The sequence below is a fragment of the Leucoraja erinacea genome, chromosome 10 (genome assembly GCF_028641065.1).
Source record: "Leucoraja erinacea ecotype New England chromosome 10, Leri_hhj_1, whole genome shotgun sequence".
NCBI classification, from domain to species: Eukaryota; Metazoa; Chordata; class Chondrichthyes; order Rajiformes; family Rajidae; genus Leucoraja; species Leucoraja erinaceus.
Window position 1 is genome coordinate 54,672,977 of NC_073386.1, and position 222,455 is coordinate 54,895,431.

General features: G+C 43.7%; 4 protein-coding genes across 10 annotated transcripts; 1 reads left to right on the forward strand and 3 right to left on the reverse strand.

Moving 5' to 3' along the window:
- Positions 1-5,336: 5,336 nt before the first annotated feature.
- keap1b (kelch-like ECH-associated protein 1b) lies at positions 5,337-54,669 on the reverse strand. Of its 2 annotated transcripts, none has more exons than XM_055642333.1 (6): positions 54,541-54,669; positions 21,487-22,172; positions 15,335-16,016; positions 13,528-13,733; positions 11,460-11,636; positions 5,337-6,333 (listed from the first exon to the last, which is right to left on the reverse strand). In XM_055642333.1, exons 2-6 carry the CDS (start codon positions 22,031-22,033, stop codon positions 6,185-6,187), a joined length of 1,761 nt encoding a protein of 586 aa, XP_055498308.1. In that variant the 5' UTR covers positions 22,034-22,172; positions 54,541-54,669; the 3' UTR covers positions 5,337-6,184. The 2 variants fall into 2 exon arrangements, with proteins under 2 accessions (XP_055498308.1, XP_055498307.1); XM_055642332.1 differs by lacking the exon at positions 54,541-54,669 and adding an exon at positions 45,868-46,085.
- LOC129701229 (acyl-coenzyme A thioesterase 11-like) lies at positions 54,578-111,326 on the forward strand. 5 transcript variants are annotated; one of them, XM_055642335.1, is made up of 16 exons: positions 54,578-54,700; positions 57,297-57,501; positions 62,740-62,815; positions 67,877-67,937; positions 68,398-68,499; positions 75,110-75,245; positions 78,905-79,064; positions 83,883-84,002; positions 88,872-89,016; positions 93,828-93,883; positions 95,558-95,624; positions 97,656-97,739; positions 97,827-97,960; positions 101,492-101,623; positions 106,992-107,118; positions 110,511-111,326. In XM_055642335.1, the coding sequence occupies exons 2-16, from the start codon at positions 57,315-57,317 to the stop codon at positions 110,661-110,663; spliced, it is 1,740 nt and encodes a 579-aa protein (XP_055498310.1). In that variant the 5' UTR covers positions 54,578-54,700; positions 57,297-57,314; the 3' UTR covers positions 110,664-111,326. The 5 variants fall into 5 exon arrangements, with proteins under 5 accessions (XP_055498310.1, XP_055498312.1, XP_055498314.1 ...); XM_055642337.1 differs by having other exon boundaries at positions 78,908-79,064; XM_055642339.1 differs by lacking the exon at positions 54,578-54,700 and adding an exon at positions 54,733-55,095 and having other exon boundaries at positions 83,937-84,002.
- A 17,296-nt stretch (positions 111,327-128,622) lies between these two features.
- Positions 128,623-183,398, reverse strand: fam151a (family with sequence similarity 151 member A). The gene is made up of 8 exons (XM_055642349.1): positions 182,101-183,398; positions 168,375-168,530; positions 153,889-154,038; positions 148,101-148,263; positions 139,031-139,255; positions 134,537-134,676; positions 133,189-133,326; positions 128,623-130,896 (listed from the first exon to the last, which is right to left on the reverse strand). Exons 1-8 carry the CDS (start codon positions 182,234-182,236, stop codon positions 130,232-130,234), a joined length of 1,773 nt encoding a protein of 590 aa, XP_055498324.1. The 5' UTR covers positions 182,237-183,398; the 3' UTR covers positions 128,623-130,231.
- A 15,692-nt stretch (positions 183,399-199,090) lies between these two features.
- On the reverse strand, positions 199,091-203,605 carry s1pr1 (sphingosine-1-phosphate receptor 1). Of its 2 annotated transcripts, XM_055642351.1 has the most exons (3): positions 203,335-203,605; positions 202,800-202,962; positions 199,091-201,694 (listed from the first exon to the last, which is right to left on the reverse strand). In XM_055642351.1, exon 3 carries the CDS (start codon positions 201,621-201,623, stop codon positions 200,508-200,510), a length of 1,116 nt encoding a protein of 371 aa, XP_055498326.1. In that variant the 5' UTR covers positions 201,624-201,694; positions 202,800-202,962; positions 203,335-203,605; the 3' UTR covers positions 199,091-200,507. The 2 variants fall into 2 exon arrangements, with proteins under 2 accessions (XP_055498326.1, XP_055498325.1); XM_055642350.1 differs by lacking the exon at positions 202,800-202,962.
- Positions 203,606-222,455: the final 18,850 nt, after the last annotated feature.

The following is a 222,455-nucleotide window of genomic DNA, read 5'->3' on the forward strand; positions in this document are numbered from 1 at the left end:
CTCTGCAAGACTGCTTCACTTTATTTATGCACATTGACAGGATGATGATTGGGGTCTAGATGATGAAATGTCTTCTCAAACAGCAGCCAACTAATCTGGCAGGGTAACACAAATATAGCATGTACTACTGATGGTTGCAAGATGAGCCGTGTCAATACCACGGGTTTCTGGTATTCACCATCAATATCCTTTTAATGAGCTTGCTCATAATCTGCACATTTGCTGAAATGCAACAGCTTGCAGTTGTACTCTTGAACCATTTATGAGACATTGTGTAACACATTCCACTCTGAACAAAGGAAAAGCTTATATTTCCAAAGTATGTGCTTCTTCTGCTCCCCATTTGGGTGGATTGGAGGAAGGATGGTGATTATGGTATTATTTGCATCAACAGGCCGTCTAACTTTCCTAATGCTGCGATGGACAGCTTTATTGGGAAGTATTCAGCAACCTAGACAAGCCGTGGTAAAATCATAAGCAACTAGAGAGGATATTCCAGCCATGAAAGATTTTCAGTCCGGCCATCCATCACTGCTCCAGTGAGGGTATAAATATGTCCGCGTCATATATTTTTTCCCTGTGGAGTTCCTATTCCCTGTGGCTATCAAACTACAAATCCTCCCTCTACTGTCGTGGGGTAGACTGACACCCCCTCACTCCAATCTTTACACATCCCTCATCCTTTCCACTTGGCACTTTCATTTCTAGCTTCATGTACCTTGATGTTTTTATGACGGTTTGCAGACCAATTTCCCTCCTGGGATAAATAACGTTCTATCGTATAGTAATGTATGAAAAGTGGGCACCGCTGTGCTCGAACTAGATTCATTCTCTAATGGGAAGCAGCTCCTCCAATTTTAAAGGTGGCCACGCCAAAGGTTCAGAGAACAAAGGGTTGGAAATACATTGTAGTTCAACAAAAAAGTGAAAAGTCAAATGAACTACAACTTATTTTTAAAGTTTTAGCTCAACTGGAATCATTTTGATCAGATTTTTATTATTTATCCAATAGAATTATGCACTAGAACTGGTTTCTTTCTTTCAGGAAAATGCTTCTGATTGACACCCACAGCACAAATTAGATAAATTGATAATATATTGTAATTCCAAGCTCATCCCTTTGTTTTATAGGATTTACTGACCCTTCTGCATTCTACCCACTGTTGAAGGCAGATTTATTCTGTAGCTAGACATAAAGGCTGGAGTAAATCTGTGGGTCAGGCAACATCTCTGGAGAAAAAGGATGGGTGATATTTTGGGTCAGGACCCTTCTTTAGACATCTTGATAAAAACCAGCATCTGCAATTCTTTGTTTCTACATTTATCCCGTAGTGGTTCGGTATCTGACATTTTATACAAGCACTTATTACTTGTGATTCCTTCCCATTGAATAACAGTTAATTCACAGTGAGCATAACTTCAATTCATTGGATCCCTACTGTCAGGAGTAAGCACTTGGGTGCAAACATCTAGCCATTTCATTTCCAAAAGCCACGTTAGTCGATTGCAGAGCTCCTGTTGGAGCGATTAGCAGAGTTACAAAGTAATCGCAAATTATAGACCGCTGTTACAAGATCACTTACAAGAAACATTTATTTGTCACATGTCCCAGATGGTGGCAAATAGTCTCGCAGGTCACAGGCTGGTGCCTGTTTTCCGGAGCTCCCGCGGCAACAGCTGCGTCCGCTGGACTGGAGGGCGGCAGCTTCGACCACCCTGGGCCGCGGAGCTTGAACCGGCCCGTTCGCAGAGCTCGGTGAGCCGCGGGACTGACTTACCATCGCCCGGTGGGGTATCGCCTCAGCGCAGAGGGAGAAGAAGGAAGAGACAGTAACCCTACGATTTTTGCCTCCATCACAGTGAGGAGGTGCCTGGTGAACTCACTGTGGTGGATGTTAATTTGTGTTTATTGTGTGTTTTGTTGTGTATTATTACATGTATGGCTGCAGGCAACGACATTTCGTTCAGACCGAAAGGTCTGAATGACAAATAAAGGATCTAAATCTAATCTAATGGCACAGTGAAATGTGTTTACCATACAGCCATTCAATAAAAATAAAGAACCCAACACACGATAGAGTTCAACATAAAAACATCCCCACACAGCAGAATCAAAGTTTCCCCACTGTGAGGGAAGGCACCAAAGTCAGTCTCTTCCTCTAATGTTCACCCATGGTCGGGGCCTCCAGAGCCCTCCGCAGTCGCCGCTACGGGCGGCCCGATGTTCAGGCCCGCTCGCCGGGGCGATGCAAGTTCTACGTCGGGGCTGGAGGACATCCTCAGCGGCCTGGACATCAGAGTCGGCCACCTCCTACCAGAGTCCGCCGCTCCCAAAGTCCGCAGGCCGCGCTGGGCAGAGATGCAACGCTGGCGGCCCTCGGCAAAGGGCCCCAGAACGCCGCGAAGATGGTCAGTGCCGCCCTCGTTGGAAGCCATGCCAAACTGCAACTCCACGATGTTGGAGCAGCGGCCCAACGCTTTGAAGCTCCAAACGGCGATCCAGGTCGGCATCGCCCGCTCCGCGGTGAATTCAGCGCTGCGCCGCCACTGTTGTCGTTCTGGTCCGGCTCCCGGTAAGAAAGGCCGCTCCGATCCAGCTGGTAGGCCACGAGGGGGGGCGAGGACGCGACTCAGAGAAATAGTCGCGTCCCCGCCAGGAAGCGACTGGGAAACGGTTTCCCCCTTACCCTGCCCCCCTCCCCCACATAGAAAAGTCAAAGATTCCCCCCAAAACAGACAAACTAACTAAAAATTGAAAAACAAACAGGCTGTAGGCAAAGGCTGTCGTCAATGTGGCGCCCCTAGTGGCAAAGATGGGTAAAACAGAATAATTAACAAGTAAAATAAATTCCAGCAAACACAATATTAAAAGATGGAGACAAAAATGCTGGAGAAACTCAGCGGGTGCAGCAGCATCTATGGAGCGAAGGAAATAGGCAACGTTTCGGGCCAAAACCCTTCTTCAGACTGGTTGTGAAACTGTCTCTGGAGAGTGGAGGAGAACTTCTTCAAAGTAGGCATACCTTGAGAAGATTTCGCAGTGGAGTAGACAAAGTGTTTAAGAAGGAAATGCAGATGCTGGAAAATCGAAGGTAGACAAAAATGCTGGAGAAATTCAGCGGGTGCAGCAGCATCTATGGAGCGAAGGAGATAGGCAATGTTTCGGGCCGAAACAGGAGGGAGCAGCATAAACAAGGGTATTGCAGTTACCTATTTTACTTTGGGTACATTGTTGTTTTAAAGGCGGTTCTCACGGTGCGACCTGGTGCAAGATGTCACCAGAGTGAAGTGGTCGTGGTCCAGCATGAGTTCCGCACGATATAACGGGGGGTAGATAAAGAGTTCCCACGGTACTCGGTAATTCTGTCATTTGTGCGAGTGACTTGTCCGTCTCCCGATCTTTCCCGTTAATCGTGAATGAACATCGTGGACTGTAGTGTAGTTAATCACGTGGCACAAATGATGTCACTTTTTTTCACACACTATATAAACATCCTCCGTTCGTAGAATTGGCTCATTTGCAGACATGCCTATACAAAGTTGGTTCGAGTTATTATTTTCATTGACGCGCTGTATGCATTAGCGCAACATGTGCATCGAAAACGCTTGCGTGAAGGCAGAAGGGCGAGATTAATTAAAAAGATAATTAAGAGGAAGTCTCACTGGGTTAAGCCCATGTTTCAACGGAGACCTCAATTTGGACAATATGAGCAACTGCTTAATGTGCTGTGCGAAGAGGATAAAAGTGCATTCAAAAACTTTGTCAGAATTTCACCCGAGCTCTTTAATGAGTTAAAAAATAATTTGGGACCTCTGCTGAAGAAGACTGACACTGTAATATAAGATAAATTAAAGGTAACTGCAAAAACAGCACTTTTACATCTGTAGCATTGTATGTTTTTAAATCATGGATAACATTAAATTGTTCTCCTGTACATAAACTAATATATTGTTATAGATACTCACATGAGCACCCGGGATACTCCGCAGCCTTCGTCTCCAGCAGGTTGCGCTTTCTCTCCTTATTTCTAATCCTCTCTGGATTTGTCATAATCTCATTGCATTGGTACCACTCCACCAGTTCCCCCTCTTGAAGTTATATGGCCTTACCTTCTGCCATCTTCCCTTTATGTTATCGTCTGCTGAGGCTATTGGGGAGGCAACAGCTACTGGGGAGGCAATCTCAAATCCACCTTGATCACCCTCTCCCTGCTCCAACGAGCCCACAGGCAGTGGTATCTCTGGCATCTCCTCTTGCCTCTCCACCTGTCTCTCTTGCTGAGTCTCCTCCTCATTTACCTGCATGGCTAAAAACTTTCTGACTTTCTTTGACCCCTTTCTTTGCGCTTTTCTGAGAGGCATCTCTGCAAGTCTTACTGTGAAAAAGATTCTCAAACAATGACAATTAGGTGGGATGTCCTCGATGGACACATGGTCCATTGGCGATATTGAGACCACCTTTTTTTACTCACCTTATGTCCCCTCTGTCAAGCTTCCGGGTTTACCATTCGCAGGAGTTCCCACGGTACCCGCAAGAGTCATTACGGATATCGCACTGGCATCTGCATTCATACAGTGTTGCAACGCTCACCAATAAGTGCTCAAGTCACTCTTGGGGAATTAAAAAAATTAAAAAAATGTTTGAATTTTCTCCCGACCTTACAAAGTTACACGACTACCTGCCGTTAGCGCCACGGAGGTCCTCGGTGGTCCACGAATGCCGTACTGTTATCGCAGGAGGTTCCCATGATGTTAAACTCTTGTTAAGTCTTGCGCGAGGTCGCACCGTGAGAAAGCCCTTTTACACCCACTGTGGAAACACAAGCTGTGTCATAATAATGCCCCTGTCCCACTTAGGAAACCTGAATGGAAACCTCTGGAGACTTTGCGCCCCACCCAAGGTTTCCGTGCGGTTCCCGGAGGTTTTTGTCAGTCTCCCTACCTGCTTCCACTACCTGCAACCTCTTGCCACCTCCGGGAACCGCACGGAAACCTTGGGTGGGGCGCAAAGTCTCCAGAGGTTTCTGTTCAGGTTTCCTAAGTGGGTCAGGGGCATAAGGAGTTTATATATACACTGAAGATAGACACAAAATGTTGGAGTAACCCTTTTTTAAATCAATGGGCAAATGAGAGGCACAATGGTCAACAAGATTACTCCTAACCCTGTAACATGGCATCCAAGTAATCAAATATTCACAACCCTGGTTTTGGCAGCTAAATTGATACTTGGTAAAAAACCAATAAAAACGCAAGCTACCTAAAAATCTGCACAAATGTGACTGGTCACTCTCAGGAAAAGAGCATTCTGTGAAATAAAGGAGACCACTGCATTACAGTCTATTTATTAAATACAATGTTTATTAAAGTGAACACATTTTATTAAAAATACTGTCTTAGAAATTAAGTCAACGATGTTCATTTTGTTAGAATGGATTCAATTACTTTTTTGGGGATGTTTTTACCCAAGTACTAGTGCAAAATAAAGTGGTATGGCCAGGGAAACAGCCGCAGATAAATGACACCTCCCCTTCTCAACACAGCACAAGAGAACCAGATGTAATGTTCAGAGAGAAAATCTTTTAAATGGATGTTTGCTCCAGTGCCCATCCCCCTGCTCCTCCTCCTCCAGCTCTCTGCAGCTGATGTAATCCGACCTGGATTCTGCACTTATACACGGAGCAGCCAGACTTCTGCTCCAATTTACTACCATATGCCCGCCTATTACAGTTATTTAGTGCATGCTGTTCAAGAAGTGGGTAATTGCAAATATCAAAGTTAATTAATTTAAGTAATTAGCATATTGTTACAAGATGCCATCCTCATTAGAACATGGAAATTGTCTTTGGGAATAGGTGATAAACACTGTAGATTTCAGATTGGTACGCAAGGCAAGGCCTGCAACACAAACCCACCTGTGAATATCTAACATGTATTCATTAAAATCTCTAATCGCATTGGTTGTGGGCTTCAGAAATGTTATGTTCCTTTTCAGTTATTAAATGTCAAATTGTGGTAGTTCATATAAATTTTCTTCCGATTTACAGAAAAAACAAGTGCAAAAAGCCCTCAATATTTGAAAATGGTATTTGCACCAAAGTGCTGGTAAAGTCTTTTAAAAAAGATGATCACTGCAGAAAGTCCAAGAGAATTGTTAAGATTGAGGTTGACCCGGAGATCAGGAACATTAGCACATAGCCAAGTTGCACGGTTCTATAGTGACAGCAACACCAACACCACTCCTCCCAGAGGTCATTTCTGTCACTTCTGTCCATTGCCCAGTGTCTGGATCGAAGCTCTCCACACTACTGAGAAAATCTTGTCCATCGTAGCCACCTATGAACAAATATAAAGTTAAAGCATACACAGATTACACCCACTTACACTTAATATTCCTGCAATTTCTTTGTATCCCCAAGTAGACAGAATACAAAAACAAGGATGTAATGCTGAGGCTCTATTAAGTGCTGGTCAGGTCGCATTTGGAATATTGTGAGCAATTTTGGGCACCATATCCGAGGAAGGATGTGCTGGCTCTGTAGAGGGTCCAGAGGAGGTTTACAAGAATGATCTCAGGAATGAGTAGGTTAGTCTACGATGAGTATTTGTCAGCACAGGGCCTGTACTCGCTGGAGTTTAGAAGAATGAAGGGGGAACCTCATTGAAACACACAGAATAGTGAAAGACATGGATAGAGTGGATGTGGAGAGGATGTTTCCACTAGTGGGAGAGTCTAGGACACAGCCTCAGAATTCAAGGACATTCTTTTAAGAAGGAGATGAGGAGAAATGTCTTTAGTCAGAGTGCGGTGAATCTGTGGAATTCTTTGCCACAGAGGCCAAGTCAGTAGATAGATAGATTTTTGATTAGTACAGGTGTCAGAGGTTATGGAGAGAAGGCAGGAGAATGGGGTTAGGAGGGAGAGGTGGATCAGCCATGATTAAATGGCAGAGTAGACTTGATGGGCCGAATGGCCTAATTCTACTCCTATCACATGATCTTATTACCTCCTCTCAGTGTGCAAAATGGCATGCTCTTGAATGAGAACACGTCATGTTTGTTTTGATAGAATGAATTAAATTACATATTTTGGACATCTTTGTCCTAGTACCGTGAATAATAAGCTAAGATCAGGAATCAATGCTGAATTCAGCACAGAATCAAGGCAGACACTACAGTCAGAGCGGAGGAAGGAGATTGAATTCTTGGAAGCATCTTCTCCTTGTTGAAATGTTAAACCATGGTTATTTACTTGCTCAAGATGAATGGAATTGATCCCAACTTGTATGCATGGAGAGCAGGGAGGTTATTCTGGTTCTTTCATTTATTTTTATTCTTTAGCCATATCAAAAATATTCTAGCAAAATGCACAATTCAAAAGGAATTTGTCTGCCACAACCAGTGCACTTCAGAAAGAGCAGAAAGTATATCTTCTTTATCCCTCTGCATATCAAGAACCATGTGCCATTTAAAAAAAATATGTAAATGAAACTTCAGATTTCAGCGAGATGACTTGCAGAGGAAAATTGGGGTTTTGATGAGAAAGCAAATGGGAAGGCTTAATGATCTTACAGCATAAACAGTCAACCACAACTTCATGAAACAAGGCGTAGTTCCATTGCGTGGGGGAGCTCAGACAGGATTAGAACATAGAAGAGTAGACAGGAATGGGCATTTAGGCCCACAATGTTTGTGCCAAATGTGATGCCAAGTTAATCTGAACTCATCTGCCTCATCTGATCCCTATCGCTATATTCCCTGCACTTCCTTGTGCCTTTCTAAAAACCTCCACCACCACCCCTGGCATTGGGTTCCAGGTACCTACCACTACTAATTGCACAAAACCTTTGCCCTGCACATCTCCATTAAACATTTCCCCCTCACCTTATAGGTATGCCCTCAAGAATAGGACATTTCCACCCTGAGAAAAAGGTTCTGACTGTCTACCCTATCTATGCCTCTCACAACTTTATACACTTCTATCACATCTCACCTCTGCCTCTGACATTGCAGAGAGTGTAGTCCAAGTCTATCGAACCTCTCCCTGTAGCTGAAAATCTCAAATCCAGATAACATTCTGGTAAACCTCCTCTGCACCCTGTCTAAAGCTTCCACATCTTTCCTGTAATGGGGTGACCAGAACTTTACACGGTACTCCAAATGCAGCCGAAACAAAGTCCTATAGAGCTACAGTGCCCTCCATAATGTTTGGGGCAAAGATTGCCTCTGTACTCCACAGTTAGAGAATGTAATAGAAAAAAACTCACATGTGGTTAAAGTGCACATTGTCAGATTTTATTAAAGGCCATTTTTACACATTTTGGTTTCACCATGCAGAAATTACAGCTGTGTTTATACATAGTCCCCCGTTTCAGGGCACCATAATGTTTGGGACGCATGGCTTCACAGACATTTGTGATTGCTCAGGTGTGTTTAATTACCTCCTTAATGCAGGTATAAGAGCTCTCAGCACCTAGTCTTTCCTCCAGTCTTTCCATCAAGTTTCCTTTGGAAACTTTATTGCTGTTTATCAACATGTGGACCAAAGTTGTGCCAATGAAAGTCAAAGCAGCCATTTTGAGACTGAGAAACAAGATTAATAGTGTTTAAGTGGGAACTGCAGATGCTGGAGAATCGAAGGTTACACAAAAAAGGTGGAGAAACTCAGCGGGTGCAGCAGCATCTACAGAGCGAAGGAAATAGGCAACGTTTCGGGCCGAAACCCTTCTTCAGACTGAAGAAGGGTTTCGGCCCGAAACGTTGCCTATTTCCTTCGCTCCATAGATGCTGCTGCACCCGCTGAGTTTCTCCAGCTTTTTTGTGTAACAAGATTAATAGCCCTGGCTCACGGTGCGAGTTCATTCCAAGAGCTCTCCTGGGTTTAAAAAAAATCAAACTAGTGGTAAGCACGGAGAATGAACGCAGCGGGTATGTTGGAGCTCAGGGACGTCCCTTAGCGGCTCGTAACGCTAACAGCAGGTACTCGGGAAGACTCGCTAACGGCAGGTAAGCACGGGAAGACGTGAAGATTTTTCAACATGTTGCAAAATGTCCACGAGAGCCCCGAGTACGGACGAGTGGCCATTACCGTAAATCTCCGAGTTCAAATCAGGGCAAACTCGCGAGAGCTCTTGGAATGAACTCGTACCGTGGGACGGGCTTTAAAACTGTTAGAGACGTCAGCCAAACCTTAGGCTTACCAAAACCAACTGTTTGGAACATCATTAAGAAGAAAGACAGCACTGGTGAGCTTACTAATCGAAAAGTGACTGGCAGGCCAAGGAAGACCTCCACAGCTGATGACAGAAGAATTCTCGCTATAATAAAGGAAAACCCCAAACACCTGTCCAACAGATCAGAAACACTCTTCATGAATCAGGTGTCGATTTGTCAATGACCACTGTCCACAGAAGACTTTGTGAACAGAAATACAGAGGCTACACTGCAAGATACAAACCACTGGCTAGCTGCAAAAATAGGATGGCCAGGTTACAGTTTGCGAAGAAGTATTTAAAAGAGCAACCATAGTTCTAGAAAAAGGTCTTGTGGACAGATGAGACGAAGATTAACTTATATCAGAGTGATGGCAAGAGCAAAGCATGGAGGAGAGAAAGAACTGCCCACGATCCAAAGCATACCACCTTATCTGTGAAACACAGTGGTGGGGGTGTTGTGGCCTGGGCATGTATGGCTGCTGAAGGTACTGGCTCACTTATCTTCATTGATGATACAACTACTGATGGTAGTAGCATAATGAATTCTGATGTGTATAGACACATCCTATCTGCTCAAGTTCAAACAAATGCCTCAAAACTCATTGGCCGGCGGTTCATTCTACAGCAAGACAATGATCCCAAACATACTGCTAAAGCAACAAAGGAGTTTTTCCAAGCTAAAAAATGGTCAATTCTTGAGTGGCCAAGTCAATCACCCGATCTGAACCCAATTGATCATGTCTTTTATATGATGAATAGAAACTGAAGGGGACTAGCCCTCAAAACAAGCATAAGCTAAAGATGGCAGCAATACAGGCCTGGCAGAGCATCACCAGAGAAGACACCCAGCAACTGGTGATGTCCATGAATTGCAGACTTCAAGCAGTCAAGACATGCAAAGGATATGCAACAAAATACTAAACATGACTACTTTCATTTACATTACATTGCTATGGTGCCCTGAAATGGGGAGGGGGGGACTATGTATAGACACTGCTGTCATTTCTACATGGTGAAACCAAAATGTATAAAAATGGCCTTTATTAAAATCTGACAATGTGCACTTTAAACACACGTGATTTTTTTTCTATTACAAATATCAAATTGTGGAGTACAGAGACAAATAAATAAATGATGGGTCTTGGTCCCAAACATTATGGAGGTCACTGTGTAATGGGGTGACCAGAACTTCACACGGTGCTCCAAATGCAGCCTAAACAAAGTCCTATAGAGCTACATCACATCTTCCTGACTCTCATATTCAATGCCCCTAGCAATCAAGACAAGCATACTATGCACCTTCTTTACCACCCTATCTATTTGTGCTGCCACCTTCAGTCAGCTAAGAACTTGGACTCCAATGCTGTTAAGGGTCCTGCCATTAACTGTATACTTTCTCCTTACATTCACCTTTGTGTTCTTAACATGTTAAAGAGCCGTGGGATTTTTCTCACCGTTCTCATCAGTGACATTTCATAGCCCTTTAAGGTCCTTCTTATTGCCCACTTCCCTACTTTGAACTTGCCTAATGACATTGTAACCTGCCTTTCCCCAATGAATTACCTACCCCCAAACATCCCGACCTGTCCCTATTCAAAACAATCTTAAAATCTATGGAGCTGTGAACACTAGTCCCAAAATGCGCTTCCACCGTGTCACCAGTAATCTGACCAGGCTTGTTTCCCAATACAAGGTCCAGTATGGACCCTCCTCGAGTTGGAATCGCCATAAACTCTTTACGGAAACCTCCTTGGATACACTGAACAAATTCTGCCCCATCTAACGCTCTTGCCCTGAGTAAGTCCCAGTCAATATTAGGGAGTTAAAGTCTAACAACCCTGTGGTTCTTGCATCCTTCCTTAACCTGTCTACATGGCTGGCTATTGGGTGGTCTGTAATGTAATCCCATTTAGAGTAATTCCTCCTTTCTTATTTTTGAGCTCAACCAATAATGCCTCAGTTAACACACCCTCCCAGTATGTCCTCTCTGAGTAGTACTGTGACATTCTCCCTGATTAGTGAAGAAACTCCTCCACCTCTTTTACCTCCCTTCTCTATCATGTTTGAAATATTGAAATATCTGGCACGTTGAGCTGCAGGTGGTGTCCCTCTCGCAAACAAGTTTCTGCAATGGCCACAACACATCATAATCCCAAGCACTGATCCAGGTTCATCAGCTTTATCCACAATGCCCCTCGCATTGAAAGCAAAACTGTGGGAACAAAGTGGTTCAATATTCAAACTTACCGAGCACATAGATTTTGCCCTGATAGACAGTCACTCCGAGAGCGCTCCGCTTATGCTTCATTGGTACTAAACATGTCCAGTTGTTCAACTCAATATCGTATCGCTCCACACTGTTCAGCTGATTGACGCCATCATATCCTCCGATTGCATAGACAGAGTTGTTTACCGCACAGATACCTAAACGCAAACACACAAAATTCTTTACCTTGACCCAGTTCATATTTTTATCCACTCCCCATTTTCTTTCTTTTAGTGTCATAGTTGGAAATTGTGAATGCATCACGATTGATTTAATCTGGCAAAAAATACATTTGTTTGGCGAACCATTTCAATGCAATTGACATGATTTAGCTGTAGACCTTCACCGGAGTCATGGAATCATACAGCATGAAAACAGGCCCTTAGGCCCCTTGTCCATGCCGGCCAAGTTCCCCATCTAGTTGGTCACATTGTCTCTGTGTTTGGTCAATATTTCTCAAAACCGTTACTATCTATTTATCTGCCCAAATATCCTTTAAATGCTACCTAAAGAGTACCTACCTCAACTATTTCCGCTTGCAGCTTGTTCCATATACCCATCACCCATTGAGTGAAAAAGTTGCCCTTCAGGTTTTTATTACATCTTGCCCCACTCACCCTCAAGCTATGTCATCTGGTTCTTAATTCCCTTACCCTGGGTAAATGACTGTGAATTCACCCTAACTATTCCCCTCATGATTTTATACACCTCTGTAAGATCACCTCAGCCTTTTGCACCCCAAGGAATAGTTCTAGCCTGCTCAACCTTTCCCTATAGTTCAGGCTCTCGAGCCCTGGCAACATCCTCGTAAATCTTCTCTGCACTCTTCCCGGCTTAATAACATCCTTCCTATGGCAGAGTGACCATAACTGAACACAATACTCCAAATGTGGCCTTACTAACTATAACATAATGTACCAACTTCATATTCAATACTGATGAAGGCCAGTGTACCAAAAGTACACATTTCACCAGCATTTTCTGCTTCCTTCTATGAAATCAATTCAGTTCCTTGCAGAAACAAAGAACTGCAGTTGCTGGTTAATACACAAAAGGACATAGTGCTGGAGTATCTCAGCAGGTCAGGCAGCTTCTCTGTAGAACATTGACAGGTGACGTTTCGGGTCGGGACCGTTCTTCAGACTCTGATCTGCCTATGCAGTTAGCTAGCTCTCCCAGGATCCTATGCGATCTAACCTCAGGCTAGAGCAACAGGAAAGTGTTGAGCAACATGTCATATTGAGTACAGCCACCTCAGCAGTCCTCTCTTGTAATCTTTGAAAGGCTAAATTCCACACTGCTCTGTTTATTTACTATTCCATTACGATCCTTCCTTTTCCAAGGAGTAGTTTTAAACTTCATGGAATCATACAGCATAGAAAGTGACCCTTTTGGCACACACTGTGCATGCCGATTGTGATGCCTATCTATGCTGATCCTATGCCTGCATTAGGTCTGTATCCGTCTATGCCATTCTCCTCTAGTTACCTGGTAATCATATTTGCCTCTACCACGTCCTCTGGCAGCTTGTTCCAGATAACCGCCTGCTAATTCCAGTACCATTCTGTGTGAAAAACCTATCCCTCAGATTTCCTTTGAATTTCTTCCCTCTCACTGTAAACCAGAGCCCACTTGTTCTAGACTTCCTTGCCCTGGTAAAAAAAGATTCTGACCATCTATCCTATCTGTGCCTGATTGTTTAAACCTCTGAATGTTGTCCCGCAGCCTTCCATGTTCAAGTGAGAACCAAACCAAACTCTCCTTATAACCATAACCCTCCACATCAGGCAACGTCCTAGTGAACCTGACATGTGGCAACCAGACGGTACACCACATTTCGCATGCGGTCCAGTTTTGATTGCAACTTAACATCCCAACTCACTCAGTGCCTCAGCCCATGAAGCCAAAAAGCCTCCCAAATGCCTTTTTCACGACTCTATCCATCTGTGTTGCCAATTTCAGTGAGTATGGATGTACGCCCAAGGTCCCTCTGTATGTCAACGCTCCCAAGAACCTGCCCAACTTGATGAATCTTCTCCACTGGCTCACCTGCTCCACTTCTCACAGTGTTCATTGATGCAATGGTGGTCCACCTATTGTCTTCAGGGTGATAGCATTCGGCTGAATTGAGACGATTGGTTCCATCAAAACCACCGAATGCATACAGTAGGCGATTTACGATCGCAACACCGACACCAATTCTACTGGTCGACATGGAGGCCACAAACTCCCACTGGTCTTTTTCTGGATCATACCTGCAAATACATACACCATTATTCTCAATTAGCTCTAAACACACAATCCTCAGAAACTAGGCTTGATACATCTTTAAGTGAAGGACACAAAGTGCTGTAGTAACGCAGCGGGTCAGACAGCATCCCTAGAAAACATGGATAGGTGACGTTTCCGGGTTGGGATCCAGTATCTTTACCGAATTTTACATCTAACAGTTTCCAATTTTTTGGAAAAAGTTGATTCAGCATAGTTAAAGCAAAGTCAGAGACATTGCCAAGTTAGTGATTAGAAGAATGAAAACAATTCAGAAATAATTCCACTGAACTTATAATTTGACATTTCAAAACGCACGTTACAATCCCAACTAAATGTCTTTTCTGCTACGCTGAATGGGACAGTACCATCTTTGTATATTAAAAAAAAAAACAAAATACTGGGTTTTCAGTGATATATGGTACTTTGAAATTACCAACACAACTGCAGGTCACTTTTACCAAATAAAGACATTAAGCTGCCCATGGTGTCCAAATGAGCATTGAGTAATTATCGACAAATGCTTTGTTTTCTATCAACCTCTATCTTGGGGTGTAGATGGTGGTCATGTGCTATGTCATGAGGTGTAGTCGTACACACAAGTGCTCTTCTTGCTCACGGTAGTCATACTGTAGGCTGAGATAAGCAGCAGGGACACCAAACGTTGCATTAAATTCATAGTCTCAGATTGAGGCGAGCGCGAGTGGGGAGAGCGGAAACACGCAGAAAAATAAATAAATCTACTCATGAAATGTAGCTCACACCTTTCCACACTGGTTGTGATGGATCAGCCTTACCCCTGCAGCAATACAGGCCATCAATCACTTCTCAATTAGCTCTGTTCCACACAATCCTCAGAAACTAGGCTTGGTATATCTTTAAGAGAAGGACACAAAGTGCTGTAGTAACGCAGCGGGTCAGACAGCATCCCTAGAAAACATGGATAGATGACGTTTCCAGGTTGGGATCTAGTATCTTTACCGAATTTTACATCTAACAGTTTCCAATTTTTTGGAAAAAGTTGATTCAGCATAGTTAAAGCAAAGTCAGAGACATTGCCAAGTTAGTGAATGAAAACAATTCAGAAATAATTTGAACTCAGAATTATAATTTGACATTTCAAAACGTTCACGTTACAATCCCAAACTAAATTCTCTGATCTGCTACGCAAAAGGATGAATGGGACAGTACTGCATCTTTGTATATTAAAAAAAAACAAATACTGGTTTTCTTATCATATAACAGTACTTTCAAATTACCAACACAACTGCAGGTCATTTTACCAAACAAAGGCATTAAGCTATTGGAATGGTGTCCAAATGAGCATTGAGTAATTATCGACAAATATGTTTGTTTTCTATCTTTTCCTCTATCTTGGGGTGTAGAACTTGGTAATGCGCTATGTTACGATGTAGTCGTACACACAAGTGCTCACTTGCTCACGGTAGTCTACTGCTGAGATAAGCAGCAGGGACACCAGACGTTGCATTAAGATTCAGAAGTCTCAGATTGAGGAGAGCGCGAGTGGGGAGAGCGGAAAAGGACGCAGAAAAATAAATAAATATATCTCATGAAATGTAGCTCAAACCTTTCCACAGAATTGTGATGGATGCAGCCTTCAGACCCACCAACAGCATAGATCAGGCCATCAATCACTCCTCCTCCAACTCTGTTCCTGGGAACATTCATTGGTGTGCGGGGGGACCACTGATTGTTCATAGGATTGTAACAATCCAAAGCATCTGAATCGGTGTTGCCGTCTGGCGAGTTGTTTCTGCCTCCGACTGCATAGAGAAGCCCATGCACCGTGCAGGCTGCTAAACCACTCCGAGGCATCGGCATGTCCGTCAATCGGATCCAGCAGTTCTCCAGAGGATTGTAGGCTTCCAGAAAATTCAGCGACTGTCGGTAATAGCCCCCTGCGGTGTACATTAACTGAGGAACGTTCGGAGACCGGCAGGGACATGCCTTGGTCGGTTTGTGCAGTGTCAGCTCCTTAAAGACTTCCACGAGGTAATCTTTGCACTTGGAATCCATTTGGAGTATTTCGCACTTCTGCAGTTGAGTTTTCAGGAAGTTTGGGGTGAGAGAATGGCACCTCACTGCATTTAATAATGCATGTACGTATGGATGTCTGTTCTCAGGATCATATTTCACCCACTCGATGCAAGCATGATAGACTTCAGATTCACAACGCACGTTCAATTCATCTCGGCTGATCAGGCTGACCAATTGGCACTGAGTGAGGTTGAAGAACTCCTCTTGTTTTGCTACCTATTAGAAAAATGCAGTAGAATTGTGTTACCTCTTGGGAAGATAGTGAAGCATAGCTCTTGTAAAATATTATTCCTATTTAACTTTATTTGATCACTTTTCATAAAATACTTATCTTTAAAAAATTATAAAAATGTGGTAGTTTTGAAACAAACTTCTAGTAATTGCAGGAAGAGTTCAACACATCTTTATACAAATTATTCTGAGAAATAATACACCTTCACACTCCAATCTTAATTAGCACACTTTAAAAAAATGATTTGGTGTCTTTCCCCTTACTGCTGAGCTTTTGGAATGGGTAATGGAAGAAGATACTTCACATTAAAGATCCTCTTTAGTGCCAATACTCTCTGTTCCTTCTCCCCTCTCTCTTTCAAATAACTCTCTCCACTTTTAAATGAGGTCAGACTGGTGCTTTAGTGACAGGTTCTCAGCATTAAAAGCGCGTAGAACATTCTTGTAGCGTTCACATCTACTAGATCTATTGAGCCTTTGTACAACTCCCAATTCAGTAAAAATAAATCATCTGCTCCCACAGGTTTACTCATGGAATGTTACATTCCGCAAAATACCATTGAAACTGAAGAGGTATCATAGTAATACACTTCAATACAAAAATCAATTGGGAAAGGTAAAGAAAGCTTGACATGATCTTACAGCTTAGGAACTTGGATTTAAATCCAGCTTTAGCTTCATGGGGATACAAAGATTTTCAGTAAATAAGTCCTATCTACTCCAACCAATTCCAGGTATAAATAATGATCACAATCCTCACACTTACTTTTTCAATTAAAAAAAAACAAATGGAGATGGAAATATAGGAATACTCCTTTAAAGCAGAGATACTCGTTGCTGTTCTACAACAAGCTGCCCAAGTATTCAATCATCACTGTAAACATTAGACACAAACAAATGGTGACATTTTCTTTGGTGCCATCTCTTCCTGTTTATTCCCCCCCCCCCTTTTCCTCTTTAGTTTAATGTCCAGATGTTATTGATAAAGGGAACGTCTACACACACACACCGTCAAAACAAAATGCAGATGTTCAGAATTTATTCTAGTCTGGAGCTCATTAATAGGTTTGGAATGCAAATGTGTCAGCTTGCTTCTCTGAAGGAAGCAACAGCAGCAAAGTGGTGTCTTGCTAACGATCCTTTCCATTAATGTTGGGGCGGAAAATGAAAAAACCAGCTCAGATGCTGTATCACTTTCATCGCGGATTGCTTCCTTTACTGCTGCCACGGAAAGGGCAAGCCATTCTAAAAAAAAACTCAGTTCTACGTTAAATTTGTTTTATTTTCTTTAAAAAGTGCGAAATTTACTTGATTACTTGATTTTTTAAAAGAGCTTTAAAATCCCAGAGCAATTAAATGCTCATCATAACTTTGAACCCTGGATAGACACAAAAAGTTGGAGTAACTCAGCGGGATAGATGGCATCTTCGGAAGGACTCTGGGTCGAGACTCTGGAGGAGTTCGTGGAAGCGTTTTGGGGATCGGGGTTCCACAGTGCATTGTAAATGATAATTTTGCTGCTCATGTTGTGCCAAAGAAATCTGGCTTTTTGAGAACAACATGACAGGTATCACAATAAAGGGATGAACAGGCTTAGCAAGACCAAGGGTGGTGATTCCAAAGTCAATGCATGATCAATTGGAGTCTTCAAATCCTATTCCCCACATCTACTCCCACTCTCCACACATTATTTTTTAATTAAAAGATAGCTCCTTTTTGCATTATTGAACTGTTCTACTCTAGCCTAACGAGTTGTCCTTATTTTTTCCCCAGTTCATGGATGCAATTTAAAACTTTGATTCAAGTCCAGAATTAGTAGTAGCTGGCACTAGTAAGGCAGACATCAGATATTTGACAGTTTAATAGCGGAAATGGAAAGGAAATTGGGAATTGGGAATAGCTGCACAGATGTAGCCAAAAGGTAAAAAAAAAAATAGAAGCCTTGTTGCTCAAGACAAATCGAATTAGATTGTTTGCAAAACATTCAATTATTTATCTTTATGCAATATTTTATGAAACTGTTTTAATCAGTTGATCATTAAATAACATTTTTATAATGGCAGCTAAAAACCTATCTTTTCAATCAAGCTTTTAACTGACTTTACTTCTTCTTCTGACATTGTAAAAAATACCTTTATTGTATTTATTTCAGCATACCCTTCAGCAACTTGTGTGCTCATATAGTATATGGGACTCTGTATTTAACCTCAGTGCTTTTGTTTTTTGTCTTTTTACACTCCTTTTTTTATTCTTTTATTTTATATTTTTTTATATAAATCTGTGATTTTTATGCGATTAGCTGTCTATGTCCTTACTGTTTTAAATTGTTTTTTTGTTTTTGTGCAAAGCATTTGGGTTGAATTCAATTTTATGAAAACTACTATCCAAATAAAGTTATTATTATTATAATAATAAAATGAATTTTCAGATCAATTAAGTCGCTTGATTTTTGTGCTGTTGATTCGGTATTCATAGCTATTCCTACCTGTTTGTATGTTGTTGGACAAGGCAAATCAGGAAAAGGGGCAGGAAATAATTTATTTTGCAAAGAATGCATTTAATCTGCCACTCCAGACATTTGATAGATGTGCCAATATGGAGAAACATTTGTCTTAGCCCATAATGTATGGACATATAAATGATATGTCCTACTCTTTATGTTAAATCTGACAAGATATGCATTTATATGCAAGAAGGAACTGCAGAAGCTGGTTTACACCGAAGATGGACAAAATGCTGGAGTAACTCAGCAGGACTGGCAGCATCTCTGGAGAGAAGGAATGGGTGACGTTTCAGGTCCAGACATGTATATATATCTGGCAAGGTCAACATACCTAATTTGGGAAGATGGTGAAAATAACCAAATGCCATTTCAGCGAAGAGTGTTGAAAAAGTGAACAATATTACCATAGATAATCCCACATCAAGGCCAAATAAGATTATGGACATCAGATTAGTTCCCCAAAAAAATGCAACCTAAGCATCAGAATAATTCAGTAGTTTCAAGCTTATCATTACTTAAAAAAAAAATAAAATCATTAACAAATTTGAATATTGCATTTATCACTACAGAGAAGTGAGAAGCAAGCTGCTTTATAGGACAACTACAATGCTTCTGGTGTCGGGTAGAGTTCAAGGATTTAGACCCAATAACCATGAAGAAACTGAAGATATTTGCAAAAGGATAACTTGTGATTGTTGGTATTCCCATGAACCTGCTACTTTTAATTCTTATCCTTCTTGTGGCAAAAGGCACTGATTTTGGAAGTGCCTTCAAAATAGTGTAGGCAGGTCAATGCCCGGGTATGAACATTACCCTGGTAGAAGCCTTGTCAATGACCCAGGCTGCTGCATCCAGAATGATATTGAGCTTTCAGCACTGGAGGAGTTTCACTCACCCAGGCAAGTGAAGAGTATTCTAACGGTCTTAGCAGACTATTATCTAAATGGTGGCCAATTGGGAAAGGGGGAGATGCAGCAAGACCTGGGTGTCATGGTACACCAGTCATTGAAAGTAGGCATGCAGGTGCAGCAGGCAGTGAAGAAAGTGAATGGTATGTTAGCTTTCATAGCAAAAGGATTTGAGTATAGGAGCAGGGAGGTTCTACTGCAGTTGTACAGGGTCTTGGTGAGACCACACCTGGAGTATCGCGTACAGTTTTGGTCTCCAAATCTGAGGAAGGACATTATTGCCATAGAGGGAGTGCAGAGAAGGTTCACCAGACTGATTCCTGGGATGTCAGGATTGTCTTATGAAGAAAGACTGGATAGACTTGGTTTATACTCTCTAGAATTTAGGAGATTAAGAGGGGATCTTATAGAAACTTACAACATTCTTAAGGGGTTGGACAGCCTAGATGCAGGAAGATTGTTCCTGATGTTGGGGAAGTCCAGGACAAGGGGTCACAGCTTAAGGATAAGGGGGAAATCCTTTAAAACCGAGATGAGAAAAACTTTCACACAGAGAGTGGTGAATCTCTGGAACTCTCTGCCACAGAGGGTAGTTGAGGGCAGTTCATTGGCTATATTTAAGAGGGAGTTAGATGTGGCCCTTGTGGTTAAGGGGATCAGAGGGTATGGAGAGAAGGCAGGTACGGGATACCAAGTTGGATGATCAGCCATGATCATATTGAATGGCGGTGCAGGCTCGAAGGGCCGAATGGCCTACTCCTGCAGCTAATTTCTATGTTTCTATGTAACTTGTCCCTCCAGTAATAAATGCAATGTCATCCTTCCTAACTAACCTGCCAAAAGGTCATGTGACAGAATTCAGGACTCAGATTTGATTTTAAAATTGCAACCAACTCAGCTTCTCTGTTCTGATGACCCAAACATGCACGATGCATCATCCATGCAACCTCAGTACTCAGGATGTTTCTTTATCAGATGTCAGTGGCTGATTATTGATGACTGCAACCAGAAGGCATTAATAAATGTTGGAAATTTAATAACTAGGCTTGCTTTTTGCACTAACCACCCCAAAACCCAAACACATACCTTTTTTGAGATATGTAGTTGTGAACCATTTGAAAGTTTCAAAACCAGTAAATTCAATTCAAGCTAGTACCAAAGTATTTAAGAGAGAGTGGTTAAATGGAATCCAGGTACAATGAGTTCTGCTATAACACAATAGTTGTATTCCTAAGAAACCTCATGCTATAGAAAATATTGTTATAAAAATAATGGTGCCATTGGGGAAAAGAGTGTTTAATAGAGTAATTTTGCACAAGTGTCAATAGAGGAGATTGTTTGCCAGGTTCAAATGCCTTCCACATTAAAGGAGGTTTTTAAAAATTGTTTGAAAGATACAGCATGGAAACATGCCCTTCGGCCCACCGAGTCCACACCAAGCATTGATCACCCGTTCACACCAGTTCTGTTATCTCACTTTTGCATCCACTCCCTCTACACATTATTTTAGGGGCTATTTTTGGAGGCCAATTAACCTATGTTTCAGGATGTGGGAAGAAACCGGAGCAACTCCAGTCCAGGATTGAACCCAAGTCTCTGGCGTTGTGAGGCAGCCAGCTATACCAGCTACACCACTGTGCTGCTCCATGTTGTGTTCTTAGCAGACAATAGTGTTTGATTACTTTCGGGGGTTTGCACAGAAACATTTCTCCCCCCCCCCCCCCCCCCCCCCCCTCCCCACCCGAGAGCTTTATTTCTGCACAATTTCAAAGTAATTTAAGTGGTTCTCAGGTTCCTGAAAGAAATTGGTTACAATTGATTCAGCCCATTTAATACAAATAGTGTTTCCTAATTCAATGATCGCATTATATCGAAGTAGCATTTTGGAGGCACACCTTCGAGCAGAAGTTCACTAATCAGCTGTGATCCAAGTGATGGAGCAAACAATAGGCTTAATGGCCTCCTCTTATTACTATGTTCCAAAAGCACCAGGTAAATCTCATTGACCCATACAAAATTTTAAATAACCAATATTTGTACCTACCTCACTAAAGTGCAGGTATATATACTCTCTGGACTTTTGACTCAACTCAAGGCAGGCAATTTGCTCTGCAAATGAGGCGATACCAATGGCATTACTTGGATCCAATTGCTCCACCAGGAATTCGCAGCATGCTTTCACAACGCTATCTATCTGGTACATAACTGCTCCATTCATAACGTGCAGCACACATTTCTCTCCCACCGTAATACTGGCAGTGTATGCAAACTCAATCAAACGCTGCATGACTTTAGGGTGGATACCCTCAATGGGTATCACCTCCATTCCACATTCTTTCAAGCCATTGGTAAACATGGCCTTGAAAACAGGGCTACAGGAAGCAAGAACGATCTTGTGTGCAACAAATTCCTCTTCCAGAGTATTGTGCTTCACCCTGAGTGTCACATCGCAGAGTTGCTTATTTAGACGTATCTCATTCATTATTTTAAAGGCCTCCACCGTGTGGCTTTCCAGTGTGTAGCTGAAGTAGCGGCTGGCATTTTGTGATGGCATCACCTCTGCCGTGCAGGCAGTTGCCATCGACATTTCTCCAAAGTCACTATCTGCAGTTCATGTCTTCTCAGGAAAAGCAGAAAACGGTCACACAGTGGAAGATGTACATTTCAAATCCATTCAGGTCGTGTCCATCCTTGGCTTTCTTGGAGAACATCGCTTTCTCGGGCATCTTTGAAAGAAAGAAAAGTTGTTAATTTTGAAGAACAAAAGAATTGTTATCAAATTTGCCTTATGCTTGATATAGATTAACTCAGTGCCCCACCTTCCAGTAAATACCTCGATCCTTTCTTACTCTTAAAGGAAAAATAGTTCTCTCTTGAATTCACTTATATTTTCATCTCAAATTATTATCCCTGACAAGTTATTTCAGAATTCATTATTCCTTGAGTATAAGAGAGCTACCTGGCACCTCCTTATTCCCATCCTAAAGTTTCAAACATTGGCCTTTAGTGCTTAAATGATTTGTTACAATTTATATTTGGACATTATTTTCGTGAAATCATTTTTGTTTTCATACAAATTGAGATTGTGGAATTTATCCAAATGTTAATCTTCCTCTTTTATTTTTTCCACCCCAAAAAATTGCATTCATAGAAACATAGAAAAGAGGTGCAGGGGGCCATTCGGCCCTTCGAGCCAGCACCGCCATTCACTGTGATCATGGCTGATCGTCCCCCAACAATAACCCGTGCCTGCCTTCTCCCCATATCCCTCGACTCCACTAGCCCCTAGAGCTCTATCTAACTCTCTCTTAATCCATCAAGTGACTTGGCCTCCATTGCCCTCTGTGGCAGGGAATTCCATAAATTCACAACTCTCTGGGTGAAAACTTTTTCTCACCTCAGTCTTAAATGGCCTCCCCTTTATTCTAAGACTGTGGCCCCTGGTTCTGGACTGGCCCAACATTGGGAACATTTTTCCTGCATCTAGCTTGTCAGGTCCTTTTATAATTTTATATGTTTCTATAAGATCCCCCCTCACTCATGGTACAATTATAAGATTTCAGAATAAGACTTCATGATGCAGCATTATAGAACTTTGACCACATAATACTATGCAGTTCTGGTCACCCCATTACTGTAAGGATGTGCAGGCTTAGGAAAGGGTGCAGAGGAGGTTTACCAGGATGCTGCCTGTATTTGGGTGTATTAACTACATGGGAGAGGTTGGACAGACTTGGATTGTTTTTGTTGGAACACCAGAGGTTGCTGGGAGATCTGATAGAAGTACACAAAGATAGGGTAGACAGTCAGAATCCTTTTCCATAATGGAAACATTAAAATTCTAGAGGACATGGCTCTAAAAAGAGAATGGTAACATTTAAAGGAGATGGACCACACGTTCCTTTTTTTACACAAAGGGTGGTGAGTACCTAGAACGTGCTTCCAGGAGTGGTGTTTGAAGCTGATACGTTAGTGGTATTTAAAAGGTATATGGATGTGCGGAGAATGGAGGGATATGGGTGCAAGTGATGGTTTTGGCATCATATTCGCACAGACATAGTGGGCCAAAGGGCCTATTCCTGTGCTATGTTCTAATGTTAAGATTTTAGAGATACAGCATGTAAACAGACCCTTCGGCCCACCGAGTCCATGCCAACCAGAGATCACCCGTTCTATCTGCACTACCCGTCACACTAGGGACAACTTACAATTACAGAAGCTAAATAACCTACAAACCTGCCTGCCTTTGGAGTGTGGGAGAAAACCGGAGAACTCGGAGAAAACCCATACGCTCACAGAGAGAACGTACAAACTCCGTACAGACAGCACCTGTAGTCAGGAAGTTCTCGAATGGCACTGTACACCAAATTTGTATCAAAGAAACAGTTCCAAATTAGGTGTGGTTCACAATTCCAGATAGGAAGTCAAAAAAAATTCTGGTTAATAACAGCATATTCTCAGAAGAGGCGCTGTCTAGTTGATAGTGCTAGCTGCAGAAAGGCTGGATGCCTTCCCTGCCCTTTCAAGTGGATGTAAAATATTAGGAAACTTAAGTATTCCTAATGTATTGTCTTTAGTTGCACCATGACTTTGGTTTTTTTTTTTGCAATACTATTGGGGTTATTCATTTACCTGAGATTTTGTGTTAAATATATTCTCCATGTGTATTGTGTTTACGGGCCTGTTATGCTGCTGCAAGTAAGAATTTCATTGTTCTGATGTCAGTACAAATGACAATTAAACACTCTGGACTGTTGAAAGTCCTGGCCAATATCTGTTTGTCATTCAACACTGAAACAGATCACTGAAATCTTTCATTTCACAGCTTTTACTGAACTTTGAGTGACAGCACCTAATCGCAGGTAAACGCAACTCAAGCGTGCTTCATTAGCTGTGCATTCCTTTGTCCCACTTGGTTGCAATCCTAAGAAATCACATGTCATAGCAAAAAAAAGGCTTTAGAAAAACAATAGCTTAATTGTGGAAAAGTTAATTAGTGGTGAGAAAATTTCAGACACACTATTACGAAGTCCCACCTTACCATAAAACATTATCTGCTCATTCCCCACCCACAGATGCTGCCTGCCTCACGGTGTTTCCCCAGGTTATTTTTTCTTCGTCATACCTTGAAATGTAGTTCACCACTACACACTGCCAAGCTGCCCCTCCCATTCCTTCATTTAGATACATCAGTTTCAACCTTAACGTGAAATTCTCTCTTAATATGGTTTCTCTTAATATGTTCCCTTTTAATTCACTTTTTTCTTGTTGCAACTGATCTAGGCATCTATATTCAAGGTATTCATCCATTGTGGTGCTTGTACTAATTCAGTTTGCCCTATGTACATTGAAATCCCTAATGAAAGTTGTATTAACTTTACAAGAACCTTGAATTTCCTTATTCAAGTCAATAGTGTTTTATTGTCATATGTCCCGGACGGACAATGAAATTCTTAAGGGTGTGTCCCACTTGGGCGTCATATGCGACATCATTTACGCGTCACGTGATGCGCGCATGATGCGCATTACGCACGCATGGTGCGTGGCGACGTAGGCAGTGACGCGCGGCGCCTCAGGATTTTGGGATGTACAAAATCTTTGTGCGTCATCTGCGTGAAGCGCAAACGATGCCCAAGTGGGACAGGCCCTTTACTTGCTGCAGCACCCCAGAATATGTGAATATGTAAACATTGTATAACGGGAAACAAAAAAATGTTCAATAAATAATAAATATAGTGCAAATAACAGATAATAATATAGTATTTTGCAGTTCAGAGCTCATAGCTTATTCATCGTTGTGTTTAATAGCCTGATGGCTGTGGGGAAGAAGCTGTTCCTGAACCTGGACGTTAGTCTTCGGTTCCTGTACCTTCTTCCTGATGGCAGTGGTGAGATAAGTGTATGGCCAGGATGGGGTGGGTCCTTGATGATTGTCTGCCTTTGAGGCAGCGACTACGATAGATCCCTTCGATGGTGGGGAGGTGAAAGCCGGTGATGGACTGGCACTTCTATTCTCCAACTCGTTCCCATCTGTGATTCGTCCAACCACAGTGGTGTAATCAGCGAACTTGATGATGGAGTTTGCACTATGACTGACTATGCAGTCATGAGTATACAGCAGGGGGCTGAGCACGCAGCCTTGAGGTGCTCCTGTACTAATTGTTACTGAGGGTGAAGTGGTTCCTCCAATTCGAACAAACTGTGGTCTGTGGATGAGGAAGTTGAGGATCCAATTGCAGAGGGATGCACAGAGGCCCAGTTCTGTGAGCTTGGTAACCAGCTTGGAAGGGATGATGGTATTAAACGCCAAGCTGTAGTCTATTAACAACAGCCTGACACAAGTGTTTTTATTGTCCAAATGGTCCAAGGGGCTCGGGAAGGCACATCAGTGTTCTCCCCCATCGAACCGTGCGTAGAATACATTGAGCTCATCAGGGAGTGATGCTTCACTGTCGTTTGAGCCGCCTCCTGATTTTGCCTTGTAGGATGTAACGGCATTCAAGCCCTGCCACAGTTGCCGTACATCCGTCTCATCCTCCAGCTTAGAGCAGAAGTCCCTTTTGGCCGTACCAAGGTCGTATCTGGACTTATTATAGACCTCTGCATCACCAGACCTGAATGCCTGGGATCTGGACTTCAGAAGAATGCAGATCTCATGGTTCATCCAAGGCTTCTGGTTAGGAAACACTCAGAAAGCTTTTGTTGGAACGCAGTCCTCCACACATTTCCTTATGAAGTCTGTAACGACTGTGGCTTATTCATTCAGGTCCATTGCCGAGTCCTTAAACATTGTCCAGTCTAGACTCGAAGCAGTCCTGGCGTTGTTCCTCTGCCCCTTCCCCCCCCACCCAACCAGTTCTGTACAGACCTCACCTCTGGGGTGCTTTCTTCAGTTGCTGCCTGTATGCAGGAAGAAGCAGCACCGCTGAATGGTCGGATTTTCCGAAGTGAGGGCGAGGGATAGAGCGATAGGCATCTTTGAGCAGTGGTCAAGGGTGTTTGATCCTCTGGTGCTGCAGGAGACATGTTGGTGGAAGTTAGAGAACGATTTCTTCAGGTTGGCTTTGTTGAAGTCCCCGGCTACGGTGGTAAATGCCTCGGGGTAAGCCATCTGATGCTTGTTGACCACGGCGTGCAGCTTTGGCACGAGAACAACTGTTCTGCCTGTAAACATCTCCCAATGATTCCTGCGTCAAGATACGGTGGAAAATCTCAAGGTCATGCATTCGGAACATTCAGCATCCGGGGTAAATAATGCAGAGTGCACGGACCCCATCGCAGTTTCAATACTGATCTCAACTGTCCCCTCAGAAATGGTGCAAGCATCACCAAGGGTCAGCCTATGCTCCACCAAAACCATTTAATTATATATCATTGAGACACAAAGAACTGCAGATGCTGGTCTACAAAAAAATGACTAAATGCTGGAGTAATCCAGTTGGTCAGGCAGCAACTGGAGAACATGGATAGGTGATGTTTCAGGTCAGGACCCTTACTTATTCTTTTTTCATCTCACGGTTTGTTTTATTTCCAACTTCCATGTCTGCTTTCGTTGGGGGGGGGGGGTGTGGGGAGTTGATTCCCCTGCAACTTTAAAGTTAACAATAAATATAGTAGATCAGTGTTATTGTGGCAAAGAGAAGATGAAATAGACTGTTAAGGAAAATAGATACAAAATGCTGGAGTAACTCAGTGAGAGAGGAATGGGTGATGTTTCGGGTCGAGATCCTTCTTCAGACTTCTGAGACAAATTGCTAAGGTAACTTTGTAATGGATATGAAAATCAATACAAGCTTTCTTTCTGCCTTTTGTTTTAGCCATAAACACTATGAAAAACTTCTTGATGTTTATCAGCTATTTACAGGCAACAATGTTAGGTACTGATGATTCATTACTAAACAAGACTTGAAAGGCTATCTATGATGGGTAGATGCACATGCAATTGTGGTTACATTCAAACCTTCCATGAATATACCAAGTGCTGGATAAGCCTTGTGGGACGGCATGGTGGGGCAGTGGTAATTGCTGTCTTACAGCGCCAGAGACCCGGGTTTGATCCCGACTCCAGGTGCTGCCTGTACGGAGTTTGTACGTTTCTCCCCGTGACCGTGTGGGTTTTCTTCTAGATCTTTGGTTTTCTCTCACGCCCCATAGACATACAGGTGTGTAGGTTAATTGGCTTGGGGTAAATTATCCCTAGTGTGTGTAGGTTAGTGTTAATGTGCGGGGATCGTTGGGCGGTGCGGACACGGTGTGCTGAAGGGCCTGTTTCCGCGCTGTATCTTTGAACTAAACCAAACTCACTTCTCTTGCTGCCAAATCATTTGTTTTAAAGACAGTGTTCAATGAAGAGGAAAATTATATTAATTACATCTTCTGATGACAGATCATTGAACTGAAATATTAACATATACAATTAATCTTAATGATTTAACAGCCTTTACCACCATTTACATTTCAATGTATATAAAGAGCTGTCACTTTTTCCATTTATAAATGGATTTATTTTTGTCCTCTCATTTCCTGATGTTTGTCCTGAAATTCTATTGCCCGAGGAATGCACTCTGTTTATCATTAATTACACCAGATACCTTAATTACTTCTACTTAAACAATGGTCCTGTGTGACTGTCTACCAGAGCTCTTCTGTTTGAATAGTATTGTACACACACACTCACGACAGCAACATACAAAGCTACTTTACCTGGAGGGTTAATCAGCAGGTACAAATGTTGCACATTAATTTTCCTCCTAACTCTGAGAGCAGCAGGCACATGAGACTAATTATCACTAATGTTTTCAATTTCAGAACCAGAATCCACACTTAGCATCAGTTTAATGATGTCTATCATTTTAGAACATTTCTTTTACATCCTCAAAAAACACGAGTGCCATGTCAGAACATTTTGCCACAACAAGGGAGAGATGGCTGTGGAGGTGCAGTAGAATTTGGTTGAGAACTCAAATTTTAAAAATTGTACTTCGGTACTCGGCAAGGAGCTTGCAAACGCATCTAAACATATGCAACAAGGAACTAGATTAACATGTCACAACGGCAGCGGACTTCTGACAATGTTCGGTCCTTTTTGCGTTATTTTATGCAAACTGAAACAGTTGCAAACACAAGTACAAATTTAGTGCAATATTTTATACAGAATAAATATTTAATCCAAATGCTAAATGTTAAGCAGTTGGTTTATCCATTTCTTTGGCCATTTATTATCCCTTTTCCACAGTGCGTTAGCTTCTATTAATACTCTGCTCGTGGCAGTCTAGTTTTATTTGTTCCGCCATGGGATTGGGCAATGCTAGTTATAATTGAACGTTTTTTGCAGGAAACTATCATATGGTGGATCAGAGTCCCCAATGCTGCCTGACCTGTTCCTCCACTCTTTGATATACGCTTAGCACATTTTCGCCTCCTCTAAAACGGCATGAATGGTTTCCCGGTGTTTGGGACTTTTCCCACTATGTTCTCATGAACAACACCAGCACAAATCATTCCTGGACCGTGCAAAATGCATTTAAGAGCAATATTCTATGTTTCTATAGATAGAGCTCTAGGGGCTAGTGGAATCAAGGGATATGGGGAGAAGGCAGGCACGGGTTATTGATTGGGGATGATCAGCCATGATCACAATGAATGGCGGTGCTGACTTGAAAGGCCGAATGGCCTCCTCCTGCACCTATTTTCTATGTTTCTAGAACTACCAATGAATAACTTGCACTTTTTAAATTTAGTAAATAGGTATGTTTTTAAAAAAGAGTGGAGAAATGGAAAAGTTTAGGAACAAAGTTCTATAGCTTTGGGTTTGAATTGGAGGATGGCTTAGACGATTTGTCAGCACAGAAATAAGTAAAAGTGGAAATAAACTCATTTTGATTGCCATAAATAGAGATTAGTAGGCCTCAGCTTAAATGAACCAGGACTTTTGGTCAAGGACTGAAGGATAACGACTGCTTGTTGAATAACTGTCCAGCAAGATTGGGGATAAAAAAAAGCAAAACATTTAACCAGCAAGAGTAACAAGGTGCCATTATATACTCATCAAATGCACTAAATATCACAACACCACAAGCTCTCAATATTTCTATATCAATGTGGAATCCAATTACTTCAAGACCCACCCAGTTTAACAGCATCTCTCCTCCTGACAATCAGTGTAGAATTATAAAAGTAGTTATTTCACTCCAAACACAATCCCAACCATCAACTCTGCACCAACAGTTTCAAATAGAATCTAATTGGTGCTAGTTTTAGGGTCTTTCCCCCTAAACTCAACTTCTGCTCAAGTATTTATCCTATTCCTATATGTAGGCCAAAAAACAAGATGTCAACACTAAATCAGAAGAGAGCATTAACTTTGAGTCTAAAATAAAAACAGAGACCAGAAAATGAGAAACAGAAAATGCTGAAACCATCCAGCAGATCAGAAGCACCTGTTGAAAGACAAACAGACATTGTTACGTCAAAACTTTTCAGGTTAATGGAACGGAGAAAAATTAGGAAGTGAAATGGTTTTAAACAAAACAAGAACCTGCGTCTCCCGCATTACTTTCAGAAACTCCTGCCACTACTGCTCCACCGTCATTCCTGCTCTAGAGTTTCCTTCCAGTAAACTTTAGCCAGCTCTTCCCTCATGCCGCTGTAGTTACCTTTACTCAACAGTAATACAGACATGTCTGATTTCAGCTTCTCCCTCTCCAACTGCGGATTAAATTCTATCGTATTATGATCGTCAAGAGTCAAGTCACGTAGTTTATTGTCACGTGTCCTAGATAGGACAATGAAATTCTTGCTTGCTGCAGCACAACAGAATATAGTAAGCATAAATACAGAACAGTAGTGTGTTATATATATTTATTTTTTATTTTTTCCCCTTTTTTCTATTTCCCCCCCAATTTTTCCCCTCTAATTTTTTCCCTTTTCTCTAATTATTTCCCCTTTTATCTCTAATTTTTCCCAATTTTTTCTATTCTCCATTTTTACATTAACTTTCCCTATTTTTACCTTAACATTCCCTATTTCTACCGTATCTTTCCCTAAACCTTCCCTATTTCTACCTTAACATTCATTTCCTATTTCTACCTTAACATTTCCTATTTCTACCCTATTTCTACCTTAACTTTACCTATGTCTACCTTAACTTTACCTATTTCTACGTTAACGTCACCTTAACTTTCCCTCTTTCTACCTTAACGTCACCTTAAATTTCCCTATTTCTACTTTAACTTTATCTTAAATTTCCCTATTTAAATCACCTCAACCTTAAATTACCTCAACTCTACCTACCTTAAATCACAACACAACTATCTTAAATCACCTCTACTCTACCTTAAATTTCCTCAACTCGACCTTAGATCACCTCCAATCATCTCAACTCTACCTTAAATTACCTCAAATCACCTCTACCTTAAATTAAATCACCTCAACCTTGCATTACCTCAACTACCTTAAATTAACTCAACTACCTTAAATTACATCCTCTACCTTAAATTACACCAACTCTACCTTCAATTACCTCAATTTACCTCAAATCTCCTCAACTCTACCTCAAATCTCCTCAACTCTACCTTACATTACCTCAATGCTATCTTACCGTACATAACCTCAACTCTACCTTAAATTACCTTAAATCACCTCAACTCTACCTTAAATTACATTAAATCACCTCAACTCTACCTCATTTTAAAGTTACAAACTAAACATATTCACCAAATAAAGACATGATATATACCACAATGGCATGCAGCAAAATTATAATACAGTATCTCTTTTTACACGTTGCAATGAATGGAATTTCTATTATTTCTTTCCACTTAAACAAAAAATGTGGTTGGATTATTCAGTGTATGATCAACCTCGTGAGATCAAGCCCAAGCTTGGCGATCGCTTTGCACAACACCTCTACTCAGTTCGCAATAACCAACCTGATCTCCCAGTGCCTCAGCACTTCAACTCCCCCTCCCATTCCGAATCCGACCTTTTTTACAAATTCAACACGGACATTGCCCGAGGACAGGATCAAACACAGATCTCTGGTGTTTGTGAGGCAGCAAGTCTACCAGCTATGCCATTTTTTTTGTGTTCCAACAGAGAAAATGTGTTGATAACTTTGGTTACTAAAATAAAGAAAGTATCCTTTTTCAGTCTTAAATATAAGTGACGCTATGTCCCCTTTACAGCTACTGAATAGAATAGTTTCTTTATTGTCATTGTAACATGAGCCATGTACAACGAAATTTAAAAATGTCAGCCAGTCAGTGCACCATTCAAACATTTCTAAAAGCTAACGATACATACAAGGTAAAATATTAAAAGATAAACAACTAAATAAATATCACGAAAATAGCACGCATAAACACCCAACCCTCCATCCTTCTGTCGATTTCACAGTGTACCACAGTCCCTTAGTATGTCTCGCCCCTGCGTTCCTTGGCGGCTACATTTAGTGCTTTTATAGCAGTGGGGTAAAAACTTTTTTAGTCTGTTCGTCCTTGTCCTTGTAGATCTGTACCGTCTGCCTGACGGCAACAGTTCAAACAGGGAGTGTCCGGGGTGGGAAATGTCCTTTATGATACTCTGGGATTTTTTGGTGCAGCGGGAACTGTGCAAGTCCTCCAAGGTAAGGAGAGGGCAGCCGACAATCCTCTGGGCGTTGTCAATGGCCCTCTGGAGCGCTTTCCTCTGAGCAGCTGGTGTACCACACGCATACACAGTATGTTAGGATGCTCTCAATGGAGCACCGATAAAAGGACAGCAGCAGTCTCTGAGTGATGTTATTCTTCCTGAGCACCCTCAGGAAGTGCAGTCTCTGCTGGACCTTTTTCAGCAGCGCAGTGGTGTTCACGCTCCACGTCAGGTCCTCCTCAATATGGATTCCCAGGAAGCAGAAATCCACCACCCTCTCTACAGTCCCCTCTGATAGTCAATGGTACCATGTCCGTTTTATTCTTCCTGAAGTCTATTATTACTTCCTTTGTCTTTAAGGTGTTGAGGAGCAGGTTATTTTCTTCACACCACACTGTCAGCTGCTCCACCTCATCCTGGTAGGCGTACTCATCCCCCCCGGAGATGAGTCCCACCACCGTAGTGTCATCCGCAAATTTGACAATGGTGTTGCTGTGGTGGGCGGGGGTGCAGTCATGTGTGTAGATGGTGTAGAGCAGGGGGCTCAGTACGCAGCCCTGTGGAGAGCCGGTACTGAGGCTGAGGGCCGTGGATGTATGATGGCCCACTCTGACTCTCTGGCTGCGACCCGACAGGAAGCTATTTATCCACGTACAGGTGGAGTGTGGAAGTCCCAAGTCCCCCAGTTTGTCCACCAGTTTGTGGGGAAGGATGGTATTAAAAGCAGAGCTGTAGTCCACAAAGAGCATCCGCACGTAGCTCCCCCGCTGCTCCAGGTGAGACAGTGCAGCATGGAGAGCTGTGGCTACAGCGTCCTCTGTAGATCTATTTGCTCTGTACGCAAACTGGTGGGGGTCAAAGCTTCGGGGCAGGAGTGATGTGATATGACCCCGGACCAGTTTTTCAAAACACTTCATCACCACTGGTGTGAGTGCGACTGGCCGGTAGTCGTTGAGGCTGGAGATGTTGGTTTTTTTGGGCAAGGGGACTATGGTGGAGGACTTCAGACAGGGTGGAACAGTGGACTGGGCCAGAGACTGGTTAAAAATCCTTGTAAAGACTCCAGCCAACTGGTTGGCACAGTCCTTCAACACGCGTCCAGAGACGCCGTCAGGTCCAGTAGCCTTCCTTGGATTGATGGCCCGCAGAGTGCGCCTCACCTCATGCTCCTCTATCTTGAGGGTTAGGCTGCTGTGGACCATGTGCTGTGATGTGGCTGTCTCGGGTGGCTCCACTTCAAAGCGAGCAAAGAAGTGGTTCAGCTCCTGTATGTATTAATTCAGTTCAAGACTATGGGGCAATACATTTGCCATAAAGTTGCTGCCTAAAAGTGCCAGAGACCCAGAATTGATCCTGAATATGGGTGCTGTCTGTATGGAATTTGCTCTTTTTCCCTTTGATCGCATGGGTTTTCTCCGGATGCTCTTGTTTCCTTACACATTCCAAAGGCGTGCAGGAACCTTTCTCAGACCCAACCAAAGCTTAATACTTTCCTTTTGTCCAGAGATTCTGTCTGACCTGTTGAGTAACTCCAGCTTTTTGTGTCTATCTTCAGCTTAAACCAGCATCCGCAGTTCCTTCATACACACACAATACTATACGATAGAACTTTATTAATCCTACGAGGGAAATCGTGCGTGTGTGGGTACACACACACATATATATTTATATAGTTATATGTTCATATATAAATATACACTGTATTGTTTTCTCATTTATAACATTGTTTACAGAGTACTATGTTTACATATTCTGTTGTGCTGCTGCAAGTAAGGATTTCATTGTTCTAACTGGGAACGTGAGTGAATAAAACCCTCTTGACTTGCATCGCTAATGTGTGGGATAGAACGAGTGTACGAGTGATCGGCATGGACTCGGTGGGCCGAAGGGCCTATTTCCACGCTGTATCTTTAAATTAAACTAAAAACACTCAAACCAAAGGGGGTCTAAAGAAGGGGCTCTACCCAAAACATCACCCAATTTCTTCTATCCAGAGATGCTGGCTGCTCCATGAAGTTCCCCCGCACAATTAAAGCATGGAATATTCTTCACCCTACCATAGTTACCCAACCAGACGCAACTAAATTTAAGGTAGCTCTTTTTTCCTCAAGATCCCTTTTTTGCTTAAATCCAAGTTAAGAGTCAAGACAGTTTTATTGTTGTGTGTCCCAGATAGGACAATTAAATTCTTGCTTACTACAGCACAACAGAATATGTAAACATAATACAGAACAGGAGATAAAAGTTCAGTGTGTGGTCTATATACTATAGACCATATAGATACACACAATAAATAAACAGATAATGTGCAATAGGCTGTTATTGTTCAAAGTTTGGAGTTTGGTGGTGGATCCTTTACCACCTCCAGTTTAAATTCCATTGGAATATTTTGGAGCAACTCTTACTCCCTGAAGCAAGAGTTACTCCATGGAGTTACTCCAGCTCCAGGGAGAGATTCTGCGTTGGTTTTCAGCGGTCGTGGCGAGGCGGCCACAGGATGGCGGCCAGATCTCCCACAATGCAAAGGGAGTGAGAAAGTGCCCAGCGCCGACGAGTTACCATGGCAGTGCGCATGTGATGGGCGGCTGATGTGCTGGCCGTGGTTGTGTGCATGTGCAGGGGGAGGATGTGTAGGCCATAGCAGTGCGCATGTGGAAGGCGGCCGGCCGGTGCCGCCGGATGAGGAGCGGCTGGAGAGTGGAGACCCGGCCAAAGATCACAGAGCGGAGCCCGGCAGCCCAGACACGGATGGCGGGCGGAGACAGAGAGTGACAGAGAGAGAGAGAGAGAGAGAGAGAGAGGGGCCCCACTCAGAGTTGAATGGCAGGTGCCCCGGGTGTTTGCCAAGCCGGGCAAAATGGCACAGCTTTTAGGATGCTCGGCGGGACTTTAGGTGGCCATTGGCACCTGGGCAACTGTTAATTTCGAGCCCTGCTGTACCTTCTACCTGATGGCAGCGGAGAGATGAGTGAGTGGCCAGGATGGTGTGGGTCCTTGATGAAGTTGTCTCCTTCACCTTAAGCTCCCTAATCAAATCTGGTTCATTGTACAACAGCAAATCCAGAATTGCCTTTTCCCTAGTGGGCTCAACCACGAGCTGCTCTAAGAAGCTATCTCATAGGCCAAGCCAAGTCAAGTCAAGTTTATTTGTCACATACACATACAAGATGTGCAGTGAAATGAAAGTGGCAATGCTCGCGGACTTTTGTGCAAAAGACAAACAACAAAACAACCAAACAAATTATAAACACAATCATAACACACATATTCTTTTACATAGTAAATAATGGAAGGAAAAATGTTCTGTAGAGTTAGTCCCTGGTGAGATAGGCGTTTACAGTCCGAATTGCCTCTGGGAAGAAACTCTACAAATTCTACATTCTACAAATTCCTTCGAATGGGATGCAGTTCCAACCCGAGATACCCTGCATATTGAAATACCCCCAAAAAGGGATGAAGTGATAAGGTGGAAAGCAGGAAAGATTAAATGACAAAAAGTATAAAAATAAATGTACAAGATGGTGATATTAAGATTAAGAAGCAATTAAGCACCAATAAAGGTCACCGACCTCAAACATTAGATTCACTTCTCTCTGCCTGATCCACTCAGTATTTTCAGCATCATCTATTTTTAGTTCAGATTTCCAGCAACAAGTGAGGGAACAAATGTCAGTCCGCAAACGTTAAATGGCAGAACCAGAATAATTATCTGATAGAAACCAACGGATGCTGCAATTCATTCTAATAATCAATAAATTATTATTGAAATCTAATCTAATATCCTGATGTTTATGAAAGAACAGCAGATGCTGGTTTAAATCGAAGGTAGCCACAAAATGCTGGAGTAACTCAGGCAGCCTCTTCGGATAGAAGTAATGGGTGACATTTCGGGTCGAGACTCTTCTTCAGACTGAGTGTCAGGGGAGTGGGAGTTACAGAGGTAAGGAAGTGTAAAGGCACCTCAAAAGCTGCCTACCCCCCACACTGGATCCCTATCAGTTTGCCTACCGCAAGAACAGGAGTACGGAGGATGCCATCTCAACGGCACTTCACTCCGCCCTCTCCCACCTTGACAACAGAGACACTTATGTAAGAATGCTGTTCATCGATTACAGCTCAGCATTCAACACCATTATTCCATCAAAACTGATCACCAAACTCGGTAACCTGGGCATCGACCCCTCCCTCTGCAACTGGATACTGGACTTTCTAACCAACAGACCCCAGTCTGTGAGGTTAGACAAGCACACCTCTTCAACCCTCACCCTGAACACCGGCGTTCCTCAGGGCTGTGTGCTGAGCCCCCTCCTCTACTCCCTCTTCACCTATGACTGCACACCTGTACATGGTACTAACACCATCATCAAGTATGCAGATGATACAACGGTGATTGGCCTCATCAGCAACAACGATGAGCTGGCCTACAGGGAGGAGGTCCAGCACTTAGCAGCATGGTGCGCTGACAACAACCTGGCCCTTAACTCCAAGAAGACCAAGGAGCTCATTGTAGACTTCAGGAAGTCCAGAGGTGGCACGCACACACCCATCCACATTAACGGGACGGAGGTGGAACGTGTTTCTAGCTTCAGGTTCCTGGGAGTCAACATCTCCGATGACCTCTCTTGGACCCACAATACCTCTACTCTGATCAAGAAGGCTCATCAGCGTCTCTTCTTCCTGAGGAGACTGAAGAAGGTCCATCTGTCTCCTCAGATCCTGGTGAACTTCTACCGCTGCACCATCGAGAGCATCCTTACCAACTGCATCACAGTATGGTATGGCAACTGCTCTGTCTCCGACCGGAAGGCACTGCAGAGGGTGGTGAAAATTGCCCAACGCATCACCGGTTCCACGCTCCCCTCCATTGAGTCTGTCCAAAGCAAGCGCTGTCTGCGGAGGGCGCTCAGCATCGCCAAGGACTGCTCTCACCCCAACCATGGACTGTTTACCCTCCTACCATCCGGGAGGCGCTACAGGTCTCTCCGTTGCCGAACCAGCAGGTCGAGGAACAGCTTCTTTCCGGCGGCTGTCACTCTACTAAACAACGTACCTCGGTGACTGCCAATCACCCCGCCCCCCCCGGACACTTATTATTTATTTTTTATTCAAATCGTTTGCTATGTCGCTCTTCAAGGGAGATGCCAAATGCATTTCGTTGTCTCTGTACTGTACACTGACAATGACAATTACAATTGAATCTGAATCTGAATCTGTAAGAGATCAAAAGAGATGAAGTTGAAGGAAAATGTAGAATAGACCATTGTTAGCGTGAGGAAGGCGACAACAAAGCAAACAGATACAATGTAATCAGCGGGGCAGTCAGATTGGTCAGAGAACTGGGAGAGAGATGGAGAGAGAGGGAAAGCAAGGGTTACTTGAAGTTAGAGAAGTCAATATTCATACCGCTGGGGTGTAACCTGCCCAAGCTAAATAAGAGGTGTTGTTCCTCCATTTTGAGCTGGGCCTCACTCTGACAATGGAGGAGGCCCAGAACATGTATGGTGGATACTGTATTCTAGTCCATCCCTCAGATTAGGGAAGGCAAGAGTCAGAGGTGGACATTTGGCAGAGAGCCAAATGGAAAATTTCTAAGGCACAAGCAGGGGGGCACCTATGTATTCAGAAAATGTGACAGGAGCAGGAAAGAGTAAAACTGAAATAAAGGGTGCCCCATTTAACTCACGAATAGACTGGTATTGCATCAGCCCACTTGTAGATTTCCATAATATTTTTTTTTGGAGAAAGTGATTGGAGTCATGAATTCCCATCTTGTAGCAAACACTCTAAGGTTTCCCAACCAAAATGAACCACTCATGTTTTTCTAGATATTCCAACAGTCTTTACATCCTTTACCACTCCCTTCAGAGTTTGCTACATTTTCAAGTCCCGTGGTGTCTGTAAATGTTGAAATTCTACCCCTGTATTTAATCCAAGTCATTGACCTTGGTGTAACTCCATTCTGTAACTCTTCAGTTAAAACAAAAATCAACTATTCGCCACATCCGTTTTCTACCTTTTAACTAAGTTTCCACGCTGGCCTTATTCCTTCTTTGCAAATTTACTGATCTAATAAGCAATTCCTTAAAGTACATTTTTAAAACCCCTTGTGCCCACAACTGTGCCCACCCTCACACTTCTCTCCAGAGCCATTCAAAAACCCAAATAAATTAAACATATTGATACCATAGGAAGCTGTCAGAATCAAAGCATTATAAAAGGCACTGTTCACAACACGACAACTACACACTTTAAGTATTGCTAAAAAAAGCCAAGTAGTATTTTTGTAAATCACGTGAAATAATGAATATGTACATAGAAGCCAAATGTGACTCAACAAAACATTAGATTTACTGCCTGTGCCGATTACAAATGAAAATAGGTCAACTATGATATAGACCTTTATTCAGCTCTTCAATTTTATGCATTTAACCTCAATTTTACCCAACTGAATAAATGTATCTACTACAAACAATTACATACAAATCTAAAAACTACTCTGAACATTCTACTGTGTTTAACTGATTGAGGCAAAATATTAGACAAACTTTAGCAGAAGGAGCAAGCAGAGGAGGGGAGGGGAGGGGGGGGGAGAAAGAGTTATGGAGCCAATTACCAACTTCAATGCCTTCGAGCAGTTCCACTGCGATTTCAATGAATTGCAGTGATAGCAAGAAAGTAGAAGCAAAGGCATGTTTGGACTTTGTACAGTGCCTTGAAACCATACAACTTCAAGAGGAAAGGAACCTGCATGCAAACAGAAAGCTCTCCCCTTGCTGCCCATTTACTCCTATTTGCACCAGCCCAGCAGACGAAAACCTCCTATGGTGGCTCCTCCTGAACTATTGTCAACACCTTGGCGAATTACTTCAAAATGACTCTAAATGTTCAAGTCAAGATGGAGCCTATGACATAACTCGGGCACGAGAATATTATGGCTGCATATTCCACATTTCCAGAAGTTACAATAATTGGGAGCTGGAAACATTTGTTAATTTTCCTCTTGATCTAGGAACCAAATGTCACCTCAATTTAGAAAAAAATTACAATTTAATACAAATTAGGGATTGAATCAGCAATATGCCTAATGATGAACACACCAAACAGACTATTGGGACAATTGATTGGCTGATTCCACTATGAAGACTTCACCTCACTTGATTTCATAATACATTCAGGTATTTTTTTTAGTTAAAAACACAAAATAAGCAATTGCTTTTGCATAATTGACTTTTTATGTAAACAAGTTCATTCAATGTCATCATGATAGAAGCTGAAAAACTATTGAGGGGGAAATAGGTACACGTATAAATATTTGTTTTTGCCCACCTATAGCCTGATCCCTTCCAAGGAAAGGTACAGCAAATGCTAACTCTTCATAACCTCCTGTAACTAAATCAAAATTGATCCACCAAATAGATATAAACTTAATCCAAGTTGATTAGAACAGCCACTAAATATTAATATTAATTTCTCTAACTTCAAGTAACCCCTGCACACTCTCTCTCTCCATCTGTCCCCACCCAAGTCATACCAGGTTCCCGTTCACCCCCAGCAAACAGCTAACAATGGCCTATTTCCTTTATTATTGTTACTTTTTTGCATATCTTTCATTCATTTGTTCTATATCTCTCTACTGTCTCTATCTCTTGTTTCCCTTTCCCCCCCCCGACTAGTCTGAATAAGGGTCTCGAGCTGAAACGTCACCCATTTCATCTCTCCAAAGATGCTGCCTGTCTCCCACTGAGTTACTCCAGCATTTTGTGTCTATCTTTGGTTTAAACCAGCATCTGCAGTTCCTTCCTATACCTGAATATTAAAAGCATTTGGTATACAAATTTCAAGGCATATGTTTTAGATGGTAGCTAAGTTTTCTCTTGTATTCCTGTGTCAGAATCAACTCTGTTCAATGTGTAAGACAAGGACAACAATTCCCAGGCACAGGCTGTGGCACGACATACATAATCAAAACTTTCAACTCAACCGTTTTATAATTTCTATTAAAAATAAAGTGAAAACTAGTTGTTGCATCTTGGATGTAAAATTACTTTAAGAGTCTATAAAATAAGTTATTCCACGGTATGGGGCAAAAACTAAAATCCAACCCATTATTTTTATGCCAGTCAGTCTTCAATTACTTTTGGAAAATCAAGCATCACAGGGATGAGACAGACACAAAATGCTGAAGTAACTCAGCGGAACAGGCAGCATCTCTGGAGAGAAGGAATGGGTGACATTTCGGGTCAAGGGGGTTGGTTTTGTATCCATGTATTTGCCATACAGTTAACCCTCATTATTACGTACATCTTTGTAACGGGTTTCAGTTATAGCAGCCAAAATCTGTCGTAACCGAGGAGTCTATTTGTATCAGGACTGAATTCATTGCTTCACAGAGTGACTGCTAGGTGGTTGGAGCAAATCTTGTCTCAGTCTGTGTTTTCCTTTCCTGTTTATTGTGTGTCCTGTTTAGTACATGTATATTGGCTGTTCCAATAGTGTACATATTTACCCCCCTTACGGACAATCGGAAAAATCGGACACCATTCCATCGTGGTCCGTTCCTCACTTGATCATTGACCTTGGGTGTAGATTAACCTTTATTAACCCATGCCATTTATAATCTCCACTACACATATAATGCATGCCACCCATTACCTGGTATTACGGTACTACACTAATGCTGACAGAACGTATGCTGAGCTTAGCAGCTAGCAGAACGTATGCCGAGCTTCATGAGCACGGCTGTGCAACTTAAATGCTCTGTATTTCTGAATGGAATAAAGACCTATGTTTTACCATGCATGTTGTAGTGGATCATCTACAAACATGGTGTCAGAAGTGGCTTTCGGCAAAACTTGCCACTACTGCAAGAAGAAAAACCACTTCACTCTTTATTGCCGCGCTCGTGGTACGAGGGTCCAGCCACAATAATCTCTCTACGCGCTTGAGCCCACACTTTCCCACGAGGCTCCGACTGAAATATTGGCACCAGCAGAGCCAAAACTGCAAAACCTGCAAGAAAACAGCCATAACATACATTCTTTAACTGACCAACTGTGCAAACACAAGGATCCCATGACAACACCAACAACAACACGAAAGTCGCTGCAAAGATAGATACTGGCGCACAGTGCAACGTACTATCCTTATCAGACTTCCAAACAATTCACAACAGTGAAACCATCATGAAAACAAACTCCAAGTTACACCCATTTGGTGGGGGTGGGGGGGGGGGGGGTGGGGGTGGGAATTGCAACCAGTTGGTAAAGTCACACCACAATGTCACCTAGCATCCCAAGTTTACAATCTGGACTTTATCATTGTTAGAGGGGAAGTGCCCCTCCTCCTGGGCATCGATGCCTACCATGGCATGGGCCTAGTCACCTTCGGCAAAACTGTGTACCAACTATCCACTTCTCAATGTCCCACCCAACAACTACTCGCACAATACAAAGACCTTTATGACAACCAGCTAGGCAAGCTTCCCACAGAATACATTATTGTAACCAACCCGGAGGTCACACTTGTCGTTCGTCCCCACACCGGGCTTACCCTGGTCCACAGTGGCAGCCGACATCTTTGAGTGGTACGGCAAACAATACCTGATTCCAGTTGATTCCTAGTACGGATGGTTCGAAATCGACCTTCTCTGTGTGGTCTTCCTGTAGCCCGACCTCAGCCATGGTCATTCAGAAACTAACTCACCACTTCTCTGTCCACGGAGCACCACTCCAGCTACTCTCAGACAACGGAGCTCAATTCTCTAGTCAGTTTTTCAAGGATTTTGCGACACGCTGGGACTTTCACCACAGCACCAGCAGCCCCGAGTACTCGCAGTCCAACGGCCTGGCCAAATGCGCGGTAAGAAGCGCAAAACTAATGGAACGCTCACACTGTGCATCAAATCCAGGACAAACAGACTCAGGAATAGTTGCTTTCCGAGAATTATATCTACTATAAATTCAAATTCACACATGCACTGACTACACCGCCCAACACGGACTTCCATCTGTATATATGTATATATGTATGTAGCGCCGCAGAATTTGTGCACCTATTCCCCCCCCCCCCCCCATCTCCCTTCTGTTTTTTGTTTTTTCTGTTTCTTGTTTTATGTGCTAAATTGTATGTATGCACTGAGTACGAGCAGCTTTCAGTTTCACTGTACATGTATAGTGACAATAAATGGCATATCTATATCTACACAGGGCCGGCTCTGATGTCTATCTCGACTTACTCAACCTAAGAAACATCGTCCACGACCCTCTCCTGGGATCTTCGGCCGAACGACTCGTGTCACGGCGAACCCGCTCTACTCTGCCTATGGCCAAGCAACTGTTAGAACCACGTTCGCGCACCGTCGGCGATCCAATTCCAGCTCCAACAACACCGAGACACACAAAGAAAAAATACCATGATAAAACCAGCTCTCCGCTTCAACCGCTCAACAAGGGACAGGTTGTCAGTCGCTCAGAGGCTATGACCGCCTCGGTGTCATTCTGGGTGCAACCACGGAGCCACGCTCGTACCTGGTCAGTATTGACAATTGCATTTATTGGGGGAACCTCACTATCAAACTTATTTTTTGACTCAAAATACTAAGAGATACATCAAGCAAGAAAAATAAATGAAACCTTAAACTTGGCAAGTCTTGGGAATAGAGAGAAAAAAAAATCAAATATGACTCCTTACAACATTGATAAATATTTTGCAGCAAATTAATGTTGCCGTTTCATGTCCTCCAGAGATGCTGCCTGACCTACTGAATTAGTCCAGCACTGTTTTTTTCCCCCCCAAACCAGCATCTACAGTCCCTTGTGCCTACCTTTTTTTTTTACTGTAGTCATTTACAACATTGGCAAACTCAGCCAATTTGTGTAACACGACATTCCACAAACAGCCAATGAACTAATTAATGAACACAAGATAATAATCTGCAATGATAGTTTTTAAATAATGGACACAAAGCTCCTGACAATATTGCAATTTGTTGGGAAACAGATAGAAAATCATTAATGGATGTGCAAATTGTATGTGAGAATTTCAAAATACAACACATATTTATTAAAATCCACTTACAGCATTGGTCTGCAGAACATTACAGTACCTAACAGCTACTGACTGAATTACGTAAGCAAGCTCTTGGTAATATAAATAGCATTTTAGGCGGAGCAACTACTAACAAGCACTTCAATTGATTAGTAGGAAATAACCAATCTACATCTTTCCTTGTAGAAACAAAATAAAGCAATGAGTTTGTCGCAGATCAGTTCATCGCATAAATCTCGAAAATGAGAGCATGCAGCTATGCGTTTCAAGCCACTAATAAAACATTCTATCGGCTCGCCAACCTGTTGCGTACAAGCAAAAAACTTGGTACGTTCGATAACAGAGATCGAGGGGAGGTCACTCAGCTGTTTAAACTTTGCAAGTAGAACAGCAGGGTCATCAATCGTTTTTGCAGGCACTAGGATCTGTCCTTTGCATCTAAAACAGCTGGATCAAAAGTAAAACGGTCCGCACGTTTCATTGCCTCAGGACCAGCCAGGTTTAGTAGCACGGAACCACGTACATCTGGAGGATCGTTGCGATGAACGATGTGAATGTAGTCGCGCTCGAAAAGGCACCAGCGTTCAGCAATGTCAGAGTCAAAGATCAGAGGACTAGGATGGCAAGACGAGTTTGCCGTGATAGAGATAACAGGCACATAAAACTAAAGTAAAAAAAACAAAACCCTATAGACATGAACGGAGTAGGTAAGACTCACTTCTGACACCATGTAATGAGTGGAGTCGTACACACATCAAAATACAACTCATATTTATTAAAGTCCACTTACAGCATTGGTCTGCAGAACGTTACAGTACCTAACAGCTACTCAGACTGTATGACGTATGCAAGCTCTTGGTAATATAAATCGCATATTAGGCAGAGCAACTACTGACAAGCACTACAATTGGTTAGTAGGAAATAGCCAATCTACAATAAAAAACCTTCATGACTGAACAGCTTAAAAAAAAGGGCTTCAAAATCTGTTAATACCCACACATTTATTGGCTGGTTGGTAGTTTAACTAGTTTGATTACCTAAATGGGAATTGGCAAGTAGCAACAGTAGAAGAAGAAAAAACCTTAGCACATTTGGAAAATAGGCATCTTCAGTTAGATTGATTAGTGCCGTATGCTCACAAATTATTAATTTGCTGTTTTTTTACAAACACTGAAAGTTATGCGAACAAGTTGTGGCCCATCATACAAGGACATTCTGATAAGAGACAGAGTTAAAAGGATACAAACCAACAAAATGAAATGGGAACTTAGATTGAAGTGGTTCACTCTTCCCACACTTGTAATGCTTTGATTGTCCTGCTCATAACAATGCTCTCTTCTGGCTAACAATTGTTTAAATTGGCCTTGAACCCTTAATCTAATTCAGAGTCAACAAAAAAGTAATCTTAGAACACTTATGTAAGTTATCATTTCTCTCCACATTCAATCAACTGAGATATGATCTTGACTCCTGTAAATACATATTCCAAACAATTAAATGCCTTACAAGTACCTGAACCTGTTGCTTGTTCAGGAGATGTCTGTTGAACTTATTGGTTTAAATCGTCAAATTCTGTTACCATTTGGTATTTTTCGATTGTTTTAAAAATCAGTTATATGATGATTGATTTTGTGATTCCATTTAACTTTCTCAAAAATTCAATCTGTTTTAGAGACCTAATAAAGTTGAGATCTGAACAAAAAGACAATTGTTTAAACGACACTATTGGCAAATAGTGTCAACTGTTTTACAACTTTAGCTAGAACACTGAAGTAAATTCTGGAATTCGTCCAAAGTTGACAAACTCCGAACTTCTCAAAAGAAATTGTGAATACTCTGCTGCAATTGAAGATGGAATGCACGTGAGAGGAGCAGATCAAATCTACTCCGTCATTCAATCATGGCTGATCTAACTCTCTCCTCAATCCCATTATCCTGCCTTCTCCCTAGAACCCTTGACACCCATACTAATGAAGAATATATCTCTGCCTTTAAAATATCCCTCGACTTCCCACAGCCTTCCCCACAGAAGGCTGTGGCAATGAATTCCACAGATTCATCACCGTCTGACTAAATAAATTCCTCCTCCCTAAAGGAACGTCATTTTATTCTGATTAAAGACGAAGGGCGAATTAGTTAATGACTACAAAACATCGGCGGAGTAAATTGGATTTTAGTGGTGGGGAAACAAGCGTGATTAGCGCCCACGTGCCTTTAACAGAAGAGCAGCAATGTTTTAGTGCTAATCCGTTGTATCTAGCTTCCCTGCTGAGATTCCGCCGCCTAAGCGCCAGGCTTGTCAGGAGAGAAGCTCCTTCAGTCGATGTAAACTCCCGCCAACTCGGTGAGTAGCCCAACTCAGAAGGAAATGAAAGTTGGGGAACAGGGGAGAGGGGAGGGTGATTTTAGTACTAGATGAAGGGAGGATGAAGGGAGCGTAGTAGGAGCAGTGCCGTCTTCTAGCGCTTTGACTGAGACGCAGGCCGAGCTTTGATAGCAGCATCTGGAGTTGAAGTCAGGGTACATCACACCCCCCCTCCCACCTCTACATCGCGGCAACGAGCTATGTAGCCGATGGTTGCAACAACGTTGCTCGGACATTTTGCATTGACCCTCCGCTACGTTGTAACAACCTCGGCCGCCACAATTTTTCACACCGACATGCAAGAACCGCCGAAAAGGCCGCCGCCGCTGCTGCTCTCTCTCACCCCCCACCACCGCCTCCCTTCCCTCCTGGATACTTACACTCGACCCGGAGAAAAGAGGGTGCAAGCCGGCGCTTTACTCGCTCCCCGGCTGGCTCTTTGCAACCCCCCTGCCCCGGTCCTGATTTATCTCCAAAACTGAAGCTCGGTGACAGATTCCCCGGTCACACCTAAAGCAAGGAGGTGGAGATTGAGCGTGTGCAAGCTGCTCCGTGCAGCGAGTGACAGCCGCCGCAGCCACTGAGCAGCAGCGAGCGGAGCGGCCACTGGCCGAGATGATCGTTGCAGGCGGATCAACTCTAACCGTCGCACTCACGATGACTCGGCAGCAATCGAGGAATTGTTTTTGTCACAATAAAAGTCAGCATTTACTGTGCGTGTGATGGATGCCGTGTAGTTTAACCCGCGCTGGAGCCTTGAACAGACTGTGTGACACGTCAGCAAATTGCTACTTGCATCGAGTCAGACAGCGGGTTACAAAGTATTAAAAAAATCCTACAGTGTTGGTAACATAACAAGTTACAAACTAGTTCGTTGGGATTTTAAATATATAATTTTCGGAACCGCACGTCAACGCAATAAATTAGAATACAATAAAATTCCACAGGATCATAAATCAGTCTTTTAATGTCATAAGTTTTTCATGTTATATTGAGCAGTGTCCATTAAGTGTGCAAAGGCAGATTATTGGAATCTTTGTTTGAGAACTGACCATTTTATTTATGGATTTTGAAAACTAAGTGTAAACCATTATCGATTAAATAATGGTTGCTCTCATATAAGGTCAGAGAGAGAAAGATAGATAATAATAATACTACAATGTGTATTTATTCAGGGGTTTTAATGTAAACACAATGATTCAAGGTGCATTTAGGAACAAAATTTGGCAAGTAAAATTCAACAGCTGAATCCACAGATGCCAACGGTGAGAGGCTACATTTGGACACAAACAATCGCCAGAATTATTGCCGGTTACAGGGCTGGAGGAGATTACAGACGCAAGAAAGTTGAGATAATGAAGAAGATTTGAAAGCCGAGGCAAGAATTTTACAATGAGACTTTGCAGAGCACAACACTGCACATGGCCGGGACCTTAGGCCCACAAAGTTCCTGCCGAACATGATGCCAGGTTAAACTGTCTGGTCTGACTGCATATAACCAGGTCTGACTGCATATGATCCATGTCCCTCTATTCCTTGCATATTCATGTGCAAATCTGAAATCCTCTTAAATCCCACTATTGTATCTGCCACTACCATCACGCCTGACAGCATTCAACAGGAAACTTTGACTTTGGTTAGACTTTTGAGATATAGCATGGAAACTAGACCTTCGGCCAACCGAGTCCACACCGACCAGTGAACATCCTGTCCACTAGCACTATCGTACACACTCAGGAAAATTTACCATTATTTTAACCGAAGCGAATTAGCCTGCAAACCTGTATGTCTTCGGATTGTGGGAGGAAACCGGAGCACCCGGTGAAAACCCACAATCCAAAGGCGTGCAGGTTTCTAGGTTAATTGAATTCTGCAGTGCGTATAGGATAATGTCAGTGTATGGGGGTGATCGCTGGTTGGCGCGGACTCGGTGAACCAAAGGGCCTGTTTCTACTCTGTATCTCTAAAGTTTACAAATTGAAAACTTTTTTGAATGATGGTGTGCAACAAAGAGTCAAGAATGTATTATTGTTATATATCCTGAAATGTTACAATAAAATTCTTACTTGCAGCAACACAACCGGTATGTAAACAGAGTACATAGTAGATACCATAATAAACAAAAATAAGTTTCATAAACTAAAATAAACTAGATAATGCAAAAACAAAGCCTAAAGTCCCTAGTGCAGTCAAGGGAGTTTGGAATGTAGTTGGAGTTTGTAGTGTTTAATAGCCTGATGGTTGTTGGGAGCAACTGTTTCTGAACTTGGATGTTACATTTTACGGGCTCCTATACCTTCTTCCCGATGCAGGAGTAAAATGAGAGCGTGGCTAGTGTGGTGTGGGTCTCTCATAATGCTGGCTGCCTTTTTGAGGTAGCACCTCCTGTAGATCCCTTCGATGGTGGGGAGGTCAGTACCCGTGATGGCCTGGGCAGTGTTCACCACTTTTTGCAGTCTTACTCATTCCTGGATGGCCTGTTGCCGAACCAGGCTGTGATGCAACCAGTCATTATATTCCCTGTTGAAGTTTTAGAGAGTATTTTTCGACACACCATATCTTCTCAATTTTCTAAGTAGTTGATGGGCTTTCTTTAAGATTGCATCAAAGTGCTGGGTCCAGGACAGATCTTCAGAGATACGCACATCCGGGGACTTGATGTTTTATAATTCTCCATCGACCCGTTCATGAAGACAGGTTTGTGGATTCTCAGACTTCCTCTTCTAAAGTCAACAATCAGTTCCTGGATTTACGGACATTAAGAGCAATGTTGTTGTTCTGGCAGCATTCATTCAGATGAATGATCATCTTCCTATACTCCGACTCATCATTTTGTGTAATTCATCCAATAACAGTAGTGTTGTTGGCGAGTTGGAGGTGTTGTTGCCACCTCGTACAGATGTTAGTACATCTCGTAAGTGTTCTGTTGATGAGAAAGTTGAGGATCCAGCTGCAGAGGGTTGTGCAGACACCCAGTTTCCTGAGATTGGTAGCACATATGGAGGGGATGATGGTGTTGAATGCTGAGCTGTAGTCTATGAAAAACAGCTTGATATCTGTGTTTTTATTGTCCAAATGGTCCAGTGCAGAATGAAGAGGCAGTGAGTTTGCATCCTTCGTTGATCTATTGTGGCGGTAGGCAAATGGTAGTGGGTCCAGTTCTCGCAACTTCTCAAAGCACTTCACACCATGTACTTTAATGCCATCTGTCGATAGTCATTGAGACAAGACACCTTGCTCTTCTAAACTGATCAAATACCAGTACAATGATAGATAAGTCAGTTGAATAAAGAAATCAGAATTCACAGACTCCTCTGTCAAGCTTCTCAAGTTTGCGGACGAGACAACCCTGATTGGACTGATCCAGGATGGGGAGGAATCTGCCTACAGACAGGAAGTGACACAGCTGGCGACCTGGTGCCATTGCAACAACCTGGAGCTCAATGTTCTTGAGACGGTGGAAGTGATTGTAGACTTTAGGAGAGCTTCCTGTCCCCCCACTCACCATCAACAAAACCACAGTCACATCTGTGGAGTCATTTAAGTTCCCTGTAACCATCATCTTCAGGGACCTTAATTGGGAGGCCACCATTGACACCACAGTCAAAAAGGCTTAACAGAGGATATACTTCCTGCGGCAGCTGAGAGAACAGAATCTGCCACAGGCAATGATGGTCCAGTTTTATACTGTCATCATAGAGTCTGTCCTCACCTTCTCCATTATGGTCTGGTTTGGTTCAGCTACCAAGCATGACATCCAGAGGCTGCAGCGCATCGTTCGATCAGCCAAGAAGGTTGTTGGCTGCAACCTTCCCACCCCATCGATGAATTGTGCACTGCAAGGGCCAGGAAAAGATCATCTCTGACACCTCTCACCCTGGACACAAACTCTTTGAAGCACTTCTCTCTGGAAGGCGACTCCTGCTTGTCAAAGTCACCACAGCCAGACATAAAAACAGCATTTTCCCACGAACAGTAGCTCTACTCAACAGCCAAAAGTCTGTAGCCCCCTTGTGCTCTGGTATTTTATTTCATTCTTCACATGTTTAAATTATAATGTATTATTTTTAATTATAGAAACATAGAAATTAGGTGCAGGAGTAGGCCATTCGGCCCTTCGAGCCTGCACCGCCATTTAATATGATCATGGCTGATCATCCAACTCAGTATCCCGTACCTGCCTTCTCTCCATACCCCCTGATCCCCTTAGCCACAAGGGCCACATCTAACTCCCTCTTAAATATAGCCAATGAACTGGCCTCAACTACCCTCTGTGGCAGAGAGTTCCAGAGATTCACCACTCTGTGTGTGAAAAAAGTTCTTCTCATCTCGGATTTAAAGGATTCCCCCCTTATCCTTAAGCTGTGACCCCTTGTCCTGGACTTCCCCAACATCGGGAATAATCTTCCTGCATCTAGCCTGTCCAACCCCTTAAGAATTTTGTAAGTTTCTATAAGATCCCCTCTCAATCTCCTAAATTCTAGAGAGTATAAACCAAGTCTATCCAGTCTTTCTTCATAAGACAGTCCTGACATCCCAGGAATCAGTCTGGTGAACCTTCTCTGCACTCCCTCTATGGCAATAATATCCCTCCTCAGATTTGGAGACCAAAACTGTGTGCAATACTCCAGGTGTGGTCTCACCAAGACCCTGTACAACTGCAGTAGAACCTCCCTGCTCCTATACTCAAATCCTTTTGCAATGAAAGCTAACATACCATTTGCTTTCTTTACTGCCTGCTGCATCTGCATGCCTACCTTCAATGACTGGTGTACCATGACACCCAGGTCTCGCTGCATCTCCCCCTTTCCCAATCGGCCACCATTTAGATAATAGTTTGCTTTCCCGTTTTTGCCACGAAAATGGATAACCTCATATTTATCCACATTATACTGCATCTGCCAAACATTTGCCCACTCACCCAGCCTATCCAAGTCACCTTGCAGTCTCCTAGCATCCTCCTGACAGCTAACACTGCCCCCCAGCTTAGTGTCATCCGCAAACTTGGAGATATTGCCTTCAATTCCCTCATCCAGATCATTAATATATATTGTAAATAGCTGGGGTCCCAGCACTGAGCCTTGCGGTACCCCACTAGTCACTGCCTGCCATTGTGAAAAGGACCCGTTTACTCCTACTCTTTGCTTCCTGTTTGCCAGCCAGTTCCCTATCCACATCAATACTGAACCCCCAATGCCTTGTGCTTTAAGTTTGTATACTAATCTCTTATGTGAGACCTTGTCGAAAGCCTTCTGGAAGTCCAGATACACCACATCCACTGGTTCTCCCCTATCCACGCTACTAGTTACATCCTCAAAAAATTCTATAAGATTCGTCAGACATGATTTACCTTTCGTAAATCCATGCTGACTTTGTCCAATGATTTCACCACTTTCCAAGTGCTGCTATCCCATCTTTAATAACTGACTCTAGCAGTTTCCCCCCACTACCGATGTTAGACTAACTGGTCTGTAATTCCCCATTTTCTCTCTCCCTCCCTTATCTACTATATCGTGTTGTTACTTGCGAGCAAAGCACCAAGGCAAATTCCTTGTACGTATACATATTTGGCGAATAAAATTTATTCAATTCAATTCAATTCAAATATGGATTAAAACAGAAACAGCCAGGGGCACAATGGATCAAACAACTATGGTGAGAAAAATAATTAATGTTTTGGGTTAACCTTCATCAGAACTGAGTGTTTAAAGTTGTAGTGTTTTAAGATAGGGGAGGCATGGAGCAAACAAAAAGAATAACTGAGATTGGGTGGAGAACAAGGTGGCTAGAGTGACATGATTGCTTTGAGTGTTATCTCAGAGAAGAACGTGTATGTGGAATGAAGGCAGTTAGTGAGGGAAAAAAAAATAACAATGGTCAGATTGTGAGATGCTAACCCAAGTGATCACTGCAGCTGGAAACATTCTGCAGATCAGTTAGCATTTGTGGAGAGAGGGAAACCAAGTAGTTTTACAGGCTTGTGGCTTTTCATCAGAATTGACACAAACAGGAAAGACTGGGTATGAGAAAATTGTTCAATTATGTATTAAGTCCTAAGGGCTGTAATGTGCCTAGACAAAAGATGAGGTGCTCAATATTGAATTCAACACCTTCCAATAAGGATTTGGAAAGTTCAACATTAGTAATGTGCTTATTTGGTAAATATTATTTTACCCAGGAAATTATGAAATCACTGAGTTTCAAAGAAATAATATAAACGCAGTAAATACTTGACTATTAACAAATTATACTCAGTTTAAAATTGTATATTATTAACATGGGCAGTTTCAGCAAAGCTGAACTAAGATGGCAAATTGGAGATATAAAATGAAATGATTACCCGGGAATAGAGTATTATTTGTAAAATCTAAAACATTATATTAATTTGCAGAATAAAAATAACCCGTACGTTCCTCTATTTTTATCCATTTGCACTAATGGTTCTCCAGGCAGTCTAGGTTTGAATATTTGGCTTTTTTAACGCAATGCAGATATTCACCTCCACTATTCAATTAAAAAAATATATAAGACTTAGCTCCTCACACAGTGTCATTATTTTGGTTGGCTGCAGGATGCCAAAACCTTGATTTTTGAATAGCCTAAAACTGTCCCAGATACTAAATAAATCCCATTGTTTCCTAAAGGGGATATTTCAACATAAGAAAAAGTCTGCTGCATTCTAAATCAGAATTGAAATCTCCAGATCTCTCCCATATCTATATTGTTACTTCACTATTAATGTTCATGGGCCTCATTAAACAGATTTGCTGATTTTCAAGATGAATGTTGGAATCCTCATTTCTGCTCCTCCTCCTGCCCCATTGCAATTGAAACTCCAATTGCATTTCTGTCACCTGGAAATAGCTTACAATGATACAATAGTTTTTATAATCTCAAAATACTTTGCAGATAATAGAGTATTTTTGAAGTGTTATCTCTTTTATGTGGCAGGAAGTGTGGCCATATTTATGCCCAATACAAGATTTTACAAAAAATATTAGATTGTTCCCTATTTAACTATTTAGATGACATTGGTCTAAAGGGTAGGACACCAGGAGAACATTAATGTTCCTCAAATAACATAAGTACCTTTTTATTCCCACCAGAATATTAAGGAAAATCCAGAGATTTTATGTACATTAAAGAAATTATGTCAACCAGAGGGAGAATAGGGCCCCTGACAAAACAAAGCAGTCATCTCTGAGTGGAGCCGCAGGGGATGCGCAAGATCTTCAATGAGTAATTCTCTGTTTTTACCATGGAGAGAGGCATGAGGACTGGGGAACTTGGGACAGTTAATGGAGATGTCTTGGGGACATGGATAAACACTTTTAGGGATTGCAGCATTTAGACATCTTGATCAAAACCTTCCTCTGCTTCCAGTCTTTGAAACAAAACAACTGTTTATCTTAATTTGCTTTAAAATAACTGAACTTAGATCTTTCCCTGTTAAATGTTGGCTTTCTGTAAACCCATAGCCTCGTACAGTATTAACACATGTTTGTACATGTTTTTGGCAGATAGCCTTGTGAAGGGAGAAACAAAATAAACAGCAACAGGAAGAATAGGAACAATAAAAGTTAAGGAAAATAAATATTAATGCGGTCTAGTTATCAGCAACAATCCATGTGACAGAAATAGCTTGTATTTTTGAATGGATATATGTTTTTTCCAGTGAGGCAGTAACTTAACTATATAACTTACAACTGTAAAACCCCCCAAAGTAGTTATCTTATATATAACATAACACATGGGAGTCTGAAGAAGGGTCTCGACCCAAGTTGCGAGTCTGAAGAAGGGCCTCGTCCCAAAACGTCACCCATTCCTTTTCTCCAGAGGTGCTGCCTGTCCCGCTGAGTTACTACAGCATTTTGTGCCTATCTACAGTTCCTTCCTACACATGGCAATTGGAAACCAGAGCAGGCTATGCAGCCTGCTAAACTGTTCAATAAAATAATTACTGATCTTTTACCTCATCATACTTTCCTGTTCTAAACTCGTACGCATTTGTTCTCTTTCTATTTCAAAATCAATCAATCTCTTTAATACCAGGGACATAAGACACTGCAGATGCTGGAATCTTGAGCACAATATAAAATGCTGGAGGAACTCAACGGGTCAGAGAGCATCTGTGGAGGGAATGGACAGACCACGTTTCAGGTTGGGACTGTTATTCAAACTCGACCACTTTAATATAGTACGACATTGAGCCTCCAGAGCTCTCTTGGGAAGCAAATTACAAAGATTCATTCCTCTCCAGGTGAAAAAAAAATCTTCCCATCTCAGTCTTGAATGGCCTAATCCTTTAATTTGAGGCTGTGGTCCCTGGTTCCAGACACTCAAAACATTCCCACATCTATCTCTCATGTCCCATAGGTATTTCATAGGTTTCAATTAAATTACCCGTCATTCTTCTAAACTCACAAGTTGTTAGTTTATCCGTTTAGCTGAAACCATGCAGCTCCTCAGTTTTAGATATCAGATAAAAAATGCAAATACAAATGCAAAAGAATATTCCTAAATTAAATAACTGTGTCATATCAAAACATAGTGAAGAACTTAAGAAATAACATTAAACTCTGCAGCGAATACCACTTAAGCTACCAGGTCCAAAGGTAATTCTGACAAAGATGTTTTCTAAAGGATCTGTTAACTTCAATAACCTGATGATTAGCTGTAAAATATGTCCTCTGAAATATACAATATTCAATTAAATTCTGCCACTGGTATCAATCCTTGTCTGGTAACTGGTAGAATTTTAAACTAAGGGTCAGCAATTGTATAACTTGTCTAATATACAGATAATTGGGCCATTTTAAATGTTCAAGAAAGAACTGCAGATGCTGGAAAAATCGAAAAATCTTAAGTTCAGTCTGAAAAACGTCGCATATTCCTTACCCTGCCTCGCCCGCTGAGTTTCTCCAGCTTTTTTGTCTACGGGCCATTTTAAATGACAACTTTTGACATTCTCAAGCATTAAAAGGCGCTGTTCTGAGGAGGTGGTAGTTGGGAACATTATGGCATGGATTATTTAGTTATATCTGTACTCTCACCTGTGGAATGGAGCCAGCAGGGTTGTTGGTTCAAATCCCATTTCAGAGATTGAACACGAGACTCGTTAAGCTCAGTTACATTTGTCAACAGCAAAGTTGGGTGCTTTCCAATTTATCGCGCTAACGGGCGCCATGCAAATGCAAGTTTTTCCCAAGGAGTGTAAGTGTTGCGTAAAATAACGATTGAATGATTCAACGCCCTGAACTCGAGGCCAAGCTGTTTGTGACACACAGTCCCCGTATTTCCGAGGAGCCACTTTAGTAAAAGTGTGCAGAGTGACCGCGTGTGTCCCGGGCGGAGCGAGGTTGTTCGTGCCGCAGTCGGAGGCGCGCTGGGGTCGAGAGGGAGCCTTGTAGGGGAAACGCAACTAGCTCAACAACTCAGGCGCCAGGTTTTATCTGCTCACGGGTCTTTCCACCCCCCCTTCTGAGAGTCCGAAGGCCGCTCTGCTCCTGGTCGTGAGGCACGGCGATGTGAACGCGATATGGAGAAGTGAACTCTTGTCGCTGGTTTCGCACGGCCTGCTGTTGCTCGGAGCAGAATCTCGGGGAAAGGTCGGTCGCTGTCAAGTCTCCCCTCCCACTGCCCCTCTCCCTTACACCCCTCCCACTACCTGCCACCCCTCCCCCCTTCCTCCCCATACCCCCCTTCCTTCCTCCTCATACCCCCCTTCCTTCCTCCCCATACCCCCCTTCCTTCCTCCCCATACCCCCCTTCCTTCCTCCCCATACCCCCCCCCTTCCTTCCTCCCCATACCCCCCTTCCTCCCTCCCCCCATACCCCCTTCCCTCCTCCCCATACCCCCCTTCCTTCCTCCCCATACCCCCCCCTTCCTTCCTCCCCCTCCCCATACCCCCCTTCCTTCCTCCCCATACCCCCCTTCCTTCCTCCCCATACCCCCCCCTTCCTCCCCATACCCCCCTTCCTTCCTCCCATACCCCCCTTCCTTCCTCTCCATACCCCCCTTCCTTCCTCCCCATACCCCCCTCCCTCCCCATCCCCATACCCCCTTCCCTCCCCATACTTCCCTTCCTCCCCATACCCCCCTTCCCAGTTACCTGCCAAAGATTGACATGTGGCTGAATTGTATTGAATACCAGACCAAGTGCAGACCCGTTGGGTCTGTTCCCCCAACGTGCGGTTGTTGGGGGGGGGGGGGGGGGAGAGACGGCATGCCGCGTCACACACACTAAACACCCCCCCCCCCTTCACTCATGCTAATTACCCCCTAGATATTATATTAATATTATTAATTTGCTCCTTTTACCCCATAACCACCCTGTCTACTGACGCATAGCCCCCAACGTGCAGTCACATCTAGAGGGGGGGGGAGGGGGCTTAGAGAGTGAGGGCAGAGAGAGGGCAGAGACAGAGAGAGAGAGACACAGAGAGAGGGGAAAGAGGGATAGGGGGGTGGAGAGGAGGAGAAGAAGAGGGGTGGGTGAGGGGGGGGTGAGGGGGAGGAGAGAGAGAGGAGGGAGAGAGAGAGGGTGAGAGTGAGGGGAGAGAGGGGGTGCTGAGAGGGGTGAGGTGGGGAGCAGGGAGGGTGGAGGGAATAGGGTAGGGGCTGTGGAGGGGGGAGGGGAGGAGGGGGGAGGGGAGGGGGGGGGGGGGGGGGGGAGGAGGAGGAGGGGGGGGGGAAGAACCTAAAAAAACATTTTAGAACCAAAAAAGACACATTCTGCAAGCATTGTAGAACCAAAAGATACACTTTTTGCAAACATTTTAGAACCTATAAACACTTTTTGCAAACATTTTAGAACCAATAGACACATTCTGCAAGCGTTTTAGAACCACTAAGGCCACTTACATTTGAGTAGACATGTGTTCAGTGTTATTCACAGCTCAGAGAAACGTGACCCTACCTTCCTCCAGCTTGCAGACACTGATTGAGGCACACCACTTCCTGGTTTTATAGCCCCTCCCCCCTGCCGCCAGCAGGGGCAGCAGAGAGAATGGGGGATTTTGTAAAATCATTAATATCTCTGTCATTTTTCATCGACGGGAAAAATCCTCGGCACAAATACGGCGGAGGGGGGCTCTGAGCAAGGTGGCTAAAAATGACGGCCGTAGGTAGCAGCGATCTCTCGGAAATCGCAGCACAGATGGCCAAAACCGGTCAAGAATAGATAGATAGATAGATTAGATAGATAGATAGATAGATAGATAGATAGATAGATAGATAGTATATTGCTCTCCTGAAATGCTGTCATGGAGGTATATAGTAATGAAGTTACTTAAGGAGCCTTTTGGCCCAACTTGTCGATGACGATAAGTACATTAATCCCTCTAACCCTTTCCTATTGTGTACCCACCTGTCCAAATGCCTTTTCACTGTTGTTATTGCACCTATATCAACTACATTGTTTGGATGCTTGTTCTATATACCCTCTGTCTGGAAAAAGTTTCCCCTTGGGTTCCTTTTGCCTTCACCCTCTCAAGTTAAACAAACAACCTCTAGTTTGTTGTTTTCCCCACCGCTGGGGAAAATACTGCATGAATCCTACCTGTGTTTATGTACTTCTCCAAAACTGAAACAGTGCTACCTAACCTGCATACCACAAACATCCTCAATTTTGAAATTGAGATAGTTTCTTTCTTGTAATTTCCCCCAAATTGTGGTGTTCTAATGTACCATGACCCTGTGTCCCTGTTTGTGCTTTATTTTTATTGGTATCCTGAAGTACTGTTATTTACATTGATGAACATTTTCCTACAGTCTTACTCATCATCCAAATTGTGTCCCCTTTACCAGGATTTCCTCAAATTAACAATGTCGGCAAGTGAACAATTGGAGATACTCGAAGAGCCACCATTTATCCTCGAAAATGGGGTTAAGTACATTAACCCGACAGAAGTGAAAATGAGCCAGTTCATCCTGCCTTGTCATGCTAACCACTGCGGGGAACTGAGTGTAGGACAACTGCTGAAGTGGATGGACACAACTGCCTGTCTCTCTGGTGGGTTGCACATTTGCCAAACCTACTTTGCATGATGCCATATCAATGCCACCTGTAACAAATAAAGAGTTAGGAATTATTATGATGAAAAAGCTGGGTATTTGACTTGTCAAATCTATTTTTCTCTCTGTATTCAGCGTGAATACAGGCCCTTTGGTGTGCCGACCAGATATCCCTGCACAGTAACACACTAGGGACAATTAACAATTATACCAAGCCCATTAACCTACAAACCTGTACGTCTTTGGAGTATAGGGGGAAACCGGAGTGCCCGGAGAAAACCCACGCAGGTCACGGGGAGAATGTACAAATTCCATACAACCAGCACCCGTGGTCAGGATCGAATCCAGGTATCTGGCGCAGTAAAGCAGAAATTCAACCGCTCTGCCAAGGTTCTACCTTGTACCTTGTCTAACATTATTTACTTATACTTTATTTTCTTCTTAGTCAATTATATTTTTGAAGAATTTTTGGATTAACTTTAATAATGTTTTGTGACAACCCATTTCATATTTCAGCATTTCGCACTGAATGTATGGTCCGTTATTTACGAGGGTTTACTGTGTAGGCATTCTGCTTGCTCTCCTCCATTCCTCGCGCCTTCCATTCTACCCACTCCCACATGTTCTAACAGAACTAATCATACCACAACGTTATATTTCTATAATCATGCTCGGTCGAGTAAATGTAGGAATTTTTAAATTGCAATATTTATTTGAAATAAACTAGTAGTGCTTCCTTGCAGCATATTGGTTTTGAAACTGAAACGCTGTGTAATGAATAGGATGATGTTGTACAACTCCTGTCCTTAATCAAAGGGTAGGAAATGCTAGATGACACAAAATGCTGGGGTAACTCAGATAGACAGGTAGCATTACTGGAGAGAAGGAATGGGTGACGTTTCGGGTCGAGACCCTTCAGACTGATATCAGGAAATGCTGATTTATTCATTTTAAACAACCACTTTCTCAGTAAAATTCTCAGAGTGCAGTCAAGCAGTATCCATAGGCCAAACTGGCGACTCTGTATACTATCTCAGCAGTTCTACTGCTGTACACTTGTACTTTGCTCAGATGCTTATCTAATCTGTATCTAAGCGCTTGTATATAATGATACTTGTACTGAACTGTATACTAAAATGAATTTCACTGAACCTCGGTACCCCTGTAACAAATAAAGTACCATACCAAGAGCAGATCAGGGAGTTTCTGGAATAGCGTCTCGTGACATGGTTTAAGATCACTAGTATTCCAGTATCGATCTAAATTCTCATACCAATTCTCAAATGGTTAATCAATTTTCAATATGTTTTGGCAGCTATTGTGGGAAAACTGGCAGGCCAGTGTCGACCTCTATTTTCAAACTGGACATTAAGAATCAACTGCATTGGCAAATAGACCAGAATAGGTAGAAATGTTAGGGTCCCAGATTTCAAATGGATTAGAAAACCATTCTTATGATAAACTGGAAGGTTTTTGGATGTTTCATTGCATCCACTTCTCCAGTAAAGTAATATTTCTTGGAATGTATTTTCATTTTACAATTTCCACCAGCATTAAAATAACAAAATGTTTCAACGTTGCCTAGAAACCAAACAGCTGATTGATTTGCTTTGCCTGCTCACATTCTGGGACCCACCCGCTTGTCCTTTCAAGGGCAGATTTCTGAGCAGCTCATTTGATAAGCATGCCCAGTCTTTTTTCCAACAAAACTACTAACTACTACCAGCTTTGTTTTGCCGCTGTAGTTCACATCGATTGCCAGGTGAAGCCCTGATTGATGCGCCTCTTTGGGTCTGGCGACAATGCAATCTCAGTCACCAAGGCCAATGTCAGAAGATCCTTCATGAGGTCAAATCCACGGAAAGAGTCCACCCCTTAGGTGGTACCTGCCGTGTTCGTAAAACCTGCACAGACCAATTGAATTTTTTGTGGATATTTTTCATCCTTATGACTAAAATCCAAGGTTTCCACCTGTTTTATGGGGACTTCAACAATAACAGTGCCCAAGGAGAGTATGGCAACATGCTTCAATGACTTCTGACTAGTGCCACTAATGTCTGTGGTGATGAAGTGTATTTTTGAGAGGTTGGTTCTGGAGCATATCAACCCCTGCCTTAGTAAGGATCTGGACCCACTACCATTTGCCCAGCAACCCAATAGATCAACAGGAAACGTGATCCCATTGACTCTCCACTCTGCACTGGACCACTTGGACAATAAGAACACCTCTGTCAGGCCGTCGTTCATCAACTACAACTCGCCATTCAACACCATCATCTCATCTAAATATCAAACTCGGAGATCTGCATTCTACATTCCTAAGAAATTGCATCCTAGACTTCCTCATTGACAGAAACCAATCAGTATGAATTGGCAATACTTCCTCTTTGTTCAGTTTAGTGTATTGTCACTCGTACCAAAATATAATGAAAATCCTTTGTGGTGTATAGTCAAAGAAAAGACTACATGATTACAGTCAAGCTGTCCACAGTGTACAGATAAAGGGTACGACATTTAGTGCAAGATAAATTCCGATTAAAGATAGCTCGAATGTCTCCATTGAGACAGATGGGAGGTCAGGATTGCATTCTAGCTGGTGAGAGGATGGTTCTGTTGCCTGATAACAGCTGAGAAGATGGTTCGATAACCATCAATGCAAGAGCACCTCAAGGCTGTGTGCTCAGTTCTCTGCTCTAATCGCTCTGACTTTAGGAGAGGAAACTGAGGATCCATGAACCTGTCTTCATCAATGGAACAGCAGAGCAGAGAGTGAATCGCTTCAAGATAATGGGCGTGCATATCTCTGAAGACTTGACCTAGGCCCAGCATATCGATGTAATCACAAAGAAAGCTCATTATATCGACAAATACTCTATTGAGCTTCTACAGGTATACAGTAGAAAGCGTACTGACTGGTTGTATCACAGCCTGGTTCGGCAACTCCATTGTCGTAGAACGAAGGAGGCTACAGAGCGTGATAGTCCATCTCAAGCGCTGACCTCCCCACTGGCCACGGGATCAATGAGAGGTACTGCCTTAAAACGACATTGTCACACCTCCTCACCATGCTCTCTCTTTGCTACTACCATCGGGGAGAAGGAACTGGAGCCTGAAAACAGTGACCACCAGTTTCAAGAACGGTTATACCTGACAACCATCCGGCTCTTGAAAACTACACAACATTATCCTCAGTAACTATGATCTCCTATCAGCTGTGTCTTTGATTACACTTTGTACTTTGTGTTTTTACTTTGCATTATGATGGTTACCTAGTATTGCGGGTATTCATTTATTGTACTTTTTATTGCTGTATACGGTTTGTGGGTTATTGCATTTATGGGCCTGTTAGGTTGCATCAAGTAAGAATTATTGTTCCGTTGTTGGTGCATATGACAATTGAACACTCTTGATTCTTGACAGGCAGGGTGCAAAGCTAAGGAGTAAAGGAAGTCATTTAAAGCAAGAGGGACTGGTGTTAAGATGAAGAAAGATATAAACAAACTTTGGAGATGAGATATTGAGCAATTGGGTTTGGGGCTGTTGGTACAAATAGGCCGGATTTGGCTTAGATGATGTGACTGATGAAGATATTAATTGCAAACTGTTAATGATGAATCAATTTTGAAAGGACAATAAAGCCAGAAATGTTGGAGTTTTTTTGTTTCTGGAGGTATCTGAATGAGTATGGCGAGTTTTCAATAAATTTATAAAACATGACATTTTATATTCAGTTCCGAGCCAAACGGTGCCAAAGCTATGTTGCTCTGGTTCAACTGCACGACAGGTGCGGGAGTGTGGAAGAAAACAGTACCTTTAATTAATACTGAATTATTTTGGATTCCTGGAAACTGAATTGTTCATTTGTATGGTGGTGGTGAATTTCCTGGCAACGCTATGTGTGTGTCTCAAGGAAGTCCTGCCTCATTTTGTGTCATAGGTTAGGCATTGCATTTTTAGCACTTGAGTTGTTGTCTATATTTAGTCTTTATTGATTGGATGTGGCGTCATTTGCTGGAGGGGTTGTAGCAATGTTATGAAAACATGTATTTCAAACTAGTTCTCCGTATGTCTGTCTACTGAACAAAGTAGCTAGAACTGTACCTAAAGGTACCTAAAAGTAATCTAATTTCAAGTGGTTGAAAGATGACTGCAGTGGAAAATGTAATTTGACGCATGCATTGTTTTGAAACATTGTCACTGAAATTGTTGAATATAAATGAAAGAGCTGAACCATGTTTAGGAAATTAATATCCCAGTTTCTGCTTTTATTTTGCTGTTTATTCTGTACTTAACTGTGCTACATTTGACTTTATTGCACCCGAAGAAGACAAACTGCACAAAATTGAAAATTATTAATTTCCGGCCATTAATGTCAAAAACCATTAAACTTGATTTTCTTGTTCCGAGTCATTCTTTTCATACCATATTATGGGTCCAGGAATCTGAGATATGTGCATTAATATTTTAAGCAAAGCAGACACCTATACTTTATTAGATCATACTCGGAAAGTGTTATTGATCAGCCATTGTATGAGTACCTTAATTTTGTATTTAAATGAACTGTTTTGGGCTAATAAGTAATGTCACAGCCCCCTTTAGTTCTGTCCTGCATTTGCATCCAGGCCAGCAAATGTTGTTGTTCATTGTTTCAATGCTTGAATTCCAACATTTCTGATAATGGAATGAATTGAATTATGAATCATAGGTTCAAGGTGAAGGGGAAAAGATTTAATAGGGATCTGAGGGGTCGTTTTTTCATACAAAGGGTGGTGGGTGTATGGAACAAGCTGCCAGAGGAGGTATTTGAGGCAGAAGCTATCCCAACATTTAAGAACCAGTTAGACTGATACATGGATAGGACAGATTTGGAGGGATAGTAACCATTGCAGGTGGGACTAGAGTAGTTGGGATGTTGGCCGGTGTGGGCAAGTTGGGCCGAATGGCCTGTTTCCACGCTGTATCACGCTATGACTCTATGACCTGCTGCTGAATTCACACCATCCTTAATCACAAATGTTTGCTATCATTGAGTTTTCAAGGGCATAGCAAGTTTGTTGCCTGCTCAAGGAAATATGATTTATTTTTCTGGAATATCTTACTATGAATAAATGCTGTATTTTTCCACAGAGTAATGTAAATGTATTCCATCAAATGATTATGTGACTTTTAAGGTTTAAATGTAATACTTGTTGACAATACTTTTCTTTTTTATTCCCCCTTCGCCTCTACCGTACAGCGGAAAGACATGCACACTGCCCATGTGTTACTGCCTCAATGGATGACATTGACTTTGACTTTGAGCAGAGACTCAGGTAGTGATTTTGAGCTTTTTGTTTACATCTGTTTCCACAATCGAGAGAAAACGTTGCTTGTTTAATATATGCCAATGACATTGCGTCAGAACTTGGCTACATTAGAGTTTACGCCAATGCCTTTCGGAACAAACAATACATCAGCTACATTCCACGATCTTTACGCATTCAATTCAGGTCGGAGTTACACCCACACTTATATCTCTGAGTTGGGATTCAGCCAAGAAGCAAGAGTTGAAACGTCTCTAATTGGAAAGGTTTAAGGTTAAAATAATCTACTATGTGACATCCTCAGCAAAATAATGAGCAGTTCTTCATGGGAAGCTGGAAAAGAAGTCTCCTGATCCCAGTATGGCAAGTGAGGTATAATCAGTTTGCTAGGAGATATGTAAACTGCATAATGTTTAAGAAGGAACTGCAGATGCTGGAGAATCGAAGGTTACAAGTTTCTCCAGCTGTTTCCTGTAAACTGCATAATACTGACATAGAATAAATGCTGCTGAAGCTTTAATGGAGGTTTTAGCATAGATTTATTTTTGTTATGTGTCCCCTTGAATATTAATATTTCATAGTTCTTCACATAGAGGACAGTTTGAGTGTTTAAGGACTGATTTGAATTGTCTAATAATCTCAATTTTGGACACTTAATTTAACATTTTTTTTGTTGTGTTGCAAAAATAATTTCAATTCAAAATACTTCATTAGATACAGAATATCTTGTGTGGTGGCAAGTAAGTTTTCAGTCGGGGATTGTGGGATCATGAGAAAGCAGAAAGTACACTATTTCATACAAGACTGATTCCAAGATTCCAGATTCCAGATAAGACTGATTCCAAGTGCGTTGGCTAGACTGGGAGTTCACTAGATTGATTACTGAGGTGCATCTGTTGTTCTGCGAGTAGTTGAACAGCTGTACTCTGGGGCTTCAAAGAATGAGAAGCGATCTCATTGAGAAATAAGTTTAAGAACACTCAACACGGTAGATGCTTAGACACGTGGACCTGAAAAGATGGTTTCAAGGCCAATGATCAGATCAGCTTTTGAAAAGCAAAATATACGCCCTACAGATTCTGGAAATTTTCAACAAAAATAGAGAATACTAGAGGCAGTCAGCATGTCATGCAACATACTGTATATGAAGATAAGAATGTATTAAATGTTTTGGATCAAGGGCCTTTCATTAGAACTAAGCAAAGTCCACTTTTGCTCTCCCTCACTCTTGCTTGCACGCTCGTTCCAAATGGCCTGCTCTTGCTTTTTTCTGCTTTGAGCATTTGCTGTGCTATATTATTATGTTAAATAACTTGCCAGGTTTATTTTTCTTTATAAAGCTGCCTACACCTTAGCACATATTTTATGGAGTCGAATTACTATACTGGTTTAAAGAAAAATTAGACCTGCAAGTCTTGTTTGTAGCAAGTTGGAACATGAGGTCCCTCAGCTGCCTGCTCTGGCAAATCATTGTTTTCTCTTTCTGCATTTACGTTTGTTTCCTTTGATTCTAGCTTTCCTATTCTGAGTGATTGGCCGCAACACCACTAAGTTTTTCAATTATTTGATTGGCCTCTAATCATTTAATGTTTAATTTAGAGATACAGTGTGGAAACAGGCCCTCCGGCCCACCGTGTCCACACCAACCATCGATCAACCATTTGCACGTTCTATGTTATCCCACTTTCCCTACACACTAGGGGCAATTAACCTACAACGTGCATGTCTTTGGAATGTGGGAAGAAATCGGAGCACCCGGAGAAAACCCACGTGATCACAGGGAGAATGTTCAAAGTACAGATAGCTCTCGTAGTCAGGATCGAACCCTGGTCTCCGGCACTGCGAGGCAGCAGTTCTATCATTGTGCCATTATGCCACCATTAATATAAGGAAAAACTCAATGTCACAGTAATTTTAAGTACAGTTGCTTTGATGTATTCATATATTCACCACCTGCCTGTATAGCTAATCCTAAATCAGCTGTTTTTGTCCTGCCATATCACTGGCTCTCTCCCTTTCCCCATAGATTACAGGCTTTGCTTCTCTCCAAACTGGGAGAGCCACTCTGGCACCAATAGAACATTTGGAGGATGCATTTGGAACTGCATCCACTATCTCCAGAGTCAGCTTTTTCATAGTTTTGCATTGCAGATCTTTTTTTTACCTTTAAAAAACAAAAAACTGCTGCTACTTTCCCAGCTATTATATGCAAGTTTTATTACATATGTCTCGCTTTCCTTCGTTAACATGCATGCCATCATACAATTGTTTGCGCCCCGTGAATATTTCTTGATGTTTTTTTGCCCTTTGCCATATTTTAGCTCCATCCCAATGTATTCCACTTGATTTTCTGAGGTATGATCCTTTTTTCTTGACTGTCTTTATTCAATTTCTTATTATCCTCCATTTTCATTTCATTTATCTATTTTAAACGTCAAGTGCCCTGGAATATTTAATACTGAACTTTGGTCACATTGCAACCATGTCTCTAATGGTCATTAATTTGTAACCTATTACTTGTGGATTTGTGCCTTTCGATTTCAGTCTTTAGATATTAGATTTCAATCACATAATTCACAGCGCCACAAGCCTGATTGGTTATATCTTAGATTCACAATTCACTCTTGAAATCTGCCTACATTTATATAGGCAACAAAACGGAATTTCGAAAATAGATGGATGTTAAAGAGAGATGGTCAGGCCTGAGGCACAGGGAGAGAGTGGATAGGTGACCTCCTAGGAAGCGAGTAGGTCGGGAATGCAAGAAACCCATGTGGCCATTCACCTCCAAATTCAGGGATAGCCTTTTACGATACGATATGATAGAACTTATTTATCCAAAGAAGGGAAATTGATCTGCCAACTGTCATAAAACAGAAGATACATGAAACATGAAATTAAAGTGATGAGTGGAAAGGTTTGGGGATGTGCAAAGATTGGGGAGGGGGTAGGGGAGTCGGTCTACCCCACGAGGAAGGGGGAAGTGTTAGATACAGTTTGAAAGCCACAGGGAGAAAGGAACTCTTGTGGCGCTCCGTGATGCATCTTGGCGGAACCAGTCTGTTGCTGATGGTGCTCCTCAGGTTGACCAGTGTGTCATGGAGGGGGTGAGCTGTATTGTCCAAGATGCTCCACAGTTTGAGGAGCATCCTTCCCTCCAAAACCATCTCCAGTGAATCCAACTCCACTCCCAGGATGGAGCCAGCCTTCCTGATGAGCCTGTTAATCCTGTTGTTGTCTGCGGCCTTTGCCCTGCTGCCCCAGCACACGACAAGGAAGAAGATGGCACTGGCTACCAACGATTGGTAGAACATCGGCAGCATCTTGTTTGATTGTTTGCCTTCATTTGTCAGGGTATTGAATATAAGACTTAGGAAGTCGTGATGCAGCTTTATCGGACTTTGGTTAGCAGCATTTGGGGTAGTGTGTGTGGTTCTGGTTGCCTCATTACAGGATGGCCAGGATCAGAGGGTATTAGCAATAAGAAGGGGTTGGAAAAAACATTGATTGGTTTCTCTGGAGTGTCTGAGGCTGAGGGGGGAGGAGATAGAAAGATATAACATCTTTAGATCCACAGACAGGGTAGACAATCAGAACCTTTTTCCCAGGGTGGAAATCTCAATGATTGGACGAGGGGATAACTTTAAAGTGAAGGGGGCAAAGTTTGAAGATGTCTGGCCAAGTATTTTTTTACACAGGGGATTGTGGGTGCCTGGAATGCACCATCTGTGGCAATGATGGAGGCAGATACAACAGTGGCATTTAAGAGGCTTTTTAGATAGGCATATGGAGATGGTGGGAATGGATCATGTGCATGCAGATGGGATTAGTGTGGGTTGGTGGCATCGTGAGAGACAAAGGGCCTGTTCCTGTGCTGTAGTTTTCTATGTTCTATGCTCTATGGCCTGACATCACCGCCCCGTGCGGCTTGGAATGGCCGCGGGACTCTGCGAGCGCACGCCAGGGGTTCTAACATCAAGACCCGGTGTGCGACCTTGCATCACCCGGCGTGGCTTTAATGGCCGCGGGATAATCGCCATCGCCAGCCGGGGGCTTTGACTTTGACTCTGACATGGGGGGGGGGAAGAGTGCAAATCAAAACAAAAATGTTCAGCCTAGTAAATCATTAATGGAAAATCGCTGAAAGTCCCCGTCGCAAAAGGTATTATTAGTTTTTATGGCCTTGTATAATAGTTATAGTAGTTTAAAAATCATTCTCTCAACCCGCAATCTCTCGCAGCCCCAGGGTTTTATAAAGCAAACAATTAAAGGTATGTACCTTATTTTTACATTAAAAGGGGCTTCTTAAGAACCCTGTATATAAAGTTTTCTATAGCGAGTAGCTCATTTTGGGCTCTTTATATCCCACAGTATTTTCTGGGCGTTTGAGGGCACAAATCCAGCGCAATGTGAACGTTCTAAACCAGCGCGTTCACAGGAACCCACTAGAAAGCTGATTTAAATTGACTTTAATTTACAGCAATTGAACACTAAATTCCTTCCATTTGGCCTATAAATTGATGTAAATGAGATTTAAAAATCATGTTTTATTGTGAATTATTTGTGAATATTATTTGGACACTTAGGCTATTTAAAAATGTTAATCATTTACTAAGAAATGGATAGATGTTTAGATCTAGTAATTGAAGTTTGAAATTAGCTACAATTGGGTAACTAACTAATTATATGCTTTAATTTCAGGTCATCCAAGTAAGATTATTTTGTATTTGTTTCAGAATGCTTCAATCTATGATAACTGAAAATTTCATTCAGTTCTCTTAATTTTTAAGAAGGTTATGGGCTTTTGACTGTCCATGGTCACAGCTTTTTTGTTATGTCCATAGAAAATCAATAGGGAACAAGATGCTAATTTCCGAGTATGAAAATGGCCATAACCTTTTTATTACTTGAGATATGAAAGTGAATTAGGTGTCAAATTAAACTTATTGTTATGCTTTATCTGATGGGATAAATTGCAGACTTGATTTTTTAAATCTCAAAATTTTGTAACATTGCTAGCATTTGCAAGTAGTTTTCTTGCTAATTCTGAATGTTTTTATTTTCTTCTAGTGTTGGGCATGTGGTGAACATCAAAGCAAAAGTGAATCGTGCCTTTAACACAAGTCTGGAGGTTGGAACTTTACATTGTGCAAGGAATTTTACTCAGCCATTTGAGTCACCCATCCTAGATTAATGTTATTTTAAATTATTATGAATTTGTTATCTTTTTATCCATCTTTTTTTCATTATATTGGCTTGGAATATTTAACTTATCCCAGTATACAGTTCCACCTTAGTCTGTCGTTTGCTGACAGCTTATTGGAGTTTTGCACTTCACACAGAAGTACAGTTCTATGGCCCAAGCCGAAGTCTGCCACTGCATACATTATTTGAATTCAGAAACCAGAGCAATGGTTGATTTTGTTTTATCCTCCACACTAGTTCCAGAAGTCAACACCATTGTGAAGCCAACAGCATTGCCCCTTGTCTAGTGTTGTCATAACACTCACTATGATCAGAAATCTGTGTGGCGTGGGGGTTGCTTTACTTGGCATGCTGTCGATTAATTTAATAATTCATTCTTTACCTAGGTTGGAATTAGCATCACTTCTGAAGATCCCTGTAGTGGAAGGCAGTGGAAAGTGTGCAATGCATTTGCTACATTTGTGGCCAAGGGACAAGGATCTGGAAAGGTATGATTGAGATTCTCAAGAGCACCCAAGACCGCAAGTAATAAGGTCATTAGGTCATGTAATAGGACCAGAATTAATCCATTTGACCCATCAAGTGCACTCCGCCATTTGATCATGACTCATCTATATCTTCCTCCCAACCCCATTCTCCTGCCTTCTCCCCATAACACCTGACATCCATACTAATCAATAATCTATCTATCCCTGCTGTAAAAATATCCATTTTTCTTCTTCTTGCGTATGGCATGCACAGCCTAAAGTTGTAGGACAACTAAAGTTGTAGGACCAACATGGTTGCAGGAGGGCTGTGATTGGAAACTAAATATTCCAGGATTTTGTTGCTTCAGGTGTGATAGAATTGGAGGGGCAAGAGGTGGAGGTGTTGCATTGCTTATCAGGGAAGATATTACAGCAGTGCTTTGGCAGGATAGATTAGAGGGCTCGTCTAGGGAGGCTATTTGGGTGGAACTGAGAAATGGGAAAGGGGTAGCAACACTTATAGGGGTGTATTATAGACCGCCAAATGGGGAGCGAGAATTGGAAGAGCAAATATGTAAGGAGATTATAGATATTAGTAGTAAGCACAAGGTAGTGATTGTGGGAGATTACAATTTTCCACACATAGACTGGGAAACACATTCTGTAAATGGGCTGGATGGGTTGGAGTTTGTAAAATGTGTGCAGGATAGTTTTTTGCAGCAATACATAGAAGTACCTACTAGAGAAGGGGCGGTACTGTTAGGAAATGAGATGGGTCAGTTGGCAGATGTATGCGTTGGGGAACAGTTCGGGTCCAGTGATCACAATACCATTAGTTTCAATATAATTATGGAGAGGGACAAAACTGGACCTAGGGTTGAGATTTTTGATTGGAGAAAGGCTAACTTTGAGGAGATGCGAAAGGATTTAAAAGGAGTAAATTGGGACAGTTTGTTTTATGGGAAAGATGTGGAAGAGAAATGGAGTACATTTAAAGGTGAAATTTTAAGAGTACAGAATCTTTATGTCCCTGTTCGGTTGAAAGGAAATCGTAAAAATTGTAAAGAGCCATGGTTTTCAAGGGAAATTGGACACTTGGTTCGGAAAAAGAGGGAGATCTACAATAATTATAGGCAGCATGGAGTAAATGCGGTGCTTGAGGAGTATAAAGAATGTAAAAAGAATCTTAAGAAAGAAATTAGAAAAGCTAAAAGAAGATATGAGGTTGCTTTGGCAAGTAAGGTAAAAGTAAATCCGAAGGGTTGCTACCACTATATTAATAGCAAAAGGATAACGAGGGATAAAATTGGTCCATTAGAGAGTCAGAGTGGACAACTATCTGCAGAGCCAAAAGAGATGGGGGAGATATTGAACAGTTTCTTTTCTTCGGTATTCACCAAGGAGAAGGATATTGAATTATGTGAGGTAAGGGAAACAAGTAGAGTAGCTATGGAAACTATGAGGATCAAAGAAGAGGAAGTACTGACACTTTTGAGAAATATAAAAGTGGATAAGTCTCCAGGACAGGATATTCCCTTGGGCATTGAGGGAAGTTAGTGTAGAAATAGCAGGGGCTATGGCAGAAATATTTCAAATGTCATTAGAAACGGGAATAGTGCCGGAGGATTGGCGTACTGCGCATGTTGTTCCATTGTTTAAAAGGGGGTCTAAGAGTAAACCTAGCAATTACAGACCTGTTAGTTTGACGTCAGTGGCAATTAATGGAAAGAATACTTAGAGATAATATATATAAGCATCTGGATAAACAGGGTATGATTAGGAACAGTCAACATGGATTTGTGCCTGGAAGGTCATGTTTAACTAATCTTCTTGAATTTTTTTGAAGATGTTACTTGGGAAATTGATGAGGGTAAAGCAGTGGATTTTGTGTATATGGACTTCAGTAAGGCCTTTGACAAGGTTCCTCATGGAAGTTTGGTTAAGAAGGTTCAATGGTTGGGTATTAATGGTGGAGTAGCAAGATGGATTCAATAGTGGCTGAATGGGAGATGCCAGAGAGTAATGGTGGATGGTTGTTTGTCAGGTTGGAGGCCAGTGACGAGTGGTATATGGGACTAGGGGAGATTATGTGTTCGGCACGGACTAGAAGGGTCGAGATGGCCTGTTTCCGTGCTGTAATTGTTATATGGTTATATGGTTAACTGTTCGATTTGATCTTACTTGATTGTGCATGCCAGGTTGGTTGCATTCGTCGAAACAGGGCGGACCACGTGAAGGTTGCAATCTCCCACCCCTCCATTGACTTGGCCTCCACAGATTTCTGTGGCAAAGAATTCCACAGATTCACCGCCCTCTGACTAAAGAAATTCCTTCTCATCTCCTTCCTAAAGGAACGTCGTTTAATTCTGAGGCTATGACCTCTAGTCCTTGACTCTCCCACGAGTGGAAACATCCTCTCCACATTCTAGCCTTTCACTATTTGGTACGTTTCAATGTGGTTCCCCCTCATTCTTCTAAACGAGTACAGGCCCAGTGCCGTCAAACGCTCATCATAAGTTAACCTACTCATTCCTGGGATCATTCTTGTAAACCTCCTCTGGACTCTCTCCAGGGCCAGCACATCCTTCCTCATATATGGTGCCCAAAAATGCTTACAATACTCCAAATGCAGCCTGACCAACGCCTTATAGAGCGTCAACGTTACATCCCTGTTTTTGTATTCTGGCCCTCTTGAAATATATGTTAGCATTGCGTTTGACTTCTTTACTACCGATTCGACTTGCAGAATAACTTTTTGGGAATCCTGCACCAGCACTCCTGATAAAACATGAACTCCTGATACTCCATGACATAAAGCATGTCATACTTTATCTACTGTGTACTTATTCTGATTTAGTGTTAACATTCCACTTATGTTCCTTTTAACTGATAAATAACCAAGGAAATGTAACTGCATTTGTACAGAGCATTGTACAGGTGCACAACCTTTTATCCGAAGATCCAAATAACGAAAACCTCCGAATAGCGGACATTTTTTCAGTCCTTGAAGAAAGGTCCTTGAAAACGGTCACCGAGGGCGGCCCGCAGAGGTGACAGCGGAACCTCCGGTCGGTCCTCGAAGAAAGGGGAACTAAATCCCCATTCATAAAAGAGAAGGTGAAGGTATATTGCGCGGGAGGGTTAATAATTGACAATCTGCTGCTGCCTGCCCGCTGAGTTAAAAAGTTCCCACGGTAGACTCACGATACACAGTGTATCATGAGTCTTGCGTGGGAACTTTTTAAGTCAGCGGGCAGGCAGCAGCAATTTGTCGCTCCCTTCAGTTTCACCCCACCTACACCCCTCTGCTTCCCGGCCATGTGTGTGACCCCTTCCCTCCCCTCTCCAGCTCCCCGCGCATTGCACCGGCGCAGGGGCTTTGCACTGTCTTCACGTTGGAGCCAGTGCCAGTCACCGGAGACATCAGGACCAACGGGACACCGACCCCCAGGCCCACTGCAAGCACGGAGAACCCAGAGACCCACAGCCAGCAGCAGCCCAGCCCCGTTACAATTCCAGAGGAACACACTCTCCGCTGTCCCCGTAGGGACAGAAGCTGATGGCTCGGGCTATGACGTCTCCGGCCACCAGGAGCTGAGACTGGGAACTGTGGGGTTGTTTGCAGTTGCAGAGGGAGGGGGCAAGGGCGGTACAGTTCCCAGTCTCAGCTCCATTCCAGGGGGGTGACCGGAGACGTCAGGACCAACGGGACACCGACTGCAAGCACGGAGATCCCATAGACTCACAGCCAGCAGCAACTCTAGCCCAGCCCCGCTCCAACTCCAGAGGAACCCGGGTTGCGGATGAGGGGGGCGCAGCTCGGGCTGTGGGCAAACTGCCACTTGTCGCTGTAGCGGCGCATCGGGGAGTGGGTTCCTGTTGGTCCTGACGTCTCTGGCCGTCCCCCTGGACAGGAGCTGAGAGTCGTCAGGACCACCAGAAGCCGCTCCCCGAAGCGCCGCTACAGCGACAAGTGGCAGTTCGCCCACACCCCCTCATCGGGAAAGTCCAGATACACCACATCCACTGGGTCTCCCTTAACCATTCTACTTGTTACATCCTCAAAATATTCCAGAAGATTAGTCAAGCATGATTTCCCCTTCATAAATCCATGCTGACTTTGACCGATCCTGTCACTGCTTTCCAAATGTGCTACTATAACATCTTTAATAATTGACTCAAACATCTTCCCCACTAACGATGTAAGGATAACTGATCTATAATTCCCCATTTTCTTCCCTTTCTTAAAAAGTGGAGTTGCATTGGCTACCCTGCAGTCCACAGGAACTGATCCAGAATCGAAAGAACATTGCCAATTGATAACCATTGCATCCACGATTTCTAGGGCCACTTCCTTGAGTACTCTGGGATGCAGACCATTAGGCCCTGGGGATTTATCTGCCTTCAGTCCCAAGCATGGGTGGAGGAAGCAGCCATGAAGCAGTTGCCAATATAGCAGAGAAATGGTTGAGGATGTTGCTAGCGTACATTTGGAACAAAGACTGTTCAATGGAATTTTAAAAAAAGGCAGGTCGAGCTGGGACCCATGTGAGTGGGGCCCATGTGTGCCTGGGTCGTGGACATTCTCACCGCCAGGCCCCAGGTAGTCAAGATGGGAGGAAATACATCAAAGTCCCTCACCCTGAGCACAGGATCGCCCCAGGGTTGCGTCCTCAGCCCCCTATTGTACTCCCTGTACACACATGACTGTGTGGCTAGGTTCAGCTCCAACTCAATAATCAAGTTTGCTGATGACACTGTGGTGGTGGGCCTGATCTCCGATAATGATCAGAAGGCCTACCGGGAGGAGGTGGCTGATCTAGCGCTCTGGTGTCAGGACAACAGCCTCCTCTTGAACATCAAAAAAAAATAAGGAGCTGATCGTGGACTTTAGGAGGGCACAACATCCGAGGACGTACACACCATTGAAGATAAATGGGGATCCTGTGGATAGGGTGAACTGCTTTAAATACCTGGGAGTCCACATCTCTGAGGATATGGCATGGACATCACATGCTACAGCACTCGTGAGTAAGGCAAGGCAGCTCCTTTACCATCTCAGGCAATTGAGGAAATTCAGAGTCTCTGAGGATCCTCCAGTGCTTCTACTCAGCGGCTGTGGAAAGCATCTTGTCCGGAAAGATTACGATTTGGTTTGGGAATTGCACTGCCCAGGACAAGAAGGCTCTGCAGAGAGTAGTGCGTTTGGCCAAACGCACTATGGGAACTTCACTCGCCCCCCCCTGCAGGAACTATACATCAGAAGGTGCTGATCCAGACCCAACAAGATCATGGGAGACCCCTTCCACCCCAGCAATGGATTGTTCCAGCTGCTACGGTCAGGCAAACGCCTCCGTTGCTATGCTGTGAGAACAGAAAGGATGAGAAGGAGTTTCTTCCCAGAGGCCGTTAGGACTGTAAACTCTTATCTCTCCAGCGGCTAACTTTACTGTACCAATTTACTGTTGTGTGGTGTCTTTTTTAAATTGTTGTTTTTTTCCTCCCATAAATATGTAATATGTAATATGTGATTCTGTTCCATTCTGGGTTTTTTTGCACAATCCGCAAGCATTGTCACTTTTCATTTCACTGCACATCTTGTATGTGTATGTGACGAATAAACTTGACTTGACTTGAGTGCCCATGGCTACACCTTTTTGATTGGAAGAAAGTGAGGAGTCAAAGAGTAGTTGTAGAGGGCAAGGATAGGTTCTGCCAGGTGGAGGAGAGTGTTAGCAGAGATAAACTAACTGGGCTTCTGCTCAAGGAAGATACAGAGGGCCCTGGTGGGGATTGGAGGAGTAAAGGGACTAGACATCCATGGTAAAGATGAGGCGATGGTGGCCTTGGAATTGAAAGTTATTGAAGAGTTTAAGTGTGTGTGAGGTGTCTCAGATGGAGGTCAAACTGGATAAGGGGAGACAAGATAAAATCAATGTATTTGGGGATGAGTTAGTTGGGGCAGGAACAGGCAGAAGCAGTGTGTCTGCCAAGGCAGTCCTGCTTGTGGATTTTGGGAAGGTGAAGACGCAGGCAGTGCAGAGTTGGGAAACTTTGGAGGCCGGAGGCTGTGGAAGGGAGATCGCCAGAGGTGATAGTTTGTGGGGTCGTGGTCAAGGGGTAGGTATGAGGAGGTATCTGAGAGCTAACACCTGGCCTCAGCGTGGTAAAGGACAGCCTAACAGACTACAATGTTCAGGAAGGAACTACAGATGCAGGTTTAAACCAAAGACAGACACAAAATAGCTGGTGTATCTCAGCAGGACAGGCAGCATCTCTGGAGAAAATGAATGGGTGACGTTTCGGGTCGTAACCCTTCTTCAAGAGACTACAATGTGTCTTTCGTGTCATTATTTTTTACCAATACATGTGTGGATTAGCTCTTTAACCATTGCGTTTTCATTCCCAAATCATCAGTCTTTTTTTTCCTCATCAACACACAATCAAGGAATGCTGGTGGATACTTATGACTAAGGCCTCATATAATCTTGCTCTCACTCTTTATCTGTTTGCTAGCTCTAGATTTGGTGGTTTGATATTTGTTCCCAGTAATTTATTGCATAATTTGCCTGAAAGGAAAGGAAAGTCTCCTCAACTCATCACATATGCATGGCTTTCCTCCTGTTGCCAGGTCCAGCTGAAAGCAGTGATTCCGAGAACATCCCAGGAGAAAATTGAATACAGTATTGCTGCTGAACGTCGCAGAATGAGGCTGCATCACTTGGAAAGCATTAAAGATCTGGTATCCTCCAGCACAATTCAGAAAGGTAATGGCTGTTAATCCCTACATCCCTTTACTCATCCTTCCACCAAGAAATCCAAGCACATTTGGAATCTCAATCTTCAAGGTCATCAGCTGTGTAACTTTAGAATGCTGAGTAAAGGTGATCTGAATGCAATTTTAATTAATGATGTTGTAGAGTTTTGTTTACGTCTGTTGAGATGTCTTCACTCATGCCTTATTTACTTTGAAACGTGATTTGTTCACTGCAACCCTGCTCAAATTCCCATCTTCTTCCCTCTGTAGACTCGACCACATCCCAAAGTCTGTTTGGCAATCCTAAATTGCAACGGCTCTTAGGGATGACGGAATCAAGGGATATGGGGGGAAAAAGCAGGAACGGGGTACTGATTTTAGATGATCAGCCATGATCATGTTAAATGTCGGTTCTGGCTCGAAGGGCCGAATGGTCTACTCCCACACCTGTTTCTATAACTCATTCAGCCATGGCACCACTTCTTGCTGACTGATATTGGCTATCTGTTGATTTAAAAATTCTCACCTTTATTTTCAGTTCTCTCCGAGGCCTTGCCCTTCCTTTCCCTGTAACTTCGTAAACTCCTGCAAGATGGCTCCAATTGTGGACAGCTGCACAGCTCTATTTTATCTCAAACGTGCCTAAACCGATCCACTTTTCTACTCTCTCCTCCTAACAAAAACTGCTTTAAAACATTGATCCATAACAAATCTGCCTCAACAACTCCTAATGTGGCCACAGTATTTGATAACACAAAATTCAGGTGCTTTAAGAGAGTTTTACATGTGAAAGGTGCAATATAAATGGTAATGATTGAATGAGAGGTGATACAAACGATACCGATGATTGATGAATAGATTCAGTTGATAGATTGATTGCTTGAGCTCTTCTCTCCTGCCTATTGTAACCCCCGCTCTCTTTAAACCCTGTACGCAGTTCCTCTTTCACCTCCTCACACCCACTCCATCTCTGTGCTATTTTGGTGCCTCCTTAATATCTCTTTGATCTCCACTATGAGAGTCAGGGTTGATGCCCTGAAGCATTTTTGGTTCGGACTTTGCCAGTCTTTTCAATGTACTGAAAATTTAACATTCAAAATATCTTTTACATCATATCTCTATATATTTCAAGCAACAGCCCGTCAAAATTTCTAAGACTGCACCTCTATTGCTACTGTCTTTGGCTACCTCTTCTCACATTTTGTTATGTAGCAATAATTGTTTGAAAATTATAACTTGCTGAACCAAAGATGAAATATAAAGAATGCAACATAGCTATTCTGCAAAACAATTTCACAATGTGTGGGTGAGAGACAATGAAGGAATACGTTCCAATGTTGATCAGATAATGTTGATAGTGATCACATATTTATATCTCCTATGAATTTATGTCCGCTAACATGATTCTTATCTCTTTCAATTAATGGTCGAGTGATGATATGTCAGCATGCCTATAAAGCAACATTTGTATACAGAAGATAGACACAAAATGCTGGAGTAACTCAGAGGGACAGGCAGCATTTCTGGAGAGAAGGAATGGGTGACGCTTTGAGTCGAGACCCTTCTTGTTAGGGGAGAGGGAGATACATAGATAAGGAAGTGTAAGAAATGAAAATAGGACAAAGGGAATGGAGATCATGGAAAATGTAGAATAGATCCCCCTTGTTAGCTGAGAGAAGGTAACAACAAAGTAAACAGAGATAAAATGTAGTCAACAGTAAAGGGCCTGTCCCACTTTCACGACCTAATTCACGATCTTTTTCACTCGTGGACATTTTTCAAGATGCTAGAAAAACGCCCGACCTTGTTGATGCCACTGAAAATTTTCACTTAAAAAGATAGACAAAGTACAAATTCTTAAGACCATACAAAATTTAACGTCTGATGGGTGTGGACTTAGAGACCCAGAGGCAACAGTTTCACGTCTGAATCTCCAGCAGCACACACACAGAAATACCAGAAAACGCGAGTTTATATACCTACAGATATAAAACCAATTGTATGATGTAATGTACAAAAACCATCATCCACCTCCAAATATGGAGTTGTTTTTCACTCTTTGCCAAAAGCCAGTCACCCCAATGGCATCCTCTGGGCCCCTTCTTATCTGATTAACCTCTTCAACTTTCAGAAAAAACCCTTGCAAGAGAGCTGTGAACTATTCAACTTACGTTTTAAAAAAAAACCCTTGTCACGATGGGAGTTGTGCAAATCCCATCATGCATTACAGTTGGCCTTTTACAACAGGAAAGCTTAAATATGATAACAGTCAATTAATAACTAACTCTTTCACCACGAGTACCTACAACTAGCATCACGACCACCTGCGACCTACCTACGACCTCCTATGACCTTGTGATGACCATGCTGCAAGTATGAGTCAAGAGCAAACTCGGCAGAGGGCGTGAATTAGGTCGTGAAAGTGGGACAGGCCCTTAAGATTGGTTGGAGAACTGGTAAAGGGGAGGGATGGAGAGAGAGGGAAAACAAGGACTACTTAAGTATAATGTGGATAAATGTGAGGTTATCCATTTTGGTGGCAAAAACAGGAAAGCAGACTATTATCTAAATGGTGGCCGACTAGGAAAAGGGGAGATGCAGCAAGACCTGGGTGTCATGGTACACCAGTCATTGAAAGTAGGCATGCAGGTGCAGCAGGCAATGAAGAAAGCGAATGGTATGTTAGCTTTCATAGCAAAAGGATTTGAGTATAGGAGCAGGGAGGTTCTATTGCAGTTGTACAGGGTCTTGGTGAGACTACACCTGGAATATTGCGTACAGTTTTGGTCTCCTAATCTGAGGAAAGACATTCTTGCCATAGAGGGAGTACAGAGAAGGTTCACCAGACTGATTCCTGGGATGTCAGGACTTTCATATGAAGAAAGACTGGATAGACTCGGCTTGTACTCGCTAGAATTTAGAAGATTGAGGGGGGATCTTATAGAAACTTACAAAATTCTTAAGGGGGTTGGACAGGCTAGATGCAGGAAGATTGTTCCCGATGTTAGGGAAGTCCAGGACAACGGGTCACAGCTTAAGGATAAGGGGGAAATCCTTTAAAACCGAGATGAGAAGAACTTTTTTTCACACAGAGAGTGGTGAATCTCTGGAACTCTCTGCCACAGAGGGTAGTTGAGGCCAGTTCATTGGCTATATTTAAGAGGGAGTTAGATGTGGCCCTTGTGGCTAAGGGGCTCAGAGGGTATGGAGAGATGGCAGGTACGGGGATACTGAGTTGGATGATCAGCCATGATCATATTGAATGGCGGTGCAGGCTCGAATGGCCGAATGGCCTACACCTGCATTTCTAATTTCTATGTTTCTATGTTTCTAGAGAAGTCGATGTTCATACTTTGGGGTGTAAGCTGCCCAAGCGAAATTTGAGGTGCTGTTCCTCCAATTTGTGCTGGGCCTCACTCTGACAGTGGAGGAGGCCCAGGACAGAAAGGTCAGCGTGGGAATGGGAGGGGGAGTTAAAAGTGTTTGGTAATTTGTGAGTTTGCAATGTACGTATTTTAAAGCACATGGGGCACAAAGCTTTATCGCATAATGTTGAAATATCCTCCTCACACAGTTTGTTTCTGTGAATGTTCGTGTGAGCCTGTAAGTTGCAACACGGGTTGGGATGAAGCTGCGATGTTGCTGAAATGTGGAACGTGTTTCCTAAAGCAGAACCAGATTTTGATGAATCCCAGCACGTTGTGCCCGCAGAGAAGACCAGGGTTGAGACTGTTGAGCTCGTCTTGCCTCCTCATGCAAACCATCAGAGGAACAGTTTCGGAGGGCAGATCATGGCTTGGATGGAGAGTGCAGCTACAATCTCTGCAAGGTCAGATATTTGTTGGATCTGTTTGCACTCCTTTCTTTAATACACTGTTTATGAAAGATGTCTGGTTCCAATGTCTCACCCAGGCTTGCTTCAACAAATGATTAGCTCTTGCCCCACCTGTTTATTACTTCCTAATTCCACTCTCCAGTAATTTTGATGACGAGATTGTAATCAATAAATGCCTTATTCTAGCAGAATTCTTTTTTTAAATCAATAATTTGATTGTTTCACTTTCTTCCTTGTTTGATGATGGCTGATTCTGATTAGTAAATCTGTGATCCTCCAGTTTGGCAGTTCTAGTGTCATTAATTATTTGTTGATTGGTGCTGTTACCTGCCCAGTTACGGCTGGGTTATGAAAACAAAATTTCAGCAATCGGCTGTAAGAACTTTGCCAATGAAGTTCAGTAATTCTAGTCATATTTAGAGTTGGGGCAAACCAATAATATATGGCGCTCAATGGGGAGAATTGCAAACCTGAAATGAAAACTGTGTGGAGGAGGTGGTCCCGACCACGGGGGAACAATGGAGGAGGACTGACTGTACTTTGTGCCTTCCACCACAGTGATAAATGCTGTGGTGGATGTTTGTGTTAAGTTTTCTATTGTGTATTGTGTGTTCTTTTTTTATTGTACCGTTGCTGGCAAATTCATTTCACTGCACTTTATTGTGCACCACAAATAAATCTGACTATTGACTATTGAGAGACTAAGGAGGTCCTATGATGTGACTGATCGAGGCACTTCTCTTTGTTCTGACAAATCAGTTCAAATTAAAATAAACCCAAGGTCTCCTCCATGTTTACCTCTGTCTCCTGACTCCAGCTTAACCATGTTTTTCCCTTCTTTGCTCTTTCCCATTCTGTGAAGAAAAACATGAAATGTAATTCTTCCCTCTACTTGCTTCTCAAAAGAGCGGTTGTTGTTGTTGTGTACTCTTTCCTCTTCATTGATTTGCCTTTTTTGCTTGCTGGGCTGCGAGTGAACGTGTTTGAGCATTGTGGGACAGGGAGACCAGAAATGTCACTTTTTGCTGATGTTGAAGGTAAAGTTGCTGGGTCAACATTGGTCTAAGGAAATGGAATGGGTTTGAAGGTTGTATTGGGGATGTTTTCAGGTGCAGTGAGGAATCTGGTTGCCCTGAGTTGACTGGGCATTGCAATTTGAAATCTGTTTCCCCAATATTAACCTCATTAAGTACATCATGAAGTACCTCTTCTCAGTAGTTTAGTTTAGAGATACAGCGTGGAAACAGGCCCTTTGGCCCACCAAGTCTGTGATGGCCAGCGATCTCCGCACATTAACACCATCCTACATGCACTAGGGACTATATACAATTATACTAAGCCAATTAATGTCATGTATGTCGTGTTGTTACTTGTGGGCGGAGCACCAAGGCAAATTCCTTGTATGTGAATAATTGGCCAATAAACTTACTTACTTAACGTACGAACCTGTGCGTCTTTGGAGTGTGGGAGGAAACTGGAGCACCCGGGAAAAACCCAGGCAGGTCACGGGGAGAATGTATAAACTCCGTACAGACAAACACCTGTGGTCAGGATCGAACCCGGGTCTCTGGCGCTGTAAGGCAGCAACTCTACCGCTGCACCACCGCACCGCCCCTCAGTGGGATTGTGTTTTTCAACGTGCTCTTTAACTTGCATCATATTTCTATTTCTGTTGCAATCCTAATACTTCTATTCTGTACTAGTCCCCAGCTGCCCTCAGCCCCTGGCGCTCCAGAGAAAACAATTCAACTTTGTCCAGCACTATGTGCTTTGATTAAGTTTGTCCAATCTCCCTTTATAGCTGATACCCTTTAACCCAGGAAGCATTTGAGTAAGCCTCTTCTGCACCCTCTCCAAAGCCTCCTCCAATTAAGCAATAAGGCCCATTATAACCGTGTCTGCTATAAAAGAGCCACATTACTAATCTCACTTTCCATCATTAGATCTATAGGCCTGTCAAGAACTCATCAGTTTTGTTTTAAATATGATGAGCATTTATGAATAAACTATGCTTTTTGACGGTGAGTTCCAAACCTGCAGCACTCCAGTTACATAGAACAGCACAGTACAGCACAGGAACAGGCCCTTCGGCCACAATATCTATGCCAACATTATGCCAATATCAACCCGCAGAAGGAAAATTCCTCAAATCACTGCAAATCCTACATATGACTTTAAATCCATGCTGCCTGATTATTGTCCCTTCTACAGTAGGAAACAGGCTTTTCTTGTTTCTCTTATTTAAAAATTTAATACACGTTAAAACTCGCCTAGTAAACTCGCCAGAGTAAACCACCCTAGTTCCACCTTTGATTTTATATCTGAAACTTTTGCAAACTTGCAGCGGGCCCTCGTACGTCTCCTTTGATGCCTGTTTAATGGTATTATAATTAATGAAAGTGAAAAAAACTACATGCTAGAAATCTGAAATAACAGAAAATCTTGGCATCTTAGGCTGAAAATATCGGCATCCTAAGGCCCTGTCCCACTTTCCCGAGTTACTCACGAACTCTCCCGAGTTTTCCCCTTGATTCGAACTCGGAGAATTACGGTAATAGTCATTCATAGGTACTCGGGGCTATTTTTTAAAATCGTGAACATTTTTCAACATGTTGAAAAAATGTCCCGACTTAACCTGATGCCCCAAGTTCCTACGGCTGGCATTACAAGCCACTACGAAACAACTACAGACTCGCTACCGACATTCCCCGACATTCCCCGAGTTCGAATCAAGGGGAAAACTCGGGAGAGTTTGTGAGTAACTCGGGAAAGTGGGACATGGCTTTTAGGCAGAATTTGTGTAAAGAGAATGTTAATGTTTCATTCTGGAATCATTTAATTCCATTGGATTATTGTGCTTTTCTAATGACCAATCCATCAATTAATTCCTATAATCGCTGTTTTCTAACTGACATTTGGTTTTCTCCCCTTAATCTGATTCCTTTTCCCACTGTCCTACCTAACGAGCTACACAGCAGGCTGTTTGCAAGGAAGAAAGAAGATAACTTGCGTAAATCACTTGAGCAGCTTCTGCATTTAACAAGATGTGCAAGAAGGAACTGCAGACGTTGGTTTATACTGAAGATAGACATGAAGCTGGAGTAACTCAGCTGGAGTAGACAGCATCTCTGGAGAGAAGGAAATGGTGACGTTTTGGGTCGAGATTCTTCTTCGGACTTTAGTTAACCCAAAATGTCACCCATTCCTTATCTCCAGAGATGTGTAGTAAGGAACTGCACACGCTGGTTTAAACCAAAGATAGGCACAATGAGCTGGAGTAACTCAGTGGGACAGGCAGCATCTCTGGCGAAAAGGAATAATATCTCTCGAACTCCCGGTCTATATCTCTTGTTTCCCTCTCCCCTGAGTCTCGGTACGAAGAAGGGTCTCGACCCGAAATGTCACCTATTCCTTTTCTCCAGAGATGCTGTCTGACCCCCTGAGTTACTCTAGCTTTTTGTGTCTACTGTCTCCCGAGATGCTGCCTGTCCCACTGAGTTATTCCAGCCTTTTGTGTCTATCTTCATTGAGTTATTCCTTGGAAAGATACAGGGGAAACGGGGAAATAAATAATTTCCACAATGATAAAGTATTGTTTTGCATTAAGTCCCAATCATCCACCTCTCATCACCCACATCGGCTCTTGGTTGGAAATCAAACTTAAAAAATCTCATCCTGAACTTGAGATTAAAAACCTTTTCCCTTCCTGATTGTTGTACCATCTCTTATGTGGGCAAGTTGGGCTGAAGGGCCTGTTTCCACGCTGCATCACCCTATGACTCTATATATGGGCGAGGACTCGCTGTCAATATCCTCCAAGGCTACACCTGAAGAACTGGGAAATAGGTTGAGGCTGGATGGCGTATTTTCAGTTGGCCATGATCCCAGCACTCCTCCACGTTGCAATGAGATCCATGGTTTGTGAATTGGTTGCTACTAACAATGTCCACCAGATGGACCCATCTGGTAATGAAGGGGAGAGATGCCGATTTTAAGCTAAGAGAGCATTTTTTTAATGAGATTACCGGTGAATTGTATTTTCATTCTCCAGTAGGTAATAGCGATCCTTCTTCAATTATTAATTTTTAAATGACTGCCTGCAGTTCCAGCCCTGGTCATGCGACACAAAGCCTTTATCCAGAAATTTGGTGTACAGTATTGTCATGGCATCAAAAATGGGGTTGAATGGAATTGATGTTTAAGAAGGAACTGCAGATGCTGGAAAATCAAAGGTAGACAAAAATGCTGGAGGAACTCAGCGGGTGAGGCAGCATCTATGGAGCGAAAGAAATATGAAGTGAATTGGCCTCCACTGCCTTCTGCGACAGAATTCCATAAATTCTCAACTCTCTGGGTGAAAAAGGTTTTCCTCATCTCCGTCTTAAATGGCCTACCCCTGATTCTTAAGGTTTCAGATGAAATAAAGAGAGGAATAAAGGAGGAGGACAAAAATGCTGGAGAAACTTAGCGGGTGAGGCAGCATCTATGGAATGGAAGAAAATAGGCAACGTTTTCGTCCTGAAACGTTGCCTATTTCCTTCGCTCCATAGATGCTGCCTCACCTGCTGAGTTTCTCCAGCATTTTTGTCTACATTAAATGGAATTGAGACTTTTAGTAGAAATTCTGGTCCTTTGATATATTGCTGTTAAAAATATTATACCCCATGTTTAGTTAAAACATCTTGTACCATTTGTGTTGCATCTATTTGTAATACTTCAATGGATTGCAGAAATGACCCGTCTGAGGACGAGCATTTATTTGCTAAATGTATTTGTAACAAAATAATGTATTTGTGTTTGAACTGGTTGTAGCCGCTTCTGCAAAGGACATCCAGTGCTGAAGACAATTGATATGTTTCACTTCAGGGGACCCTCGCAAGTCGGAGATCGTATAACTTTGAAGGCAATCGTTAACAATGCATTTAAAGAAAGGTGAGGGCAGTGCCAATTCCTTTTTCTACTTTGCTTGAATACTCCATTTTCAACATACAGCTTTTCCAAACAACTAATATCTCTTATGAACCAGATTAAATTTAGAAGTCAAACTATGTATTTTGTGCATGGATAGCTTCAAATGTGTGTCATTTACTGAGAATTCCAGTGGGATCTTCTTTAGCTGGATGAGTGGGCTGAGGAATGGCAACTGGGATTTAATTTAGCTGTGTGAGGTATTGCATTGAGGGAAGTCAAACCAGGATAGGACTATCAAGGGCCTGTTCCACTTGGGCGTCATTTGCGCATCATTTACGCAACATCATTTACGCGTCATCACGCACGACGCACGTGTCATGACGCGCTCATGGCGTGCATTAAGCGTGCATGGCGCGTGGTGGCGTAGGCAGTGACGCACAGTAGCGCGTGCCACCCCAGGATTTCGGGATTCTCAAAATCTTCGCACACCACCTGCGTGACGCGCAAATGACGCCCAAGTGGGACAGGCCGTTCACGGTGAACGGTGGGGCTCTGGGGAGTGTTATAAAATGGAAGGTCCGAGAAGTACAAGCACTTATCTCTTTGAAAGTGACGTCACATAGATGGGCTGGTAAAGAATGCTTTTGGCATGCAGACCGTCATCAGTAAGGCAATAAGTATAGAAATTAAAATGTTATGTTGTAGTTATGCAGGACATTGGCTATGCCACGCTTGGATTATTATGTTCAGTTTTAGGAAACTTGCTCTAGGAACAATGCCACGAAGCTAGAAAGAATGTAGAGAAGATTTACGAGGACATAGCCAGAACTCAAGAGACTATGCTATCGGGAGAGGTTGGGCAGGCTAGGACTACATTCCTTGAAGACAGAGGGGTGATCTTTTCGAGCTGTATAAAATCATGAGGGGCAAAGACAGGGTGAATCCATACAGTCTTATTTCCCAGGGTTGGGGAATCAAGAACCAGAGGACATAGGTTTAAGGTGAAATGGGAAAGATATAATGGAACTAGAGAGACAAATATTTCACACAGAGTGGTGAGTAAATGGAATGCGATGCCAGATGAAGTGGTTGAGGCAGGTACAATGACATTTCAATGATATTTGGACCAGTGCACGGATACGAAAGGTTCAGAGGGATATGGGTTAAATGATGGCAAATGGGACTTGCTTTGATGAGCAATTTGGTCATCAATGACCGATTAGGCCGAAGAGTCTGTTTCCATAGTGTATGACTCGTTGCCTTTAGAGTTGCGAAACAGAATTCCTGTGCAATATTCTCCAGGGCAAGGTTCATGCCACATGTGGTCTTGGATCACATGTAATGAATTCCATTTGGGTGAGGCAGTGGGTGGTCCTCCAAGTGTTTTTTTTAATCGTTGAATGAGAATAGAAGAAGGCTCAAGGAGGAATAGAGCAGAAAGTTTGACGCGGCACGATGACATTTGACGGGCGGTGTTTTTTCAAGTAGTGCAACATTTTTTTGTCGCTGTTGGATTTTGAAATGTTCAAAATCTATTGGCGACACTGATATGACGCCGGCAGTCGCTGAAAAAAATCGCCAAATGGGGACAGGCCCTTAACACACTACGGCGGCAAGCCCGCGGGTCACTGGAGGGAGATAACTTTTCAAACGGCGACTTCTCTCCCGCCCGAAAGAGCTCCTGGAGCGGGGCCTGACATCACCGCCCCGCGCGGCTTGGAATGGCCGCGGGACTCTGCGAGCGAACGCCGGGGGCTCACCAACCCCGGGGGCTCTAACACCAAGACCCGGTGTGCGACCTTGCACCACCCGGCGTGGCTTTAATGGCCGCAGGACAATTGCCATCGCCAGCCGGGGGCTTTGACTTTGACTCTGACATCGGGGGGGGGGAGAGTGCGTGGAGAGATAAGTTTTCTTTGGCCTTCCATCACCGTTGGCGAGGTTGCCATCGCTGATGGCTCCACCTTGATTCCCTTGATTCTTTTAGTCCTTTGGGACAAGTTGTATGGATGGGAAAGGAGGAAAGTTTCTGTCAAACACGGAGCGGAATAGACTACATAAAAACTGGAAAGGTTTAGAAATAATAGGAGAAATAATAAAAGGGGGAATTAGGAAAAAGTTAACTAAAATGACATAAAATATCTTTAATATCTATGCATAGTGCAAATGGACAACACAGAAAAGAGTAGGGTCTATTAGGGAGCAATAAGATCACCTGTGTTTGCAGGTAGAAGGTATAGGTAAAGTCCTTAATGAATTTTTATGCAATTGTAAGAAGCAGAGGGGTCAGGAAAGGTTGATGGAAGGTTTCAGGTGGATGCCATCAGTATACAAATGGAACCAGATGTATTTTAGTTAGAATTTCTTTGAAACGCGTTGGGCCATTTTAGTCTGCTATAATTACCCAATATATACAGGTTGATTTTCTTGTGTTGAGATAATTCTGGATGCAGTTCTATTGTAGTTTAGTTTATTTATTGTCACATGCACCGAGATACTGTAGAACAGCACAGGAACAGGCCCTTCAGCCCACAATATTTGTGCTCCGCTTGCACCATCACCCCTGGCAGTGCGTTCCAGGCACTCACCACCACAATGTTTAACAAAAACCTGCCTCGCGCATCTCCTTTAGTCTTTGCCCTTCTCACCTTAAAGCTATGCTCTCTAGTCTTTGATAGATACGCCCTGGGTTTAAATGCTTCGGTCTATTCTATTTATGCCTCTCATAATTTGGCCTTCGTCTGGCCATCTGCCTATCAAACAACCCCCCTACACCTCCATCTGTGGCCAGGCTTTGTCCTGCCCCAGGCAGATACTAAATGCTGGAGTAACTCAGCGGGACAGGCAGCATCAGAAGGACTGGTGACGTATTCAGGTCGCGACCCTTCTTCAGACCTGTCTTCAGCTTGTCCTGCCCCAGCTTTCCCACCACCACCACAGACCTTTGGCTGCACTCTGGCCTTGGGATTTTCTTTAATCCGACTCGACTTTCCAATATCTGGGAAAAGCATTTCTGGAAATTGAGCTCTGCCTTGGTTGATGCTAAATATTGCGTTCAATTTGGTATATTATACTCCATGCTTCTAGCTAAGGACTAGCTATCTATGCTGTTGCATCTCCATTGTAATCAGAGTAAGCAAGACAGACTAAGTTACATACTCGTCACGTTACCATTGCTTATGAAAACAAGGCTGATTGAAGGGTTTCGACCTGAAACGTTGCCTATTTCCTTCGCTCCATAGATGCTGCCTCACCCGCTGAGTTTCTCCAGCATTTTTGTCTACCGCTGATTGAAGACTATTGGCCAGAAAATGCTTCTCTTTTTAAATTTTCATAATTTTGTTTTTCTCTGTGGTAAAATCTGCTTTGAATTCCATCTTTTCATTGTTTGCAAATTAAAACATCAAGTGCAAGCACGAACCTTTGTTCAAGTTCAGAACTGATAAAATATAGTTCAACACAGTCTGTGAGTTTATTATGTGTTCCCAAAAGAGTTACACTTATCAAGAGCTGCACCCATTATGGAGATGAATTGCTGCATTTATCTGTCTAGTGTGGGAGTGGAGAAAGATAAAATCTAACCGCAGCTTTAATTAACAAATGCTGTGCTGCATTAACAATGTTACTGCACAGATTCTGGTTTGCTACTTGCAGGCTGGTCACAGCAGGGACAACGAATGGGCTAGATATCATTGTGTCAGTAATCTTCCTTTCAGTGTAGTAACTGGCGAGGACAGTTTCTTCCCAGCTGTTATCAGGCAACTGAATCTTCCTACCCCAACCAGACAGCAGTGTGGAACTACTATCTACATCTTTGATGACCCTCGGACTATCCTTGATTGGACTTTGCTGGCTTTACTAAACATTATATCCTTATCATGTATCTACACGCTGTAAATGGATCGATTGTAATCACGTATTGTCTTTCCGCTGACTGGATGGTACGCAACAAAAGCTTTTCACTGTACCTCGGTACACATGACAATAAACTCAACTGAACTGAAGAATGTGACTTCAAGTTGTAATCCAGAAAACTGAGTACTATTGCTCCAGTGGAATACCGAGAAGGCACGTCACCTGTACCAAGATACAGAGAAAAACGTTTTATACTATCCAGTTAAGTCATATCATATATGAGTACAATCAAGCTATATGCAGGCACAGCAGGTAATGCAGAGAGAAAAATACCAGCATGAAGAATATTGGGTTGCAACATTATAGCATTACAGCTACAGAGAAAGTGCAGATTAAAAAAAACTGCAAGTGCTATAATGATGTAGGTTGGGAGATGTTGACTACACCTTTTGCTGATGAAGGACATTTCATTTAGTCGTTCAGCATGTGTGAAGCTGTTCCTGAATCTGGTGATATGAGTTTCAAACCTTTGTATCTTCTGCCTGATGGGAGAGGGGAGAAGAGGGAATTGATCGGGGTGAAAAATGTTGTTTATTTTGTTGTCTGTGTGATGATAGATGCCGTCTTGAGTCAACACCAATGTAGATGTTTTCAATGGCGGGGAGGCTGTAACCGTGTGATCTGGGCGGAATCCACCACTGCTCTGCAGCCTCTTGTGTTCCTGTGCATTGGAATTGCCATGTCAGACCATAATCCAAACAGTCAGAATACTTTCTACATGCATCTGCGGAAGTTTGTTTTCATTGACATGCTGAATCTCTTTATTTAAGAAACTCTTAATTTAAATTTTAAAGAAATGTTAATTTTTTTTAAATAATAATTGTTTGGGATGGTGTTTGCAGTTTGGTGATGGGAAAGCCCATAAGAGATTGTAGTGCTGTTAGTATCAATGTGTGTTTTTAATTTCTTACATTGGAATAAACTCATGCTAATTACTACTTATGATGCTTTCTAAATTCCTCTGGTAACTTTCAGCTTTGAAGTTGGTGTCTGTGCAGAGGCTTATCATCAAGAAGGTTGGGATCAGAAGACGCACATCAACAGTGCATTCATGACCTTTGTAGTGCCTGATAAAGGTGGCAAGCTCTGCACGTTCCCAAGAGTCAAGCCGGAACCAGGGGTGAGCGCTGGCATGTGTTGGTCTTTGTGTGCTCCCCCCCCTTAGGAATACAAACTGTGTTAAACGGAACTGGGCAATGCACCTTCCTATCTGTGTTAGACACAAAGCTGGAGCAACTCATCGGGACAGGCTGCATCTCTGGAGAGAAGGAATGGGTGACGTTGACGACACCCTTCTTCAGACTGAATGCCGCCTGTCCCGCTGAGTGAAGGGCCTGTCCCACTTGGGCGTCATTTGCCCGTCATTTACGCAACATCATTTTACGCATCATGACACACGCGCGTGCGGTGTGCATTACGCGCGCATGGTGCGTGGTGATGTAGGTAGTGACACGTGGTCGGGCGCTGCGCCCCAGGATTTTGGGATTCACAAAATCTTTGCACGCCACCTGCGTGACGTGCAAATGATGCCCAAGTGGGACAGGCCCTTTACTCCAGCTTTTTGTGTCTATCTTCGGTTTAAACCAGCATCTGCAGTTCCTTCCTACACATTCCTATCTGTGTTTGTAAAGCCAAGCTGTTTGACTGGGGGTTGTGGATTGCAAATTAAAATTTCATTATAAGATTTTGAGTATCTGCATACATTCTCAGGAACATCTGTAAGTGTAAAAGCTGAAGTCACTGTGAAACTATTGGATCGTGGTAAATTCCATCAGGTTCACAAATAACTTTGTGGGGGAATCCTCAATCAGTCACAATTGTCACAATTACAATCACAATAATACTTTATTAGCTAACTATGTTTTGCAACATACGAGGAAGTTCATTTGCCAAGTCAGCCATACAAATAAAAAGCAACAGAACACATAAAATACATTTTAACATAAACATCCACCACAGTGACTCCTCCACATTCCTCACTGATGGAAGGCGAAAAAAAGTTCAAATCTCTTCCTTTCGTTGCTCTCCTGCGGTCGGGGGCCCTGAGCCTCTTTTGACGGGACGGTCTTGACTCCCGTAACCGGTGGTGTTTGGGGCCTCTCATCAGGGCGATCAGCTCCCGTATCGGGGGGGATGTCAACTCCCCTGTGCTGGCGAGTTACATCTTGGTTATAACTTGGACTCTCAGCTGCTCTCAGAAGTGCTCACTCTTTCCCACATTAATGGGTTGGAAATAAAGACAGCCAACACCTAAATCTGAGAAACCATCATTTTTTAAATTCTGATATGATGTGAGTAAGAGTACAGTTGACTTCTTTGGTGAGGGTCATATATAAGCTTGGTTTACTGCCTTAGACAATTTTTCTATGCTCCTATTGGAAATCGATATGTAATGAACTTGGCTGTAATGACCTTGTGGACAAAAAGCTGCAGATGCACGTACTGTAGGTTCATACATAGCCCCAGGCACACACTAGGCTCAGTACAACATGAGCAGTTAATTTAGTTTAGTTTAGAGATATAGCGCGGAACAGACCCTTGGGCCGGCTGAGATCGCACCGACCAGCGATCTCCACACATTAACACTACCCGACACACACTAGGGACAATTTACAATTGATACCATGCCAATTAACCTACAAACCTGTACATCTTTGGAGTGTGGGAGAAAACCGAAGATCTCAGAGAAAACCCACGAGGAGAACGTACAAACTTCGTACAGACACACCCGTAATCGGGATTAAACTGGGGTCTCTGGCGCTGTATGTGCTGTAAGGCAGCAACTCTACCACTGCTCCACTGAATCCAAGGAGAAGGACTATTACTGCTCCAAAGTCCTGTTGTCAATGTAATAACACCTTTATTGTTATCATACAGGCATTATTATGACCAAAATAATCTACCCGTATTGTGTAATTAACAGCTAGACCACATGACTCTTTTGATTTTATTTGATTTAACATGATTGTTTTCGATATATAGGTTATGGGCCATATAACCATTGTGGAATCACTTAATTAAAGAAAATATTGTCATGACGACATAGATTAAATACAAGAGCTAAAAGCAAGCAATTTAGCAGAGCTCTGTTAATTTCACTAATTATTTATACAGTTGCCTGGTTGTGAGTTTATCAATGGTCCTTCTGCTCAGCATCCCAACTTTATCCAAAATTCTACAGATTGTATCCTAACTAGCACTAGAGTCAAGAGAGTTTTATTGTCATGTGTCCCAGATAGGACAATGAAATTCTTGCTTGCTGCAGCACAACAGAATATTGTAAGCATAATACAGAACACTAGATCATACTTATCCATTATCTCAGCAAGCTGGCTTAAATTATCTCTTGGTTAGCATTGATTCTAAATTCTTATTTTGGGATTTTTTGCTTTTGGATTCTTCCAAGGTCTTGCCCTCACCCCTGAGATCTTCATATTGTTCCTAAATCATTTCCCCTTCACCCCTGAGATCTTCATATTGTTCCTAAATCTTGGGTTATGCATATCACAAGTTTGTAGTTGATGACTGTGGTGCCGTTTGCCTCTGTGCTAGAAGTGAGGATTTCTTACCAAACCTCTTCATCTCCCTTTCTCCGCTTTATTAAAAAAAAAGCACCTTAAAGTTAACCCGAAGGCAACATTGACTTGTTTTATTTTTGTTGCGACGTATCGTGCTCCAATGAAGTCCCTTTGGATGTTTTCTACATTACGGACACTAAATAAAAACAAATTGTTGATATTGTAGAACTGAATTACCTGCAAAATTAGTAGCAGTTTACATTGACTGTCTTGAATGATGTGCTATCATATTGAACTCCTGCAGGCCAATTGGTTGTCATTTGTTAGAACTTTTTCAATTTTCTATTATTGGAAGCAATTTAGTGTGTGTATTGCTGACTCATAATTAATTCTGTGTTTTATAAATTACTGTACTGAATGTGGTTGACAATTCTAGATTGATTGTTGAGAATGGTTGATTAGGATTTAGTCCCTATTGTAATAAACACAAGAACGATTATTTAAACCACAATAATAGCAGAACTGTCTGAACTTCTGTTACTAAAGAAGTTTGATCTTGAGTTTAATGCATTTTGTAGGAGTTTTTTATCTGATTGGTGGAAAAGTTGCTGCTATTGGTTAGCACAAGAAACAGTGAACCTTGAACTAAATTACACCCAATAATAGAAAATTCAGACATTTTCAAATGACTATGTTTTATATAACAAAGCGCATCAATACAGCAAAGGGAAGTTGGTGTTAAATAACATGAAATGCATAATCTGTAGGTTAAATTAGTTAGTACTCGTAAAGGAGCAAATGGCCAGCACAGTGGAACTGTGGATAAATTTGTACTTTTTTTCAGTCAGTAAGTTAGGTGAATAGTTTGATTATTGGGCTTGTTTAAAAAAAATAAACAAGACTAGTCCCAAATGTGGAACCCGCAGAGACAGAAGATACAATCTGGGTAATGAAGCAGCTTTGATTTGGTTCAAAGTTCCTGGGTTAAGGAGGAGAACATGATCAGTTCATGCTGCAGCTTGTTATCTAGTGACCCATGTTAGAGACTGCTTGTTTGCTAACAGGACTGCGTTGTGGCTCCCATCCCTTATGGTTCATTAAGCCCTAAATACCATCTGTGTGAGCTATTGGAGTGTGGCCACTATTTGAAATGTATCACAGTGTTTGTGTTTGCCTTTAAGGCAATCGAAACATCTGAAGTCCCAACTTTCAATGTCAAGGGTAGGTTTGTTTTATTTTGTATTGAGCCGATAACAAATATTAGAGTTCCGATCCAGTCTTATGTTACTCCTGTTGTTCCTTATAATTTGTTGCAAATCAACTAAATAGTCTGCATTGTTGAGAGATTGGACACGCTAGATGCAGGAAACAGGTTCCTGATGATGGGGGAGTCCAGAACCAGGGGCCACAGTTTAGGAATAAGGGGTAGGCCATTAAGGACTGAGATGAGGAATAACACTTTCACCCAGAGAGTTGTGAATCTGTGGGATTCTCTGCCTCAGAAGGCAGTGGAGGCCAATTCACTGGATGCATTCAAAAGAGTGAGATAGAGCTTTTAGGGCTAGTGGAATCAAGGGATATGGGAAGAAGGCAGGATCGGGGTACTGATTGTGGATAATCAGCCATGATCACATTGAATGGCGGTGCTGGATCGAAGGGCCGAATGAGCTACTCCTGCACCTATTGTCTATGTATCTAACCAGCTGTGATTAGATGGGCTGAATGGCTGAACATTCTACATAATTTGCAAAATACTAACAATGAACATTGATTAAAAATAGAGTCCTGCTAGCTTGCATGATCAGTTAATAGGAGAAACTACTATTGCCTGTGCTTAGACTGTATCCTTAATATGAAATAAAGCATTTCACAGAGGGGGCAAGCCTTGGAGGGGTAATCACAAGCTTGGCTAACTAATTGTTTTTTAAGGAGCACCTTTATAGGCGAAGAGTTGTGAGATTTCAGCTCTTAGAAACATAGAAAATAGGTGCAGGAGTAGGCCATTTGGCCCTTCGAGCCAGCACTGCCATTCAATATGATCATGTCTGACCAACCACAATCAGTACCCCATTCCTGCCTTCTCCCCATATCCCTGGATTCCGCTAGCCCTAGAAGCTATTTCTAACTCTCTCTTGAATACATCCACTGAATTAACCTCCACTGCCTTCTGTGGCCGAGTATTCCACAGATTCACAACTCCTTGGCTGAAAACGTTTTTCCTCATCGGTCCTTAATGGCCTACCCCTTATTCTTAAACTGTGATGGTTATGCGGTCCACACAGCTGAAGGTACCTATAGCAAGGTGTGGGGGTGGTAAGATGGATGGGTGCAGTGATACATTAAAATAGGCCTTGGGGGAGAGGATGCTGTTAGCAGTGAGTTACCTATAATACTGTCTCTGCTTCATGAACAGGATGGAAAAAGAAGGTACCGTGAAGCAAGTGCGCGGAAGAAAATAAGACTCGACAGGTTAGCAAACTGAAATGCTCTATATCTCTGATTTGGTGATAATTTTTGCAGAGAGACAGTATTGGACACTATGGTTGTTCTACGCATTGTCTTCATTTTCACGCTGTCACCGGAAGTTTTCTTTAAACAATCAACTGCTTTTAAATATTTTGCATAGCTATATCTCGATATTAAATTTTAGTGTCAAGCATCTATTGCCAACTAGCCAGAGAGGTGTGTGAAGCTTCAGGTGCTGCTGGGAATCCACTCCTTCAGGCAAATGGCAAGTGGACACTAAGTGGAGTGCACAACCTACCCCAAAGAGGATGCATGTCTACATATCTGGAAGCCCTCAACTGACCACCCAGCAACAACTTGAATTTGTGTAGCAAACTACAAAAACACATTACAAGGGCAGCATGGTGGTAGAGTTGCTGCCTTACAGTGCCAGAGTCCTGGGTTCAATCCTGACTACGAGTGCTCTTTGCATGGAGTTTGTATGTTCTCCCCCTGACCTGGGGGTTTTCTCTCGGTGCTCCTGGTTTCCTCCCACGCTCCGAAGAGTCTGACGTACAGGTTTGTAGGCTAATTGGTGTGTAGGATAGTGTTGGTATTGCTGGTCAGTGTGGACTCGGTGGGCCAAAGAACCCCTCTTGGATTATATTTATCATAAAACAAAGTTGAAGGCCCCTGCGGTAAATGCAGAATCAAGTCAGGGAATGTGTTAGCAGCTGATGAAGTTTATTTGGATCACATGAGACCTTCAACAAGTCTTAATGAGAGTACACAAGGTGCATTATCGTGCTCCCTAGCTAGTTGCCCATTTATTGTCCATTTTCCCTTTGCCTCGATGAGTGGATTTCCAGCAGCACTTGAAACAATGCAACCAGAACAAAATAGCTTGCTTGCTCCATGGTCTTTCCTTCCCCCTGACATTTAGCCCTTGAGCGTAGGTAAAACATAGCCACATTGAGTGCCACTTGTAAAAAGCATTATTGCAAGCTAACAACATGGACTTGTCACAACCTCCTAAATCCATTGTCTCATTGCATAGCGGGACAATGGCACAGATGCACGGGAATGCCACTGAGGAATGCCCCCTCCCAAGTGACATTCTGTCCTGACTTGGAAATGTCTTCATTATCATTGGGTACCGCTATCCAGCAACACTGGCTGCACCTCCACTCAAAGGACTGTAGCATTTCAAGAAAGTGGCTCACTGCCATCTTCTCAAGGACAATGAAAGACAAAGCCAGCAGCGCCATCTCCATAAAATTTCAATGTAGAAAGGGGCGGCACAGCAGTAGAGTTGTTGCCTTACAGCGCCAGAGACCCCTGGTTCGATCCTGACTACGAGTGCTTTCTGCATACGGTTTGTATGTGTATCCCCGTGACCTGCGTGGGGTTTCTCCGGGTGCTCCGGTTTCCTCCCACACTCCAAAGACATCCAGGTTTGTAGGCTAATTGGCTTGGTATAATTGTAAATTGTCCCTAGTGTATGTAGGATAGGGTCAGTGTGCGGAGATCACTAGTCGGCGTGGACTCGGTGGGCCAAAGGGCCTGTTTCCACGCAGTGTCTTTAAAAAATAAAGGAAGTTTGGTTAGGGTTGGTCGTGATTATATTAATGTATTCTTTACATTAATCATTAACAACTAATCTTAAAATTTCACATCTTAATCCTGTTTACCTTTCAGAAAATATATTATTTCATGCAAACAAACGGAAGTACCACTGTCTGTGCCATGGGACCCCAGTAACCAGGTAATTAGCCTTTTGCATCAGGAGCACTTATGGTATGTATCATGAATGATATATTGGTGTCATTAATTGTGGTCTTTTTATCTATCGTTTATTTCCATGCTCATCAACTGTTATCTTTGCATCTTATTTCATTGTTTGGTCATTGGTGGGCAAGAAACCATTTGATTAATTATTTTTTCTGCAGCCATTCTCTATGCAAATCCAATGAAGGTAAAAGTTGCACAAAGCGATTGACAGTAATCATCCCTTTACCAGTGAGGAAGATCTCTAACTGTTTTGAATGTTAATTATGATTTGTGCTGAGAGTAAAGGGCCTGTCCCACTATACGAGTTTACACAAGAGCTCTCCCGAGTTTTAAAAAAATCAAACTCGTGGTAGGTACATAGAATGCACCTAGCGGGTACGTCGGAGCTCGGGACGTCTCTTGGCGGCTCGTAACGCTAACAGCAGGTACTCGGGAAACGCGGTAAGCTCGTGAAGTTTTCTCAACAGTGCGGAGAATGTTCACGAGAGCCCTGAGTACCTACGAACGGCTATTACTGTAATTCTCCGAGTTCGAATCAGGAGAAACTCGGGAGAACTCTTGAATTACCTCGTACAGTGGGACAGGCCCTTAAAGCTTAAACCTGATGTAGTGGGGCGATGAAACAACAAAGGATAGAATCTGCCTAATTCCGTTTTTTGTCAGCTTGGTGGCGTCTTAAAGCCCTGTCCCACGGTACGAGTTCATTCCAAGAGCTCTCCCGAGTTTGCCCTAATTCGAACTAGGAGATTTACGGTAATGGCCACACGTCGGTACTCGGGGCTCTCGTGGACATTTTTCAACGTGTTGAAAAATCTTCACGAGTCTTCCCGTGCTTACCTGCCATTAGCGAGTCTTCCCGAGTACCTGCCGTTAGTGGCACGAGCCGCTAAGATACGTCCCCGAGCTCCGACGAACCCGCTACGTTCATTCTCCGTGCTTACCACGAGTTTTTTTTTTTTTTAAACTCGGGAGAGCACTTGAATGAACTCGCACTGTGGGACAGGGCTATTAGAGTCATAGAGTGATACAGCGTGGAAACAGGCCCTTCTTGCACACACCTTTGGCCCAACGTGCCCACACCAGCCAACATATCCCAGCTACACTAGTCCCAACTGCCAGCATTTGGTCCATATCCCTCCCAACTGTTTAACTGTTTCTTAAATGTTGGGATAGTCCCTGCCTCAACCACCTCCTCTGGCAGCTTGTACCATACATCCACCCCCTTTGTGTGAAAACGTTACCTCTCAGATTCTTGGTAAATCTTTTCCCCTTCACCTAACAACCCATCTGCAACTCTCCATGAAATGTTACACTTTCTGGGTCTAAACTGCTCAAGTCCTGTTGCATCCTTTTCCTGCTGTTCCATGCTTTCTCTCTTCTTTCTCTCCTTTCACATGACAGGCGGCTCTTTATTGTGTCATTACGACTTCAGTAGGAACAATGTATCATGACGGCAGCAGATTAACCTGCCTACGTGTAAACCCAGATGGGCTGTTAGAAACATAGAAAATAGGTGCAGGAGTAGGCCATTTGGCCCTTCCAGCCTGCACCACCATTCAATATGATCATGGCTGATCATCCAACTCAGTATCCTGTACCTGCCTTCTCCCCATACCCCCTGATCCCTTTAGCCACAAGGGCCACATCTAACTCCCTCTTAAATATAGCCAATGAACTGGCCTCAACTTCCTTCTGTGGCAGAGAATTCCACCTTGTTCCACCTTGAGCATCTTTAAAAAGGAAAATAAATAAATCTACCCATTTGCAGACAACTCCATTGTTATTGGCCTAATCATGGGTATTCCACCTCTAAGGTTCTGTGGTTGCGAGAGAACCAAATTTTGGAAACAGAATACAGTGCTTAGTACAGGCGACCAAAGGCATGTTTCCATGCTAACATGCAAATTGTAAGTCTTTCTGGTCTCTATTGGCGAGTGGTGCAAAGTTCTTTCTTCTCATCACTTGGTGTTTTAAAAAAAATGTCCTACTCTTTCCTTTGTTGAAGGTTTACCTTAGTTACAATAATGTCTCTGCACTGAAAATACTGGCTGCAAAGCAAAACTGGGTACTCAACTGCATGCAGAACAAGGCAAGTGTAAACCCCAGGCAACGTTAAAAGTTCAAGACATCCAGCAGCTATCTTTTCGGGAAATTATTTCAATTTCCTTTTTTCCAGGCAAAACTGTCCACGCTCGAAGAAGACCACTTGCTGTTCTTCAAAGCAGAAATGATTGTGTCTGTAAACGTCAAGCAAGTTTTTGTGCTCCTATCTGATATGAGCCGTCGACATGAATGGGACACTCACTACCAGTAAGAATAGCCTCATAAACTAAAGAGTGAATAATAATAATAATAATCTTATTTATATAGCACATTTTTAGTCAACTTGCATTGACCCCAAAGTGCTTCACATAATTACATTACATTTACACACAGGCAAAGGTGGGTGAAGTGTCTTGCCCCAAGGACACAACGACAGTATGCACTCCAAGCGGGATTCGAACCGGCTACCTTCCGGTCGCCAGCCGAACACTTAGCCCATTGTGCCATCTGTCGTCCCAATGTTAGAGACAATGAGAAGGAAGGAGTAAAATGGAAGGGGGCAAGACGTTGGTGCAGCACAGGCAATGGGGAGACTTCATTTTCTCTCTCCCTTCAAAAAATACAATGAAGTTTCTATTTTAATTGAGAAACTATGACAACACAATCCTCTGTGATCAGCTCTCCTAGGATCGTTCAATCGTTCAACCACCCTCCCCCCGGCATGGTGGTGTAACCATCACTGGTAGCCACACTGTCAAAGAGGGAGCTTGGATGTGATCAGATCACTGTTCTGAAACTCTATATCAGACGCCGGGGGAGCAGTTACCCCCCCCCCCTCCCCTCCCCCTCAGCTACCGCAAGAAATTGCAGCGAATTGGGACACAACCCAGACCATCACACAAACCAACCTCCCTTCCATTGACTCCATTTATGCCTCATGCTGCCTCAACGAGGCCAGCAGCATCATCAAGGTCGAGTCACACCTGGCCACTCCCTCATCTCTCAAGGATAAAGGGTTAAATCTATGCTCGGGTCGGAGGACGTTGGTGAGGTACTAAACAAGTAATTTGCCTCTATTCATCAAGGAGGAGGGCTTAGTCGACAGCAAGATCAGAGTGGAGAATACAAATATGCTCGGGCAGTTTGAGATGGAAGAGCATTAAGGTGAATAAGTCTCCAGGGTCTGATGGGATCTAGCCCAGGTTATTGAGGGAAGCAAGAGAGAAGATTGTGAGATCCTTGATTATCTTTGTTTATTCTCTAGCCACCGGTGAGGGCAGGAAAACTGGAGAACTGGCCAATGGAGAGAGAATCTGGGGAAGTATAGGCTGATGAGCCTCACATCAGTGGTAGGGAAACAATTGGAGAGAATTCTTTGAGATAGGATATACCCCCATTTGGTAGACAATGGGCTAATTAGGGATGGCCAGCGCGGCTTTGTACTCGGCTGGTCGTGTCTCGTTAACGATTTGTTTTGAGGAGGTGATGAAGGAGATTGATGAAGGTAGGGTTCAGAACCTTTCTCTCAGGGTGGAAATGTCCAACATTAGGGGACAAAGCTTCATGGTGAAAGGGGGAAAGTATAATGGAGATGTGCGGTGCAAGATTTTCTTACACGGAGGGTAGTGGGGGCCTGGAATGCACTGCCAGGGGTGGTGTTTCACCGCTCAGATCCGTTGGTGGTGTTTAAGATGGATATTGATCATGTAAAAGGCAGACGAGATCAATTTGATGGCATCATTTTTAGCAGGAACATTGTGGGCTGAAGGACTCTTTCCTGTGCCAGGCATTTTTCTGTCCTATTCTAGCTGAAGGTGGGTACATGGTGAAACTAAGATTCATTTTGCAGTCAATGAAATTGTTAATTACTTTGCCTCAGGCCAGCAGGTCAGTATACTAAAATGAAATTGTACCAATGCAACCACACTCCACCTGGGCACCCAGTGAACAGGAAAGGAAATAGGCAGAAAATTATTCCCAAATCTGTTATCTACCTTTCCTGGACTACTAAATATTTTCAAGTGTGAACCTTTTATCCCCATTAAGGGCCTGTCTCACTTGGGCGTCATTTGCGCATCATTTACGTGACATCATTTACGCGTCAAGATGCCCGACGTGCGATCATGACGCGCACATGTTGTGCAATACGCACGCATGGTGTACATTATGCGCGCATGGTGCGCGGTGATGTAGGCAGTGACGCGTGGTCACGCGCGGCGCCCCAGGATTTTGGGATTCACAAAATCTTTGCTCGCCACCTGCATGACGCGCAATTGACGCCCAAGTGGAACAGGCCCTTTAGGGTTTTTCTTAATGAAAACTGAGTGGGAAGAAACCTATTCTGTGAGTTGGTGACTTGATAATGAGAGGATCCAAATGTCAATGATCGTGGCAGAGATTGTGGCAGAGTTCAGAGAATGTATTTTACCATTGAGACTCGAAATGCCTGCCAGAAACTGATGATAGCAGGATTCATAAACATTAAATGAATATATGGGGGAAAGAGCAGGGGACAGGAAAGCACTACAACGGGTGGTGAAAACCGCGCAGCACATCATCGGTGCCCCGCTCCCTGCCATGGATGCCCTCCACCGAAAACGGTGTCTGAGACGGGCTGGGAAGATCATCAAAGACCCCTCACACCCCAACCATGGACTGTTTGCCCTCCTCCCATCAGGGAGGCGGTACAGGAGCCTCAGGTCACGTACCAGCAGGATGAGGAAAAGCTTCTATAACAACACAATCACACTGCTGAACTCGGAGTCCCGACGATAGATTTCTCTGGTCCCTCCGTCCCCCTTTGTTTAATCATTCTGTATTTCCTGATTATTCTGTATCTTCTCTCTTTCTATTTTTTTTCTTGTTTTTTTTCTCTTTATGTACAACTACTACGGACTGACGCAAAACTGCATTTCGTTGTACTGATACTTGTATTTGTGCGATGACATTAAAGTTGAATTGAATTGAATTGAATTGAATTGAATGAAATGAAGTAAATATTCTTTCAGAGATGGGTCTTGGGTCTGATGGGTGTAATTGCCGTGAACCCTTGTTATTACAGACCTCTTTATAACGGATTTAGGTTATAGTGGGCAGAGCCTCCCACAGTAATCAGCCACCACTGTCTCTTTAAGAACACAGCCTGCTGGTTACACAGTGGAGGTAATTTATATTGGCAAGAAATTGCTCTAATCGACACTTGTGCAATGATGAAGGACACAAAGTGCTGGAGTAACTCAGCAGGTCAGGCAGCATCTCGGGTGCATGGATCGGTGATGTTTCGGGTTGAGACCCACCACTGGGTCGTATCGGACACCCGACTGTCACAAGGTCGAGACCCGCAGCAGCGTTGGGAGATAGAGAGAAAAGAGGAAAAATAGATAATAGAAAATAGAAAAACGTGAAGTGTGTATATAAGAAAAGAAAGAGTAGAAAGTAGAAATAGGAGAGAAAGACCCTTAAAAAAGAAATTTTCAAATCTTTATTCGGAGATGTAAATCTATCCACGACCTGACCTGAAATCAGTAATCTTTATGGTACCGCTGCATCACATGATTCCAAAAAGTCGATGAAAGGAGACCAACTCCTTAAGAATTGGTCATATTTATCTATTAGTCGGAGTCTCGTTTCTTCAAGGTGTGCTATGTCCATCATATTCCTAATCCACATTTTAATAGCTGGTATAGCTGTATTTTTCCAAAATTGAAGTATCAATTTCTTTTCAATTATTAACCCATAATTAATGTGGCATCATTGATAAACGCATATTTATTTTTCAATATTTTGTTTCCTTCCAAGGAGATTTAAGTTGATACAAAAGGTGGACACGGATGATGTTATCTATCATGTGGTGTCACCTTCTGTCAACAAGGCCAGCAACTTTCAAGACTTTGTTTTACTGGCATCTCGAAGAGTACCTTGTGCTGATGGGTAACGTCATTTTTGATTTTCTTATGAAGTGTCTGATAATTTTTATCCAAACGCTCTCCAAAAAAATCAAGCTTTTGATCTCACAAATTCCTTCTAGTGTGATTTGCATGGTCTCACGTTTGATTATTGTGTTTGTGATGTTGTGTATCACCGTGCGATGTCCAGTGGCATGTTACCACGGATATGGTTGTCTCTAATGTGTACTATGTGGCATGCATACATCCTTACTTTAGCACCAGAGTCGAGAGTATTTTATTGTCACATGTCCTCAAACTCTCAATGCGTTCTAATGTTCAATAAATTAACAAAAACGATTTAGTGTAAATGCAAAAACAATGCTCGAAGTCCCTAACGCAACCAAGACGGTTAGATTTCTAGTGTTCAATCGCCTGATGGTTGTTGGGAAGAAACTTTTCCTGAACCTGGACAGTTTTCAGTGTCATCTGCCCTCTTCCTAATGGCAGGAGTGAAATGAGAGTGTGGCCAGGTTAGTTTGGGTCCCTGGCTGGCTGCCTCCTGTAGAGCTCTTCGATGGAGGGGAGGTCTTGGCAGTGGACTGGGCAGTGTTCATCACTTTTTGTAATCCACGTCTGTCCTGGGCATTCGAGTTGTTGAACCAGGCCATGATGTGATCAGTCAATGCGCTCTCCACTGTACATCTAGAGATTCAAGAGAGTACTTGTTGCCATACCCAATGTCCTCAATCTTCTCAGGACGTAGAGGCATTGATGGGCTTTCTTTATGATTCAGATTCAGATTCAATTTTAATTGTCATTGTCGGTGTACAGTACAGAGACAACGAAATGCATTAGACAACGAAATGCATTTATTGCATCAATGTGCTGAGTCCAGGACAGATCTTCAGAGGCAAGCACGCCCAGGAACTTGAAGTTGCTGCCTCTCCACCACAGAACCGTTGATGAAGACAGGTTTCTGAATCCTTGGCACCTGGTCTTCTGAAATCAACAATCAGTTCTTTGGTTTTTGCTGACGTTGAGAACAAGGTTGTTGTTCTGGCACCATTCAATTAATTTGATGACTCAATTTAGCTACTACACTGTTCCAGAAGAGGTGTCATAAATGTCTTGTAGACTGAATTCTGTTCAATCAGACAGCCAGTAACAGTAAAAACTCCATGCGAAGCTGTCGATGACTGATGACGGTACGGACCATCCTTTACAAATGATCTCTGTATCTCTAAAGTCTAAAGTGATAAAGTATTTTATCTGGACAGCTTTTATAGCAGAAGGTTTTATTGACCATTCCATATGATAGTTTTATAGCTACAGGAGCATTGCAGATGTGCAATGCTTTATAGTGAAGGATCGAGCTTGCCTTGGTCTGGATGTTTAGCAAGTAGGAAATAACTTCCACAAAATGGTTAACTTGACAGTGTGGGAGCATGGACGGGTTGCAGGGCTAATGTTAATGGATTTTAGAGATAATACTCCCCACCTGGTGCTGCCTGCTATCGTGATCCTGCTACAAAGCGTAGCTTCTGTTGTGGACAAAATGTCAAGTCAAGTTGATTTGTCACATACACATACACGATGTGCAGTGAAATGAAAGTGGCAATGCCTGCGGATTGTGCAATAAACTACAGAACAGAATAGAACAGAATCAGTATTTACATATTAGAAAAAAAACCCCAGCAATTAAAAAAATACACAACACAACAGTAAATTGGTACAGTAAATGAGTTCCTGGTGAGATAAGAGATCTCAGAGGCTTGGAGATTATAGGGAAATATTGTGAAAATGGCACGCTGTAACTGAGAACAGCGTCCGTGTTTCTTCCTGCTGAGCAAGAAGTCCTGAGCTATGACCAGTATTTGCGTTTTTTCTGATGCTGGATATCCAAAGTACAGGGTTAGATGAGCCATTAATTTCAAATTAAGGGAATGGCTGTGAGAGATAACAATGAATAGCAGTTCATTTAGATTTCTTTATATTATTTGAAGTGTTTTGGGTTTAAATGGAAGAACGGCCTTGATCCGAAACATCTTCTATCCATATTCTCCAGAGATGCTGCCTAACCTGCCAAGTTACACCAGCACTTTGTGTCCTTGTATATATTTCAACAGATCTAACATTTATTAACTGATTTCAAATGTCTTTTAAAAGTTTTTGATGATTCTGAATATCAGAAATGTTAAGTTTTAAGAGTCGTATTTTACTCCACACATGCATTCTGGCATAAAAGTGACTATGGTAAAAAATTCCATCTCAGGTCATTTAATGCAGAACTAGGATTTGATCCTTGCAGATCCGAACTGTTCCAACAAAACTGAATGGGCATTTGGTCTTGGTAATGGTGCTGTCAGTAAAATCTGATCTCCACACAAGACATAACTATAGTGATGCAGTGAGCGAAAATTCTAATTGTCTTTGACCCTGAGGTGCCCGTGAGTGTGTAGCAGGAATTCGTAGCTTGCCTGTTTGAAGAAAATGAGGCTAAAGGCCAGATAGCATGGCCTTCATACTTTTGGTGTGAGGATCTGTTCCAATTAACCATATAACCATATAACAATTACAGCACGGAAACAGGCCATCTCGGCCCTACAAGTCCATGCCGAACAAATTTTGTTCCCCTTAGTCCCACCTGCCTGCACTCGTACCATAACCCTCCATTCCCTTCTCATCCATATGCCTATCCAATTTATTTTTTAAATGATACCAATGAACCTGCCTCCACCACTTCCACTTCATTTGCTACACTCTCTGCGTAACAGCTCCCCCTCATAACACCCCTTTTTCCCTTAAAAGTCATGTCCTCTTGTTTGAATCTTTATTCTCAAAGGCAATTCACAGACCAGTGGATATAAATTGGGCTCCAGTCCAGAAAACCTCCTTTTTCCTTTTTTTTCATCAATCTTTATTTGCTACATTAACAGCTAACTAACATTTTTTTTAACTGTTTATCTATTATTATTTTAACCTGCTGTATTTAAATTTGCCCACCTCATCATTAGTTTAATGTTCAGAATTAACGTGTAGGAAGGAACTGCAGATGCTGGTTTAAATCAAAGATAGACACAAAAAGCTGGAGTAAATCAGCGGGACAGGCAGCATCTCTGGAGAGAAGGAATAGGTGACGTTTCAGGTCGAGACCCTTCTACAGACTGAAAGTCACGGGAAAGGGAAAACGAGAGATATAGACGATGTTATGTAGAGAGATATAGAACATTGAATGAAAGATATGCAAAAGTAACGATGATAAAGGGCCATTGTTGGCTGTGTGTTGGGTGAGAACGAGAAGCTGGTGCGATTTGGGTGGGGGAGACCAACACCCAATGGGTTGCAGGGGTTACTTGAAGTTAGAGAAATCAGATTCATACCTCTGGGTTGTAAGCTGCTCAAGCGAAATGTGAGATGCCAAGCCAAGTTAAATCAAGTCAAGTTTATTTGTCACATACACATACGAGATGTGCAGTGAAATGAAAAGTGTCAATGCTCGCGGACTTTGTGCAAAAAGACAAACAAACAACCAAACAAACTAGAGACACAATCACATATTCTTTTACATATTAAATATTGTGGGTGGAAGGAAAAACGTTCAGTAAAGTTAGTCCCTGGTGAGATAGGAGTTTACAGCCCGAATGGCCTCTGGGAAGAAACTCCTTCTCAACCTCTCCGTTCTCACAGCATGGCAACGGAGGCGTTTGCCTGACAGTAGCAGCTGGAACAGTCCGTTGCAGGGGTGGAAGGGGTCTCCCATGATTTTATTGGCTCTGGAGTTGCACCTCCTGATGTATAGTTCCTGCAGGGGGGCGAGTGAAGTTCCCATAGTGCGTTCGGCCGAACGCACTACTCTCTGCAGAGCCTTCTTGTCCTGGGCAGAGCAATTCCCAAACCAGATGGTAATATTTCCGGACAAGATGCTTTCCATAGCCGCTGAGTAGAAGCACTGGAGGATCCTCGGAGACACTCTGAATTTCCTCAATTGCCTGAGGTGGTAAAGGCGCTGCCTTGCCTTACTCACGAGTGCTGAGGCGTGTGATGCCCATGTCATATCCTCAGAGATGTGGACTGCCAGATATTTGAAACCGCTCACCCTATCCACAGTATCCCCATTTATCCTCAATGGAGTGTACGTCCTCGGATGATGTGCCCTCCTAAAGTCCACGATCAGCTCCTTAGTTTTTTTGATGTTCAAGAGGAGGCTGTTGTCCTGGCACCAGAATGCTAGATCAGCCACCTCCTCCCGGTAGGCCTTCTCATCGTTGTCTGAGATCAGGCCCACCACCACAGTGTCATCAGCAAACTTAATTATTGAGTTGGAGCTGAACCTAGCCACACAGTCACATGTGTACAGGGAGTACAATAGGGGGCTGAGGACGCAACCCTGGGGCGATCCTGGGCTCAGGGTGAGGGACTTTGATGTATTCCCTCCCATCTTGACTACCTGGGGCCTGGCGGTGAGAAAGTCCACGATCACCAATTCCTCCAATTCCTCCTCCAATTCCTCCAATTTGCGTTTAGCCCCACTGACAATGGAGGAGGCCTAAGACAGAAAGGCCAGTGTGCGAATGGGAAGGAGAATTATAGTGCAACCTAGACTGATCTAAAACCTAACAATTGCAATATCTGGGTATTAATTTGTATAATTTAACACAGAACAAAATGTTTAAAAATGAACACCTGTCATACTATGATGCAATGGGTTGTCAACTTATGGTGCAGTCAGCATCTCGTATTCCAGACAGACACTGCCAGGCGCCTCAGTCCGGGAAGTGGTCAGTGGATGCTCACCCTTCCGTGCAGATATAACTCTTTGTTGCACTGCATTGACTTTATTAACTAAACAGAAGATTACCGCAATAGGACTTTTATCAGTAAATGTTGTTGACTTTATGTTAAATTCGTTGTAAACTATTGGCTTTCATCTTTTGAAATATTTGGCCTGTGGCATAATTTAGAATAGAAGAGTATATTTTGAATTGAATAAAAGTGTTTAAAATCCTGAGAGGAATAGATTGGGTAGATGCACAGTCTCTTGCCCAGAGCAGGTGAATCGAGGACCAGAGGACATAGGTTTAAGGTGAAGGGGAAAGATTTAATAGGAATCTGAGGAATAACTTTTTCACACAGAGGATGGTGAGTGTATGGATCAATATGCCAAAGGAGGTAGTTGAGGCAGGGACTATCCCAACATTTAACAAAAAGTTAGACAGGTACATGGCTAGGACAGGTTTGGAGGGATATGAACCAAACATGGGCAGGTGGGACTAGTGTAGCTGGGACATGTTGGCTGGTGTGGGCAAGTTGGGCTGAAGGGCTTGTTTCCACACTGTATTACTCTGTGACTTTAAAATTACGTGCAATCCAGAATCTACAATTTTGTTAACAGCAATGAATGATTTTTCCAGGGACCCCTATCTGATAGCTCTGCGATCAGTGAGTCTCCCTGCAGTCCCACCAACTAAAGATCTTGACAGGGGTGAAGTATCATGCGCTGGATTTACACTTTGTCAGGAAGGAGTCACCTCCACCAAAGTAAGTGGTCTTCCTATTAATGAACAATCAAGCGATCCAAATGCATACATCACTATCTACAAAAGTGAAACCGAACAGAATAGCTTTAAAAAAAAAAAAAAATGAAATTGTGATTATTAAATGGAATCTTTCAGAAGATGTGGAAAATTAATTTCTTTATATATGTAATTTGACTTGCTTCCAGAATGAATTATTTTACAAAATGTGTGTTTTAAAATCTCCAGAGCAATGCAGTGGATGCACTATATATACAGAAGCTTGGAATATGATTTGAAATTATAGCATTTCTGAGCAGTGGCATTTACACAAGAAACAACTTGCATGTATTACAGGTACTAGATTGAACTAACACTGCCAGACATTTGCAATGCTGGATCCATGACTGTCCAACACACTTTGTCTGACTCTCCCTTGGTTTACCTAAGAACAATAGCAAAAGCTTTAAAATAACTTCAAAACCTAGAAAGTTTTTCAGCGGCTAAGCGAGTTCAATAGCAAGAAGGAAAGCCACAGGATGCTCACGGGATTGATCGACTGTGAGATATTTTAGGCCAGAAATCTTGTTCTAGATCAATGTCCATTAGCACTGCTGTAAATACAGTATTTGATCATTGCATGAGGATTGTAAACATGCAGATGGATAATCCTTTGACTCTAGAATGACTACTTGTCTCTAATGCTGCAAAACCGTAAGCAAGGTTTAGATTACATCGGGAGTGCAGCAGAGAATAAGGCAAAACAACCACAATATTTCATTTTGTGTAAATTGTTTGATTTGATGAATGTAAATAACTATTCCAGTTGGTTCTGCGGCTGCTTCTGTGCAATTCCAATTCTACAGATTTACTCCACTTTTCCTAACAATGTCATTTGGAAATTTCCCCCTAGTTTGGAGGAATGTAACCAATATTCCCATGGTATTTCAAACGAAGGGCATTTTCTGTAACGGCCCTGGGATTAAGTGCAGATTCTTGCCTGCTTGATCTGCTGTCCTCCAATGGAGTATTTTGACAGCCTCCTTGGAGATTCTTTGAAACACTCAATCAGATTATTCTGTTACCTCTCCTTTTCCAGTGTTGTGTAATCCATTTTTAACTAGACCTCCCCGTAATTGAGTCTCTTCATTCCAATTTGTATCCTCGTGAAATGATTTTTATTGTGCTAAACTCCATATATACATCTTAATTTAATTTACCCAGATGAGCACAAATGATGTCTGACAAACGCTCTGCGTGAACATAGTGGATTGTTTATTCATTGTGGGGAGGAAAGTTTTCTCACAGTTTTGAATTCTTCTACAAGGTAGTATTTAATGACTGGTGTTCCTGGACAGTTAATCCCCATTGTTCACAATCTTCAACAACAACTAACTTCACAGAATCTGCTCTTCGGCCCGTTGCTTGGGGCCCTTCACCCTTGGCGAAGAGCACTGCTTCACATATGCACAGGCCTCTGACCATCTTCCCAGCCCTGGTTTCAATTGACTGCAGATGTCTGGACACTACTGACTTCCACCCTGCCCTCAAGTTCAGTACAGTTGTACTAGTGTGCAGCTGTACTACAGTTGTACTAGTGCACTGAAAATCCATTCATTGCATCATCATGCTGAACATGAGCTTAAATGATTAAGAATGTGCAAAAACATGCAAGAACTCTTGCACTTCTCGACGCTTTGGGTCGGAACCCATCATCAGAATGAAAGGAGTAGGGGTAAGAAAGCTGGAAGAGAGGCGAGGGTGGGACAAAGAGTAGCAAGTGATAGGTGGATACAGGCGAGGGTAGAATTGGAGGAGTAGGTGACAAAGGTTTGAGGTGAAATGGAGACAAAAGGATGTCAGACGAGGAGAGGAGGGGTGAAATATAAAGCTGGAGGGAGGGATGTGGATGTAAGCAGCTCTTGGCTGACTGAGCGCAAGTGACAGAGCACAAAGTTATGTTCTTGATATGTTGGTTGCACTTGGTCCACAGTCGACATTGGCAAACTGTAAAAATAAGCTTGCTTGCATCCAATCTCTTCAGTGGCGTTTGGAACGTGCAGAAATGCATGTTAGGAGAGGAAAGGACTGGAGCCACGGTGTCTACAATTGGCTTTCCCACAGACATCAGCATTCTGATCTCCACCCTATAAATCAATTAACCTCTGAGTGGGATTGGATCTGGCAATATGAATAGTTTGGCTTCAAAAGCATTCAATTCACCCCGACAGCAGAATAATACATGGCACAATGCTCCTTTAAAACACAATGCATTAACTAATTAATTATTTACATTGTTGAAACATCATTAATTATATTCAAAAAGCTGCACAAACGTATTCTGTATGTAAGTTACCAATATGGGTAACATTGTGGTACAATTGTTGATATTAAATAAATTCAGTGCATGAGTTTAGATCCCATTACTTATTGTGAATTTCAGTGATGTGGACAGCCTGTCGCTGTGCCAACACAGTAATCATTCAGTGCCTGTCAGATTACACTGCTGCATTTGACTCATACTGTAGAATTCATTCTACTACCATTGATTTGGGATGACTCTGTGTCTGAAGGTAGATAGATTCCCCCGGCACTGATCAAATGATGAATATCCAAGGGCACTGTGAGCTGCCAGAGGAGGCAGTTGAAGCAGATACTATAACCACATATATAACACATTTGGACAGGTTTACAGGGATATGGGCCAAATGCGTGCGGGTGGGACTAGTGTAGATGGGACACTTTTGGGTCTGCATGGACAAGTTACGCTGAAGGGCCTATTTTCAGGCTGTATGACTCTGACATTGAGAAGCACAGTCCACTGCAACATGAATTTGTCTTTTTCCCTTTCAAACTTGCACTCATCGCCATCCCACTGTAAAATAACTGTAGCACTGTAAAATAACTGATGATCACAACAACTAGGGCATCTTTTGCTGTGCAATCTTTAATGCACAATTCTCGAAGGAACCGACTTGTGGTTTCAGAGAAGCTGCTGCCTGTTCTCCAAGTGCAAACATTGATTATAATACTTTGCTAGTTGGGCATGAGCTGGTCTTGCCAGCTTTCTTGCATGCATTGCTCAATATATGTAACCAGCTTTCCCTTCAGTCTGTCTATTTTCATTCCTTCCACCCCTATTTTAAGAAGAGGGGCCAAAGCTAAATATAATTGACACCAGCAGGAAGAAAGCATAAGGGACTTGGTACTATCCCCGCGGGGTTTAGCTATTGTACATTATTTCACTTCCAGTGCAATTTCCAATGAGCCTTGGAGGGGGGAGGGAAGTGGAATTTGCAACAAAGTTGGAGTGCTAAACAACATCACCTTTTTGGTCCAAATGAAAGCCAAGGACACAGGTTATAAGATGGAGTGTTTCCACTGTTGTTAAAGCAACTACTTATTTTACTTTTTCAGATTGCGTATTACATCCAGACAACCCCTCAAGTTCTCCCGTACATCACCCGAGACATCACTGGATTGTCTTCTGATCTGTGCAAAATCATCGAGGCTCTTAATAAATTTCTCGAGCAAAATAAGGATACTGTCCACATGTGTGACATTGGATAGGATTTTCTTTAGTTCAAGTCACATTTATTGTCACATGCACTAATTGGTTCAGTGACATTTGAGTTACCAAACAGCCATATGAATATAAAGCACACAATACACTATAGAATTTAACATGAACATCCCCATACAGCGGAATCAACGTTTCCCACTGTGAGGGAAGGCAATAAAGTTCAGTCATCTTCCTCTTTATGGTGTGGTAACCCACAGGAATCCAGATATATTGTAGATAAAGTAATGGGTAAAAGTGAATCATGTACAATTAACATTAGAAATTCTAGTTAAGAATTCTAATTCTAGTTATGATCTTTAAAACCAGTAGAGCACATTGCATTTCTATGCTTGTGATGTATTAAGAATAACCCCTAGCTTCATCGTGAGTTGGCCACGATGGAAGAACATATTTGGCGCTTGGCCACTGCTTTGTAATCTGCTTAAAGCTGGGATTTTTACCATTAAAGTCTATGTGTAAATGGGGTTAATGCCTTTGTACAGAAAAATAACCAGATATGGTGTACAGCATTTTATTACAAACTGCCTGCTCTAATCCATATTTTAATACTGATTTTCAAAAAATTCTATGCAGAAAGAAATGAATGCACAAGGATATTAAAGTGTATTTGATTTTTTATAAATAATAAAGCAAATGTTAAAGCAAAATAATTGTACTCATAATTATATTGCTGACTATGGAGCAATTTCTCGCCAAGAAACTGTTTTGTCTGTCTATGATGATCTTATAATTCTTTCTAATCTGCCAATGAATTTGTAACGCATATTTCCTAAGACAAAAGCTAATTTTCTGTCCATTTTAGTTGGGGTTGTGGATTTGGAAAGTTGCATTTTCATTGCAGCACATGCAATCACTGTTTCCTTTCAACAGCAACCACACAACGCTGCTGTTGACAATGCAGCTTCACAGTGGAAAAGCAAGATCATGGCCGTCCGAAGGGGGGGTGCGTTGGGTGCGACCGCACCCCCCCCCCCCCTTTTTTTTCCCCCCAAGAAAAAAAATCCAAACACTAATTGAAATCATTTTTTTTTTTTTTTAATCTGACACTTAAATCAAAAAAAGAAAAATTCAAGTACCTGGGTTTTTACGAGAAACATTATTTAGTGCCCATTTATACCACTGTTCTAAAACCCAGTTAAATTTTTTGGAAAACGCTTCCACTCTCATTGATGGGTAGAATTAACGCGACTTTCTTACCCAATTAATATATTTGTTTCATCCCAATATTTTCCAAAATATTTTTTCCCCCTCCTCCGAACCGCAAGAAAGCATTTGTGCAAATCTAAAGAAGGGGGTTTATCATTACCTAACTTTATATATTATTACTGGGCAGTGCATATTAAGAACATAATATACTGGCTAGAGAGAGAGATTGGGAGTGGAGGGGAGAGTGCTATCCGGAAAGGGGGATATCTTTAGTGAGATTGCAAAATTAAGGTAGGTTTTAGAGCTATTATATTTTCTCCTCCATATGAATAATATTAAACAATGTCAAATAATATCAAACACTGGGGATTGGAACTGCTTTCTTTTTCTTGATAACAATACTGAAAAATATGAATTGCATAGTTTGTGACATAAATACACATTTTAATGGGATCATTATTTACAGATGTAACATTTCAATTTCGAGATCCAGTTCTATTAATGGGAGGGGGGCAAATATGTTTCAAAACGCTAATATAACACACTCATTTGTTGGATGTACAAAGTTGCAAAATAAATTTTTGAGTGTCGGAATGCTTTCTCATATTTGATAATAAAGCCGATAGCCTATGCGTTCAAGCCGATAGTTTTTTTAATTGTTTAAAGCGTTAAAAGATAGCCAAATTGATAAAGAGCTGAGAAGAGGAATCAGAGCTGCCAAGGAAAGGTACTCTGAGAAATTGAGGAGCAAGTTCTCAGCTAATGACTCTTCTTCAGTTTGGAAGGGCATGCAAGAAATCACCAGCTATGAGAGGAAAGCCCCCCGCTCTTTGGACAATCATCAGCTGACAAACGACCTGAATGAGTTTTACTGCAGGTTTGAAAGTCAGAAACGTAACCCTGGTACCCCTTCCCCAACAAACACAGCCAGACCCCAGTCTGCAAAGAATGGACCCTGCACCCTCTCCTTCCCATTCACCACTTCACACCTCCTTAAGGCGAGACTCCAGTATGAAAAGTGTGGACCCTTTCCCACCCCACCCAACACTTCACACCTCCTCACAGCCTGACCTCAGTCTGCAAAGATTGGGCCCTTCTACACCCATCCCTCTCCAATCACCACTTCACACCCAATTACTCATTTTTAACCAGTCCCTGCCTGCTTCAAAGTCTCCACTATTGTCCCTGTACCCAAAAAGGTAAGGATTACAGGTCATAATGACTACAGGCCTGTCGCACTGGCCTCTGTAGTCATGAAGACCTTTGAAAGGCGTGCTGGCCAAGCTGAAAAATATCACATTCCCTCTGCTGGACCCTCTGCATTTTGCATATTGGGCCAATAGATCTGTGGATGATGCAGTCAATCTGGGCCTGCACTTCATCCTCCAGCACCAAGACCACCAGGGAACCTATGCGAGGATTTTGTTTTATTGATTTTAGCTCTGCATTCAACACCATTGTGCCAGAGCTACTACGCTCCAAACGTTCTGAGTTGACTGTGCCTGAACCCCTCTATCGGTGGATTACCAGCTTTCTGACAGACAGGAAGCAGCATGTGAGGTGGGAAAGCATATCTCGGACCCGCAAATGCTCAGCATAGGGGCACCGCACGATGCATACTCTCCCCTCTCCTCTACTCTCGCCACACCAATGACTGCACCTCCACAGACACCTCTGTCAAGCTTCTCAAGTTTGCGGATGACACAACTCTGATTGGACTGATCCAGGATGGGATCTCTGTACTCTTTTCAGTTTGACATCTTTCCTATAACATGGTGCCCAGAACTGAACACAATATTCTAAATGCGGTCTCACCAAAGTCTTATACAACTGCAACATGACCTCCCAACATCTATACTAAATACTCTGACTGATGAAGGCCAAAGTGCCAAAATACTTTTTGACCACCTGATATACCTGCCACACGACCTTCAAGGAACCATCAACCATCAACCATTCCTCTGCCCACCTGGCTAATTGATCCAGATCCTGCTGCAATCTTTCACAACCATCTTCACTATCTGCAAAACCACTCACTTCTGTATCATCAGCAAACTTGTTAATCTTGCCCTGTTCTGTGACATTTCACAGTGCTGGAGTAAGTTGAGAGGTCATGTTGCAGTTGCATAAGAAGTTGGTGAGTCCGCATTCTGAGTATTGTGTTCAGTTCTGGGCATCATGTTATAGGAAATATGTCATCAAACTGGAAAGGGTACAGTGAAGATTTATGAGGATGTTGCCAGGACTAGTGAGCCAGAGCTATAGGGAGGGATTGAGTAGGCTGGGACTATTTCATGGAGCACAGGATGATGAGATATGATCTAATAGAGGTGTATAAAATCATGATTTGAATAGATATGGTTGAGTCTTTTGCCCAGAGTAAGTGAATCGAGGAGCAGAGGACATAAGTTTAAGGTGAAGGGCAAAATATTTAATAGGAATCTGTGGGGTGTGTATAGAAGTTATATAGAATGTATACATAGGAAGAAACACGTTACTTCTTAAATCTTACCAATATGTTTAAAAACATTTAGTAAAGCACGCAGATGTCAGCTTTTTTGTGTGCTCAGAAGTCAAGGCCCAAAAACATGTTATTGCTTAGTTTAGAACATTATGGTAACTCAGAAATTGGAGATAAAAGACAAGGACAGTACGAAGTTAAAGTTGGTAAAAGCTGCCAAAGATAAGAACTGAAATTACAATAAAACGCTGCATGGAAGTATAGATCAGTGAACATTTGGAGAGTGACCGAGCTGTACTATCTCTGAATGTTCCAGGCCCAGATTTGTGCAAATTAAAGGCTTCTCGTCTTCTTCAAGAATTCTCTGTGTCTGTGTCATTTATAACTTTAATTTGAGTCATGTAAACCACGACAAATTGGCGCAGCGAGCAGGGTCGGTAAGAGACCATTAATTAAAAGATAAGTAGCCCAGGGCCTTCCCAGCCCCTAATGTGGCTCTTAAGAACAACAGGACAAATGTGGCTACCTAAAAACTATGCAGATTTCAGCTTCATTTGGACTAATAACCTGTTGTTCATGATAAGCCATTGGGGACACAGAAGTGCCTAGGTAGTTAGAAGGTCTCTCCGACCCAAGAATCTGGCACTAAATTGTTCTAAAAAGGAGGACCGGGAGGATTGACCAAGAAGGCCGCGCTGTGTGTGGTGAGTAATAATAGTTGTGATAAGAAAGTAATGTGATAGTATAAGAGTTTATTGAGACCTTGTGGTTACCACCCTGAGAAGTCAGGGGTCTGTACGGGCGAGGCAGGTATTAAGACCTTGTGGTTACCACCCTGAGAAGTCAGGGGTCTGTACGGGCGAGGCAGGTATTTTGTGGACAACGCCTTGGGTGACCAGGGGTCATCCGGGCAAAATACGAATTTGGGATAGGTGCGGGCAGAAGGTGTACACACTGACAGAATATTGTAGAATAGCAGAAAGTAGAATAGCAATAATAATAGTGTGTGGTTTAAGGACTGGGTATCTTAACTGTTTGTGGAGATAAGCTTTCAGTATTCTTTAAGCTGAGAGATCAGAAAATAAATGTGTTTCCTTTGTTTGGAAGTTAATGGGAGTGGTGTGTGGTCAGATGTTGAGTGACTAGGATTTTGATTGGTTGTGATTTAGTGGGGTGTGGTTAGAATTTGAGTGACAGTGAGTGACTGGTCACGATCTGAATCAATGTCCAATCACAGCGTTTGGGAACCTGACTGCTGGAGGATTGGATCATCCTACTTTGGCTTGGGAGGGAGATAAGAATTATATAAATGTTAATTTTGAAATTTTAATTTGTGTAAAAAATTGAATAATTTCTTTGAAGTAAGAATGGAATGAATGTGAATTGTGTGTAAAAAGTGGTTTGGAATGAATGAGGAAGTTTTTATATGTGATCATTATTTTGTTTAATGTATTTGTAGACCACATTGTAAGGGTAAGTAAGTAAGTTTTATTTATATAGCATGTTTTGAGTCAACTCGCATTGACACCAAAATGTGTTACATAAAATAGATAATAAGTTTCCATAACAACCAGAGAAAAAGGTGATAATAAATAAATAAAAGAAAATAGAACACAACAAATTATAGAGTTGAACACAAACGTCCCCCCACAGCAGAATCAAAAATGTCCACTATGGGTAGATGTATGTTCCTTTAAATAAATTGGAAGCAATGGGGGAAGGTTACGAACAGCTGTAAGATAACGATTAACTATTTGTATCCTCGTAACCTAAAAGGGGAAGTTTGAAAATGTAGGTTGTTTGGTTTTTTCTGATGTTTCTTTCAGATTTCTTTTCAGTAAAGTTAATTGATGAAACATGACCAGCTTTTATGGTTTGTTGTTTTATGGTAAACATTCAAGTTGGAAAAGTGGGAAAAGTGAAAAGGAAAGGAATTAGATACACTTAGGCAGTTGAGAAAGAAAGGAGAGAGAGGCAGTTAGGAGATAACAGAAGTAGGAAATGACAGGTGTGAAAGTAATAAAGCAGGAGGAGTCAGTGGAAGATTTAAAAAGAAGGGTGAATTAATTTGCAAGGAGGCTAGAATATTTGAGAAGCAAGAAATTGAGTTTAGAATAAGAAAGAAGGCATACCAGAAAGGATTAAAGTAGGAAGCATAGGGATAAATTGACGAGACTGCTTTAAAAAGAAAAGAGAAGGACAGACACAGATTGTTCCTTGGGGCACCCATAATCTGAGAGGGCTAAAAAATACCTCACGCTATATCCCTGATGGGGGAAGAAATGGATTAGGGCTTTGGAGGAGGAGAGTTTGGGACGATTATTGGCTATGGGAGATTTGAAGGCACTGTTGGTGAAAGTGCTAGGAACCACTAAACTGACAGAACTACTGAAGATGGATGGTATAAAATGATGTGAACAATGCATTAAGCAATGGCATGCTGTTTGACACAGTCAGGCAGAGGGAATGGCAGGCCCTCAGACAATGTTACCCACTTAAGGTGAACCCCAAGGAATAAAGGGGAGATACACTAGGAGAGGCAAATAATCATGCAGCCTATCTGGAAAACCAGCTGAAAAGGTGGAGAGTTGAAAATGAACAAGAAATAGAAGGAAACCAGTTAATGAACATTATATTATGAACTACTGTGGTGGATGTCATTCCTCTTAAAGTCAAGTAGATTGGAGGAGGTGGTGGGATTGTCATTTATTTCCCACCCCCGATTCAGTGATCAGTTGGTCTCTGAGGTCGAGAAATATTGGAAAGATAGGAAAAAGACTTGCAAACCAGCAGGAAGAGCTTAAAAAGAAAGAGCTGAAAAAAGAAAGATAATGTTGTCAATAACAACAGACCTGGTTGAAACGACTAAAATAAGTGATGAACTGACACAAGTGAGTCCTATGACAAAACCAAGCAGGGCCAGAGAATTACATGCCAATAAAAAATGTCTTTGGGAGAGTCCTATCAGGAGTGAAATGATCATGACCAATAACAACTGATGCAACCCTGGAATATCAAGATACTTTCCCGTTCCTGCTCGCTGGACCTGGAGCACCTGACAATCTCATGCCGCCCATTCTACCTTCCCCGGGAGTTCGGCTCAGTGATCGTCACAGCCGTCTACATTCCACCGCAGGCGGACATCGACGTGGCACTTTCGGCCCTACACGATGTGCTATGTCGACATCAAAACAAGTACCCGGATGCGGCTATGGTGGTGGCTGGAGATTTTAATAAATCAAATCTCAAGAAGGTCATGCCGAACTTCTACCAACACATCACGTGTGCCACCAGGGGGGAGAGAACTTTGGACCACTGCTACACACCGTTCAGGAAAGGCTACAAGGCCGTTTCACTCCCTCCCCTAGGAAAATCTGACCACGCTGCCATTTTCCTGTTGCCAGAGTATAAACAGAGGATAGTTCGGGAAGCGGTAGAGACGAGGGACGTAAAGCGGTGGTCCGACCAGTCAGAGGCCATGCTGCAAGATGCACTGAGTGATGTCGACTGGAATATGTTCGAAGCAAGTTCCAGTGACGTCAGTGAGTTCGCGGAAGCAGTCACGGACTTCATCGCAACAGTAACCGACAACATCGTCCCCACGGTAAGGGTAAGCACCTTTCCGAACCAAAAACCCTGGGTAGACAGATCTGTTCGTGTGGCCCTGAATGCTCGCACCGCTGCCTACAACTCGGGCCTCGCATCAGGGAACATGGACGTCTACAAGGCAGAGTCCTACCGACTGCGAAGGGCGGTGAAAAACGCAAAGAGAAGGTACAGGGACAAGATGGAGTTACAGATGGAGCAGCAGGACACCAGAAGCCTGTGGCAGGGGTTACGGATTGTAACCAACTACCGGAGCACCCCTCCCTCATCCGCAAGTGCTGGCACCTCCCTAGCTGACGACCTGAACTCCTTTTACGCTCGTTTCGAGAGGGGCAACACCACTCCAGGTCTGCCGACTATCGACAATACCACCAGCGGGCTGGCTACCGAAGCTGAAGGGAGGAATATGCACACATTCTCGCTGTCCGAGCACGACGTGAGGAGGGCTCTGACACGGGTGAACACGAGGAAAGCTGCAGGCCCTGATGGCATCTCGGGGTGAGTACTCAAGTCCTGTGCTACGCAACTAGCTCCAGTGCTCACTACATTATTCAACCTCTCCCTGGACAAGTCCGTGGTCCCTGCCTGCTTCAAAAAATCCATCATTGTACCGGTACCAAAAAATGCCTCCCCAGCCTGTCTGACTGACTACCGTCCGGTGGCCCTTACCTCGGTAGTCATGAAATGCTTTGAGAGGCTGGTGAAGAATCACATCTGCGCCTTCCTCCCTCGGAACATGGACCCGTTGCAGTTTGCATACCGTCCGAACAGGTCCACGGACGATGCGGTCTCCCAGGTCTTGCACACCGCTCTCTCCCATCTGGACAGCCAGAAGGGGGGCTACGTGAGGATGCTGTTCATAGACTACAGTTCAGCCTTCAACACGATAGTCCCCACCAGACTGGCCGGGAAGCTAATGGAATTGGGGTTCAACACCTCCCTGTGTGCCTGGGTCCTGGACTTTCTCACCGCCAGGCCCCAGGTGGTCAAGACGGGAGGGAATACATCGGAGTCCCTCACTCTGAGCACAGGATCGCCCCAGGGTTGCGTCCTCAGCCCCCTATTGTACTCCCTGTACACACATGACAGTGTGGCTAGGTTCAGCTCCAATTCAATAATTAAGTTTGCTGATGACACTGTGGTGGTGGGCTTGATCTCAGACAATGATGAGAGGGCCTACCGGGAGGAGGTGGCTGATCTAGCACTCTGGTGCCAGGAGAACAGCCTCCTCTTGAACATCAAAAAAACGAAGGAGCTGATCATGGACTTTAGGAGGGCACATCATCCGAGGACGTACACTCCATTGAGGATAAATGGGGATCCTGTGGATAGGGTGAACTGTTTTAAATATCTGTGAGTCCACATCTCCGAGGATATGACATGGACATCACACGCCTCAGCACTCATGAGTAAGGCAAGGCAGCGCCTTTACCACCTCAGGCAATTGAGGAAATTCAGAGTGTCTCCGAGGATCCTCCAGTGCTTCTACGCAGCGGCGGTGGAAAGCACCTTGTCCAGGAACATTACCATCTGGTTTGGGAATTGCTCTGCCAAGGACAAGAAGGCTCTGCAGAGAGTAGTGTGTTCGGCCGAACGCACTATGGGAACTTCACTCGCCCCCCTGCAGGAACTATACAACAGGAGGTGGAACTCCAGAGCAAATAAAATCATGGGAGACCCCTTCCACCCCTGCAACGGACTGTTCCAGCTGCTACGGTCAGGCAAACGCCTCCGTTGCCATGCGGTGAGAACGGAGAGGTTGAGAAGGAGTTTCTTCCCAGAGGCAATTCGGACTGTAAACGCCTATCTCACCAGGGGCTAACTCTACAGAATGTTTTTCCTTCCATTATTTATTATGTAAAAGAATATGTGTGTTATAATTGTGTTTATAATTTGTTTGGTTTTTTTGTTGTTTGTCTTTTGCACAAAAGTCCGCGAGCATTGCCACTTTCATTTCACTGCACATCTCGTATGTGTATGTGACAAATAAACTTGACTTCACTTGACTTGACTTGAATCTGGATATAAGCCCTAACAGGACTGGGGTCCCCAAGGGAGGAAGGGATTTAAAGGAGGATGTCAAGAAAGGCTAGGATGAGGTAGGGTTTTGAATACTAGCCCCATGTTTTTAATTAGATGATAAAGGCAGAGTTGGAAGGTGTACCCTTAGAAAGTATTTGATGATGTGGATGATTTGTTGATTTGTTCCACAAGTGAGAAGCAATGTAAGAGAGAGAGAGAGATATTGTAAGTCTAAAAATAAAATATTTCAGAATGTAGGACAGAGGATGATGACCTTGGGAAAGGCAGGATATAGTTCAGACTAGATTGGAAAATATGTTGAAATTGTGACGTCATTAAGAAAGATAATGAAGGAAGAAGGACAAACAAGCCAAAATAATGTTTTACAGTTAGAACTTTTGAATGATGGAGACAAAAAGGTTTTGTTTGTGAATGTTTATTGTTAAAAGGGATCATAATAGCAAGTATGTAGGGTTGGAAATGGTGTATAAGGATGAATAAGACTTTAAGGTAATTAAATTAGAAGCCTGTAACCTTGCTTAGCTCAGTTGGCAGAAATGAAGGCTTTAAGAGAAGCATGTGACATGAGGGAAAGTGAGAAAGATGAAGTTTATACCGACTAAGCATATGATTATGGAGTTTGTGATATGTTTAGAGCAGTAGGGAAATAGAAAGGCTTTGAGAAAACCAACGGAGACCAAAAGTTAGCAGTAAAGTTAGACCTGATAATAGCAATATTGAAGTCAGGGGCACTAGCTGTCATTAAATGCCAAGCACATAAGAAGGTAAATTAAAAGTGCAGGCGAAGCAGCCAGAACAGGATGATAAGCTGTTGTTACGTCTAGGGTAAGTCTGAATAGATTAAGGTATGACCACTGTCATGTCGTTTATGATGAATAAGGTAATTAAGAGGTTTGGTAGACCTACAGAAATCAGTTTTGACAACGGATTGTTTTTATTTAGGGAGTAGTCAAGTTGGCGATACAGGCCCTTCGAGTAAAGCACAGATTTGGGTGTGTAACACCTGCAGTTACAGGCATGGTGGAATGAATAAATGGAACATTGAAGGTTAATATAAATAAAATTTGTGTAATTACAAAGTTGAATTGGATCGATGCCCTGCCATTGGCACTGAAGAGATGTTGCATGCAAACTAATCGAATAACCCACATAACACCACATGAGATGTTTATTGGCCGACCTATGTAAGTGGCACAATGGAGAGGTCCTTACAAGGGACCGAGTTTGGAACAATTAGAGATAGAATTTAAGAAGTATATGCAACAGTTAATTATGATATACAAGTCTATTTATGAACAGGTAAAGTAAAAGCTGTTGGAGGTGGACCAGAAGGAAGGACCCTTTAAACCTGAAGACAAGGTGTATGTATGAGTTTTCCAAACCACCGGCCGATGTTCAGGTAGAAGGTTGATATACCTGGTACCATTTCAATCATTACATGAGGGCTGTCCCGCAGGTACGAATAGATAATAGCCCTGAGGTAAGTGAACAGGAGGACAAAGATGTGAGAAAAGAGTAGAGTTTTAACAAGAACGTTGTTTGACATCAGTGGTGGGCAAAATAATGGAAAGGATACTTAAGATAATATATATAAGAATTTGGATAAATAGGGTAGGATTAGGAAGAATTAGCATGGATTTGTGATTAGAAGGTCATGTTTGACTAATCTTGTATTTTTTGAAAAGGTTTTTAGGGAAATTGATGAGGGTAAAGTGGTGGATGTTGTCTAGATGAACTTCAGTAAGGCCTTTGACAAGGTTCAATAAGGAAATAAGGTTGGTTAAGAAGGTTTAGTAAGGAGTAGCAAGGGATTAAAAAGTGGCTGTATTGGAGATGTCAGAGAGTAATGGTGGGTGGATGTTTGTCAGATTGGAGGTCAGTGACTAGAGGGGTACCTCAGGGATGTGTGTTGGGTCCACTGTTGTTTGTCATGTGAATCAATAATCTGGATGTTGATGTGGTAAAATAGATTAGTAAGTATGTAGATGATACTAAGGTAGGTGGTGTTGTGAATAATGAAGTCGATTTTAAAAGTCTACAGAGAGATTTAGGTCATTTGGAAGAGTGGGCTGAAACATGACAGATTGGTTTAATGTTGATAAGTGCGAGGTGATACATCTTGGAAGGACAAATCAAAATTGGATGTACATGGTAAATGGTTGTGAATTGAGGAATGAAGTTGAACAGAGGGATCTAGGAATAACGGGCTGCAGAGGCGGCGCGACTCACGTCAGCAGCGGCCTCTGCAGCCCGTCCGCGTTTTTATTATTTTTGTCTATATTTTTATGTAGTTTTTGTTATTTTTTGTTGGGGTGTGTGTGTGTGGGGGGGGTGGGGTGGGAGGGAGGGGGTAACTTTTTAAATCTCTCCCTTCACGGGAGACCCGACCTTTTCTTTGTCGGGTCTCCGTTGTCGTTGGGGCTGCAACGAGGAGCGGCCTCCAACAGGAGAAGACCGGGACTCTGGTGCCGACTCACCTCACCATCGCGGAGCTGGCCGAGTCCGGAGCGGGTGGAGTGGTGGTGGAGCGCTGCTGCTGCTGCGGCCCGACCTCCGGAGATTCGGAGGCTGCAACTACGGGTTTGGCGGACGGCGGCACCGGGAGCCCACGGGTCCCTGGAGGGAGACCGTTTTTCAGGGCTCCTGCAACGGCGACTTCTCCCGCCCGAGTTGCGGGGTTGAAGAGCTCCTGGAGCGGGGCCTTACAGCACCGCCCCGCGCGGCTTGGAATGGCCGCGGGACTCTGCGAGCGCACGCCGGGGGCTCTAACACCAAGACCCGGTGTGCGACCTTGCACCACCCGGCGTGGCTTTAATGGCCGCGGGACAATCGCCATCGCCAGCCGGGGGCTTTGACTTTGACTCTGACAAAGAGTGCAGTGCAGTGAGAGATAAGTTTTTTTTTGGCCTTCCATCACAGTGATGTGATGGATGTTTATGTAAATTATGTTGTGTCTTGGGTCTATTTGTTTGTAATGTATGGCTGCAGAAACGGCATTTCGTTTGGACCTCAAGGGGTCCAAATGACAATTAAATTGAATCTTGAACTGTGCATAGTTCCCTGAAGGTGGAATCTCATGTAGATAGCATGGTAAAGAAAGATTTTGGTGTGTTGGCCTTTATAAATCAGAGCATTGTGTATAGAAGTTGGGTTGTAATGTTAAAATTGTACAAGGTATTGGTGAGGTCAATTGTGGAGTATGGTGTATAATTTTGGTAGGCAAATTATAGGAAAAATGTCAACAAAATAGAGAGAGTACAGAGGAGATTAACTAGAATGTTGACTGGGTTTCAGCAACTAAGATACAGAGAAAGGTTGAACAAGTTAGGTCTTTATTCTTTGGAGAGGAAGAAGGTTAAGGGGGAATTGATAAAGGTCTTTAAAATGATGAGAGGGATAGACAGAGTTGACGTAGATAAGGTTTTTCCGTTGAGAGTAGGGAAGATTGAAACAAGAGGACATGATTTGAGAATTAAGGGACAGAAGTTTAGGGGTAACATGAAGGGGAACTTCTTTACAGAGAGAGCGGCAGCTGTGTGGAATGAGCTTCCAGTGGAAGTGGTGGAGGCAGGTTCGATTTTATCATTTAAAAATAAATTAGATAGGTATATGGACAGGAAAGGAATGGAGGGTTATGGTCTGAGTGCAGGTAGATGGGACTAGGTGGGAATAAGTGTTCGGCAAGGACTAGAAGGGCCAAGGTGGCCTGTTTCATTGCTGTCATTGTTATATGGTTAGGATAATGTGAAGTTTTTTTGGAGACATTAGTGACTATGAAATTGGTGTAAATAAGGTCAGAATAAGGGGGTGTTTGTGTACTTTTTGGGGAGCACTATTGTACCTTTATCCGTAATAATACTAGCCTGGAGGGGTCTTTCACTAAAGCCATGGATAAGTTAAAAACCTAAGGAGTAAGGTTAAACAAAACGCAGGGTTAAGACATCAATTGTGTGGGTGGCTGGAGAGGATGTTGGGGGGTTTGGGGAGAATGGCTGATTCTAAATTGGTCTGACCATTGGGGTTGTACTACATGTAGTGGAAATAATGTTGTGCTGTGCTTTCCACTGTATTGTCCCTCCTGGTGAAAGATATTGTGAAACAACTGCCAATGATAACGGGTGCAGGCAAATCGGCTCTAAAGGAAAATGGACCTGGGTGAAAGAATATTACTACGATGAAGAAGAACTGTTAGGAAAATGTTAAATGTAGCCTGTAAGGGAAGCTGGGTCTTTTTTCCTGCCTCACGTAATGGGGGTGGCTTTTTGGCCCAGTTTCTCAAGGAGCCAGAGAAAGAACATTACACAGCATTGCGTAAAATTAATTAAACAAGCCTGCATTTTAGGGCTATATGAGTGATTAGACCTAGGGAATGTGTGTGTAGTTTTCTTTGTCTTTTGAGACTTTTTAAAGTCTCAGAGAAGGAAGTTATATAGACGTAATATAGAATGTATATAGAAGAAACACGTTACTTCTTAAATCTTACCAATATGTTTAAAAACATTTAGTAAAGCTCGCAGATGTCAGCTTTTTTGTGTGCTCAGAAGTCGGCCCAAAAACATGTTATTGCTTAGTTTATTTTTGCTTTAGTCTAGAACATTATGGTAACTCAGAAATTGGAGATAAAAGACAAGGACAGTACGAAGTTAAAGGGTAAAAGCATGCGTACTAAGCAGCGAAAGATAAGAACTGAAATTACAATAAAATGCTGCATGAAAGTATAGATCAGTGAACATTTGGAGAGTGGCCGAGCTGTACTATCCCTGAATGTTCCAGGCCCAGATTTGTGCAAATTAAAGGCTTCTCGTCTTCTTGAAGAATTCTCCTTGTCTGTGTCATTTATATCTTTAATTTGAGTCATGTAAACCACGACGTGTGTTTTTCACACAAAGGGTGGTAGGTGTATGGAACAAGCTGCCAGAGGAGGTAGTTGAGGCAGGGACTATCGCAACATTTAAGAAACAGTTAGACAGGTACATGAATAGGACGGGTTCGGAGGTATATGGATCAAACGTGGGCAGGTGGGACTAGTGCAGATGGGACATGCTGGGCCGAAGGGCCTGTTTCCACACTGTATCATCCTATGACTCTATCTTTCCCTCTCAAACCTATTCTCCTGCCTTCTCCCCATTACCTCTGACACCCGTATCAATCAAGAATCTATCAATCTCCTCCTGAAAAATGTCCATTGACTTGACCTCCACAGCTGTCTGGGCAATTAATTCCACCGTTCACCACCCTCTGACTGAAGGAATTCCTGCTCATCTCCTTCCTAAAGGAATGTCTTTTAATTCTGAGGCTGTGGTCACTGATCCTAGACTCTCCCACTAGTGGAAACATCCTCTCCAAATCCACTCCATCCAGGTTTTTACCAGGCTGGGACAGATGGCAACAGCTTCACACTGTGTCCCAAAGCTTGTGTCCTGTCCTGCATCACCCAAGGCAGCAGAGATGTTATAGTAGAGGGCAAGCACCGTAACAAAGTAGCTCACGATGGTTTGGGTAACATTCAGGAATGTCTATGCATGTCACATCATGAATATTACTGAAGAACGATCTTGACCCGAAATATAATCTATACCTTTTCTCCAGAAATGCTGCCTGACCCACTGAGTTACTCCAGCACTCTGTGGCATGTCACCTATCCATGTTCTCCACAGATGCTGCCTGACTCGCTGAGTTACTCCAGCACTCTGTGAAATGTCACCTATCCAACGTCGCCTGAGTTACTCCAGTACTCTGTGAAACGTCGCCTATTCATATTCTCCGCAGATGCTGCCTGACCCACTGAGTTACTCCAGCACTTTGTGACTATTTTCCCTTCACCCATCTGCCCAAGCCCACTCTCCCCCCTCATTTCCTATGTTCCTTTCCACCCATAAACCTCTCTCTGCCTTTACATTTCACTCCTCTTTCAAATCTGCTCTACTTATCTACATGCATTTTTCTTCTTCACTTTTTAGTCATAGAATGATGCAGTGTGGAAACAGGCCCTTCAGCCCAACTTGCCCACACCGACCGACATGTTCTATCTACACTAGTCCCACTCACACGCGTTTGGCCCATATCGATCTAAATCTGTCCTATCCATGTACGTGTCCAAATGTCTCTTAAACAGTAGGATAGTCCCAGCCTTAACTACCTCCTCTGGCAGCTCGTTACATACACCCAGCACCCTTTGTGTGAAAAAGCTACCTCTCAGGTTCCTGTTAATTTCTGAAATATTGGTCATAAATTTGGTGCAAAAATGCTCCAAATTAAGGCTCAGAATGCATCAGAGAGCATCTAAAAACCTTGGCATCGAGGGACTTCACGCTTTGCGCACGTGATGTGCGCAGCGCGCACATTATTTCACATTAAGTTTTTTGTAATCCTGTCATGCCACCCCCCTTTTTGAAAAGCTTCGTATGGGCCTGGAGATGCAAATCCATGTAATGCATTTACTGCAGCAAAGTCCAAGATACCACCTGTCCATTGATAACGTTGCTTAATGCAAGGATTCGTTGCTGTGAATTAATTGTAAAACAGTGGAGTGAAACATTTTTGTTTGAATGTATAGTTTATTAATTGTTAAAAATGTTAAAACAGACTTTCTAAAACAGGATTAAAATATTTCCAAATCACCTAGGTTAAAAACAGACATCAACAACATTTAAGTGCAATTTCCCAGTGATACCACAGTGGTAATGTGACAACCAATTGATTAAAAGATCATGGTGAAATAATGAAATGTAAGGGAGTGCTTAGAAATATTTTTTTAAATGTTGTAATAATCTCCAACACATTATCATTTTTTGGAGGGTGTGCAATTGGAAAAATGCCACATTGAGGTTATATCAAGTTGCCCGAATTCAATCACTGGCTCCAACAACAGTTTACATTCGATAAGCAGCTGATAACAGGAACAAAATCTGGATTTATAGTCGAGGAACTGTAGTTGAAGAGGAAAATGGTGTTGCTGTTTTCAAGCAGCATTTGGCAGCTTCTGTACGGGGACTTGCCAGGTTCTTCTGATGCACAAACACCTGCAGCAAGCGACGTTGCCATTTCCCGTCAGGGCTCACGTTTAATAAAGATTTTAACAGGTGGAAAGCCAGAGAGGTTTGCGGAGATTACCTACGCTTGTATCCAGATATCTGCCAGTAGATGACGGGTAAATAAGACATTTAGGATATTTAATTTGACTGTATAGCATGCAAACAACATCTTTTCACTGTAGACACAAAATGCTGGAGTAACTCAGCGGGGCAGGCAGCATCTCTGGAGAGAAGGAATGGGTGACGTTTCGGGAAGGGTCTCGACCCGAAACGTCACCCATTCCTTCTCAGCACAGATGCAGCCTGTCGCGCTGAGTTACTCCAGCATTTGTGTCAACCTTCAATTTAAACCAGCAGCTCCAGTTCTTTCCTACACATCTTTTCACTCTATCTCAGCACGTGATAATTATGATAAACTAAACTGAAACTAAGGTGGTTATTGATGCCGAAGGAAGTTGGACTGGATGATTGATGAGGCCTAGAATGGAATTGGACATTAGACACAGGATCAGAACAACATGATTGAGGAATTGGAAAGGGTGTGAAGGAAAAAGGTGACCTGCAATGGTTCCACGGAGAGAGCAGAAAACGTCTGGAGATTTTGGTGATCGTAAGTTTGAGGTGAATGCTGGATGGGGGGTCATCCAAATGATCTTTGGAGTAGACATAGATTAAGTTGAAAAGGAATGGCTGGAGTTTTTGTGGCATAATGCAGGGACACTGCTGGAGGTATTAACATATGTATATATGTATGATGGTGAAACAGACATTTATAGGACACCAATGGTTTCCAGCTCCCAAATGTCTTCTCGAAACGAGATGAAAATTAAGGCTGGATGTGAACAGTGGAACTGGTAGTCCCCTCCCCCAACCTAGTTGTCCTGCCAGTTCCACTGTTTGCATCCATATATCCCTTCATTATCACCTCTTCCACAGCCAACACTGGACCATTGTGGGCTCCATTTTTCCATGGTAATCGGTGTCAACTGATTTTATTCTGAACCTTTTCATAACATTAATTCCCCCCCCGCCCCCCCGACTCACAGTCCACCCAAAATATCACCTATTCCTTCTCTCCAGACATGCTGCCTGACCCGCTGAGTGACTCCAGCATTTTGTGTCTATCTTGGATCCCATAAATGTTCTTTTCACTATCACACATTACAGGCTTTCTATTTATAAAACTGTTTCCTATACTAAAATTTACATTAAATACCATAATTGACTACTATGCACAATATTTAAAACCGATTTTCCTACTTTGGTGCAAATAACTAGAACTTGGTTGATGGGCCAGTTTGATGTGTTCAGATTTACCATTTGTGAATGAGGAAATAAGCTAATTGCTCAAATCATTCATTTAAACTGCTTTGGCACTTGCATCAACTTGTGAGTGACAAAAAAAATAATATATATAATTTAAAAGGAATTTCTACATTTTAGAATTGACTGAAAAAAATCTTCTCCACCCAGCGCAGTTCTGATAAGGGAGAGTCCTAGCAAATTCTATGTCCTGCCCATTCTTTTGAGGGAGTGCAGCGCAGGTTTGCAAGGTTAATTCCCGGGATGGCGGGACTGTCAAATGCTGAGCGAATGGAGCGGCTGGGCTTGTACACTCTGGAGTTTAAAAGGATGAGAGCGGATCTTATTGAAACATATAAGATTATAAGGGTTTGGACACGCTAGAGGCAGGAAACGTTCCCGATGTTGGGGGAGTCCAGAACCAGGGGCCACAGTTTAAGAATAAGGGGTAAGCCATTTAGAACGTAGATGAGGAAATACTTTTTCACACAGAGAGTTGTGAGTCTGTGGAATTCTATGCCTCAGAGGGCGGTGGAGGCCGGTTCTCTGGATACTTTCAAGAGAGAGTTAGATAGGGCTCTTAAAGATAGCGGAGTCAGGGGATATGGGGAGAAGGCAGGAACGGGGTACTGATTGGGGATGATCAGCCATGATCACATTGGATGATGGTGCTGGCTCGAAGGGCCGAATGACCTACTCCTGCACCTATTGTCTATAGTTTATTTTCTACCTGCTTTCAAAGTATTATTTTCTACCTGCTTTCTGCTGCAATACTGGTCTGGTGATCAACTGTTAATTACGCAAGTATTCCTAATTCCTGTCCAGAAAAAAGTCTATCTGTGCCGAGAGTTGCTCTTTTCCTGTCATGAGATTTTAAACACAGCAATGTGATCAGCAGGATTGCTTATCCGCAGATTCTCTGTGAAGAATGTAAATTACAGAGTGTGATTTAGATAGTACGAGGTGCTTTAACTGCTCTTCTATGTGTAAATTAGTTATGTTCAGTGCTATCCAGGCCTCCTGTCTTAATGTGATGCTAAGAACTAGGGAGGTCCTGTGTGCGTGAATAAAGTTAAAAGTATTTTTACGATAGATGTATGAATTTAGTTTAGTTTAGAGACACAGAGCGGAAACAGACCCTTTCGACCCACCAGCGATCCCCGCACACTAACGCTATCCTGCACACACTAGGGACAATTTATATTAATAGAAAGCCAATTAACCTACAAACCTGCATGTCTTCGGTGTGTGGGAGGAAACTGAAGATCTCAGAGAAAACCTACGGGAGAACATGCAAGCTCCGTACACAGAGCACCAGTAGTCGGATTCGAATCAGGGTCTCTGGCGCTGAAAGCGCTGTAAGGTAGCAACTCTAACGCTGCACCACCGTACCGCCCTGAATTGGTATTCTCTAATATGTTAGCGACAGGATAGACGAGTTGGAGTGTTCACCCATTGCCCAGATGGAGTTTTGGGGCATGTCCCATACAATATATATCGTGTTTGAATTCTTGGAGAGAGCAGTGAAATAGTTCATTCCTGCACATCAAAAGGTGACTACATTGCAAACTAGAATTCATGACACAGTGTTCCTTGTTACACTTGTTATCCTGCAAAGGCATTATAACCAAAGATCATCTAGGTTTCTCCAGTGAAGAACAAATTTTCAATGGAATTATACCTTGCTGGATAATAATTCACTAAAATGCACATTAACCTTTTGTGCTCAGCAGCTTATTCAACAAGCTTTTACAATCAATATTCAGAAAATTACCTTTGGTAACAAAAGCTTAAATACTGATTCATCTAATGAAAAATTAAGATGATGCACCTTACAACTGGGCAACAAATGAACCAACAAATTCTGTGGATCCCTCTAAGGGCTACTGATTTGGAGCTTATAAATGATTTGCCTGAAAGGCAGGAATATGTGAAGATAAATTCAGAGGGTTGGAAACCATTTTTATGAAGTGAAAATATCAATCATGAAGTTGTTTTTATAATCTGGAGGTAATCGGTAATAAATCCGCCGACTACTGTGAAGTCGAATTTTGATTAGCCCTGGAAATCCATCCCCGTATGTGCCTTGTGCGTGTACGTGTTCCACTGTCAGAGTGTAGCTGGGAGACGCCTGCAGCAGACGGACGGGTATCTGCGCTGATTTAGATAAAGGAACAGCCTGAAGCTGGAAGGACACCATTTGCCACAACCCCCGACAGAGGCTCAGCATGTCTTCCACTAATGGTTGTGTGTAGCCATCGACAAGTGCTTCAGCTGGCCAACTTGGAGCGATAGTTACAAAAGGAAATATTTTATTGATGGTATTGATGAATTGATTTCCTTCAATATAGCCTGGGGTGCTAAAGTTGCCGTAAGAGAGATCCATGCTGATCCATATGGGTATGCGGAGAACATGTGCTCTATAAAGTTGACGGAGCAGATATAGGGTTGGAGTAAGTGCCTGTCTGGTTTTTATCTTTAGGTAAATGCCCCACAGTTTCGATGAAAGGAAGACCTGATTTAGAACAGATTTCAAAGGGAATTCTGATCCGGGTTTGGAACTTTCCACCATTGGAATAGCGTTGCTTTTACTCTTCACGTTCAAAACGAGCATCCCTCCAGTGTCTCCTAAATAAATCAAAGGAAGAACATTTATCAGTTGTATTCAAGTTTATGTTTTCAGTTTTACAACTTATTAATCAAACTTAGACAATATTTAACTGTAAAAGCAAACCTGGCCCTCAGGAAATAATCAAAGGTAAAATCAATCGAGGTTGGCTGTAGAGTGGATATGACCTAAAGAAATTCGACACAAAGCCATTTCCTGCCTCTCCAGCTATGCCAGCCTATGATGCAACAATTACAAATCTGTATTACATAATACCTTTCTAATTCTGGACCAGTGATTTTCCTTTGGCTGATCAAATACATAAATCCTGAACGTCATGTGTATAATAATAATAATAATAATAATAATAATAATAATAAACTTTATAGCGGACTCGAAGTCCAGACAAGGGGCAACATTACATAAAAATGCATTGCATATTAAAAAATATAAACTACATATAAAATCTTAGTATATCACTTATAAAAGCATCATAAATTATATATTTAAAAAAAACACAATACATTAATTAAAAATCCAGATTAAAAGAATGATCAATGTCATACAACGAGACAACGATCCCAGTTGTATAGAGTCAGACAGCATGGACACTGGCCATTTGGCCCAACCTGCCCACACCGAGTTGAGCTGATGGACCAGTTCCCATGCTGAATGACAATGACCCTACACAAATGGCATTAAATGCTTGTGTGTTTGATCAGCCAAAGGAAAAGTCCTTGTGTGGGAATTGTTAGAATGATGGTGTTCTGATGAGTAAAGTGTATGTTCTTTGACTGACACTGGATATTTCAATCGCATCTTCAATTCTTATCACAATCTCTATCATCTGCAGACTCTTGGGTCTCATTAAAAATAAGTTGTCCTCTGCCTCTTCCCCCCCCCCTCCATATTTTCATCATTCCTTATGACATAGGAGGCCATTTAGACTGCACCAGCTCATTTCACCTTGAAACATGTTCCTTGAACCATGTTGTCCCTCCATTTTCCTCAATCCTCACTAGATTCTACTGCTCACTAATTAATGCTAGTAATTGCCCTTAAACGCTAAGAGCATTTTGCAGTGGCAAATGAAGGTAACAAACTGCATGTCTTTGGTACGTGGGTGGAAACTCACGAATTCCACGCAGATAGTACTGGAGGCCAGGATTGAACCTGGATCCCAGGAACAGCTGTGCCAGTTGCCTCACCCCAAACCCCGCCAACCAATACATACTTGAAAAGCAAAAAAAAAAATCTGCTGGAAACGGGAAATAAAAAAATAGTGCTGGAAAAGAGCAGGTGGGAATTGGTGAAAAGTTCATGAACCTGGAATGTTAATTCCATTCTTCACTTGCCCTGGATGCTGCCTGACCCAGTGAGTATATCCATTTCCCACTTTCTATCAAAAATATAGTTACAGTTATTTTTGGAAGCTTGTTTAGTTTCAAGACATTGAAAACGTATTGCTATTCTCCCTGGTCTTTAATACTTTAGTACTTTAGAGATACAGCATGAAGACAGGCCCTTTGGCCCACCGAGTCTACGCCGACCAGCGATCACCCCGTACACTAGCATTATTTTACACACTAGAGACAATTTACAATTTACAGATGCCAATGAACCTACAAACCTGTATATCTTTGGGGTGCGGGAGGAAACCCGGAGAAAACACATGCGGTCACAGGGAGAACGTACAAACTCCGTACAGACAACACCCGTAGTCAGGCTTGAACCAGGGTCTCTGGTGCTGTATGGCAGCAACTCTACCGCTGCACCACTGTGCTGTCCTGGTCCAGCAAAGGTTTATTGTGCAAGAGATATTGGTGATCTTGGAGCCTCTTGTAGCCTCTCAGGTTAAGCAAATCTGATGAGTTAAGTGTTATATGCAGTGTTCTAACATCACAGAGAAATCAACTGAGCAATACGATAAGCAGGGTCTGGGCAGAACATAAGACCAGATCTCAACTTTCTAGTGATACTCCAGAACTCTTTACATGAGCTGAAAAACAACGGTGATAAATATGATGAAATATAATCCCCCTGGCTAATCTTGCATTATCCTGTTTCGAGATGGACAGAACAATTTCCATCAACAATATCTAGCAGGCCTTGAGGTGTCTGGAGAAGAGTCTCAACCTGAAACGTCACCCATTCCTTCTCTCCAGGGATGCTGCCTGTCCCACTGAGTCACTCTATCTACCCTGCCCATTTGAATGTGCCAAAGACAAGGTGACGAGACCGAGTCTGCTCTTGAAGTTCGGCCCTATGTGTGTAAATGAAAAGTTTTGTTAATTATGGAGGAACATCATTACCTTGCAGAAGTTTTGAGAAGTCCAACAACGTGGCTCCAATGTTGAGCCACTCGATCTCTAATTCTTGGATATGTTCATGGGGAAAGTAGTCCAATATGTTCCCCCCAGGGTAAAACCTTCTGCTTCTATTTGTCTGCACTGTACACAATTAAAATGGATGACCTGGATTTATAACATTGAATTTTGACTTAACAAGAACATTTAACTCAATTTTTATCTTATTCTAAATCTGTCCTCCCACCCCTTCTATAACATAGAACAGTACAGCATTGGAATGAGCCCTTCAACCCATAAGGTCTACGACAAACATGGCGCCAAGTTCAACTGGATTTCATCTGCATGTACATGATCCATATTCCTCTATTCCTTCCACTTCCATTTGCCTATCTAAAAGTTTGTTAAATGCCACTATCAGATCTGGCTCTACCACCACCCATGGCAATGCATTCCAGGCTCCCACCACTCCCTGTTTTAAAATAAAACTTGCCCTGCACATCTCCATTAAACTTTCCTCCTCTCACTTTATGGCTACGCCCTCTAGTGTTGGTCATTTCTACCCTGAAAAAAGGATCTGACCGTCTACCCTATCTCTGCCTCGCATCATTTTATATACTTCTATCCAGTCTCCTGTCAACCTCTGACATTCCAGAGAAAACAATCCAAGTTTACCCACCACTTCTTGTAGCTGAAACCCTCTAACCCAGGCAGTATTCTGGTAAATCTCCCCTACACCCTCTCCAAAGCCTCCACATCCTTTCTGCAATGGAGCAACCACAAGTCGGCAATACTCCAAGTGCAGCCCAAGCAAACTTTTATAGAGCTGCATTCATGACTTCCTTGGAGGAGGCCATGAGAGGATCAGGAATGCAAGAGGACTATGGAACTACGGTGCTGAAATAACCTGACGTGGAAATTTATAACTTTATATTCCTTATTACTCTGTCAAAATCCTGGAACTGTCCACCTAACAGCACCTTTCCCCAAGCTTTGGACTGGTCGAAGGAGATGATACAACACCACATCTTTAAGGGCAATATTTAGGCAACAACTTATAATAATAGGGCATTGACCATCAAGGTAAAATAACGTTGAACAGTGGTTTACCAGGTTGGGTTCCAGTTCAGGTTGAAATTAAAACCTACAGCAGTAAGAACGTGATGACTAGAGCCATGGCAATCTATCTCAACGCGAATAAACTTCAATTCATCATGAGTTTGCTTGTGTGGGTTTTCAACCACTGGATACCAGGCAAATGGCAAGAGCATCATTGCCAAGTTTGGCTTGCACATTAATGTGTGCACTTCAGTAAGAAATGGTAAAATAATTTCAAAGAAAATAGAATGCATACATGCAATTTGTTTGAATTGTGACAAAACTGGTTCATAAATGTCGTAATAGATTTGTTCAATGTTGCTGTTGTCTCTGAAGAATAAGAGATTTTCCACAGTGATGAAATCAATTGATCCCTGCCACAGAGTGAGACTGTACCTATAGACACAAACAATCATTACAAATGTGAAAAGCGGGAAACTAAAGGAGAACACTGAACATTGCAGGAAACTGCACAGATCATTATTTTCTGTCCAATTTTCTCCTTTCAATTCTTCAAGTTGGATATTTATTGGTGCTAATACCTTGTATTGATCTTGATTAGCATTCCCTGGGAGATGTGTTCCTTCTGGGGGGAAAATATCACCCGTAATCTGTGAATGTGTAGTTTTCCTGTTGATATGGTCCAGAAGAATAATCATTTTGGATATGGAATAGAATGCAATTTATTGTCATTCAAACCTAGGTTTGAACTAAATATCATTTCTACATGTACATATATGTATTGTCATGCAATAACCATGTATTGTATTACTCATGTATTGTCTTTCTGCTGTCTGGTTAGCACGCAACCAAAGCTTTTTACTGTACCTCGGTACATTCGGTGTAGCAGATTCACTCATCCCAGCCCGCCGCCTCAATACCGCCTCTATTCCCACAGGGGGCCGCTCCGCTAAACCTTCCCTATTAGATACTGTGTCTTTTCCTCAGCTAATAAAGCAGGGTAGGTACAGACCTGTGAGAGATTTTTGTTTTCATCTTCAAACGTTGAGGGGAGAGTTGGTGAGCATTTTAAGAGGAGAGAATTTTAAGAGAAGAGGAGAGAAAGAAAAATTGGCGGAAAAGTGGAGCGAAAGTTGCAATTTGATTGAAATGGGGCTTTGTTTCAAGTGAAGGCGGGGAAAGCATTTGAAAATTCACTTGAAAAACAGGCACTTTATTAGCTGTGGGAAGAGAGGCGGTATTGAGGCAGAGGGCTGGGGTGAGTGAATGTGCTACACCGAGGTGTTGGCTCAGGAGGCTTTGGTGAGAGGGCTGAGGAAAGGGTAAATAGCAGGTTAAGGTACAGTCTATTTCTCTGGGTTATTCTCCCGAGGTTTTTGGTGTCCAATTTCTGACCTACCACCCCCGTGCCTTTAGTTTAAACCCTCCCGAGTGTAACCAGGCAATGTCCTTGCAAGGATACTTTCCTGGTGGTCACCCATCTATTCTCTGTCTGCACCTTAGGTGTGATCACCTCTCGATACTTCACTCTCCCAAATGAGTCTGAGGTCGTCCAGCCGCAGCTCCAGTTCCCTAACATGGTCTTTAAGGAGCTGCAGCTGGAGACACCGCCTGCAGATGTACAGTAGTCCTCTGGGACACTGGCCGTCTTGCTGAGTTCCCCCAGGCTGAGCACTCCATTGCACTAGCTTACATTCCCACCTACACCAGCACCAGGTTGTACTGTGAAACAAAGTGATAGACCAAACCTTCTTCTGCCCTCACCATAGTTTCCTCATTCATTCGTTCCTTCATCATCGTCGAAAAAATTAGCGACGCAGTGGTGCTGGTTTCCAACGGGAACGGTGACGGACGCACTACACATCTCTGTCCTCCAGTTCCTGCGGACTTCCGCCGCTGGAAGTATAGGATTTTGGTGTGTGTGCTTTATCATCAACCCTTACAATGCTGTGTACGACAGTGATCACAACTTCTACTGAAGTTGGCTCGCTAGAAGCTCATCTGCCCTTTGACAGGTCTTGTTTTTGGTCCTGCTGGGGGTCCATAGCCCCCTCCTCTCCTGGCAAACCAGGTGGGGGAGACGGTTTAGTTGTCGACTATCCGACCATGGAGCAGGTAGCACGGGATTACATGGTATGGGGGGGGAGGAACTCCCCCTGACATAGCTTCCTCATGCCCAAGCCTCTTGAGCCAAAGCCTCAATGCCCCACTCTTGCTCTGTCCACTCCCACTGTGACCACTTCACGAGGCTTTTATTGGCAAATTAGCCAACCTGTGAGACTTGGCTCATTAACCTGCTCCTATAACGGGGGATCTGATAGACGTATAAAATTATGAGGCAACGAGAGGGTCGACAGTCCGAATATTTTTTCCAGGGTGGAAAAAAATTCAAATACTGTAGGGCATAGTTTTGAGGTGAGAGGGGCAAGGTTTAGAGGATTTATGCATGACAAGTTTTTTTTAAACAGAAGGCAGTGAGTACCTGGAATGTGCAGCCAGAGGTGGTGATTGAAGCAGAAATGTTAGAGGCATTTAGGAGACTTTTGGATAAGCATATGGATATGCAAGGAATGGAGGGATATGGCTTATGTGCAGGTAGATAAGTGATGGTCTTGGCATCATGTTTGGCACAGACATTGCGGGCCGAAGGGACTGTTCTCTGTCCTGTAACCTCAGTGGATGATATTTGACTATCTGGCTTGGGGCAGATTGAAGAAGGGATAAGTCTATTTATGCCCCGCATAAATCAGCCGGTGGAATTGGCATTCTTGGTGCGTGCGTGTGTACACCCGCCTGTGCATATGCTCTCTAGTTGTACGTGACTTGTAAACATTATACACGCATGGGGCAGAAGGAGGTGGCTCAAGAAGTCATTTCATCAAAACATGTCAAGCTAGATGTAATTAATTGAATGCACCCGTTCTCAGAAATGATTCCCCGCCACAGAACTGGATTAGCTACATCGCATCATTCCTATAAATCTCCTTCTATACATGGGCATGCTTAGTTTCACTCTGATAGAATAAATGATTGTGTGGAAAAGGGCAAACGTTTCTACCAATGCGCAGATAGACACAAAACGCTGGAGTAACTCAGCGGGATAGGCAGCATCTCTGGAGAGAAGGAATGGGTGATGTTTCGGGCGAAGGGTCTCGACCCAAAAGGCCACGCATTCCTTCTCTCCAGATATGCTGCCTGTCCCTCTGAGTTCTTCCAGCGTTTTGTGTCTATCTTCGGTTTAAACCAGCATCCTACACATTTCTATCAATGCGTTGAGTTTGCTGTCAAATCTGAACCTGATCGTGAGCTACGAGCAATACCACAAGGAAAATAGACCACTCAAAGCTTTGCAATCCCTTGCATTGTCACAACAGGTTTTTGCTGGGTGACTGTGGCTAGAAATGTCATAATCACATTATCCAGCTTTGTCCAGTTTACCCCAGACCTCTGCCACCTCCAGCAGAATTATAGTTTTGTATCCTAGTGCTGGTACCTACTTGCTTTTGTACTTAAAAACAATTGATTCTATAATAAGATTCAATCAATGACAATAACGCACCATGTGTGAATCAAATAAAAATATATCCTGAGATTATTTGAATTAATTTATGCATAATTTTAATGCTGCTATTGAAAGAGAAATATGTTTTTAAAAACTTAGCATTTAACCCAATCAGACCATTTTAAAATAAATAGAACAATTGTTTTAATAAATTAAATAAAATGTTTGCGTTGATTCTGGCATGACTCCATGAACAAATGCCCATTCATATTCAATTCACATTCTGGGTGCCAGTGATTAGTATCCACCTAATGCTGCATGTGGTTATACTGATTATTTCTAATTACTATCTAAACAAATGCCCCAGGAAACACTCATTTGAGTCTCTTCATTAATTAACCAGCTGCCAGATAACAGGAAGCAAATTCAAATTCACATTTGTTCCATTTATGCTATTTCATTTGAAGCACCACTCTTCCTCTACAGCATTACATGGCACGGGTACTGAGGACATAATATTTGCAAAAGAGGGGCATTGTCAAAGAGAGAGATGCAGTCCTGCACCTTGGGCATGTCAGTGTCTGGATTCACAGCATTGCCGGGAGGAAGAAATTGCCTTGAGTGTAATTCTGCCACAGCTATTTTGGACCACCTTTGGGAGTAAAGATTTGAAGAAGGCTCTCTGTTTGGCTTTACAGTGGAGAGAGTGGAGATCGATACAAAACGCTGGAGTAACTCGGCGGGTCAAGCAGCATCTCTGGAGAGAAGGAATAGCTGACGTTTCGAGTCGAGACCCTTCCTCAGTTTGAAGAATCTGAAGAAAGGTCTGGACCCGAAACATCACTTATTCCTTTACTCCAGAGATGCTACCTGACCCTGTGATTTACTCCAGCATTTTAAACCAGCAGTTTATCCTGGACAGTATAAAGAGTGGCATTGAAACAGTTTCCTGACAAGAAAACCACATGGTTGGTGTTCAAGGACTTTTTGTTTTTAACACAAAGGCCACCTGTGGCACATCCAAATGGTTTTATTGTTGTTTTTGATACCTGGAGCAGGTACTTAAGCTCCCAGCAATATTCTGCATACCTTGCATGCAGCATCATTTGAAGATGGTGAATCCTGTCATACTGTACATGCACTCATAGTGAGAATCCGTGATACTATCAATATTGGAGAGCATGCAAAACAAAGCTCGTCACATGTGCCAATAACAAACCTAATCCTGAATATTAAAATTGTAAATCTAAGCAATGGTTTTGTTAATTAAGATTCCTTTACATTTACCTCGGTGATTGCTTGAGCAGCCAACTAAAATGTGGCCAGGCTTGCTTCAGTAGCACAGCTCTGACTGGAAATGTAACACGTTGCGATAGACCCTTGACCAGATCGTACATCTCCTCCACCATCCTTCGAGTATAGGGTTTGGTTGCAATCAGTGGTAAGTAAAGTGTCATCCAGCCAGGGGAGAGGATGACATTTGGAAACTTCTGCTGAATAAGACTCAGAAACCTGCATGAAATATTTAACAGAACAGAATTAGAAACTGTTCAACAAGAATTGAATGCAATATACTGTATGTGTTTAATATAAGGTCTGGCACCCATTAGGGTCTGCTATTCCTGAACCTTTCCTTTTGCTATTCCAATATTAGTACATCTTCAAGATATCTGCAAAGCATTGGCCAACATAATATTGATTTCTCTAACTTCAAATAACCCTGGCATTCCCTATCTCTCTATTCTTCCCCACCCAGCTTCTCGTTTTCACCCAACAAACAGCTAACAATGGCCTGTTTCTTTTATAATTGTTACTTTTTTGAATATCTTTCATTCATTGTTCTTTATCTCTACAAAATCTCCGTCTATCTCTCGTTTCCCTTTTCCCTGTCATCTGAAGAAGGGTCTCAACCCGAAACGTCATCCATTCCTTCTCTCCAGAGATGCTGCCTGTCCCGCTGAGTTACTCCAGCATTTTGTGCCTGTCTTCGGCCAATGTAGCGATTTCCTTTTCATTTATTCAGGCAGTAAGGGGGTTGTAATGAACCCTGCATTCATTGCTCTTTCCTTATTTTCCCTTTGGATTTGCAAGCAGATGCGAGTTGGCCTTGGCATCATGTTCACCACAATACAGTACAGTAGAGTAAGAGTACAGTAAGGAGCACATTGACTGGTTGCATCACAGCCTGGATCGGCAACCCCAACATCCAGGAACAAAGAAATTTACAAGAAACTGCCCAGTCCACCATGGGTATTGATCTCACCATCGTGGAAGGGATCTACAATAGTTGCTGCCTCAAAATGGCAGCCAGCATCATCAGAGACCCACACCACCCTGGCCACCCTCTCATTTCACTCCTGCCGTTAGGAATGGAGAGGTGGGACCCTGAACACTGTAATGTTCAGGAGCGGCTTCTTAACTACAACCATCAGGCTACAACCTCCAAATTGGCTCCGATCTATATATCATATCATCCTTTTATTGTCATCTTGCAAAGCAACAGTTGTATAGACTTGGGGACGTTATTTTTGGCTTTGCACTATTTTCTATTTATGTCTGCTTGTTTGTTTTTTTTTATATATACTGTACTTCTCTGTTGATTATTATGGGTTTTACAGAGTAATATGATTACATATCTGTTGTGCTGCAGTAAGCAAGAATTTCATTGTTCCATTTCGCGACTTTTGACAATAAAATACTCGTGACATTGTGGGCCGAAGGGCCTGTTGCTGTGCTGTCCTGTCTATTGTTCTATGGGTCAGGTGTGCAACTGCAGCTGGGTGTCAGGGCAGTGTGTCTGGATGCAAGACCATGATGAATATGTGGATCAGGAACTGTGGGCGGATATTGAGGATAACTATGTGGCTACTATGGGGGCTAACATTGTAATTATTTGTACTAAATTGGATGACGTGTAGATTATCCAATTTAATTACAGTCTGTGTGCAGACAATTTCATTCATTCATTTTCAAGCAAATGCACAAATTTAACAAGAGAAAATACAAGACCCCGTAATCAAAAATATAGACCTGGCGTGTATACTGTCCACTGCAAGGTGCCGGTAGTGGTGGGATTGGATAGTTAAAGCAGTGGAGCAGAAGTAGAGTTCTGCCTCACAGCACCAGAGACCTTGGTTCACTTCTGACCCTCGAGTATTGTCTGTGTAGAGTTTGTACGTTCTCCCCATAACCGCATGTGTTTTCTCCAAGATTTCCAGTTCATTCCAAAGACCTGCTGCTTTGTAGGTTAATTGGCTTCTATAAATTGCCCCTCGTGTGTGGGATGCAAAAGTGGGGCAACATGGAACTGGTGTGCGGGTGATCAGTGGGTGGCCTGGACTCAGTGGGCCGAAAGGCCTGTTTCCACTCTGTATCTCCAAACTATATCTAAACTGTAAACTAAAACCCTTGCAGCTGCAGTCATCCAGATAAGTTGTTTGCAGTCTATTGAACAAATGATTTGCAGTAGGTATTAGGATCAGCTTTGGGGAATCAGGACTGTTTTAGAGCGCATTCAGCTCAAACTATTAGAAATCAAAAATACGAAACGTCTGTTTAAAAATATACAGCTACCAGTGAGTAATATCACAAGGAACATAGTTGTAAAAAGCTATATAAAGTTCTCAATTTGTTGCCGCTTGCTTCGTCTGCATCACTCACCTGCAGACAACCATTGTTATTTAGTACAATCCAAGTTATTTGGCAAAATCCAAGGACTGGGTTGCCAACTCCCTCCAGAACCTTTTAATTCAAAGTCTCCTGGTTATTCAGTCCAAAGGGGTACATTATTTTATATGTAACACAGCCAGACCTCCTTGTAAAGTTTCCAATTTGTAGCTCACAATTAGCTTTTACCTACAACAATGTTTTAATCCAAAAGCTATACAGTACTTACATAGAAACATAGAAACATAGAAATTAGGTGCAGGAGTAGGCCATTCAGCCCTTCAAGCCTGCACCGCCATTCAATATGATCATGGCTGATCATCCAACTCAGTATCCCGTACCTGCCTTCTCTCCATACCCCCTGATCCCCTTAGCCACAAGGGCCACATCTAACTCCCTCTTAAATATAGCCCATGAACTGGCCTCAACTACCCTCTGTGGCAGAGAGTTCCAGAGATTCACCACTCTCTGTGTGAAAAAAGTTCTCCTCGTCTCGGTTTTAAAGGATTTCCCCCTTATCCTTAAACTGTGACCCCTTGTCCTGGACTTCCCCAACATCGGGAACAATCTTCCTTGGTATTTTGTAAATACCAACATGGTGTTGAATAATGTTGACGTATCTCTTCCCGATTACCCTTGATAGACAAACTGCTCATCTGACCAATGTCATGCAGTCAGAGTGCAGAGAAACTCAAGGTAATCTCATACAGACGTGGGAAAGGAACACATCCCCAGTCATGGCATTATGTCTGAAAATTGAGGAAACCCAGGTATGTTTGAGATAAAAGATCACGTGTGAGTGGAATGAATGGCCAAAGCCTTCTTGTACTGTTTACAGTTTTGTGTTACAGGGATGCAGCCAGGATACATGGTGTTACTGGGGTGAAGTCACGCTCGGTCACATGAAAGGGATGCAGCTCGGAATATATCATGCGGCAGGGAGTAATCACGGTTGTGGCATGACATGCTGCTGCCATGACCACACTATGCATTGTGCAACTGCGTTCTCAGTTTATGATCATAATTAGGGAACTGAAAGATTGGTAAGGATATATTTCAGGATTTGCATGAAAATGTTTTTCTTTTAATTGCTGAGACAAGAGACCAATAATATTATCAAAATATTCTACACAGATCCTGCAATCTGTTGAGATGGAATTTAAAACTTAGGCCTTGAGATGTTGTCTACAGGATTTGCGATCGGCATTTACATTTGATATAGTCCCCCATGGTAGGCAGATCAGGAAGATTAAGATGCCAACTGGCTTACTAATAGAAAACAGGGTTGTGGAGGTAGCATGTTACTCTGGAGGTCTGAGACCAGTGGAGTTAAGCCCTTGTCCCACTTAGGCAATTTTTTCGGCGACTACAGGCGACTAGGCTGTTGCCACACGGTCGCGGGGTGACGCCTGTATGGTCGTGAGTAGTCTTCTCAAGTCACCTAAAGAGTCGTAACGTTTTTCTGGTCGCTGATGGATTTTGAAATGTTCAGAACTTTTCGGAGACTGTGGGCTTGACGTAGCTCCTGTTGTAGGTGCTGTCGTAGGTTGTCGCCAGGATGGCGCAGATTGTCGCCGGCTGCCCGGTGAATTCCATTGGTGACTACCTACGTCAACCTACATCAACCGGCGCCAGGTACCGGTGACTGAATTGTCATCAGTTGTCGCTGACAGGGTCGTTGCTTGTCATAGCTTGTCGCGGGAGGATGTAGGTTGACTTTGGTTGTCCCCTGGGTGGTCGTAGCTTGTCATAGGTATGGTCGTAGGTGGACGTCCTAATGGGTCGCCGGTTGTCGGTAGCTTGCCGTAGCTTGACCTCGATTAGGTGGTAGGTTGTTGTAGACATTGTCGTAGGGGGGGTCCAGTCGCTGCTTTTTTGGCGACCTGCTACAACTTTGACAGTCACCGGCAGTCGCCGAAAGAATCGCCTAAGTGGGACTGGCCCTTTAGAGATTTTACAGATACAGTATTTTTGAGATATTAGATTAGATTAGATTAGATTATTACTTTATTATGTGCGGTCATATAGTATGGAAACAGGCCCTTCAGCCCACTGGGTCCACTCAAACCCTCAGTCACCTATTCACGTTCTATGTTATCACTAGTTATATGTTATCTCACTTTCTCACCCGTTCTTATATTTTAGAGGCGATTTTATAGGAGCCAATTAATCTGCAAATCTTTGGGATATGGGAAAAGCCGGAAGGCTCAGTGGAATCCCACGTGGTCACAGAGAGAATGTGCAAACTCCACAGATTTTTATTTGTTCAATTTTTTTTTTAAAGTGGGCGGCGGGGTGGCACAGCGGTAGAGCTGCTGTCCTACAATGCCAGGGACCCGTTTTCAATCCTGACTATGAATGCTGCATGTACGGAGTTTGCACGTTCTCCCCATGACCTGCGCGGGCTTTCTCCGAGATGTTCGGTTTCCTCCCACACTCCAGAGACGTACAGGTCTGTAGGTTAAACGGCTTGGTATAATTGTAAATTGTCCCTAGTGTGTGTAGGGTAGTGTTAATGTGCGGTGATCGCTGGTCGGTGCGGACTCGGTGGGTCGAAAGGCCTGTTTCCACGCTGTATCTCCAAACTAAACTAAATAAAACAAAGCAGGACTAAGGCAGGAGAGAGGCTGGAAGTTGGTATGGGTGGTGAGGGTTAATTTTTGAGTTTGAGTTTGATAAAGCCAGTACATACCGATCAAAGATAGTCCGAGGGTCTCCAAAGAAGTATATAGTAGTTCAGGACTGCTCTAGTTGGTGGCAGCATAGTTCAGTTGCCCAATAACAGCTTGGAAGAAATTGTCCCTGAATTTGGAGGTGTGCGTTTTCACACTTCTATACCTTTTTCCCAATGGGAGAGGGGAGAAGCGGGAGTGGTCGGGGTGGACTGGGGGAGACAATGTAGACCGAAAGACGGTTCCATGGACAGAATAAGCAGAAGCATGGCAGAGAACAAGGAAGAACTGTTGGTAGAATTGCTTGTATTCTTATGGGAGAGGCCTGGTGGGTGAGGTGGATGAACTCAGGTTGTGGATGCGAGCGTGTGTCTGGGATGTTGTTGCTATTAAGGAAACCTGGTGAAGAGAGGGACAATGTAGAAAAGAACTGCAGATGCTGGTTCGAAGCTGAAGATCGATACAAAAAACTGGAGTATCTCAGTGGGTCAGACAGCATCTCTGGGGAAAAGGAATAGGTGACGTTTCGGGTTGAGACCCTTCTTCAGACTGAGAGTCAGGGGAACAGGAATTGAGAGATATAGATGATGATGAAGAGAGATATAGAACAAATGTATGAAAGATATGCAAAAAAGTAACAATGATAAGGCCAAAGGCCCATTGTTAGCTGTGCGCTAGGTGAAAACTAGTTACAGACAATGAGACTCAACAAGAAGACTTTGAAGCTTGGGTGGGGAAGGGATGGAGAGGGGGGATGCAAGGCATTACGTGAAGTTAGAGAAATCAATATTCATACCGCTGGGGTAGAAGCTGCCCAAGCGAAATATGAGATGCTGTTCCTCCAATTTGCGTTTGGCCTCACTCTGGCAATGGAGGAGGTCTAGAACAGAAATGTCAGTGTGGGAAAGGGAAGTGGAATTAAAGTGTTTGGAAACCGGGAGATCAGAGGTCCAGGGGGACTGAGCGAAGGTGTTCAGCGTAACGATGGCCCAGTCTACGTTTAGTCTCACCGATGTATAAGAGTCCGCACCTTGAACAACGATACAGTAGATGAGGTTGGAGGAGGTACAAGTGAACCTCTGCCTCACCTGAAAGGACTGTCAGGGTCCCTGGACAGGGACGACAGGAGGTATAGATGCAGCACCTGTTCCTATACCTCCTCCCGATATGTGGAACTTACATGGGAGAGGGCAAAGTTTGATCTACTCTTTGGAAATTGAGAAGGGAAGTGTTCATGGGAAAGCCTTTTGGGACCAGCTACCACTATTCTATTAGCTATAAGATAGTTATAGATGAAGACAGGGCAGGCCCACGAGTTAAAATTCTGAATTGGGGCAAAACCAACTTTGATGGCATTACATTAGAGATACAGCATGAAAACAGGCCCTTCGGCCCACCAGGTTCTCGCCGACCTGAGACCACCCATAAACTAGTTCTATTCTACACACTAGGGACGATTTACTGAAGCCAATTAACCTACAAACCTGCACGTCTTTGGAATGTGCAAGGAAACTGGAGCACCCAGAGAAAACCCACATGGTCACAGGGAGAACATACAAACTCTGTACCGACAGCACCTGTAGTCAGGATCGAACCTGGGTCTCTGATGTGATAAGGCAGATGGGATTGGTTACATTGGTATCACGTTCGGCACTGACATGGTGAGCCTAATGGGCCTGTCCCACTTAGGCGACTTTTTAGGCGATTGCAGGAGACTGCAGTTGCCACATGTTCGCTGGTGGTTGCCGGGGAGTCACCTTCATGGTCGTGAGAAGTTCCCGCATTCTCGGAACTAGTCGCGGCCTCATTAGGGTCGCCGCAAACTTTTCAACATTACAAAATTAGCGGCGACCGGAATGAAGCCGCCATGGAGAGTAGCGAGAATTCTTGTGCCGTAGGTGGGTCGCCAGGAGGTTCTAGTGGGTCACCAGGAGGTCGTAGGTTCTCGTCGGATGTAGCCGGGGCTGACCGGTGAATTTCATTGGCACATTGGGAAAAAACCGTAAGGTGTGGTTTTCAGAACCAAGGATAAACGAGCTTCACAGCCGTGTATCTCTGGCTTCTTAAAAGTTGTCTCCACTCCTTCTCCCTCAGTCTCCCCTCTCTACCCCCCTCCTTTAAAGGACATCATACACAGTGCTTTAGCCGTCTTAATTACAGCGCCAACCTTCTTGTTCATTGCGGTGTGTGTCTGTATCACCTTAGCTTTGCACCATGTGAATTTCACTTCAACAGCGCTCCCCCCGCTTGCCCTGTTCCCTGCCTGCATAACGGGCTGGTAAAGGAACCGATCTGTGTGTGTGTGTGTTCCACTCTGACAGTTGCCGTTCCAGTTGCCGGTTTTTCAGGCGACTGCCAGAACCGTGACAGTCACTTGAAATATCGCCTAAGTGGGACAGGCCCATAAGGACCTGTTATTTTGTGCTTTACTGTTCTGTGTTCTAATAGCCTTGTCTTATTTTTGTGTTGTGTCGGCTAATTCATATGTTACAGTGCCATGGATGAATTTCCATTGGTGTGCAGAAGAATCTACTTGTTGAGCGCCACTATTGACCATTTCGTATATTGACACTGAATCCAATGAAGTTCATAAAAGGCTTCAGTTCATTGTGCAACTTTTACCTCTTGACAAGGGAGACAGTGTAAGCTGGGATGTACATGCACATCATCCGACATGGCTCCAAGATTGGACTATTGACACAATACTGTAAGCATCTTCGCATTATGTTAGTGGTCTATGTGATGGCTGGCACCATGGCAATTCTTTGTTAACTTTTCAACATCCAGAGAAATAGGTGCACAATAAAAAGTTGATTTAGCTGACTAAGCATGTGACAGCCAACAATTTAGAGGTTCATATAGAAACATAGAAATTAGGTGCAGGGGTAGGCCATTCGGCCCTTCGAGCCTGCACCGCCATTCAATATGATCATGGCTGATCATCCAACTCAGTATCCCGTACCTGCCTTCTCTCCATACCCCCTGATCCCCTTAGCCACAAGGGCCACATCTAACTCCCTCTTAAATATAGCCAATGAACTGGCCTCAACTACCCTCTGTGGCAGAGAGTTCCAGAGATTCACCACTCTCTGTGTGAAAAAAGTTCTTCTCGTCTCGGTTTTAAAGGATTTTCCCCCTTATCCTTAAGCTGTGACCCCTTGTTCTGGACTTCCCTAACATCGGGAACAATCTTCCTGCATCTAGCCTGTCCAACCCCTTAAGAATTTTGTAAGTTTCTATAAGATCCCCCTCTCAATCTCCTAAATTCTAGAGAGTATAAACCAAGTCTATCCAGTCTTTCTTCATAAGACAGTCCTGACATCCCAGGAATCAGTCTGGTGAACCTTCTCTGCACTCCCTCTATGGCAATAATGTCCTTCCTCAGATTTGGAGACCAAAACTGTACGCAATACTCCAGGTGTGGTCTCACCAAGACCCTGTACAACTGCAGTAGAACCTCCCTGCTCCTATACTCAAATCCTTTTGCAATGACAGCTAACATACCATTCGCTTTCTTTACTGCCTGCTGCACCTGCATGCCTACCTTCAATGACTGGTGTACCATGACACCCAGGTCTCGCTGCATCTCCCCCTTTCCCAATCGGCCACCATTTAGATAATAGTGCTTTCCCGTTTTTGCCACCAAAATGGATAACCTCACATTTATCCACATTATACTGCATCTGCCAAACATTTGCCCACTCACCCAGCCTATCCAAGTCACCTTGCAGTCACCTAGCATCCTCCTCACAGCTAACACTGCCCCCCAGCTTAGTGTCATCTGCAAACTTGGAGATATTGCCTTCAATTCCCTCATCCAGATCATTAATATATATTGTAAATAGCTGGGGTCCCAGCACTGAGCCTTGCGGTACCCCACTAGTCACTGCCTGCCATTGTGAAAAGGACCCGTTTACTCCTACTCTCTAGCCAGTTCTCTATCCACATCAATACTGAACCCTACTGCTCAATAATTTTGAAGGTGGATTTGAAATTGGCGTCACCAAGATTAAAGTTACCTGGAGGCATTCACGGGCTGAATGAATTGTGGAACGTTCGGGCCAATGAGAATATCAGCATTTAACCAAATTGGTCTGTTGATGCACATCTCGTTTGCCTTCTTCATCAGGATGTCCAGAGAGGGATTCACTGCATCAATGCTTTTGAAATCCAATTTCATACCTGGAAAATAATATTCATTATTTGACAACAATGAAACCCTTGGGCAATTAATGGTGCGTATATAAGGTCATAACGTCACAAGTGATAGGAACAGAATTAGGCCATTCGGCCAATCAAGTCTACTCTGCCATTCAATCATGGCTGATCTATTTCTCACTCCTAACCCCATTCTCCTGCCTTCTCCCCATTACACCTGACACCCGTACTAATCAAGTATTTCAGATCTCTTGTATATTTTAGAACAGTGAAATATTTTAAGCTTTGGATGTTGTTCACATTGAATGTTTTATTCCAAATGCAAATGTATTATTGATTTTGTCACCCCTCATTTTTGACATTACTGCCTCCGAGGTATTCTGGAATGATAGTGGTAGACATAGAGTCATAGAGAAATACAGCGTGGAAACAGGCCTTTCGGCCCATCTTGCCCACACCGGCCAACATGTCCCAGCTCCACTAATTGCACCTGCCTGCATTTGGTGCATATCGCTCTAAACCTGTCCTATCCATGTACTTGTAATGTACATGATTACATGTACATGAATACATGCAATCAACTTTAATGGCATTACTGCACAAAGCTTTCCTAGACTGGCATGTGATCATTAGGTTTTCCAACATCACTGGTACACTCATTATAGACAATAGACAATAGGTGCAGGAGTTGGCCATTCGGCCCTTCGAGCCAGCACCACTCTTCAATGTGATCATGGCTGATCATCCACAATCAGTACCCCGCTCCTGCCTTCTTCCCATATCCCCTGACTCCGCTATCTTTAAGAGCCCAATCAAGCTCTCTCTCGAAAGTATCCAGAGTACCAGCCTCCACCTCCCAATGAGGTAGAGAATTCCACAGACTCACAAATCTCTGTGTGAAAAAGTGTTTCCGCATCTCCGTTCTAAATGCCTTACCCCTTATTCTTAAACTGTGGCCGCTGGTTCTGGACTCCACCAACATCGGGAACATGTTTCCTGCCTCTAGTGTGTCCAAGACCTTAATAATCTTATGTTTCAATAAGATTCCCTCTCATCCTTCTAAATTCCAGAGTATACAAGCCCAGCCGCTCCATTCTCTCAGCATATGACAGTCCCGCCATACCGGGAATTAACCTTGTAAACCTACGCTGCACTCCCTCAATGGTCCTTCCTCAAATTAATGGCCCAAAACTGCACACAATACTTCAGGTGTGGTCTCACTAGGGCCCTATACAACTGCAGAAGGACCTCCTTGCTCCTATACGCAAATCCTCTTGTTATAAAAGCCAACTTGCCATTCGCTTTCTTCACTGCCTGCTGTACTTGCATGCTTACTTTCATTGACTGATGAACAAGGACCCCCAGATCCAGTTGTACTTCTCCTTTTCCCAACTTGACACCATTTAGATAGTAATTGGCCTTCCTATTTTTGCTACCAAAGTGGATAACCTCACATTTATCCACATTAAACTGCATCTGCCATGCATCTGCCCACTCACCCAACCTGTCCAAGTCACCCTGCATTCCCATAGCATCCTCCTCACAGTTCACACTGCCACCCAGCCTTGTGTCATCTGCAAATTTGCTAATGTTACTTTGAATCCCTTCATCCAAATCATTGATGTATATTGTGAATAGCTGCGATCCCAGCACCGAGTCACTGCCTACCATTCTGAAAGGGACCTGTTAATCCCTACTCTTTGTTTCCTGTCTGCCAACCAATTTTCTATCTATGTCAGCACTCTACCCCCAATACCATGTGCCCTAATTTTGCCCACTAATCTCCTATGTGGGACCTTATCAAATGCTTTCTGAAACTCCAGGTACACTACATCCACTGGCTCTCCCTTGTCAAAAAAATCCAGAAGATTAGTCAAGCATGAGTTCCACTTTGTAAATCCATGCTGACTCGGACCGATCCTGCTGCTATTTCATCTTTTATAATTGACTCCAGCATCTTCCCCACCACCGATGTCAGGCTAACTGGTCTATAATTCTCTGTTTTCTCTCTCCTGCCTTTCTTAAAAAGTGGGATAAGATTAGCTACCCTCCAATCCACAGGAACTGATTCTGAATCTATAGAACATTGGAAAATTATCACCAATGCATCCACGATTTCTAGAGCCAATTCCTTAAGTACCCTGGGTGGGATGCAGAACATCAGGCCCTGGGGATTTATCAGCCTTCAGTCCCATCAGTCAACCCAACACCATTTCCTGCCTAATGTGGATTTCCTTCAGTTCCTCCATCACCCCAGATCCTCTGGCCACTAGTTCATCAGGAAGATTGTTTGTGTCCTCCTTAGTGAAGATGGATCCAAAGTACCTGTTCAACTCTTCTGCCAATTCCCTGTTCTCCTTAATAAATTCACCTTTTTCAGTCTTCAAGGGTCCAACTTTGGTCTTAACTAATTTTTTCCTCTACACATACCTAAAGAAGCTTTTACTATCCTCCTTTATATTCTTGGCTAGCTTACCTTCGTACCTCATCTTTTCTCCCCGTATTGTATTTTTAGTTGTCTTCTGTTGTTCTTTAAACATTACCCAATCCTCTTATTTCCTGCTCATCTTTGCTACGTTGTACTTCTTCTCTTTTATTTTTATACTGTCCCTGACGTCCCTTGTCAGCCATAGTCGCCCCTTACTCCCCTTGGAATCTTTCTTCCCCTTTGGAATGAACTGATCCTGCACCTTCTGTATTATTCCCAGAAATACCTGCCATTGTTGTTCCACTGTCGTCCTTGCTAGGTTATTTTTCCAGTCAACTTTGGCCAGCTCCTCCCTCATGGTTGCATAGTCCTCTTTATTCAACTGTAACACCGACACCTCCGATTTACCCTTCTCCCTCGTCAATTGTAGATTAAACTTGACCACATTATGGCCACTACCTCCTAATGGCTCTTTAACCTCAAGTTCCTTTATCAAATCCAGTTCATTCTTGGTTCTTGGTTCTTGGTTCTTGGGTCCTCCAAAATATTCCAACTGGAATTTAAACTGGAGGTGGTAAAGGGAGGGATTAAGCCTGAAAGGGTATAAAGAACACACACTATAGAATTTAACATAAAACATCCCCATACAGCAGAATCAAAGTTTCCCACTGTGTGGGAAGGCACCAAAGTCAGTCTCTTCCTCCATTGTTCCTCGTTGTCAGGGCCTCCCCAACAGATAGGTAGAGGCTGCTGCAGTTGCGGGCTGGACTAGTTACATTATACTACACTAAATTACATTACACTAAATCCAGAATTACCTTCAGTAGGCTCCAATACAAGCTGCTCTAAGGAGGCATCACGGAGGCACTCCACAAACTCCCTTTCTTGGGGTCCAGTCCCAACCTGATTTTCCCAGTCTACCTGCATGTTGAAATCTCCCATAACAACCACAGCATTACTTTTACGATATGCCAATTTAAACTCCTGATTCAACTTGTACCCTATATCCAGCCTACTGTTTGGGGGCCTGTAGATAAGTCCCATTAGGGTCTTTTTACCCTTACAACTCCTTAGTTCTATCCATACTGACTCCACATCTCCTGTTTCAATGTCACCCCTTGCAAGGAACTGAATTTCATTCCTCACCAACAGAGCTACCCTACCCCCTCTGCCCACCGGTCTGTCTTTTCGATAGGAGGTATACCCTTGAATATTCAGTTCCCAGCCCTGGCCCTCTTGCAGCCATGTCTCAGTAATTCCCACACCATCATACTTGCCAATTTCTAACTGAGCCTCAAGCTCGTCCACTTTATTTCTTATACTTCGCACATTCATATACAACAGTTTGACCTCAGTATTCACCTTCCCTCTCTCACCGATAGCAATTGGCCCTGACCTTACTTTCTTATCCCTTCTTGAACTTTTCTCAGTTGTTCAAACTGAAGTTATTGGTATAAAGTAGCCAAGTGAGAAGAAGTTATGAGCAAGGGGAATGTCTGATTAGATTTGGTAGCCCATGCCTCCTTCTAAAAATGTTTTTTTTGATCTTGGAAAACTGAGTTGATATATCTTTTTTCCAAACAGAGAAAAATTCCACTTCCTTACTGAAACACGCATTTAGAATCAATATATGCACCATTTCAGTGGTCACTCTGACCTCTGCAGGAGTAATACCTGTACATGGTGTGCCTTTGCTGTGCAATCTACCAGAAAGATTATAGTAAAAACAAATATTTTCAGTGAAATGAGCTACAAATAATTCTTCCTGGCTTGCTGCTGTGCTGGAGACTTACTGGATGCATCAGATGGAATCTCATCTATCAACAAGCTCCTCGTCGAGTCAAATGACAAAGCTGTCAAGCTAGAGTTCCCCAGAAATATACTCTGGAATCACCACTTACACCCCACACTAGCATAGTTTTGAGACCACATTGACCTGTATGTTCTCTCTGTTACTCTCTCCACACATGTTGCCTTACCTGCTGAGATTTACTGCATTTATTTTTGATTATTATATTTTAGCTTTTGTTATATGTTTTCTTTACTTTGTGTTGGTGATTGGCTTGATTTTTAAAAATTGTTTCCTTCCATTTTAATCCTTTTTAAGTGCTTCTGAAAGTTGGAGGCATTTAAAAGCTATGAGAATTATTTCCTTGCCTTGACAAAAGCCATACCATCCCCCAGCTTTGATCTGTCAAAGGCTATAAGAGCAATACAAAGGCTATATATGCCAGCACTTCACTATCCAATGTCAAGCTGGCATCTAAACTCTGTGTGGACTTGAGGATGGATAAGTCGAGCAAGGTCAGTCAATAGTGTTCAACCTCGGCAAGTGCAGGCATGTAGTAATGGTGGATGACAAATCTGGCCAGTATTGGCCTGCAAGACTAGGCCCTAGATTTTTTAACCGGCATTTGATGTAATGACAGCTTGGTTTGAAACCCAATGTTATGGTTTTGGTTTTAATTGTGGCATTAATCGTAAACATCTCTCCTAGTCTGTTCCTCCTTCCTCCTCAAATCAAAAAGGCAAGCATTTTATCAAGCAAAGGAAACTTATTTTGAGATAGAAAACTATTACCTATTGGCGATAGTGGCATAGCTAGTAAAGCTTTTGCCTCCCAGCGCCTGAGATCTGGGTTTGATCTCAACCTCGGGTGCTGTCTGTGTTTGAAGGATGTTTGCATGTTTTCTCTGTGGATAACGTGGGTTTCTCCAGTTTCTTCCTTCCTCCTCAAATCAAAAAGGCAAGCATTTTATCAAGCAAAGGAAACTTATTTTGAGATAGAAAACTATTACCTATTGGCGATAGTGGCATAGCTAGTAAAGCTTCTGCCTCCCAGCGCCTGAGATCTGGGTTTGATCTCAACCTCGGGTGCTGTCTGTGTGGAGTTTGCATGTTTTCTCTGTGATCACCTGGGTTTCCTCCAGTTTCTTCCCACATCCCAAAGATGTGCGGGTTTTTATGTTAATTGGCCTCTGTAAATTGCCCCTAGTCTGCTGGGGGTGGATGTGAAAGTGGGATAACATAGAACTAGTGTGAACTGGTGACCGATGGTTGATGTGAACTTGGTGGGTCAAAGGTGTATCTTTCAACGCTGTATCTTTCAAATGCAATTCCGCACTGTTTAAAAATGTTTATAGGGATTATCTACGCTGGCATAAATAGAAAGATAGGAGAAAAGTCTTAATTTTATTGGGAGTAACTTAGATAAGTTTTACCTCTTTTGGAACTGATTACAATGTCCAGCCACTCCTGAAAGGTGTTGTCACTGTAGATGTCAGGTGGATGAGCCATGATAGGGATGCCAGTCTCATTTCGAGTGTTGAGTCCTTCAATGTTGACATCAGCTTCCAGGACCATGGCACTACCTGGAAACACACGTGCAATGAGGCAGTAACAGTCACCAAAATCCAAGTGCTTCAAATTCTTCCACATCTGTTTGGGCAAAGTTGTCTTCTTGCAAAGCAGAAGCAATCTTGCATACATAATACCTTTGGGCCCCCTGATCTCCAATTATTATGGAATTGGAGATTGCAAAGAGAGTTGTGAGCATAATGTTGTGAGCAGGAGCACGATAATCAGTGATAAGTGATTGGTGAGCTGACTGCAAGGAAAGGGACAGACATGTTGGGCTGAAGGGAGGGTTAGCAGCCTGGAAGGGAAACTGCTGCAAGGTGGTGATCAGGTAAAGGCGAGGAGGTTGGAAAGGGGTAGGAGAGACAGGGATGATGCAAAGATCTGAGAGTCAAGGTAGAATATCACATCAATGGAGAGAAGAAGTGTGGGTGGTGGCACATTATCATGGGGATCCTGGGGCATATTATGAAGGAGGAGACGGTGATTGCAGAGCAGACCGAAAAGGGAAACTGTTGGGGATTATTAGGCATGTGCTGTCATTCAGGAGTTATGGAATTTGTGGGGAAGCGGTGTAAATCCAGTTCTTCCAAATGAGAACCAGTCTTCAAAAAAATGTGTTTACGTGTAACCTCCCTGCAGTAATCAAACAGACATCATTTTCTCTGCCGTTTACCATTTACCAGGCTGCGGGTGTCATTGAATTACTTAGGTCAAAAGGTCATAAGTGATAGGAGTACAGTTGGGCCATTCGGCCCATCAAGTCTACTCCGCCAGTCAATCATGGCTGATCTATCTCTCCCTCCTAACCCCATTATCCTGCCTTCTCCCCATAACCTCTGTCACCTAGCATAACTGTTCCATTTGCTTTAGAAACTGTAAAAGCAATCTCTTGTGTCATCGGGTGCGGGACATTCGGATTCGGTGCAATTGTAACTAAGCAAGGGAAGTTGATAAAAAAGTGCTTCTTTTAAATGGCCCTCATTGAACCACCGTGATGAGATTGTCCTCCCCAACCATGAAGCAATGCATTGGAAGTACTGCCTCAAGAAGGCAGCTAATGTCAACATACACTCACACCATCCCAGCCACGCTCTCATCTCATTGCTACCATCAGGAATAAAGTGTAGGAGCCTATAAATGTTACCTTCAAGTTCAAAACCAGCTTCTTCCCATCAACTAGGAGGCATTTGAAGCACCTTGCACAATTCTAACTACAGACCTCATCAGCACAGAACTACTATGGACTTTGTATAGTTTGCACTATGTCCTTTTTACTTGCACTTTTATGGTCTGGTTACCTAGCATAACTGTTCATTTATTGTATTATTGTCTGTTGTATGGTTATTTGTTGTGGTGCTGTGTTAATCTGCCGGTAAATCTGCAGCAAGAAATAATTTCATTGTTCCCGTCTTGGTTCATTTGACAATTAAAACTCTCTTTATTCTTGAGGGAAGGCAGTAAGTTGTCATCTCCTGAATGAATCTTCCTTAAAGATGTATCCTTGTAACATAATACACAGTTCAGGAAATGCCTATTTTGTGAATTCATATTCTGGTTGTTTGTATTTTCAGAGAGCCTGTAACAAAAGAGGCATATTTTGGCTGTCTGGTTTTCTGTGCTCACCCCCCTCAGACCAGCCACCATTATTTTAATATTCAAAGAGATTCTCGGACATTTGGAATATGCTCCTATTGCAAACTCAAATTGTTAATGTTAAGGAGATAATTATCGCTGTTGAAACAGTAGTCAATAGGTTATTGTTTTACTTCGGAGTCACATGAGCGACTACGTGAAGAACCCGTCCAGCACGCATGCGCAACCGGCCGTTAACAGCCAAATCTGGGGGTACGTTGGGCAGAACATCCGCAATCAAGAACTAAAATTACAGCGTATTCTCAGACTCCTGACGTCAGCCATTACATCTTATGCTCGTTCTGTGGATGGGGTGGACATGACCACAAACCAGCAAGACACATTAGCTCTGCTGTGCAACACCCAATACGAGATAAACAACCTCCGTAAGGAGATAATAAGACCTGCCCTCAACCCCAAATTTTGCAGGATTGTGCAAAACCCCAGCCTCAGAGCCACAAATCCTGTTTTTTGGTAAGGACATCTCTAAAAAAGTAAAGGACCTGGAAGAAGAGTCCAAAACATTTGGCCTCATGAGGGCAGGCCCCGGAACGAGCAGACCCACAAAACCCAGACGGCAGTACGCCACCGCGTCCACCAGTTGACGTCAACCTCATGGGACTGGTGAAAGCTCGGGGTCCGCATACCATCCCCGAAAGCCTTTTGTAGGCCAGGGCCCAGAGCGGACCCCATGGAAAATGCGCCACCCCCAACCAGCAGCACATCCGACAGCACAACGTCCAACGAAGAAACAGAAGAAGGGAACACACCCATAACCATGGAGGTAGGTGGGTCTGGTTCCTACCAGCATATAAAAAGTGGGGGATCTATACTAACAGGGGGGAGATTACACCTGTTTGTGGAAGCATGGAGGTCTATCACAAATGATCAAACTCATGAGAGGCGTATTCAACTCCAATCCCCCCAGACCCAGGTACACCCAAATCTGGGATGTCAGTGTGGTCCTGACATACCTTAGGGGATGGTCACCAGCCAGGTCCCTCACCCTGGAACAACTAACCGTGAAGACGGTCATGCTGATGGCACTTGTCTCAGCACAAAGAGTCCAGTCCCTCCACCTACTACGATTGGACAATATGGGTATAACACCAGACCGTGTCTCATTTACCATTCAGGAGCTGATCAAACAGAGCAGACCAGGAACATTAGGTCCAGTCATGGAATTCCGGGCATACCCACCTGAACCATGGTTATGTGTCATGACCCACTTATTGAATTACATCGACACAACAAGAAATCCCCGAGGGAGAGGAAAAGCCTTATGGGTCAGCCACAAGAAACCTCATGGTCGGGTGACGAGCCAAACTATCTCAAGATGGCTCAAGCAGGTAATGGGAGCTGCTGGAGTAAATACTAATGTGTATACATCTCACTCCACCAGGGCAGCATCCACATCGGCGGCTAAGAGGATGGACGTGCCTATGGACCACATCCTAGCTACAGCGGGGTGGTCTAGGGAGAAAACGTTCCAAACTTTTTATAACAAGCCGCTGGCAGAACCTGTATCGTTTGCAGAGAAAGTATTAGAATCTGCAAATATATAATTTAGCCCGGGGGAGCATTTTTGTTTTTGCTATTGTTTAATAAACACCATTATTGTTTTACAAACAGATTCATGGTTGATTACGATAACATACTTCCTCCCTCGAATGACTTCGGCAGCGAGTGAAGTATGAACTGTTACACGGTTTGAAATCACAGAGCTTTAAAATCTTCATGTAGTCACTCACGTGATTCCGAAGTAAAATAGTAAGATTAAATGAGAACTTACCAGTTCGAAGTTTGATTTGTATTTTATGAGGAGTTACGATGAGGGATTACGTGCCCTCCGCTCCCACCCTCAATTATAGAGATCAACTGGTATTTAAGTTCTCCTTTTCTTTACTATGTTTATTTCAATTATTGTGTCTTTCTGTGATTCCACACCGCTGCTTTGAAGTATGTCGCGCATGCATGCTGGATGGGTTCTTCAAATAATCCCTCATCGTAACTCCTCATAAAATACAGATCAAACTTCGAACTGGTAAGTTCTCGTTTAATCTTACTATTATCTAAAATACACACAAAATGCTGGAGTAACTCAGTGGGACAGGCAGCATCTCTGGAGAGAAGGAATGGGTGACGTTTCGGGTCGAGACCCTTCAGTCTGAGGAAGAAAAGTCACCCATTCCTTCTCTCCAGAGATGCTGCCTGTCCCACTGAGTTACTCCAGTATTTCATGTCTATCTTCGGTGTTTATCAGCATCTGCAGTTCCTTCCTGCATACAGGTTATTGTTACATTTGTGTTTAAAAACTATGAAACATTAACGTGTCAGGAGAAAATAAATATATTTCTTTCAGTAACACATTGACATTCTTGGCAACCAGTGACGAAAGGAAAGGTGACACTGGTATCCACTTTAACGAAGAATTATGCTTTGGGTGCCCCGGTAGGATCAATCACTTTAACTAACCTCACCCTGGCCAATTGATACTATTGAGCATTCTCAGTTGCATCCACCCATACATGCATCGTCTGCAGGGATATCGGAAAGAGTGCTATCCATGGACAAACTACCCAACATGTAAGGTAAAATATACTTACATAATCACACAGAAAAATTATTCCGTGCAGGAGGAGTTTACTGCTTGTGTGTTTTGGTCTCTTTATAGCCTGTGGGAAAAGTATGGAATGCTCCAATCGGCTGCAGAGCTATTCACGGGCATGAAGCTGTTGAGCCAGGCATCACAGTGTAGGAATCCAGAACAAGGGGTCACAGTGTAAGAATAAGGACTAGGCCATTTAGGACTGAGATGAGGAAAAACCTTTTCACCCAGAGAGTTGTGAATCTGTGGAATTCTCTGCCACAGAAGGCAGTGGAGGCCAATTCACTGGATGTTTTCAAGAGAGAGTTAGATATAGCTCTTAGGACTAAGAGAATCGAGGGATATGGGGACAAAGCGGGAACGGGGTACTGATTTTAGATGATCAGTCATAATCATATTGAATGGCGGTGCTGGCACAAAGGGCTGAATGGTCCTGCACCTGCACCTGCACCTATAAGAATCCAGAACAAGGGGTCACAGTGTAAGAATAAGGGATAAGCCATTTTGAACGGAGATGAGGAAACACTTTCTAACACAGAGATTTGTGAGTGTGGAATTCTTTGCCCAGAGGTTCTCTGGATACTTTCAAGTGAGAACTGGATAGGGCTCTTAAAGATAGCGGAGTCAGGGGATATGGGGAGAAGGCAGGAACGGGGTACTGATTGGGGATGATCAGCCATGATCACATTGAATGGCAGTGAAGGGCCAAATGGCCTACTCCTGCACCTATTGTCTATTGTTTATTGTTTCTATGTTGTTGTGCAGAACGAGCACGAGGAACACAACAAATAAACAATTTCTCCACTTCACTTGGTTCTCGACCAGTGATCCTTTACACAGCTCCTCTCCAACCAGAACTGCCCAATTAGAGATTTTGCTGTTTTTGCTGTTCTGCTATGAAGCACCTGGAATGATTTTCTACCATGGAAGTATTATTTAAATTCCATGCCTGTGCAGGGTCACCATAACAGACGGTATGTTTATTATTGTCTCGTGTACCAAGGCGCAGTGAAAAGCTTTTGTTTGAAACATAGAACATAGAAACATAGAAATTAGGTGCAGGAGTAGGCCATTCGGCCCTTCGAGCCTGCACCGCCATTCAATATGATCATGGCTGATCATCCAACTCAGTATTCCGTACCTGCCTTCTCTCCATACCCCCTGATCCCCTTAGCCACAAGGGCCACATCTAACTCCCTCTAAAATATAGCCAATGAACTGGCCTCAACTACCCTCTGTGGCAGAGAGTTCCAGAGATTCACCACTCTGTGTGAAAAAAGTTCTTCTCATCTCGGTTTTAAAGGATTTCCCCCTTATCCTTAAGCTGTGACCCCTTGTCCTGGACTTCCCCAACATCGGGAACAATCTTCCTGCATCTAGCCTGTCCAACCCATTAAGAATTTTGTAAGTTTCTATAAGATCCCCTCTCAATCTCCTAAATTCTAGAGAGTATAAACCAAGTCTATCCAGTCTTTCTTCATAAGACAGTCCTGACATCCCAGGAATCAGTGTGGTGAACCGTCTCTGCACTCCCTCTATGGCAATAATGTCCTTCCTCAGATTTGGAGACCAAAACTGTACACAATACTCCAGGTGTGGTCTCACCAAGACCCTGTACAACTGCAGTAGAACCTCCCTGCTCCTATACTCAAATCCTTTTGCAATGAAAGCTAACATACCATTTGCTTTCTTTACTGCCTGCTGCACCTGCATGCCTACCTTCAATGACTGGTGTACCATGACACCCAGGTCTCGCTGCATCTCCCCCTTTCCCAATCGGCCACCATTTAGATAATAATCTGCTTTCCCGTTTTTGCCACCAAAATGGATAACCTCACATTTATCCACATTATACTGCATCTGCCAAACATTTGCCCACTCACCCAGCCTATCCAAGTCACCTTGCAGTCTCCTAGCATCCTCCTCACAGCTAACACTGCCCCCCAGCTTAGTGTCATCTGCAAACTTGGAGATATTGCCTTCAATTCCCTCATCCAGATCATTAATATATATTGTAAATAGCTGGGATCCCAGCACTGAGCCTTGCGGCCAGTGACCCCACTAGTCACTGCCTGCCATTGTGAAAAGGACCCGTTTACTCCTACTCTTTGCTTCCTGTTTGCCAGCCAGTTCTCTATCCACATCAATACTGAACTCCCAATGCCGTGTGCTTTACGTTTGTATACTAATCTCTTACGTGGGACCTTGTCAAAAGCCTTCTGGAAGTCCAGATACACCACATCCACTGGTTCTCCCCTATCCACGCTACTAATTACATCCTCGAAAAATTCTATAAGATTCGTCAGACATGATTTACCTTTCGTCCAATGATTTCACCACTTTCCAAATGTGCTGCTATCCCATCTTTAATAACTGACTCTAGCAGTTTCCCCACTACCGGTGTTAGACTAACTGGTCTGTAATTCCCCGTTTTCTCTCTCCCTCCCTTCTTAAAAAGTGGGATACGTTTGCTACCCGCCAATCGTCAGGAACTACTCCAGAATCTAAAGAGTTTTGAAAGATTATTACTAATGCATCCACTATTTCTGGAGCTACTTCCTTAAGTACTCTGGGATGCAGCCTATCTGGCCCTGGGGATTTATCGGCCTTTAATCCATTCAATTTACCCAACACCACTTCCCGGCTAACCTGGATTTCACTCAATTCCTCCAACTCCTTTGACCCGCGGTCCCCTGCTATTTCCGGCAAATTATTTATGTCTTCCTTAGTGAAGACGGAACCAAAGCAGTTATTCAATTGGTCCGCCATATCCTTGTTCCCCATGATCAACTCACCTGTTTCTGACTGCAAGGGACCTACATTTGTTTTAACTAATCTCTTTCTTTTTACACATCTATAAAAACTTTTGCAGTCAGTTTTTATGTTCCCTGCCAGTTTTCTTTCATAATCTATTTTTCCTTTCCTAATTAAGCCCTTTGTCCTCCTCTGCTGGTCTCCGAATTTCTCTCAGTCCTCCGGTATGCTGCTTTTTCTGGCTAATTTGTACGCATCATCCTTCGCTTTGATACTATCCCTGATTTCCCTTGTTATCCACGGATGTACTACCTTCCCTGATTTATTCTTTTGCCAAACTGGGATGAACATTTTTTGTAGTTCATCCATGCAGTCTTTAAATGTCTTCCATTGCATATCCACCGTCAACCCTTTTAGAATTAATTGCCAGTCAATCTTGGCCAATTCACGTCTCATACCCTCAAAGTTACCTTTCTTTAAGTTCAGAACCATTGTTTCTGAATTAACAATGTCACTCTCCATCCTAATGAAGAACTCAACCATATTATGGTCACTCTTGCCCAAGGGGGCACGTACAACAAGACTGCTAACTAACCCTTCCTCATTACTCAATACCCAGTCTAAAATAGCCTGCTCTCTCGTTGGTTCCTCTACATGTTGATTTAGATAACTATCCCGCATACATTCCAAGAAATCCTCTTCCTCAGCACCCCAGCCAATTTGATTCATCCAATCTATATGTAGATTGAAGTCACCCATTATGACTGTTTTGCCTTTGTCGCACGCATTTCTAATTTCCTGTTTGATACCATCTCCAACTTCACTACTACTGTTAGGTGGCCTGTACACAACTCCCACCAGCGTTTTCTGCCCCTTAGTGTTTCGCAGCTCTACCCATACCGATTCCACATCCTCCAAACTAATGTCCTTCCTTTCCATTGCATTAATCTCCTCTCTATTCAGTAACGCTACCCCACCTCCTTTTCCTTTCTCTCTATCCCTCATGAATATCCCTGGATGTTTAGCTCCCAGCCTTGGTCACCCTGGAGCCATGTCTCCGTGATCCCAACTATATCATAGTCATTAATAGCTACCTGCACATTCAACTCATCCACCTTATTACGAATGCTTGCTATCCAGTCCAGGAAAAGATTATCCGTGAATACTACCAAGTCGTCCCCAGTGCAAAAATAAAGGATAAAGGGTACAACGTTTAGTGCATAGATATGACATTGAAGTCCGATTAAAGACAGTTTAAATGTCTCCAATGAGGTCAAGACCAGACTTTAGCTAATGTGAGCACCGTTCAGTTGCCTGATAAGAACTGGAAAGAAACTGTCCTTGAATCTGGAGGTATGTGTTTTCAAACATCTGTATCTCCTGCCTGATGGGGAGGGGAGAAGAGGGAGTGACCGGGGTGAGCCCCATCCTTGATTATGCTGGTGTCCTTGCCGAGGCAGCATGAAGTGTGGATGCAGTTGATGGAAGGGAGGCTGATTTGTGTGATGGTCTGGGCTACATCCACAGCTCTCTGCAATTTCTTGCAGTTTTGGACAGAGCAGTTCCCAAACCAGGCTGTGATGCATCCTGATAAGATGCTTTCTATCGTGCAACTGTAAATGTTGGCGAGGGTTGTTGGAGATATGCCGAACTTCCTAGGCCTTCTAAGGAAATAGAGGCATTAGTGCACTTTCTTGGCCATAGCTTTGATGTGGCTGGTCCAGGACAAATTTGCTGGTGATATTTATTCCTAGGAACTTGAAGCTTTTAACCATCTCCATTTTGGCACAATCAATGTACTGGGGTGTGTGTACCGCTTCACGTCCTGAAGTCAATCACTATCTCCTTTCTCTTGCTGACATTGAGGTAGAGGTTGTTGTCTTGGCACCAGGTTACGAGGCTCTCAATCTCCTTTTCTGTACTCCCTCTCATCAATATTCAATATCTGGCCCACCACAGTGGTGTCATCTGCAAACCTGTAGATTGAGTTGGATTGGTACTTGGATGCCCAATTGAGAGTGTACAAGGAGTATAGAAGGAAGCTGAGAATGCATCCTTGCAGTGCACCAGTGTCGAGGATTATCAGAGGATGACTTGTTGGTCAGGAGGTCGAGGATCCAGTTACGGAGGGGAGTGCTGACTCCAAGTTCCAAGAGTTTGGAGATGATCTTGGATGGGATAATGGTATCGAAAGCAAAGCTGTAGTCAATGCATAGGTGTCTGATGTAGGAGAGATATGTTCCTGCCTCTGCTTTGGCTGACAACAGCTATCTCAGCACATTCAAGATATTGATCCTGGGACCTTGGATTCTCCTGGCTTAATTCCAAAGGAGTATTGAGCCAATTCAGCAGTAAGATTGCCACATTCAGCCATTCATTTTCACAGCTTTGAAGGTGGTAATTTCATCCATATTATGCAGTGGATATCCCGATATGGTTAGTCATTTGAGATGAACTTCAAAAGGAAGACTTTGAAGTTTTATGTGTACCAAACCATCTATTCAATGCTCTTCACCATACTGGATGAGTGGCAGGCTTAGAACTGCTGCAAGTCAATAGAATCACAGCAGCAAACTAATCACTTCTGCAAGACAATTTATTTTTAGTGTGTTGGTGAAATGGAAGTGGCCTTCAGTTAACTGAAGCTAACCTAGTGATACTGCTAGTTCATGTACTCGTGTTTGCTTGGATCGGGAACAGCTTTCTTTAAAACTTTCACAGCAGCAACAAAAGAGTCTGCAGAGGCCGAAATCTCGAACAAAAAACAGAACAGTGGAAGAACTCAGTAGGTCAAGCTGCACCTGCGAAAGGCAAAATATGTAAACTAATGTTTTGGGTAGAGACTTGACCTGAAATGTCAGCTTGCACCTTTTGCCTCCACAGATGCTGCTTGTCCCACAGGAGTTTCATCCAGCAGTCTGTTTTGGTTCTTCCATACTAGTGCCTGAAAAAATATCCTCAATAACTAATGACTGCAGACACAAAGTGCTGGAGTTACTCAGCCGGGTCAGGCATCATTCTCACGAGAACATGGATTCTTCCTGCTCCCCAGAGATGCTGTCTGACCCGTTGAGCTGCTCCAGAACTTTGTATCTTCTTTTGTAAACCAGTACCTGCAGTTCTTTGTTTCTACTAATGAAAGCAGAGGCTTCACTTATCAGACTTGATAAAATGCTGCATTTTATTTTCATGTTTCTACTAGGTGTAATAATTTAGCATCTACTGAAGTTATAATCTACAGCAAAAGGCCAGATGCCTAAATCCTGCTGTAGGATTTAGCAGGATTTCAAAATCCTTGAAATAAATCAGATTGCAATAGTTTTGTCTTAACAGTAGCACATTCACCGTATGGCATTTGAATTAGTCACAAATCTTAAATATCAAACTCCCTGATACAACTGTCTGAAACTGGGACAACTATAACTATAACTAATACATAAATATGTAACTAATATATTGTGTTAATAACTAACTCCCTTGCTGCTGAATCAGATGTTTGCAGTTTTAAAACCTACTCTATTAATCTAGAGCACAAAGGTTAAGGTTGCCATTTCCAGAGTGCTTCTAATAATATATAGAACATTGAACAATCTGAGCAAGCTGATTCCTCTAGTGTGCTCTGTCACTTAAATCATGGCTGATCCTCTATCTGAAACATAATATTCCCACTCACTCTCCATATCTGTTGATGCATTTTATTTCTGGAAAAGTGTCTTATTTCTTTGTGAAATATGTTCAGTGCCATCTGTGGTCGAATATTCCACAGGTTCACCACCACTGCGGGGGGAAATGCTTCCTCACCTCAGTCCTACATATCCCGGGCTATTCCATGTGACACCTGTTTCTAGACTTCACCACTCTGAGAATTATCCTCCCTGCATCCAGTCCACCAAGCCCTATAATAATTGACACCCCCCCCCATGATGGAAACATCAAATACTAGAGAGGATAGGTTTACAATGAGAGGGGCAAAGCTTAAAGGAGATGCGCAGGGCAGGTTTTATTACACAGAAGATGGTGAGTGCCTGGAACACACTACAGCGAAGAGGCTGTATGTGAAAAAACTTAATAGCCACTTCGAAAATGACAAAGACACACGTCGCTTGTGGCAGGGATTTCATACCATCACTGACTACAAGCCCCCCCCCGCTGCGGATAGGCCAAAACGACCCCTCTCTACCAGATGAACTGAACGAGTTCTACGCGCGGTTTGAGGTTAAAAACAGCACCCAGACACGTGCACTACTGCCATCTCCCAGTGACCAGTCGCTCAGGCTGTCCGCAGCCGGAGTTAAAAAGGCCTTTGCCAGCATCAATCCACGCAAAGCTGCAGGGCCGGACAACATTCCTGGATGCGTTTTAAGAGACTGCGCCGAGCAACTGAAAGATGTCTTCACAGACATTTTTAACATCTCACTCAGCCAGGCAGTAGTGCCCAACTGTCTTAAGAGTGCCACCATCGTCCCTGTCCCGAAGAAACCAAACCCAGCCTGCCATAATGACTTTCGACCAGTGGCTCTAACACCCATTGTAATGAAGTGTTTTGAGCGACTGGTTATGCAGCACATCAAAAATAGTCTACCTGCCGACCTAGACCCACTGCAGTTCGCCTACAGAGCCAACCGATCCACAGAGGACGCAGTCTCAACAACACTGAACCTCGTACTGTCACACCTTGATCGGAAAAATACTTATGCCAGGATCCTCTTCATAGACTTCAGCTCTGCGTTTAACACAATCATTCCGCAGCAGCTGGTGGAGAAGTTGGAGCTATTGGGGGTTGATGCTGGCACATGTAACTGGGTCCTGAACTTTCTATCACAACGGCAGCAGACAGTCAGGATGGGCAGTAGGACATCAAAAACCATAGCCGTGAGCACTGGCTCGCCCCAAGGCTGTGTCCTAAGCCCCCTGTTGTTTAGTCTGCTTACACACGACTGTACTGCTAGACTCAATAACAACTTCATCAACAAGTTCGCTGATGACACAACAGTGGTGGGTCTCATCAGTGACAATGATGAGTCGGCGTACAGGATGGAGGTGGAGCTGCTCACAGGATGGTGCAAATCCCACAACCTCATTCTCAACGTGAGAAAAACTAAGGAGATGGTGGTTGACTTCAGGAGGGCGGGGAAACAACACCATACACCTCTGCACATCGATGGAGCTGATGTGGAAAGGGTCAGCAGCGTGAAGTTCCTAGGACTCCACCTGTCAGATGACCTGATGTCCACAACCAACACCACAGCACTGGTCAAGAGAGCCCAGCAGCGACTACACCATCTCCGAAGACTACGTAAAGCAGGTCTCCCCACTACACATCTACGAACTTTTTATAGGGGGCCAATCGAGAGCACATTAACCAACGGCACCACTTCCTGGTTCGGGAGCTGCAAGGCGTACGAACGGCACCAACTTGACAGGATTGTGAAGACCGCCAGCAGGATTATTGGTGCTCCACTCCCTTTCTTGCTGGACATATTCAGGAAGAGATGTATCAACAGAGCCATCTCCATCATTAAAGACCCCTACCACCCATCGCATCACATATTCTCCATCCTGCCATCTGGGAAGAGGTACAGGAGCATTAGCTGCAAAACCAGCAGGATGCTCCTCAGCTTCTTCCCGCAGGCTATAAGACTGATAAACGGACTTAGCCCCCTGCCAAAGTATCGCGCACCAACCACCAACCTGGACACACTGCAGCAGCTGTCGATCGGAACGCCTGTTGATGTTTAGTAGAGAGTAGAGTGTTTAATTTAATTTGTTCATGATATATGTATTTTTATTTCTATTTACTTGTTGTTATTTGTACTGCACACTGAACGGACAGTGGTTGAGCAACGTTTTTTTGTTTCCTCTGGGTATGTGAGTACTCAGGAAATAACAATAAAGATATACTGATACTGATACTGATACTGGGGATGGTGGTTGAAGCAGATACATTACTGGGATTTAAAAGACTTTTAGTTAGGCATATGGAAACGCAGGGAATAGAGGGATGTGCAGGTAGATAAGTGTTGGTCTTGTTATTATGTTCGGCACAGACATTGTGGGCTGAAGGGCCTATTGTGCTCTACTCTTCTATGTTTTCATTGTACATGTTCACCTCTCATAGTTGTAAATTCTGGCGACTACAGGCCTAGTTTATTCAATCTTTCTTCGTCTACCAATCCCATTGATAAGGAGACCAATACTACATACATTTCTCCAGGCCTGTTCTCACCAAGGCCCTGTATAACTGCACGGAGCCATCCTTGTGGCTGCACAAGGAACATCTTGCGTTGAACGTACCATTTGGTTTTGTTTCTCTACAGTTCATTTGAGCTGTTCTTTGCTCTCTATTTCTCTCCATGCTAATCCTGTTTTCTCAGGCTATTCTCTCTATCTTTTTCAGAGAATCTCTAAAGAATTCAATGAAGGTCAATTATAATTGTTTTTTTACCAATCCTAGTGCAGCACAATGGCGCAGCGTAGAGTTGCTGCCTCACTGTGCCAGAGACCTGGTTTGATCCTGACCCCGAGTCCTGTCTGTGTGGAGTTTGCATGTTCTCCCTGTGACTGTGTGGATTTCCTCCCACACCCCAAAGAGTTGCAGGTTTTGTAGGTGAATTGACCTCTGTATTTTGTAGGTTAATTACCCTTAGTGTGTAGGCTGCAAAAGTGGGATAGTCTAGAGCTAGTGTACGGGTGACTGATGATCGGCGCGGACTAGGTGGGCCAAAGGGCCTGTTTCCACGCAGTATCTCTGAAATCTGAACGGAACCACTCTTTCACTGATTGTGGCAAGACTGTAGAGTAAAATAATAAAATTCTCCAGGAATATGATCCTTCCCTACAAAGGATAAATCGGATGTGGGATGATGCTTGTAGAGAACAAGTCAGGATTGCAAACTAGACATGTGAATAATCGAGGGATTGATTGTGGAGGGATTCCCATCAAATGACGTGGTGTCCATGAGAACAAAGATGGCACTTGGGCTGTGACCATTGTGAAAAAAATGAGGCAAGCTGTTTCTCTCCTTGCAGTTTTCATTATGAATTCAACCGTAGATTTTCATACATTTCTCAGTCTTGTGGAAACATCTTGATTATCTCTTGACCATACATCCTGTTTGTTTGATAATTTATGCTCTGGTAAACTGCCCTATTCTATAATTTTTGTATTGGTTTAATATTGTCACGTGTACTGAGATACAGTGTAAACATTTGTTTTGCGTACTGTCCAGTTAGATCATACTGTACGGGAGTACAACAGATAGTTCAAAAGAGAAAATATACACAATATTGTATTACTGCCACAGAGAAAATGCAGATTTTTTGTTAAAAAAGATAGTTGCTTTGAATACTTACTGTTCAGAGCTTTTTCCATCTGGTGCTTGCTGTTTGCAGCATGGTGCCATGTCACCAGTAGGCCATCCTTCCTCTCAATAATTCCACTTTGAAGCAAATATTCCAGCAGATCTCCACCTGGGCTGAAAGGCTCGTTTGCTGATTCATAGCACCTGTCTGAAGTGACAAATAAAAACATGAATTTTATGTTAAAAGATAGATACAAAAAGCTGGAGTAACTCGGCGGGTCAGACAACATCTCTGGTGAAAAGGAATAGGTGGCACGGTGGCGTCGCGATAGAGTTGCTGCCTAACAGCGCCAGAGACCAGGGTTCGATCCTGATCCTGACTACGATCTCCCCGTGACCTGTGTGGGTTTTTTCCCGAAATCATCAGTTTCGCACACTTCATGGATGTACAGGTTTAGAGGTCAAATGTATAAATGTAAAATAGTCCCTAGTCTGTCTAGGGTAGTGATAATGTGCGGGGATCGCTGGTTGATGTGGACACGGTGGGCACAGGATGGGTCTGTTTCCGTGCTGTATCTCTAAAACTAAAACTAAAAGGTGACGTTTCGGGTCGAGACCCTTCATCAGAATTTTATGTTACTTGCTTTGCCCTTTCTTTCGTCCTTTAAAATTGTGATGTTCTAAAGGCACTGTGAGAACTACTTTTGCATGCTATGCTCTGAATGCCCAGCCCTTGGAACACATTTTCTGGCTTATTTTGCTCAAATGACGTTGAATTCTTTGACCGTGGAAATTTGGAAGAGATTGTACTTAGTCCTATTCCCTTCACTGGTGGATGAATGATATATCAGAGCATAAAGTTGCACCTAAGTTAATGGAGCATGAATTCAAAGTTGGCCCCCATTATTCCAAGATACACATGACAGAGCTATGGAGAGAAATACAGAGACACATAGACACAGCATGGAAACGGGTCCTTTGGCCCACTAAGTCTGTGCCAAATATTAACTGCCCATTTAACCCTTAAATAATCTCAAAGATAAAAAAAGAAAGCTGGAGTAGGTTAGGCAGCATCTCTGGAGAAAATTGATATTTTGAATCGGGACCCTTCTTCAGACTGCTGTGTTGTAGTGTAGTGTAGTGTAGTGTAGTGTAGTGTAGTGTAGTGTAGTGTGTGTGTGGGGGGGGGGGGGGGGGGGGGGGGGGGGGGGGGGAACGGGGGACTGCAAACAAGGAAAACAAAACCAGGCCAAATCAGGGCCAGCAACTGATGACCTCAAGGAGAGATCTGTTAGGCCGATTGTTAGCTAGAGATGGTGTGAGCCCAAGAGGAATACATCATTGTGAACTGTGGAAATGGTGAACAGACATTTAGTGGAGGAGGGGAGGGGGATTCAACATTCATACTGCTGGGTTGTAAGCTACCTAAGCAAAATATGAGGTGCTCTTTCTTCCAATTTGAGTGAGGCCACACTCTGGTGACGGAGAAAGCCCAGGTCAGAAAGGTCAGTTTGGAAATGGGAAGGGAAGTTAAAGTGGTTAACAACTAGGAGATCCAGTAGGCCTTGGCGGACCAAGCCAAAGTCTTCAGCTAAACGGTCGCTGAATCCACATTGGGAACACTGAATGCAGTAGATGAGGGTGGATGAGGTGCATGTGAACCTCTGTCTCATCTGGAAGGACTGTCAGGGTCGCTGGATGGAGTCGAGGCAGGAGGTTTAAAGGCTGGTGTTACATCTATTACAGTTGCAGGGGAAGGTGCCTGGGGAGGGGGTGGCTTGGGTGGGAAGGGTTGAGTGAACTAAAGAGTTGCAGAGAGAATGGTCTCTGCGGAAGGTGGAAAGGTTATGGAGATAGGAAGACGTGATCAGTGATGAGATCATGTTGGAAGTGACGGAAATGTTGGCGGAGAATGTATTGAATGCGGAGGCTCATGGAGACCAGGGAAACTCTGTCCTTGTTGCGTCTGTGGAGAGAGGGAGTGAGCAAAATTCCAGGATGCGGAAGAGACACGGGTGAGGGATTCATCTATGATAGGCCATGTTCACTGAAGAATGAGGACATCTCGGATGACCTTGTACGGAAAACCTCTTTTTGGAAGCAAATGCTTCGGAGACGGAAGAAATTAGAGTAGGGGGTAGCGTCTTTGCAAGAGGCAAAGTGGGAGAAAGTGTAGTTAAGAGTGTGCCAGTAGGTTTGTAGTAGATAATTCTGTCTCCTGTGATGGAGAAAGAGAGATTAAGAAAGGGGAGAGAGGTGCCTGAGATCGTCCAGGCGAATTTGAGGGCAGGGTGGAAGTTAGTAGTGAAGTCAATAAAGTCCGTGGGTTCTAAATGGGTGCAGGAGGTAACCCCGCTACGATCGTTGTTGTAGAGGAGAAAGAGTTGAATGATAGGACCAGTGTCGGCCAGGAATAGGAGAGTGTTGGTTGAGGGTAATTGGTTGGGTCTATGTTTAAGGAAGAAACAAAGGGCGTTGAGACCTTCCTGGTGGGGGATGGAGATGTAGTGGGACTGGATGTCCACGGTAAAGATGAGTGAATGGGGGCCGAGAAAAGTTGTTAAAGAGTTAAAGGGTGCGCGAGGCGTCTTGGATGTAGATTGGAAGGGATTGGACATGGGGAGATGGGATAGAATAAAGGTATTTGGTGATGAGTTCAGTGGGACCGGAGCAGGTAAAAACAATGAGTCTGTCAGGGCAGTTAACAGAGGGTATGGAACATATGGAACAAATGCTCAGAGGAAATAGTTGATACAAGTATAATAACAATATTTAAAATACATTGGACAGGTAAATGTATAGGAAAGATTTAGAGGGATGTGGGCCAAGCACAGGTAAGTGGGGCTAGATGGGGCATCTTGGTTGGGCCGAAGGGGCTGTTATATGACTCTGACCCAGTCAGAACTGAACCGGTGTCTCGGGCACTGGTAGGCAATGTTTCTACCAGCGACACCACGATACAGGCCGTGGAGGAAAATGGCTTTTTCAAATAGCTTCAGCTGTCCTATCCAATCTGAGTCACTCAACATGAGGTACAGAATTCAACAACGCTACAACCAACCAGTTACAAAGGGGATTCTCCCTTATGTAGTTAGTCAAAGAAAATGGAAAGCCACTGGATCAAGTATCAACACTGGTCGTAAAAGTAAACTTGAGAAATAAATGCAGAACTGAGCTATAAGAAACCAGCAAAATCTTAGATGTGATTCAAGGTGCAGGTTAGATTCAGAGTACTGGAGTACTGGAGTACTACCCATCAAATCTATGGCAGCTATCTAGTCGATGCAATTTAACACAGCATCTGAAGGCTGCGGAAGGTTCCATGGACATTACCCACTGGGTTAGCAAATAATTAGTCTTTGTTGGACTGGTTTCTATTGTTAATAATCCTGATTACATTCACTGTTGGGCTGCAGGTGAAAAGAATGACTATGAAATAGCGGGAAACTGTCGTAGATATCATCACCCACCCTTGGACTTCATCCTAAGAATAAGATGATACATCCGGGAAAGGAGTGATTATTTTAGGATAGGGTAAATTAACTGAGTGGATATCCCGCAGATCCTGGATATCTGAGATAAAAACAGGAAATGCTGGAAGCAGTCAGCACCGTCTGTGGAAAGACAATTGACAAAAGGGTTTGAGCAGGCACAGCATGTCCATGAGAATTCTCTTGAAGTTTTACATGTGCGCTCTGGAGATTATTCTAATGTGATGCATTTCAGCCTGATATAGCTACTGCCCTGCTCATAACCATGTGAGCCTGGAGAAAGTGGTGAATAGCCCATTCCATGGGCTCGTTATTTCCTTTTATCCATTCCATCTTGACGGTGCGTTCCATCAGGAAGACTGGATGTGTTATCAAGGATGCCTGCACCCTGGCCATTCCAAATACTCTCTTCTATCTTCTGGGAAAAGATACAGGAGCCTGAAAGCTACATGACACACTGGTCAACCCGGGGAGTAACTTCAGCAACAGACTGGTTCCACCAAGATGCAGGACAGAACGCCACAGGAGATCCATCATCCTTGTGGCTATCAAACTGCACAACTACTCCCCATTCTGTTATGGGGTAGACCGACTCCCCTCCCCTCCCCCCCTCCCCAATCTTTACTCATCCCCAATCCTTACCTCTCATTGCTTTAATTTCATGTTTCATGGATTTTGTGTTTTTACGTCTGTTGGCAGCTTAATTTCCCTCCTGGTATAAATAAAGTTCTATCGTATCGTATTGTATCGTATCGTATCCTCAGAAATACAGGCTTAATAACAGCTTTCCCATTTCTATTAAACTCCTGAACAAATGACCTTTTTCACACCCCATTCTCGGTGGGTCAGCCACGTACTCTTAACTGTACCACATTTAGTTATTCTGCTGTTGGATTTTAATATTCCTTTGCACAACTCAGAACTTGCACTTCAACCTCACATCATTCTGCTGTTTTGTATGTTGTTGTATTTAACATATAGGTAAAATATCTAGGGCATATTACTACAGAACAAATGACAGACGATGAGGATATTTATAGGCAACGAAGCATGCTGTATGTACAGGCGAATATTCTCTTGCGTAAATTTGGTGCGTATGCAGATGTGGTGAAGATGTCGCTATTTAGAGCATACTGCACACCACTCTACACTGCGCACCTGTGGTCGAACTATGGAAAGACAAGTTTGCAGAGACTAAAGGTGGCATATAACGATGCCATGAGAACACTGCTAAGGAAACCTAGATGGTGTAGTGCCAGTAATATGTTTGTGGCTGCAGGAGTCAGTACTTTAGAAGTTATCCTAAGAAATCACATGTATAAATTCATTTGCAGGATAAATGACTCTAAAAATGTAATTATTGTCAAACATAAGGGTTAGCACTACACGCCACGAATCCCAGCTGTGGAGACACTGGTATCGTTGTCTCGTTGTAGGACATTGATCGTTCTTTTAATCTGGATTTTTAACTTATGTATTGTGGGTTTAAAAATATACAATTTATGATGCTTTTATAAGTGATATACTAAGATTTTCTATATACTATATGATATTTTTTGATATGCAATGCATTTTTTTAATGTAATGTTGCCCCTTGTCTGGACCTCGAATCCGTAATAAAGTTTATTTTTATTATTGTTGCAGTTATCATTATTGCATGTATACTGTTTACTCTGAGAACTTCATGTGAGCAAGAAATTTAGTTGAACCCTAGTGCAAAGGATGATAAACTAACCTAATCAAACCATTGTTTCTTTTTCCACAGATTCTGCCGTCCTGCTGAGTGTTTCCAGCCTTTTCATTTTTATTTAAGGAGGACAGTTTGGTGGTTAAGGACCAGACTCATGATTTTGATGAATTCAGATTATTGTCAGCAACAACTGAATGAGAACTAAAAATCCAACAGGGTGTGGCTGGATCAACAATGCTCTGCCCAAACCTGTATATTGATAAACAGTATCATTAGCATTTCTGGTACTTTAAAGGAATCCATCAGTTAAAGACACTCTGAGCTCCGTGGTGTCTGTATTGATGATAATTACAGGGTAATTATGGAACTGCATGACGTGCTGTCTGACAGAGACAGAAAAGGAGGAATGCAGAGAGAGGCCATGATTCACTGAGTTTGCTCATTGAATGAAGAGCTGGCTGCATAAAATTCAACTGGATCATTTTTTATTGCGACTCCTGTAAACAATTTCTACATGTAGAAGGGTCTCGACCCAGAAACGTCACCCATTCCTTCTCTCCAGAGATGCTGCCTATCCTGCTTCTTCTTCTTGCGTATGGTGTGCACAGCCTAAAGTTGTCAGACAACTTGTTCTATTTGATCTTATTTGATTGTGCACGCCAGGTTGATTGCATTAGTCGAAACAGGTCGGACCACGTGAAGGTTGCAATCTCCCACCCCCCTGTCCCGCTGAGTTACTCCAGCGGCTTGTGTCTATCTCCGGTTTAAACCAGCATCTGCAGTTCCTTCCTACAATAATTTCTACATGCTGATTTTATCTTCAATTAATTTGGATGACTGTGAGGCTCTTAACCACACTCTGCTTGTACTTATGCACTCTACACCCCATGACGTGCGATTCAAGTGTGTTCACTGGAGTAATATAGCCATTTTTAGTTGGATAAAACAAGCAGATAATAATTTTAGTGATATTAATGCAGGGATAAATGGTGGCTATGACACCAGTGATAACTCCCTCTGCTGCAGAAAAGTGCAGTGGGATTTTCAACATCCAGCCAAAGAAGGCAATGGGACTGTAACATCTCACCTGATAGGCAGGTGACGAGAAATTCCACACCAGACAATAATGCTAAGCAGTAATGATTCTGTGATGTTTTGGGTCGAGACACTTCTTCAGTGTCTTCGATGTCTGAAGAAGGGTCTCGCCGCGAAATGCTGCCTGCCCGCTGAGTTTTTCCAACATTTTGGGTCTACATCCGATTTAAACCAGCATCTGCAGTTCTTTCCAACACAGTAATGATTCTGTGCTTAAGAAGGAACTGCAGATGCTGGAAAATCGAAGGTAGACAAACATGCTGGAGAAACTCAGCGGGTGCAGCAGCATCTATGGAGCGAAGGAAATAGGCAAAGTTTCGGGCCGAAACCCTTCTTCAGACTCTGAAACCCTTCTTCAGACTATGATTCAGTGCTGTTTTCTGCCCTTGAAATTCAGTTCCATTGAATTAGCTATGTAATGCTGCAAAACAGATGAATAATTTCTGGCAAGTATTTCTGAAAGAACAGAGCTTACTCAGTTCTATACTGAAAGTATTCTGCTAGATTTTTATGATCCAATTTGTGGAGTGGACTTCAATCTGGACATTTAAACCCTGGGCCAATGTACCACAATCCATGCCTTAGGCTCATTTATTTTTTGAAATATTCACCTCTCTGACATGTGATGTAGCATTCTGACGAGTATTATGTGAAGACCCCAACAACTGAAAAATGTTTCTTTAAGCAAGTATCATAAAGGTGAAAAATTACAAAGAGACAAGAAATTTGATCAGTCCTATATTTCTTTTCCATGTGGATACAGACATTAAATGGCCAAATGTGCCAATAGGTCTATTTTATTGTCAATGTTTTGCGTTCAATGTTTTGCGTTAATCGAGTGAGGTATTCTAAAGTTGTAAACAGCAATGGTATAAACAGCAAGGGTGGGATGAAATGGCAATTCCATGGGCTAGTTATCTGGTATATTGACCTAGACCCTGTCAATTCATGAGTGAAATTTAAACCATCAATAACTTAACTTGAAGATAGACACAAAAAGCCGGGGTAACTCAGCGGGACAGGCAGCATCTCCGGACAGAAGGAATGGGTGACGTTTCGAGTCGAGACCCTTCTTCAGTCTGGTTAGGGATAATGAAAACAAGAGATTTAGACAGTGATGTGGAGAGATAAAGATCAATGGATGAAAGATATGCAAAAAAGTAACGATCGTAGATGAAAATGAGAAGCTAGCACGACTTGCGTGGGGGAGGGATAGAGAGAGAGGGAATGCCGTGGCTACCTGAAGTGAAAGAAATCACTAATCATACCACTGAGCGTAAGCTGCCCAAGTGAAATATGAGAAGCTGTTCCTCCAATTTGCATTTAGCCTCACTCTGACAATGGAGGAGACCTAGGACTGAAAGGTCAGTGTGGGAATGGGAAGGAGAATTACAGTGTCCGTTAACTGGGAGATCAGGTTGGTTCAGGCGGGCTCAGCGAAGGTGTTCCGCGAAACGATCGCCCAGTCTGCGTTTGGTCTCGCCGATGTATAAGAGTCCACACCTTGAACAATGGATATAGTAGATGAGGTTGGAGGAGGTGCAGGTGAACCTCTGCCTAACCTGAAAGGACTGTCGGGGTCTCTGGACAGAGTCGAGGGAGGAGGTATAGTGACAGGTGTTGCATCTTCTGCGATTGCACGGGAAGGCACCAGGGGAGGCGGTGGTTTGGGTGGGAAGGGATGAGTTAACCAGGGTGTTATGGAGGGAACGGTCTCTGCGGAAGGCAGAAAGGGGTGGAAATGGGAAAATGTGACTAGTGGTGGGATCCTGTTGGAGGTGGCGGAAATTTTGGAGGATATTGTGTTGTATGCGACGGCTGATGGGGTGGAAGGTAAGGACTAGGGGGACTCTGTCTCTGTTGTGACTAGGGGGAGGGGGAGCAAGAGCAGAGCTGCGGGGTACTGAGCAGACACGAGTGAGAGCCTCAACTATGATGGGAGAAGGGAACCCCCATTCCCTAAAGACTGAGGACATCTTGGATGTTCTAGTATGGAACACCTCATCCTGGGCGGACGCTCCATAGATGGAGGAATTGGGAATAGGGGATAGAATCTTTGCAGGAAGCAGGGTGGGAAGTAGTGTAGTCGAGATAGTTGTGGGAGTTAGTGGGTTTGTAATAGACGTCAGACAATAGTCTATTTCCTGTGATGGAGACTGTGTGATCAGGAATGGAGGGAGGTGTCGGAGATGGTCCAAGTAAATTTGAGTGCAGGATAAAACATTTATTTGACTGCCTGTTACATTTTGACCATCTTAGTGGAAATTATTCCTTTACAATATTTCAATAATATTAGATTTTGAATGTTCTTAATTATAAGCAAGTCAGGATCAATACATTGAAGATTTAATTGCGTAAATGGAGTATGAATGAGCAACTTTGATTATCAACTTATCCAGACTTATTATTTCATAAGATGATTAATTGTTAATTTTCTAATTTCTACAATATATGGTTAAATGGCTATGAACCCAGAAATGGTTAATGCTCTGAATAAATGTCCGTTTTCTATCTATGGTCAGATAGGGGTGTTTGTTGAGAATTGAGATATGGATAAATAACATGATAGTTTCAAAATGCAATTCTTTTTTTCAGAAGTCATGAAAACTTTCAGTTGCAGCAAATACTATCTTGCAAGGATTTCTATAGGCAGCTCCCTACTTTGTACAGACCTGAACAAAACTTTGGAGTGGCTATAGGAAATAAAATCATCCTTTTTATTGTGATTGAACTTTTGTTCTATGGGTACTTTAAAAGTTACAGATTGAGTTTGTATTCTTCTGAATAGTACATTTGCCTAATACATAGAATGTCAAGATCAGTAAGTACCAGTAGCCTACGTTTAAAGAACCCAAGAATACATTGAGAGGTGTCGATTGAAAGATGTTCAATAACTTCAAGCCTGCTCTGCTGCTCAATACGTTTTTTTATTTTCGCTCAACTTTCCTGCTTATTTATCATAACTCTTGTCTTCTCTATGATCTAAAACTCTATCTTGCAGATTATATATTCTGCTTTTCTATTCTTCCCACCAAAGTGGATATATTCACTTTTCTCCAGGTGTAGTCCTTTTGCCAAACTTTCATCCATTTGTTTAATGTGTCTACATCTCTCTGCAGACTCTGCATCCTTAAGGGCCTGTCCCATTTTCACGACCTAATTCACAACCTTTATCATGGGCGTCCGAAGGGGGGGTGCGTAGCCCGCCCGCACCCCACCTCATGCCACCCCCCTTTTTGAAAAGCTTCGTACGGGCCTTTTTTTTAACTCGTGGACATTTTTCATCATGATAGAAAAATGCCGCGACCTACTTGATGCCACGAGTACCTACGACTAGCATCACGATCTCCTACGACCTCGTGACGACCATGCTGCAAGTATGAGTCAAGGGCAAACTCGCCAGAGGTTGTGAATTAGGTCATGAAAGTGGGACAGGCCCTTTACACCTATCATTATAATGCCATGAATGTAGCTACAACATACGATCTCTTTATTTAACTCATTCATGTAGGTTATAGATCTAGAGGCCACAGCACTGCTCTTGGTAATACCTCACATCATTTACCAACCTGAACTTGACCTATTGCCTTCATTTTTTGTTTTCTGTTGGTCAGCTGATCCTCTATCCATGCAAATACCTTGCTCCCAACTTTGTGAAGCAATCTATTATGCAGCACCTCATCAACCGCTTTCTGAAATCCAAATACACTTATTACTATTTCCACTTTCCCAACTCTGTATGTCATATCCTTAAAGGCCTCTAATAAATTAATCACTCCTTATTTCCCTTTCATGAAACCATGTTGACTCTGCTTGATTGTTCTGGAATATTCTAAATGGCCTGTTACTACTTAGTTAATAACAGATTCCAGCATTTTCTGAATAACAGATGTCAGGCTAAGGGGCCGTTAGTTCCCTGTTTCCTGTCTCCCTCCTTGTTTTGAGCCTTTGAACAAACTTGCATAATCCCTACAGCAATATAGCCATTAAATGGTAAGATAACATGAAATTTAAAATTAGGCTACATTTATGATGGGTGACAATATGTAAATTCTTACTAACATTCAATTTATCTCAATTGTAATCACCAGTATGATGCCACTGATCTTTTGCTGCAATTGTAATTAATTTAACTTTTGATGATAATACACTGTACTTTTGTGCGTGATAGCCCTTTCATATTCCCAACCTTTATAAGAAAGGTGGGGATTTTATCCAATATCTTGGTACGCCCAACCCTCCCTATCTCCTCTGCCCTGACAAACCTTTGTGATCTCTCCACTCATAAATTTCTGGATTCCTCTTGATCCTTTTTCCCCCTCCACTTGTGGCAATCGTGCCTTCAGCTATCAAGTCAAGTCAAGAGAGTTTATTGTCATGTGTCCCAGATAGGACAATGAAATTCTTGCATTGCTGTCGCACAACAGAATATTATAGTCATAAATACTGATCAGATTAGTGTGTCCATATACCATAGAATATATAGAAATATACACACATCAATAAGCAGATAAAGTTCAATAGGCTGTTATAGTTCAGAGTTTGTTTGAAATTGTGTTTGATAGTCCGATGGCTGTGGGGAAGTAGCCGTCCCTGAACATGGATGTTGCAGATTTCAGGCTCTGCAAAAACCCTACAAATAATATTTATTTCCCTGATCTTCTTGCCAATTCTCTCCCTCTTTCTCTCTCTCATTATTCCTTTAAAACGGCTTTGAGAACTTGCTGATTTCACCAAGCACCGTGACGCTGTTTGTGAATTTTTATTGATTTTATTGTGAAACTTGATGTGTAGATTGCAGTAGGTGCAGCAGGCAGACGTAGCACTCAATTAAGAGGTATAATTTTGCAGGTGTGCTGGACAGAATAAGCAGGATCTTTGGTTGTGTTACAATGCATTGTGAAGAAAACTAGTTTAGGTAAATTTACAACGAAATTCAGATGCTGTGAATCTGAAATATAAACGGAAAAGGCTGGCAACCTTCAGCAGGTCAGGCAGTATCTGTGGAAAGAGAAGTATACTTAATGTTTCTTTGACGATAAGTGTGAACACTGTTTCACATTCCATAGATGTGTATGACCTGCAAATAAATATACATGTGCACAATATCATCAGGCAATAAATCTCAGTCTAAAATTTGGATGTGTACATATAGGTGGAGGGAACTGTCTGTATCTAATATGCAGCAAATTATGGCTATCTGAATAAAGCATGAATATGAACTGGCTTCTCCCTGACTCTTGCACTGCGGAACCGAGAGATGGCATCTCACTACTGCTGATATTTACTTCACAAAATACAGCGCGTACATAAGAGTAAACAAGCTTTACTATTCTGTTAAGATCATGCCAAACTGAACCTTAGCACTGTATCCATTGATATATTTGCCCAATAAAGTCCAGCTTTCAACTTGCAGCTTTGAAAGGTCCAGAATGGTTAAGGTGCTCCACTTTGCTGGAAACATGCAGGAAGCCAGACAAAACATTTTTGGACAGAAATTGCAAGTTAATGTTTCAGGCAGAACCATTCATCAGTCGGCTAATGATGGGTTATCACTGAAAAATTAGCTAGTATATTATGCCTGAATCATAGAGGATTTCTAGCTTTTTCTGTTTTTGTCACTGAAAACACAGTGATGGACTCTAGTTGAACTTAGTGCCTTTGTTACAGGAGTGGAGTCAGCGACACATCGGAGCTACTGTTTCACCCTTACTTATTCACGGCTACTAGTCTCATTTGTACAATCCTCCAGACCACCAAAAGTTGATTTGGGTTACACGGGCCAGTTTATCCGCCTACACTACACTTTGATGCAATCTATTCAGAGACTCTAGGTCCATTGCTGCTGCATAACTGTAGCTGGTACATATTTATAATAATAATAATATTTTTTATTGTCGTTGCAGTCAGTGCAACGAGATTTAGTATGCAGCTCCAACCGATGAAAAAGAAAAGTAAAATAAATAAATAAGCTGTGTGTCGTGACCATCCGAGGGAGACAGTCCAGGGGGGGTGGGGGGCACTCAGCAGGGCCTGTTCAGAGCCCCTATAGCTCTTGGAATAAAGCTGTTTCTGAGTCTGGAGGTTCGGGCGTAGAAGGCCTTGTAACGTCTGCCGGAGGAAAGTAGTTCAAACAGTCCGTTACAGGGGTGTGATGAGTCTTTATGGATACTGACGGCCTTCCTGAGGCATCCATCTTCCTGATGGATGCTACATTAATCTGGTACTATTCTGTGTGGCTGTGAAGTCGGCATTGACATGTTGGAAGTTAGAGAACCTTCTGAAGGCAATGTAATACTAACGTTACAGGTAAGACATTCTTGTCTTGTGTTGTGTAGGCTAATATCAAGCACGGGATCATTGTATTGCGTTTGTTTGTAGTAGTCTCTTGTCGACAGGGAGCAACATTAAAATCAGCAGGATTCTGACAGACAATCAAACTCTGCTACAAGCTTTACAAAACAGGTGCAGGTAAGATCTGTCAACACTTTATAATCTATCCTAAAAGGCACCTAATGGTCCGTAGAATTTTATTCGAGCGAAGGAGATGGGTAGAAAAATCATTGTCAGTTATTTGTTGATTAACAAATGTTTCAGCCACATCTCTGGAGTGAAGATAGACACAAAAAGCTGGAGTAACTCAGCGGGTCAGCCAGCATCCCTGGAGAAAAGGAAAAGGTGACATTTTGGGTCGAGAACCGTCTTCAGACTGGAATGAATGTTAGTGCCTGCAGATTTTAATTAGGTGCAAACCAATCTAAGTTTTCTTCCCAGTCCTTTCCAGCATTTATATAGTCTTAGCTCACACTCTTAAAACACACACCAGGCAAACTCACCTTGTCCATTCACAGCTTTCCTTCACTGCTTAATGTATAAAATCTATTGAATACTGCCATGGTTTGAAGACTTTTCATAATATACTTTAACGTGCATGTATATAAATAACTTACAAATACCCACACTGCAGTGTGCATGCATTTCAGGCTACAAGTTCACAGTACTGAGACGTTGGCACATGCATGATATTGTGTGAGAGGAAGCCTGTGTGTGCATGTGCGTGTTTATTTGGGTGTCGAGTCAGTCTGAATAACAACCTGCCGTCTGAAGAAGGGTCCCCAACCCAAACGTCACCTAGTCGTTCTCCAGGGACGCTGCCTGAGCCGCTGCTGAGTTGCAACTCCGGCACCTCGTTGCCTTTTGTGTAAACCTGCATTTACAGTTCCTTGTTCCTACCATCTATCTATCTGCCTTGACATACAGTGTGTGCAGCCGGGACGCTGCAAATGTGTCGGTGCACGGGAGATAATGAAAAGGAGACTCTCTGAAAAGGAAAAACGAGCATAAATAATATGACGTGAGCCGGGTAATCTTTGATCAGCAACATCAGGCAAGCACAAGGAGGAAGAGTCTCCCCCGTGTGGGGTCCCGGGCCGACCCTTAACCAAAGATAGTGGAGGAGCTCTACTGGAGGAGCTCTAGTGTCTTTGGTCTTTAACTCTTACCTGCTTGGAGGAAGCTCCTGTAACCGGCGAAGTATCCCACCAGCCCGATGTAAGCCGCGACCAACAGGCTGAAGAAGACGCCGGCCACGACACATCGCCTCCCAACCTTGCATTGAGTCTCTCCGTGCCCCAGCATCACGGCGACCAGGCTGGGCGCTGCTGCTGCTGCTGGTGCTGCTGCTGGTGCTGCGGGGAGCCGGGCGCTTGCCGCTTGCCGCTTGCCGCCGCCGCCGCCGGGCGACCTTTACTCGGCGCGAAGGCGGGGAGGGGGAGAGGCGGTCTCTGCTTCCCAAAGCCTACCCAGTCGTTACACAGCAAATCCCCCTCGAAGCGGCTGACGGAGATCTGAAGAAAATTTCAGGAGAAGCTCGACTAGAAAAATGATTGTGAAAGAGAAAATGTTGGGTGGCCGAGGCGTAGCAGCTTTCGCGGGCTCTTGACAGCGTGAGGTTGATTCAGTGACCGGGGAATGCTACTGGAACCCAGGCTACATTGCAAAGAAAGACACAATATGCTGGAGTAACTCAGCGGGGCAGGCAGCATCTGCGGAGAGAAGGAGTAGGTGAGGTTTCGGGTCTTCTTTTATAACTCTTAAGGGGCTGTCCCACTGAGGCGACCTAATTCGCGAGTTTAGAAGAGTTTGAAAAAATGTTGTGTTGAAGACCTCCTTCGACTGTGTTGAAGACTAGCTTCGACTAGCTTTGGGAAAATTGGACTCCAAATAGTGGAGAGTGAAGACGACCTCCTCCGATCTCCTTCGACCTCCCTTCGACTATGAAGAAGACTATCTACGACTACCTTTGATTAACTTCGACTACCCACGATTACCTACCGAATAACATGCCGACCTACTACGACCTAATTCGACTAAACCTACGAGTAAAAAAAGTATCTTTTTTTTCCCATGGTGACCTTTTTGTACTCGCGGGCGTTCTTCAACATGTTGAAAAATACGGCGCAGCTAGCTGAGCCCTCGAGTACACGGGGACTACTCTCGAGCATGAAGTAGAGTCAAGGGCCTGTCCCACTTGGGCGACCTAATCTGCGGGTCCAGCTTCAACCTTCAAGCTTGAGGGTACTCGCCTCGAAAGCCTCGAGCTGGATCGACCAGGCCGCGTTGAAACCGCGAGCTGGATCGACCGAAGCGCGAGTTGCATCTACAGACCGCGCGCACACACACACACACACACACACACACACGCAAACACATCACGAAGGTGGGGGCTATGGAGAGCGGAGTAGCGATGTCTGCACGATGAAGATGAAATGGCTGCCACAGAGTACAGTAAGTCCTTTAGAAAATGCAGGGGGGGGGAGAGAAAGGGAGAGAAGGGAGAGAGGAGAGAGGGAGGGGGAGAGAAGGGTGACAGAAGGGGGACAGAAGGGGAGAGAATGGGGGGAGAAGGAGGAGACAGTTTTACAAAGTATAATAAAGTTAGCGGGCATTTTACCTACCGGTGGGTCTTCTAGGTCATGAAACTCCAATGAGCCAATCAAAATGGCTGGGCAGCGAAGGAGGTTGCCTATGGCGACCTATTTTTTAATCGAGGCCGGTTTAAATCTTGATGTAAAAAAAGCAGCAACCTAGATGAAGCCTCGACCAGGTGGAAACCACTTTCGACCATTAGGGAGAGCGACCAAAACTTCCTGTGACCTCGTGGCGACATTGCAGCAACCATGGGTGGCAGGCATGGTCACCAGAGGGCCTGTTTTCTAACACACTTTTAAGACGGTTAGGTTAGAGGGGCCGGTTAGAGGTAAAAAAAAAGCATTGTTGCCTTAACTACTATAAGCCAAAGTAACGCATAATCTGTAGGAGGGATGAGTGCCCATGAGGTGAGCGGAGAGAAAAAATTGGCAATGAGAACTGTGAGAGAAACAGGTAAAAGTGACTGTGGTGAATAAAGATTAATGACTGACGGCAAGGGAACTGACAGTGTGATCTGGGACTGTGAATATCGGAGTGCCAGTGGCAACTGAGAGTGAGGATAGTAGTAGAGTGACCGTGTGAACCAGAGGTATAGAGAAGAGTGGCAATATGAGCTGGGAGTGCAGAGGGAAGAATGACAGTATGAACCGTGGTGTGGAGAGAAGAGTAACATCATGAACTGGGAATGAGGAGAGAAGAATGTAGAAGACAATGTGAACTGAGTGTGCAAATTAAAGTGGAAAGTTTGACTCGGAACAGTAAAAGGAGTAACAGTGTGACTGAAGTAAAGTCGATGTAAAGTGTTTGGGTGGCAGTGGAATCGCATTGTGAACTGTGTAGGGTGGAAATGATCCATGTTTCAGCCCTGTAAATATATAAATATTTGGTCAAGAAGGAACTGCAGATGCTGGAAAATCGAAGGTAGACAAAAGTATTGGAGAAACTCAGCGGGTGCGGCAGCATCTATGGAGCGAAGGAAATAGGCCGAAACCCTTCTTCAGACATAAATATATATTTTCCAATATAAATATTTAGAAAAGATTGACATCGAACTTATAATTGAAGTAGAAGTAATTAAACAACCTGGAAATGTTCTCTGTAAAATGTGCCTGAATCTCTTCAGCGCCTGCTGCAATGTTCTCCACTGTTTTGCAATACTGGGTAAAACTGCATGCAATGCACTGTCCTCTTTCAATCTGCCAGCCAAAATTGGAGGGATTCCTCAGGATGTCAGTCTTTCAATCTGCCGGTCAACATTGGGTGGTTTCCTCGATTCACCTCTTGTCCTAACATCTGATTGTTCTTTATGCTGCTGCTTTATTCCAAGACCTCTTTCAGTATTTAAAGTGTGAGATTCCTGATATTAAAATCAGGTATTGCACTTGGAGCATAAGGTTCATTTCCACACTGAGACAGGAGAGTAACCCAAAGTCTCAGCTGTTTAACAGTAGCACTTTAAGGAAATATGGAGACATTTGTGACAGAGGAGTTTTGTTCAAGTTCATGTTCAAGTTCAAGTGAGTTTATTGTCATGTGTCCCTGTATAGGACAATGAAATTCTTGCTTTGCTTCAGCACACAGAACATAGTAGGCATTTACTACAAAGCAGGTCAGTGTGTCCATATACCATAATATAAATATATACACACATGAATACATTTTGGGGACAGAGATTGATCTGAGTTCCTCTCTGATGAAAGAGTGACCATTGAAGTCATGTTTGACAAAGGGTGCTCTAGTTTAGTGTGCAAAAACCAAATGTAACTTTTGGTTTCCTACATTTTTTGAGACTAAAAATCTCTTAATTACTTAAGCCCCTGTCCCACTTAGGCGATTTTTCCAGCGACTATAGGCGACTAGGCTGTCGCCAAAAAGGTCGCGGGTGACGCCTGTATGGTCGTGAGTAGTCTCCTCAAGTCGCCTAAAGAGTCGTAACGTTTTTCTGGTCACCGCTGGATTTTTAAATGTTCAAAACTTTTCGGTGACTGTGGGCTTGCCGTAGCTTGTCTTCTCCTGTTGTAGGTGCTGTCGTAGGTTGTCGCCAGGATGACGTAGGTTGTCGCCAGATGACTTTGGTTGTCGCTGGGTGCTGACTTTGGTGAATTCCATTGGGACTACTTACCGCAAACGGTGACAGGTACCAGCGACTGAATTGTTTTCAGTTGTCGCCGACAGGGTCGTTGCTTGTCGTAGCTTGTCGCGCGCGGATATAGGTTGACTTTGGTTGTCGTGGATTGTTGCCCGTGTGGTTGTAGGTGTGGTCGTAGATGTGGCTGTAGGTGAACACCCTAATAGGTCACTGGTTGTCGATAGCTTGACCTCAACTAGGTGGTAGGTTGTCGTAGCTTGTCGCACACATTGTCGTAGGGGAATCCAGTCGCTGCTTTTTCAGCGACCTGCTACAATTGTGACAATCATCGGCAGTCGCCGCAAAAATTGCCTATTTGGGACAGGCCCTAAAGGAAGCATGTTTAAACTGGACCCACTTGCCACTATATCCCCTAAATACCTCAAAATATTTGCATCAGAAGGTAAAGACAACAGCATTGGGAGAATAGGCAATTTACCTTTCCTGCCTTTATGCTGCTTATTAATGTACACGGGTTAATGGGTTTTGGTCAATTCTTTACTTTTTATTGACATTGTAAACAGCTGCAGTGAATGACCTGGCATGTTCTGCGAAGAGCTAGAGACCTGAGGCTGATTTAAGCATTTGTGTTCTACTGTACATGCAGCGTGATTAATTCTGAATTACGATTCACCATCAGACTCATCTGTCTTATACTTTCTCAATTGCACTGGAATCCACTCTTGTACACTGCAAGGGCCTGGAAGAGAGCGGTAAGATCATCCATGACGCCTCTCACCCTGGCCACAAACTCATTGAAGCACTTCCCTCTGGAAGGTGACTCCGGAACGTCAAAGCCGCCACAGCCAGACGTAAAAACAGCTTTTATCCACGAGTAGTTGCTCTACACAATAACCAAAAATCTGTAGCCTCCTTTTGCTCTGGTATTTTATTTCATTCACATGTTTAAACTATAATGTTTTATTATTAATGTTTAATGTGTCATTTTTAATTGTTACTGTATGTCGTGTTGTTACTTGCGAGCGGAGCACCAAGGCAAATTCCTTGTATGTGTACATCAATCAATCAATCAATCAATCAACCTTTATTGTCATCTTGCAAGCAACAGTTGTACAGTGCAAAATAAAAAGACGTTTCCCAGGGAATACCGGAGCATCGCACATGAAATTTAAAACATTTCACACATAATAACACTAAAAACAATCCAGTCCCTGATGGAACAGTATAAATAGTTAAAAGCAGGTAAAACAACAACGTTAAAATACAGTAAAACCAATCATAAAAATGTCCGGGGCAGCTGATTTGAGTGGCCAGTGCCAGTTATTAAAGTGTCCGTGCCAAGCCGCAGAATCAGGTGACTGAGTACAGAGTGACTGTTTAGCAGCCTCACAGCCTGTGGCAGGAAGCTGTTTAGCAATCTTGTAGTCCGGGCTTTGATGCTGCAATATCTCTTGCCTGATGGCAGGAGACCCAGGTGTATGTGGAGGGGGTGCAGTTTGTCCTTAGCAATTCTCTGAGCTTTTTTCAGACAGCGGCTCTGGAACAGTTCATGTACCGAGGGTAGGGAGACGCCAATGATCCTCTCTGCTCCCCTCACTACCCTCTGCAGAGCCTTCCTGTCCGAGCAGTTGCAGGTGGAGTACCACGTATTTATGCAGTACGTGAGTACAGACTCCACCGTACCCGTGTAGAATATCCGTGGCCAATAAACTTATTCATTCATTCATTATTATTTTTGCAGTCATTGAATGTTACTTCAGTCCCCATAGATTCCGAATAGCAGAAAACAATGTTTAATGATCATCACTCTGTGTCAGTCTGCCCTCTCCTCATTCTCATCCACTTCACCTCCCGGTACTTTTCCACTGTCCCTCCTTCTCCTCACCTGCCTGCCTGCCACTCCCCTCTCATCAGCCCAACTCTCCTCACCTGTTGCACTCAGTTGCCTCTGATCACCTATTAACCCGGTATATAGACTCTCCTCACCATTCACACAGTGCCAGATTGTTGCAGCATTCATGCAAGACTCTCCAGCGTTTTCCCGACTACCTACACAAATTCGAACCTGCCTGCCCCTGACCATTCCGTCCTGTCGTCTTCCCGGATATCACCTCAGCCTTCTGTCCCCGACCACGGCCTTCGTCCCGTACCTCCTGGTTTCTGTCTGCCTCTCTCCTGGGCTGTTTGGTGTATCCCTGCAACGGCTCCTCGACTTCCTGCCTGGCTTTGACTCTCCTTTCGTCTGTCCGTCGCTGGTTTGTTTGCATCGTGTGTTGGATCTCCTGTTTACCGGACCTTCTGCTACCCCGACTACGTCTCCTGCCTGCCCCTCTTCGGAACCCTCGCTCAATCCTGAGCCTCTGTGTGAGTGCGGTGTACCCATTCCGGTGTTTCTACTCTGTGCTGCTATTGGGTCCAAGCTATACCCGTTACAGTACAATCTGGCCAACAATGGACTCAGCGCACACAACGTCTCCGTCAAACCGCTTCGAGAGGATTGAGCACACGCTCCTGCAGCACGAAGCTATGCTCACTGCCTCCAACTCCGAGGTTCGACAGGCTGTGTCAAACCAAGAGCAAGCATTGGTTGCACTAGCCACCCAGGTCCAACGGCTGACGACCACCCTCGCCCAGGCTACACCCCAGGCTTCGCCTCCAACTCCGACAGCACCAGCTCCCGGTCCGCCAGGACCATCACCTGAGCCCCGGGTGGGAACCCCGGAGCGCTACGCTGGAGACCCAGAGGGCTGCAACCCATTCATCACGAACTGTTCCATTCTCTTCGCCCTACAGCCCTACACCTTCGCCCAGGAAGCGGCGAGAGTGGCGTTTACCATTAATCACCTGACTGGCAGAGCTCGGCTGTGGGGAATGGCTGAATGGGAGCGACGCACGCCGGCTTGCTCCTCTTTCCAGGCCTTCGCCGCGGAGCTTCGCAAGGTGTTCGGTGAGGTTTCGATGGGTCCGGACGCTGTGGGAGGTCTGCTGGGGTTGAGCCAGGGGAACCAGACAGTCACTGACTTCGCCATCGACTTTCGCACAAGGGCCCGTCAGAGTGATTGGAACGACCCGGCCCAGTGTGACACTTTCTTGCTGGGTTTGAATGACTATCTCAAGGATGAGTTGGTGTCCCACGACCTTCCTTCTTCTCTGGATGGGCTTATCGAGCTAACTACCTGTCTGGACCAATGCATCCGGGTGAGACGTCGGGAGAGGCGACAGGGACGGGCGGTCGTCAGCTATCCCCCCCCAAGCTCGTTTTCCTCCGGAGACTGGACTACCCTCGTCAGGGCAACCGTCGAGGCAATCCGAACCCATGCAGGTGGGTCGCACCAGTCTCACCCCCGAGGAACGGGAACATCTGTCTCGACTGTGGCCTGGCGGGTCATTATATCTCCAAGTGTCCAGTAAAAGGCCAGACTCGCCAGTAGCGGAGGAATTACTGGTGAGTCGAACCTCTGAACTTTCCTCTGCCCGACGCCCTCTTTGTCATGCCCGTCTGATGTTGTCTGATGGTTCTCACACCCTCGCCACCTTCATAGACTCGGGTTGTGACAGTAATCTTATGGACATGGAACTAGCCCGCCAGCTAGGCATCAGTTGTGTTCCCCTGCCTAAACCTGTTCCCGCCAACGCCCTCGACAGCCATCTCCTGGGTACTGTTTCTCACCAGACGGTCCCAGTGCGCATGCTCCTGTCTGGTAATCACCATGAGACCATCCAGTTCCACATCCTGCAGTCTCCCCGTCTTCCCCTCATCCTGGGTTACCCCTGGCTTTGGCGACACAACCCCAACATCGACTGGAGGACGGGGGTCATCTTGGGTTGGAGACCTTCCTGCCACCAAATGTGCCTGAAGCAAGCCTCAGCTCCTCAACCCGCCACCTGCTCCAGTTCTGCTCCAGATCTGACGGGGTCCCAGCCGAGTACCATGACTTTGGGGAGGTTTTTAGCAAGTCTAGGGCCACCTCCCTTCCTCCTCATCGGCCCTATGAATGCGCCATAGACCTCCTGCCTGGTTTTGCTCCTCCTAGGGGTCGCCTTTACTCCCTGTCCGCCCCTGAGAGAGGCGCCATGGAGAAATACATGAACGACTCCTTGGCTGCTGGTCTCATCCTTCCCTCCTCGTCTCCTGCTGGGGCTGGGTTCTTCTTCGTGGAGAAGAAGGACAAATCTCTGCGTCCCTGCATAGATTACCGGGGGCTCAACGGCATCACGGTGAAGAATCGCTACCCTCTCCCACTCATCGCCTCTGCTTTTGAGCTCCTGGAGGGGGCCACCATCTTTTCGAAGTTGGATCTACGCAACGCCTACCACTTGGTCCGCATCAAAGAGGGAGATGAGTGGAAGACTGCCTTCAACACTCCCACGGGACATTATGAATACCTGGTGATGCCCTTTGGCCTCACCAACGCCCCGGCCGTCTTCCAGGCTTTGGTCAATGACGTTCTCAGAGACATGTTAAACAAGTACGTGTTCGTCTATCTTGATGACATCCTCATCTTTTCACGGACCAAGGAGGAACACGTACACCACGTCCAGGCAGTTCTACATCGGCTCCTGGAGAACTCGCTCTTCGTTAAAGCTGAGAAGTGGGAGTTTCACTCCCCGTCAGTCTCCTTCCTAGGATACATCGTTGGCCAAGGGAACATCAAGATGGACCCCGTCAAGGTCTCTGCTGTCACCACCTGGCCTGTTCCTGACTCCCGCAAGCAGCTCCACAGGTTCCTGGGGTTCGCCAATTTTTACCGACGGTTCACCCATGGCTACAGTACTGTGGCCGCACCCCTCACGGCACTCACCTCCTCCAAGGTTCCGTTCCGGTGGTCTGCGCGGCCGATGAAGCTTTTCAGACACTCAAGACACGGTTTACATCGGCCCCCATCCTCCAAGTTCCGGACTCAGAGAGACAGTTCGTGGTGGAGGTGGACGTCTCCGACGTGGGGGTGGGAGCTGTTCTGTCCCAGCGGGCTGCCGGGGACCAGAAGCTCCATCCATGCGCCTTCTTCTCCCGACGCCTGACCCCTGCTGAGAGGAATTATGACATTGGCAACCGAGAACTGTTGGCGGTTAAGTTGGCGTTGGAGGAATGGCGTCACTGGTTGGAGGGAACCGAGCAGCCTTTCTTGGTTTGGACTGACCACAAGAACCTTGAATACCTCCAGTCAGCCAAGAGGCTCAACTCTCGTCAGGCCCGCTGGTCTCTCTTCCTCACCCACTTCAACTTCTCCCTCTCCTGCCGACCTGGGTCCCGCAACGTGAAGCCCGATGCCCTCACTCGGCAGTTCCTGGCGAAGGAGGAGCCTGCCTCTGGCCCCAAGACCATCCTCCCGTCCTCGCACAGGGTTGCCTCCCTCACCTGGGAGGTGGAGGAGAAGGTCAAGGCGGCCTTGGAGAACCAGCCGGGACGCAGCGCATGCCCTCCTGATCGCCTGTTTGTGGTTTCTGCCCTGCGGTCCGACATCCTTCAGTGGGCCCACAGCTCTCGACTCGCATGTCATCCCGGCATTCAGCGGACCAAGGAGATGGTGCTACGGAGGTTCTGGTGGGCATCGCTGGAGGAAGACACTCGGGAGTTTGTCAATGCCTGTCCCGTTTGCAACCAACACAAGGTCTCACACCAAGCTCCTGCGTGTCATCTGCTTCCACTGCCTGTACCCCATCGACCATGGTCCCACATCTCCCTGGACTTTGTTACCGGTCTACCCCCATCCAGTGGTCACACCACCATCCTGACCGTGGTCGATAGATTTAGCAAGATGGCTCACTTCGTGCCCCTGCCCAAGCTTCCGTCAGCCAAGGAAACTGCCGAGCTCATGTTACTCCACATCTTCAGGCTCCATGGTCTCCCCGTCGATGTGGTCTGTGACCGGGGACCCCAGTTTGCCTCTGGGTTCTGCAGGGAGTTCTGCACGCTTGTGGGGGCCACCGTGAGTCTGACGTCCGGATTTCATCCCCAATCCAACGGCCAGACTGAAAGGAAGAATCAGGAGATGGAGATGGTGCTGCGGTGCATGGTGTCCAAGCATCCCTCCTCCTGGTCCCAGCAGTTGTTGTGGGTGGAGTACGCCCACAACACCCTGACACGCTCGGCCACTGGGCTCTCCCATTTCCAGTGTGCCTACGGGTTCCAGCCTCCACTGTTCCCGGCGCTGGAGAAAGAGGTTTCCTGCCCGTCCGTCCAGGCCTTCATTCGTCGCTGCCGCAGGACGTGGACCCAAGCCAGGGCGGCTCTTCTCCGCTCCGTGGACCGTTACGCCACGGCTGCCAACCGTCACCGCACCCAGGCCCCCACCTACCTCACGGGCCAGAAGGTGTGGCTGTCGACCCGGGACCTTCCCTTGAGGGTGGAGTCCAAGAAGTTGGCACCCAAGTTCGTCGGTTCCTTTGCGATCCAGAAGGTCATCAACCCAGCGCCTGTGAGGCTCAAGTTGCCTCGTTCCATGCAGGTCCATCCTACATTCCACGTGTCCAGAGTAAAGCCAGTCCGGGAGAGCTCCCTGGTCCCTGCAGTCCCTCCTCCTCCACCTCCTCATCTCATCGACGGAGGCCCCGTCTTTACGGTGCACCGCCTCCTGCGCTCCCGCCGTCGCGGGAGGGGTCTCCAATACCTGGTCAATTGGGAGGGTTACGGTCCAGAGGAGAGGTCCTGGGTTCCTGCTCGACACATCCTGGACGTCTCCCTCAACAGGGAGTTTCACCGGCGTCATCCCGACCAGCCGTCCAAGTCCGCCACTCATAGAGGGGTCGCCGTCCCTGAGACTCTGTCCCCTCTTCCGTCTGAGGCGCCCAGTGACAATGAAACGGAGCTTTCCTCTGATGGAGGAGGATGCGGACATAGATGTCTCGGACGAATATTAGCCCTCCTCCGGTCCCCCTCCTCCCACCCAACTCTGCGTGGGATTGGGTTTATTTTCTTTATTGTTTTTTGTTTTAGTTTTGGGACGTCAGGAGCCGTCCCTTGAGGGGGGGTTCTGTCACAGTCCGCCCTCTCCTCATTCTCATCCACTTCGCCTCCCGGTACTTTTCCACCGGTCCCTCCTTCTCCTCGCCTGCCTGCCTGCCACTCCCCTCTCATCAGCCCAACACTCCTCACCTGTTGCACTGAGTTGCCTCTGATCACCAATTAACCCGGTATATAGACTCTCCTCATCGTTCACACAGTGCCAGATTGTCGCAGTATTCATGCAAGACTCTCCAGCGATTTCCCGACTACCTACACGGATTCGAACCTGCCTGCCCCTGACCATTCCGTCCTGTCGTCTTCCCGGATATCACCTCAGCCTTCTGTCCCCGACCATGGCCTTCGTCCCGTACCTCCTGGTTTCTGTCTGCCTCTCTCCTGGGCTGTTTGGTGTATCCCTGCAACGGCTCCTCGACTTCCTGCCTGGCTTCGACTCTCTTTTCGTCTGTCCCTCGCTGATTTGTTTGCATCGTGTGTTGGATCTCCTGGTTACCGGACCTTCCGCTACCCCGACTACGTCTCCTGCCTGCCCCTCTTCGGAACCCTCGCTCAATCCTGAGCCTCTGTGTGAGTACGGTGTACCCATTCTGGTGTTTCTACTCTGTGCTGCTATTGGGTCCAAGCTTTACCCGTTGCACTCTGAGCATTTAAAATATCAGATAGTAAATTTAAAAAAAAAAAAGAGAATCTCTGAATCAAGTAATTAGCATCATTTAGTGAACTATCCACCTAGTTAGCATGCCCCCACTCCGCCCCACATCCCTCTCCCTCCAGCACCATTCCAAACATCTCGGTGGATCGGTCAACTTGGTTCCACAAGGATAAATAACTAGAAAATGGCTGGCCTGCATGGAGACCTGATAGAAGTATATAAATTATGTGAGGCATAGACAGGGTAGACAGTCAGAACCTATTTACTTGGATGGAAGTATATCAAATATTAGAGGGCACAGCTTTAAGGTGAAAGAGACAAAGTTTAAAGGAGATGTGTGGGGCAGATAAGGGTTGGCTTTGGCGTGATGTTCGGCACAGACACTGTGGGTCAAAGGTCTGGTTTCTGTGCTGTACTGTTCGATGTTCTAAGAGTTCCTGATGGGGTCTGAAATTGTGTGTCAAATAACTGGTCACAATCTTCACCAACATCTTCGACCTCTCACTCCAACAATCTGCTGTCCCTACCCGCTTCAACAAAATCTCCATTCCAGACCCTGAGAAAAATAAACTGTCCTGTCTCATTGACTATATCCCAGTAGTTCTAACATCAGCCTTTGTAGGACTTTGAAAGATTGTAATGTCATCTCTGCCAGTCTTCCAGGTTATTGTATCTAGACCCCTTACAATTTGTGTACACCATCTTTCATGCGCTACATTCAGCTCGGAATCATCTTGACTATAAGTACATTTATGTCAGGATGCTATTCATTGACTCCAGCTCAGCTCTCAACACCATAATACTGAAAAAGCTCATTCGCAATGCTTCTGAACCTTGATCTTGGACTTTCATCTGCAAATGGCTTTTGGACTTCCTGACCAGCAGGTTTGATAGAATATCAAATAGAACTAGTCATAACTTTTCCTCCACTTTGACCCTCAATACTGAGCCCCTCAAGGGTTGTGTGTTCAGGCCCTTGTATACATTGCCAACTCGACCTTTAAGTTTGCTGATGATACCACTATTGTCAGCTGGATCAATAACAAAGTGGCAAATTACAGGAAAGAGACTGAGAATCTTGTGTCATGGGGGTTAGAACAAGAACTTAGCCCAAAATGTCATCAGGTCAAAAGAGTTCATTGTTCACAACAACCCTGTTCTCATCAATGGAGTTACTGAAGAGATGGTCAGCAGCTTCAAGTTCCTTAGCACCAGCAACCTAACCCAGTCCCTTCACGCTGATGCAGTGATCGAGAACATGCATCAGCATATTTACTTTCTTAGGTGCCTGAGAAGATTCAACATGTCTTTGAGAATTCTCTTTAATTTCTACAGATGTGCTGTAGAATGTATTCTGAGCATTTACATCCACACCTGACATGCAACTGCTCTGCTCTTGACTGCCTGAACTTGAAGTGAGCATAGAGTGAAGTTAATTTACTACAAATTTGTTAAAATACATTGTATTCCAATTATTCTATTAACAGAGTGATGACCACAGCCCAGCCCATCACAGATTCACCACTTCCTTCTATCCAGTCCATCGTCATGGTGCATGGCATCAGGAAATCTAAAGGACAGCTGCCATCCTGGCTATTCTCTTTTCTCTCTTTTACCTTCTGCGAAATTGAAAGCCCAGACGTTCTGACTAATGGGCCTGTCCCACTTAGGCGATTTTTTAGGCGACTGCCAAAAAATGTTCAACATGTTGAATCTTCTCAATGATCATCTACTGAATGTGGATGATCAGCCGTGATCACGGTGAATGGCAGTGCTGGCACGAAGGGCCGAATGGCCTACTCCTGCAACTATTGTTTATTGCCTCTGAACTAATCATCAATTTCATGCCCCCCCCCCCCCCCCCTTCCCAGAGGTGCTGTCACGTGCTTTTACTCTTAACTCTCCTTATTTGGTTGTTCCATTATTGTTCTTCAATTATTTTTACAGTACTTAAGATTGCATTATTTTGCAGTTTTGCGTTCGTAATTGTATTTATTGTTATATTTATAAATACCATACATATACGGTTTACTCTGAGAGCTTCATGTGAACAAGTAATTTAATTTCCCCCTTGTGTATATTCCAAAGACGAGCAGGGTTGTAGGTTAATTGGCTTCTGTAAATCACCCCTTCGCTTTGCTCGTGTGTCAGACAACGTTCTGCCATCGCTTTGCCCTTATCGTGTAGGATGCGAAAATGGGATATCATTGAACTAATGTACGGGTGATCAATGGTCGACGTGGACTCGGTGTCCCAAAGGGCCTGTTTCCACAACTCACCCAGAGAGTTGTGAATCTATGGAATTCTCTGCCTCAGAAGGCAGTGGAGGCCGATTCTCTGGTTGCTTTCAAGAGACAGTTAGATAGAGCTCTTAAAGATAGCAGAGTCGGGGGATATGGGGAGAAGGCAGGAACGGGGTACTGATTGTGGATGATCAGCCATGATCACAGTGAATGGCGGTGCTGGCTCGAAGGGCCGAATGGCCTACTCCTGCACCTATTGTCTATTATCTCCAAAACTAAAGCTCTAAAACAATAAACCTATCTGAATCTGAAGCTGAATCCGATGTTTCAAGAAATGACAACAGCTCCCCCAGCTGATTAGGTAAAGAATTTTTAACTGTCCACATGTGGTGAATGCATTGTATGCTCAGCAAAGGTAAAATCTCAAATAAATTTGCTAAAATGTCTCACAATCCTGCTTTATTATTGGGTTCTGCCCATATTAATACCATAACGTTGAAGTTCTCCTGTCTCCCTTTTCAGTATCACAAACAAATTTTCCTCGTACCATGTAGGCCCTTCGGCACGCAATGTCTGTTGAACATGATGCGAAGACAAACTCATATCTGCCAGCACACTCTTTCCCCCCCCCCCCCCCCCCAGCTCTGCTCGTGGAGATTAGATAATGCTGGGTTCTAGCTGTCATAATTTTATATACTTCTCTCAGATCTTCCCTCAACCTCTGGTATTCCTGACGAAAAAATCAAAGTTTCTTCAATCTCTCTTTATAGCTTTGTTCACTCATGTGTCAGACGACATATAGCTCGCTGTTGGCTTCTAGAGTTGTCCAACATGTTGATAGTATTGGTTGCCTGACGCTTCACAGAGTGCATTGTGTCGTCGTTTTGGGGGATAGCCACAAGGAGGCTTCTGTCATGGTCCCCTCTTTATCGCTAGTAACTTCTGATACAGGCATCATGCTGGTGGTAATAGAAAGGTGTTGCCATGGGCACTCGCATGGGCCCCAGCTATGCCTGCCTTTTTGTTAGGTACGTCGAACAGTCCCTGTTCCAGGTGTACACTGGCCCTATCCTCCAACTCTATCTCCACTACATTGATCACTGCTTCGAGGCTACTTCCTGTACCCATGCAGAGCTCATGGACTTTATTAACTTCACCACTATTTTTTCACCTGCACTCGAATTCATTTGGACTATCTTGGACACCTCCATCCCCTTTCTTAATCACACCATCTCCATCACAGGAAATAGACTATTGACTGATGTCTATTACAAGCCTACTGACTTCCACAGTTATGTGATCTACAATTCTTCCTACCCTGCCTCTTGTGAAGACTCGATCCCCCAATTCCTCCGTCTCAAAGAGTACAAGATTTGGGACATCTCATTGCAGCTGTATAGAACATTAAGCCCCTGTCCCACTTGAACCGCAAATTATGCGACCTCATGGTCGCGTTGAGCCACGACTGTCCCGTGAAGGTCGTGCACGATTTCATGCATATGCACAGCCGTCTGGAGCGTGTGACGTCATTTGAAGATGGACACAAAGCTGGAGTAACTCAGTGGGACCAGTAGCATCCCTGGAGAGAAGGAATTGGTGACGTTTCGTGTCGAGACTCTTCTTCAGTCTGAAAAGAGGGTCTTATCCCGAAACGTCACCCATTGCTTCTCTCCAGAGATGCTGCCAGTCCCACTGAGTTACTCCAGCATTTTGTGTCTATCTTCAATTTTCTTGGCCCCGCACTGGGAGTGGAAGTGGGGGCGGATCCGGACTGCAATGGCCGTGAGCCCCAGGACGAGTTTGGCGATCATTTGCCTGCTTCTGCTGCTGTTGGAGGTGAGACATTGCGTCGCGCCAGGGTCTTAGGCCTGTCCCACTTTGGCCGTCAGTCCGCGACAGGCCGTTGGCGTGCGAAGATTTTGTTTGCTACAAAAATTTCAGAGCGCCGCATCAACATGGATTTTGTACAAGGGAGAATGTGCCTCACAAATTTGATTACATGTTTTGAAGTAACCAAGAAGGTTGATGAGGGCAAGGCTGCAGACATCTATATGGACTTCAGTAAGGCCTTTGATAAGGTACTGTATGGTAAGTTGCTCTGTGTAAAGGATATATCACATGGCATCCCGGGAGAGCTGGCTGCCTGGGCACAAAATTTGCCTCAGAAGGAAGCAGAGGGGGGTGGTGGAAGGTTGGTTTTCGGACTGGAGGCCATGGATTAGGTGTGCCTTAGGGTTAGGGCTCATTGCTGTTTGTGATTTATGTTAACGATTTAGATGAGAATGTGCAAGGCTTGATTAGTAAGTTTGCCAATTACATTAAATTAGCTGGTATCGTAGACAGTGAATCTATGGGAACTTAGGTAACTAACCAAGGACACCGTGGGAAGCTGGGGAAGAAATTGCAGGAGCCCTAATGGAGACATAATTAGACAATCGTGAGGAGCTAGGTGATTGGAGGGTGGCTAATGTTGTGCTTCTATCCACGAGGAATTGCAAGCCTGGGAACTACAAAACAGTTATCAGAAATTAAAGCAGGATGTTGATCAGCTGGGCGTGGGTTGAAGAATGGCTGATGGAGTTCAGTGTAGATAAGTGTAGGGTGTTGCATTTGGGGAAGTCAAACCAGGTAAGACCGTCACAGTGAATGCTCTCTGTCCTGGCCATACAAAGTGTTAGAACTCCATGCTCAGAGCTCTCCTGTACAGCATTGAAATCCCTTTTACATTTTCTAATGTAACTATTGGTGTGACCTATAACAAAAGATTTTGCATTAAAATGATCCCTAGATCTATTTCCTATTACTGTATATGTGGAATTGAACAAGCAGATAATTTTCCCAAATAATGTTGAACTTCTTAACAGAAAATGTTCTTGCACAAAAATCATAGCATATTTTTGCCTTCTAGATCCAGTGTGAATCATTTCCCATTGTCCCTGCATATTGGACATCTTCCCTCCTATGAAGATACATTGTTTTACCACAGGATTATATTTTCCATTAGTGTGGAAATCCATTCAGCTACAAATTCCATGAGGAGCAGTTGCCCAACTAAATGCATTTGGAAGATTACTTGTAATCACCATGTTCTTGGAAATGTATCCCTCCTCCATTGATGCAAAACTCCTTCAGATTTTCACATTAATGTTATGCTTTGACACTTTCATGGCTGCATTTATTGTTTCTTTACGTGTCCCCCTGCATATCAGACCACACTAGAGGTCAGGCAGCATCGGTGGAAAGAGAAACAGATGTGACATTTCAGGACAGAAATCCTTCCTCCATTCTACCAAAGGGTCTTCGATCTGAAATATTCTCTGAATTTAATTTCTGTCTGTATCAGTCGTCCGTCTGTGATGTTGGCTCGGCTTGTTTGTTGTGTTCCTCATCACTTTTCACTTGGGAGTGGAAACCATGTCCAACTTGACCTCCCAGATTGTCTTGATGCCGTGCATTTGGCAACCCTTTCATTCTTCCATGTTCTCACTCACTAAATGTTCCCATACACAATAAACCCCTTTACATTTTATCTTCATGGTCACCCTGGCTTATCCGTTCAGAGATGCCCCCCTCTTGCCGCTTTATGAACTTATTATATTTGATTGAGGATAAGAATTTCAAAATATTAAGGCAATTGATTCCCATGACATTTAAAGAACTTAATCTCAATTACTTGGAAAGAAACTTATTTTTTTTCTATGTGCGAAAATAATGTGCGAATTATCCAAAACCACTGTACATCAGGACCAGGAACTGCTGAGAGACATAATTTCAATCATCCCAGTTTTCCAACAGATCAAAATCCACTATACAAAACTGACTGCTTCCATTCCTTCCCAACTTTAATAGTTTTATATGTGAGTGAAGATTTGATTAGTAAATTATTCTCCTATCTATGAAGGGTGCATCGTAATAAATGAAAGCTTAAAACATTTGTTGGATTTTAAAGTATATTTACATATATTCTGTGTGATTCCATTTGAATGTCATTCTCGCATTTTCAGAATGTCACAATATCCAATTCGGAAGAAATCATGCCATTTATAATACTTTGTGTCAACTCCTAATTGCATAATTTCAATAATTTAGACGGCTTTTGTTTGGGCAAAAACCTAAATACAGTATTTATAGTAATTTTACGCAAATAAATCTGGGGAACTGCTAATTATGTTTCACAATGTTAATAAATTAATAATCAGAGGTTAAGTTCACAATAATCAAAGGGTGGAGTGACACTTTTATACATTCAAAATTATACAGTTCAGGCCCGTAAGTAACTTTTTAATTGGTGACATTTCAACATTATATTCTCTTTATCTTATTTTACAAAACAGGTATGATAGAATATTTTAATACTGTGCCTAGACAGGAATTTAATGCCTGATAATGCTTCTCTAAAATACTCGGCCTCTTAGTAAAAAATAACCGCTTCGCCAAAGTCACAAAATTGCCAAGTGTTTGGGAACTTGGCAGTCAGTCCATAAGATGTTCTCCACGTGATCTATTGTCCAGGAAACTCTAAAATCTATGCCACTCCTGAAGGTGGGTTGGGACACAGGAGTTAGCATCGTGAACGGTAACATTCTTGATTCCCAAAGTCTTGAGGCTGGCCAAAAATATTGGTTGCCACGTTCGCATTATGGATAAATGCATGTATCTCCCTTTCGAAGTCCCGAGCAACAGTGTCCATGCATTGTTAAGAGTTTGCATTGCTGTTCCTTTGGGAGAATGAAGTGCGGGCTTGGCCACTCCATCCCGGACTGGCCGGGACGTGTCTAAGTTTGGAGGTTGAGGATCACATTGCCCCGAGTTGAGGTGTGTAGGAAGGAACTGTAGATGCTGGTTATACGCCGAAGATAGACACACAATGCTGGAGTAACTCAGTGGGACAGGCAGCATCTCTGGAGAGAAGGAATGGGTGGCGCTTCAGGTCGAGACACTTCTTCAGACGTGAGTTGAGGCGCCGCCGCCGCTGTCTTCGTCTTCACCGCGGCTCCAAGGGGGTGGATGAGGGTTGACTCTGCCACTCCTCACGCAGAAGAGTTGATATTCCCGGACGACATGAGGGTCTCGGGGGTGCCGCACTCGTCCTTGTGCTGGAGCGACGAGTTGTCGGATTTGCTGCGGTTGAAGTCGGCCCCGGTGGCGCCGGCCGCCGCCTTGAGTGACCAATGGTGGCAGCACAGCAGCCGGGCGAAAGCCCGCCTCATCTCCCGGTTGGTCAGCGTGTAGATGATGGGGTTCATGGCCGAGTTGAGCACGGCCAGCGCCAGGAACCACTCGGCCCGGTACAGCACCGGGCAGCCCCTCACCGCGCACGCCACGTCGAAGAGTAGCAGCACGAATAGCGGCGACCAGCAGGCGATGAAGCCGCTCAACACGATGATGACCGTCTTCAGCAGCGCCAGCGCCTTCTCGTCGTTCCTGCTCTGCCGGACCGAGTAGCGGTTGAAGGTGAGGCGGCGGGTCCTCGACCTCACCAGCAGGTAGATGCGAGCGTACAGCAGCACGATGGCCAGCAGGATGATGCTGAACACGCTGGTGCAGAAGAGGATATAGTGCTTGTGGTAGAGGGGCAACACGGTGGAGCAGTACTTGAGGCGGCGCAGGCAGTTCCAGCCCATGATAGGCAGCCCGCCCAGCAACAGCGACAGCAGCCAGCAGCCGCTGATCAGCAGGAAGACACGGTGGCTACCGCCAGAGTTGTGCGGCTTCAGCTTCATCATGGTCAGGTAGCGCTCGATGGCGATGGCCAGCAGGCTGAGCACGGAGGCGGCCAGCGCCACGAACATGCTGCCCTCCCTCAGGAACCACTGGGCCGGGGTGAGGCGGTACGTGTTGGAGCCGGACAGCAGGATGTTGACGGTGTAGGCGGCGCCGGCCAGCAGGTCGGACAGCGCCAGGTTGCCGATGAAGTAATACATGGCGCGGTGGAACTTCTTGGTCTGCCAGATGGCCAGCAGCACCATCAGGTTCTCCAGGATGATCAGGCAGCACACCACGATGAACAGGATGGGCGTGACACGGAGGCCACTCTCACCCTCGCTGTTCGGCAGCTTGCCCGTGAAATTATAATGTTGTACAATGACCTTCGGGTCCGTGTAGCTGGGCTCTGCGGACAGACCCTGGCCGCCTCTCGCCTCCATCGCTCGCTGTCACGTTGGCGCCTTTTCCCGACTGGCTGTGAAGAGGCGAGTCAGACCAAGGGCATGTATACCTGCAAAACCAAATCACAGGGTCAGGTCGCTGTCCGCATACGATTCGCACAGCCAACCCCCCTCGAACAACAAATTGGCATGGAAGGGTCTCGACCCGAAACTTCACCCCTTCCTTCTCTCCAGAGATGCTGCCTGACTGTCACGATGAGTTATTCCGGCACTTTATGTCTCTCTTAGGCAGGTTGGACACAAAGGTAGACACAAAAAATGCTGGAGTAACTCAGCGGGACAGGCAGCATCTCTGGAGGGAAGGAAGGAATGGGTGACTTTTCAGGTCGAGTTTCATCTTCAGGCTGATCTCTGGGGGGGGAGAGGGGGGGGGGGGGGGGGGGGGGGGAATGGAAATAAGCGATATAGACGGCGATATAGAACAAAGAAATGAAAGATATATGCAAAAACAGTAACTGATCGAGAAAATGGTCCCCATTGTTAGCTGTGGGAGAGGTGAAAACGAGTTAGGCACAAGATGCTAGAGTAACTCAGCGGGTCAGGCAGCATCTCTGGAGAACATGGATAGGCGAAGTTTCGGATCGGGACCCTTCTACGGGGAGCGAGGGAGAAATAGAAGCGAAAAGAGGCAGGACAAAATCTGACATGTTGGCTGTTTTAAGGGAACATTTACTCTTAAAACTATCAGCAATTAACCATGCCGCCACGGGGAGGCGTGAGTGCGTCGCGTAATATCAGAAATATGTCAAACACAAGCAATTAAAATCATATATGCAATATATCCACATAATGCACACATTTTGTGGAAGCATATTCGGTTATGAGCTGTATTTATTTTTGCCAAAATCATAAATATCTTAAAATAACTCACAATATACTACTCTATGCGTATGTTGTAGATACGGAATAGTTTCGTCAAAAATAAATTACATTCCATAATAACCAATAAAACCACAAATACTTAACGTTTCAATTAGCAATATTACACGTTCAGTTAAAAATAAATCGGTTGTCCTCACACGGACAACAAATTCAATGCAACGTATTGCTTGCTAACTGTATCAAATCTCACATGTCGACGGAAAATATCAACCAAAATGAATTAAGTAGAGGAGTAAACAGAGTTTGCAGCTTGCTGTTTTGGTGGATATTTACCTTTTGGATGAAAAACCAATAAATAGTTCAGCTAAACAAGACCGTGAGAACGGGATGCCGTCTCCTCGATTCTAAACAATGAAAAGAACGGAGCTCCTCACAATCCTTTGCAACTCGTGAAAAGATTAGGCACATCTGTCCCAGACCGAGGTCTGTCGCTGTCCTAGTCAAAACAAAGGCAACTAAATTGTGAGACTGGGTGTGGATATAAAGATGCACTCAGCTGATAAAAAAAAGTACAAAACAGGAAAGCGCTTGACGTAAAGGTCTGGGAGGGGTGGCGACTAACCACTGAACAGTTAGACCCAGCCGACCGCAAGGCTGCTCAGTATTTGAGGCTCTCTATTAAAATTGCCCCCTCCCCCCCAAAAAAAATCCTAGCACCTCACACTCAATAATTCAGGAATACAAGTTCACAAATTCTTATGTAAAATCTTACAGTACAATGCAAAATAAGATATTCAGTCTTAATTAATAAGATGCACAACGTAGTTTGAACAGAATAGTGAGATAAAATATGTTTCCCTGTCCTTACCCAGTGTAGGATTCCGGGCGCTCTCTGAAGCTGCACTTCAGTGTTGTCGGTCTCACTACTTGTTGAAGTCACTGAAATGTTGAAGAGTCGCACGGGGATTTTTTTCAGCACCACTTGGCAGAGAGACGCCCCCTGGTTCCCTATTTGCTTCAAACAGTCAGCACTAACCCAGAAAGAGGTGGATTTACTCTGCAGTTCTATTTTCCTGTGGTCGGAGGCACCGCTTAACACAATTGGATACATTGAATGTATGCCAGCTCAAGTCTGATGCAGGGGCCCTTCCGCTGCTGGACACGGGGGGGGGGGGGGGGGGGGGGGGGGGTGTGGTGGAGACGCCCCTTAAAATAAGGGAAGGGATTCCACACCAGTGGGCCACATGAGTGACAAGAGCGGGGGGAATACATTTGTGAAAGTTGATTAATATATTGAATGTATAGCCTCCGAAAATGTCGGATGATTTTTCTTGCACGGTTCATGCATTGTATATATTTATTACTGAATAAAGTCTATTTTTAAATTAAAAAAATATATATATATATAGGGGCGACTGTTGAATCGAATCAGTTTGACAATTCTTAAGGGAGTAATGTATAATATTTCATAAATTTCCAAATATTGAATTCTGTTCCCACCATTTCAGATATTATAAAAACACTGAATGGATTTGAAACCTTCTTGCAAGTGGACTTCCCAGCATTAATAATCTGAAGAGAGACTTTCTTTTCTCTCTCCCGTACAGCCCACGCTTTAAATCAGCGTTTGTATGGAGCCCCATTCAGTTAGCAGTCTAAAGTACTGAATGCAATTGTGAGGTAGAGAGGCGGGAGTAGAATGGTTGTGATTCTCACTCGCTGACCAAAAGCAGTTCATTTTACTCTACGGAGCTGCGGTCGGAGCCCCATTCAACAGGATGCACCGAACCGCCGCTCCGCATGAAGTGACTGACTGGATTATTTGAACTGAATGTGAAGAGAAGAGGGAGCGATGCAGGCGGGGGTGAAGAGGGCGCTATTACGGAGGCCACTGTGAAGGACGAGCGTTAAGAGTATTGGAATCCTAGGCAGGAAACGCCAGCTGGGTATCCAGTTCCCTGGTGTTTCTCCGCAGCTCCCCTCCTACTCCATATCAGTCTGAAGAAGGGTTTCGGCCCGAAACGTCTCCTATTTCCTTCGCTCCATAGATGCTGCTGCCCCCGCTGAGTTTCTCCAGCATTTTTGTGTGCCAAGGAATAACTAATGTTGAGGGAAGTGGCTGGGAATATGTTTAAAAGTACAAATCGTGGGAAAATTGAGTAGATTTGCCGTTCATTGGAGACACCCACAGGACAGATTATTTAAGGTGAAATACGCTTTTTGGTCTGCTCGAACTTTGTTGACCCCCTCCCAGTGAGATAGAAGTCTGTACACTGACAATGACAATTAAAATTGAATCTGAACCTGTCTGGGAATGTTGCCGACTGGCACGCTCTAGACTGCAGGAGGACGTACTGAGGACACACAGAAACTCAGTGTAGCCAAGGCCAAGGCTCTGTGGAGGAGGACTGTAGGCTTCTTCTGCTGCTGCACATTGGGGGGCAGGGTGTGGTGGAGACACCCCTCAAACAATAGATGAATATCCTCCCGGGAGGCCACATGAATGGAAAGGGTGCCCGGTATAATGTGTAGGAAGGAACTGCATCGAAGGTAGACACAAAATGCTGGAGTAACTCAGCAGGACAGCAGCATCCCTGGTGAGAAGGGATGGGTGACGTTTCTGGTCGAGACCCTTCTTCAGTCCAATCAGGGGAAAGGGGAACGAGAGGTATAGACCTGATGTAGAGAATTATGGAACAAATGAAGGTTGCTCTATTTGTTCTATATCTATATATTTGTTGTATATTTGTTCTTTATTTCTCTACATCACCATCTAGATCTCTCATTTCCCTTTCCCCTGACAAGTCTGAAGAAACATCTCGATCCGGAAAATCACCCATTCCTTCTCTCCAGAGATGCTGCCTGTCCCGCTGAGTTACTCCAGCATTTTGTGTCTACGTCTGGTATAATGATAGTTTCTGTGAACACGACCAAACACAGCGCTAATGAATGTATGTATAGTCACTGAGAATGTTGAAAGAGGTTTACACAGTTCTTGTTTTGTATATATTTTTTATTCAGAATTTTATTTTTGGAAAAAAAGAATGTTTAACCTCAGGCGAGAGCTGCTGCCAAGTAGGCCCAGGAGGGTGAATGCATTCAAGATTCAGCTAAACAACCATTTGAGTGCCATTGCAAAAAGGAGGTTGCAGGCCCATAGGCATGGGGGCTGTAGCCACGGCTGTGTTTCTGCTTATGGAAGAGTTGCAGAGGAGAGTGGCACAGAAGGATCACCACACAACGTGCAAACAACCCCAGGCATCGGTGTTCAGGAGCAACTTGGGGCTGTGATTGAAGAGGCTGGGACTGGGGTGCGACACCTAGTCCAGAGTGCATTTCCTGTGACGATAAAGGTCGCTGCTGCCCTTAACCATTACACCACAGGAATTTTCCAAGCGCCCAATGTGTACATCTCCGGGAACAGTTTACTGTGTACCACCCTATTATATGAAGTCACTGATGCTTCGTGTATCATGCACTCACCTACCTAAGCTGGTGGCATGATGAGCAGAGGGAGTGGTAACAATACTTCTTCAGCCTCGTCAGCTGTCCTAAAGTGCAAGGCATCATCGATTGTTTTGTTTAGTTTAGAATTACAGCGCGGAAACAGGCCCTCTGGCCCTCTGAGTTTGCACCAACCAGCACTATACACGATCCCCATACACTAACACTATCCTAAACACACTAGTGACAATTTACAATCTTTTACCGAAGCCAATGAACCTACAAAGCTGTACGTCTTTGGAGTGTGGGAGGAAACCGAAGCACCCGGAGAAAACCCACGCAGGTCACGGGGAGAACGAACAAACTCCGTACAGACAGCACCCGTAGTCAGGATCGAACTCAGGTCTCTGGCGCTGTAAGGCAGCTACTCTATCGCTGCGCCACCGTGCTGCCATTGCACCTAATAACAGTCCTGTGGCCTATGTAAATGCAAAAGATTACTCTTCCCTCAATGTGGCAGTCATTGGGGTGTGGCGCTAGCAAGGGTAGGCACATGTAGGATCTGCACTTCTTTGCTCATTCCTGAATATTGCTCTTGCATTCAGACATGATCATTATTTCAGGACTTATCACTGGAGCTGGAGACAGTAATCATTAGTAAATAGCTCCACTTTTGACCATGTAAGGAAGCAATGAAGATAATTGAGTCCAGCTAAATACCATGAGGAATTCCTGCAAGATATCAGGGGCTCAAGATGATTATTAGCATTTGACAAACAAATGTATCTTCCTTTGTGCTAGATTTGACTAGCCAGTGGAAAGTATTCTCTCTGAACACATTTACCTGCATTTCATTTAGGCTTCATGATACTCACTTGATTCAAGGTTGTGCTGATGTCAAGCAGAGCCATCTTAACATCACCTTTGATATCTAGTTTTTTTGTTCACGGTTGATCAAGGTTGAAATGTGGCCTGGAAAAGAGTGGCACCACGGAAACCTAAACCGAACATTGGATCGGTAAGCAGGTTATTGGTGAATGGCATTGTCGAGGATATTTTCAATCACTTTGCCATTCAATGAGTGGCTTGGTAGGATGATGATTGCCATAATGAAGGTCCAATTTGTTCTACAGTTATGCATACTACAGAGAATTATTTTACTTCCTGGGACAACACCAATGATAAAATATTACTGGAATGGATTTGTTTGTAATCAGCTTGGTTTGGCAGTGTGGGTTTGTATTTATTAAGTCTTGCAGCTTAACACACAGGTATTTTACCTGATGAGACGCAGGAGGAGCCGGGCCTGGAATCACCCCATAGAGCCCGAAGCCTCCAAGTGACGCAACTAGTCCGGAGAAGGTTCGAGTCAAATGGCCTCAGGCCTGCAAGACGGCAGTCTGGCATCAGTTCGACGAGGACGTCGACAAGGTGCTAGAAGCAACTGCGAAGGGAGACGTGGACCAAAGGCTGCGGTCGATGACAACAATCATCATCAGCCTAGCTGTGGAAAGGTTTGGAGCAGTGGAGAAGAAGCCGGCCAGAACACCTTTCACCATGAACCAACGAGCAACGAAGATCCCCAAGATCCGGCAGGAGCTGAAGTCCCTCAAGAAGCAGTATAAAGAGGCCAGCAAAGAGCAACGTCCCCCCTTGGCTGAGCTGTGAACCATCCTGAGGAAGAAGCTGATGACCCTCCGTAGAGCTGAGTGGCATCGAAGACGCCGGAAGGAAAGAGCCAGGAAGCGAGGAGCATCCTTCATAGCCAACCCCTTCGGCTTCACCAAACAACTACCTGGGCAGAGGCACAGTGGGAGTTTGGCTTGCACTAAGGAGGTGATCAACATCCAGCCGACCTACAGTGACCCCGTCAGGCAGCAGGAGCTGGGCCAGTGCAACATCCTGATAAAACCACCTCCACCCATCAAGGAGTTTGATAGTAGAGAGCCACTCCTGAAAGAGGTCCAGGACGTTGTGAAGAGAGCAAGAGCTGGCTCAGCCCCTGGCCCGAGCGGAGTCCCCTACAGGGTCTACAAGAACTGCCCCTTGTTACTGAAACGGCTGTGGAAGATCCTGAAAGTCATCTGGAGGAGAGGGAAAAGTGGCGCAGCAGTGGCGATTCGCTGAAGGAGTCTGGATCCCAAAGGAGGAAGATTCCAAGAAGATCGATCAGTTCAGAATCATCTCCTTGCTAAGCGTTGAAGGCAAGATCTTCTTCAGCATAGTGGCGAGGCGGCTGACCAACTTCCTCTCCAGCAATGGCTACATCGACAGCTCAGTGCAAAAGGGAGGCTTGTCTGGAGTGCCGGGGTGTCTAGAGCACACGGGAGTGGTGACCCAGCTCATCAGAGAAGCCAGGGAGAACAAGGGAGACCTGACAGTGCTCTGGCTTGACCTGGCCAACGCCTACGGCTCCATCCCGCACAAGCTGATCCAGACAGTCATGGCCAAGCATCATGTGCCGGGCCAAGTGGCAGATCTCATCCTGGACTATTACAACCAGTTCAGCATGAGAGTCTCATCAGGGTCAGTAACATCAGAGTGGCACAGACTGGAGGTTGGGATCATCACAGGCTGTACCATCTCTGTGATCCTTTTTGCCTTGGCGATGAACATGATCGTCAAGTCTGCTGAGCCAGAGTGCCCGGGGCCCTCGGACCAAGTCAGGAATGCGCCAACCACCAATCAGAGCCTTCATGGACGACCTGACTGTCACCACTGAGTCAGTGCCAGGAGGCAGGTGGATCCTGCAGGGGTTGGAGAAACTGATTGGATGGGCAAGGATGAGGTTTAAGCCAGGAAAATCAAGGTCACTGGTGCTGAAGAAGGGCAAAGTCATGGACAGGTTCCGCTTCAGCATCGAAGGGACACCAATCCCAACTGTCTCCGAAAGGCCAGTGAAGAGTCTTGGCAAGGTGTTTAACAGCAGCCTGAAGGATACAGCATCTGTCCAGGCAACCTGTCAGGAGCTGGAGAGATGGTTGAGAGCAGTGGACCGGTCGGGGCTTCCCGGCAAGTTCAAGGCATGGATTTACCAGCATGGTATCCTGCCAAGGATACTCTGGTCACTGCTTGTCTACGAAGTCCCAATATCCATTGTAGAGAGATTGGAGAGGAAAGTCAGCAGCTTTCTCAGTAGGTGGCTGGGACTGCCCAGGAGCTTTAGCAGCATCGCCCTTTACGGAAATAACACCAAGGTCCAGCTGTCCCTGGAGGAGGAGTTTAAGGTGACTCGGGCCAGAGAGGTGATGCTGTACAGGGACTCCAGCGACCCCAAGGTGGCTCAAGCAGGGGTGGAGGTGAAAACTGGGAGGAAGTGGAGAGTCGGCGAAGCCGTGCTGCAAGCGGAGTCCCGGATACGCCACAGTCCTGGTGGGAGCAGTGACTCGAGGAAGAGCTGGCCTGGGAATCTTCCCATCTCCCCAGTTTGACAAGGCCAAGGGGAACGAGAGGCGCAGGCTGGTCCAGGAGGAAGTGAGGGCAGTGGTGAGGAGGAGAGGTCTACCAGAGCAGTTGGATTGAGGCAGCAGGGAGCTTGGACAAGGTGGGAGCAGGCCATGGACCGAAAAGTCACATGGACTGAGCTCTGGCAGGCTGAACCACAGCGCATCAAGTTCCTGGTCCAGGCAGTGTATGATGACCTGCCCAGCCCATCGAACTTCTTCATCTGGGGCAAAGCGGAATCTCCAGATTGCCCGCAATGCTCAGGCAAGGGGACGTTGGAACACATCCTGAGCTGTTGCCCAAAGGCTCTTGGGCAGGGCCGGTACACATGGCATCACGACCAGGTTCTCAAACCCATTGCAGAAGCCATCAGCATGGGAATCAGCAGCTGTAGACGAGAACACCCCACCACCCAGATGATCACCTTCGTGCAGCTGCCAAGAACCACAGCAGCCAGGAATCAGTCAGGGATCCTGGCAACTGCGCAGGACTGGCAGCTTTCCGTAGACCTGGTGAAACAGCTGAGGTTCCCACAGCACATTGCCACGACCACCCTGAGGCCAGATATCCTCCTGGTCTCAGAGGCGACCAAAAACATCGTCTTGTTGGAACTGACAGTGCCGTGGGAGGACCGTCTGGAGGAGGCCCACGAGAGGAAGATGGCCAAGTATGAAGAGCTGGTCATAGACTGCCGCAAGCAGGGCTGGAAGGCAAGGTGTACGCCCATCGAGGTTGGCTGCAGAGTTTTTGCAGGGCAATCACTACAAAGCCTTGAGTGCACTGGGCATCAACGGAGTGGCAAGGAGAAGGGCCATCAAGAACACCACAGAGGCAGCGGAGAAGGCCTCGAGATGGCTCTGGATCAGGAGAGGAGGTCCATGGGGACGAGCGAATGCCACCTGAACACGTCGTGATCTGATCAACCACGGCTGGGTCGCCTGGGTGAGGTAGTCTGATGTTGAAAGACCCGAAACACCCAATGACCCCAGGTTACATCACTGATGATGTGTTCAGGAGCATCTATCGATGTATTTGTATCAATGGTGTGCCAATGGTGCAGGGCTTTCTTCAAATCACATTGAACAAACCGAATTAGCTGGAAGTTGGCATTTTTGATTTGCAGGTATGGAGGATGTCACAAAGGATCACTCTCTTGACATTTGCAATGGACGATGGAATAAAGCGGATCTGCCAGAGTCGATCCCAATCCATAGAGTCTGGCAATGGGAACGAGTTTTGGGTAAGTACGTTTCAAAATGAAATCTTCTCGAGTCTTTCAGTCCCAGAGCCTCCAACAATCAAACTCAACCACAAACTCGCTAAAATACAATGGCTCAGCTGTAGAGTAGCTGCCTCACAGTGCCAGAGACCCAGGTTCGATCCTGACCATGGGTGCTGTCTGTACAGAGTTTGTATGTTCTCCCAGTGACTGCATAGGTTTTCTCTGAGTGCACCAGTTTCCTCTCACACTCCAAATCATACACGGTTGTAGGTTCATTGGCTTCTGTAAATTGTAAATTGTCACTAGTGTGTAGGATAGTGCTAGTGTACAGGGTTACCGCTTGTCGGCATGGACCGGAGTGTGATTAAACTGGGTAGGTGGTAATCATAGATACATCAATAAATACAATGATGAAGGTGCAAAGATAGTAGTGCAAAAACAAAATTAAAGTGCAATAATGGAATAACCAAATGAAATAGAGTTAAGAGACCATGTGGCAGCACCTCTGGGAAGTGGATAAAAGAGATGATTGGATCAGGAGTCTGACAGTGAGGAAGAAACCGCTGGTTGTCTAGACATTTGAGCTTTCATACTCTTATCCCTTTTCCCCAAACATAGATGAGGGAAAAGTGAATAGCCTGGTGGCAGGCATCACTGACTCTACGCCCAACCTTCCTAATGTACCACACCACGGGATGGAAGGAAGTGACTATCCTCTGATGGATTTGGGCTGTGTTCACCACTCTATGTAAGTTGGGGTAGTTAAGAGCAGGGCAGTTACCATACTAGGCTGAAATATATCCTGTTGGAATACTTTCTTGAATGCATCTGTAGGGGCTAAAGAGAACCCTCGAGGACATGCCAAATCTTCTCAGATGCCCAACAAATTAAATATGATTATAGAGACAATATGCTGGAGTAACTCATCGGGACAGGCAGCATCTCTGGAGAGAAGGAATGGGTGACGTTTCAGGTTGAGACCCTTCAGACTGAATCAATGATCAATATGATGATCACCGCATCAGTGTGATCAACTGGACTTTGCACTACATACTTTGACTTACAATATCATAGATGGATGCAAAATGCTGGAGTAACTCAGCGGGACAGGCAGCACCTCTGTTGGGATCCCATTCCTTCTCTCCAGAGATGCTGCCTGTCCCACTGAGTTACTCCAGCATTTTGTGTCTCCCTTTGGTGTAAACCAGCATCTGCAGTTCCTTCCTACACATTACACTATCATGGTCTGGTTTAGCAAGAATACGTGATATGATATATTTATTTTTAATGTGACTGTGAAGCAAGTGGCAAGACTTGACTGTGGCAAGTACGAATTTCAGTGTTCCTGTCCTGGAGGGCACATGAAATCTGCAGTTCCTTCCTACACACAGAAAATTAAACATGCCTGGGATCTTGATGTTTCTACAGCAGCATCATTCTTGAGGGCAGTGCTATGTTAACCTCGCCAGCCTTCCTCCCCTCCCCCATCGCCCCTCCCAACACTTCCTCAGGTCAGCAACCAATTGACTCTTCTTTTGTCTTGCTGGTGCTATTTTCCACAGGCAAAATATCGGGTTGTTTTTTTACCAGTTTAAAAGGGAGTTAATCCTATCTGAAATGTTGAGGGTAAATTGAAAGCATGACATGAAAGCCATGTCACTAAATAAATTTCGCAAGGGAGTATTTAATCAATAAAACTGGTGAAATTTAAAAATCCACGGTGAAATGGTGTTTGAATCAAAAACCCAACACAGTAATTAAACACCAAAACAAAGTGCTGGAGTTACTCAGAGAATCAGGTATCATCTCTGCAAGACATGGATAGTTGATGTTTTGTGTCAGGATTCCTCTTATGTCTGATTGTATTTCGGGGAGGGGGGTGTGGTGGGGGGGGGGGGGGGGGGGGGGGGGAGTCGGTTGGACAATTCAGTGCCTGGTAAGGGATAGGTGGATATAGGTGAGGGGTGGCAGGGGGTGGGGTGGTTATTGGCAGATGGGTGGACAAGGGCTAGAGATAAAAGGGAGTCAGAAGGATATATGATAAGAGGAGTGAAATGGTAAGCTAGAGGAAGAGATTGGGTGGAAAGGGCTGGGGAGCGGGAAGGGCAAAGGAGTGAGAGATAGTTGGAGAAATGGGTGCACACCTGGGTGGGACACAAGGAAGAGGGGGGGGGGGAGGGTGAGGTGTTACCTTAAGAATTCAATGTTCATATCGTGGTATGTGCAGCCAGATGTGAGGACATGCGAGCCATGGCCTGCAGAGGAAAGTCGCCGATCCGGTCCCTGCTCATCCCCTGAGGACCGCAGCACCAGCGAGGCAGATGGAAGGAGCTGGCGATAGTGAGAGCAAGGGCTGATCAGAGAATGAACCAGGGTCTCACCATCCACACCCACAGGGTTGACAGGGAGGAGCCCCCAGGGCACAAAGGCTGAAGGTGGGTGGGTGGGGAGAGGGACGATGGTTCGCTGGATGATCTAGAGATGGAGGCCACGGCTGGAGGTCCTGCAGCAGCCTGGAGCTTGCCTGGATCTGGATCCGCTCCAGAAGACCCAGCATGTGGGCCGGACTTTGAGAGTAGCGCCAAAACCTGGCGACTCTTGCATGCGGTTTCAGTGGACTATTTCTATGCACTTTGTACTAATCTGAGCTTGTGCATAGGTATGGCAATACTTTACTGAACTGTTTGCAAAAAAATTAATCTACGTGTACTTCTGTACCTGTGATATTAAAGATCCATCAAACCATTGAGTTGTAAGATACTCATGTGGAAGAAGAGGTGGTGCTGCTCCAGTATGAGTGTGGTCTCTGCCAATGAAGGAGGCCTAGGGCGGAATTGTCAGTGTGGAAATGAGAAGGGGAGTTATAATGGTTAGCAACTAGCATGCCTTGGTCCGAGCACAAGTGTCCTGCAAAACGATGGCCCAGTCAATGCTTTGCCTCGTCAATGTAAAGGGGGCCACATTGGGAGCACCAAGTGCTGTAGATGAGGTTACAGGAGGTGTATGTGAACCACTCTCACCAGGAAGGGCTGCTGGGGTCCCTGGATGGGTGCCCCCTATTCATGCCCTCCAAAGATGCTGCCTGACCTGCCGAGTTACTCCAGCACTTTGGGGTGTTTTTTTTTTTGTAAGCCTGCATCTGCAGTTCCATGTGTCCTCAGTTGTTAAATCTGCAGGACTGCTTTAGAAATGATTTCTCACAAATGTTGCCGTAATATACACAAGAATCAGTCATAGCTCATTTCATTTTAAATAAACCATTATTAGCCTATTTATTTGCAGTATTCTCAACAAGGCTATTCATAAGCATTGGATTTATGTATTCAAGGACCAGGCCAACAATACTGTATCTGGTTGTGTGAAAAAACTGTTTTACCTCAAAAGAGGTCTACATTCTCAATGTAGCTCTCCCAGCAATAAAAAAAACATTGTGTACATTTGCTGTCTACCTTCCAAATTCCCAGTCAATACTTCAGTGATTCCATTTGTAAATTATCATAATTTTTAGGGTCTGAAGCCCAACATTCATTGTTGCTTGTCCCCCTCATCTGCCAGTTCAGTTCCCCAAAGATCAAGACGGGTAAAATTGAGGAGGGCTGGTAGCGAGTGAAATATGCAGTACATAGCGGTATCTTGCTGTGACTAGCATTCCCTGCTGCAACACCTTGATATTTGAAATTCCACTTTGTGTGTGGTATCTTGATTAACAACTATCATCAAAACTATCTTGCGTTATATAATAGAACATAGAACAGCACAGCACCAGAACAGGCTCTTTGCTCCACAATCTCTGTGCCGAACATGGTGCCGAGTGCATCTACCTGCATGTAACCCACATCCTTCAATTCCCTAAATATCCATATGCCTAGCATAAAGACTTTCATGCTAACATATCTACTTCAACCACAACTCCTGGCAGCGTGTTCCAGGCACTCACCACCCTCAGTGTCCCACTCATCTTTACATTTTGCCCCTCTCAGTGTCAGTATCAGCATTAGTATTTACTTTGTTCAAGAAGGAACTGCAGATGCTGGAAAATCGAAGGTACATAAAAATGCTGGAGAAACTCAGCGGGTGCAGCAGCATCTATGGAGCGAAGGAGATAGGTAGTTCTTCAGACTCCTTCGCTCCATAGATGCCGCTGCACCCGCTGAGTTTCTCCAGCATTTTTGTGTACCTTCAGTATTTACTTTAATGTCATTTTAACTGAGTACTTACATACACAGATGAAACGAAAAAATTGTTTCTCAATCAGTTCCCATCAGTGCGGTTAATAAAAACAGAATAAATACATATAGCTTTAAAAATTAAAATTACCATATCTAAAATAGGCCTAAAAATTGAAATAAAAGCAGACATTCAGACCTTAATGTTGTGCCCTCTAGTATTTACAGAGCAAACTAGGAGGCTCTTACATGCTCTTACAATAGGATGTGATTACACTGCAGAGGGTACAGAGGAGATTTAGTAGGATTTTGCCTGGGATGTGGTGTTTTAGCTGCAAGGGATGATTGTAGGCTAGATTTGTTTTCTTTGGGGAGAGAAAACTGGGGGGACAACTAAAAGATATGTACAAATAGATTCAAATATAACCTGAGATTGTATATTTCAGGGAAGGGCTAAGTGGTTGAGACGGGAAGAATTATTTTCATTTCAAGGGTGGTTGTAATCTAGTACACAAAGGCCTGAGTGGGAAAAGCTTTTCCCACTGAGAGTAGGGAAGATTCAAACAAGGGGACATGACTTGAGAATTAAGGGACTGAAGTTTAGGGGTAACATGAGGGGGAACTTCTTTACTCAGAGAGTGGTGGCTGTGTGGAATGAGCTTCCAGTGAAGGTGGTGGAGGCAGGTTCGATTTTATCATTTAAAAATAAATTGGATAGTTATATGGACGGGAAGGGAATGGAAGGTTATGGTCTGAGCGCAGGTATATGGGACTAGGGGAGAATATGTGTTCGGCACGGACTAGAAGGGTCGAGATGGCCTGTTTCCGTGCTGTAATTGTTATATGGTTATATGGCTATATATGGATGGGAGGAACAGGTACTCCCATAACATTCAAGAAGTAACTGGATGAGCACTAGAACTGTCGAGGCATAGTCAGCAATGAACAAAGTGCTGGAGAATGGGACTAGTATCGATGGGTGCTGAAGCTAGACATAAAATGCTGGAGTAACTCAGCGGGACAGGGAGCATCTCTGGAGAGAAGGAATGGGTGATGTTTCGGGTTGAGACTCTTGCTTGATGGTCAGCATGAACATGATGGGCCAAAGGGCCTGTTTCCATGCTATGGAACTTTATTACTTTCAGTATCTTGCATTTATAGCAACAATGCAAATTGCTATTCAGTTATGTTTACCTTGCCTCAAATTACAGTGATATCCTGTGTTGTCTGGATGGTCTTTGCTGAGGTGCACATTCTTTCTCTTCCTGCCAAATGCTTTGTTTCCGGGAGATTGTAGCCACTCCTATAATAGGCTGATTTGATCCTATAAATTGCTTTGTACAGTAAATTACTTCACCTCAGCTCTCAAAAACAACAATATTTCTGTTATATTCCCCATTCTCTGGCATTTAATACATTTTTTTTGTTCTTTTAATATCAAAGCTATTGCTGGAAACTCCTTTACACAAACTTATTTTTCTCAGAGAAGATAGACACAAAATGCTGCAGTAACTCAGCGGGACAGGCAGCATCTCTGGAGAGAAGGAATGGGTGACGCTTCGGGTTGAGACCTTTTTTCATATTTTTCTCAGCTTTTGTTTAACAACTACCATTTACTATTGTGTGTTTACTTAGTACCTTTGATTTTAGTCAGTGAAGAGATTTTTGCAATTAAATGGCTCATTTGGTTTTCACATTTTTCTATAACCAGTCTTTGTCTTGATTTTTTTTTAATGTAGCTGCACCCTGATTCTTTGACTATGCTGGTTGTGAACAGATGCATTCCTTGGAGACTTGCATTACTCTATTGCATAATAGTTAGTATTTTGCATTTAATCTTACAGTTAAGTTCCTTCATTTAATGGTAAGTAATTCCAGCCCATGATCATTTTTTAAGGAAAGGAAATAGATACATCAGGGAGACCAAGCTTAGATTCAGTGACCATTTCACCTAACACTTCCCCTCGGTCCGCTAAGGCTTACCAGATCTCCTGGTTGCAAACCTCTTCCTATTTCCATGCTGACTTCCTCCATTGCCCGAATGAAGCCACCAGCAAACCTCTGCACATCCGTCATAGATAGCATTTTATTGGGATGCATCACAGCATGGTTTGGGAACAGATCCATCCAAGACTGTGAGAAATTGCAGAGAATTGTGGATGCAGTCCAGGTCATCACACAAAACCAACCTCACTTCCATTGACACCATTTAGACTACACGCTGCCACAACAAGGCCACCAGCATAATCAACGACGAGTCTGACCCCGGTCACTCCCTCTTTTTCCCTCTCCCATCAAGCAAGAGGCACGGAAATGTGAAAACGCACACCTCCAGATTCAGGGACAGTTTTTTTCCCAGCTGTTATCAGGCAACTGAACCATCCTATCAACAACTAGAGATAGGTCCTGAGCTACTATTTACCTCATTGAAGACCCTCGGACCATCTTTAATTGGACTTTACTGGACTTTACCTTGCACTAAACATTATTCCCTTTATCATGTATCTCTGTACACTGTGGATGTCTCGATTGTAATCATGTATAGTCTTTTCACTGACTGATTAGCACACAACAAAACCTTTTCACTGTATCTCGGTACACGTGACAATAAACTAAACTAATCTAAACTAACTTAACTAAACTAAACTTTGTCTTGTCCCTCCTCTCTTCCAGCTTTCTTCACCTACCACCTCCTAAAATAAGTCTGAAGAACGGTCCAACCCGAAATGTCTCCTATCCATGTTGCCAGGATGCTGCCTGACCTGCTGAATTATTCCATCACTTTGTGTCTTTTTTTCTAAACCAGAATCCGCAGTTCCTTGTTTCTACATTGTGATTTTGTTTGCGATGAGGATACCGGGTTCTCAGCACGGATGCGTTAATCCTCATTAGTTCCAAAGAGTTCCTGTGCATTTATACAGGAGAAATATTATCAAAGTTTAACGTATATAGTTACAACCAGATATGTATATCAGTGAAATTTTGGATGCCATACATTTGACATGGAGAAAAAATCTTCAGATTATTTGTACCAGCCCAGTCTCATGGGATGTTTTGTTCTTCCCTTTTCTTCTAAGCGAAAATCTTCACTTCAATGTACAAACCCCTAGAGAGTTGCAATGAAACACAAATGTCGCAGACAGCCCTCATTAGAATAGTGGTGCTTCCTGAAAACAGCAGTACATGAAACAAGTAAAACCGAGCTTGTGAATGAACTCCAGTGACTTGCATTATTATAGCATTTACAATAGAGCAATATTCTCACATTTTTCACACAGAAGTGAATAGTGCGTACAAATACAATGATAGTAGATAGACTCATGAAAATACAGAGATGCAGGGATATAGACCACATCCAGGCCGACACAATTAGTTTAAGCAGGCATCATATTTGGTACAGCATTATGGGCCAAAGAGCTTTTCCTGTGCTGTAAGGTCTGAAGAAGGGTCTCGACCTGAAACGTCGCCCATTCCTTCTATCCAGAGAGGCTGCCTGTCCTGTTTAGTTACTCCAGCATTTTGTATCCATCTTCTGTATGGTTCTATGCTCTACAACATGAGCACACATGGATTAGGAGCAGGAGAAGGTCTTTCTGACCTTTGCATCGTGCTCTGCTGTTGATGATTATGGATGCAGATTATGGGTGACCTTGTCTGAAGCTTTATTTTTCCGCACCATCCCCTTACTCAGAATTTGAGGACGTACTTTTAGAAAGGAGATGAGGAGAAATGTCTTTAGTCAGAGGATGGTGAATCTGTGGAATTCATTGCCACAGACGGCTGTGGAGGCCAAGTCAATGGGTAGTTTTAAAACGGAGAATGACAGGTTCTTGCTTCAAGGGTGTCAAGAGTTATGGGGAAAAGGCAGAATAGGGTTGAGAGGGAAAGATAGATCAGCCATGATTGAATGGTAGACTCGATGGGCCAAATGGCCTAATTTTGCTCCTTTGACCTATGTTCGTTGATTCCGGTAATATCCAGTCAGTCAGTCAATTTTATTTGTATAGCATATTTAAAAACAACTCACGTTGACCAAAGTGCTGTACATCAGTGCAGGTACTAATGTGCCACATACAATGGTACACAGGCCTAACAATACATACATAAACTGTTTACAGCGCCCCCTCAGAGGGAGTAGAAATATGTTTTGAGCCTCGACTTAAAGGAGTCGATGGAGGGGGCAGTTATGATGAGGAGAGGATTGCTGTTCCACAGTCTAGGTGATCCAGAAATCTATCAGTCTGTGTTTTAAACAAAGTTATTGACCGAGTCTCCACAATAGAGAATTTTAAACATTCCCCACCCTCTGACTAAATAATGTTTTCCTTGTATCATTTCTAAATGGCCTCCTTCTGATTCTATGCCCCCTTAAACTAGACTCCTCACCCTGGGGACAAATTCTCATTGCATTCTGTAAGAATTTGGTACATTTTATTTCAAACCTCAATGAGATCCTCAAGATGGCAGTGAAAGAGATAGGACATAGTCCATGTGAATAAGGATTTTATCTTCAACGTGCGTAGGGTGGATACTGATGAGGGCTGCTAAATGCATTAGATTAAGCATGCAACATTTTGTGTGCTAACTTCAATAAAGAAAGTATGTGAAACCAAGTATAGCAAAACTGTATATTTGTGCATGTACATAATGGCTCGTGCCAGATATGCTTTAACTCTTGTCATGTGTTTGCTTGCCTGGAGTACTTGAAACATTTGTTATGTGTTGGCTTGCCTCGGGGACCTGATGCCCTAAGTTTTCAATAGAGGAAGTTCTGCAGGGGCCAATAACTAGTTTCTCAGTTTCAATATCAATTTCAGAATCCAAAAGTAATTCATGCTTAAATTAGTACCATGCGAAATGCCGCAATGTAGTGTGTAGGAATATCAACAAAAAAATGGTGCAGTTCTGTATTTATATGAGCACATTTTAAACTTCTACCGTGAACAAGGTGCAGGGGGTCAGGGTAACAAAAAAAGGATTTATGTGCCATATTCTTACATGTAGGTTCGGGGAAGTGGAAGGGGACTGGAATTTACTGGCATTGCTTTTTAGGGGAAGGATGTTGGAATTTCTGGTTGTGCTGTTTGTCATAAGTGGTGCATGGCTGAGCAATTAGAACATAGAAAAGTACAGAAGATAGACATAAAAAGTTGAGGTAACTCAGCAGGTCTGGCAGCATCTCTGGAGAAAGGGAATAGGTGGCGTTTCAGTCGAGACCCTTCTTCTGACTTCAGACCCACTGATACAGTCCAACATTTTGTGTCTACCTTCGGTTTAAACCAGCATCTGCAGTTCCTCCACTCACATAGAAAAGCACAGCACAGGTACAGGCCCCTCAGCCCACAATGTCTGTGCTCTTTACGATGCAAAGTTAATCTAATCTCATGTGACTGCAGTTGATCCATATCCCTCTATTCCCTTCATATCCAGGTGCTGATCTAAAAGCCTATTAAGCACCACTGTTGCATTTGCCTCCTTCATCACCCCTGGTAGCGCATTGCAGGCACTCTTAGGAAACACATTTCCCTACACACCTCCCTTTAAACTTTGGCCCTTTCACATTCAAGCTGTGTCCTCTGGTCTTTGACTTTTCCACCCTGGGAGATAGGTTCTGACTGCCGACCTTATGGATTTACGGCTCATAGTCAGAGGAAGGATGGCTTCCTCTTGTATGGTGCTTACAGTGGGGTGGGACACAGACTAGGATGCTTGTTTGAGAGGATGGAGGCAGTTAGTTTTATTGCTGGGGTTGAAGAGATCTTGGGTGTAGGGAGCTTGTTGAGTATTTGGTTAGTATTTTACTCGCCTTGCAAGCCTCTAGGTTAGCATTGTAGGATGAAGTCCATATTGTCTCTGAATTGCTCAACATCAGACATTCTTAGGACAACGCGATCCTAGTTCCTCATGGGAAATATTATGTTTCTACGTGGCTCTGACATGGAAATTGCGTCTGGTTGCAAGGCAACAGGTTTTTCCAGAGACAGAAAATGACCCTGAAATTACCAATATCACCCTTCCTTTGTGTGGAAGAATTGATTTACGATTGCATAAAGTGTGGAAGTAAAGTAATCTGTGCAATTGAATTTCCTGGCTGATGACGGCACAATAAGTCAGTCTGGAAACAAGCTCAGCTGTAATGCTCTCTTTCACTAAAAAATGTGGCAACTTTGAACCCGGTCTGTGAAATGTAAATTTGTGGCATATGAGATGCTATTCATTTTTTTATGTGGATGCTGTAGGCTAGGCTGCCATTTACAGTCATTTTCTTAAGACTATTGTAAGTTACTGAACTGCTAAATTTTGTGTGGTGAAGACACCCTCATGCTACTAGTCTGACTAGTGTCCCTTTTGACATTTGACTACTGAAGAAGGGTCTCAACCTGAAACGTCATTCATTCCTTCTCTCCAGAGATGCTGCCTGTCCCGCCGAGTTACTCCAGCATTTTGTGTCTATCTCATGCTACATAATAGTTCAGATAAATGGTTAAGCTGCTACCTCTCAGCGGCAGAGACCTGCTCTACAGATGCAACCCGACCTCCTGAGTAATTCCAGTACAATCTGTTTCTAGTTATGGAACGTGTTGATTTTCTTTACATATTCGCTTTATATTCTCTCAAGCTTGTGCAGTTTGTCTTTTGAGCTTAGAATGTCAGAGGCATGCTTTTCCTGCACGTCCTGCCAAGAATTAAAATTAAAATATAATGTAGCAATGGCAAAAAGACACAGCAAGTACAAAATTCTCAAAAATCATCCGGCTTTTTATTTTTGCTTGTTAAAAATGTGCATGAATTAGTTTGATACAAAGTGATGCCAGTCTTACAGTGGCATAGAAAACAGTTAATATTGGGCAGAGCATGGGTTGGAAGCATAGCAGCATATTTAAACCTGTTAACACTGAATGCTGGCATCAAAGAACAATGTATATTGTTCAGTACTTGTCACTATGATTATTATACTTATTTCTGAAACACAAAAGAATGTGAGTGAATGTGGCTTTAACTGAGTCCAGAAGCCTGTTGCATGAATACTGAATACTATTCGGACACACCTTGCAGACGGGCTCATTTTCAATCCATGAGTTGTGGATTCTTCAGTTTCAAATTTTGAAAATGAATGTTATATACTCAGTACCTCTTTACTTTCCAATAAATGTATATTTATCACAGCCGCAAATGCATCCCATGCATTTATAGATAAAAGACCAAGGAATAAGTCCAACCAAAAACCATGAATCCTTTTGTTCTATTTCTATGCTGACGAACCTGATCAAAAATAAGTATTTTAATTTTATTGCTTTAGCACCTTAATTCACAATTATTGTAAAACAGTGATTTGCAGGGTGTGATTAATTCTGGGAAGCAGCTCTTGACAGACCAGTGATGAGCAGACCAATTTCTGGGCCACATGCCAGTGACTGGTATCTGTCTAACTGTTGACTGGCACCATTCGATTGCAGCTCATTCTCTGTGTGTTAGTGTTTGGACTGTCCTGGCATAGTGGCTTGGGTACCCAGGGTGAGAGCAGAATTATAGCATAAGGATCATATATAAATTGACCCCAATCCATAATAATCAGGTAGAGCATGCTCATTCTGTCAATAAAGGGGCTGCCACTAAAGAAACCATCAACATTATGAAAATAACGTATATTCTGGAGGGACTTTGAGGCAGTTTGTCATTGCAGATGTCACTTAGAACTCACTTTGCTGTCAT

Coding starts and splice junctions, on each gene's coding strand:
- keap1b (XM_055642333.1), bottom strand. CDS start 22,033: ATGTCGATGGCAACTGCCTGCACGGCAGAGGTGATGCCATCACAAAAT. Junction 16,017..21,486: donor CCTGCACTTTAGTGAGGTAG/GTACAAATATTG, acceptor TCTAATAGGTAG/CAAAACAAGAGGAGTTCTTC. Junction 11,637..13,527: donor CACTGTGAGAAGTGGAGCAG/GTGAGCCAGTGG, acceptor GTTTGCGTTTAG/GTATCTGTGCGGTAAACAAC.
- LOC129701229 (XM_055642335.1), top strand. CDS start 57,315: ATGTCGGCAAGTGAACAATTGGAGATACTCGAAGAGCCACCATTTATC. Junction 95,625..97,655: donor CATGGGACCCCAGTAACCAG/GTAATTAGCCTT, acceptor CCTTTGTTGAAG/GTTTACCTTAGTTACAATAA. Junction 101,624..106,991: donor AGAGTACCTTGTGCTGATGG/GTAACGTCATTT, acceptor TGATTTTTCCAG/GGACCCCTATCTGATAGCTC.
- fam151a (XM_055642349.1), bottom strand. CDS start 182,236: ATGCTGGGGCACGGAGAGACTCAATGCAAGGTTGGGAGGCGATGTGTC. Junction 134,677..139,030: donor CTGCTCAAGCAATCACCGAG/GTAAATGTAAAG, acceptor TTGTGTCTATAG/GTACAGTCTCACTCTGTGGC. Junction 133,327..134,536: donor ACAATTCAAACAAATTGCAT/GTATGCATTCTA, acceptor AATTGTGTACAG/TGCAGACAAATAGAAGCAGA.
- s1pr1 (XM_055642350.1), bottom strand. CDS start 201,623: ATGGAGGCGAGAGGCGGCCAGGGTCTGTCCGCAGAGCCCAGCTACACG.